Source organism: Loxodonta africana, chromosome 3 (assembly GCF_030014295.1).
Source record: "Loxodonta africana isolate mLoxAfr1 chromosome 3, mLoxAfr1.hap2, whole genome shotgun sequence".
NCBI classification, from domain to species: domain Eukaryota; kingdom Metazoa; phylum Chordata; class Mammalia; order Proboscidea; family Elephantidae; genus Loxodonta; species Loxodonta africana.
The window spans coordinates 142,026,367-142,314,724 of NC_087344.1; the positions used below are offsets into that span (position 1 = coordinate 142,026,367).

The 288,358-nt window shown below is 40.5% G+C and overlaps 2 protein-coding genes across 4 annotated transcripts; one reads left to right on the forward strand and one right to left on the reverse strand.

The window, feature by feature from the left end:
• Window positions 1–30,490: 30,490 nt before the first annotated feature.
• Window positions 30,491–69,229, reverse strand: LOC111752897 (TLC domain-containing protein 4-like). Its single transcript, XM_023558447.1, has 6 exons — window positions 68,913–69,229; window positions 63,651–63,740; window positions 46,154–46,212; window positions 42,282–42,382; window positions 31,831–31,848; window positions 30,491–30,586 (listed from the first exon to the last, which is right to left on the reverse strand). The coding sequence occupies exons 1-6, from the start codon at window positions 69,062–69,064 to the stop codon at window positions 30,491–30,493; spliced, it is 516 nt and encodes a 171-aa protein (XP_023414215.1). The 5' UTR covers window positions 69,065–69,229.
• Window positions 69,230–101,294: 32,065 nt separating this feature from the next.
• Window positions 101,295–227,803, forward strand: LOC100660224 (ALG14 UDP-N-acetylglucosaminyltransferase subunit). 3 transcript variants are annotated; one of them, XM_023558393.2, is made up of 5 exons: window positions 101,307–101,511; window positions 108,359–108,510; window positions 160,565–160,687; window positions 227,157–227,304; window positions 227,461–227,575. In XM_023558393.2, the coding sequence occupies exons 1-4, from the start codon at window positions 101,376–101,378 to the stop codon at window positions 227,280–227,282; spliced, it is 537 nt and encodes a 178-aa protein (XP_023414161.1). In that variant the 5' UTR covers window positions 101,307–101,375; the 3' UTR covers window positions 227,283–227,304; window positions 227,461–227,575. The 3 variants fall into 3 exon arrangements, with proteins under 3 accessions (XP_064138306.1, XP_023414161.1, XP_010596390.1); XM_010598088.3 differs by lacking the exon at window positions 227,157–227,304 and having other exon boundaries at window positions 101,329–101,511; window positions 227,461–227,803; XM_064282236.1 differs by lacking the exons at window positions 160,565–160,687; window positions 227,157–227,304 and having other exon boundaries at window positions 101,295–101,511; window positions 227,461–227,803.
• The last annotated feature ends 60,555 nt before the right edge of the window (window positions 227,804–288,358 follow it).

Consider the following 288,358-nt stretch of genomic DNA (forward strand, 5'->3'; position numbering starts at 1 on the left):
ACATTCTTTGATGGTTAAGAGGTTGGGGAGGGAGAGAGAGGGAATTCACTAACTAGATTAAAAAAAACTAGATAGTAGACAAGAATTATCTCAGGTGAAGGGGAAGTACAACACAGAATACATTTGAAGTAAGCACAACCGGACTAAAGCAAAAGTTAAAAAGTTTGCTGAACACAACCAAACACTTTGAGGCATAGAGTGGCAGGGCCTGAGGTCTGGGGACTATGATTTCAGGGGTCATCTAGGTCAACTGGAATAACAAAGTTTGTTAAGAAAATGTGAATCCCATTTTGGTAACTGGCGTCTGGGGTCTTAAAAGCCTGTGAGCAGCCATCTTGTTGTTGTTGTTGTTGGGTGCCATTGAGTTGGTTCCGACTCATAGTGACCCTATATAGGCACAACAGAATGAAACACTGCCCAGTCTTACGCCATGCTTACAATCCTTGTTAAGCTTCAGCTCATTGTTGCAGCCACCGTGTCAGTCTACCTCGTTGAGGGTCTTCCTCTTTTCCATTGACCCTGTACTCTGCCAAGCATGATGTCCTTCTCCAGAGACTGATCCCTCCTGACAACATGTCCGAAGTATGTAAGACGCAGTCTCGCCATTCTTGCCTCTAAGGAGCATTCTGGCCGTACCTCTTCCAAGACAGATTTGTTCGTTCTTTTGCAGTCCATGGTATATTCAATATTCTTCGCCAACACCACAATTCAAAGGCGTCAACTCTTCTTCGGTCTTCCTTATTCACTGTCCAGCTTTCACATGCATATGATGTGATTGAAAATACCATGGCTTGGGTCAGGCGCACCTTAGTCTTCAGGGTGACATCTTTGCTCTTCAACACTTTGAAAAGGTCCTTTGCAGCAGATTTGCCCAATGCAATGCGTCTTTTGATTTCTTGACTGCTGCTTCCATGGCTGTTGATTGTGGATCCAAGTAAAATGAAATCCTTGACAACTTCAGGGTGACATCTTTGCTCTTCAACACTTTGAAAAGGTCCTTTGCAGCAGATTTGCCCAATGCAATGCGTCTTTTGATTTCTTGACTGCTGCTTCCATGGCTGTTGATTGTGGATCCAAGTAAAATGAAATCCTTGACAACTTCAGTCTTTTCTCCGTTTATCATGATGTTGCTCATTGATCCACTTGTGAGGATTTTTGTTTTCTTTATGTTGAAGTGTAATCCATACTGAAGGCTGTGGTCTTTGATCTTAATTAGTAAGTGCTTCAAGCCCTCTTCACTTTCAGCAAGCAAGGTTGTGTCATCTGCATAACGCAGGTTGTTAATGAGTCTTCCTCCAATCCTGATGCCCCGTTCTTCTTCTTATAGTCCAGTTTCTCATATTATCTGTTCAGCATACAGATTAAATAGGTATGGTGAAAGAATACAATCCTGATGCACGCCTTTCCTGACTTTAAACCAATCAGTATCCCCTTGTTCGGTCTGAACAACTGCCTCTTGATCTATGTAAAGGTTCCTCATGAGCACAATTAAGTGTTCCGGAATTCCCATTCTTCGCAATGTTATCCATAGTTTGTTATGATCCACACAGATGAATGCCTTTGCATAATCAATAAAACACAGGTAAACATCCTTCTGGTATTCTCTGCTTTCAGCCAGGATCCATCTGACATCAGCAATGATATCCCTGGTTCCATATCCTTTCTGAAACCGGCCTGAATTTCTGGCAGTTCCCTGTCGATATGATGCTGCGCCATTTTTGAATTATCTTCAGCAAAATTTTGCTTGCGTGTGATATGAATGATATTGTTCTATAATTTCCACATTCAGTTGGGTCACCTTTCTTGAGAATAGGCATAAATATGGATCTCTTTCAATCAGTTGGCCAGGAAGCTGTCTTCCATATTTCTTGGCATAGATGAGTGAGCACCTCCAGCGCTGCATCTGTTTGTTGAAATATCTCAATTGATATTCCATCAATTCCTGGAGGCTTGTTTTTTGCCAATGCCTTCAGAGCAGCTTGGACTTCTTCCTTCAGTACCATCGGTTCCTGACCACATGCCACCTCTTGAAATGGTTGAATATTGACTAATTCTTTTTGGTATAATGACTCTGTGTATTCCTTCCATCTTCTTTTGATGCTTCCTGTGTCATTTAATATTTTCCCTATGGAATCCTTCACTATTGCAAACTTGAGGCTTGAATTTTTTCTTCAGTTCTTTCACCTTGAGAAATGCCGAGCGTGTTCTTCCCTTTTGGTTTTCCATCTCCAGCTCTTTGCACGTGTCATTATAATATTTTGTCTTCTCGAGAGGTCCTTTGAAATCTTCTGTTCAGTTCTTTTACTTCCTCAATTCTTCCTTTTGCTTTAGCTGCTTGACACTCAAGAGCAAGTTTCAGAGTCTCCTCTGACATCCATCTTGGTCTTTTCTTTCTTTCCTGTCTTTTCAGTGACCTCTTGCTTTCTTCATGGATGATGTCCTTGATGTCATTCCACAACTCGTCTGGCCTTTGATCACTAGCGTTCAATGCGTCAAATCTATTCTTGAGATGGTCTCTAAATTCAGGTGGGATATACTCAAGGTCATATTTTGGCTCTCGTGGACTTGCTCTGAGCAGTCATCTAAGATGCCTCGATTGATCCCAACCCACCTGAAGCAAAGGAGAATGAAGAATACCAAAGACACAAGGAAAATATTAGCCCAAGAGACAAAAGGTTCACATAAATCAGAGACTCCATCAGCCTGAGATCAGAAGAACTAGATGATGCCCAGCTACCACCAATGACTGCCCTGACAGGGAAAACAAAAGAGAGTCCCTGACGGAGCAAGAGAAAACTGTGGTGCAGAATTCAAATTATGTACAAAGACCAGACTTAATGGTCTGACAGAGACTGGAGGAACCCTCAAAGACATGGCGGTCAGACGCTATGTTAACCCAGAACTAAAACCTTTGCTAAAGCCAACTCTTCAGAAAAAGACTGAAATGTATCTTTCTCATCATGCACAATATCAGGGAAGTTTTCTGCCAACAAATCTTCAGCAATTCTCTCTGTATTTTCTTTTATCCTCCCTTGTTCTGGTACTCTAGTCACTCCTAGGTTATTCCTCTTGACAGAGTCCCACATACTTCTTAAGGTTTCTTCATTTTTTTTAATTCTTCTATCGGGTTTTTCCTCAAATATGTTAGCGTCAAGTGCTTTACCTTCAATCTCACTAATTCTGACTTCCATTGCCTCAATTCTGCTCCTATGACTTTGTATTGAGTTTTCTAATTCTGAAATTTTATAATCTGGATTTCTGTATGCTGTCTCTCTATGGATTCTTGCTGCCTATTAAATTTGACATTATGCTTTCCAATCTTCATAAGTTCTCTGATGCTTTGTCTGTGTGCTGCTTATCTTGTTCTGCATTTTGCCTGATCTCTGTCAAGATCCCAATAGGGCATATCAAGTGAGTTGCTTTGATTATTGGCACCTTTGCAGCTCTAATGTCCTGTTGCCAGGTGGTTAGAGCTGTTCCCAGGCATATGAGACCAAGAGTCCGTTACTTTTATTTTTTTAATTTTTATTGTGCTTTAAGTGAAAGTTTACAAATCAAGTCAGTCTCTCACACAAAAACTTATATACACCTTGCTACATATTCCCAGTTACTCTTCCCCTAATGAGACAGCCCGCTCCCTCCCTCCACTCTCTCTTTTTGCATCCATTTCACCAGCTTCTAACCCCCTCTACCCTCTCATCACCCCCTGAGGCAGGAGAAGCCAGCATAGTCTCAAGTGTCCACCTGATCCATGAAGCTCACTCCTCACCAGCATTCCTCTCCAACACATTGTCTAGTCCAATCCATGTCTGAAGAGTTGGCTTTGAAGACTGTTCCTGTCCTGAACCAACAGAAGGTCTGGGGGCCATGACCACCAGGGTCCTTGTAGTCTCAGTCAGACCATAAAGTCTAGTCTTTTTATGAGAAATTGGGGCTTATATCCCACTGCTCTCCTGCCCCCTCAGGGATTCTCTGTTGTGTTCCCTGTCAGGGCAGTCATTGGTTCTAGCCAGACACCTTCTAGCTCTTCTGGTCTTAGGCTGATATAGTCTCTGGTTTATGTGGCCCTTTCTGTCTCTTACGCTTGTAATTACCTTGTGTCCTTGGTGTTCTTCATTCTCCTTTGATCCAAGTGGGTTGAGACCAACTGATGATTCTTAGATGGCCCCTTGCTAGCATTTAAGACCCCAGACGCCGCTCTCCAAAGTGGGATGCAGAATGTTTTCTTAATAGTTTTTATTATGCCAGTAGACTTAGATGTCCCCTGAAACCATGGTCCCCAAAATCCTGCCCCTGCTATATTGGACTTCGACGCATTCGGTTTATTCAGGAAACTTCTTTGCTTTCGGTTTAGTCCAGTCGTGCTGACCTCGCCTGTATTGTATGTCGTCTTTCCCTTCAGCTACCGTAGTTCTTATCTACTGTCTAATAAGTGAATGTTCCTCTCCTACCCTCCGTCCCTCCCCCCGTCATAACCATCAAAGAATATTTTCTTCTCTGTTAAAACTATTTCTTGAGTTCTCATAATAGTGGTCGTATACAATATTTGTCCTTTTGCAACTGACTAATTTCACTCAGCATAATGCCTTCCAGGTTCCTCCATGTTATGAAATATTTCACATATTCATCACTGTTCTTTATCAATGCATAGTATTCTATCGTGTGAATATACCATAATTTATTTACCCATTCATCCATTGATGGGCACGTTGGTTGCTTCCATCTTTTTGCTTTTGTAAACAGTGCTGCAATGAACATGGGTGTGCATATATCTGATCGTGTAAAGGCTCTTATTTATGTAGGATATATACCAAGGAGTGGGATTGCTGGATCATATGATAGTTCTATTTCTAGCTTTTTAAGGAAGCGCCAAGTCGATTTCCAAAGTGGTTGTACCATTTTACATTCCCACCAGCAGCGTGTAAGTGTTCCAGTCTCTCCACAACCTCTTCAACATTATTTTGTGTTTTTTGAATTAATGCCAGCCTTGTTAGAGTGAGATGAAATCTCATTGTAGTTCTGATTTGTATTTCTCTAATAGCTGATGATCGTGAGCATTTCCTCATGTATCTGTTAGCTACCTGCATGTCTTCTTTAGTGAAGTGTCTGTTCATATCTTTTGCCCATTTTTTAATTGGGTTATTAGTCTTTTTGTAGTTGAGTTTTTGTAGTATTACGTAGATTTTAGAGGTCAGGCACTGACCAGAAATGTCATAGCTAAAAACTTTTCCCCAGTCTGTAGGTAATCTTTTTACTCTTTTGGTGAAGTCTTTTGATGAGCATAGGTGTTTGATTTTTAGGAGCTCCCAGTTATCTAGTTTCTCTTCTGCACTGTGAGTAATGTTTTATATACTGTTTATGCCATGTATTAGGGCTCCTAACGCTGTCCCTATTTTTTCTTCCATGATCTTTACTGTTCTAGTTTTTCTATGTAGGCCTTTGATCCAGTCTGAGCTCGTTTTTCTGCATGGAGTGAGGTATGGGCTTTGCTTTGTTTTGTTGCAAACGGATATGAAGTTATGCCAGCACCATTTGTTAAAAAGACTGTCTTTTCCTCCATTTAAATCTTTTGGGGCCTTTGTCAAATATCAACTGCTCATATGAGGATGGATTTATGTCTGGATTCTCAATTTTGCTCCATTGGTCTATGCATCTGTTGTTGTACCAGTTCCAGGCCATTTTGACTACTGTGCTGGTATACTAGGTTCTAAAATCTGGTAGAGTTAAGGCCTCCGACTTTGTTCTTCTTTTTCAGTAATACTTCCCTTATCTGGAGCCCCTTTCCCTTCCAACTGAAGTTGGTGATTTGTTTCTCCGTCTCACTAAAAAATGTTGTTGGAATTTGGATCAGAATTGCATTAAATCTATAGATCAGTTTTGGTAGAAAATACTTTTTTATAAAGTTAAGTCTTCCTATCCATAAGCAAGGTATGTGTTTCTACTGATGTGGGTCTATTTTGGTTTCTTGCTGAAGCATTTTGTAGTTTTCTTTGTATAAGTCTTTTACATTTGTGGTAAGATTTATTCCTAAGTATTTTATCATCTTGGGGGCTACTGTAAATGGTATTGATTTGGTGATTTCCTCTTCTATGTTCTTTTTGTTGGTGTAGAGGAATCCAACCGATTTTTGTATGTTTATCTTGTATCCCAATACGCTGCTGAACTCTTCTACTAGTTTTCTTGAGGATTCCTTAGTGTTTTCTGTGTATAAGATCATGTCATCTGCAAATAGAGATACTTTGACTTCTTCCTTGCCAATCTCAATGCCCTTTATTTCTTTATCAAGCCTAATTGCTCTGTCTAGGACCTCCAGCACAATGTTGAATAAGAGCGGTGATAAAGGGCATCCTTGTCTGGTTCCTGATCTCAAGGAGAATGTTTTCAGGCTCTCTCTATATTTAGGATGATGTTGGGTGTTGGCTTTGTATAAATACCATTTATTATGTTGAGAAATTTTCCTTCTATTCCTATTTTGCTGGGAGTTTTTATCATGAACGGGTGTTGAACTTTGTCAAATGTCTTTTCTGTATCAATTGATAAAATCATGTGATTCTTGTCTTTTGTTATATTTCTCTGATGGATTATATTAATTGTTTTTCTAATGTTGAACCATCCCTGCATACCTGGTATAAATCCCATGTGGTCATGGTGAATTATTTTTTTGATATGTTGTTGAATTTTATTGGCTAGAATTTTGTTGAGGATTTTTGCATCAGTGTCTATGAGGGATATAGGTCTGTAATTTTCTTTTTTTGTGATGTCTTTACCTGGTTTTGGTATCAGGGATATGCTGGCTTCATAGAATGAGTTTGGGAGTATTCCGTCCTTTTCTACGCTCTGAAATACCTTCAGTAGTAGTGGTGTTAACTCTTCTCTGAATGTTTGGTAGAACTCTGCAGTGAAGCCGTCCGTGCTACTGCTTTTTTAGGGGGTAGTTCTTTGATTACCTTTTCAATCTCTTCTTTTGTTATGGGTCTGTTTAGTTGTTCTACCTCACAACTGGACCAATGAGCAACATCATGATAAACGGAGAAAAGACTGAAGTTGTCAAGGATTTCATTTTACTTGGATCCACAATTAACAGCCATGGAAGCAGCAGTCAAGAAATCAAAAGACACATTGCACTGGGTAAATCTGCTGCAAAGGATCTCTTCAAAGTGTTGAAGAGCAAAGATGTCACCTTGAAGACTAAGGTGCGCCTGACCCAAGCCATGGTATTTTCAATCACATCATGTGCATGTGAAAGCTGGACAGTGAATAAGGAAGACTGAAGAAGAGCTGACGCCTTGGAATTGTGGTGCTGGCGAAGAATATTGAATATACCATGGACTGCCAAAAGAACAAACAAATCTGTGTTAGAAGAAGCACAGCCAGAATGTTCCTTAGAGGCAAGGATGGCGAAACTGCGTATTACATACTTTGGACATGTTGTCAGGGGGGATCAGTCCCTGGAGAAGGACGTCGTGCTTGGCAGAGTACAGGGTCAGGAGAAAAGAGGAAGATCCTCAACAAAGGGGATTAACACAGTGGCTGCAACAATGAGTTCAAGCCTAACAACGATTGTAAGGATGGCACAGGACCGGGCAGTGTTTCATTCTGTTGTGCATAGGGTCCCTATGAGTCGGAACCAACTCGATGGCACCTTACAACAACAACCTCTGTTTGAGTTAGTTTAGGCAAGTAGTGTGTTTCTAAGAATTCATCCATTTCTTCTAGGTTTCCAAATTTGTTAGAGTACAATGTTTCATAGTAAGCTGATATGATTCTTTTAATTTCAGTTGGGACTGGTATAATATCGCCCATCTCATTTCTTATTCGGGTTATTTGCTTCCTCTCCTGTTTTTCTTTTGTTAGTTTGTCCAATGGTTTATTAATTTTGTTGATTTTTTCAAAGAACTACCTTTTGGTCTTGTTAATTCTTTGAATTGTTTTTCTGTTTTCTATTTCATTTAGTTCTGCTCAAATTTTTATTATTTGTTTGCTTCCAGTGCCTGAGGGTTTCTTTTGTTGTTCTCTATTTGTTCAAGTTGTAGGGATAATTCTTTGATTTTGGCCCCTTCTTCTTTTTGGATGTGTGTATTTATTGATATATTGGCCTCTGAGCACTGCTTTCTCTGTGTCCCAAAGGTTCTGACAGGAAGGGTTTTCATTCTCATTGGATTCTATGAATTTCTTTATTCCATCCTTAATGTCTTCTATAATCCAGTTTTTTTGAGCAGGTTATTGTTCAGTTTCCAAGTGTTTGATTTCTTTTCCCTGCTTTTTCTGTTATTGATTTCTACTTTTACGTCCTTATGGTCAGAGAAGATGCTTTGTAATATTTCAGTGTTTTGTATTCTGCTAAGGCTTGCTTTATGACCTAATATGTGGCCTATTCTAGAGAATGTTCCATGTGCACTAGAACAGAAAGTATACTTTGTTGTTGTTGGGTGGAGTGTTGTGTATGTCTGTGAGGTCAAGGTGGTTCACTGTGGCATTTAGATCTTCCATATCTTTATTGAGCTTCTTTCTGGATGTCCTGCCCTTCTCCAAAAGTGGTGTGTTCAAGTCTCCTACTATTTTTGTGGAGGTGTCTATCTCACTTTTTAATGCTGATAGAGTTTGCTTTATGTATCTTTTAGCCCTTTTATTGGGTGCATAAATATTTAAATGGTTATATCTTCTTGGTATATTGTCCCTTTAATCATTATATAGTGTCCTTCCTTAGCCTTTATGATGGATTTAACTTTAAAGTCTATTTTGTCAGAAATTAATATTGGTACTCCTGCTCTTTTTTGATTGTTGTTTGCTTGATATATTTTTTTCCATCCTTTGAGTTTTAGTTTGTTTCTATCTCTAAGACGTGTCTCCTATAGGCAGCATATAGACGGATTGTGTCTTTTAATCCATTCTGCCACTCTCTGTCTCTTTATTGGTGCATTTAGTCCAATTACATTCAGCATAATCATGGAGAGGAATGAATTTAGTGCTATCATTTTGATGTCTTTTTTTGTGTGTTGTTGTCAGTTTCTTTTTCCCACTTAATTTTATGTGCTGAGTAGGTTATCTTTCTATATTATCCTTTCCTCGTATTTGTTGTTGTTGATTTTGTGTCTGCTGAGTCTCTATGTTTTTCTTGTATTTTATTTTGATGAGTAGGATACTTTGTCTCTTTTGTGATTACCTTATTACTTACCCCTATTTTTCTAAATTGAAAACTAACTTTTATTTCTTTGTATCACTTTATCTTCCTCTCCATATGGAAGATCTATGACTACATTTCTGAGTCCCTCTTTACTGTTTTAATGTTGTCTTCTTTTATGTAATAATATTGCTGTTACCCTGTTTTGAGCATTTTTTTAAATCTCAATTTATTTCTTTACTTATTTTGATTTCCCTGTCTGGGATGACTTCTGATTGCTCTCCCCAGTGTTCTAGTCTTGGGTTGATACCTGATATTCATAGTCTAACCAAAGAACTCCGTTTAGTATTTCCTGTAGTTTTGGTTTGGTTTTTACAAATTCCCTAAACTTCTGTTTACCTGGAAATGTCCTAATTTCACCTTCATATTTGAGAGATAGTTTTCCTGGATATATGATTCTTAGCTGGCACTTTTTTTCCTTCAGTTTTTTATATAAGTCATCCCATTGCCTTTTTGCCTGCATGCTTTCTGCCAACCAGTCTGAGCTTATTCTTATCGGATCTCCTTTATAGGTGACTTTTCATTTATCCCTAGCTGCTCCTAAAATTCTCTCTTTATCTTTGGTTTTGGCTAGTTTGATTATAATATGTCTTGGTGACTTTCTTTTAACATTTACCTTATGTGGAGTTTGATGAGCATCTTGGATAGATATCTTCTCATCTTTCACGACGTCAGGGAAGTTTTCTGCCAACTAATCTTCAACAATTCTCTCTGTATTTTCTGTTATCTCTCCCTGTTCTGGTACTCCAATCACTCATAGGTTATTTCTCTTGATAGAGTCCCACATGATTCTTAAGGTTTCTTCATTTTTTTTAATTCTTTTATCAAGTGATTTATCTTCAAGTTCAGAAATTCTGCCTTCTACTTGCTCCATTCTGCTCCTCTGACTTTCTATTGAGTTGTCTACCTCTGTAATTTTATTGTTAATCTTCTGAATTTCTGATTGCTGTCTACCTATGGATTTTTCCAGCTTATTAAACTTTTCATTATGTTCCTGAATAGTCTTTTTAATTTCTTCTGTCGCAGGTGGCTGGGTGACCTGAGTGGAGCTACCAGCCCTTGGGCCCCTGATGTGGGTAGGTGATGACCCTGCTTAACAGGCAAAGCAATGTCAAACATCAAACACCCAACTCTCCACCACACAGCTGAAATGGTTTTAGTCTGCCAGCAAGGGCTTACTCTCCTGAAATAAGTCCATGCAGAGGGGAAAGGTACTCAAAGTCCATGGACCGTTCATGCCTGGACAGGAGCCGCTTCTCTCCTGAGCTTTCCTGGTTAGTGGAGCTAGCAAATAATCTCTTCCCCCAATTGCAAATTTATTCCCCTAGGCTCTCACCTATGGTCTTAGACAAGCAGGGGTGATTGGTGTAGGCACAGGTATCTGGCTGCGGTAGGGGTTCATACACTAAACAAGGCAGGGGCTGACAGCCTCCCCTGAGTGTCTGTGAGGAAAGTGTGTCCCTGTTTCTTAGAGCACGTAGGTGGGTGGGTTTTGCAACCAGACTATGGGCACCCAGTGGTGCTGGATGTAAGGACTGGGAGGCATTACTTATACTTGCACCCCTGTCTCGGGTGGCTAGGTGGTGTGGATGGATCCACCAGTCCTCAGGCCCCTGTTGCAGATGGGTGAAAACCTACTTAATAGGTAGAGCGATGTCAAACATCACAAACCTACCTCTCCACCATATGACTGAAAGAGTTGGAGTTACACTTCAGGTATATAACCTGTTGTACTGTGCTAATGAGGGCCTGAACTGTTGAAATGGGCCCACACAGGTCTGTGCAGGGGTGGAAGGCATTCAAAGTCCATGGAGCTTTTATGCCTATGTGTAGGCAAAGGAGCTGTTTCTGCCCTGAGTTCCCGGCTTAGGTAAACCAGCAGATTGTTTTTTCCCTGTTTGTTAATTTCTTCCTTCTCCAAGGCCAAGGGAATGGCTTAGGGCACACGACAGGTCCTACTTCCAGCCCAGGGAAAGTGGCTATCACTGAAGCCGGCTCAGGACCAGGCGCAGAGTGGGAAGGAGTCAGGTAAATTGGAGTGAGTTAATTCCCAAAGGGGTGTTTTTTGATTAGGGTGGTAGATGAGACACATATACTTATGTTTTGCAGATTGAACACTGCTTTTTGCTCATTCTGGAAGCATGAGTGTACTCTCTGCCACTCGAGCTCTCCCGATGTGGAAAACATGTTGTGAGTGCCAATGCATGCCTCCTGTTTGCGCCAGTGGATCTGACCTTCAGGGTGCCAGTTCCTGCCGGGTCAGGTCTGCCAACTCCTCACTTCTGAAACCTCTCTCCCTCCTCCTGCTGCCAGGCCAATTCCTCAACTTTGCATTTGATGTTCAGGGCTCCTAGATTGTCATATATAATCGATTCACTTGTTTTTTGGGGTCTTTGTTATAAGAGGGACCACAGGAAGTGTCTGATTACTCTGCCATCTTAGCCTCGCCTCCCCTTCCAACTATTTTGTGCATTAATGACGTATCTCTGCCAGTAGCAAAGTCGAGGTGTGAGGCTAGGGTAATGCTGGCTGTGATGCTTAAGGTTATGTGTCAACTTGGCTAGGCCATGATTCTCAGTGGTTCGGCATTAATGATGTAACTCGGCAGTTATAATCCATTGTGGTCAATTTGATTCTGACTCATAGTGACCCTACAGGACAGAATAGAACTGCCCCATATTCTACCCTGTCCTGTAGGGTCACTATGAGTGACCAAGCAGGGATTCCAAGCAGCGGCTGGTGGATTCAAACTGCTAATCTTTTGGATAGCACCTGACTTCATAACCACTGTGCCACCAGGGCTCCTTAGCAGTTATGGAATGGTATAATTTGGCAGTTATGGAATGATGTAGTCATCGTTCATTTTGCGGTCTGATGTAATCATCCTCCATTTTCACATAATGCTGATTTTCACAAAATGAACTGGTCTTTGGAACTTAACCATGTTGACAAGTGGGATGTGGATGTATTTCTTTCTATATGGTCTACCAAGACCACTGCGTCCGTTCTCAGGGGCTCACCAACCCTACATATATGTATATAAATGACACAAATTTCTCGTTTCAAGTCTTCTCATAAGCTCTAATTGTAGTTCCATATTTCTAATTTCTTCCTGGGCATTTTCACCTAACAAGTCATGAATTCTCAAACATGCCTAAAACCAGTACTCTACTCCTTATCCAATCTCTCCTGATCCACTACCATCTTCATAGAAAAGTGTTTTGCTTCTGATTTTTCCAATCCTTATCATTGAGATCACCATCAGTTTAGTCATCCTACGACGGCAGTGGGTTTTGTGGTTTTGGGTAGACTATTTCTGCACGTATTCTATTTTTAGTTTCTAGTTTTAACCAAGACCTCTCCATTTTACCACCTAAACTTTGTTCCAATCCTCCCCTGATTCATTCCATTCCCACTGCTGCCACTATACTTTTTGGTCCTCAGCATCTCTTACCTGGATGACTACAATAACATAACTGGTCTTCCTGACTCTGTCTTTATAGCCTTTTCTTTTCAATATCACAAGTTCCACACTTTACCTAGCCCAGACTACTTCCTGTTCTCCAACTTCTTCACACACTTTCCAAATTCCTGGTTGTCTGGAAAGGTGATTATCTACTAACCCAGACTTAAAGGACTTGTCCTTTGGTTTTACTATACCAATTTTACTATGCCAGTTTTTCCATCTGAACAACAGCTACTCCCTCGGAAACTCCATGGGGCAGTTCTCCTCTGTCTTATAGGGTCACTATGTGTTAGAACCAACTCGATGGCACCTAATAACAACAACAGCAAAGCTGAAAGAGGCCTTAGGAGAACTTAATCATCTGGTCCCATTGGCAGGTAAACTACCAACAAATAACCAGGGTTGCTTAGCCCAAACAGAAATTCTCTGGCTTTCCCCAGGCCTAATGAATCAAACTTGTATTTACACATTTAAAAAGCTTTCCAGATGATTCTGATAAGCTGTTAGGTTTGTGAACCAGCACCTCTTCCACCCAATACTCTAATGCTTAAGTCCCACTTTCAACAACCCCATCATATGTTCCTGTAGCTTCTCTTCAGATGTCTTCAGTGACAGTGAAATCACTATCTCTTGAAGCAGACCTGTCCCCATGTCTTTTAATGGGCTCATCCTTATGGATTCAGTGTAGAAGTTATCTTAAAGCTTTCCCTTTCCTCTATCTGATTTTCTTGTCCATTGCCAGTTTAGTTTTTTCTTCCTTCAAAATCTCTATTTTGTCATCTTCTTGCAATTCCCAAAGCCTAATGAGGACGCTTACTTGTTTTCATTTGTACATACTGGATGCTAACCTGCTAACCCAACTTTTCCTTCCAGTCTTACCCCACTACAATCTATCCTACACATACCAGAAATTAGAATTACTCAGTGCTATTTTCAGAATGCTGTTCCCACTATAATATATATTCACTGTCTGCTGGGTCAAGTTCAAACACTTCTCCCTGGCACTTAACATTCTCTACGTTTACCCACCCTCTCCCTAAGACATACTCTTTGATACTACAAGGCTACTCACTTTTTCTTACTGACAGCATGTTTATTCTACTTTTCAAAAACCTGTGTTCATTCTTTTCTCCTTAAATGTAAGGCTTCTCCTCCCCATCCACTTCTTACAAAATCCTGAAAGATTTTAAGAATATGTCCTGCCTTCTCTGTGAAGCCTTGCATGAGAAACATCAATCAGTAAAAATCTCTCCTCTGCCCAAGAGCTCACAGCAATTAGTTTATGCCAGCAGCTTTCAAACTGTGATCCATGGACCCATGAGATCTTTTCAGGGGGTCCACAAGGTCAAAACAATTTTCATAATAATACAAATATGTTATCTGCCTTTGTCAGTGTGCTGACATTTGCGCTGATGGTGCAAAAGCAACGGTGGCTAAAACTGCTGGAGTCTTACGCAAAGCAAAGCAATGGCACCAACAGCACCCAGTCATTGGACTCTTACTTCCCCACACTTGCAGTTAAAAATAACAAAAAGGAAGAAAAAATTTAAGAATGTTCTTGATAAAGCAGTAAGAATGATTTATTTTATTAAACCACGACCTTTGAGTACACATCTTTTTAATATTCTGCCTGATGAAATGGGAATTACACAAAGAAATTATGCTGCAGAATACGTGGCTACCCTGAGGACAAACCCTTGTACGACTGTTTGACTTGTGAGCTGAGCTACCTGATTTTTCCAAGGAATATCATCTCTACTTGAAAGAACATCTGACAGACAAACTATGGTTACTTAGACCTGGGAATGTGACAGACATTTTCCCAGAAAGAGAGTGGGCTTGTCACTGCAAGGAAAACAACTGCCAGTACTTGTTGCCAATCACAAAATTTGAACTTTCATGTGAAAATTAGTATTTTAGAAAATCTGGCTTTGGAAACCCACTGTGGACTTCACGACTTCCCAATACTTAAAGACATTTCAGTTGAGATCAGCAGTGATATTAACTAATGTGGTTTTTGTATTATATAATGTGTCAACATTTAGACGATGTACTGAGTGAACTAATATTTTTGAAATGACCAATGCACGATGATACAAAATCATGTGTGTTTATAATATCCATTCCAAGTGCAATGGATTTTACTATAGCACGGTACAAAATTGTTTCAGATTCCATACCAGAACTAAGCAGTTACCTTGGAGTTGATTCTGATTCATGATCACCCCATGTGTTGCAAAGTAGACTACGCTCCATAAGGTGTTCATGGCTGTGACCTTTCAGAAGCAGATTGCCAGGCCTTTCTTCCATAGCATCTTTATGTGGATTTGAACTGCCAACCTTTCTATTAGTAGCCACATGCTTAGGTGTTTGCCCCACTGAGGGACTTCTATGGTGTAACTAACTTGTAAGAAATAATCTCTTGGTGAGTTTTGGTGTGGTATCAGAAAAGAATATCCATAATTATTTGGAAAGTCTACTAAAACACTCCTATGTTATCACCACAGATTAAACTTAAAAAAAAAAAAAAAGCCAACTTCAGAATCAGCTGAATTCTCTTAAGCCAGACATTAAAGAGATTTTTAAAAAGTAAATGACCCTGTTCCCATTAAAATTTCTTTTTTTGAAACTGTATAGTTATTTTCCACACAAAAAATGTTAACATACGATACTGTTACTATTAGTTAATAACAAACATTTTTAAATCTCTTAGTTTTCATTTCCAATACAGTAAATAGAAATAGAATCCACAGAAACAAACAGTTCATTGGAGTCCTCAGTAATTTATGAGACCGAAAAGTTCGAGAACCTGTTACGTACTAGTCATAACACTTTTATTTTTTTCCCTTTTTCACATGTCTTGTTTATTAGCTCGTTGTTTTACACAGACTTTCAAATAGACTTGACAGTATCCCTGAAGGCAAGGGCTGGGGCGTTTAGGCACTGAGGATAATTACAAGAAACTGAATAAACATACTACGTCACATAGGTGCCATGTTTGTATAAGGTATTCAATTATACTAGCATTCAAAAATATGCCCTCACAAGTTTGTGGCATTTGGTTTAGAAAGAAATTATCGTTATTAAATTATATTTTACAAAAGAAACCTGATGTAAAGGTAAAACTCAGTAGCAGAAATTTAACTAAAGCTGATGTGTCTAACTTTATTTTGTCCCCGTGCCGTTGCTGCCGAGTTGATTCCAACTCATAGCTGATCCTATAGGGCAGGGTAAAACTGCCCCATAGGTTTTCCAAGAAGGGCCTGGTGGATTGGAACTGCCGACCTTTTGGTTAGCAGCTGTAGCTCTTAACCACTACGCTACCAGGATTTCTGACTTTATTTTAGTCTTTTTCATTTATATCCTCCACATGCATCTCTGTGCCTTCCAAAACTGCACAAAGCTCTAAAATGAAGAGAATATAAAAATACCACAGACTAGGAAGAGTACAGTTAAACTATGGGAAACTTTAACAGGACTTGAGGAGCTGTGCTCTGTTTTGTTATACTGTCTGCGCTCACACTATGCAATTTCTCCTACTAGTATTCCAACCCTACTCATTTCTCATTTTCGTACTTTACAAAGACCCAGAGCTTTCAGATAAAAGCACGGTATATCTTTTTATTATGCTGTTAAAGAATAAATTAAACGATCTCTAACTTTACAATTTCTTTTTTTTTTTAGTATATAAAAATTTTTTATTATGCAAAAATTTTTATTACAATTGCAATACATTTATATATTTACTTGGGGTAGAATTCCATTTTTTTCTCGGCATTCAAAAATTTATACACACATTGTTTTGTGGCATTGGTTGCAATCCCTGCAATACGTCAGTACTCTCCCCCTTTTCCTCTACGCCTGGTGTTCTCCATGCCCATCTGTCCAGTTTTCCTGTTCCTTCCTGCCTTCTCGTCATTTCTTTTGGGCAGATGTTGCCCATTTGGTCTCCTATACTTGATTGAATTAAGACGCACTTTTCTCACATGTTATACTATTTGCTTTATAGGCCTGTCTAAGCATTGGCTGAAAGGTGGACTTCAGGAGTGGCTTCAGTTGTGAGTTGGCAGGGTATCTGGGGTCACAGCCTGTGTGTTTCTCCAGTCTCTGTCAGACTAGTAAGTCTGGTCTCTTTTGTGAATTTGAATTTTGTTCTACATTTTTCTCCTGCTCTATTGTGATCCCTGTCAGAGCAGTAGCGGTGGTAGCTGGGCACCATCTAGTTCTTCTGGATTAGTTTAAAACAAAAACAAATTGAGGTTCCCATGTCAAAGTTACCTTTTTCCTTCTTCAAAATCTCATAATCAGAGCCATATTCAAGAAATGGACCTCGCTAAAGTTTAACTGATCACCTCTTGTGAGTCATTCATTCAAAAAGCAACTAAATGGCTACTATGTTCCAGAAAGGAGCCCTTGTGGCTCACTGGTCAAGGACTTGGCTACTAATCAAAAGGTTGGTGATTTGAACCCACCAGTGGCTATGTGAAAGAAAGATTTGTGATAGCAATGGGTATATGCCAGATACTGAGTAGACCCTAGACTATGCGAAGTTTAATAAAATATATCCCCTGACATAATAAAATGTAGAGATAAACAGGAAAGAGGAAAAAAATGTTACAATAAAATACACTGAGCACAATGTTATAAACATACACTGCTATCTGGGAAGCACAAGTGAGGGACACCCAACCTAGCCTGGAAAGTGATGGGGTTTAGTGATGGGAATGATCCCAGGCTCAGCCTTGAAGGATGAGTAAGGAGACAGGAGGCTGTGCCTGAAGATGGGCAAGTTGGTGTGAGAGAAGAGTCTGACGAAGAAAGTGGCAGAGATAAGACAGCTTTACTTGGATGTCTTTCTTAGTCACATTAAAGTGCTCAGCTTTCATCCTGTAAGCAGTAGGAGCCACTGAGAGACGTTCTTCCCAGGAGAGCTATGTGTTCATTTTTGTATTTTACTAGATCGCTGTGGATTAGGGTGTGCCAAGCAGAACTTTCTGCTGTAATGAAAATGATCTATATATGTGCTGTCCAGCTCTGTGCCATATGGGCCTGTGGGGCACCTGAAATGTTACCGTAAGACTGAGGAACTGAATTTTTAATTTTATTTCATTTCAATATAAATACCTGCATGTGGCTTGTGGCTACACTATTGGATGGTGCAGGGTTAGAGGCTGGTCCTGTAGACCAGGCAAGAGATGATGAACTAGTCACTGGCAGAGATGGAGGGGAGGTGGCAAAGGCAAGAAACATTTAGGAGGTGATATGCTAGGGCCTGGTGATGGGCCAAATTAGGTGAGGCAGAAACAGTCAAAGATGATTCCCAGGTGTCAAGCAGAGGAACCAAGGGGACAGCTGGACCACATACTGAACAAGAGAGAACAAGAAGAGGAAACAGAGGGAAGCATCCTGCATTCTGTTTTAAAAACCAAAACAAAATCCGTTGCCTCCAAGTCGATTCCAACTCAGAGGCCCTACAGGACAGAGTAGAATGGCCCCATAGGGGATCCAAGGCTGTAATCTTTACAGGAGCAGACTGCTGCACTTTTCTCCTGCAGAGCAGCTGGTGGCTTTGAACTGCCATCCTGTCAGTTAGCAGCCGAGCGCTTAACCACTGCGCCACCAGGGCTCCTTCGCATTCTATTTTAGACATATTGAATTTGATGTGCCACCTCAGAGGAGAAAATGCTTGACTATAATACTAAGAGGTAGGTAATATTCATATAGGAACCCTGGTGGCACAGTTGTTAAACCCTCGGCTGCTAACTGAAAGGTAGCTGGTTTGATACCACTAGACGCTATGCAGAAAAAAGATGTAGTGGTCCGCTTCCGTAAAGATTACAGCCTTGGAAACTGTGGGGGCAGTTCTACTCTGTCCTAAAGGGTCCCTATGAGTTGGAATTGACTCAAGGGTAAACAACATTAATATGCTTTTTTTTTTTAAGAAAGAAAGCAACTATAGTACAGGAATGTTAAGTAACTTGCCCAAGGACATAGGAAGTGGCAAAGTTAAATTCTAATTCAAGCTTATCTGATTCCAAAACTCTTGCACAGTCCATTTACACCAACATCGGCAAATAGGTAATAGCCTGAATCCTAGAGTGGAAGAGCTTGCCGCAGAAGAAAGTCAGCGGCCCGGAAGAGAGCCCTAGGGAGTACAATCATTTAACAAACTGCCTCCTGAGAGGAGCGGTCAGGGAAATGGAAGGAGAATGAGGTGAGGGCAAAGCCATGAAAGCAAGGGGACAGCAGCATTAGAAGAAGGGTGTGACCAACGCCATCAAGTCCTAAGACAAGCACCAATAAGAGCTCATTAGATTTTGCAACTGGAAGTCGCTGGTGCCTTTATTGAAGGGTTTCAGCAAAATAGCAGAGGCAGAAGCCTAATTATAGTGGGTTGACAAGGAAAGACGGTATGATAAAGTAGAGAGCAAATATAAACTGTACATTTTCAGTGTTTACTAGGTTTTAGTACACTGAGTATATGTTGGATTTAGCATTTTTAAAATATATACAGAATGACAAACACTTTGCCAGGTGCTTTATACATATAATCTCATTTTATCTTCACAATAACCTATAAGGCCTTTAGGTATCATCTTCTCATTTTACAGATATGAAAACTGAGACTCAGATAATCTTCCATCACACACAATGGTAAGTGAGTGAGTTTGGATTTGAATCCAAGTCTTCAGACTTCGAAGAAGGTGCTCCTTCCCTTTATTCTCTTATACTTTCACATTATCAGAGTTTCTGAGGATTGCAGAAGAGTTATTTCAAAATGTTTTTAAAACTGGGCTCAAGCCCTAGGACTATCTTCTTGAAGAAATAAGATTACAATACATGATACAACAGCAGATGAAATAAGACAGTATAGAAGTACTTGGGAAAGAAAGTGTTATGCAGCAGATCTGCAGTCCATTCTCTGCTGTTTGGGGTGGAAGGATGACCCCCTAATCAAAAAAAAAAAGTTTGGTGATTCAGGCTAATCTCCTGGTAAGCATACTAATAACAGACCTCCTGATAGACTAATGGTATTTGTAGCAAGAGAGTCTTTGTCCATGGAATCCTTCTAGCAGAATATACCTAGCCTAGGTTTGCTTATGTTAAACAAACCTGGAATGTATGGATTTAAGCTATGTAACTATCTGAGCATGAAATAGAGATGTTCTATAACCAAGAGCACCCCTTCTATGTCAGAGATGTGAACTGCACACACTGCTTAGTGACCACATAGGTAATGGTGCTCCAGACCATGCCCAATGCAAAAAGGACCTAGGAGGCCGTACTGATGGTCCTGAGTCTCTCCCTGCTTTGCCCGTACCTCTTAGTTACCTGAATCCTTTAAATCATTAGTAAAGCTTGATACAAGGTAAACTCTCTAACTCACCTGAGTCTATCTGACACTCCCAGTCCTCTGTCATCCTTGTACGAAATCCTGAAAGGCTTCATATATCAACCCGTCCCCACTGTTATGGATTAAAGTGTGTCCCCCTAAATACGTGTTGGAATCCTAACCCCTGTAACTTTGGATGTAATCCCACCTACGAATAGTTTTCTTCATTATGTTAATGAGGCCACATCAGTGTAAGGTGTGTCCTAAATCTAATCACCTCTGAGTTACAAAAAAGAGCAGATCAGACACTGAAACGAGCACATACTAGGGAAGACAGATGCCATGTGAGGATCACCAAGAATCACAGAACACCCAGGCTGCTGACACGGAAGGAATCAACACAGTCCAGACCCTGGTTTGGACTTTTAGCCTCCAGAACTGTGAGAAAATAAATTTCTGTTGTTTAAAGCCACCCGCTTGTGGTATTTCTGTTATAGCAGCACAGCTAACTAACACACCTTGGTTTTGGATTTTGAACTAATCTTGAAGAACAAGTAAATTTTTCAAAGATAGAGGGAAAATGGAGGCAATGAATAAAAGGAAGAAAGGCCAGAACAACCCACAGGTGCATGGGACAGTGAGAGTACAAACCTGACTGTTACAAGCAGTAAATAAAGCTGCAGACACAGGGTGGGACCACATCATAGGGAACTGCGAAAGTCAGAGAGAAGAGTCTAAGCAGAAAATGGGGGTTTTTTTGGTAAAAAACTAAGGTCCTGACAGTGGAAGATGAGAAATACTACTCTGACTGCACTGTGAGGAAAGCACTCCGGATAAGGTTAGTCTGGAATTAGAGAAGTTAGTTAAAGCAGTTGCAGTAATCAAACCATGGGAGATTCTGAAGGCCCTAAACTAGGACCATGTCAACACATATGGACAGAAAGGAACACTTCAACATCTCGCAGGAAAAAAGAAAAAAATCGGCAGACCTTGTTAAATAACAAAATCAGGGCAATAAAAGTTAACAGTAAATCCATTGTCAAAAGTGAGCCAAGGCAGTGATTAACTTCCTCCCTTGAGAGTAGGCTAGACTTCATAACTTGCTTTCAAATACAGTATGGAAAGGGGAAAGCTTTGCAGTGGAAAAACCTGGCAAACACTACATTAACCACGTAATAAAGATTAACATCACCAGTGATGTCACATGGATGTCATGTTATCCCCGATAGGATGTGACAAGAAGAGTACTTCACCTCTCTGGTATTCTTTCCAAACAACAAATAACCTCCACTGAATCATGAAAAAAACATCAGAAAATCCCAATTCAGGGACATTCGAAAGGATACCTGGCCAGTCCTGACAAGGCCAAGGGAAGGCTAAGAAAATGTCACAGCCCAGAGGAGACTGGGGAGACATGACAACTATATGTAATGTGACACCCCGGATTAGATCCTGGAAGAGAAAGAGGACACTAGTGGAAAGACTGATGCAAGCCAGTACAGTCTGGAATTTAGTTAACAGTCATGAATCAATGCTGGTTTCTTGGTTTTGATACCTCCACATGGCAATATAAGATGTTAAAAACAGGGGAAACTAGGTGAGGGGTATATGGGAACTCTCTGTGCTAACTTCACAAATTTTTGTATATCTAAAACAAAAAGTTCATTTTTAAAAAACGAGGGACTGAGAATGTTGACATTAGAATTTGGGACAGGAGGAAGGTGAATTCAGGAATACGAATAACCCCAAGATGAACTGGAATAGATTATATTCTTTTCCATGAAGAACCCCACTGAATCCTAAAACCCGGGGAATACATTTCATCCTGCAGCGTTCATCACAGGGGTGTAAGAATGCTTAGTTATCTACTGCCACTATAACAGAAATACCACAAGTGATGGCTTTAACAAGCAGAAATTTATTCTCTCACAGTTTAGGAGGATAGAAGTCCAAATTCAGGGTACCAGCTCCAGGGGAAGCCTTTCTCTCTGTCAGCTCTGGGGGAAGGACCTTGTCATTAGTCTTCCCCTGACCTAAGAGTTTCTCAGCATAAGGAAACCAGGTCCAGAGAATATGCTCCACTTCTGGCACTTCATGTTTGATGGAGATGAGGTCTCTCTCCTCTCTGCTTGCTTCCCTTTTATCCCTAGAAAGAGACTGACTCAAGATACAACCTAATCCTGTAGACTGTGTCCTGTCTCATTAGCATAACTGCCTCTAATCCTGTCTCATTAACATCATAGAGGTTAAGATTCACAACACACAGTATAATTGCCTCAGATCACAAGATGGAGAACAACCACACAATACTGGGAATCACGGCTGAACCAACCTGGCGAACATTTTGGGGGGACACAATTCAATCCATAACAAATTCCCTGGAATAAAGTATAATAAAGCACTGTCATGCTGCAAAGACAGCTGGGTAAAAAGGCTAGCACCACTGCTTACTAGCTAGGGAGTCTGAAAAAGTTCCTCTAGCCTTTCCAAGCCTCAGCTTCCTTATTTGTACAATAGTGGTAATAATTCACATCATGTAAGTTCATTTTTTATATAGTAATTTTAGGATCATGGAAAAATCTTTCCTGAAACTAAAAATAAACAGCACAACTTTAAAATAATTAATGATGTCAGTAACCTACCGCTGATTATAAAACAGGATGGAAAGGTGTAGTATCAGGCGAAAATTTGCAATGTATGCCAGTGCTCCTTCCTTCTGGAAAATAAACACAAAACACTGTATCAGTGATAACATTCTTAATCCAAAACTCCAAATACTGAAGAAGCTCTCAATAGCTTCTCAGTATAAAATAATACGATTAATATCAAAATACACCGAGGCATTTTCTACCTTCTACAGCCAGTTTATATATTCTTTTTGAGGATTTAGAGATATACTTGGTATTCCACAGCATTTTTAAAAGATGGTATATTTATATTTTACACAATATTCACTTAAACCATTTGCAAATAGTTGTCTCAAGAACTAATGAGTGCTTCAAAAAACCATTAGTAATATTAGTAAATTATTTACATTCACAAATATGAAGACCTAAGGATGTTCACTTAGAGCTTTTCATAGTATAAAACTTAGAACAAAGAAACACATAACAATAGGGAGTTGGCTAAATATATTACATATCCGTATGGCACCAAGAGATAAAATGATGGAACTAGATAGTGTGAGAATAAAAACAATTGAAGAACTTGCAAAAATGATTCAGAGTTTATTGCCTTCACACGCTTTCTTAGGAAATTATTTGAGGATAGGCTGCAGAAAAACAAGTGAGCAAATCTAGAAAGTTAAAGACATGGGATCCAGGAAACAAAGGCTCCAACCCAGGAGAGTAATGACAGGAAGCCCGAGGCCACTGGGCAGCAGGCCTAGAGAGCAGCTTGTGTAGACAGGAGCCAGAGGATGGAGAGTTTGGGGAGCAGGAATCTGAGAAAAGGTATTTCAGAGCTTTGATGCTATTCTTGAGAAATAGAGCAACTCAAATAGGTGATAACGGCAGATAATGCAGGAAAATATGAAAGGCAACTAGAAACTCTAGGAATTAGACAGGAAATACAATCCTGGTTGTGAAAGAAGCCTATTTTAATATAATCAAAATGAACCCTTTATCTACATCCTATGTTTAGGATCAACTAGAGATAAGGGGAAGCTTAATATGATTATTGAATAAAATATAAATATTTAAAAATATGGGTAATACAAACATACAAGTACAAATGACAGAAACTGAGAAGCAAAGTGGGAGAGAAGTAGAAGGGAGATTTTAAAAAAAAGAAAACCATTGTCATTGAGTTGATTCCGACCCATAGAAACCCCACAGGACAGAGGAGAACTACCCTATGGGGTTTCAAAGGAGCAGCTTCTGGATTCCAATTGCTAACCTTTTGGTCAACAGCCATAGCACTGAGCCACTGTGCAACCAGGGCTCCTCTAATACCTCCACTTCAAAAGTATCAAGAAATCCTATAAAACCAGAAATAAAGGTATTTAAAGTTTTAAAGGTAACAAAGAATTAAAAATACTGTAACTACATTGGGAGGAAGAAGGGAAGAGAAATAGAGCTGTAAGAGTTAAAGCTTTATCCATGATAGCAAGAATACCAAAAAACAACCCAAAGCTGTTGCCATCAAGTTGATTCTAACTTACAGCAACTCTACAGGACAGAGTATAACTGCCCCATAGGGCTTCCAAGGAGCAGCTGGTGGATTTCAACTGCCAACCTTTTAACAGGCAGCAGTAGCTCACCATAGTTCTTAGCCACTGTGCCACCAGGGCTCCAAAACTGACAAATGAAGATGCGGTAGATTCAAAAGATGGGCAGCATCAACTCCTTCCCTTCCTGCATGTACAATAGTGCTCCTTTTATGAAGAGGTAGAGTCTTATTCCCCTCTCCTTAAATCCTGGCGGGCCTTAGTGACTTGTTTGACCAATAGAACACAGTGGAATTGATGTTCTGGTTCTTCTGAGGCTAGGTCATAAGAAGCCTCGAACCTTCTTATAGAATGGTCTTTTGGAATGCTCGCTCTTCGGATGCTCCCTCTCAGAACACAGCTGTCAGGTTCTGAGAAGCCCAAGCTACACATAGTGTCACATACAGGCATTGGTGGCTCAGTGGTAGAAATCTCACCTTCCATGCAGGAGACCTAGCTTTGATGGCTGGCAATGCACCCCATGCACAGCCATCACCCATCTTTCAATGGTGGTTTTGTGTTACTATGATGCTTAAAAGAGCCCTAGTAGTGTAGTGGTTAAGCCCTTGACTGCCAACCGAAAATTTGGTGGTTCAAACCCACCAAACTCTGCAGAAGAAAGATGTGGCAATGTGCTTTTGTACAGATTTACAACCTTGGAAACCTTATATAGGGTGGCTATGAGTCAAAATCGACTCAATCCCAGTGGGTTTCTGGATGATGCTTATGATGTTGAGTAGGTTTCGGTGGACCTTCTAGACTAAGACAGACTAGAAAGAAACGCCTAGCGATCTACTTCTGAAAATCAGCCAGTGAAAACCCTAAGGATTTCAACAGTTTGATCCACAACCAATTATGGGAATGTGAGAACTGGGCAGTGTTGGATTCCATTGTGCATGGGGTTGTCTGCCTGCACATCATGAGTCTGGGGCCAACTTGGGGACAGCTAACAACAACAGCACTCTATAGACTACACCAGCTGAGCTCCCAGAAAAAAGTCAGCATCAACTGCCAGCCATGTGCGTGAACTCCTCTTGGAGATCCAACCTCATTGAGCCTTCAGATGGCTTCAGCCACAACTGCCATTTAACAGCACCCACGTGAGAGACCGCAACCACTTGGCTTCTTTCTTTCTTCCCCTCTCTTTCCTCCCTCCCTCCCTCCTCCCTTCCTTCCTTCCTTCAAGTCTTTCTTAGTATCATTAAGAACTCATGAATCAATGGGTTTCAATCAACTGCAGTCATTATTCTTATTGGCGATCAAAATGTCACATCTTTATCCAATGGAAGATCCTTTATGTTGGTTCCTGTCCTTTTGACAAGCCCTTTAGTCTTTGACAGGTTGCTTTCTGACACAAGATTACCAGGGTCATTTGGTTGTATGCAATACTTTAATATGTGAAATTTAACATTTATTTTTATCCTGTTTTTGTAATACATATTATACACTCAAATGCAGAATATTCTTTTTGACTCATACACACAAAAACATACACATATAGGAAAAAAGTAAACAGGATATATACCTAAATGTAAATGCTAATGAAGTCAACAATAGAAAAATGATCTCTGGGTTGATTATATTTTTTGTTTCTCAATATTTTCTAATTCTCATATGAAATGAATTATCTAATTAATTTAAAAAATAGCCTCTATTTATTATTTACCATAGCATTTTAACTTACAATATTATTGTAAAGGGCCTTAAGCTTCCACTTTAATAAATAACCACTGTTGTCCAAATGTATACTTCTGTGGTTCTCTTTCTATCCTTCTGGAGTTCTCCTTTGCCTCTTTTAGATCATCCTTCTTCTGGTCTCTGACACTGGCTAACCACTTCTCCTCTAGAAAAACCTTTATTTCTAATGGCATGTGGGTCACTTTCCCTTGGCATACTCATGTATTACCACACACCTCATCGCATCTAAAAGTTATCTTCTTCTCAAACTGGTTCTCCAATTTCCTTCCATAGTATCACATTCCTCTAGTGCTCTGGTCATTTTGGTCTCTTCTTTCCCTTCTTTCTCTGAAATCGAATTAATTACCATGCTCCACTGACTGCAAAATGGCTTTTAGATTTCTTTCTTCCTCATTAATATAACCACTACCATCACTACCAAAATTAAATTCTTCATCATCTCTCACCTGCATAACATCATCAGATTTATCTTTCTAAAATGCCAACTGTATCAAGTTATTTTCTGGCAAGGTCCTACAGCTGCTCAATAAAACATAACAATCCAAGGCTAGTGAGTTGGAACTTTTATTCCAGAAGGTGGTTCTATCTTACTCATCCAAATTTCCAGCAGCAACTCCCACACAAATCCCACTGAGACATGTAGGGTTAACTGTGCTGGTGGAACAAAGAGCTGTTAAAAGACTACCATCTAAGAAGTTGCATAAACAGGAACCACCCTGTCAACATGAGTAATTCAACCAGTGAATTACTAACTCCTTCTTAGTGTTTTTCTAGTCCCTTCCCCCTTTAAAGGCTCCCGCATGTGCAGAAGAACAAAGTATGACCACTGTTTAACCCTCCTTAGCCCTCTGAAGATGGTGATGTAGTAGTGGCAGAGATCAGTGCGCTTGCGCTACACCCCATAAGTGATGCCAAGGGCCATCAAGAGGACTCCATCTTGAATATCAGGGGGTTCCTTCTTGAATTCCACATGCATAGGGCAAGGCAACCTAGTTAACATGCACTGCCTTTCTGAGAAGTACCCGCCCCTTGAATGAAGCCCACTAAGTATTCATTACTCTATTGTCTCCACCGAACCCATACAAGCTCTAGCCTTGCCTCCCTTTTTGAGTCAGTCTTTTGGAGAGGCTTAGATCCCCACTGACTCCTTTTACTTGACTCAAGCAAAACAAAGCTTGCTGAAGATAAAGTTTGTCATTCGCGAGTATTTCTACTGAGGAAAAGACAAGGACCCTTTGTGTCAGATTGGCAATTGGTAACACCATGTCCTGATCAACCCAAGTCCTTCATCTCACTCATAAAGGCCTGATATTGTCTCCTCAGGGCTTTTCCTAGGTATTCTGACCTAGGAATCCTTTTCTATTTTTTTCTGCCCTTCTAAGCATGTATTTTTTTTGGGGGGGGGAGCGGTGAGGGGGAGGCAAGCCTGTGTTTAAGTCTAATCTATCACAAAAGCTCTCAAGCAAAAAAAAAATTGGTGTTGAGTCGATTCCAACTCATAGCGATCCTATAGGACAGAGTAGGGTTTCCAAGGAGTGCCTGGTGGATTCAAACTGCCAACCTTTTGGTTAGCAGCTGTAGCTCTTAACCACTGTGCAACCAGGGTTTCCATACTAGCAGTAGTAGGTGCATAATAATCTTACTTGTCTTTGCCCATACTTTCTTAACCTCTGACCCTAGCCACTGTCAGCAGTTAGAAACTTATCTTTCCCATGGTAAGAAAATCTAGATTTTCATAATCACTGGATAAAAGAATTTTTTTGTAAGCTCTAGAAGGGATCAGACAAATCCTGTTTTGTTTGCCCTGACAGAGCCATACAGAGACCATGGCAAGTGTGAATTTTACTAGAGGCAAAGCTCCTTAAAGGTAGATGATAAAAGTGGAAACACCATATTGATGAGAAGTCAGTTGTGAGATTTGTTATAATTGACTAACAGTAAAGTATCAAAGTTTGAAATCTGTTTAAATATCTTAGAACAGATTTAATCCTATCCTTTTAATACTATCTATCACTTGTATTCTAGTAGGTATACTTGAGTGGAACTGAAGGGGATAAAGTAACAATAAGGAATTATTCATAAGCTGAAGCTTATCTAATGGCTACACATGCCTCTGGAAATATGCCCCACACATGAGTGCTGGCTGTTATTGGTGTAGGATTAAGAAGATTGAGAGTTATTGGCGGAGAAGACCAGAAAATATAGAAGCAAGACTAACCAGTTTTTATCGAGTCAGTTCCGACTCACAGCTACCCCATATGTGTCAGAGTAGAACTGGGTTCCATAGAGGTTTTCAATGGCTAACATTTTGGAATTAGATCACTAACACTTTCTTCGGAGGTACCTCTGGTAGAGCTGAACCTCCAACCTTTCAGTTAGCAGTGGAGTATGTTACCATTTCACCATGCAGGTACTCCAGAGCCAAGACTACTGAAGCAGTTCTACACCCCTGTGTGGCTCACAGCAGTTTTAAACTAAGGGGGTGGGGAGCTGGGTGCCATTGGGTCAATTTCCACTCTCAGCTACCCCATGTGACAGAGTAGAACTGTCCCATAGGGTTTTCTAGATTCTAATCTTTATGAAAGCAGACTGTCAAATCTTTAGCCCACAGAGCCACGGGGTGAGTTCATTTGGTTAGCAGTTGAGCACTTAATCGTTGCACCCTAGGGCATACTAGTAGAAGATAAACTCTGGGCATGCCAAATTGGAACCTTGTATAAAAATATGACTGTGTTCTACAGTAGCAATAATGAGGTCCTTTTTATAGGTTATTTAGGGTTGTGTAGACTGATCTAGAGCCTTAGCACATTACTATGGGAAAGCTTTTCAGAGGACCCATCAAACTAGAAATAAGTTTGGGGAACAAAATCCATGCCTATATTTATAACTGTTTCCTTAACTTAAATCATTCAAAGCTTTTAGATATTAAATTACAAGACCAGGTTTGAGCTAACAGACAGATGGGCTTGTCGAATCAGACTCATTTGAAATCGTGATCTTACCCAGTCAAGCTTTACTAAATGTTACAAAGATATGTCCTTCGAAAGATGAACCTGTAGCAGAAAGAGGTTTGGGACACCAAGTGCAGTTGAAAATCCAGGTCCTTCCTGCACTGAGCGTTCAGCTCTGGCCCAAAATAGATTCATGCTTAAGTACATGAGGGTCACGAAGTTCCTCACACAGCAGGGAGAGTTTAAATTATAAAACATCTCCATTTTGTACCCCCAGAAAGTTGTACAGCCTACATGACATTCTCCAAGGAGCCATGTTTCATAGATCTTGAGTTCTATTCACGATGAGTAATCCTTAGCTGGGGACATCCTGCTAAGCACATTCCAGAGTTAAGGTATCTTCCTCTTAACAAATATCAGTACTCTACCCAGGAGGCACTGGTGATTCAGTGGTAGTGTGTTGGCACCATGGTTAAGCATTCAGCTGCTACGCAAAACGTCAGCAGTTCAAACTCAACAGCCACCCTGCAGGAGAAAAATGTAGCAGTCTGCTTTCCTAAAGATTTACAGCCTCGGAAACCCTTCGGGGCAGTTCTTCTCTATCTTTCAGAGTCCCTATGAGTCGGAATTGACTTTATGGCAACTTTATGACTTTATACAGAAGATTAGGTTCAATTTCCTGCCAATGCACCTCAGGAGCAGCCACCACTCATCTGTCATTGGAGGCTTGCATGTTGCCATAATGCTGTGCACATTTCAACGATGGTTATAGACTAAGACAGAATAGAAAGAAAAGCCTGAAGATCTATTTCCAAAAACACCCAGTGAAAACCCTATGGATCACAACAGTCTAATCTGCAGTCAATCATGAGGATGGAGAATAACTGTTTCATCCTGTTGTGTATGGGATCTCCACGAGTGGGAGGCCGATTCAACAGCAGCTGACAACAACATTTACCCAAATGTCTTGTTGACAAGTAGATTAAACTGGGTCACTGGCCACCTTTTCTTCTCCCTTTCCCCCAAGGAAGTGAATGGATTGGTGGGCCAGCTGCTTGCACATATTCCTCCCAGCATTACTTAAAAACTTGATGACATAGCTTACTCTTGCTTGCCCATTGTCTAGGCCTTGGTATTGGACCTAAATAAATAATTTCAACAAAACTGTTAAATCACAGAAGTGCAGAATAAGCATGGAACTTTAAAGATTATTTAGTGCAAGCACCACCCAAAGTTTCTGCCCTATTATATCTATTTGATTGAAATATGTTACGGTAGAACAGCACATTTAAAAGGCAGGCCAAGACTTCTGGCCAACATGGCAACATACATAGAAGCACCACACCATCCCTCCACAGCAAAGACCCAAAAAACCAAGTAAAATAGGGACAAATGTCATTCCTCAAGCCTGAAGTGTCAAAGGAAGAGATAAAGAACTCAGCCAAACACCGAATGGAATAAGAAACTGACAGAGGACAGAGAGCAATGAGAGACACATGCAGAAAGCCACATCAGCTAAGGCAGCATGGATCTGCCATCTTGGACTCCTGTCGGGGATCAACGGACAGGGGGCAAAGGAAAGCAGCTTCATGGAGCTCCCAGCAGGAGATACAGCACTCAGTAACCAGCAAAACACGCTTTCCCACCCCTCATCCTATCCTCGCTCCTCTCTGAGCTTCCTGGCTGGCTGAGGTGGCTCCGCCAGCTGGGAAGTGTGGCGTCTGTGCTGCTTGGATTCGCCCCACCCACACTGGAGATCAGCAGATAGGGAGTATGGGAAAGCAGCTTCACAAAGTTCCCAGCGGGAGACAGAGCACCCAGTAACTAGCGATATATGCTTTCCTAACACCTAAAGTATATATATATTTTTTATTTTAACACCTACCCTTCTTCCCCTTCCCCTTTTGGCCTCCTCTGCTTCCCATCAGCTTCAGTCGCTTGGCCAGGAGGCAACTACTTTGGCCTCAGGCCACTTGGATTCGCCCCTCCCACACTGGCTGGCCCCCATAGCTGGTGTTGTTTCTTTCCATTTCTTTGGTTTCTTCCATTTCTCTGACCACCTACCCCTCTTTTCCCTTGAAAACCTGGCTCTGTGTGACATCTTTGTTTCTTGTTGAAAGGCTGTAAAGTCCTGCTTGACTGGGGAAACACTCCCCTGACCCACAACACCACACTGGCGGGATTCATGGGGCCTTTTTTTTTTTTTTTTTTTGCATGCTTTGTTTTGTTTTCCTGTTCTGTTTTGTTTGTTTGTTTTCTTTTTCTTTTCACGGCTTTGGAGCCCCTTCTAGCCAGGCTGCACTGCACGGCTGACAAGCCATTCCCCCAACCTGTGCAGCCATGTAGGTGGAATCCCTGGGGGCATTTCTTTTTTTTTTAATTTTTTTCTTTTCTCTCTCTTTTTCCCTTTCTGTCTTTTCTTCATTTCTCAGTTCTCATCTCTGTATACTTCCCTTCTTTTCCTGTCTCCTCAATACCTGCTGCTGTGTGACAAGTATACCCCTGCCAGCCAAGCTAATACTGTGCAGCCTGGGAGCCATTTTCCAGTCTTCGAGGGCCCCCAACTGGTGGGACTTCTGAGGGCTTCTCTTTTCCAAATTTTTATCTAGATTTTTTCTTTCTTTCTCTCTCTCTCTTTTTTTTCCTTTTTGTTTTTCTCCATTTCTCAGTTTCTCATCTCTCCACAACAATGGCAAGCTCCCTTAGAACTCTGTTTTTTTTTTTATTATTATTATTCTTTATCTTTGGCTCCAGTTTCTCTCTCTTCCCTCCACTCTTACTGATACCGCTATTAGCTCCACACATCACATCCTCCCCCACTTTCCTGCCCATCTGCACCGTAGGCTGAAAATCACAGCTCTGAGCAGCACAGGCTTGGCCTATTGGAACCTGCCCATCACTGATTCCTGGCCTACTCTGTTGGCCCTAGTACATGCCACAAACAGCCCATCTCAGACCCTCCCCTTCAGCTGCACCTGCCCTGCTATACCATACCTGAGTGACTGGCCCTGCCTATTGGACAAAGAGGTGAAAAGTGTCGTGACTACAGATGAGCAAACAACAAAGAATGTACAGCCCATCTGCTCAGACATAACCAAATAAAGCAAAAAAGCAGTATATAAAAAAAACCTACCATCAAGGAATGAAGAAAATAACTACTGAATGTCCTAAAGACAGCAAAAAAAAAGAAAGCAGACAATATCAAAACTTAAAAAAAAAACAAAAAAAAAACAGGACAGGACAGGATGGATCTAGTAGGCATCCAAAATAAAACACCAGATGACTTTCCAGTAGAAGAAAAGGCACTAGAACAACCTGACATGGAATTCAAATCTCTGTATTCAGAGCAATCTAAGAATTGAGGCAAAAATCAGACAAATATGAGGAAAGAATAGACAAATTCATGAAAAATACAGAACAAAAAAATAGAAGAATTCAGGAAAATAATACAGGAAGAAAATGCAAAAATAAATTCACAACTAGAAATCATACAAAAACACCAATTAGAAATCCAGAAGATAAAAAACAAGATTTCAGAAACAGGCTGCCATAGAACGACTGAGGGGCAGGTTTGAAATGACAGAAGACAAGACCAGAGAAATTAAAGACAAACACTTGGATACAACTCTGAGGAAAATTTAGAGAAAGAATGAAGAAACCCTGAGAATTATGTGGGATACGATCAAAAGCAAAAAATTGCAAATAATCAGAGTTCCAGAACAGGGAGAGAAAACAGAAAACACAGAGAGGATCACTGAAGAATTGCTGACAGAAAACTTTCCTAATATCATGAATGATGAAAAGCTGACCATCCAAGAAGCTTAACAAACACCATATAGGATAGACCCCCCAAAAAAAACACCAACGCATATCGTAATCACACTTGCTAAAACCAAAGACAAAGAAAAAATCCTGAGAGCACCTCGAGAAAACAAAAAGTCACATACAGATGAGAAACAACAAGAATAAGATCTCATTATTTGGCAGAAACCATGCTGGCAAGAAGGCAATGGGATGGCATATATAAAACCTTGAAAGAAAAAAATTGCCAACCAAGAATAATATATCCTGCAAAACTTTGGTTCAAATATGATGGCAAAATTAGGACACCTCCAGATAAACAGAAATTCAGGGAATATGTAAAAACCAAACCAACCTTACAAGAATTATTAAAGGGAGAGAGGCAGAGCCAAGATGTCAGAATAGACAGACACTTCCAGCAAGTCCTCTTACAACAAAGACCCGAAAAAACAAGTGAAATGAGTATATTTATGACAAGCTAGGAGCCCTGAACATCAAAGGCAAAGTTAGAAAAAGAACAGAGGGGTGGGGGAGGAAGAGATAGTTCAGAAGCAGAGAGGAGTTTCCGGACCTGAATTGCTAGGAGCCCTCAGGCACCATTCCCAGGACTGGCTGCAGCAGACTGGTACTAGCATTCAGCTACAGTTTCCTCAGGGAGAACCAGCCAGCCACACAGCCTGCTCACACCTCCGGAACCAGAGAAGAATAGTGCTCTTGGCAAAAGCTAAGTACTTGTATATACTTTACTATGCCCCTCTACTCCCAAGCTGGCTTAGGCAGGTGATTTCCACTGGACTGAGACAGACCCTGTTCAGCACCTAGAGCTATCCTCCCAGGCTTGGAGAAGGAATAAATTTGAAACCGGGAGAAAAGATAATTTGCCAGCTCCACTACCAAGGGAGCTCAGGACAGGAGCAGCTCCTGTTCAGGCATAAACGGTCTGTGGACTCTGAGTACCTTTCCCCTCTGCATGGACCTGTGTGGGCCTATTTCAGGACAATAGGACCTTGTTGGCAATCTCCAACAGTTTCAGCTGTGCGGCAGAGAGGGGGGTGTTTGATGTTTGACATTACTTTGCCTATTAAACAGGGTCCTAACCTACCCACATCAGGGGCCTAAGGACTGGTAGCTCCACTCAGGTCAACCAGCCACCTGTGATGGTCCAAGGACAACTGGCACCTCCCAGTCCTTACAACCAAAAACACAGGGTGCCCATGGTCCATCTGCAGAACCCAATGACCTGTATGCTCTAGGGAACAGAGACATGCTTTCCTCAGAGAACAGTGGGGATGATTCTCAGCCCCCTGCATTGTTCAGAACATGACATCCTGCTGCAACCAGATACCGGTAACTACACCAAACACCCCTGTCCCTCTAAGACTGTAGGACAGAGCCTGTAGCATACACTTGATGATCAGCTACCTGGATACCTGAGCTGAATTCATACAAGAAATGTAAATGGACTCCTAGACGGATATACCTGATAACAGCTCTAGCCATCTGGGGACAGGACATTACAGCTCCAAAGGCAAAAATAATCAAGCTAGCTCACTCAAGCAACCCATATGGGCATATCAAAACAAAACAAAGCAAGAAGCTATGACACAGTAAGCAAGCATAAAATTAACTAATACAATATTTTTAGTTAATAACTTATAGATGGCTCGGAGACAACAGTCGATATCAAGTCACATAAAAAAACAGACTATGATCGCCTCAACAAGTTCTCAAAACAAAGAATCCAGGGATCTTCTAGATGCAAGTGCCTTCCTGGGATTACCAGAGACAGAATGCAAAAGATTAATATACAGAAGCCTTCAAGACATCAAGAAGAAAATGAGGCAATACGTACAACAACCCAAGGAACACACAGATAAAGCAGCTGAAGAAATTAAAAAGACTTTTCAGAAACATACTGAAAAATTTAATAAGCTGGTAAAATCCATAGACAGACAGCAATCAGAACCTCAGAAGATAAACAATAAAAATACAGAAGTAGACAACTCAACAGAAAGTCAAAGGAGCAGAATGGAACAAGTACAAGGCAAAATTTCTGAACTTGAGGATAAAGCACTTGGCACCAATATATTTGAAGAAAATCCAGGTAAAAGAATTTTAAAAAATGAAGAAACCTTAAGAATCATGTGGGACTCTATCAAGAGAAATAACCTACAAGTGATTGGGGTACCAGAACAGGAGGATAACAGAAAATACAGAGAGAATTGTTGAAGATTTGTTGGCAGAAAACTTATCTGATATCGTGAAAGATGAGAAGATATCTATCCAAGATGCTCTTCAAACTCCACATAAGGTGGATCTTAAAAGAAAGTCACCGAGACATATTATAATCAAACTTGCCAAAACCAAAGAAAAAGGGAGAATTTTAAGAGCAGCTAGGGATAAATGAAAAGTAACCTACAAAGCTGAGCCAATAAGAATAAGCTCGGACTACTCGGCAGAAAGCATGCAGGCAGGACAGCAATGGGATGAATTATATAAAAATTTGAAGGAAAAAAAATTGCCAGCCAAGAATCTTATATCCAGCAAAACTGTCTCTCACATATGAAGGTAAAAGTAAGACATTTCCAGATAAAATCAAGTTTAGGGAATTCAGAAAAATGAAACCAAAACTACAAGAAATGCTGAAGGGAGTTCTTTGGTTAGAAAATCAATAATATCAGGTATCAATCCAAGACTAGAACACTGACCAGAGCAATCAGAAGTCAACCCAGACAGGGAAATCACAAAAATAAATCAAAATAAAAAAATGCTCAAAACAGAGAAACAGTGATGTTATTACATAAAATTAGACAACAATAAAACAATAAAGAGGGACTAATAAATGTAGTCATAGATATTCCATATGGGGAGGAAGACAAGGCAATACAAAGAAATAGAATTTAGGTTTAAATTTAGAAAAATAGGGGAAATAATAAGGTAACCACAAAGGAGATAAACTATCCTACACATCAAAATAAAATACAAGAAAAAATAGAGACTGAGCAGAAACAAAATCAAAAACAACAAATATGAGTAAAGGACAATATATAAAGATAATCTACTCAGCACATAAAATTAAATGGGAAAAAGAAACTGACAACACACAAAAAAAGACATCAAAATGACAGCACTAAATTCATACCTATCCATAATTATACTGAATGTAAATGGACTAAATGCACCAATAAAGAGTCAGAGAGTAGCAGAATGGATTAAAAGCCACAATCTGTCTATATGCTGCCTATAAGAGACACACTTTAGACTCAGAGACACAAACTAAAACTCAAAAGATGGAAAAAAAAAATATCACCTAAACAACAATCAAAAAACAGCAAGACTGGCAATATTAATTTCTGATAAAACAGACTTTAAAGTTAAATCCATCAGAAAGGATAAGGAAGGACACTATACAATGATTAAAGGGACAAGATACCAAGAAGATATAAACATATTAAATATTTACGTACCCAATGACACGGCTGCAAGATACAAAAAACAAACTATCAGCGTTGAAAAGTGAAATAGACAGCTCCACAACAATAGTAGGACACTTCAGCACACCACTTTCAGTAAAGGACAGGACATCCAGAAAGAAGCTCAATAAAGACATGGAAGATCTAAATGACACAATCAACCACCTTGACGTCATAGACATATATAGAACACTCCACCCAACAGCAGCCAAGTATATTTTCTTTTCTAGTGCACAAGGAACATTCTCTCTAGAATAGATCACATATTAGGTCATAAAGCAAGCCTTAGCAGAATCCAAAACACTGAAATATTACAAAGCATCTTCTCTGACCGTAAGGCCAAAAAGTGGAAATCAATAACAGGAAAAGCAGGGAAAAGAAATCAAACACTTGGAAACTGAACAATACCCTGCTCAAAAAAGACTGGATTATAGAAGACATTAAGGATGGAATAAAGAAATTCATAGAATCCAATGAGAATGAAAACACTTCCTATTAGAAACCTTGGGACATAGAGAAAGCAGTACTCAGAGGTCAATTTACATTAATAAATGCACACATACAAAAAGAAAAAAGGGCCAAAATCAAAGAATTATCCCTACAACTTGAAGAAACAGAAAGAGAGCAACAAAAGAAACCCTCAGGCACTGGAAGAAAACAAATAATAAAAATTAGAGCAGAACTCAATGAAATAAAAAACAGAAAAACAATTGAAAGAATTAACAAGACCAAAAGTTGGTTCTTTGAAAAATCAACAAAATTGATAAACCACTGGACAAACTGACAAAAGAAAAACAGGAGAGGAAGCAAATACCCCAAATAAGAAATGTGTGATATCACAACAGACCCAAATGAAATTAAAAGAATCATATCACGTTACTACGAAAAATTGTACTCTAACAAATTTGAAAACCGAGAAGACCTGAATAAAATCCTAGAAACACACTGCCTACCTAAACTAACACAAACAGAGCTGAAACAACTAAATAGACCCATAACAAATGAAGAGATTGAAAAGGTAACCAAAACAGAGTTCTACCAACCTTTCAGAGACTAGTTAACACCACTACTACTAAAGGTATTTCGGAGTATAGAAAGGGACGGAATACTCCCAAGCTCATTCTATGAAGCCAGCATATCCCTGATAGCAAAACTACGTAAAGACACCACAAAAAAAGAAAATTACGGACCTATATCCCTCATGAACTTAGATGCAAAACTCCTGAACAAAATTCTAGCCAACAGAATTCAACAACTTATCAAAAAAAATAATTTACCATGACCAAGTGGGATTCATACCAGGTACACAGGGATGGTTCAACATTAGAAAACAATTAATGTAATCCATCATAAAAATAAAACAAAAGACAAGAATCACATGATTTTATCAATTGATGCAGAAAAGGCATTTGACAAAGTTCAACACCTGTTCATAACAAAAACTCTCAGCAAAATAGGAATAGAAGGAAAATTCCTCAAGATAATAAAGGGCATTTATACAAAGCCAATAGCCAACATCATCCTAAATGGAAAGAGCCTGAAAGCATTCCCCTTGAGATCGGGAACCAGGCAAGGATGCCCTTTATCACCACTCTTATTCAGCGTATGTCAAAGGTCCTAGCCAGAGCAATCAGGCTAGATAAAGAAATAAAGGGCATCCAGATTGGCAAAGAAGAAGTAAAAGAATCTCTATTTGCAAATGACATGATCTTACGCACATAAAACACTAAGGAATCCTCCAGAAAACTACTGAAACTAATAGAAGAGTTCAGCAGAGTATTAGGATACAAGATAAACACACAAAAATCAGTTGGATTCCTCTACACCAACAAAAAAGACATCTCAGTAGAAATCACCAAATCAATACCACTTACAGTAGCGCCGAAGAAGATAAAATACTTAGGAATAAATCTTACCAGAGATGTAAAAGACTTATACAAAGAAGACTACAAAACACTTTTGCAAGAAACCAAAAGGGACCTACATAAGTGGAAAAATGTACCTTGCTCATGGATAGGAAGACTTAGCATTATCAATATGTCTATTCTACCAAAAGTGATCTATACATTTAATGCAATCCCGATCCAAATTCCAATGACATATTTTAATGAGATGAAGAAACTACCAACTTCATATGGAAGGGGAAAAGGCCCCGGGTAAGTAAAGCATTACTGAAAAAGAAGAACAAAGTGGGAGGCCTTACTCTACCTGATTTTAGAACCTATTATACCGGCACAGTAGTCAGAACAGCCTGGTTCTGGTACAACAACAGATACATAGACCAATGGAACAGAATTGAGAATCCAGACATAAATCCATCCACATATGAGCAGTTGATATTTGACAAAGGCCCCCAAAACACTTATGTGGGGGGAAAGACAGTCTTTTTAACAAATGATGCTGGTGTAACTGGATATCCATCTGCAAAAAGATGAAACAAGACCCGTACCTCACACCATGCACAAAAACAAGCTCAAAATGGACCAAAGACCTAAATATAAAATCTAAAATGATAAAGATCATGGAAGAAAAAATAAGGACAATGTTAGGAGCCCTATTACATGGCATAAAGAGTATACAAAACATTTTAACAATGTAGAAGAGAAACTAGATAACGGGGAGCTCCTAAAAATCAAACACATCCAAAGACTTCACCAAGAGAGTCAAAAGATTACCTACAGGCTGGGAAAAAGTTTTTAGCTATGACATTTCTGATCAGCTCCTGATCTCTAAAATCTACATGATACTGCAAAAACTCAACTACAAAAAGACAAATAACCCAATGAAAAAATGGGCAAAAGATATGAACAGACACTTCACTAAAGAAGACATTCAGGTAGCTAACAGATACATGAGGAAATGCTCTCGATCATTAGCCATTAAAGAAATGCAAATCAAAACTACAATGAGATTCCATCTCACTCCAACGAGGCTGGCATTAATCCAAAAAACACAAAATAATAAATGTTGGAGAGGCTGTGGAGAGATTGAACACTTACGCACTGCTGGTGGGAATGTAAAATGGTATAATAAATTGATTTGGCACTTTCTTAAAAAGCTAGAAATAGAACTATCATATGATCCAGCAATCCCACTCCTTGGAATATATCCTAGAGAAATAAGAGCCTTTACATGAACAGATATATGCACAACCATGTTTACTGCAGCACTGTTTACAACAGCAAAAAAATGGAAGCAACCAAGGTGCACATCAACAGATGAATGGATAAATAAATTATGCCATATTCACACAATGGAATATTATGCATTGATAAAGAAGGGTGATGAATCTGGGAAACATGGAGGAATCTGGAAAGCATTATCCTGAGTGAAATTAGTCAATTGCAAAAGGACAAATGTATAAAACCACTATTATAAGAACTCAAGAAGTAGTTTAAACAGAGAAGAAAATATTTTTTGATGGTTACGAGAGGGGCGAGGGAGGGAGGTTGGGAGAGGGATATTCACTAATCCGATAGTAGAGAAGAACTACTTTGGGTGACGGGAAAGAGGACACACAATACAGGCAAGGCCAGCACAACTGGACTCAACCAAAAGCAAAGAAGTTTCCTGAATAAACTGAATGCTTCAAAGGCCTGCGTAGCAGGGGTGGAGGTTTGGGGACCATGGATTCAGGGGACATCTAAGTCAATTGACATAATAAAATCTATTAAGAAAGCATTCTGCATCCCACTTTGGAGAGCAGCGTCTGGGGTCTTAAATGCTAGCAAGGGGCCATCTAAGATGCAGATCCCGAATTCTCATAAAAAGAGCGGATTTAATGGTCTGACAGACTACAAGAACCCTGGTGTTCATGGCCCCCAGACCTTATGTTGGCCCAGGTCAGGATCCATTCCCAAAGCCAACTCTTCACACAGAGATTGGACTGGACAATGATTTGGAGAGGGATGCTGGTGAGGAATGAGCTTCTTGGATCAGGTGGACACTTGAGACTATGTTGGCATCTCTCGCCTGGAGGGAAGATGATAGGGTAGAGGGGGTTAGAAGCTGGTGAAATGGACATGAAAAGAGAGAGTGGAGGGAGGGAGTGGGCTGGCTCATTAGAGGGAGAGCAATTGATAGTATGTAGCAAGTGGTGGGAAACCCTGGTGGTGTAGTGCTTAAATGCTATGGCTACTAACCAAGAGGTCAGCAGTTCAAATCCGCCAGGCACTCCTTGGAAACTCCAAGGTGCAGTTCTACTCTGTCCTATAGGGTCACTATGAGTCAGGATCGACTCGATAGCAGTGGGTTTGGTTTTTTTGGTTTTAGCAAGGTGTATTTAAGTTTTTGTGTAAGAGACTGACTTGATTTGTAAACTTTGACTTAAAGCACACACAAAAAAAGAAGCAACAACAATCTTTTAAAAAGAAATCGTTCTTGATTTCCTTTACATATAAATTTTAGTACCTAGGGGAATAGTTACTTTCTTTTTTAAAAAAATCCAGCATGTATTTTATTGGTTTAAAAAAAATTATAAAAGTCCCACATAATTAAACATTCAGCTTGCCAATCTATGCACAGCCATTTACTAAGCCTGTGGTTTCAGTGGCCAGTGGAGAACAGCAATTCACAATACTCAGATTTAAAAATGTGTATAAGTAATCTGTTACCTTTCGCCAGCTTATATACTTTTAATATGATTATGTGTGGCTCGTGTTCAGGAGTATATTTCTACATTACAGCCTGATACTGAACTCACCTGTGTACCCACACCCATTCATTCCACAGTTAACCTGTTTTGTTAGTCAGTTTGCACCCTTTTTTCAGAAAAAGTACTTAAGAAACAAAGTGCCTACATGCCAAATATCTAAGACCTGTAAAAGGAAGAAATCTTTTGATGCATCTTAAAATGGTAATATATTAATGGTTATAACATTTAAGAAAGTAGTAAAAATCTTCAATTTGCCACAAGGATCAGAAAATATTTTATCAGGGTTCCTGAAAGGATGTTTTCTATTGTCATCATTAGAATTTCATACTAAAAAAAGATATTTTTTAACTATCTATTTTCTACTAAAATTTGAAAAAAGAAAATGAAGGAATGAAGAGTAGGAAATGCTAGTACAAATAGCCTATTTCTTCAGAAAAACGAAGTGATTATGGATATCTTCTGGGCTACAGAACCATTTATTTTTGTACATTAAAACATGTTCACTTTTTAAATCATTTGTTCTATTTAAATTTGTGACTTCAAATGGGTGATGTGGAGAGATGCTTTGATATATCTGATTTTTGCAGAAATAATGCCAAATTGGCTTCTTAGTCACTAAGCTGTCATTGTGGGAGTGAACATAAAGAAAAATAAAAGAATATTAATACAGATTTGTATGAAGTTTTTTTAAATCCTCAAAAATCACAAATATCCAGTAATGTAAAGATTTTAGTAATATCAAACAAATGGGAAAAAAAGAAGCCAGAATCACATTTAAGTTTCAAAACATGGACTTTTATGCCATGTCTGTTACATAAAATTTATAAATTCTAGTTTACATATATGTATTACTTCTAAATATACATTTTCAGATTGGTGGTATATCTGGATTGAAAGTAATTGATTATTGAGAAACCAAACAAACATGCAAGGGATATAAAATTGCTAATTTACAAATGGGTATGCAGAAAAATAGTTTTAGTTTTTGATGCAGAAAAATAATTTTAGATACAAAAGTTAATATGCTTTACTGCCTGAGATTTACTGAGAGAATCCTCTTTAAGTTCAGTCCTGGAATTCTGATGAAGTCTCTGAGCAAGACACCCCCCATTGCTGCAAACTACTTACCTTATGAACTTGTAATTAAGCAGAAAAGAAATAATTTAACTGCTTATACAATAATCTATACCTTCCCCTGGCTACTAAATCATAAATGCATCTAGAAAGTCAGACAAATGTCTATGTCTACATAATCCTAAAAGTTTTAAGTAAAAATTCAAAATATTGGGGTCATTTGTCTCTCTCAGAATTTATAAATCCAGTCCCAGCAATACAAATAAACATGTTACATTACTATTTTGTTTAATAAACAAGATAACATACCACAAAAGTGATCCCTGAATGCGTTTAGAGTTGGTCTTTATAAGTTAAGAAATGTATGTTTAGACTTATGTTCCCCCTGAAGTCACTCTACCCAATCTTGTCTGCTTGTTAGGCTATTGCAAAATGGCACTTACCAATACAAGGAGATATATATATATATATATCGCTGTGCAACGGCGAATTAAAACCTCAATCCCACCAATTGCTCTCCAATAGAAAAAGAGAAGCAAAAAACCTGTAAGAAGGAAAAATTAGTAAGATGTTACACAGGAAGGAAGCTGCATTGTTATGCAAATATATTTACCTCTTTCCTCTGGCACCTCATCACTGTCTACTCTGAGCCCACAGCAATTTATTCACACCTCAGCTAGGCCAACAACCCACTTTATTGTAAAGTATCTGCTTTGATAGAACTGTCTCACCCACTATGGGGCTGGGGGGCACTGGTGGTTCAGGGGTAGAATTCTCGCCTTTCATTCGGGAGACCCAGGTTCAATGACCAGCCAATGCACCTCATCTCAGCCACCACCAGTCTGTTAGTGGACGCTTGTGTATTGCTACGATGCTAAACAGGTTTCAGCAGAGCTTCCAGACTAAGACACACTAGGAAGAAAGTCCTGGCAATGTAATTCTGAAAAAGCAGCCAATGAAAACCCTATAGATCACAATGATGCCATCCTATTGTATATGGAGTTGACAGCACATATCTAACAACAATAACACCCTGTGGTTCCTTCAGGATGACAGCCATGTTGTAGGCATCTTTACACTCGCAGAATCTAGCACCAAACCAAAAACTCGTTGCCATCAAGTCAATTCCAACTCATAGTGACCCAGTATGTTACAGAGTAGAACCAAACTCCAAAGGATTTTCTTGGGTGTAATCTCTGAAGAGGGAGATAAGCAGGATTTTCTTCTGCAATGCCGCTGTGTGGGTTCAAACCATTCAACCTTTCAGGTAGTAGTCAAGCAAAAACCATCTGTGATACCCAGGGCCCCACAGTGCCTGGCATATAGGCATATAACATAATATTTGTTGAATGAATAAATGGATAACTTGTTTCCAGTGTCAAATAAAATGAAAATATTATCAAATAATTTTTTAAAAGCTTATTGATTTTCCTCATTACATTAATTTGGACAGAGATAAGATGTTGGCAGAAAAGGTGGAAAGCAACCAACTGATTATAACACAAACTCAATACAAAATACAGAAAATGAACAAAGCACAAATTAAATATTAATTGAAAATGGCAAAAGCACCATGAGGTCATGATATCAGCTTTTCCTTAAAAGCTCCTGAATCGAAATACCATGATTTAGGAAATATTAAGAAACAGAAAAGTCTCAAAATGTCAGTGTATCAGGTAGCTAACAGATACATGAGGAAATGCTCACGATCATTAGCCATTAGAGAAATGCCAATCAAAACCACAATGAGATTCCATATCACTCCAACGAGGCTGGCATTAATCCAAAAAAAACAGAAAATAATACATATTGGAGAGGTTGTGGAGAGACTGGAACACTTATACACTGCTGGTGGGAATGTAAAATGGTACAACCACTTTGGAAATTAATTTGGTACTTCCTTAAAAAGCTAGAAATAAAACTACCATACAATCCAGCAATCCCACTCCTTGGAATATATCCTAGAGAAATAAGAGCCTTTACACAGACAGATACATGCATACCCATGTTCACTGCAGCACTGTTTACAATAGCAAAAAGATGGAGGCAACCAAAGTGCCCATCAATGGATGAATGCATAAATAAATTATGATATATTTACATAATGGAATACTACACATCAATAAAGAACAATGAGGAACCCATGAAACATTTCATAACATAGAGGAATCTGGAAGGCATTACACTGAGTGAAATTAGTCAACTGCAAAAGGACAAATATTGTATGAGAGCACTATTATAAGAACTCAAGAAACAGTTTAAACAGAGAAGAAAATATTCTTCGATGGTTATGAGTGGGAGGGAGGGAAGGAGAGGGGTATTCACTAATTAGCAGACAAGAACTACTTTAGGTGAAGGAAGGAAAGACAACACACAATATAGGAGAGGTCAGCACAACTGGACTAAACCCAAAGCAAAGAAGTTTCCTGAATAAACCGAACTCTTCGAAGACCAGAGTAGCAGGGGTGAAAGTCTGGGGACCATGGTTTCAGGGGACATCTAGGTCAATTGGCATAATAAAATCTATGAAGAAAACATTCTGCATCCCACTTTGAAGAGTAGCGTCTGGGGTCTTAAACACTAGCAAGGGGCCATCTAAGATGCATCAATTGGTCTTAACCCACCTGGACCAAAGGAGAACGAAGAACACCAAAGATACAAGGTAACTATGAGCCTATGAGACAGAAAGGGCCACATAAACCAGAGACTACATCAGCCTGAGACCAGAAGAACTAGATGGTGCCTGGCTACAACCAATGACTGCCCTGACTGGGAACACAGCAGAGAATCCCTGAAGGAGCAGGAGAGCAGTAGGATGCAGACCCCAAATTCTCATAAAAAGACCAGGCTTAATGTACTCACTGAGACTAGAAGGACCTAGGAGGTCATGTTGCCGAGACCTTCTGTTAGCCCAAGACAGGAACCATTCCCAAAGCCAGCTCTTCAGACAGGGATTGGACTGGACCGTAAGATAGTAAATGATACTGGTGAGGAGTGAGCTTCTTGGATCAAGTAGACATATGAGACTATGTGGGCAGCTCCCGTCTGGAGGGGTGATGAGAAGGCAGAGGGGGACAGAAGCTGGCTGAATGGACACGGAAATATAGGGTGGAGAGAAGGAGTGTGCTGTCTCAGGCAAAGAGCAACCAGGAGTATATAGCAAGGTGTATATAAATTTTTATATGAGAGACTGACTTGATTTGTAAACTTTCACTTAAAGCACAATAAAAATTAAAAAAAAAAAAAGTCAATGTAACTTTTTTTTCTTTTTAAGCAACTGGTTAAAATGATATTTAGACATGGAAACAAATAGCTAACACGGATGGACACCAGGGGGAGGATTCAGGTTTTGTGAGGTCCAAAGCTTATATAAAGTGGGACCTTCTCTTATAAAAATAAAAATTACAAATAAAAAATTAGATAAAAATACTTACAAAGAGAAAACATATCATCAAATTACTAATGTTAAAGAGAAAACAAATACCACAAATGTGAAATATCAAGAAAAGTAATAGAAAAGCCCTGGTGGTACAGTGGTTAAGAGCTTGGCTGCTAACCAAAATACCGGCAGTTTGAATCCACCATACGCTCCTTGGAAACCCTATGGGGCAGTTCTACTTTGTCCTATGGGGCCACTATGAGTCAGAATTGACTCCATGGCAACGTTGTTTGTTTGTTTTAATTAACTGTCTGATATACCTCTCTAAGTACATTTTCCCTACATATATTGCTGCCCACTCTTTGGTCATCAATCTATATGATGACTGGATAATGTTTTCTGTAGAGAGAATAAAAAGAAGTCACTTTCCACTCAGCTTTTAAAAATAGGAAGAAAGCTGCGTTGTTATGCAAATGTATTTAGCTCTTTCCTCTGGCAAATTATCACTTCTTTCAGCTTCATAATCATTTCTTTCACAGCTTCAGAGCTCTTGTTTGTAAATTTTTTGGATTATCTTTTCTGAGAAAATCTGTATAACATTGCTTTCATCCAAGATTTCCTGGGCAGTAACTACTTTTGGAATTGAAACCATTCATTAACCACTGTGTGTGGTGTGTTATGAATTTTCTGTTATCCTGGACAAACACAGCATCTTGTGTCAAACCAGAAAATCTTCTTCCAATGTGTTCACGTGATTCACTCTTCTTTTAACTGGATTATTAAATAATTATTATTTTTAAATAATACAATAATTTATAAATTATTTCTATTTAAAATTTATCTCTTCCTCTTAATGATTCACTGCATTTTGGTATGATCTAATTCTTTTGGTTACAATTTTAAAAAGAAGTAGACAGGAAACCATGTATCACATACCAGAAATGACGTAGCCCAGATCAATAGCAATATTCACATTCACAAGCCATGGGTCATCCCTGTAAATATTAAAAAAAAAAAAACAAACTTGTCTAGCACATGGGTTATAAATGATGCCTACTTTTTTTTTTCTTTTGAGATTTAAATATAATGAAAACACTTTCTGTAGTTTCTCAAATGTTAAGTTGCCATTTTCAAATATAAATCATACGCGAAGACAACATGGCTCTATTGAGAGAAGCATTTTGCCATCCTTCTGCAGCAAAGAGTGGAAAAACTGAGTAAAACAGACACAAACATCAGTCCTGGAACCCTAAGTACCAAATGAAGGAATAAAGAACTCAATCAAGCACTGAATGAAATAAGAAACTACCACAGAACAGAGAGCTACGGAGTGGAGGTCCCGTACCAGTTAATGCGGCTGGATTCGCCATCTTGGGCTTCAGCCACCAAAAGACTCAGACCGGGAGTACAGGAAGTTGACTCCACGGAGCTCGCAACAGGAGACACAGCACTTGGTAACCATGCATATGTGTTTTCTCACTCCATACCCTTTTCCCTGTATGAGACCTCCTCTGATTGCCACCAGGGTTAGGTGCCTCAGCTGGAGAGATACCAGCTCACTGCCACCTGGATTCGCCATCTTGGGCTACAGCCGCCAAAGAACTCAGACAGGGAGTAAGGAAGGCAGGTCCACGGAGCTCTCAGCAGGAGACAGAGCACCCAATAACCAGGGATACATGCTTTCCCACCCCAACCCTACTTCTGTCTATGTGGTCCCTGATGCTTGCCAAAAAGCCCCAGTTGCTCAGCTGGAGAGACTCTAGCTCACTGCCATTGGGGGTCCGCCACACCCCCACTGGCCGGCACCTGTAGCCCCATTTTTTTTGTTTGTTTTAGTTTATATTTTTTGTTTGTTTTCTGGGTTGTTTTCCTTTTTTTTTTTTTTTGCTTTTCTAGCCCCACATGCCATCCCCTCCCCTTCATGACAGGCTGTGCTTTTTTTGGTTTGCCTGCCTGCCTGCCCGCCCGCCTGCCTGCCTGCCTGCCTTTTTCTTTCTTTTTTTCTTGCTTTTCTCTTTCTCTCCCTTTCTTCCTTCTCTTTCTCCAGCTCAGCTAGCCCCATGTGCCATCCCCTACCCTCCTTGATAAAACCAAAACAAACAAACCCATTATCATCCAGTCAATTGTGACTCATAGTAACCCTATATGGGACAGTGTAGAACTACCCCATAGGGTTTCTAAAAAGCAGCTGGTGGATTTGAACTGCCAGCCTTTTGTTTCCATCCAAGCTCTTAACCACTGCGCCACCAATAACAGCCTGTGATTTTTTTTGGTTTGCTTTGTTAGTTTTGTGTGTGTGTGGTTTGTTCTCTTATTCTTTGTTTTTTGATTTTGTGTGTCTGTGTCTCTGGCTTTTTTGGTTGCACTCCTCTCTCTCTGATCCAGCTAGCCACGTGTGCCATCCCCCACCCTACTTGATGGGCTTTGATTTTTTTTAATTCGTTTGCTTCTTTTGGCCTTTTGTGTTGCTTTTTTTCTCTCTCTCTCTCCCCCTTCCTTCCTTTCTTTTCCCCCACTCACCTAGTCCCATTGCCATCCCCTCCCCTTCTTGAAGGGCTATGATTTTTTGGTTTGTTTGCTTTGTCTTTTTTTTTTCTTTCTTTCTTCCTTTTCTCAGTTTCTTCTCTATTTTTTCCTTCCACTCCTTTCTCCCACCCACTCAGCCATGTGTACCACCCCGTCCTTTCTGGAGGGGCCATACTGCAAAGCATACTGCAAAGCATACTGCAAAGCATGGTTACAGACATGTGGCCTCCTCGGGTCTCCACAGCCATCACCAACCAGCTTCCTCAGTGCCATTTTATTTATTCTTTGATTCTTTTCATCCTTCTTTTTGGTATTGTTTCTCTTCTCCCTCTCCCTTCCTTCCTTTTGTCTCTCCCATCCATCAATCCCTATGTGTCGCCACCAATCTTGGCAGGCTGTACTGTACCACTCAGCTGGAGAGCCTCTGGCACACAGCCTCCCTGGGTCTGCACCACCCCCACAGACTATCTCACTCAGTGCCATATTTTGTATTTTTATTTATCTTTTCCCTTCTCCCTACCTAGGCCCTTCGCCACCCCTGTCTTTTCCTGACGGGCCCTGCCGTGCCACCTGGTGAGAGAGACAGCAGCTCGCCACCACCCCATTTCTGACCCGCCCAAGACAGCACACTCACCATCATATTTGTTTATTATTGTTGTTTTTATTTTTATTTGTCTGTTTAATTGTTGGCTTCTTCTCTCTCTTTCCCCTTTTTCCTTTTTCCCATCCAACTAGACCCATGCACCACTCATGCTGCTTCTCAACAGGCTGAGCCACACTGCTAGGCTAGACAGCCACTGGCACATGGCCTCACCAGGTCTGCCCCACCTACATTGGCTGGATCCTACTGTACCACCATTTTATTTCTTATTAGTTTTTACTTCATTTTTTTTTTTGCTTTTTTTCTCTTTTTTTGCCTGTGTTTCTTTCTCTTCCTTCAACCACCCAGTTAGCTCTGCATATCACATCCTCTCCTTTCCCTCCTGCTTATCTGCACCATGCACCAAGTGTCACACCTCTGAGTGGTACTGACGAGAATCTCTCAGACTGTGCCCTGCACTGCCCCCCTCCCCGTCTCATCCCATCTTCCCCAGTTCTTACTGCAGACTACCCCATCCCACTCCTCCACCCCTGCTGGACTCACCCTGCTGCACCAGGCTGACTGACCACCCCTTCTTACTTGGGCAAGAGGATGAGAAGCATAGTGCCACAGGCAAGCAAGCAGCAAAACATAACCAGCCTGCCTGCCCGGACCTAACAAAATAAAACAAAAAAGAAAGACAAAAGAATCAAATCTACAATCACTAAATGAAGAAAATAATTCCTGAATGTCCCAAAGATAGAAAACAATATCAAAACACATAATAAAATAGGAGAGTATGGCTCCAGAAAGGAATCAAAATAAACACTGGAACTACCTAACAGGAAATTCAGAACTCTAAAATTCAGGGTTCTCCAAGAGATGAAGAAAAATGCACACACAGGTAAGGAGAAAATAAACAAAATCATGGAAAAGACAGACAAAACAATGGAAGAAATTAGGAAAATAATGCAGGAACAAAATGTCAAAATAAACAATTAGAAACCCTACAAAAACAACACTTAGAAATCCAAAAGATAAACAAGATTTCAGAAACAGTGTAGTAGAAGGTTTTAAGAGCAAATTTGAAACAGTGGAAGACAGGATCAGCGAACCTGAAGACAAATCCTTAGATACCACTTTGTTTGAGGAAAAATCAAAGAATGAAAAAAATGAAGATGCTCTGAGAATGATGTGGGATACAATCAAAAGTAAAAATTTCCGTGTGATCAGAGTTCCACAACAGGGGAAACAGAAAACATAGAAAGGATCATTGAAGATTTGTTGACAGAAAACTTCCCTAATATCAGGAAAGATAAAAAGCCAACTATCTTAGAAGCTCAATGAATCCCACATAGGACAGACCCAAAAGAAAAACACCAATATGTGTCATAATCACACTCACTAAAACCAAACAAAAAGAAAGAATCCTGAGAGGAGCTTGAGAAAAATGAAAAGTCACACACAAAGAGGAAACAATAAGACTAAACTCTGATTACTCGGCTGAAACCATGCAGGCAAGAAGGCAATGGGATGCCTTATATAAAATCTTGAATGAAAAAACTGTCAACCAAGAAAAACATATGCTACAAAACTCAGATGTAAATCATAAAACACACAAAAAGTGTTTAGCAGAACTGAAATGATCCTGTAGTACTAGTACAAGCAGGAATACGCTGTTCCCAGGATAATCTCAACTCAAGGCCCCTGAGGAAATCTTGTAGCCTTCCTGTCCAAGGTGATTCATTTTAATCAAGAGATCTTCTGTAGAAAATATTCTCTGATGGTTACGAAGGTGGGGAGGGAGAGTGAGGGGTATTCACTAATTAGATAGTAGACTAGAACTATTTTAGGTGAAGGGAAAGACAACACACAATACAGGAGAGGTCAGCATAACTGGAATAAACCAAAGGCAAAGAAGTTTCCAGAATACCACTGAATGCTTCAAAGTCAGAGTAGCAGGGACAGGGAGTTGGGACCATGACTTCAGGGAACATATAGGTCAGATGGCATAACAAAGTACATCAAGAAAACTTCCTGTATCACACTTTTGTGAGAGATGTCCGGGGTCTTAAACACTAGCAAGCGGCCATCTAAGATGCATCAATTGGTCTCAACCCACCTGGAGCAAAGGAGAATGAAGAACACGAAAGACATATGGTAAAGATGAGCCCAAGAGACAGAAAGGGCCACATGAACCAGAGACTACAACAGCCTGAGACCAGAAGAACTAGATGGTGCCTGGCTACCACTGATCACTGCCCTGACAGGGAACACAACAGAAAATCCCTGATGAACAGAACAGTGGGAAGCACATCTCAAATTCTTGTAAAAAGACCTGGCTTAGTTGTCTGACTGAGACTAGAGGGACCCGGGAGTACATGAGCCCCAGACCCTTTGTTAGCCCAAGACTGGAACCATTCCCAAAGCCAACTCTTCAGAAAGGGGTTGAACTGGACTACAAGATAGATAATGATACTGGTGAGGAGTGAACTTCTTGGCTCAAGTAGACACATGAGACTATGTGGGCAACTCCTGTCTGGAGGTGAGATGAGAAGGAAGAGGGGGACAGGAGCTGGTTGAATGGACATGGGGAATACAGGGTGGGGAGGAGGAATGTGCTGTTTCATCAGAGGGAGAGCAGCTAGGGGTACATAGCAAGGTGTGTATAACTTTTTGTATGAGAGACAGACTTGATTTGTAAAGTTTCACTTAAAGCACAATAAATAAATAAAAGATCTTCTGTAGCCCATAATTTCCCTGGAGTTTACTCTAGGCCCAAGCCAGTCTCCAAAATTTCCTTGAGAATAAATCATCAGCTCTTAGAGTTCAGGGTAGGCTCAAATCTTCTAAAGTACTTAAAGCCAATCCATACTGAGTCTCCAAAGTAGAAGACCTCAAACCTCCTGAGGGTAGCTAAAAGTCCCCAGTGCACTTCGTATGAAATCAAAGTTTTTAGAACTATTCCCAGACTCTCCAAATCCAGAGATGCAAAACAACGGTTTTTGTTTTTTTGCTTTTTTCCCCCAAATTTGGAAGGCATCATTCACACCACCAGTGGAATTTATGACGGACTTTGAAGGATATCTAAGTGCCCACTATTATTGACACTCCACTGTATTAAGTCACCCAAGGAATGACTCATTAGGAATTCTGGATCCCATTCTAAGCCTCGCAATGCACAAAATACTGTATTAGCTATGATAATACATCCAACTGCACAAGTAACCATAATTTCTCATATATATTAGCTAAAAGTTTTACTAAGGTAATTTAGCCAAAAGATAACTTTTTATAAATGTGTTTCAAATGATTTGTTTGTAAGAGGATCCAAATGAAATTGCAGATGCTGGGTTTTTTGACTCCTTATTCTGAATCAGAGACACAAATACCTCGAGCAATCATCTGATCCAGCCTCTGATTTTGAAGCAATATGTTATCATCATCATCATTTTACTGAGGACTAAGCTATTATCATACAATTAGGAAATAATCAGGGTAGGATAGCTTAAACCTGTTGTTTCAGCCTCTACATATATCAATGTCCTACACTTTTGGCCTACTAATGCCCTGTGCTCAAAGAAACAAATATAAATTATCAGTCCTTTATCTGATTTATAATGTGAACTAATGTTGAAATATTTAAATCTCAATAGAAAAAAGAGTGTCATTTATAATAAAATAAATCTGTCAACAGTTAAAACTACAACTAGAAAGAGCACAAATCATGTCTTCTTTACAAATTTGGATCTGAAAACTACAACACATGAAAGTTGAACTGCAATAAATTATGGCATAAAATGTAAAAAAATAATAAGTAAAAGTCTGCTAAGAAAAAAATTGATCAATGAGTCATCTTTGTTGTAAAATTTACTTCCCAAAATCATTGGTTCTTCTGAAAATCATCTAAGTAAAAAAAAAAAAGCTAGAAATTATTTACATAGACTATATAGAAACCTGGTCAGGGAATTAAATTTACTAAATTGATTCACTCTGAAACATTGGTTAAAAACCCCACGAAATGTCAACACTCTCCCTTCGTGAACACGGGTTCCCTACTGCAAGCTTTCCTGTCCCCTCCTGCCTCCTAGCCCTTGCCCCTGGGCCATTGTGCCTCTTTAGTCTCCTTTTGTTTTATGGGCCTGTGTAATCTTTGGCTGAAGGGTGAACCTCAGGAGTGACTTCATTACTGAGCTAAAAGGGTGTCCAGGGACTATCATACTCTCAGGGTTTCTCTAGTCTCTGTCAGGCCAGTAAGTCTGGCCTATTTTTGTGAGTTGGAATTTTGTTCTACATTTCCCTGCAGCTCTGTCCAGGACCCTCTATTGTGATCCCTGTCAGAGCAGTCAGTGGTGGTAGCCAGGCGACATCTAGTTGTACAGGACTCAGTCTGGTAGAGGCCGTGGTAGATGTGGTCCATTAGTCCTTCTGTCTTTAGTTTTTTTTATTTTCCCTTGCTCCCAAAGGAGTGAGACCAGTGGAGTATCTTAGATGGCTGCTTGCAGGCTTTTAAGACCTCAGACACTACTCACCAAAGTGGAATGTAGAACATTTTCTTTCTCAACTATGTTATACCAGTTGTGATAGCTGTTCTCTGAGACCATGATCCCCTCAGCAGTTTGGTCCCTCAGGGAGTTTGGATTTGCCTGTGGAGCTTCCATGACATGCCCTGGGCAGGTTGTACTGGCATCCCCAGTATTGTGTACTATCTTACCCTTCACTAAAATTACTACTTGGCTATTTAGTGTTTTTCCATGTCCACCCCTCCCCTCCATTGTAACTAACCATCAAAGATTGTTTTTGTGTAAAACTTTTCATGAATTTTTACAGTAGTGGTCTCATACAATATTTGTCCTTTTGTGATTTACTTTTTTCACTCAGCATAATGCCCTTCAGATACATCCATGTTATGAGATGCTTCCCAGATTCATCATTATTCTTTAACGTTGTGTATACTGCATTGTGTGTATGTAGCATAGTTTATCCATTCATCTGTTGATGGGCATCTAGGTTGTTTCCATCTTTTTGCTATTGTGAATAATGCTGCAATGAACATGGGTGTGCATATGTCTACTCGTTTGACAACTCTTTATTTCTTTAGGATATGTTCCTAGGAGTGGGATTGCCGGATCATATGCTATTTCCATTTCTATTTTCTAAGAAAGTGCCATATCATTTTCCAAAATGGTTGTATCATTTTGCATTCTCAACAGAATTGCGTAAGAGTTCCAATCTCCCCACAGACTCTACAACATTTGTTATTTCCTGTTTTTTTGATCCGTGCCAGTGATGCTGGGATGAGATGATATCTCATTGCGGTTTTGATTTACATTTCTGTAATGGCTAGTTTTTTCTCATGTGTCTGTTGGCTACTTGAATGTCTTTCTTTGGTGAAGTGTCTGTTCATTTCCTTTGCCCCCTTTTAATTGGATTATTTGTCTTTTTGTTGTAGAGGTGTTGGATTTTCTCATAGATTTTAGAGATTAGACTTTTGTCTGATTTGTAATAGCCAAATATTTTTTCCCAGTCTGTGGGTTCTCTTTTTACTCTTTTGGTGAAGTCTTTTGATGAGCATTAAGTGTTTAATTTTTAGAAGATCCCAGTTAGCTAGCTTATCTTCTGGATTTCTATCCTGTTAATGCCGTGTAGTAGAGCCTCTAGCGTTGATTCTATTTTTTCTTCTATGAACTTTATAGTTTTTGGCTTTATATTATGTCTTTGAACAGTTTTGAATTAGTTTTTGTGTATGGTGTGAGGTATGGGTCTTGTTTCATTTGTTTGCAGATAGACGTCCAGTTTTGCCATTGCCACTTGTTAAAAAGACTGTCTTTTCCCCACTCAATGGACTTTGGGCCCTTGTCTAAGATCAGGTGACTGTAGGTGGATGGATTTACATCTGGGTTCTCAATTCTGTTCCATTGGTCAGTGTATCTGCTGTTGTACCAGTACCAGGCTGTTTTGACTACCGTAGCTTTATAGTAGGTTCTAAGGTCAGGTCGTACGAGTCCTTCTACTTTATTCTTCTTCTTCAGTAGTGCTTTACTTATCCGGGGCTTCTTCCCTTTCCACATAAAGTTAATAATTAGTGTTTCCACCTCTTTAAAGAATGTCGTGGTATTCGGATCAAGGTTGGATCGTATTTGTAAACTGCTTTGGGTAGAACTGTCATTTTCACAATGTTGAACCTACCTATCCAAGAGCATGGTATGTTTTTCCATTTATGTAGATCTCCTTTGGTTTCTCGCAATGGTATTTTGTAGATTTCTTTGTATAGGTCTTTTACATTCGTGGTTAGATTTATTCCTAAGTTTTTTTTTTTTTTTTTTAGGGGCTATTATAAATGGTGTTGTTTTCCTCATTTCCTTTTCATTGTTCTCTTTATTGATGTATAGGAATCCAATCGATTTGTGTATGTTTATCTTATATTCTGCTCCTCTGCTGAAGCTATTATTTCCAGTAGTTGTCTCATGGAGTCTTGTGGGTTTTCTACATATAGTATCATATCATACGCAAATAGGGACAGTTTAAAGTATTTATTACCAATTTGAATGCCCTTTATTTCTTTTTCTTGCCTTATTGCTCTAGCTAAGGCTTCCAACACAATGTTAAATAGGAGTGGTGATAAAGGGCATCCTTGCCTTGTTCCTGTTCTCAAGGGAAAAGTTTTCAGCCTCTCTCCATTAAGAATGATGTTGCTCTTTGCATAGATACCCTTTATTATGTTGAGAAATTTCCCTTCTTTATCTATTTTATTGAGAGTTTTTATCAGGAATGCATGTTGGACTTTATCAAATGCCTCTTCTGTGTCGATTGAGATGATCCTGTGATTTTTTTCTTTCTTTTTATTTATGTGGTGAATTACGTTGATTGATTTTCTAATGTTGAACCATTCTTGCATACCTGGTATGAATCCTACTTGGTTGTGGTGTATTATTTTTTATTTATTTATTGTGCTTTAAGTGAATGTTTATGAAAATCGAGTCAGTCTCTCATACAAAAAGTTATACACACCTTGCTATATACTCCTAGTTGTTCTCCCAGTAATGAGACAGCACATACCTCCTCTCCTCCGTGTATTCCCTATGTCCATTCAACCAGCTCCTGTCCCCCTCTTCCTTCTCTTCTTGCCTCCAGATAGGAGTTGACCAGATAGTCTCAAGTATCTACTTGAGCCAAGAAGCTGACTCCTCACCAGTATCATTATCTATCTGAAGTGTTGGGTTCAGGGATGGTTCCAGTCTTGGGCTAACAAAGGGTCCAGGGTCCATGACATCCACGGTCCCTCTAGTCTCAGTCAGAGCATTAAGCCTGGTCTTTTCATAAGAATTTGAGATCTGCATCCCACTGTTCTCCTGGTCCATCAGGGATTCTCTGTTGTGTTCCCTGTCAGGGCAGTCATTGGTGGTAGCCAGGCACCATCTAGTTCTTCTGGTCTCAGGTCGATGTAGTCTTTGGTTTATATGGCCCTTTCTGTATCTTGGGCTCATCTTTACCACATGTCTTTTGTGTTCTTCATTTTCCTTTGCTCCAGGTGGGTTCAGGACCAATTGATGCATCTTAGGTGGCTGCTTTCTAGTGTTTAAGACCCCTGATGCCTCTCACCCAAGTGGGATGCAGAATGTTTTCTTAATACATTCTATTATGCCAATTGACCTAGATGTCCCCTGAAACCGTGGTCTCCAATCCCTGTCCCTGCTACTTTGACCTTTGAAGCGTTCGGTTGTATTCAGGAAACTTCTTTGCTTTTGGTTCAGTCCAGTTGTGCTGACCTCTCCTGTATCGTGTGTTGTCTTTCCCTTCACCTAAAATAGTCCTCGTCTACTTCCTAATTCCCCCAAGCATCTGTCAGTTTGTCATACACTGGGGGCTTATGTGTTACTGTAATGCTGGAAGCTATGCCATCGGTATTCAGATACAAGCAGGGTCATCCATGGAGAACAGGTTTCAGCTGAGCTTCCAGACTAAAAAGAAGGACCCAGGAGTCTACTTCTGAAAAGAATTAGCCAGTGAAAACTTTATGAATGGCAGTGGAACATTGCCTGATATAGTGCCAGAAGATGAGCCCCCCAGGTTGGAAGGCACTCAAAAGACAACTAGGGAAGAGCTGCCTCCTCAAATAGAGTCAATCTTAATGACGTGAATGGAGTAAAGCTTTCCAGACCTTCATTTGCTGATGTGGCACGGCTCAAAATAGGAAGAAACAGCTCCAAATGTCCATCAATAATTGGAACCTAGAATGTATGAAGTATGAATCTAGGAAAATTAGAAATTGTCAAAAAGAAAATGGAACGCATAAACATTGATATCCTACATCTTTTCTCAAGAATGGTGATCCAACCAAATGTGGAAATTATAGAACAATATCATTAATATCACACGCAAGCGAAATTTTGCTGAAGATCATTCAAAAGCACTGCAGCAGTATATCGACAGGGAACTGCCAGAAATTCAGGCCAGATTCAAAAGACGACATGGAACCAGGGATGTCATTGCTGATGTCAGATGGATCCTGGCTAAAAGCAGAGAACACCAGGAGGATTTTTACCTGTGTTTTATTGACTATGCAAATGCATTCAGACGTGTGGATCATAACAAATTACGGATAACACTGCGAAGAATGGGAATGCCAGAACACTTAATTGTGCTCATGAGGAACCTGTACATAGAGCAAGAGGCAGTTGTTTGGATAGAACGAGGAGATACTGAGTGGTTTAAGTCAGGAAAGGTATGCATCAGGGTTGTATCCTTTCACCACACTTTATCTGTATGCTGAGCAAATAATCTGAGAAGCTGGACTATATGAACAAGAACAGGGTATCAAGATTGGAGGAAGGCTCATTAACAACCTGTGTTATGCAGATGACACAACCTTGCCTGCTGAAAGTGAAGAGGACTTGAAGCACTTACACAGCCTTCCTTACGGGTTACGTTTCAATATAAAGAAAACAAAAATGCTCACAACTGGACCAATAAGCAACATCATGATAAATGGAAAAAAGATTGAAGTTGTCAAGGATTCCATTTTATTTGGATCCACAATCAACACCCACGGAAGCCAAAAAAAAAAAAAAACCAAACCAGTTGCCAGCGAGTTGATTCTGACTCATAGGGACCGCAGCAGTTAAGAAATCAAAGGATGCGTTGCATTGGGCAAATCTGCTGCAAAGCACCTCTTTAAAGTGTTGAAAAGCAAAGATGTCACCACGAAGACTAAGGTATGCCTGACCCAAGCCATGGTATTTTCAATTGCATCATATGCATGTGAAAGCTGGACAATGAATAAGGAAGACTGAAGAAGAACTGACGGCTTTGAATTGTGGTGTTGGTGAAGAATATCGAATATACCATGGACTGCCAGAAGAATGAACAAATCTGTCTTGGGAGAGGTAAAATCAGAATGCTCCTTAGAAGCAAGGATAGTGAGACTGCATATTACATACTTTGGACATGTTGCCAGGAAGGATCAGCCCCTGAAGAAGGACATCATGCTTGGTAAAGTACAGGGTCAGCGGAAAGGAGGAGGACCCTCAACGAGGTGGATTGACACAGTGGATGCAACAATGGGCTCAAGCATAACGATTGTAAAGATGGCTCAGGACTGGGCAGTGTTTCATTCTGATGTTCATAGGGTCACTATGAGTCGGTACCGACTCGACTGTACCAAACAACAACAACAATCTAATTAGTGAATACTTCTCTCCTTCCTCCCCACTCTCATAACCATCAAAGAATATTTTCTTCTGTGTTTACACTTTTTCTAGAGTTCTTACAATAGTTGTCTCATACAATATTTGTCCTTTTGCAACTGACTAATTTCACTCAACATAATGCCTTCCCGATTCCTCCATGTTATGAGATGTTTCACAGATTCATCATTATTCCAAAGCATTGCGTAGTAGTCCATTATGTGAATATACATCATTTATTTATCCATTCATCCATTGTTAGACACCTTGGTTGCTTCCATCTTTTTGCTATTGTAAAGTGTGGTGCAGTAAACATGGGTGTGTGTATATCTGTTTGTGTAAAGGCTCTCATTTCTCTAGGATATATTCCAAGGAGGGAAACTGCTGGATCTTATGGCAGTTCTATTTCTAGCTTTTTAATGAAGCTCCAAATTGATTTCCAAAGTGGTTGTGCCATTTTACATTCCTACCAGCAGTGTATAAGCATTCTAGTCTGTCCACAACCTTTACAACATTTATTATTTTTTCTTTTTTGTATTAATTCCAGCCTTGTTGGGGTAAGATGGTATTTAATTGTAAGTTTTGATTTTCATTTCTTTAATGGCTAATGATCATGAGCATTTCCTCATGTACCTATTAGGCACCTGAACATCTTTGGTAAAGTGCCTGTTCCTATCCTTTGCCCATTATTTAATTGGGCTATTTGTCTTTTTGTTGTTGAGTTTTTGCTGTATTATGTAGATTTTACAGATCAGATGCTGATCAGAACTGTCATAGCTAAAACTTTTTCCCAGTGTGTAGGTAATACTTTTACTCTTTTGGTGCAGTATTTGGATGAACATAGGTGTTTAATTTTTAGGAGCTCCCCAGTTATCTAGTTTCTTTTCTGGCGTTTGTGCATTGTTAGTAATATTTTGTATACTGTTTATGCCATGTATTAGGGCTCCTAGCATTGTCCCTATTTTTCCTTCCATGGTCTTTATCGTTTTAGATTTTATATTTAGGTCTTTAATCCATTTTGAGTTAGTTTTCGTGCATGGCATGACGTATGGGTCTTGTTTCATTTTTTTGCAGATGGATATCCAGTTATGCCAGCACCATTTGTTAAAAAGACTGTCTTTTCCCCATTTAACTGACTTTGGGCCTTTGTCAAATATCAGCTGCTCATATGTGGATGGAATTATGTCTGGATTCTCACTTCTGTTCCACTGCTCTATGTATCTGTTGTTGAACCAGTACCAGGCTGTTTTGACTACTGCGGAGGTGAAATATATTCTAAAATCAGGTAGAGTGAGCCCTCCCACTTAGTTCTTCTTTTTTCAGTTATGCTTTAGTTATCCAGGGCCTCTTTCCCTTCCATATGAAGTTGGTGATTTGTTTCTCCATCTCATTAAAAAATGGTATTTGGATCAGAGTTGCATTGTATCTATAGATCGCTTTGGATAGAACAGACATTTTTACAACGTTGAGTCTTCCTATCCATGAGCAAGGTATGTTTTTCCACTTAGATAAGTCTCTTTTGGTTTCTTGTGGTAGTGCCTTGTAATTTTATTTGTATAGGTCTTTTACATCTTTTACATAGATTTATTTCGGAGTATTTTATCTTCTTGGGGGCTGTTGTAAATGGTATTGATTTGGTGATTTTCTCTTTGAAGTACTCTTTGTTGGTGTGGAGGAATCCAACTGATTTATGTATGTTTATCTCTCATTCTGATACTCCGCTAAACTGTTCTATTAGTCTCAGTAGTTTTCTTGAGGATTCTTTAGGTTTTTCTGTGTATAAGATCATGCCATCTTCAGATAGAGATACTTTTACTTCTTCTTTGCCAGTTTGGATGCCCTTTATTTCTTTATCTAGCCTAAGTGCTCTGGCTAGGACCTCCAGAACAATGTTGAAAAAGAGTGGTGATAAAGGGCATCCTTGTCTGCTTCCCGTTCTCCAGGGGAATGCTTTCAGATTCTCTCCATTTAGGATGATGTTCGCTGTTGGGTTTGTATAAATGCCCTTTCTTATGCTGAGGAATTTCCCTTCTATTCCTATTTCTCTGAGAGTTTTTATCATGAATGGGTGTTGGACTTAGTCAAATGCCTTTTCTGCATCAACTGATAACATCATGTGGTTCTTGTCCTTTATTTATGTGGTGGATTACATTGATTGTTTTTCTAATGTTGAACCATCCTGGTATGAATCCCACTTGGTCGTGGTGAATTACTCTCTTGATATGTTGTTGAATTCTGTTGGCTAGAATTTTGTTAAGGATTTTTGTGTCTAAGTTCATGAGGGATATTGGCTGTAATTTTCCTTATTCGTGGTATCTTTACCTAGTTTGGAAACCCTGGTGGCATAGCTGTTAAGTGCTACGGCTGCTAACCAAAGGGTCGGCAGTTTGAATCTCCCAGGCACCCCCTGCAAACTCTATGGGGCAGTTCTACTCTGTCCTATAGGGTCGCTATGAGTCAGAATCTACTCGATGGCGCTGGGTTTGGTTTGGTTTTTTTTTTACCTGCTTTTGGTATCGGGGTTATGCTGGCTTCATAGAATGAGTTTGGGAATATTCCATTCTTCCTATGCTCTAAAATACCTTTAGTAGTGGTGTTAACTCTTCTCTGAAAGCCTGGTAGAATTCTTAAGTGAAGCCATCAGGGCTGGGGATTTTTTGTTGGGAGTTTTTAAATTACTTTTTCAATTTATTCTTTTGTTACGGGTTTATTTAGCTGTTCTACCTCTGTTTGTGTTAGTTTAGGTAAGGTAGTTTGTTTCTAGAAATTTGTCCATTTACTCTAGGCTTTCAAATTTGCTGGGGTACAATTTTTCATAGTAGTCTGTTATGATTCTTTTAATTTCAGGTGCGTATATCACCCACCTCATTTCTTATTCGGGTTATTTTCTTCCTCTCCTGTTTTTCTTTTGTCATTCTGGCCAATCGTTTATCAATTTGGTTAATCTTTTCAAAGAACCAGCTTTTGGTTTTGTTAACTCTTTCAATTGTTTTTCTGTTCTCTGTTTCATTTAATTCTGCTCTAATTTTTATTGGCTTTCTTCCAGTTCCTGAGTGTTTCTTTTGTTGCTCTCTTTCTATTTGTTCAAGTTGTAGGGATAATTGTTTGGTTTTGGCTCTTTCTTCTTTTTGTATGTGTGCATTTATTGATATACATGGACCTCTGAGCACTGCTTTTTCTGTAACCCAAAGGTTCTGGTAGGGTGTGTTTTCATTCTCATTTGATTCTATGAATTTCTTTATTCCATCCTTAATTTCTTCTATAACCTACTAGTTTTTGAGCAAGGTGTTGTTCAGTTTCCATATGTTTGATTTTTTTCCCCTTTCTTTTTCTGTGACTGATTTCTAGTTTTATGGCTTTATAGTCAGAGAAGATGCTTTGTAATATTTCGATGTTTTGAATTCTGCTAAGGCTTGCTTTATGACCTAATATGTGGTCTATTCTGGAGAATGTTCCATGTGTGCTGCAAAAGAAAGTATACTTGTGTGCCATTGGGTGGAGTGTTCTATATATGTCTACGAGGTCAAGTTGGTTGATTGTGGCATTTAGATCTTCCGTGTCTTTATTGAGCTACTTTCCAGATGTTCTATCTGTCACTGAAAGTGGTGTGTTATAGTCTCCTACTATTATTATGGAGCTATCTATCTTACTTTTCAATGTTGTTAGCGTTTGATGTATCTTAAAGCCCTGTCGTTGGGTGCATAAATATTTAATACGGTAATATCCTCCTGGTATATTGTCCCTTAATCGTTATATAGTGTCCTTCCTTATCTTTGTGCTAGATTTAACTTTAAAGTCTGTTTTGTCAGAAATTACTATTGCCACTCCTGCTCTTTTTTGATTGTTGTTTGTTTGATATATATATTTTTTTCCATCCTTTGAGTTTTAGTTTGTGTTTTTTAGTATAAGGTGTGTCTCTTATAGGGAGCATACAGACAAATCATTTTTTTTATCCATTCTGCAACTATCTCTTTATTGGTGCATTTAGTCCATTTACATTCAGCGTGATTATGGATAGGTATGAGTTTAGTGCTGTGATTTTGATGTCTATTTTTGTGTGTTCTCGGCAGGTTCTTTTTTCAGCTTAATTTTTTGTGCTGAGTAGTTTTTCTTTACAAATTGTGTTTTCCTCTTTTTCATTGCTGTTGATGTAGTTTTTGCTGAGTCTTTATGTTTTTCTTGTATTTTATTTTGCTGCGTCGGATTGTTAGTCTCATTTGTAGTTACCTTTTTTTATTATTTACCCCTGTTTTTCTAAGTTTAAACCAATGTCACCTTGACTTCTTCTCCATATGAAAGATCTAAATCTACATTAGTTATTCCATCTTTATTGATTTAATGTTGTCTGTCATGTTTTACATAATGACATTGCTGTTTCCCTGTTTTGAGCTTTTTTTTTTTTTTATCTTGATTTATTTATGTGATTTCCCTGTCAGGGCTGATATCTGGTTTCTCAGTCCTATATTCTAGTTTTAGGTTTTTATCTGATGTTACTGATTTTCTAACCAGGGAACTGCCTTTGGTATTTCTTGTATTTGGTATGGTTTTTACAAATTCCCTAAACTTCTGTTTCTCTGGAAATGTCCTAATTTCGCCTTCATATCTGAGAGACAGTTTTGCTGGATATGATCTTGGCTGACAATTTTTTTCCTTTAAGGCTTTAAATATGTCATTCCATTGCTTTTTTGCCTGCATGGTTTCAGCTGAGTAGTCTGAGCTTATTCTCATTGACTTTATTTTGTAGGTGACTTTTCATTTATTCATAGCTGCTCTTAAGATTCCCTCTTTATCTTTGGTCCTAGCTTGTCATATATATAATTGATTCACTTGTTTTTTGGGTCCTTGTTGTAAGAGAGACCACTGGAAACATCCGACTACTCTGCCATCTTTGCCCTTCCCAACTATTCTTTATTATTTTTTTCATATGATGCTGAATTCTATTGGCTAGAATTTTGTTCAGAATTTTTGCATCAATATTCATGAGAGATCTCGATCTGTAATTTTCTTTTTTTGTGGTGGTTTTGCCTGGTTTTGGTATCAGAGTTATGCTGGCTTCATAGAATGAATTTGGAAGTGTCGTTTCCTTTTCTGGGTTCCGAAATAGTTTGATTAGTCCTGGTCTAAGTGCTTCTCTGAATGTGTGGTAGAATTCTCCAGTGAACACAGTTATTACTGATGCCTCAAATCCTCAAATTCTTCTCACTAAAAAGCCATCAATAATTCTCGTTTTTCATCTCTTTGATATCAATTGATGGCTACAAATTTATGGATTTGAAGGCTAAGTCTTAAGTAGCTTTTATCCAAGTTGATCAATGTGTCTCAGTAATAACTCATTTTCACTCAGAACAGTATTTACAATAACTTCGTTTTATTCACTAACAGTAAAAATGTTTATATCATTACCGTATGCTTCCTATTTTTCATAACAATTGCAATACTAAAACAAAATGGCCCTCATTGTATGTATTCAAATCTAAAATAAAACATTTTAAAGCACGTTGCTGAAATTAATCTTGAACACATGCATTTTCAGAGAACATATAGCATCTCTATGGTTTATGCTTTAAAGTAAGAAATGTTATTATTAATAATTAATATAAAATAGAAATCAAATTGACTGTCTTAGAAATAGACAGCTTACCAAAGTGGATCAGCCGTAGCAGCCTCATGAAATAAAAGAATGTATAGGCTAAAAACTCCAGCCACTAAAGCTTGGCATGTAGATCCCACCCTGAAATGAAACAAAATACATACAAAGATTTTAGATCCTTTTTCACCAAACTTTAACTCATTCTGGCAAAACATTTAGCATTCTTAAGAAGTTATATCTAGAAGCATTTAAATATCATAGTGGAATACATCTGACAGCACAATAGAAAACTGCCATTTCAAAATCCAAAGGCCATACTTACTTTGGAATTAATGACAAAAAGAATGCCCCTGACTGTAGTCCCCTGCTAGGAGACCCAGGAATCACTGCTTGGTGAAGAGCTCTAAAACAGAGGCATACATGACAATGTGGTTGATGGAGTTTTGTAGAGACAGATGGCAACTGGTAACTCCACTACCCAACCCCCTGCTCCCAGCTCCATTTCCAACAGCATCACTGCAGGCTGAGTTCCCTGCTCTTTAGGAAATAAGTTGGGAATGCTTCCAAATGTACTGGCCTTAACCATTTCCTTATCCTTAAAATGGAGCTGTGGTGGCACACTGATTAAGAGATCAGCTACTAACCAAAAGGTCAGCAGTTCAGCAGTTCACATGCACCAGCTGCTCCTTGGAAACCCTATGGGACAGTCTACCCTGTCCTATAAGGTTGCTACGAGTTGGAATTTACTGAAAAGCAGCAGATTCGATTTTGGGGGTTTTTTTGGGGGGTGCTGGGTATAGTTAAAATAGAATTTGGATGGATCATGAAATGAAGATGCATTACCTGGGAGATCTCAGTTTTCAAGGTACACCCACATGCATTATTTCACTTGATTTTCGTAACGAAGCCATAAGAAAGGTAGGGAAGCTATTATTAGTCCTTCTTTCACAATATTATGAAAGCACTTACAAGTAGTGAAATTGAGGCCTGGTTTGAAAGAAGCACTCAAGTGAAAACAAAATGTTCACAAGATCCAAGTCCAGTTTTCTTTTATAGAAGGAATAAGGTTTAAAGGAAAAACATCAGTTTCTATGACTGTATCATGCCAATTAATAATTTAATGACTCAAATGATACCCAAACCCTATGATGTCCCACTTAAGGATCTATATGTAGGTTACTGTGTAGCTATCCACACAGGGAAGTTTTTTACCCAACAGTTTAGGGCTTCTCACATCTTGACTGAGTTTACAAGAAGTTTCTTTTCTCTTCATTAGAATAAAAGATGAAAGGAATAGCAAAGTTTTTTGTTTAAAATACTGGTGTGCAATAAATATCTCTCTACAATATGATCCCGGACCATTAAAAATAACAGAAATATACCAACCAAGATAAAACCTCATGTTAGAAAATCTCATTGTAACATGAAAAACCAATATATTTGATCTAATAGATGATTTTTTTTTAATAGATGATATGTTCCTAAATAGGTGAGTGTAATTATATTAAATGAAATGTTATTTTAAAGTCTCAAAAAATCTAATTTAAAGGCACCGATCCTATGCAATACCAAAGGATCACTGTGAAGTGTGAATAATTAGGCCAATTTATCAGACTTACAGGTCTGGAATTTTCATGCCAAGCACACCTGTACTCCATTTGGTATAGCAAGAGAAAAATGTAAACTCCTTGATGATTAAATGAAACACTCCATCTGTGTAATCCTATAGTTGGCTTTCTGTTGCCATTCAAAAACTGTATAAGTGAAAATAAAAAACATAGCCTCTCTTACTAACCAGTTTTAGTATTCAATAACCTTAAGTCCAAAAAGTTTCCTTTCAGAAATTTCTTTGTTCTTGATACTCAGGCCTCAAATTCTCTTTTCTGTTGAGATGCTATATGTTTAATGGAATGAATTACAAGCCCTCAGCTGATGGAAATGGCATATAACTCATTAAGAGCAAAAACTTCTTGCCATTCAGTCGATGAGAACATGTTGCAACCTTATAGGACACAGCGGAACTGCCCCATAGGGTTTCCAAGGAGCAGCTGGTAGATTCAAACTGCCGACCTTTTGGTTAGCAGCCAAGCTCTTAACCACTGCACCACCAGGGCTCCTATAATTTATCAGAGGTTAGTTGAATGTAACATGGACCAAATAGCTCCCACTATAAGCAACAGGAGAAGCAGACACCCTGTGCTAACATACTATTCTATATTAAAAGTCATACTTTGACACTTCTCTCTTAGTAAAAATTTCATGTCTTATTCTTTAAAATTAGATTCCTGACAAAGAAAAATGTAAATTCATTAGTGTCTACAAAGAAATAGCAAAACGCTACCCAAGATTAAATACTTCAATTTTTCTTTAAAGAAAATTAAAAGAAATGTTTATGCTTACAAAAAGACACTGGTTTTCCAGAAAATAATTAGCGATGCTTTTTACAACTGATTTAATCTTTCACAAATAGCCTGAGTATTACCAATAGAAATAATACAGCTCAAATAAAAAGGAGAGTTAAATTTTTAAGCAGTAGATTTAAAATTAGGAGTATTTCAACACGATGGAAATTTCTAATCCATATGACAGCAAGTGGATAAAAATAAGAAAATTTAAAAATTTTAAGAGTGTATTTTTATATGTAATCTACAAGTATGTAAATTTTCAGAAAAAGCAACAATTAAACACAACTTCTCATTTATAATTAAACTGTTAGCCCTCAGGTGTACATTTTCTGGTGAGGTTTTTCCTCCTATCTTTTTTCTGTTAGATGGCTTAGACTACCCATTATTCAGAGACTTTTTCCTGATTACTAGGAAGAACTATGTGTGTTGTATTCATCTGCCTGTTTCAAGACTGGAGGCTGGGTTTCAATACACAAATGCGTACTTTACTCAAATAGGAGCCAATTTTTTCCCTTTTTGCATTCTCTCTCTCACAGTTGGAGCGGGAAGCAGGAGTAACTCTAAACTATGAGAAAGACAGAGACAGAGAGAACACACCATTTGAATAGTAAACAAATTTTACATAATCCCAGGCTCCTTTTTCAAATGGGAACTCAGTTTGCCAAATGGTATATCCCTGCAGCATAGAATGGCAGTGATAAGACTAAATAATGTAAAGCATTTTTTTCATTTCATTGTTTTGTTTCCTTTTTGTTGCATCCACCTCTCTATACACTCTCTATGGTTTTGACTTGCAGCTTAGCGAAGAATATTGAATATACCATTGACTGCTAAAAGAACATACAAATCTGTCTTGGAAGAAGTACAGCCAGAGCGCTCCTTAGAAGTGGGGATGGTAAGACTTCATCTCACATACTTTGGACATGTTATCAGAAGGGACCAACCCCTGGAGAAGGGCATCACACTTGATAAAGTAGAGGATCGATGAAAAAGAAGAGGACCCTAAATGAGATGTACTGACACAGTGGCTACAACAATAGGATCAAGCATAACAACAGTCTTGAGGATGGTGCAGGACCCGGCAGTGTTACATTCTGTTGTACATAGGGTCGCTATGAGTCGGAACCAACTTGGCAGCACCTAACAACAACAACAAGATTCCAAAAAAAAAAAAAAAATTTTTTTTTTTAAGCATAGTGAAAAAGAAATGGAGAGCTTAAATTAGTAGCAGAGACTGCATGCCCCTAGTTCCCACTCTTCCTTCTCTTTTCCAGCATTCCGTGTATCTTTATATGTCAGAAAGAGTTTAAAATAAATAATGGTTAGTATGTTTAAAAAAAAAAAACATTTCAACAATACAAAGTGTGCTATTCCTCTCATTTTTCAAACGTGGAGAAATGACTCTTACTTTCTGGGCAAGAAGAACTGCAGCATGTACGAACCAAACAAATCAGTATAATGTGCACACGGAAACACCTAAAGTCTTATTCCCATTATGAGTTATGAAAGTGGGTGCCTGAAAGGTGGGAACAGGCTAAATGTCATCAACACATGGATGGATCAACAAAGTGTGGTGCATACACAAATGGGATATCACTCAGCCATAAAGAGAAAGAAGTCCTGATACTATGACATGGATAAGCCCTGAAAACATTGTGCTGAGTGAAATAAGTTAGTATCAGAAGTGACAAATATTGTATGATCTCACTTATATGAAATATCTAGAACGGGCAAGTATATAGAGATCACAGTTTCCTAGTGGTTATCATAGGCGGGGTGGGGTGGCGCAGGAAAGGAAGACACGATGCTTAGGGGACACTGAGGATGATGGAAAAATTCAGGAATGGTTAATGATGATGTGATGCTTGAACAACGTGATGAACATATTTAATGTCACTGAACTGTACATGTGAAGACGGATGAAAAGGCACATGCTCCATTACCTATACATTTACCAAAAAAAAAAAAGTGGATGCCTATAAAACAATTTGACTCAAACAAAGATAAGGGATTTCAGGTCAAATGTGATCTTTCTCGAATATTTAGGCATGTGGCAGAAGTTCTTTAATTCTAAAAGGACAAGTCAATGAAAAATAATTACGAGAATTTTAAAGACTTGCTGAATTCATTTTACAGTTAGCATTAACTTCAACTAAATAACAACAAAAAATATTCCCATAGCTGCTGCCATGCACTGAGGAGGTGAAGCAGTCATCAGAGTCATTTGGTGTTTGAAACCTTGTGAGAGATTAATGAGTTGCAGGAAAAAAAAAAATGTGTAGCCAATTTATCAAAAGCTCCAGCAGATTTCTACATCCTTAGTTAACTTGTTCTTTATCCATTTTTTCCATTAAGAAAAATCTAAAAAGCAATTTTTAACTTTAGAATTACATAGCAAAAAGTACATTCTGAATGGCTCCGAACTGTAATGAAAATATATTAAAAGAGAGAAACGGATGCACTGATCATGCCCTGTGTTCTCTGGTGTGCGGTGTATAACTGCCCTAAGCCAGTGAGTACTACGTATAAGCTGCTCACAATGCCAAGGAATGTCTTCTGTTATCACTTCCAAAGAACATGTGTTTATCTTAAACATTTCAGAAAAGAAAACAAAACAGTAGTCTTAAACAGACAGCTGGTGTCTAACTTTAACCTTCCCACGCATCCCCAGAAAGTTAAATAATTTCATCTTAACACCTTTCAACATAAGAATTTTTAAAATGTCTTGTATGACATTAATCTACTTCTTTCCTTCTATTCCTAAGGTCAAATAATAACAGCTGACCTTAAAATTTGTTACATCCTTCATGAAAAATACTCTTTTGAGATATTTGAGATAGCTACTTTATGTCACGAAACGAGTTTGTTTGTTTTTTTAATTAATCAGTTACATTTTTATTTGCTTTACCTTGAGTTCCATTTAATCTTCTTTTCCAAGCTGAGATCCTTAAAACGTGGAGAAACTTTTGCTGAAAACCAAGAACTTACAAAGTGGAAAATAAGCTGATAGATGACAAAGCTGACAAAAACAGTGCCTAGGTTTATAGCGATGGTATCCATATTTCTTCAACCTATGAAGAGAATTCATAGATATAAATTGTGATCTCATGATGAATCAACATTAAAAATTGCTTACATTTTAAAGAGTAAATCTAGTTTTTAGTATCTTTTTAAGTTAATACAAACTATAAGAATTTTAAGCCTTTTGTATTTTTTCACCCTTACCAGCTGTTTGTTACATGTCTTACATTTATATTTAAAATAAACCCAACCCAGTGCCATCGAGTCAAAGAGGGGTGAAAATCTATTTTCTTAAAGATTTCAATGTTATACATTTTAGAAGACAACTTTAATATCATGAGATTGAAAATCATCCAAGTCTTAAAGTTAAACATTAAGAGGAAATCTGAAGTACTATAACTTAATATATCCTTTTAGTAATATTATTTTTTATTAAACTTAGGAAATATCAACTGATTTCTCTATGCCTCAGTTTCCTCATCTATAAAATGTGAGAGTTGGTTAGATAATTTCTAAGGTACGATTAAGCTAAAAGTCATAAGAGAAATAACATTATCTGCAAAATCAAAACAAGCAATAATTACCAAATAAAAACTAATTGTTCAGTAGGACAAACAATATTTAGAACAAAATTAAAATGGTAAGAAGAATAGTACAGTTCTAGAAAAGAACCATTCCACTTACTACTTAAATTAGTATTTAACTTTTAAAACATATTCTGCAGTCACAACAACAATCCTGCATGGTTTTTATTTGGTTCCTAAAAACCTTAGTAACATTCAGACCAAAAAAACACACTAATGCATTTGCTCATATCCAGCAAACAGAGCATTTCTATGGCTACATCTTTGATGGAGCTGACCCTCAAATGAAAATGAAATGAATCAATACACATTTCCAGCTGCCTAATGTGAAGAAGTAAAGTCACCTACAGAAGCCAATTCACTAGAGAAACTCAAGTCATTCAGCAATAACCCTACTTCATTCCTTCCCAACCAGGACGTCATAATAAGAATCAGTCTCCGATAGGCCCCGTCTAACACAGCTCATGTGTCTATAACGAATTCTTTCCTCACTCTGTTTTTTGTGCTCAGTAAAAACATAGATATTACAATTCTTCTCACTGGGACTCCATTAACTATACTGCTCATTTACTTTTTTAAAAAAATTCAACACTTGTGGATTGGGTAATAAAATTTTTAATTTGAAGTCTTTTAGCTTAAGTTGAATATTAACCAAATAATACACAAAAGTTTTGTACATAAATATTAAAACCTACAAAGTGAGGTATAAAGGGCAAATGTTCTAAGACTAAAGCAAGTGGGGATTTGGAGGCTAGAGGGGTAAATAAATGCAGAAAATGATGCTAGTCATCACAGCAGAGTGGCGAGTCTCTTCCTCATTGGAGGGACTATACACGTGGATCTCGCCAGATGGAATACACAGGAATCAAATCGATTACATCTGTGGAAACAGATGATGGAAAAGCTCAGTATCATCAGTGAGAACAAGGCCAGGGGCCCACTTCAGAGCAGATCATCAATTGCTCATATGCAAGTTCAAGTTCAAACTGAACTAAATTAGAAAAAGTCGACGAGAACCAAAGCATGACCTTGAGTATATCCCACCTGAATTTAGAGACCATCTCAAGAATAGATTTGACCTGTTGAATACTGATGACCGAAGACCAGAAGAGTTGTGGAATCACATCAAGGACCTCATTCATGAAGAAAGCAAGAGGTCATTAAAAAGACAAGAAAGAAAAAAAAGACCAAAACAGATGTCAGAAGGGACTCTGAAACTTGCTCTCCAATGTCAAGAAGCTAAAGCGTAAGGAAGAAATGATGAAGTAAAAGAACTGAACAGAAGATTTCAAAGGGCAGCTCAAGAAGACAAAGTAAAGTATATATTGGGGGATAGAAAACCAACAGGGAAGAACAAGCTCGGCATTTCTCAAGCTGAAAGAACTGAAGGAAAAATTCAAGCCTCTAATTGCAATAGTGAAGAATTCCATGTGGAAAACAGTAATCGACTCACGAGGCATCAATAGAAGATGGAAGGAATAAACAGACTCATTACACCAAAAAGAATTGGTCGACGTTCAACCATTTCAAGGTAGCATATGATCAGGAACCAATGGTACTGGAGGAAGAAGTCCAAGCTGCACTGAAGGCAGTGGCAGAAAAACAAGGGTCCAGGAATTGACAGAATATCAACTGAGATGTTTCAAGAAAGGAATGCAGCGCTGGAAGCACTCACTCATCCATACCAAGAAATTTGGAAGACAGCTACCTGGCCAACTGACTGGAAGAGATCTATACTTATGCCTAGTTTCAAGAAAGGTGATCCAACCGAATGAGGAAATTACCAAACGATGTCGTTAAAATCACACGCAAGTAAAATTTTGCTGAACATTATTCAAAGGTGGCTGCAGCAGTATATCTACCTGGAACTGCCAGACATTCAGGCCAGATTCAGAAGTGGACATGGAACCAGGGATATTAATGTTGATGTCAGATGGATCCTGGCTGAAAGTAGAGAATACGAGGAAGATGTTTACCTGTGTTTTACTGACTGTGAAAAGGCATTTGACTGTGTGGATCATAACAAATTATGGATAACTGCAAAGAATGGGATTTCCAGAACACATAATTGTGCTAATGAGGAACCTGTACATAGATCAAGAGGCAGTTGTTCGAACAAAACAAGGGGATATTCCATGGTTTAAAGTAAGGAAAGGTGTGCATCAGGGTTGTATCCTTTTACCATCCCTATTTATGGTGTATGAAGAAGAGCAGGGCATCGGGATTGAAGGAAGGCTAATTAACAACTTGCATTATGCAGATGACACAACCTTGGTTGCTGAAAGTGAAAAGGACTTGAAGCACTTACTGATGAAGATCAAATGCCACAGCCTTCAGTATGGATTACACCTCAACATAAGAAAACATAAACCCTCACAACTGGACCAATAAGCAACATCATGACAAACAGAGAAAAGACTGAAGTTGTCAAGGATTTCATTTTACTTGGATCCACAATCAACACCCATGGAAGCAGCAGTCAAGAAATCAAAACACGTTTTGCATTCGGCAAACGTGCTGCAAAAGATCTCCTTAAGGTTTTGAAAAGCAAAGATGTCACCTTGAAAATTAAGGTGTGCCTGACCCAAGCCAAGGTATTTTCAATTGCGTCATATGCAGGCAAAAGCCGGACAATGAGTAAGGAAGACCGAAGAAGAATTTTCGCCTTTGAATTTTGGTGTTGGCGAAGAATACTGAATATACCATGGACTGCCAAAAGTGCTAACAAACCTGTCCTGGAAGAAGTACCTTAGAGGCAAGGATGGCAAGACTATGTTTTACATACTTTAGACATGTTATCAGGAGGGATCAGTCCCGGCAGAAGGACATCATGCTCGCTAAAGCACGGGGTCAATGAAAAAGAGGAAGACCCAAGGAAGACCCTCAATGAGATGTATTAACACAGTAGCTTCAACAATGAGCTCAACTGTAACAACAATTGTGAGCATGGCGCAGGACCAGGCAGTGTTTCGTTCCATAGTACACAGGGTTGGTATGAGTCGGAACTGATTCGACGGCATCTAACTATAACAACAACATCCTTGTCATGGTCCAGTGTTCCTTCCCAGCCACCTGAACCAGCCCATCACCCTCTCCACCTCCCAAGTCATTCCACTAGGCCCTTTGGGACTGCTGCTTCACACCTAGAAAACAGCTACATCCTGGGCGTTTCCTCTCAGTGTCCTGAAGATACTTCTGCAACCCTCTCAGGTAGTGGCTGTCTAGACTCTCACACTTTGGGGTAGGTGGCAGTCCTAGCATGTTTGCTTCTCCTGGCCCCCCTCAAGTCTTTCCCCCCACCCTTCATGAACACCCATATCCTTTTTGGTCCCTCCATCCAGTTGTACCACCCTCTCCCCATCCTCAGTGGTGTCACATTCCAGCCTTCCAATCACTTCCTCCCATCCAGAAACTCAAAGACCCTGTTTCACTGATGTCCTCAAGCCCTGCCACCAATCTCCAACCCTCATACTCAGCAGATAATCCTCATCCTTCTTCATACACACACACACAAATAGAACCCAACATATGAAAACTCTCAATATCCTACTGCCAACCATGAAAACTACCTACGTCTGCACCCATCTGTCCTCCTTCCCACCTATACAATAGAGGTGTTATCCTGCCACCTAAGGCCAGCCTCTCCACCTGTGCACTTTAGATCCATCCTTTCTGGCCTTCTTAAGGAAACTTTCACTCCTCATTATCCCTTATTCTTTCCCCTTAAATCGTCTCCTTCTACTGGGTTTTAAACATTCTCGAGTTTCTGATAAAAACAAAATTCAACAGATCTACAACCTCTTCTCCAATCCTATTTCTCTTTTCCTATACATTTTTTGGGTGGGTTATATGTATATATGTATGTATTTGTGTATATATATATATATATATTCCCCCCCCACCATGCCTTTACAACCAAAATTCTAGAAAGGTTTGTCCCTTTCACTCTTCCACCCACTCCATTCTTGTTCCCACCCTTATCACACTACTGAAACAGCCATTGCCAATGCGAAGGTTCTATGTGCAATCTTCATGTTATCTGACCTCTCAGCAACAGCAGTCACTACTGATCATTTTCTCCTTGAAACACGTTCTTCCCTGTGCTCCTATAACACCACACTTCTAATTTCCTCCTACTTCCCTGGCCACTCCTTTGACACCTCTGCAGGCTCTTCTTCATCTACCAGCCATTAAATAACAGAATTCTTTGAGGTTCAGAACTAAACCTTCTTCTCTCTACTCATTTCTTACGTGATTCCATCTCCACTTGCAGCTTCAATTACCACTTACATGCAGGAAAATCTTCAGCTTAAATATCCATCCCAGATCTCTCCTCTGAGCTTCTGAATACTTGTCATTACCACAGGACATCTCAAAGCTACCTCAAACTCAACAAATCCAAACCAAACTCATGGCCTGCCTGCTAAACTTGGTCCTCTTCTAGGTTCTTCATCTCAGTGAATGGTGACTGTGCATCTAAATCTGACAGCCAGGACCCTAGGGGGTCACCCTTGACAACTTACTTTCTCCATCTTCCTGCTCCGATGCCATATCCAATCCACCACCGAGTTCTATGGATTCTACTTCCTTAGTTTCCTAGTGCTGCTGTAACAAAAATACCACAAGTGGGTGGCTTTAAAGAATAGGAATTCTATTTTCTCACCCTTTAGGAGGGTGAAAGTCCAAATTCATGGCACCAGCTAGAGGGAAAGCCTCTCTGGCTCTGTTTCTCTCTCTCTCTCTGTGTAGACTCTGGAGGAAGGCTCTGGGGGGAGAACCTTGTCTCTTTTGGCTTCTGTTTCTAGGTTCCTTGGTGATCTTCGTGTGGTGTGGCATATACCTTCTCCCTTCTGTGCTTGTTCCTGAGCCTAATATCCTCTTTTATATATCAAAGGTGATTGGTTGGGGGGGGCCAAGATGGTGGACTAGGTAGACGCTACCTCGGATCCCTCTTGCAACAAAGACTTGGAAAAACAAGTGAATCGATCACATACATAACAATCTACAAACCCTGAACAACAAACACAGATTTAGAGACGAAGAACGAACAAATATGGGGAAGCAGCGATTGTTTTCAGAGCCTGGAGCCAGCGTACCAGTTACGTAACCTTCGGCGCCCGATTTGGGGCAGAGCCCAGGGGAGCAGATGGCACAAACAAGGGGCCCAGCCCTAGCCCCCGAACTCACTCCGGGAGGGGGCCCAGCCAGTTCGCGCGGGTGGTACAGTGATGCAGCCGGTGGGAGAAGTCCCCGGGAGGCAGTGACTGATCTTGGAGCAGGGAGAGCAGCGTCCCAGCCGGGGAACCGTCCCGCCACGATTTTGGCTGGGCGTAGGCACAGCATAAGGACAGAGAGCTGCTCCACCCCCCTGAACTAACCCCGGGAGGGGGTCCAGCCGGTTCGCGCAGGTGGCGTAGCGATGCAGCCGGTGGGAGAAGTCCCCAGGAGGCAGTGACTGGTCTTGGAGCGGGGAGAACAGCGTCCCAGCCGGGACACGCGGTCACGGCACAAGCACGGGGAGCTGCTCCACTCACCTGAACTAACCCCGGGAGGGGGCCCAGCCAGTTCTCGGAGGCGGCACGGCGACGCGGCTGGCGGGACGAGAAGTCCCTGGGAGGCAGCGACTGATTTTAGAGTCGAGAGTGCACCGTCCCAGCAGGGGAACCTTAACGTTGGACGTGGGGCTGGCAGCAGAGGATCTGACCGTGACTCCAGTGGGCCAGACCCTCCGGGGCCAATCTCCACACAGCCAGGACACATAGGTGACGCGCCCCCCGGGAATCTCAGATATAATAGTCATTCCAAGCAAGACAAGCAACTCTGGCTATATTCTGAGGTGCTACTCTCCTATCTCTCTGATCCCTCCCCCACCCTCCCCAGGTGGCTTCATTAACATCCGAATAGCCTGAGCTAGAGGGAGAACTCTGATAGGGATCTGACTGCACTTTTTTTAGCGGATTTTCTGGAAAAACTAGTTTCCCAGTGATGGCTCGGAGACAGCAGTCCATATCAAACCACATAAAGAAGCAGACCATGACAACTTCACCAACCACCCAAACAAAAGAATCAAAATCTTTCCCAAATGAAGATACAATCCTGGAATTATCAGATACAGAACATAAAAAACGAATTTACAGAATGCTTCAAGACATCACAAACGAAATAAGGCAAACTGCAGAAAAAGCCAAGGAACACACTGATAAAACTGTTGAAGAACTCAAAAAGATTATTCAAGAATATAGTGGAAAAATTAATAAGTTCCAAGAATCCAGAGAGAGACAGCATGTAGCAATCCAAAAGATTAACAATAAAATTGCAGAATTAGACAACGCAATAGGAAGTCAGAGGAGCAAACTCGAGCAATTAGAATGCAGACTGGGACATCTGGAGGACCAAGGAATCAACACCAACATAGCTGAAAAAAAAATCAGATAAAAGAATTAAAAAAATGAAGAAACCCTAAGAATCATGTGGGACTCTATCAAGAAGGATAACCTGCGGATGATTGGAGTCCCAGAACAGGGAGGGATAACAGAAAATACAGAGAGAATAGTTGAAGAACTCCTGACACAAAACTTCCCTGACATCATGAAAGCCAAAAGGATATCTATCCAAGATGCTCATCGAACCCCATTTAAGATTGATCCAAAAAGAAAAACACCAAGACATATTATCATCAAACTCACCAAAACCAAAGATAAACAGAAAATTTTAAAAGCAGCCAGGGAGAAAAGAAAGGTTTCCTTCAAGGGAGAATCAATAAGTTCAGACTACTCAGCAGAAACCATGCAGGCAAGAAGGAAATGAGATGACGTATACAGAGCACTGAAGGAGAAAAACTGCCAGCCAAGGATCATATATCCAGCAAAACTCTCTCTGAAATATGAAGGCGAAATTAAGATATTTACAGATAAACACAAGTTTAGAGAATTTGCAAAAACCAAACCAAAGCTACAAGAAATACTAAAGGATATTGTTTGGTCAGAAAACCAATAATATCAGATACCAGCACAACACAAGGTCACAAAACAGAACGTCCTGATATCAACTCAAATAGGGAAATCACAAAAACAAACAAATTAAGATTAATTAAAATAATAATAATAATACACATAACAGGGAATCATGGAAGTCAATAGGTAAAAGATCACAATAATCAAAAAGAGGGACTAAATACAGGAGGCACTGAACTGCCAGATGGAGAGTGATACAAGGCAATATAGAATGATACAAGTTAGGTTTTTACTTAGAAAAATAGGGGTAAATAATAAGGTAACCACAAAAAGGTATAACAACTCTATAACTCAAGATAAAAACCAAGAAAAACGTAACGACTCAACTAACATAAAGTCAAACACTATGAAAATGAGGATCTCAAGTTTACTAAGAAAAACGTCTCAACACAAAAAAGTATGTGGAAAAATGAAATTGCCAACAACACACATGAAAAGGCATCAAAATGACAGCACTAAAAACTTATTTATCTATAATTACCCTGAATGTAAATGGACTAAATGCACCAATAAAGAGACAGAGACTCACGGACTGGATAAAGAAACACGATCCATCTATATGCTGCCTACAAGAGACACACCTTAGACTTAGAGACACAAACAAACTAAAACTCAAAGGATGGAAAAAAATATATCAAGCAAACAATAAGCAAAAAGAAGAGGAGTAGCAATATTAATTTCTGACAAAATAGACTTTAGACTTAAATCCACCACAAAGGATAAAGAAGGACACTATATAATGATAAAAGGGACAATTGATCAGGAAGATATAACCATATTAAATATTTACGCACCCAATGACAGGGCTGCAAGATACATAAATCAAATTTTAACAGAATTGAAAAGCGAGATAGACACCTCCACAATTATAGTAGGGGACTTCAACACACCACTTTCGGAGAAGGACAGGACATCCAGTAAGAAGCTCAATAGAGACACTGAAGACCTAATTACAACAATCAACCAACTTGACCTCATAGACTTATACAGAACTCTCCACCCAACTGCTGCAAAATATACTTTTTTTTCTAGTGCACATGGAACATTCTCTAGAATAGACCACATATTAGGTCACAAAACAAATCTTGGTAGAATCCAAAACATCGAAATATTACAAAGCATCTTCTCAGACCACAAGGCAATGAAGCTAGAAATCAATAACAGAAAAACTAGGGAAAAGAAATCAAACACTTGCAAAATGAACAATACCCTCCTGAAAAAAGACTGGGTTATAGAAGACATCAAGGAGGGAATAAGGAAATTCATAGAATGCAAGGAGAATGAAAATACTTCCTATCAAAACCTCTGGGACACAGCAAAAGCAGTGCTCAGAGGCCAATTTATATCGATAGATGCACACATACAGAAAGAAGAAAGAGCCAAAATCAGAGAACTGTCCCTACAACTTGAACAAATAGAAAGTGAGCAACAAAAGAATCCATCAGACACCAGAAGAAAACAAATAATAAAAATTAGAGCTGAACTAAATGAATTAGAGAACAGAAAAACAATTGAAAGAATTAACAAAGCCAAAAGCTGGTTCTTTGAAAAAATTAACAAAATTGATAAACCATTGGCTAGACTGACTAAAGAAATACAGTAAGGGAAACAAATAACCCGAATAAGAAACGAGAAGGACCACATCACAACAGAACCAAATGAAATTAAAAGAATCATTTCAGATTACTACGAAAAATTGTACTCTAACAAATTTGCAAACCTAGAAGAAATGGATGAATTCCTGGAAAAACATTACCTACCTAAACTAACACATTCAGAAGTAGAACAACTAAATAGACCCATAACAAAAAAAAGAGATTGAAACGGTAATCAAAAAACTCCCAACAAAAAAAAAGCCCGGGCCCGGACGGCTTCACTGCAGAGTTCTACCAAACTTTCAGAGAAGAGTTAACACCACTACTACTGAAGGTATTTCAAAGCATAGAAAATGACGGAATACTACCCAACTCATTCTATGAAGCCACCATCTCCCTGATACCAAAACCAGGTAAAGACATTACAAAAAAAGAAAATTATAGACCTATATCCCTCATGAACATAGATGCAAAAATCCTCAACAAAATTCTAGCCAACAGAATCCAACAACACATCAAAAAAATAATTTACCATGATCAAGTGGGAGTTATACCAGGTATGCAAGGCTGGTTTAATATCAGAAAAACCATTAATGTAATCCATCACATAAATAAAACAAAAGACAAAAACCACGTGATCTTATCAATAGATGCAGAAAAGGCATTGGACAAAGTCCAACACCCATTTATGATAAAAACTCTTACCAAAATAGGAACTGAAGGAAAATTCCTCAACATAATAAAGGGCATCTATGCAAAGCCAACAGCCAATATCACTCTAAATGGAGAGAACCTGAAAGTATTTCCCTTGAGAACGGGAACCAGACAAGGATGCCCTTTATCATTGCTCTTATTCAACATCGTGCTTGAAGTCCCAGGCAGGGCAACTAGGCTAGACAAAGAAATAAAAGGTATCGAGATTGGCAAGGAGGAAGTAAAGTTATCACTATTTGCAGATGACATGATCTTATACACAGAAAACCCTAAGGAATCCTCCAGAAAACTACTGAAACTAATAGAAGAGTTTGGCAGAGTCTCAGGTTATAAAATAAACATACAAAAATCACTTGGATTCCTCTACATCAACAAAAAGAACACCGAAGAGGAAATAATCAAATCAATACCATTCACAGTAGCCCCCAAGAAGATAAAATACTTAGGAATAAATCTTACCAAGGATGTAAAAGACCTATACAAAGAAAACTACAAAGCTCTACTACAAGAAATTCAAAAGGACATACTTAAGTGGAAAAACATACCTTGCTCATGGATAGGAAGACTTAACATAGGAAAAATGTCTATTCTACCAAAAGCCATCTATACATATAACGCACTTCCGATCCAAATTCCAATGTCATATTTTAAGGGGATAGAGAAACAAATCACCAGTTTCATATGGAAGGGAAAGAAGCCCCGGATAAGCAAAGCATTACTGAAAAAGAAGAAGAAAGTGGAAGGCCTCACTCTACCTGATTTCAGAAGCTATTATACAGCCACAGTAGTCAAAACAGCCTGGTACTGGTACAACAACAGGCACATAGACCAATGGAACAGAATTGAGAACCCAGATATAAATCCATCCATGTATGAGCAGCTGATATTTGACAAAGGACCAGTGCCAGTTAGTTGGGGAAAAGATAGCCTTTTTAACAAACGGTGCTGGCATAACTGGATATCCATTTGCAAAAAAATGAAACAGGACCCATACCTCACACCATGCACAAAAACTAACTCCAAGTGGATCAAAGACCTAAACATAAAGACTAAAACAATAAAGATCATGGAAGAAAAAATTGGGACAACCCTAGGAGCCCTAATACAAGGCATAAACAGAAGACAAAACATTACCAAAAATGATGAAGAGAAACCCGATAACTGGGAGCTCCTAAAAATCAAACACCTATGCTCATCTAAAGACTTCACCAAAAGAGTAAAAAGACCACCTACAGACTGGGAAAGAATTTTCAGCTATGATATCTCAGACCAGCGCCTGATCTCTAAAATCTACATGATTCTGTCAAAACTCAACCACAAAAAGACAAACAACCCAATCAAGAAGTGGGCAAAGGATATGAACACACACACTAAAGAAGATATTCGGGCAGCCAACAGATACATGAGAAAATGCTCTCGATCATTAGCCATTAGAGAAATGCAAATTAAAACTACGATGAGATTCCATCTCACTCCAACAAGGCTGGTATTAATCCAAAAAACACAAAATAATAAATGTTGGAGAGGCTGCGGAGAGATTGGAACTCTTATACACTGCTGGTGGGAATGTAAAATGGTACAACCACTTTGGAAATCTATCTGGCGTTATCTTAAACAGAAATAGAACTACCATACAACCCAGAAATCCCACTCCTAGGAATATACCCTAGAGAAACAAGAGCCTTCACACAAACAGATATATGCACACCCATGTTTATTGCAGCTCTGTTTACAATAGCAAAAAGCTGGAAGCAACCAAGGTGTCCATCAACGGATGAATGGGTAAATAAATTGTGGTATATTCACACAATGGAATACTACGCATCGATAAAGAACAGTGACGAATCTGTGAAACATTTCATAACATGGAGGAACCTGGAAGGCATTATGCTGAGCGAAATTAGTCAGAGGCAAAAGGACAAATATTGTATAAGACCACTATTATAAGATCTTGAGAAATAGTATAAACTGAGAAGAACACATACTTTTGTGGTTACGAAGGGGGGAGGGAGGGAGGGAGAGGGTTTTTTACTGATTAATCAGTAGATAAGAACTGCTTTAGGTGAAGGGAAAGACAACACTCAATGCATGGAAGGTCAGCTCAATTGGACTGGACCAAAAGCAAAGAAGTTTCTGGGATAAAATGAATGCTTCAAAGGTCAGCGGAGCAAGGGCGGGGGTCTGGGGAACATGGTTTGAGGGGACTTCTAAGTCAATTGGCAAAATAATTCTATTATGAAAACATTCTGCATCCCACTTTGAAATGTGGCGTCTGGGGTCTTAAATGCTAACAAGCGGCCATCTAAGATGCAGCAATTGGTCTCAACCCACCTGGAGCAAAGGAAAATGAAGAACACCAAGGCCACACGACAACTAAGAGCCCAAGAGACAGAAAGAGACAGGCCTCTGCATATAGATAGATACGTGTGTGTGTGTTTCTGTGTGTGTTTCTGCTGCACTCCAGCTAACATGACCTTCTTTCTGTTTCTTAGCTGGGCCATGTTCCTCTCCACAAGGCTTCGACAGGAACCAGAGACCTACATCATCCTAAGACCAGAAGAACTAGTTGGTGCCCGGCCACAATCGGTGACTGCCCTGATAGGGAGCACAACAGAGAACTCCTGAGGGAACAGGAGATCAGTGGGATGCAGACCCCAAATTCTCATAAAAAGACCATACTTAATGGTCTGACTGCGACTGGAGGAATCCCGGCGGCCATGGTCCCCAGACCTTCTGTTGGCACAGGACGGGAACCATCCCCGAAGACAACTCATCAGACATGAAGGGGACTGGTCAGCGGGTGGGAGAGAGATGCTGATGAAGAGTGAGCTAATTATATCAGGTGGACACTTGAGATTGTGTTGGCAACTCTTGTCTGGAGGGGGGATGGGAGGATAGAGAGAGAGGGAAGCTGGCAAAATTGTCACGAAAGGAGAGACTGAAAGGGCTGACTCAACAGGGGGAGAGCAAGTGGGAGTACGGGGTAAGATGTATGTTAACTTATATGTGACAGACTGATTGGATTTGTAAACGTTCACTTGAAGCTTAATAAAAGTTAATAAAAAAAAGTGATTGGTTAATACACACCCTATAGCCTCATTAACATAAAAAAGAAAACCCTATTCCCAAATGGGATTACATCTACAGGTATAGGAGTTAGGATCCCAACACTTATTTTTGGAGAACACAATTCAATCCCTAACACCTCCTAAATAGCTTACAAAAGGATCCCCTTTTCTCAAGCTATTACCATCAATTTTCTGGATTGCTGTAATAGCCTCCAAACTGGACTTTTCAGTGTCAAATCAGGCTGGAGGGCTCCAGGGGTATCTTTTCTAAAAGCTATCTCTAGTCATGTCACCTCTTCACCTGACCCCAACTTAAAACCTTTCACTGGTTTCCCAGTGCTCTTACAAGAGGACCACACCTTCTCCAGCCTTAACTGGTGCTTGCCGTCGCTTGCTACACTCCAGCTAACGTGACCTTCTTTCTGTTTCTTAGCTGTGCCATGTTCCCTCTCCACAAGGTCTCTGCATGTATGTGTGTGTGTGTTGCACTCCAGCTAACGTGACCTTCTTTCTCTTTCTTAGCTGTGCCGTGTTGCCTCTCCACAAGGTTTCTGCATACATATATGTGTGTGTGTGTGTGTTGCACTCCAGCTAATGTGACCTTCTTTCTGTTTCTTAGCTGTGCCGTGTTCTCACTCCACCAGGCCTCTGCATATAGATAGATACGTGTGTGTGTGTTTCTGTGTGTGTTTCTGCTGCACTCCAGCTAACGTGACCTTCTTACTGTTTCTTAGCTGGGCCATGTTCCTCTCCACAAGGCTTCGACATATATACACACATGAATCCCACGCTCACCCTGCCCCTGCACTCCCATGTTAACTCCAATGTGTCCTTCAGCTCAGAGATCAATCTTCACTTCCTCAGGGAAGCCTTCTCTGAGCTCCTTCAACAGGTCAATCCTTTCTTCCCATTATATGCCCTCACGGCACCTTGCTGCTCACCTTTATAGCTGCAATTTAACATCATTTGTGATATATATATACATTTTTTTTTTTTATCGAATCCCTTCTCCCAGTTTAAAGTGAGCCCCATGAGGGTGGGAACCGTTGCCTTTTTTCCCCTCATCACTGACCCCAGTGCCTACCTCACAGTAGGTGCTGAATAAATGTCTGTTAAATAAAATAACAGTAACAAATTAATGCACATTCATACTCTTGTATGCCCTTTCCATTCTGCTCATATCTCATCTGCTGCAGGTGCCTCATTTTACCAGTGTAATCTGTAGTACTGGCAAAAGATTTTCTAAATTGACAATCCCAGTATTACAGCATGTAAATACGATCATTAACTTCAAAAGGACTTTCACCTCCAAATATGTCCAAAGAGTACCAATATTATAAATGAAGTAATATTGGGTATAGGTCCCGGGGTGGCGCAAAGGGTTGGTGCTCGACTGCTAACCTAAAGGTTGGTGATTCACATCTACGCAGTGGTGCCATGGAAGTAAAGGCCTAGTGGGGCAGTTCTACTCTGGAACACAAGGGGTTGCCATGAGTCCAAATTGATTCGACGGCAACTGACAACAACAACAGTATTGGGTTTGATGATATTTGATCTCTCTGTTCCTTACAATACACAGTGTCTCAGAAAGTTTAATAAGTCCATATAATGATAATCTGTACCATATTTTCATACTTTCCTCAAATCCAGAAGTACATAATTATTGACTTATTTGCCATCGCAGGGGCCCTAACATTCTACAATTTAAAGTTTCCACCTGCAAACTAACTCATTTGTAAATGAACACATGACTCTTAGAAATGAGTTATTTACCAAACAACTAGCCAAACAAAAAGGGCCAAATCAAAAAAAGGCATACTGGTCCCACACATGTTCTGTTTTTTGTTTGCATTTTCATATGGGTGGCACAGTGCAGTTATCTGTCTAAACGCTCACTAGTAATAACTGATGTAGAAATGTTGAAATCCCCTAGTGAAAAATAACTCTTACACTACCCACTGTTCACTATTCATTCCTGTAAAAACTGTTAAGCATCTAATACATGCAAAGCATTTGGCTAACTGCTGGCAGTTTTGGTTTTTGAAATTCTGCATTGAAAGCATTATAAAAAAAAAAAAGTTGGAATCATGCACAAAAATATTCCATTTTTTTTTTTTTTGGAACACCAAGTTCACAACCATTAGCATTAGCGTAAAAGTCTGTATGAAGCCAGCTGCTGAAAACAGTCAACCCCAGCCTCTATAAATCCTCTCGTATTCATGGTACTGCTTTGTAAACTGATGCAAAAAGAAAGAAAATGAAACTAAGCCGGGGAAAGGTCAGGGAACCCTGCTTTAACATGACTACGTTTTACTCCTTTTCTATGATGCTACTTAAGTTTGATCAAGGAACTCCACATGGAACTCCACATGGCTATAGAAAAGATTTCTCTATAGTTTAGTAAAATACTAAACTCTGAGTAAAAATAGCCTTTCTCCATATTTTGATTCTCTACTTCCCATTCCTTTCTCCTCCAAGAGAAAATAACAGAATTCAAGTTAAAGAGAAACTATTCAGTTCTGCCTGCTACAGACCCTGGGTTTGACAGCCTTCCCAGTCTCAAAACATTTTTTTTTTTAATTATGGCTTAGTTTTATTATAACAAAGAATAAGATATTTAAGGTTAAGTATTCATACATTTCTAACTCATCTTTATTTTCCCCCCCAAAAATACCCTATGCAATGTAATAATTAGACTCACAGGAGATTGTTGTTGTTAGGTGCCATCAAGTCGATTTCAACTCATAGTCACCCCATGTGACAGAGCAGAACTGCCCCAGAGGGTTTTCTAGACTATAATCTTTACAGGAGCAGATTGCCAGGTCTTTCTCCTGCAGAGCTGCTAGGTGGGTTCAAACCACCAACTTTTGGTTAGCAGCCGAGTGCTTAACCGTTGAGCTTAAACCCTGTTCCCCAAACTAGGCTCTGTGAAGGCCAGCCACTTCCAGTGAAAAAGTATCCACGCTCAAAGGCTATAGGGTGGCCCCGTGGCCCCAGCTGGTACCACAACCCAGATAATTGTCTAGACAGTTAGTTCATACTGCTACGAATTTCTTTAATCCATGTTTCCCTTATGTATCATAATCCTATCTGTCTTCTTACACCCTATATTAATTGCCTTCTAAGAATCCTCTTTTTTTTCTAAGAATCCTCTGTTTTTCAGATTTTATTATCTCAAAACACAGACACACAGAACTTCTGCTTTTCAAATTTTCATAGCGCACACGCATACAGTGTTCCTTCAGTATGTAATCTCCTTATTCCTACCAGTAAACAAGGTTTTGTAGAGTCTCCCTTTCTACAGTTGGTGGTAAAAGAGTAGGTTTCTCGATATATATATTTTTAAACAGCACAAAGTTCCTACCAAGTGCTCACACAGCAGGGGTGGGGTTACCTCATCTCTTTAACCCCTCCCTGGGAATTCCTGCTCTTTTAAATTTTAATTTTTAATTTCTGCTGTTTTAAAACACAGCTTCTCCTCAGGGCTCCCCACAACACTTGATCTGTTCTCTCTCCTGATACAGGTTATTTTTTAAGTGGGATTCTAAAGAAGCTTTTTATTCTTATTTTCCTAGTTTAAATTTATTTGAACTTTTCCATGTTCCAGATTTTAACTAAAAAAAAAAAACTAAACAAAATAAAACAATATAGTTGTTCTATTTAATGCCAACTTATTTACCTTATTTAAAAATGTTTATCTTGTTTTACCTTTATTGCTTTACTTGGGATTTGTTTTTATAATGCTAAACAGGAAAGGACGGAGCCCTCGTTGCACAGCGGTTAAGCACTTGGCTATTAACCGAGGGGTCGGCAGTTTGAACCAACCAGCCACTCCTCGGGAGAAAGCTGTAGCAGTCTGCTCCTGTAAAGATTACAGCCTTGGAGACCCTATGGGGCACTTCTGCTCTGTCCTATAGTCGCTACAAACCGGAATTGACTAAATTCAACAGGTTTGGTTTCTGAGTTATGTTACCCACCCAGAGACGCCTCAGAAGACAGGCCTGAAGATGTGCTTTTGAAAGGTCACAGCCTTGAAAACCTTAAGGAGCAGTTCTACTCTGCACACATGGGGTCACCATGAGTTGGAATTGACTCAAGGGCAACTAACAACATGCTACCTGAATTATAAAATGAGTAGTATACTAATGATTTGATCTTTTACCCCCAAAACAAATTCACCCAAGTGTGAAAGGATGTATTATTAGAAGCAACTTAAGGGTCCACTGAGAGGAAAATGGTTAAATATATCGAAACAGGTGTACTATCAGATGCTAAACAGGCAATTGAAAAAATGAGGTAATATGGAAAAATGCCCATCACACACTAAAAAGAAGGGAAGTTTTCCATGCCTTCCAAATCGATTGCTATGGAATCAACTCCTACTCATGGATACCCCGTGTGTTATAGAGTAAGGCTATCCCATAGAGTTTTCTTGGCTGTAATCTTCACAGAAGCAGATCTCCAGGCCTTTCTTCTGAGGTGCTGCTGGGTGGGTTTGTAGTCAAGCACAAACCATTTGTACCACCCAGGGATAAATTTTTCATAAATAACTCTGGGCATGTTTTGGTATTTATAGAGAAAAGGTCTGTAGGACTATACCTCCAAAACTGATAACAGTGGTTGCTTCCAGGGGGTGAAGAAGTTGGGGAAGGTGAGAAGGGTGAACCTTCATTTCATTCTCTTTAGTATTGGTTATTTGTAAAAAAAAAGAAAGAAAACAAACAAAAACACTGAAGAAAATGTTTAGGAACTTGAGGCTATAAAACACTCTTAAATCCTCACAACAATGAATGTCTTATGGGATTGGCTCAGAGATAGGAGGCTGGGAGTGCCCCAGGCAGCCAGGACTTCCCTCCTAGCAACTTAGCCCTTTATCAGACCTTAAAATAAGCATGTAACAAAATTGTAGGACATTTGATTAAATTCATAATTGCCTCAAAGTTTTTATATGTATTTGGGCAATGCATGTTAATTGAGCAAGAATAGTTTTAAGAACTTATCTCTCTAAAAAATTACAGTTCACAACAGGGGCTTAAAAATTTGTTCAGAATATTTCCTCCAATGAGCACTCCTCTTTTCCCCCATTCCACTAAATAAATGTATACAAAGAGAGAGATGTTTCCCATGCCTTCCCAATGTACTTTTTAAAGATTTTTTTCAAAACCATGTGGAGAAAACCACTTAAAATGAACTTGACCAAGAGAATTTCTCCATTTATGAAACACTTTAAAAATTAAATTAAAACCAATGTATAAATCCACCAAGTCTACGGTTATTTCTAGGATTTAACGTGGCAGAATGTAGTTGTCACTAACACAGCATAGGCCAGCATCCAAATCGGGCCCACAGAAATAGTTGGGTAGACACCATAAGTCAGGGGGATCAGACAGAACTTTAGAGAAACCAGAGTTGAAGGCAGAGAGATACCAGAAGGTAGATGAGAGCTGAAGTCAAATACCGAAAAAAATATCAGCTAAAGTAAGAAAATCGGACAAGCAGGGATGGGTCAAAAAGAGGATCCAACTAGGTCAAACTGTCCATGATTAAAGCACACAGTATCTAAGCAACACAATGTCTTAGGCTGGGTTCTCTAGAGAAGCAAAACCAGTAAAGCATATAGACATATAGAGAGATTTCTATCAAGGAAATGGCTTATGCGGTTGTAGAGGCTGGAATGTCCCAAGTCCATGGGTCAAGATAGAGGCTTCTCACTCACGTGGCCACAGGGGCTGGCAAACCCAAGATCAGCAGGTCAGAGTACAGAGATCTTGCTCACAGGCAGCAAAGATCAATGCATCCCAAATTCGGCAGGCAAGACTGCAGGTAAACTGCTAGCTTAAGTCCCAAAAACCAGAGGTCAGATGAACAGGAGCCAGCTACAGGGTCCAGCAGAGCAAAAAGCCCCCAAGCCTTGACAGAATGTCTGCTTATATTTGATGCAGGCCACACACCCAAGGAAACTCCCTTTTAACTGATTGGCTAGTCACAGCAGATACTCATGGGGTCAACTCTGATATCTGGGAACTTTTTCTCCAAGCATCCTCTTACTTCCCACTGGTGCACATGTTAGGTGCTGCAGTCAGATGTTAATTGTCATGAAAGGAAATCAAAGGCCAGCAGATAGACCCTGACCTGTATTAACTAAAGGCCGTAGATAGAGGAATTAGCTCGCAGATATTGGCAGTGGCTTCACCTATTTCTCCAGGAACCTTTTTAGGCTGGCCCAAAGACTATGAATGATGACCCAAGTTTGATTGAAGATCTTGAAATTGACTTCTAAAGAAAACTTGATAATCCGGCCCTTTTCCAAAATGCAATAAGGATACTTTTCCAATTGTCTGTGAGGCAAGCAGCCAACTTCCAAATGAGTTTGATCAGCAAATGGGGTTTAGAAACAACACATTCCATTCGCTTCTCTCTGCCAGAACTTCTCAAAGCTGGAAGGGTAGCTGTGAGCCTCCCACATACCCGCTCTGCACTCTGAGCTCTTCTATTTCCTATCCAGCTGATGAAAAAGGACATGTCCTAAATCCATCAACTAATTTGTTCCAGATCCATCTGTCTTCCCATTGAACCTGCAGAGAAATATCTACCGCGCCAAAGACAACCACTTTCAAACCCACGTTTGCTCCTTTTTATACTGAATGGTTTGTTTTGCTTTGAAGTGGATAGAACTGCCGGGAAACTCTCCTTTTTACAGTTGTCCTATCAGCTGCCTTTCATCAACGTGGTCCTGCACCCACCACACATCAGATGCATTCCACACTCCCTTCTGTCCCCACCAACAGGGGTCCAGGTCCCAGTCAATCCTGTGGCCCCCACAGCTCTCTGCCAGCATCTCAAACCTCTGTGTCCAGTCTGCTCAGCTACAACCTGTTTCTCCACCCATTGGACAAATGATTTTCAAATCATGGGATGATCCATCAGTGGGCTCTGTGTTTTTAAGAACACAAAGTAGAATAAAAAAGAAAGGAAAACAGAATGCAAGACACGGTAAAAGTAAGCATTCTCTCATGAAACTTATGTCCTAGGTCTCAGTGTATAAATACATTTTGTACCGTGCAGTGTAGTCCAAAAATGTTTGAAACACTGTGGTAGACAAGCCTTTGTCCATCTAGTCAGCCTCCGCCCTGCTATTGGACCCACTCTTCAGCGACTCCTTTGCCCTCCCTGCTGGTTCTGATTCTGATCAGACTTCCAGCTGTTTTCACAAACCCTGGCCTTTCACATTGATTCCCAAGCTCCTACCCATGCTTCCACAGGATTGCCTTCTCCCTGAGCAGACCCATGTTCTGAGCAAAGAAACACCACTTACTATTCCTGCCTGATTCTGCCTTCTTCTCAGATCTAAGATACGCTTACAGTGCATACAACTGTCGCACCATGACTAAAAAGCCTCGGAGCAGTAGGACTTCATTTCTTTGAGTACTGCCTTTCATGCCAACAACAAAACAGCACCAAAGTTACTCTTGGAACAACTTAGATTTTCTTACAAACTTATGCACACTTTTGTCATGTAATGCAGTCTCTGGTATAATACATGCAGTGCCTGATATCAATACCAGGTGAATATAGTTCATCTTTAGTTTTGAGTTAGCCTGTTTCCCATCTTTGAGGACAGATGTTTATTCCATCTCCATACTGCTATCTTCTGCCCCCACAAGGCAAATGGAAGGAGGGGAAGCAGAACAAGGAGACTGGACTAGCCTAGTGGTATCCTATGCTCTAACTCTCAAGGCCAAGGGCACAAACTGTCCAGCACAGTTCCTCCCCCACTCCTGCCCTCCTTGTCCAATCACTCACAATTCTCACTCAGACAATTAATTATCTTCCTCTAAATAAAAACTTCAGTTTTGTGGTTTTTTGTTTTTTTTTGGGGGGGGGGTGGTAGGGGGTTGGTATGTCAGTGTAGACTATTGAGTATATTTTTCTTAGCCAAACTGAGTATTACATTTTTTAACCTTCCAAGAGATACTGAAACCTAAAAGCTTCCTTAAGGTGTGGGACACAGGATGTTAATCTGGGGATAAAGGTGGGAGAGATGCTGTGGTTTGAAGAATTTCTTATAAAATAAACTGCTGAGTTTCCTCTAATACATGTAAGGCCAGCTTTGAAAGAGGAACCTAAATGCTGGACCTCCTTTAGAGCACCAAGGGAGGAGAGCCAACAGGTGGGAGAACTGTAGGACAGTTGTGCTTGGTTTTGAGAGGCAAGAAACACTCTCAAAAGGGAAAGGGAGAGAAGGGCAGGTCACATTAGGGTACACTTCAGAATTTTCCTGACTTCCACCACTCCCTGTCTGCAGCCTAGCCCCTTTCCCATTTCCCAGTTAGGAGTCCAGAGGTCCTCCACTACCCCTCTGGTTATCGGGAGGGCCTTCCATTCCCCTCCAGAGCTACTTCCTCCCCATTCTTTTGCTATGAATGGTCTTAATCCGACTGTCTTCTTGCTGAGATAAGATTTCTAATAGCTCCCATTCCCAAGGCTTGGGAATCAAATCTCCAATGGAGATGTCAGAAAATGAAGGAAAAAATAAGCCAACTCTTGCATACACACTCCAGGGTTTATTCAAGAGACTCCAGGGAAGACCAGGCTTCTCTGGAGTTTGCTATCAAATTTCAAGCCCTTGACCACTGCCATTCCTAGTCACCTCCAAGCATACAACTTTAGTAGCAAAGAGCCAAGATAGAGAAGGTTTAGAGTCAGAGGAATAGAAACACCAAACCCAATAGTGCAAATAATGATGACTGACTGAGGCACCCAGCTCCAGGCAGGTAAAACTCATGCAAGGTCTGACAGTAAGGATTCACACTTTGGGGGAAGGCAATGTGGCAAAGGAGTTCCTTGGGTGGAGCAAATGCTTAAATGCTTACCTGCCAATCAGGGGGTTAACCATTCCAATCCACGCAGAGGTGTCTCGGAAGAAGGCCTGGCAATCTACTAACAAAAAATCAGCCATCGAAAACCCTATGAAGCACAGTTCCACTCCAACACACATGGGGTGGTCATAAGTCTGAATCTACTCAACAGCAACTGGTTTTAATGTGAAAAAAGGAATTGCAGGGATAGGAAACAACAAGCACCCTTAAACTATACCACCATCTGGACCATCTGATGGCAAAGGAGGGGGCGTGGCAAATACTGTAAACTAAAATCCGTGATTCCTTAAGCAAGTCTTTCAAAGTATCTAGCATGAGGGGAGTACACTTTTTAATTTAGTTCCACTCATAATTTTAGGAAAAGATAAAAGAAAAAAATATTCAACCTCATATAAATAAACAGAAAAAACCAAACCCGTTGGCGTCCAGTTGATTGTGACTCATAGCGACCTTATCGGAGAGAGTAGAACTGCCGTACAGAGTTTCCAAGGAGCGCCTGGTGGATTTCCAACTGCCGACTTTTGGTTAGCCGCCAAAGCACTTAACCACTAAGGCACCAGAGTTTCCCAATCTTATTTAAAAAAAAAAAAATAGCACTCTTAAAAGGGAACTGGGATTCTCTCATTTGCGACCTTAATCGGCTGTACAAAGATGAAGCTGCATAGCAGTCAACAAGATGTATTCACACAGCACTCTCTCCCGAAAAACACACAATCTAGTATTTACTCTCCTCAACTCCATTTGTAACTGAGTAAAGACTTCACTAAAAGGACTGCTTTTTCCCTACTTCACGCATCAGCTCATAACGTGCACACAAACTCTTCCATTTAGTCCCCAAACTGGTATCTGAATTAATTTAAACACTACCAAAGATCATTCTTTGAGGAAGGTTTTGTATTTTCGTAGAAAAACGTGCACGACATTAACACTCAAACCGGGACAATTAAGACAATACAGGCCAGCAACCACCCATGAAGGAGCTTGGACAGCCCAAAGTGCTTTCACAGAGGTTTTACACGCCGTTTGAGGCGATAGAAAACGCTGCCATTACGCTCCCCAGTCCATAGCTGGGGAAACTGAGGCGCTTCATTTAATAAACTCGCCCGGGTTCCAAAGGTAGTGCTGGAAATAGAAACCAGTTTCTCCCTGTGACTCTGTGCCGGGTCCCTCTCCCAGGAGACTCTTCAGCGTTCGGTGGCTAAAAACGGGACCCACTTGAGAACTGCAAGTGTAAATAAAGGCTACATGCTGCTAACCAAAAGGTCCACAGTTTGATTCCACCAGGTGCTCCTCAGAAGCTCTTTGAGGCAGTTCTATTGTGCCCTATAGAGTCGAGATGCGTCGGAATGTTCTGGACGGCAACGTGCTTGGTTTTGAGGTTTGGTTTTGAAGGAGGCGGGGGGTAAGGACTTACCCACTTGAGGCACCTGACTGTGTACCGGCGACACGCGATTAGAACAAGAAAGCTTTTTCCGAATGCTCAGAGGTTTGTAACCACCTCTATGAGTTTAGACCCGGGAGACACAGCCAGGCAGATCCGGCAGGCCAAATCGCGCAGCCTGGAAAACGCGAGTGGAACACGGGCGTCTGGGCGGCGCGGGGACCGCGGGCCCGGGACCTCATCTGCGCCCGGAGCGGCACCCGGCCCTCGGAGCAGGGAAGATGCTGCGCCCGCCACACCCACCTGCTGGAGCCCGCCCCTGAGCCCCGGGCCGCCTCCCGCGCTCCAGCCGCCCACCCAGCCCCCGGACGCAGGAGACCTCGGCCACGCTAGGCCGGTGACCCGGAGCCGCTGTGACCTCTGCGCGCGGGCGGCGCTCTGCTGCGGGGGGAGCCGCGGGTCGAAGTGAGCTCGCCCACCACCCGGACGGGTCCCGGGGCGACTCGGAGCGCGGGCGGTGGCTGCGCCGGGACGAGAGAGGGCTGGGGGCGGGGGGTGGTGGTTACAGACGCCTGGTCGTGCCGCCCGGCCGCCCCGCGAGATGCGCCGCGGAGCCGAGTTGAAGCTACCGCCGCACCCTCTCGGACTGCGGGCTCGGGTTACCGCAGGGCGGCTCCTTGAAGGAGCAGCGACCTCTCGGGCTTCAGGCGGCTGGGATTCCTGGACAAAGTGGACGGGGCCCCTAGGCTGGCAGAAGGAACGACCTTCAGGCCCTGGAACTTGGATCGCTGAAAGGACTCAAAAAACGCAAACACAAGAGGTGAGCCGCGGTGGGTTCCTGGAACAGCAAACCTCACCAGGAGCAGAGCGTACGGTTCCCGGGCTTTCCAAAGCAAGTAACAAAACTCCCAACTGGGGAGAACTGACTCGGCCCCCACAGCTGTCCATACCTCGGAGGCCACTGAACCAAAAACCTTTTCGGAGTATGAGTTTACAATCTGCCCCAAATGGTCAAATGCTAAGTAAATCAACTGCATGGTTTGGTCATCAGAAAGAAGATGAAAGGGCAATTGCTGATGTTTCCTGCCAACTCTGTCTTGGCGAGAAAGTCCAGTCCCGCCCTATTCTTGCTTGAGGTTGCAGGTGCCTGGCAACTGAGTAGAGGGCGTGTGTGAGAGAGGCACCCAGAGTGGCTTCCTTCGGAATCCGTGAAGAACACCCTCAAGAGGGTGCACCAGCAAGCACTCCACCCCTACCCGGAGCCTCTCACATGCCGGGGTGGGGAAGTAGGATTTGAAATTCTTGGTGCTAACTTAGAATCCCAAACTGGCTAGTGCATAAAGAAAGTTTGCCAGTAAACAGTAGATCTTCTGATGTGTTCTACACAGAGCCTCACAAAAACTTCAAGTGTTCTGGATCAGCCAGACAGAATTGTTTTTAATAAAACAAAACAATGAAGAGATTGTTGTAATTTTCAAAAAAAAAAATTCTTTTCTGGAAAGAGACGAGTATAAATAATTTGTAAGCACCAATATTAATAACATAGGACAGTTATTTGTAAGAAATATCTATCACTAGAGCTAACATATTTGATCAAATGCACACACTGCCTCACACCCTACACTCATGGATTTTCAAAGAAGGAAAGCAACAGAAACCAGAAGGCCTGCAATGCTGTCTGTAAGTCTACTAGAGCTGTGTCTCTTTAGCTAACTGAACTTCACCAAGGCCCAATTTCTTTGTCTGTAAAGTGTAATGGTTCAAAATTACCTCTGAAGACCCCAGTCTTGGCAAATGGATCTCAGACTGACTTAGAAAAGACAAAACCTATGCCACTCTGCAGGGACGGAAACCTGCCCCACAATCAGGCAGGGACTAGGATCCTGCTGGACCCCGAATCCATGTTCCCCTTTTTTCCCCAAAACTCTCAGGACTCCAGGGCACCAGTGCCCTTTGACCACAGCCTGTCCCATCATAGCTGCTTCACAATGTGTATAGTCCCTGACAATTTTGGGTTGTCCCAGGCTGTCTTATGCACTCACGTAGCCATTTCATAACTCTTCGTGGGGAGGATGGTTATGTGCGCACAACTGGAGCCAGGCTGGCCTAGGCCCAGCAAGTGCAGATTCCACAAGGTCACCTCAGGACTCTATATCCTATATAGACTCTATACCCTCCAGACACTCTCCTATGCATGTGTCTGGTGGTTGATAATTGCTCTGTTCTTTCCTGATAAATACACCACCATTATCCTTGATATACATATTCTCTAACATCCACAGCAGTAGCCAAGGCAAAGTAACCCAACAAAAACTCCCTTGTACTCTACGTCCCACTATATTCCTTCATGTTATTGCTGTTGTTAGGTGCCATCGAGCCAGCTCTGACTCATAGCCAGCTTACGTATGACACAATGTAATGTTTCCCCATCTGGTCTTGCACCGTCCTCAGAATTGTTGCTATGTTGGAGCCCGTTGTTGCAGCCACTTTATCAATCCAATCTCTCCACATTAAAAACCAAAAAACCGAACTCGTTGCCTTTGAGTTGATTTTAATTCATAGCGACCCTATAGGACAAAACAGAACTGCCCCATAGAGTTTTCCAAGGAGCGGCTAGCAAATTGGAACTGCTGACCTTTTGTTTAGCAGCTGAACTCTTACCCACCATTCCATCAGGGCCCTTCTTCACATTAGTCCTGTACAAATGCATCATCAAGTTCATAGGATTGTTGACAGATGATACAGAGCATGTAATGAACACATCTAGGACAATGACTAAGATATGAAACTAAACCAAACCCCATTGCCATCGAGTTGATTCTGACTGATAGCGACCCAAAGGACAGAGTAGAACTGCCCCATAGGGTTTCCAAGGAGCCGCTGGAGGATTTAAACTGCTAACCTTTTGGTTAGCAGCCAAGTTCTTTAACCACTGTGCCACCAGGACTCCGAGATATGAAAAGAACTCAATAAATATCTGAATTTGAGGCTCTTAAACTCTTCAATTAAACTTTTAAATTAGAACTCTATGACTTCACAAGTTATCCGTATCAAATATATAGTTTCCCAGAAAATGTTAATACAACTTAATTTCTTTAAAATTTTTATTTTATCCTTCCTATTCTAATCCTTAATCATTCTTAACTTTGTTTTACACATATTCCCTTTCCCAGGTCAGTCTCTCAAAATCCTGTTATTTATTGGATAAAATTTTTGCATTTTAAATGTGAAGAAGTATCAGGGATGAGTTTCACTTACATTTTTAGTTAATTTAAACAGTTCGAGGCATCATTTCAGAAAAATGAAATTATTCACCCACACTTAAAGAGAAAAAATGTACAAATTCTTTTAAGCGAGGCAAATTTTTCTAATGAATTTCTGTTTCCTAAAATCCTTAATCTTCTAAATAGAGCCAGTTGTTTGGGAAACAGATGAAAAGCTGCTTTAATTGAAGTAAAAGTGTTTTTGGAACATCACCTCAATTCTCCCCTCTGTTAGTGAAGATACAGCCTAAATGGCTACAAACACGTTGACCAGAAATGTTGATTTACTCAAAAGTAAGTAACCCCACTCACTTTTTTCCTGTGTTACAGATCAAGAATTTTAGTATATCAAGAATTTTTGTAAGGTTGGATGAATATTTAAGAGCATTTCATGTTTTTCAGAATTTTTCAGGAAAGGTATTAAGAGCGGTTATCTCTGGGTAGGTAAGAGTCTGGATGTCTTTTGTATTCTTTTTATTTAACGTAATTTTTTTCTTGTGTGCATGTATATTGCGTTTGTTTACATTTTTATTGGTATTTATTGTTATAAGAAGTTAATGAAAATAATACATATAATTGACAGAAACATCCATGAATGCCCTTCCGTTCCCTGCCCCACTTCTCCCCACCCCACTTCTCCCACATTCCAGTAAACCATCCTAAACGTTACCACCCTCAACTCTGTGGGGCATTCTTCATTTCCTAAATGATTTGCTTATACCAATTGTTTCTTGATTTTGTATTGACATCTTCTGCTATTTAAGGATTTCCCTCCTTTATGCACATTGCCAGCATCACTTTGTGCTCACCCTTCCTTCCAAAAAAGTCACATCATGGCTTTCATGCAAATCAATAATTAGGGTTTACATCATCCTGTCTGTGTAAATACAGTGCATTGCTGAATCAAGTAAGGTGCCATGAGAATGTTTTTCTTGAAGAATCTCCTGTTCTTCCTGGAGTTGTTAACTACCTTGCTTTTTCATTTATTTTTTTATTTATCTCATCCAAATTTTATCCAAATGCTTCCACATAGCTATCAAATGTCCATCAATAACATCTCCCAATGCCCAAACGCATTGAGTTTTAGTTTTACGCTCTTATTTTGCAGAAGGATGGATTTCAACAGCTTACCAAGAGAAGCAGCATAGGAGATAAATTTTTTTGAGTGCTGGTATGTCCAAAAATGTCTGTTCTCCTCTGATAACTTAGATGGTTGAAGATTATTTTCCCTCAGCATTTTAAAGACACTTTTCCACTATCTTTTATTTCCAGAGTTGCTGTTGGAGGTCTAATGCGTTTCTGGCTCCCATTCCTCTGTATCTGCCCTGTTTTTCCCTCTAATGTCTTCCCATTGGCCCCTAGTAGTCTGAAATTTCACAATGATGTACCTTAGAATGGATCTTTCTTCATTGCTTGTTCTGGACACTCAGGGGATCCTTGTATCTGGAAATTTTTTTTAATTTCTTTGATAATTTCCTCCCTTCTATTTTCTCCATTCTCTCTTTGTGAACTCTTGTTGGTAAGATGCTGGATTCTCCATATTATTATCTAATTTTATTTGTCTTTGTATCCTGTTGTCTTAGGCTAGGTTCTCTACAGAAGCAAACCAGTAAATCGTATATATATATATATATATATACATTAAAAAAATTATTATTTTTTTTACATAGAGAGATTTATATCAAGGAAATGGCTGACACAATTTTAGAGGCTGGAATGTCCCAAGACCCTGGGTCAGGATAGAGGCTTCTCCTGGTTCACATAGCCATAGGGGTGGTGAACCAAGGTCAGCAGGTCAGAGAGCAGGGCCCTTGCTTACAGGCTGCAATGAATCCCAATATCAGCAGGCAAGACCGCAGGTAACCTGCTAGCTCAAGTCCCAAGAACCGGAGGTCAGACAAACAGGAGCCAGCTGCAAGATCCAGCACAAGAAAAAATTCCCCAAGCTTTGCCAGACTATCCACTTATATTCAAAGCAAGCCACACGTGCAGGGAAACTTCTTTTCAAGTGACTGGCTACTCACAGCAGATCCCATCATGGAGGTGATCACATAATATCAAATCTCATCATGGATGCGATGACAACACCATACAACTGCCAAATCACTGAGAATCATGGCCCAGCAAAGATGATACACTGCCTTAACCATCACAAAAAGTATTTGATGCAAGGTTGACTATGGGAAGGAATGAAGTCCATGAGCCAGATAACAACTTACCCACAAACCCCCTGAATAAGTGTTTCCCAAACTTGCCTGCTGATAGGCATTAACACACTGGTCAGATGTGCTGATTCCAAACCCCTCCTTTGGAAACACTGATTCAGTAGTGGTGGACCCTGGGAGTCTGCTTTTTTTTTTTTTTTTTTTCCTTTTTTTATTGTGCTTTAAGTGAAAGCTTACAATTCAAGTCAGTTTCTCATACAAAAACTTATACACACAATGTTATGTGACTCTAGTTGCTCTCTCTATAATGTGACAGCACATTCCTCCTCTCCACTCTGCATTTCCCTTGTCCATTCAACCAGCTCCTGTCCCCTTCTGCCTTCTCATCTCGCCTCCGGACAGGAGCTGCCCACAAAGTTTCAAGTTTCTACCTGAGCTAAGAAGCACACTCCTTACCAGTATCATTTTATGTCTTATAGCCTGGGCTAGTCTTTGCCTGAAGAGTTGACTTCAGAAATGGTTTTAGTTTTGCAGTGACAGAGAGTCTGGGGACCATGTACTCTGAAGTCCCTCCAGTTTCAGTCAGAACATTAAGTCTGATCTTTTTATTAGAATTTGAGAACTGCATCCCAGTTTTCTCCTGTTCCATTAGGGATTCTCTGTTGTGTTGCCTGTCAGGGAAGTCATTGGTGGTAGCCAGGCAACATCTAGTTCTTCTGGTCTCAGGCTAATGGAGTCTTTGGTTTATGTGGCCCTTTTTGTACCTTGGGCTCATGTTTTCATTGTTACTTTGGTGTCCATCATTCTCCTTTGCTCCAGGTGGCTTGAGACCATTTCGAGCACCTTAGATGGCTGCTTGCTAACTTTTAAGACCCCAGACACCACTCATCAAAATGGGATGCAGAACGTTGTCTTAATACATTTCGTTATGCCAATTGACCTAGATCTCCCCTAAAACCATGGTCCCCAGACCACCACCCCTTCCACTCTGTCCCTCAAAGTGTTTGGTTGTTTTCAGGAAACTTTTGGTTTAGTGCAGTTGTGCTGACTTCCCCTGCATTGTGTGTTGTCTTTCCCTTCACCTAAAATAATTCTTGCCTACTATCTAGTTAGCGAATACCCCCCTCCCTTGCTCCCCACCCTTGTAACTATCAAAGAATGTTTTCTTCTGTGATTAAACCTTTTCTTGAGTTCTTCTAGTAGTGGTTTCATACAATATTTGTCCTTTTGCAACTAATTTCCCTCAGCATAATGCCTTCCAGATTCTTCCACATTATAGATGTTTCACGGATTCATCGTTGTTCTTTATGGTTGTGTAGTATTCCATTGTGTGAATATACCATAATTTGTTTATCCACTCATCCATTGATGGGCACCTTGGTTGTTTCCATCTTTTTGCTATTGTAAACAGTGCTGCAATGAATTTGAGTGCACATGTGAGGGCTCTTATTTCACTAGGATATATTCCAAGGCAGGGGATGGATGGATCATATAGTAGTTCTATTAGTAGCTTTTTAATGAAGTGCCAAATTGATTTCCAAAGTCGTTATACCATTTTACATTCCCACCAGAAGTGTTTAAGTGTGCCAGTCTCTCCACAACCTCTCCAATATTTATTATTCTGTGTTTTTCGGATTAATGCTAGCCTTGTTGGGATGCGATCGTATCTCATTGTAGTTTTGATTTGCATTTCTATAATGGCTAATGATCTTGAGCATTCCGTTACGAATCTGTTAGCTGCCTGAATGTCTTTTTTGGTGAAGTGGGAGTCTGCATTTTTAATCACACTCTAGGCTCTATGCAAGTCAAGTTTCAATTTAGCAGAGGAATATGTACTGTAGTACCATTATGCAGTAAGTTAGGATGCCTGGTTTGTGAGTCTGTATCTTCCATTGTTTCACTTGGACAAACTGTTTCAGCTTTCTAGGCCTCCTTAAACTAAACCCATTGAGGTCGAGCTGGTGCCGACTCATGGCTACCCTAAAGGACAGAGTAGAACTGTCTCATAGGGTTTCCAAAGAGTGCCTGATGGATTTGAACTGCTGACCTTTTGGTTAGCAGCTGAACTCCTAATCACTGCAGCACCAAGGCTCCCTAGCCTGCTTATTCACCTGTATATCTGTCCTTCCTAATCTCATCTTGTCTGATGGGGACAAGATGAGGTCTACGGGGGACCGAAGGCAGTTGCATTTGGAGTGAAAAGACTTCTCCAATCTCAGTATTTTGATGGAACTCACTGTAGATTAAAAACAGATAAAAAGAAACAAAATGTGATTTGACGAAGTGTTAGCAAATCATCATTTTGACCGAGGACATTAGGAACGTACTGGGAAAGCTTTGTAGTAAAATTAGTTGAATATTAATTGTAGCGACTATGCCTTTTCTATCCTGCCACCCTCAGCCACTGAACTTCCATCCTTCTCGGGAACGTGGAATAACTTAAAGTGATAACCTTCAACTATTCTAGTCACACTTTTCGAGGCCTATGAAAACCCTTAGAAAAATTAAAAACATGAGTGTTGAAAAGGAGGCAGTTTGGGTGGGGGCAAAAATTCTATTTTTTGTACCCAGGCATCTTTTACCAGCAAACACTCTTCTGTATGTTTGAGTCTGTACAAGTGAAAAGATGACCAGGCACCAAAAAAAAAAAAAATTAATTTAGGGCCCCCACCCAAACTGCCTCTTTTCCAACACTCATACTTTAAACTTTTCTGGGGGTTTTCACAGGTCTCAAAGGGAGCCCTAGCGGCAGAGTGGTTAAGAGCTGAGCTAATAACCAAAAGGTCTGCACTTAGAATCCTCCAGCCAATCCTTGAAAACTCTATGGGGCAGTTCTACCTGGTCCTTTAGGGTTGCTATGAGTCGGAATCGACATGACGGTAAGAGCTTTGGTTTGTTTTTGTGTGTTTGCTGTGTAACAGAAGCATTTTCCTAGACAGTAGAGAAAAAAAAAAAGCGATGCATGCCATCAGGTAGAATTCATAAAGTTGGTAGAGCTAAAACACCTCCTCACTTGGAAACTCTGGGGCCTTTAGGGCGCACAAGGGACCTGAACCTCTTCACGGTAGGAAATCAAACTCCTCCATGGCTTAACTGCCCATTTTTCAGTTGGTGGTTGTGCAGCAGCCGCACAAAGTCCCTTACCCAATAACACCAAACCTGTTGTTGTGGAGTCAACTCCGATTCATAGCGACCCTATAGGACAGAGTAGAACTGCCCCACATGGTTTCCAAGAAGCTCCTGGTGGCCTGGGACTGCTGACCTCTTAGTTATTAGTCGTAGCTCTTAACAACTAGGGAACCAGGGTTTCCTTAAACCAAAACACCAAACTCACTGCCACTGGGCGGACTCTGACTCATAGGAACCCTATAGGACAGAGTAGAATTGCTCCATAGGGTTTTTAAGGAGTGCCTGGTGGATTAGAACTGTCCACCTCTTGGTTAGCAACCGTACGTATTAACCACTACCCATCAGGGTTTCTAGGGGTTCCTCAGTGCAAACAAAAATCCCTGGAGTCTCGGGTTGTGGCTCGGCGCTTAACTCCTCCCACTCAGTTCGCCCAAGCCCAGTCCGCCAAAAATATCCTCACGAGGAGTTTGAGCCTCCTCGGCGCCCGTAGTGTTCGGACTTCACACGTCAGTTGTTGGTTCCAGGAAATAGTACGCATGTGTTGTTTTTTTTTTTTTGCATGGAGGGTGTCCTAATTCTAGCAGCGCTGGGAGGAGGAACTGTGGCTGTCTTCATAGCATTGCGGTTTTGGATAGTGCTTCATCATCGAGTCGTGCCTCGTGAGTCTCTCAGTCTCCTGGTAGTGGCTGGGTCCGGTAAGTATCAAGGCGGTGAGAGCCCGGCTTTGATCACGCACTACAAACCCCAGAGTGCATTGCGACGCTGCCGACTGATCCTCTTAGCACCGCTTGAGCTTTGCATGCCGAGATTTGTAGTTTCTCTTCCTTACTGGAACGGGTCAGCCCAGCCTGAGGAACGTGGTTGCTACTGCAGTCCCAAAAAACCCAAACCGGTGCTCTGAAGTCGATTCCTACTGACGGCGACCCCATGTGTAACAAAGTAGAACTGCTCCATAGGATTTTCTTGGCTGTGATCTTTAGCGAAGCAGATCGCCAGGCCTACTACGGTCCAGGCGCCACTTAATTTACTTAACCAAACCAAAAACCAAACTCGTTACCATCGAGTCCATTCCGACCCATAGCGACCCTACCCTGGTGGTGTAGTGGTTAAGTGCTACCTTGCTATCCAAAAGATTGGCAGTTCGAATCCAGCAGGCGCTCCTTGGAAACTCTATGGGGCAGTTCTACCCTGTCCTGTAGGGTCGCTATGGGATTAATTTACTTACACTTAAGTAATTTACACTTACCTGTAATAAAGCCGCTCTGTTAGGTATGTTTTTCTGAGAAATAATTAGTGAACAGAAAGGACGCAGAAACCTTTTGATGTTAACATGCAATTTTGCTGTATAAAAATTGCTGTTTTGTGTTAATAATCCAGGCTTTTTGTATTTAGTTTAGCAAACATGAGTACTACATAATAAAAGAGGCAAAGTGGATTGTCACATTTATAAATATATAAAACCCACGAGGATAAAAACAATTTTGCCAAGGACAGTGGAACAATAGGCACAGGATAGAGTGTCAATATGAACAACGGACTGTCCTGTCAGGGAATACAATCTAAACACATACAGTCCAGACACTTACAGTTTTAAATGGACAGTTTCAACAGGGATATATATGCCATATATATTGGGAAGTGCCAGGAGATTATATCCATATACAAGTAGTCCCCTGATAAGGAATGAGTTCTGTTCCTAAATCTGTCTTTAAGTTGAATTTGTAGTAAGTCTGAACACTTAGGTACAGTTCACATTAAAAGTCAGTCAAATGTTTGTCTTAGTATATAATATATACTATACTTTTCTATGCATAAAAAATATTAAAGAAACACTTCAGATACGTGAAAAGATCTTTAACATAATGTTGTTGATAGGTGCTATCGAGTCGGTTCTGACTCACAGTGACCCTGTATACAAGAGAACAAAACACTGCCTGGACCTGTGCCATCCTCATAATCATTGTTACATGTGAGCCCATTGTTGCAGCCACTGCATTGGTCTATCTTGTTGAGGGTCTTCCTCTTTTTCAGTGACTCTCTACTTCACCAAACATGATGTCCTTCTCCAGGGACTGGCCCCTCCTGATAACATGTCCAAAGTACTTAAGATGAGGTCTTCCCATCCTTTATTCTCAGGAGCATTCTGGTTGACGTAGACTGTCAGGTCCTTTATTCTAGTCTAGAAGCTTAGCTGAAACCTGTCCACTATGCGTGACCCTGCTGGTATTTGAATACCAGTGGCATAGCTTCCAGCATCACAGCAACACACAAGCCACCACAGTATGACAAACTGACAGATGCATGGGGTTTAACATAATAATACACTAATAATAATAGTGATTTAATGCACCTCACAAAGTAATACCTGTTAGTTATTATGAACCATTTTATGTATCTCAAATTTTTAATGTAATATGCTCTACGAGGGTTGGTTCTTAACTACAGATTGTATGTAAGTCGGACATTTGTAATCCAGGTACTGCCTATAAAATAATAATTGTATAACAAGTGTTCTAAAATTATATTCAAGTATAATCCCTTAGTTTATTCACTTAGCATTTTTTGAGCCAGGCGTTATGCAAAACTCTGTAAATACAAAACTGACAGTTGCTATTTGCCATGGAGTGCTATGTGTTGGGCACTGTGAAAGGTGTGAAGATACAGCAGTGAATGAATCTGAGAATTTAGAAAAACCATTGTTGTTGTTGTGTGCCGTGAAGTCAATTCTGCTTCATAGTGACCCCATGTGACAGTAGAACTACCCCACAGCGTTTTCTAGGCTGTAATCTTTGAGGAATGAGCCGTGGTGGTGCAGTGATTAAGTGCTTGCCTTTTAACTGGAAAGTCAGCAGGTTCCACTACCAGATTTACCACCTTCAGAACCCTGTCCTATAGGTCACTATGAGTCAGAACCAACTCAGTGGCAGTGGGTTTGGGTTTGGTTTGGAGTCTTTGCAGGGAGAGATCACCAGGTCTTTCTCCTGCAGAGCTGCTGGGTAGGATCGAACAGCCAACTTTTTGGTTAGCAGCTGAGTGGTTAACTGCTACACCACCAGGGTTTCCTGTAGAAAAACTAATAGGCATTTGCCACACTGAGATAACCTGAGAAGTGCAGACTGCTGTGGAAGTCTTTGGGAAGGGCAACACTTTATTTGAACTTGAGACAGAAAGCTTCCAGGAAGAAATATTGGTAGCTGAGACCTGAAAGATGACCAAGAATGAGCTAGGCAAGGTGGAGTCAGGCTTCAGTTCTGAGTTAGAAGGGAGTCCAGGGGCCATAGTCTTCGGGGTACCTCCAGTCTATTTCAAACTAGTAAGTCTGCTCTTTTTTGTGAATTTGATCTTTTCTTTTACATTTTTCTCCTGCTCTGTCCAGGACCCTGTGTTGTAATCCCAGTCAGAGTGGTGCGTAGTGGTAGCTGAGCACCATCTACTTCTTCTGGTCTTGGGGTCACATAGACTGTGGTTCATGTGGTCTATTAGTCCTTTGGACTAATTGCTCCCTTGGGTCTTTAGTTTTTTTCCCTCTCCTTTGCTCCGGACTAGAAGAGACTGATAGTTGTATCTTAGATGGCTACTCGGAAGCTTTTAAGACCCCAGATGCTACTCACCAAAGCAGGATGTAGAATGTTGTCTTCAAAAATTATGTTGTCCCAGTTGACCTAGATGTCCCATGAGTCTATGGTCCTTTGCCTTTGAGTCTGGAAGCTTCATCCTGTGAGTTGTTTAGCTGTGTCTAAGAGGTCTCCCTGGCTGTGCCCCTTGTGTGCTCTGTTGTCTATATTAATATATGAGGAGTCATGTATTTAGAAATTTTCGTCACCAAATCTGTATCTGCCAGTGAATGTGCACCCTTACTCCCTCACCTTTTGGCGTATCTACCTATTTATCTATCTATCTGTCTACCTATTTATCCATTTGTAGATAATTGTTTGTTAATAGTATTGTTGCGGGATTGTCTATGTATACTAAAAACCAAAAACCAAACCCAGTGCCGTCAAGTCAGTTCTGACTCATAGTGACCCTACAGGACAGAGTAGAACTGCCCCATAGAGTTTCCAGGGAGCGCCTGGTGGATTCGAACTGCTGACCCTTTGGTTAGCAGCCATAGCACTTAACCAGTAGGCCACCAGGGTTTCCCTAGTTACCATAAAAAAAGACAGAACCAAACCCATTGCCGTCAAGTCGATTCCGACTCATAGCGACCCTACAGAACAGAGTAGAAGTCCTCCATAGGGTTTCCAAGGAGCAGCTGGTGAATTTGAACTGCTGACCCTTTGGTTAGCAGCCGAGCTCTTAACCACTGCACCACCAGGGCACCTGTAGTGACCAGAAACCAAACCCTTTTGCTGTCGAGTCGATTTCGACTCATAGTAATCCTATAGGACAGAGTAGAACTGCCCCATAGGGTTTCCAGGGAGTGCCTGGTGGATTCGAACTGCCATCCTTTTAGTTAGCAGCTGTTATGGATTGAATTGTATGCCCCCAAAATATCTGTCAACTTGGCTAGGTCATGGTTCCCAGTATGGTATGATTGTCTATGATTTTATCGTCTGATGTGATTTCCCTACATGTTGTAAATCGTATCAGTATGATTGTAATAAGATGGATTAGTGGCAGTTACATTGATGAGGTCTACAAGATGACATAGTGTTTTAAGCTAATCTCTGTAGAGATATAAAAGAGAGAAGCGAGCAGGGAGACATGGGAATCTCATACCACCAAGAAAGCAGTGCCGGGAGTGGAGGGTGTCCTTTGGACCTGAGATTCTTATGCAGAGAAACTCCCAGAAAAAGGGAAGGTTGATGACATAGACCTTCCTCCAGAGCCAATGGAGAAAGCCTTAGCCTGGCGCTGATGCCATGAGTTTGGACTTGTAGCCTACTAGACTATAAGAGAATAAATTTCTCTTTGTTAAAGCCATCCACTTGTGGTATTTCTGTTATAGCAGCACTAGATGACTGAGACAGCAGACACAGCTCTTAACCACTATACCACCAGGGTTTTCAGTAGCTACCGTAGTTGTCCTTTATTCCTGCAGTTCTCTCAGTGTTACAGTGACGTTTTAATTGCAGTGGAAGATGTTGCGGCTATTAGGTTTTATTCTTAATTGTTCCAACTGTGAAAACAAGTACCTACTTTGCAAACTACTCTACTTTTTCCAGGCTATAAGATACTAAAGTGAGAATAAATCAGATGTGTAAATTACTTGCCCTCGGCAAGAAGATGGGTAACAACTTATCAAGTTAAAGTATGGTTCTAATTCCTGAAATTTATACTAAATGTGTCCCACTTTAATTTCTATATCTAATTCCTCCTAGAATCTAGAGAGAGCCCCTCCCCTTTCTACTTACAAAAGAAAAATTTGTGTTGAGTACTGCTTTATTTGTTTGACTAGCCTTCTATATGCTGACAGTGTCACTGTTGAAAGCTTTTGCTTACAGCAATGAGGGAGATGTGGGGGTGCCTCATAGATAGGGAGAACAGCATGAACAGAGCACTGAGGAGGTAACAAGTAAGATGGATGCAGAGAATGGTAAGGACATTAACCGGGCCAAGGCAGAGTCTGTGAAATGAACTCGAATATGGAATGGTATAATAGGGCTCATGGATGAGAATTTAGAATGCTTTGCTTACATTTAAGTGAATTTGAGTTACTCTTACTTTTACAGTTAATCTGCATCTTGGTCATGTAGTGCTGCTGTAACAGAAATACTACAAGTGAATGGGTTTAACAAAGATAAGTTTATTCTCCCACAATCCAGTAGGCTAGAAGTCCAAATTCAGGGTGTCGGCTCCAAGGGGAGGCTTTCTGTCTCTGTCGGCTTTGGGGGAAAGTCCTTGTCATCAGTCTTCCCTTGGTCTGGGAGCATCTCAGTGCAGGAACCTCAGGTCCAAAGGTGGTATGAGGTGGTATGAGGTCCCCCATGTCTCTCTGCTCGCTTCTCTCTTTTATATCTCAAAAGAGATTGGTTTAAGACATTGTCTAATCTTGTAGATCTCATCAATATAAGTGACATATATTTTTGGGGGCACAGTTCAGTCCATGACAGTGTGATAGGCAGATGTTCCTTGACTTTTTTCCAGGAAGAAAACCTCCTCCATAAGCACAGGTGATTTTTAAATTCGTGTTTTTTTTTTTTTTTTTTAAATTGTGGTACATATATGTGTAATGTAACATTTTTCATTTCAAAATTTTTCACATACACAGTTTTGGAGATTGTATGATTTCTAAAACATAGAGTTGTTTGGCAAAGCTGGTAAATCTTACCGTGGACCTGCATTGTGCCAAAAGCTCTGCTAGGAGCTGGGGATGAAGTAGGGAACTAACCTGTTCCTTAGGAAGACACAGCCCTGCTGGTCAGTGCTCATTTTTCCCTTATCTTCTTCTCACAGAAACCTTAAGTGACTGCCTTCCTGTTTTGACTTCCTTGCTTTCCTGACCTTTCCTTACCTTCACTTTTCTTCCCAGTATTCCCGCCATCCCTTGAACTCGTGTTTCAGATCTTGCCATTTCATCTGCTGAAATTCTCTCCCCGTGCCTAATGATCTCTCTACTCCCGCCTGTATGTTGTAGTTACCTAGTGCTGCTATAACAAAAATATCACAAGTGGATGTGTTTAACAAACAGAAATTTATTCTCTTACAGTTTAGGAGGCTGGAAGTCCAAATTCAGGGTGCTAGCTTCAGGGGAGGGCTTTCTCTTTCTGTAGAGTCTGGGGGAATGTCCTTGTCATCAATCTTCCCTTGGTCCAGGAACTTCTCAGCATAGGGACCCCAGGTCCAAAGGACATGCATGTTCCTGGCTCTTCTTGCTTGGTGGTAATAAGATCCCCCTGTCTCTCTGCTTGCTTCTCTTATATCTCAAAAGAGATTGACTTAAGATACACCCAAATCTTACTGAATGAATCCTGCCTCATTAAATCATAGAGGTTAGGATTCACAACAATGGGATAATCACATCAGATCACAAAATGGTGGATAACCACACCATACTGGGAATCATGGCCTAGCCAATTTGACACACATTTTTGGGGGACATGATTCAATTCATGACTCTGTCCGTTACCTTCATATCTCAAGTCATCCCTCAGACTTTACTAGGGTTCTCCTCTACTCTTCTGGCATTGTTTTTCATAACTGCTTGCTCCCAACATTTTAATTTTTCTTGCTATCTTGTATCCTTATTTATCTTTGTGCATGCACACAGCATGTCCGTGTATGTGTGTGTGTATCCCACCCCCCACCAGGCTTGATAACAGGAGCTAAGATAAGCACTTCTTGGTACCTTCCTCAGCACCTAGTGCTAGTACTGATTTTATTTTTATAACATTATCTTCTCCACCCATCATGTAAAAATACTATTTATACAGGGGCAGAGATTAATGTTTCCAAATGTTCCTTCTGTCTTTTGAGAAATACAGAATTTTGGTGTGTATGTGTGTGTTTTCCCAGAAAACATAACATTGGTATGACATGGTCAAATGGATATGTATGTCCACTGTAGGTTTCTTAATCTTAGGCCTTACAATATTTTTCCAGGTGGGCATACCACTGAAATCCTGAGACTGCTTGGGAACCTGTCTAATGCTTATTCTCCAAGGCATTATATCTTTGCTGACACGGATGAAATGAGTGCCCATAAAATAAGAGCTTTTGAAGTAGATCGAGCTGAAAGATACTCCAGTACCATGGTAAGTGATCGTTTCTAAAAAAGCTACAACTTGTCCGTTGTGTTTAATTATCTCTGAAAATAATATGATGATGCTTAAGTGCCCTGCCCACACGAAGCATCCAGATGTTTATTGCTGATGAAGTATATTTCCTTTACTACCAAAGATAAGAATTTGTTCAAAATAAGTGTGCATATTAAAGGTGGTTGCTTAATTGCTTTTATTTTCTTTATTTTAAATAGAGGAAACAGTTTTTTAGCTAATTCCAGTTATGAAAGTTGTTATTTACAGTTCCATACATAAAGTGTCCAGCTTGTGTGTTTCCTGGCTCTTTGTCAAAGTATTGCATTTATCAATAATTTATTTGTCAATGTAAAGTTCTTTGTCAATGTATTGCATTTATTGATAATTGTCTTTTCCTACGACTTTTTTTTTTCTGTGTGTAAACCTTTTTGTTGGTTTGTTTTTTATAATAGTGGTTGTGATGGTTAAGATTGTGTGTCAGCTTGGCTAGGCCATGATTCTCAGTGTTTTGGCAATCATATAATGTGCAGTCACTTCTCTGTTGAGATTTGATATGTGATCACCCTCACGATGCGATCTGCTGTGAGTAGCCAGTCAGTTGAAAGGGAATTTCCTTGGGCGTGTGGCCTGCATTGAATATAAGTAGACATTCTGGCAAGGCTTGGGGGCTTTTTCCTTGTGCTGGATCCTGCAGCTAGCTGCTATTCATCTGACCTTCGGTTCTTGGGACTTGAGCTAGCAGCTTACCTGCAGTCTTGCCTGCCGATCTTGGGAATCATCCATCTTCAAAGCCTGTGAGCAAGAGCCCTGCTCTCTGACCTACAAATCTTGGGTTCACCAGCCCCTGCAGCTATGTGAATCAGGAGAAGCCTCTATCTTGACCCACGGACTTGGGACATTGCACCCTCTATGACTGCGTGAGCCATCTCCTTGATGTAAATCTCTTTTTATATATATATTTATACACTTTACTGGTTTTGCTTCTCTAGAGAACCCAGTCTAAGACAGTGGTATCATACAATATTTGTCCTTTTGCATAGTATTCCATTGTATGTACCACAGTTCGTTTACCCATTCATCTGTTGATAGGCACTTAGGTTGTTTCCAGCTTTTTGCTGTTGTGAATAATGCTGCAATGAACATGGGTGTGCATGTGTCTATTCGTGTCATGGCTTTTATTTCCCTAGGGTATATACCTTTTTTTTTTTATATATATACCTAGGAGTGTGATTGCTGGGTCATATGGTATTTCTGTTTCTAGCTTTTTAAGGAAGTGTCATAGCATTTTCCATAGTGGTTATACCATTTTACATTCCCACCAGCACTGTATAAGGGTTCCAGTCTCCCTATAACTTCACCAGCATTTGTCATTTTATGTTTTTTGGATTAGTGACATTCGATTGATCTCACTGTAGTTTTCATTTGCAACTCTCTAATGGCTAATGTTCATGAGCATTTCTTCATATTTTGTTAGCAGCCTGAAATATCTTCTTTGGAGAAGTGTCTGTTCATGTCCTCTGCCCATTTTTTAGTTGCATTGTTTGGTTTTTCGTTGTCGAGATGATTTCTGTGATTTAGAGATTAACTCCTTGTTGGATATGTCTTAGCCAAAATTTTTTCCCCAGTCTTTAGGTTCTGTTTTTTACTCTTTTGGAGAAGTCTTTTGAGGAGGATAAGTGTTTAATTTTTAGGAGGTCTCATTCACCTAGTTTATCTTCCCCTGTTTGTGCATTTTTAATTATAGTTTTTGTGTATTTTTATACTATTTACGCCATGTATTAGGGGCCCTAGTGTTGTTCCTATTTTTTCTTCCTTGATCTTTATAGTTGTAGGTTTCATATTTAGGTCTTCCCCCCCCCCCCCAACACCTTCACTTTGCACTCCAGGTCTAGGGTTTGAAGTGGCCCAGGGACATGCTTGGTTCTTTATCATCTCATTTATTCACAGAAATGTGCCATGAGGAAGGTGATAGTACAGTTCTCAGCTGGTAGGGAGAAATCAAAGCCCATCAGTAACATTTTCCAAGTCAGACACACTTAGTGGGGGAATTCTGACAACCTATTTTTTTTTTTATTGTGCTGTAGATGAAGGTTTACAGAACAAACTAGTTTCTCATTAAACGGTTAGTACACATATTGTCTTATGACATTGGTTAACAACCCCACGACATGTCAACATTCTCCTTTCTTTTCCTTGGGTTCCCTATTACCAGCTTTCCTGTCCCCTCCTGCCTTCTAGTCCTTGCCCCTGGACTGGTGTGCCTCTTTAGTCTTGTTTTGTTTTATGAGCCTACCTAATCTTTGGATGAAGGGCGAACCTCCAGAATGACTTCATTACTGAGGTAAAAGGTGTCCTGGGGCCATACTCTTGGGGTTTCTCCAGTCTCTGTCAGGCCAGTAAGTCTGGTCTTTTTTTGTGAGTTAGAATTTTGTTCTACGTTTTTCTCCAGTTCTGTCCAAGATGCTCTATTGTGATACCTGGCAGAGCAGTCAGTGGTGGTAGCCGGGCACCATCTAGTTGTACTGGACTCAGTCTGGTGGAGGCCATCGTGGCTGTGGTCTATTAGTCCTTTGGATTAACTTTTCCCTTGTGTCTTTAGTTTTCTTCATTCTCGTTTGCTCCTGAAGGGGTGAGACCAGAGGACTATCTTAGATGGCCACTCACAGGCTTTTAAGACCCCAGATGCTACTCACCAGAGTAGAATGTAGAACATTTTCTTTATAAAATGGTATGCCAGTTGAGCTAGATGTTCCCCAAGACCATGGTGCCCACAGCCCTCAGCCCTGTAATTCGATCCCTCAGGGAATTTGGATGTATCTATGGAGCTTCCATGACCTTGCCTTGTACAAGTTGTCGTGGCTTCCCCAGTATTGTGTACTGTCTTACTCTCACCAAAGTTACCGCTTATCTATTGTCTATTTAGTGTTTTTCTATCCCTACCCCTCCCCTCCCTCATTACCATCAAACATTATTTCTTTTTCTGTGTAAACCGTTTAATAAATTTTTATAGTAGTGGTGTTATATGGTATTTATCCTTTTGTGATTGACTTATTTCACTCAGCATAATATATTTAGGTCTTTGATATAATATATTTAGGTCTTTAACTTTGAATTAGTTTTTGTATATGGTGAGGCATGGGTCCTATTTCATTTTTTTTACAGATGGACATCCACTTTTGCATTTGTTGAAGAGACTGTCTCTTCTCCATCTAATAGCTTTTGGCCCCTTGTCGAACATCACCTGACCATGGGTGGATGGATTTACTTCTAGGTTCTCAATTCTGTTCCATTGGTCTATGTGCCTGTCGTTGCACCCATACCAGGCTGTTTTGATTACCGTGGCTGTGTAGTAGGTTCTGAGATTAGGAAGTGTGAGGCCTCCTACTTTGTTCTTCTTCAGTAATTCTTTATTTATCCCTTGCCTCTTTCCTTTCCATATAAAGTTTGTGCTTAGTTTTTCTATCTCATTAAAGAAAGCTTTTGGAATTTGGGTCGGGATTACATTATATCTATAGATCGCTCTGGGTAACATTGACGTTTTCACAATGTTAACTCTTCCTAGCCATGAACATGGTATGTTTTTCCATTTATGTAGATCTCTTAGTTTTTTGCAGTGGTGTTTTGCAGTTTTCTTTGTATAGGTCATTTATGTCTCTGATTAGATTCATTCCTAAATATTTTATTGGTGGGGGGACTATTGTAAATGGTATTGTTTTCCTGATTTCCTTTTCCAAGTTCTTTTTTTTGTTATGTTGTTGTTGTTGTTAGATGCCGTCAAGTCAGTTCCGACTCATAGCAACCCTATGCACAACAGAACGAAACACTGCCCAGTCCTGAGCCATCCCCACAATCGTTGCTATGCTTGATCCCATTGTTGCAGCCACTGTGTCAGTCCACCTCGTTGAGGGTCTTCCTCTTTTCCGCTGACCCTGTGCTCTGCCAAGCATGAAGTCCTTCTCCAGAGACTGATCCCTCCTGACGACATGTCCAAAGTATGTAAGACGCAGTCTCGCCATCCTTGCCTCTAAGGAGCATTCTGGCCGCACTTCTTTCAAGACAGATTTGTTCATTCTTTTGGCAGTTCATGGTGTATTCAATATTCTTCGCCAACACCACAACTCAAAGGCGTCAACTCTTCTTCAGTCTTCCTTATTCATTATCCAGCTTTCACATGCATATGATGTGATTGAACATACTCTGGGTTGGGTCAAGCGCACCTTAGTCTTCAGGGTGAAATCTTTGCTCTTCAGCACTTTGAAGAGGTCCTTTGCAGCAGATTTGCCCAACGCAACGCGTCTTTTGATTTCTTGACTGCTGCTTCCATGGCTGTTGATTGTGGATCCAAGTAAAATGAAATCCTTGACAACTTCAGTCTTTTCTCCATTTATCATGATGTCGCTTATTGGTCCAGTTGTGAGGATTTTTGTTTTCTTTGTGTTGAGGTGCAATCCATACTGAAGGCTGTGGTCTTTGATCTTCATTAGTAAGTGCTTCAAGTCCTCTTCACTTTCAGCAAGCAAGGTTGTGTCATCTGCATAACGCAGGTTGTTAATGAGTCTTCCTCCAATCCTGATGCCCGTTCTTCTTCATATAGTCCAGCTTCTCGTATTATTTGTTCTACATACAGATAAAATAGGTATGGTGATAGAATACAACCCTGATGCACGCCTTTCCTGACCTTAAACCAATCAGTATCCCCTTGTTCTGTCCGAACAACTGCCTCTTGATCTATGTAAAAGTTCCTCGTGAGCACAATTAAGTGTTCTGGAATTCCCATTCTTCACAGTGTTATCCATAGTTTGTTATGATCCACACAGTCGAATGCCTTTGCGTAATCAATAAAACACAGGTAAACTTCCTTCTGGTATTCTCTGCTTTCAGCCAGGATCCATCTGACATCAGCAATGATATCCCTGGTTCCACATCCTCTTCTGAAACCGGCCTGAATTTCTGGCAGTTCCCTGTCGATATACTGCTGCAGCCGTTTTTGAATAATCTTCAGCAAAATTTTTCTTGCATGTGATATTAATGATATTGTTCTATAATTTCCACATTCAGTTGGATCACCCTTCTTGGGAATAGGCATAAATATGGATCTCTTCCAATCAGTTGGCAAGGAAGCTGTCTTCCATATTTCTTGGCATAGATGAGTGAACACCTCCAGTGCTACGTCTGTTTGTTGAAACATCTTAATTGATATTCCATCAATTCCTGGAGCCTTGTTTTTTGCCAATGCCTTCAGAGCAGCTTGGACTTCTTCCTTCAATACCACTGGTTCCTGATCATATGCCACCTCTTGAAATGGTTGGCTATCGACTAATTCTTTTTGGTATAAGACTCTGTGTATTCCTTCCATCTTCTTTTGATGCTTCCTGTGTCGTTTAATATTTTCCCCCATGGAATCCTTCACTACTGCAACTCGAGGCTTGAATTTTTCTTCAGTTCTTTCAGCTTGAGAAATGCCGAGCATGTTCTTCCCTTTTGGTTTTCCATCTCCAGCTCTTTGCACATGTCATTATAATACTTTGTCTTCTCGAGAGGCCCTTTGAAATCTTCTGTTCAGTTCTTTTACTTCATGAATTCTTCCTTTTACTTTAGCTGCTCAACGCTCAAGAGCAAGTTTCAGAGACCTCCTCTGACTCCATCTTGGTCTTTTCTTTCTTTCCTGACCTTTCAGTGACCTCTTGCTTTCTTCATGGATGATGTCCTTGATGTCATTCCACAACTCGTCTGGTCTTTGGTCACTAGTGTTCGATGCGTCAAATCTATTCTTGAAATGGTCTCTAAATTCAGGTGGGATATACTCAAGGTCATATTTTGGCTCTCGTGGACTTGCTCTGATTTTCTTCAGTTTTAGCTTGAACTTGCATATGAGCAATTGATGGTCTGTTCCACGGTCGGCCCCTGGCCTTGTTCTGACTGGTGATATTGAGCTTTTCCATTGTCTCTTTCCACAGATGTAGTCAATTTGATTTCTGTGTATTCCATCTGGCAAGGTCCATGTGTATAGTCGCCGTTTATGTTGGTGAAAGAAAGTATTTGCAGTGAAGAAGTCGTTGGTCTTGCAAAATTCTATCATTCAATCTCTGGCGTTGTTTCTATCACCAAGGCCATATTTTCCAACTGCTGATCCTTCTTTGTTTCCAACTTTCGCGTTCCAATCACCAGTAATTATCAATGCATCTTGATTGCATGTTCAATCAATTTCAGACTGCAGCAGCTGATAAAAATCTTCTATTCACCTTTGGCCCTAGTTGTTGGTGCGTAAATTTGAATAATAGTCATATTAACTGGTCTTCCTTGTAGGCGTATGGGTATTATTCTATCACCAACAGCGTTGTACTTCAGGATAATCCTGAAATGTTCTTTTTGATGATGAATGCAACATCATTCCTCTCCGAGTTGTCATTCCCAGCATAGTAGACTATATGATTGTCTGATTCAGAATGGCCAGTACCAGTCCATTTCAGCCTAGGATATTGATGTTTATGCGTTCCATTTCATTTTTGACAACTTCCAATTTTCCTAGATTCATACTTCTTACATTCCAGGTTCCAATTATTAATGGATGTTTGCAGCTGTTTCTTCTCATCTTGAGTCATGCCACATCAGCAAATGAAGGTCTGGAAAGCTTTACTACATCCACGTCATTAAGGTCAACTCTACTTTGACGAGCAGCTCTTCCCCAGTCATCTTTTGAGTGCCTTCCAACCTGGGGGCTCATCTTCCAGCACTATATCAGACAGCGTTCCACTGCTATTCATAAGGTTTTCACTGGCTAATGCTTTTCAGAAGTAGACTGCTGGGTCCTTCTTCCTAGTCTGCCTTAGTCTGGAAGCTCAGCTGAAACCCTTCCTCCATGGGTGACCCTGCTGTTATCTGAATACCAGTGGCATAGCTTCCAGCATCGCAGCAACACACAAGCCCCCACAGTACGACAAACTGACAGACACGTGGGGGTTTTTTGTTACAGAGGAATCCAACTAATTTTTGTATGTTGATCTTGTATCCTGCTACTTTGCTGAATCCTTTTATTAGTTCCAGTAGCTTTCTTGTGGAGTCTTTGGGATTTTCTCTGTATAGGATCGTATCATCTGCGAATAGGGATAGTTTTATTTCTTCCTTGCAAATCTGAATGCACTTTATTTTCTTTTCGTGCCTAATTGCTCTAGCTAGGACTTCCAGTATAAACTGTCGAACAGGTGTGGTGATAAAGGGCAGCCTTCTCTAGTTCTCATTATCAAGTGGAATGTTTTCAGTCTCTCTCCATTGAGGATAATGTTGGCTATTGGTTTTGTGTAAACGCCTTTTAATATATTGAGGAATTTCCCTTCTATTCCTATTTTGCTGAGAATTTTTATCAGGAATGGGTCTTGAACTTTATCAAATGCCTTTTCTGCGTTGAGATGATCAAGTGGTTCTTTTATTTATGTGGTGGATTATATTGGTTGATTTTCTAATGTCAAACCAACCTTGCATACCTGGTATGAATCCTACCTGGTCATAATGTATTATTTTTTTGATATGTTGTTGAATTCTATTGGCTAGAATTTTGTTGAAAATTTTTGCATCTCTATTCATAGGGGATATTGGTCTGTAATTTTCTTTTTTGGTGCTGTCTTTACCTGGCTTTGGTATCAGGGTTAGGCTGGCTTCATAGAAGGAGTTTGGGATAAGTCCTCCCTTTTCTATGCTCTGAAATAGTTTGAGTAGTATTGGCGTGAGCTCTTTTCTGAATGGTTGGTAGAATTCTCCATTGAATCCATCTGGGTCAGGCCTTTTTTTATTCGGGATTTAATTTATTACCTCATCAATTTCTTCTTTTATTGTGGGTCTATTCAGACTTTTTACTTCAGTTTGTGTTAGTTTAGGTAGGTAGTATATTTCTAGAAATATGTCCATTTCCTCTAGGTTTTCAAATTTGTTGGGAATACACTTTGTCATAGTATTCTTATGATTCTTTTTATTTCAGTTGGTTCTGTCATAATGTCACCCATCTCATTTCTTATTTGGGTGATTTGAATCTTCTGTTTTTCTTTTGTCGTTGTGGGCAGTGGTTTGCCGACTTTATTGATCCTTTCAAAGAACCAGCTTCTACTCTTTGTTGATTCTTTCTGTTGTTTTTCTGTTCTCTGTTTCATTCATTTCTGATGTAATCTTTATTGTTTTCTTTCTTCTGGCGACTGTGGTCTTCCTTTGTTGCTCTCCTTCCGCTTGTTCAAGTTGTAGGGTTAGTGTTTTGATTTTCGCCCTTATTTCTATTTTGAAGTGTGTCTTTATAGCTGTAAGTTGCCTTCTGTGTACTGCTTTTCCTGTGTGCCAAAGGTTTTGTTTGATTCTAGGAATTTTTTGATTTCCTCTTTTATTTCTTCAGTTATCCAGCGATTTATAAGCAATGTGTCATTCAGTTTCCATGTATTTGATATTTTTACCTGCTCGTCTTGTTGATTTCTACTTTTATAGCGTAGTGGTCTGAGAAAATGCTTTGTGTTATTTTGATGTTTTTTAATTTATTGAAGCTTGCTTTGTGGCCTAAAATTTGGCTTATTCTGGAGAATGTTCCATGTGCATTGGAAATGAATTCGTACTGTGCTGCTGTTGGATGGAGTGTTCTATTCATGTCTGTGAGGTTCAGTTGTTTGATGGCGGTATTTAGATCTTCTGTATCTTCATTGAGTTTCTTTTTATTTGGTCTCTCTATCACCAAAAGTGGCTCATTAAAATCTCCTACTATTATTGTGGAATCTTCTGTTTCTATTTTCAGTGCTGTTAGAGTTTATGTATTTTGGAGACCTGTCATTGGATGTGTATATATTTTTTCTGGTTACATCTTCTTTTATGGTGGATTTTGCCTTAAAGTCTACTTTGTCAGAGATTAATATTGCCACTTCTATTCTTTTTTAGCTATTGTTTGCTAGATATATTTTTTTCCATACTTTGAGTTTTTGTTTATTTATATCTTTGTGTCTAACATGTGTCTCTTGTAGACAGCATATCGATGGGTTGTGTTTTTTTAATCCATTCTGCTGCTCTCTGCCTCTTCCCTGGCACATTTAATTCTTTTACGTCCAGTGTGATTATCTACAGGTATTAGTTCACTGCTGCCATTTTATTATGCTTTTTATGTGTGTGTGGTATTGACGATTTCTTTGCTCTCCTTAATTTTTGTGCTGAGTTCTTTTTGTCTGTAGATTTTCTTTTCATTTCCTTCATTGTTGTTGATTTTGTGTTTACTGAGTCTTTATGGTTTTTTTATTGTGATGAGTAGGTTTGTTAATTTTCTTTCTGGTTACGCTAAGATTCACCTTTGTTTTCTAAGCTTAAAGCAGTCTTTTATTTCTTGATATCGCCGTGACTTCCTCTCTTAATTCTGTAACTTTGAAGTTGTCATCATTTACAGATTGATATCTCTCATTCCCTGTTTTCACCCTTTTAGCCTTGTTCTGTTTTTGAGAATTCTTTATCCAGATTGGTATCTAGCTCATGCTATCATGTGTCTTAATCTCAGGTTCTTGTCCTGCATTGATGGTTCTCTGTCCATAGGACTCCCTTTAATATTTCTTGTAAGGTTGGTCTGGTTTTTACAAATTCCCTTAATTTTTGGATATATAATTCTTGGTTGGCAATTTTTTCTTTCAGTGTTTTATATATTTCATCCCATGGCCTTTTTGCTTACATGATGTCTTAGACTGGGTTCTCTAAGGAAGCAAAACCAGTGTGGTGTATAAATATATATATATATACACACACACGTATATATAAACTCATTGCCATCGAGTCAATTCTGACTTGTAGTGATCCTGTAACACAGAGTAGAACTGCCCCATTGGGTTTCCAAAGAGTGGCTGATGGATTTGAACTGCTGACCTTTTGGTTAGTAGCCAAGCTCTTAACCAGTGTTCCACCAGGACCCCAAAAATATATACAGAGAGAGTGATTTATATAAAGGAAATGGCTCACGTGGTTGTAGAGGCTGGAAAGGCCCAAGTTCGTGGGTCAAGCTGGAGGCTTCTCCTGACTCACATAGCCACAGGTACTGGTAAATCCAGGATCAGAAGATCAGATAGGAGGCCTTTGGCTCACAGGTGTGGAAGCTGGCAAATCCCAAGATCAGCAGGTAAGACAGCAGATAAACTGCTAGCTCAAGTCCCAAGAACTGGAGGCCACATGAACAGGAGCCAGCTGCAGGATCCAGAGCAAGCCAGAGCCAGTGAGCTTTGTCAGAAAGTCCACCTATATTGGATGCAGTCCACACCCCTAAGGAAAATCACTTTGAACTGATTGGCTGCTCACAATGGATCTCATCATCTAGGTGATCACATTATATCATACCTCATTATGGAAGTGATTACACCAGGAAAGAGCTGCCAGACTACATCATAACTGCCCAGCCACTGAGGATTATGGCCCAGCCAGGTTGACACACAACTGTAACCATCAGACTTGGTTTCTGCTAAGAAGTCAGACCTTGTTCTTATTGGTTCATCTTCATAGGTAGTCTTTCATTTTTCCCAGCTGCTCTCAGGAGCCTTTCTTTGTCTTTGGTTTTGGAGAGTTCACTGATAATGTGTTTTGGTGATTTTCTTTTAGGATCTATCCTTCATGGGGTTTCATTGTGCTTGTTGGATGGATATATTCTTGACTTTCATGATGTTAGGGAAGTTTTCTGCCAGCGAATATCCAAATATTATCTATGTGCTTTTTATCGCATCCACCTGTTTTGGGATTCTGATCACATGTAGATTATTCCTTTTGATAGTGTCCCAAATAACTCCTAGGCTTTTTTCATTTTTCATCACTGTTTTTTCTGATTGTTCCTCAAACAAGCTAATGTCAAGGAATTTGCCCTCTAATTCACTGATTCTGTCTCCTATTTCTTCAGTTCTGCTCTTATGCCCTTCCATTGAGTTGTCTATTTCTGAGATTTTATTGTTAATCTTCTGGATTTCTGATTGCTGTTTCTGTGTGGTTTCTAATTGTCTGTTTATTTTGTCATTTTGTTCTGATATTGTTTCCCTGAATTCTTCCAGTGTTTGTGTGTTCCTTGTTTTTGTCTGTGTTTTCCTTGATTTCTTGGAGGATTCTATACATAAGTCTTTTGAATTCTTTATCCTGTAGTCTGATTACCTTTTCTTTCTCAGGGAGATTTTCTGGTTCTTTATTTTTGACATTTGCCAGAGCCATCTTGTCCTGCTTCTTCAGGTGATTTGATACTGTCTGTTGTCTCAGAGGTATTATTATATTTATTTACTAGCAGGCAGTGCTGACATGCTTTTCTGTTTAGTAGTCTGGCCACACTTGAGTGCACATCCCCTGTCTCCGGGTGGGTGTGTCAGTGGCTGGATGTGTGGTTGCAAGTCTCTGTTTGCTGATCTTGCTGGGCAGCTGAGGATGGTCTGGGCAGGGGTTGGCCATCATCTGTCATTGGTCCAGTGGTGCAGAAGTGGGGAGTGGTCCTTGCCGAGTGGGTGGCATGGCAGTTGTGGTGGGTGTGTTGTGTGAGTGGGGGTTTTGTTGTCGCTGCTTGCCGGTTGAGGGGCAGTGGGTGGTGAGGGCATTGATGGCAGGTAGGCAAGTGTATATGGTTTTGCTGGCTCCACCTAACACTGGGTGGAAGCAGTAGGTGGATGTGTGTGCAATTGTTCCGCCAGTGCCTCTCACCAGGCAAGAGAAGGTGGTGGGAATGATGAGCAGGTGTGTTTGGTCTTGCGCCGCCAGCACCATGCACTGGGCAAGGGGAGGAAGAAGGGAAGAATGGATGGACACGTGTGAAGTTGCACTACCTGCGTATCTCGCCAGGCAGGGGTAAGGGGTGCAGGATTGGCAGGCATGAGGTGGATGCGCCACCAGTGCTTCTTGCCAGGTGGGCGGTGGGGGAGGGAGTGGCAGGTGGGGACATGCATGGCTGAGATGCTATTGTCTCTCACTGACGGGGGGGGGAGCAGCAGGCAGACACACGCATGGCAGCGCTGCCAGCACCTCTTGCTGGGTGGAGGGGAGGGTGGGGAGGGAGTGGTGGTTAGGCCTTTGAACAGTCATGCTTCTGTCACCTGTCTTTGGGCCAGGCCAGGTGCTAGCGTACGGTGGGCACGTGCACAGATGCGTGCAGCGTCTACTGCTCTGCGAGGCCCGGGGGGTATAGGTGATGGGTGGACGCATGCACGGGAGGGTGCCTACCACTATTCATCAGGTGAGTCGAGGGAGGGTGATAGATGGCACTGGGTGAGGGAGAGGCATGGGACTCATGTTGTGCATCCTGTGTCAAATGGGGTGTCCTGAGTATGGGGTCCCCTGCTGCTTCCAATCAGGAGAGTAGGGGAGGCAGAGCGGGCTCCTCTGCTTAGTGGATGTAGTGCCCAGGCACTTATTGTCTGCTGTAGCCAGCAGTTGGGACCTACTCTCGACCAAGTGTGGGGTGGGTGGCATCCAGGGTCTGCTGAGGTGGGAGACCTCCTTCTGCTACTCTGCATCTCCCCTGCTTCATGGGCACTACTCACCCTCAAGGTCAGGGCCGTGTTGAGCTGGGGTGGTTGGTAGAGATCCTCTGTTTCCGGATACTCGCTGTGTTCATTCATTTTTTGTTTGTTCAACCAGTCGGTGTTCGATTCAATTCTTTATCCTTCCTGTTTGATGTTCAGGGTTCCACGGTTGTTGTCTGCATTTGTTTCACTTATTTTTTCATGTCTTGCTATAAGGGGATGATAAGGTACGTCTCACCATCTTGGCTCCATCCCCCATGACTGGTGTTTACCCTCCAAATCACATTTGTGCCTGCCTTTAAATTTACTTCTCTACTCCCACTTGCTCACTTCATCTTAATGTTTTAGTCTGAATTTGGGGTTAAAAAAAAAAGGTGGATCTACTCTTTTATTGAAGAAGGAAACTAGAACTGTTTCTTACGTAAATTGCCTCCATCCACCCCCCACTCTGGGAACTGCCACAGGGCTGCAGTGGAGTAACATCCTGAGTCCTGGCAGTTCAGGAGTGGATAGTGACCCAACTCAGGCCAATCAAAGTCTTTCTCTGGGCTTTTTGGCCTTGGGGATCCAGAGTGGAATCAGTCTCCTATTAGTGGCAAACTATGTAAAATATAAAACTTGGGAGCTACTGGCATGTTTTCACCCTGTGGATAAAGACTGTCTTCAAATAGAGAAAAGCATAGAGTTAATACACAGGAATAAACAGGTGAGAAACCAGATGGTGAGTCCCTGACTTCAATGGTTTCATAGGCCCAGCTGCATCTGTGTTGTTCCTGCCTTGGTGGTTATTTTCTTTCTTGGAAGTGAGGATCCCTGTCCCCTTCTCCCCACTTCTCCCCAGCACATACAAACCTTTTTAAAGTTTGCTTGAGCTGAGTTTTGGTCACTTGTAAATAGGATCCCTTACTAACACATTATTAAAATATATTCTTGGAAAATCAATGTCAAACAAGGTCAGTATATGAATCTCCCTGCTATAATTCAGCCATAGCAGCATATATGACAGTTTCTTTCCTTTGCATGATGAACCAAGATGCTCCCATTTCTGTTTTAGGAAGCAGTGTTCACACTGAACTACTTCAGAAAGAGTCTGTTCGACATACAAAGTAATGCAAACTTTTACTTTTTAGAAAGTGTGAAAGGAGATAATAGTTGAGACCATTCAGTGTGCCAGTAATTAATTGGTCCTTTCAGTAATTGTGAGACAGGTAATAGTATCCTCATTTTACAAATGACAACTGTGAGATGAGAGACAGAAATACCTTGGAAAAGGTACTACCAGTATATTGTAGAACCTTCCTAAATGTCTGACTGAGAGCCTGTGGTCTTCCTGCACAGGCCTCTCTCCTCTTCTGTGCATTTTTTTTCCCCCAATTCAAAAATCTCAGTCAGAAAAGAATGACATGGAAATTCTTATCTCTGATATCAGTAAAATGTCATTTAATTTCTTATTCTAGAGTGTATTTGATAATTGAAGAAGAATTTGAAGAAGTATAAGAAGAATGTAAAAAATATTATAGTTTACCAATAGTATAGAGCACTTAGAATGTGTGTGTGTGTATATATATATATGAGTGATAAAATAATTATAAACTTTTTATTGTTTTTTAGCCTAAGGAACAAGTGTCCTTGTTCTTACCCAACTATTCATATACACATTCTTTTTTTCTCTCTGAAATTATATCCGATTTGGAGGCTCAGGTTTTTATTTGGCATGCGTATTGAATATTTCCCTCCAGGTCTATCACCATATTTGTTTATCTGCTAAATTATTTCATAGTTTAGTGAACCATTTGGAAGGTTATTATGTACTGTAGATTGTGACACTTTAGAACTTAGCAGTTGATTTTTTCACAATAAGAAAGCCAAAGATTTTGGATTTTTTTAAGTGACATTTTTTTCTCATTATAAAAGTGGCACCACAGTGTAGGACTAAGAATCTCTGTTTCACTTCCTGCTGGAGCAGTACAACCAGTGTTAAGAGAGAAAACTCTATCCCAGTCCTGAATGGTCTCTACTCATGAATCTGAAGCTGGGAAGAGCTTCTGCAGAGACTCAGAAGTGAATCCTTAATGGGGGTCATTTAACATGCCTATTGTCCTTACTGCTGGCCACCCTTCTCTGCCACACTGGGGAGAAAGACCTTCTCACCAAGCACTGCTAAAGGGGCAGGTCCACCTACTGGTCTCTTTCTCCATTACATCATAGGGCAGTTACATCTGCCACGTTCTTTCAGCCATCTTTTGTACCTCCATGGAAGACACCAGATGGGAATGTAGGGGTATGTATCTTGCTGAAGAAATCGATAGTGATTGATATATTTGTGGCGGACCTTATATCAGCCAAGAATACTGAATAATCTAGACCTTCATTCTCCAATACCGTAGCCATGTCACATGAGGCTATTAAGTGTTATATTTAAATTAATTGAATAAAATTTAAAATTTGGTTCCTCAGTTGCACTAACCACATTTCATGTGCTTAATAGCTACCTGTGGCTAGGGGCTAACATATTGGACAGTGCAGAATAGAACATTTTCATCACTACAGAAAGTTCTATCAGACTATCATTTATAATTATAAGCTGAAAATGAAACATAGACATTATGAAGAGACTCAACAGGTTCAATGCAAAAAAGCCCTGCCAAAATAGTTAATATTAAAACATAAAATAACTTTTTATTTCATAATCACATTGAAATCTAAAGAGATACCCCATTAATTAGACGAGAATAGTATGTTTTATAAAAGGAGCAATCTCAAACAAAAAAGCTCTTGGGAATTAAAAATAAATAAATAAATAAAAATTTAAAAATGGAGTCAATAATGATCATATTAAATATAGCTGAAGACCTTGTTGATATATCAGAAGTTGAGCTAAAGTAATTCTCCCAGAATTCCCAGCAAAAAAAAAAAAAAAAATCACTAAGTGCCAGGAATGGCAGAAGTGGATGTAAAAGAAACAGTAAAAGAAAATGATCCTAAACTGAAGAAAGATCCTAAGAGTTCACCGAGTCCTAGGAAAAAATAATGAAAAACTAACATCTAGGCAAGACCTGGCTAAGTTTCAGAATTCTAAGAAAAGAGAATCAGACTGGCATCAGACTTCTTATCTGGAATTCTAACTGCTAGAACAGAATGGAATAGTATTTACATGCTTCTGAGGGGAAAAGATTGTGTCATTAGAATTGTATACCCAGTGAAAGTATTGGGTATGTTGGGTTCTATAATGTCACAACAGATATTTTTGAATATACAAAGCCTGGAAATATACTACCCATGTAACCTTTCTAGAAAAACAATACTCAAGGAAATACTTGAGACAAATAGATGTTGAAATAAATCCAGAAGAAGGTAGGATATACAAGAAAGAGTGGTAAGTTAAGATTACATAATTATTGGTAATATCATCATGGGGTTTATTAAATTAAGTAAAGGATAATTGAAGGCTAATGTAATAATGTTTAGTCTATTCTAGATTCTTTCAGTAAAATCTGAAAGGAGTCAAAAACATTCTATAATTGTTTTGGGGGCACAAGCCATAGATCATCTTTTTTCACATTTATATTTCTATTAGGAAATAGTTCATATAAAGAAAAGAATATATGTGATACTTACTTTTAAAAACCATCATTCAGCTTCAGAAATAGATAGTTTTCAACACTTTTGAAGCCACTTTTAGGCTTCACCCAATTGTATCCCTTTCCCTCTGGGATGAGGGTAACCGTTCTTCTGAATTGCATATTTATAATTCCTTTTTTTATCCCTTAGTATGTAAAATGCAGATATCCTTAAGCAATATAAGTGTTTATGTCTTTGAACTTAAAATAAATCTTATCATAGATGTTCTTCTGTGACTTGCTGTTTTTTGAGATTTATCTGTATTCATGTATTAGCTTTAATTCATTCTTTTTTCATGAGTGTGCCACAATTTACTATGTTTGCTTTCCCTTTTTTTTTTAAATTGTGCTTTAGGTGAAAGTTTACAGCTCAAGTTACTCTCTCATACAAAAATTTATACACGTATTTTTATATAACATGAATTGTCATCCCCACAATGTGACAGCACAATCCCCGTTTCTACCATGGGTTTCCCATGTCCATTCAACCAGCTCCTGTCCTTTCCTGCATTCTCATCCTGCCTCCAGAAAGGAGCTGCCCATTTGGTCTCATGTATCTTCTTGAACTAAGAAGCACACTCTTTACCAGTATTATTTTATGTTTTATAGTCCAGTCTAATCTTTGTCAAAAGAGTGGGCTTCGGGAGTGGTTTTAGTGCTGGGTTAACAGAGTGTCTGGGGGACATGGCTTCAGGGGTTCCTCTAGTCTCAGTTCAACCATTAAGTCTGGTCTTTTTACATGAATTTGAGTGCTGCCCTACACTTTTCTCCAGCTCCTTCGGGGACCGTCTGTTGTGTTCCCTGTCTGAGCTGTCATTGATTGTAACCAAGCACTATCTAGTTCTGGTCTCAGGCTGATGGAGTTGCTGGTTTATGTGTCCCTTTTGTCTCTTGGGCTAATATTTTCCTTGTGTCTTTGGTGTTCTTCATTCTCATTTGCTCCAAGTGGGTTGGGACCAATTGATGCATCTTAGATGGCGGCTCGCAAGCTTTTAAGACCCCAGATACCACTCAGCAAAGTGGGATGCAGAACACTTTCTTAATAAACTTTGTTACGTCAATTGACCTAGATATCCTTTGAAACCATGGTCACTAAACCCCAGCCAGCCCCAGCTACCCTGTCCTTCAAAGTGTTTGGTTGTGTTCAGGAAAATTCTTAGCTTTTGTTTTTGTACAGATGTGCTGGCTTTGCCTGTATTGTGTGTTGTCCTTACCTTCACCTGAGATGATTCTTGTCTACTATCTAGTTAGTGAATTCCTCTCTCCCTCCCTCCCCACCGTCATAACTGTCAAGAGTGTTTTCTTCTGTGTTTAAACCTTTTCTTGAGTTCTTATAATAGTGGTCTCCTACAATATTTGTCCTTTTGTGACTGACTTATTTCACTCAGCATAGTGCCCTCCAGATTTATCCATGTTGTGAGATGATTCACGAATTCATTATTGTTCTTTATTGTTGGGTAGTCGATGGCACTGGGTTTTTTTTAGTATCCCATTGTGTGTATGCACCATAATTTGTTTATCCATTTGTCTGTTGTTGGGCACCTAGGTTGTTGCCATCATGTTGCCGTTGTGAACAGTGCTGCAGTGAACATGGGTGTGCATATGTCTCTTTGTTTGAGGGCTCTTATTTCTGTAGGATATATCCCAAGGAGTAGGATTGGTGGATCGTATGGTACTTCTATTTCCAGCTTTTTAAGGAAGCACCAAATCAATTTCAAAAGTGGTTGTATCATTTTACGTTCCCACCTGCAGTGGAATATGCCACAATTTATAGTTATTTCAAGGGCTTTGCTGTGAAAACAGTGCTGCTTTGTACATTCTTGTAGGCATGTCCTACACATGTGGAAGAGATATCAAGGTATATGTCTAGGAGTAGAACAGCTGAATTACAGGGCTCGTGCATCTTTAACTTTTCAAGACAATGCCTTCTTCCAGCCCCAGAGCGGTCTAAAATATACACTGCCAACAAACACGGGAAAAAGTCCCAGTTACTGTGTATCCTTATCAACACTCAGTAATGTCTGACTATTTAATTTGCTTTTTCTAATCTGAATGGGTGTAAAGCGGTATCTCACTGTGGTATTAATTATTGAGTTTGAGGATCTTTTCTCCTCTTTGAAGTGCCTGTTTTTTGCTCCACCCGTTTTTTTTATTGGTCTTTTTATTATTAGTTTGTAGGGGATCTTTATTCTGTAAACCAGTCTTTTGTCAGATTATATATATTTCATATATTTTTTCCCTACTTATCCTTTCACTTTTTATGATGGACAGAAGTTTTAAATTTTTGTGTTTATATTTTCTTTCAGCCTCCAAATTTATATTTTCCCTTAGGTCCCCATGGTTAGGAAGTTACACCTCTTTGTTATTTTCTATAAGTTTTAATGTTTTGCTTTTTACATTTGTCTTTAATACATCAAGAATTGACTTTTCTGGGTAATGTTTACAAGGGATCTAATTTCTGTATGGAAAAATAGCTGTCCCATCCCAGCGCCGTTCATTGAAAAGTCATTTTCCCTCTGGCTTAGCTCTGTTTCTGAGCTCTTGATTCTGCTGACTGGACCATTTGTGTATCCCTAAGCCAAGTTCCGTTAGTCTTATTCTTCAGAATTTTTTTTTTTTAATTTTCACATTTGTCCTTTAATCTCAGCTTTTGAAACAGTGACCGACAGATAGAAATTCTTTAAATACAGACAGTCCTCAGGTTACGAATGATTTCCGTTACTAAGCGTGCCTTTAAGTCAGATTTGTAGGTAATTTGAGACAAATGCATGTGGTTCTTTTTGTGAGTGAGTGTGTGTGTGACGTATGTTTATTCATAAAATCATAGAGTTTGCACTAGATAAAGATCCACTTCCGTTACCTGTTAAAAGAGTCATGTAATAGCTCTTCAGGAGTATCTTAATGTTCTTTCTCTTCCACATAAGTTTTAGAATTAGCTTTGACAAGGTCACTCAGTACCCTTTTGCTATTTTGATTAGAATTGAATTGAATCTGTTCATCTGCTTGGGAAGAAGTTCCGTCTTTATGGTGATGTCTTCCTGCCCAGGAACATAATCTGTCTCCATTATTTAGGTCTCCTTTAATGCTTTTCAATAACATTTTCTAAGTTTCTTCGCAAAAGTCTTACACATCTTTTGTTGTATTTATTTCTAGGTACCATCTATTTTTTTAATTATTATTGTAAATTATGTATGTTTTAATGGCATTTCTTGTGTTCTAGTATATAGAAATGCAGTTGACTTTTGTGCAGTGATTTTCTGCTTTTCCATCCTATATTTCCTGTGTCCATTCAACCAGCTCCTGTCCCCATCTGCCTTCTGATCTCTCCTCCAGTCAGGAGCTTCCCACTTGGTTTCATGTGCTTCTTGAGCTAAGAAGCACACTTCTCACCAGTATCATTTTATGTCTTATAATCCAGTCTAATCTTTGTCTGAAGAGTTGGCTTCGGGAATGGTTTTAGTTTTAGGCTAACAGAGAGTCTGGGGGCCGTGTCCTCTGGGGTCCCTCCAGTCTCAGTCAGAACATTGTCTGGTCTTTTTCCTAGAATTTGAGTTCTGCACCCCACTTTTCTCCTGCTCCATTAGGGACTCTCTGTTTTGTTCCCTGTCAGGGCCTTCTTTGGTGGTAGCCAGGCACCATCTAGTTTTTCTAGTCTTAGGCTGATGGAGCCTCTGGTTTATGTGGCCCTTTCTGTCTCTTGGGTGTATAGTGATTTTATAGCAACCACCTTATGGTGCTTAATAATTTTTAATAACTTGTTTGTAGGTTCTTTTGTGTTATCTGTGAAGAGAGCCATATCATCTACAAATACAATTGTGATTCTTTCTTTCCAATTCTTACACCTTTTGTTTTTCTCGTTTTATTTTGTTGGTAGAACCTCCAGAACAGTAATGAATAAAAGCAATGCAGTAGTTATTCCTGATTTTAAAAATATGCTTAGAGTTTTGCTTTAAATGGTATTTGGTTGTTGATTTTTATCACATGTCTTTTCTGCATCTGGGATGATCTTATGGTTTTTCTATTTTTGTCTGTTGATGTGGACAGCTACGTGGTATGAACTATTCTTGAATTCCTGGAATAAACTCACTTTGTTTTTATTATATTTCTTTCATAGTGCTGGATTTGGCTTGCAAACATACTGCTTAGGATTTTTACATTTGCATTCAGCAGCAATTTGGCCTGTACTTTTCGTTTGTAGTAGTGTTCTTTTGGTTTTGGTATCAAGGCAACACCGGTCTCATTAGATGAGTTATGGAATGTTCCTAACTTTTTATCCTCTGCAGAAGTTTATATAAGAATGGAATTAATTTTTCTTTAAAGTTTTGTAGAACTTTGTCTATAAAACTACCTGGGCCTGATGTGCGTTACTTGTTATGGTTATAGGACTCTTCAAGCCTTCTGTTTCTTCTTGAATCAGTGTTACTATTTTTCTAGGAGTATGTCCATTTTATTTAAGTTTGCAAATTTATTGGCATAATATTTTTATAATATTCTCTTTTTACTTTTTAAATCTCTGCTGGATTTGTAGCTTGTTCCCTTTTTTTCATTCGTCATGTTGCCTACTTGAGGCCAGAGATTTGCCAATTTTAATATTATTTTCCATGTTTAGCCTTTTTATTTCTTTCTTGTGTCTTATTTTCTATACCTTTAATTTCTTTTGTTCATTTTTATAATCTTCCTTCTACTTTTGCATGTTCTATTGTTTTTTTTCTAATTTCTTAAGTTGTATCTTTAGCCATTGAATTTCAGCCTTTTTTTTTTTGAATATAAGTATTTGTGACTATAAATTGCTGTTTAGGTAACATTTTAGTTGCATCTCAGAAATTTTGGTATGTTATATTTTCATTATCATTCATTTCTAAGCGTTGTAAAGCTTCTATTATGAATTCTTTGACTCACTAATTATTTTAAAGTGTTTTTAAATTTCCACACAGATTTCTTTTTATTATTGATTTATTTTATTCCCGTGTAGTGAGAAAATTGGTCAGTATGAGACTCAATTTTTTTAAATTGTTGAAATTTCCGTTTTCCTTGAGAAAAATGTGTATTCTCTAATTGGTGTTTCCGTTAAATTGAGTTTATTAATTGTGCTGTTCAAATCTACTGTGACTTTGCAGATATTTTTGTATACCTGATTCATTGACTCCTGAAATTGGTATGTTGAAATTTCCCTCTGTGATTATAGGTTTAATTTCATCTTATAGTTGTGTCAATATTTGCATTGTTTATTTTGGGGGCTATATTATTACATTCATTTAAGTTTAGAATTGTTAGATTGTACCGGGCAGTTGAACTTTTTGTCATTACAGTATTAAGTGACCTATTTTACCCTTAAAATGCTTTTTCTTAAAGCCTATATTTTTCTGATATTAATATGACTACCCAACTTTCTGTCCTTATGGTTGCTACCTTTATGTGCTTTTGTCTTTTAGATGTATATCCGAAGTAGTATATAACTGGATTAAAAAAAAAAAAAAAAAACATTCTGGCAGTGTGGACATAGAATATGTTTTCTGTAAGAGAAGTTCATGGTAATTGTTGAGACTTGCTTTGAGGCCTAGCATGTGGTCTACTTTGGTAAATCTTTGTGTGCTTTTAAAGAAATTATATTCCCTGTTGTTTGGTACAAAAAGTTATTTATGTGACCATAATGTTATTTTTTGTGTTATCCAAGTCTTACACATCTTATTAATTTTTTGACTGCTTGATCTATTCATTACTGAGAGAAGTATGCAAGAATTCTGATTGTAAATTTGTCATTTTCTCTGTCAGTTTACTGTATATATTATTGCTTACTAGTTCAAATTTGATTCTTCATAGTGAATTGTTATTTTTATAAATATTAAGTGACCTACTTTATCCCTAGTAATGCTTTTTTCTTTAAAACCTGTTTTATCTGACGTTAATATAGTAATGCCAGATTTCTTTTCATTAGTATTTGCATGTGATATATCTTTTCATATCTGTTTATTTTTACATCAGTGTGTGTAACTGTGTTTTAGGTGTGCCTTTTATAAATGGCATATGGCTGAATTTTTAAAATTCAAACCTGAGAACATTATCTTCTAGGTGGCATGTTTGGTACATTTACATTTATTGTGATTACTGATGCATTAGGTTTATTTCTCTTTTTTTTTTTTTTTTTTTTTGTCCTTTTACTTACAATACCTTTTCTTTGGATTTTTTTTTCTCCTTCTGTCTTCTGTTTGGATTGATTGAGGTTTTTTTATCCTTCCTTTTCCCCTTATCTTGGAGGGGAAATTATACATTCTGTTCCCTTAGAAGTTATCTTCCAATTGTTAACATGCATACCTGACTTAAAAAAAATTAATATCTCTATCCTCCTAAAAATCAAGGCATTTAGAATGCTTGAACTGTGATAATCCCTCCCATCTTATATATATTTGTTTAGTATTTTGGCTGCACCTTGTTTTTATACCACTCAAATTAGTTATTATTATAGTTATATTTATATACTTTGGACATGTTGTCAGGAGGGATCAGTCCCCGGAGAAGGACATCATGCTTGACAGAGTGCAAGGCCAGCGGAAAAGAGGAAGACCCTCAGCGAGGTGGATTGACACAGTGGCTGCAGCAATGAGCTCAAGCATAACAACGATTGAAAGGATGGCACAGGCCTAGGCAGTGTTTCGTTCTGTTGTGCATAGGGTCGCTATAAGTCGGAACCGACTTGACGGCACCTAACAACAACAACAACAATTTATATTTGTGTAGCATTTTCTTTGCTTACCCTTACTTCTCATGTCCTACTCCTTCCTTTTGGGCTCAGTGTCTGTCTTCCAGAAATGTGTCTTTTATTAATTCTTTACTTGTAAGTGATTCTTTCCATGTTTTTTGTTCCTTTGCCTAAAAATATGTCTTGGTTTTGTCCTTGCTTTGACTGTATTCTGTTGCATTTAGGATTCCAGGTTAGTATTTTTCCTTCATAACTGTGCAGTTAGAATGCATTCGTTTATTTAACAAATATTTGTTGGTTACTGGGTCCTAGGGATAGAATAGTAGATAAAACATATTCCCCCCCCCAAAAAAATCCCTGTCCTCATGATGCCTACATTCTAATGGGGGGGCGGGGGGTGGGGGAGACTGATGATAAACAACACAAGTAAAATGTATAATGTGATAGTAGTAATGCTAAGGAGAGAAAGGGGAATAAAGAGCATTGGAAATAGGAAGGAGATTTCAGTTTTAGGTAGAGTGGACAGAAAAAGTGACATTTGAACAAAGACTTGAGGAAAGTAAGGTATAAAGTCATCTGGGGAAAGAATTCTTGGCAGAGGACATAGTAACTGCAAAGACGTGCCAGAGGTGGGGCTGAGCCCACTGTGTTTGAAAAATAACAAGGAAGTCAGTGCAGCCAAAGCAAAGTAAGGAGGGAGAGCTAAGTAGGATATGAGGTCATATGGGTAAGGGGTGAGGGTGTTCAGCTCAGATCTTTTAAGGGCTTGGGTGCACTTTTAGCTTAGGTTTTTCTTCTTGAGTAAATGAACCACTAAAATGTTTTCAGTAGAGGATTGACATAACTTGACGTATATTTTATCAGGATCAATTTGGCTATTGAATAAACTAAAGAGGACAAGGGCAGAAGCAGGGAAAAGGTTCAGAAGCTGGTGTAGTAATCCAGTTGAGACATCAGTGTAGCTAGGACCAGGATAGCAGCAGTGGATGTGATGGGAAGTGGTTGGATTATGGATATATTTTGGAGGTAGGGTTAGAGTTCGCAGGATTTGCCAACAGAGAAGATGTGGGGTGTGAGAGAAAAAAGAGGAGTGGAGGAAGACATTCATTTTTTTTTTGGCTGAGCCACTGGAAAAATGGAGTTGCCACTTACTGAGATGGGGACAATTATAGAAAGGAGCAGGTGGGCTAAATGTGAGATGCCTGTTAATAGATAAATGAAGATGTTTTGTAATCAGTTGAATCCATGATTCTGGAGTTCAGAATAAAAGTCTGATCTAGAATATAAATTTTGGCATCCTCTGTGTTTAGATGGTGGTACTTAAAACAAGGAACCTGGGTGGCACAAGTGATCTGCGATCAGCTGGTAATCTAAAAATCATTGATTCGAACCCACCATTGGCTCCATGGAAGAAAGGCCTGGTGATATGCTCCTGTAATGGTTACAGCCAAGAAAATCCTAGGGAGCAGTTCTACTCTCTAACACATGGAGTCACCGTGAGACAGGGGCTTACTCAATGGCAGCTAACAACAACAAAACCCAAAAACCAAGCCTGTTGTCATAGAGTTGATTCTGACTCATGGCCACCCAACAGCACTTAAACTGGGTGATGTCACCCAGGGATCAAGTGTAGCTAGAAAATAGAAGATGAGTCCCAAGGCACTCTGTCTTAGTTTTAGTGCTGCTATAACAGAAATACCATGTCACGGATTGTATTCTTTCCCCTAAAACGTGTGTATTAACTTGGTTAGGCCATGATTCCTAGTATTCTGTGGTTGTCCTCCATTTTGTGATTGTAATTTTATGTCAAAGAGGATTAGGGTGGGATTGTAACACCCTTACCAGGTCACATCCCTGATCCAATAAAAAGAGAGCTTCCCTGGGGTGTGGCCTGCACCACCTTTTATCTCTAAAGAGATAAAAAGAAAGGGAGGTAAGCAGAGAGTTGGGAACCTCATACCACCAAGAAAGCAGCCCTGGGAGCAGAGGGAGTCCTTCGGACCTGAGGTTCCCGTACTGAGATGCTCCCAGACCAAGAGAAGACTGATGACAAGGACTTTCTTCCAGAGCTGAAGAAAAAGAAAGCCTTACCCTGGAGCTGACACCCTGAGTTTGGACTTCTAGCCTACTGGCCTGTGAGAAAATAAATTTCTCTTTGTTAAAGCCATCCACTTGTGGTATTTCTGTTATAGCAGTACTAGATGACTAAGACATACCACTTGGGTGACTTAACAAACACATTTATTTTCTCACAGTTTAGGAGGCTGGAGGACCGAATTCAGGGCACTGGCTCTAGGGGAAGGCCCTCACCTCCTGTCTGCTCTGGGAGAAGGCACTTGGCAATGTGACACGTGTCTTCCCCTCCATTTATGCTTGCCTCCTTGCTTGCATAATCTGCTCTTCTGTGTCTCAAAAGAAAACCAAACAAAAACCAAACCCACTGCCCTGGAGTCAGTTGCTATATGATATTGCAAAAGAAATTGACTTAAAACACAATAATAGTGCCTCATTAACAAAGAAAACCCATTCCCAAATGGGATTATATCCAGGGGTATCAAAAACCCAAAACCAGACCCATTGCCATTGAGTTGATTCCGACTCATAGCGTCACTATAGGACAGAGTAGACCTGCCACCATCAGGTTTCCCAGGCTGTAAATCTTTACAGAAGCAGACTAGCACATTTCTCCCACAGAGCGGCTGGTAGGTTTCAACTGCCAACCTTTCTGTTAGCAGCCGAGTGCTTAACCACTGCGCCACCAGGGCTTTTTAACCACAGGTTAGGATTTACAATACGTATTTTTGGGAGACACAATTCAATCCATACTAAACTCCTTAAGATTTAGGGGAGCTGTTACTGTCTTTAAGAAATCAGCTGTCTATTTGTTGTTCTTTTGTAGGCCTCTCCTCCGGAACTTGCAGGGGCACTGAAACCCCAGCCTGCTTCTGGTATAATTACATCTTCTTCTCCAGGCCCCAGAGTCACAAGCTATCAGCTCCCTTTTCCTTTTCTTCTTGTTTCTGGCAAATGAGAACTTCCCTTTCTTTCTTCTAAGTTCAGATATTCATTTAAAATAGTATTTTGTTATATTTCTTACAGCATTCTTAATCTGTCTGTGAAGGGAGGATTTTCAGATTAGTTATATAATCATCTTGCCAGAGCCCAAGTCAAATTCATTTCCTAATGAAAGTCAGGGTTTTCTTGTGTCCTCTGTGTCTGCGCCTGTTTTGGGCCACTTGTGTGAATAGCCTACTCCACCCGCCCGTCCCTACCCTCCACCAGTTTCACTCACTTTTTTTTTTTTCTGGTGTAACTATGTCTAACTGCAGTTTTCTAGCTACAGATAATACTGTTATGGTTATATGCCTTGAACCATCTCTCTGTAATTTAATTTTTTCAGATTTCTTAAGTGAACCAGAAAATCTATACCATTATAAAGCACTATCAGTCAACTGCTATGTACTTGGGCAGGGTGTGTCATCCATATCACTTGGAACACTTTAGGAATAAAGGATATCGATCCATGCTTGGTTCTGGCAAGAAGCCAAAGCCCACATTTTCACACAGGCCTGCTCTTCAAAAAACAAAGAGAGGCGTTCCCAGAAACGAGAAGATTCAAATTACCAGATATGAATAACTTAGAGTTACCCAGGTAGCTAAAGAATTTTCTATTTTTTGGTTTATTACTTAATCTTGTCTGGAATTATACAATAGATTTCTAATTTTTTTTTAATTTCCTTTAGATGGAAGTTTACAGAGCAAATTAGTTTCTTATTAAACAGTTAATATACATATTATTTTGTGACATTGGTTGCCAACCCTGAAATGTGTCAACACTCTCCCTTTCTCGACCTTGGGTTCCCCATTTCCATTTGTCCGGTTTTTGTGTCCCCTGCTACCTTCTTGTCCTTGCCCCTGGGCTAGTGTGCTCATTTAGTCTCATACACATGGTTGAGCTCTATGTGTTATTATTTGTTTTATGGGCCTGTCTAACCTTTGACTGAAGGGTGACTGATTTCTAAGTATTTTTGCTAGCTTGTAGACAAAAATATTTCAATACTGGTATTTATTTATGCCAGATATAAATATATAGCAGGTTTTTTCAACTAAATTTTAAATTAATAATGTTAATTAAGGAGTCCCTGGGTGGCACAAATGGTTAAGCACTCAGCTGTTACCAGAGAGATGGGCAGTTCAAGTCCTTCCCCTAGAGCTGGCACCCCAAATTCAGACTTCCAGCCTCCTAAACCATGAGAAGATCAATTTGTTAAAGCCATCCACATGTGGTATTTCTGTTATAGCAGCACTAGATAACTAAGACAACATATAACAAAAAATACACACACACACACACATATATATATACTGGTGTATGTATATATGATACTGGAAGCAAGGCTGCTGGTATTTGAAATACTAGCAGGGTTGTCCTTGGTGGACAGGTTTCAGCTGAGTTTCTAGAATAAGACAGACTAGAGAGAAGGACCCGGCAGTCTACTTCTGAAAAAAATCGGCCACTGAAAACATTATGAATAGCAGTTGTACATTGTCTGATACAGTCAGAAGATGAACCCCTCAGGTTAGAAGTCACTCAAAAGATGACTAGGGAAGAGCTCCCTCTTCAAAGCAGAGTCAACTTTAATGATGTGGATTAACAAAATAATGTTATTAATTTAAAATTTAGGTTAAAAATCTGCTATATTTTTATATATATATATATTTTTATATATAGCATAAATAAATACCAGTGTTGAAATATTTTTGTCTACAAGCTAGCAAGCTTTCAGGACCTCCATTTGATGAAGTGGCATGACTCAAAATGAGAAGAAAGAGCTGCAAACATCCGTTAATAATCAGAACCTAGAATGTACAAAGTATGAATCTAGGAAAATTGGAAGTTGTCAAAAATGAAGTGGAACGCATTAGTGAGCTGAAATGGACTGGTATTGGCCATTCTGAATCAGGCAATCATATGGTCTGCTATGGCGGGAATGACAAATTGAACAGGACTAGCATTGTATTCATCGTCAAAAAGAACATTTCGAGATCTATTCTGAAGTACAACACTGTCAGTGGTAGGATAATTTTCATATGTCTACAAGGAAGAGCAGTTAATGTGACTGTTATTCAAATTTAGGTAACAACCAAGGCCAAAGATGAAAAAGTTGAAGATTTTTACCAACTTCTGCAGTCTGAAATTGACCAAACATACACTCAAGATGCATTGATAATTACTGGCGATTGAAATGTGAAAGTTGGAAACAAAGGATTGGTAGTTGGAAAACATGGCCTTGGTGATAGAATCAAAGCTGAAGATCACATGATAGAATTTTGCAAGACCAACGACTTCTTCATTGCAAATATCTTTTTTCAACAACATAAATGGTGACTATAAACGTGAACCTCACCAGATGGAATACACAGGAATCAAATTGACTACGTCTGTGGAAAAAGACAACGTAGAAGCTCAATATCATCGGTTAGACCAAGGCCAGGGGCCGACTGCAGAACAGACCATCAGTTGGTCATATCCAAGTTCATGTTGATGCCAAAGAAAATTAGAACAAGTGCACAAGAGCCAAAGTATGACCTTGAGTATATCCCACCTGAATTTAGAGACCACCTCAAGAACAGATTTGACTCAGTGAACACTAATGACCAAAAAACAAAGGAGTTATGGAATGACATCTAGGACATCATACTTAAAGAAAGCAAGAGGTCATTAAAAAGACAGGAAAGAAAGAAAAGACCAAAATGGATGTCAGAAGAGACCCTGCAACTTACTCTTGTACCTAGAGTACCTAAAGCAAAGAGAAGAAATGGTGAAGCAAGAGATCTGAACAGAAGATTTCAAAGGGCGGCTCAGGAAGACAAAGGAAAGTATTATAATAACATGTGCAAAGACCTGGAATTAGGAAACCAAAAGGGAAGAACACGCTTGGCATTTCTTAAGCTGAAAGAACTGAAATTAAAAAAAAAAAAAAAAATTCAAGCCTCTAGTTGCAGTATTGAAGGATTCTACGGGGAAATTATTAAACAACGCAGAAAGCATCAAAAGAAGATGGAAGGAATATACAGAGTCCCTGTACCGAAAAGAATTGGTCAACATTCAACCATTAATTTTAGAAGGTAGCATATAATCAAGAATCGATGGTACTAAAGGAAGAGGTGCAACCTGCACTAGAGACATTGACAAAAAACAAGGCTTCAGGAATTGATGAAATACTAATTGAGATGTTTCAACAGGCGGATACAGTGCTGAAGGTGCTTACTTATCTTTGCCAAGAAATTTGGAAGATAGCTACCTGGCCAACCAGCTGGAAGAGATTCATATTTGTACCCATTCCAAAGAAAGGTGATCCAACAGAATGCAGAAATTATTGAACAATATTGTTAATATACACGCAAGTAAAATTTTGCTGAAGATCATTCAAAAGTGGTTGCAGGGAACGGCCAGAAATTCAAGCCAGGAGGATGTAGAACAAGGGACATCATTGCTGGTGTCAGATGGATCCTGGCTGAAAGCAGAGAATACCAGAAGGATGTTTACCTGTGTTTTATTGACTGTGCAAAGCATTCAACTGTGTGGGTCATAACAAATTATGGATAACATTGGGAAGAATGGGAATTCCCAGATACTTAATTGTGCTCGTGAGGAACCTGTACATAGATCAAGGGGCAGTCGTTTGAAGAGAAAAAGGGACTACCACATGGTTTAAAGTCAAGAAAGGTGTGTGTCAGGGTTGTATCCTTTCACTGTACTTATTCGATCTGTAAAGCACAAAATTGGAGAAGCTGGACTATATGAAGAAGAGTGCAACATCAAGATTGGAGGAAGATTCATTAACAACCTGCTTTATGCAGATGACACAACCTTGCTTGCTGAAAATGAAGAGGACTTAAAGCACATACTGGTAAAGATCAAAGACTACAGCCTTCAGTATGGATTACTCTTCAACGTACAGAAAACAAAAATCCTCACAACTGGACCGATAAGCAACATCACGATAAACAGAGCAAATATTGACGTTGTCAAGCATTTTATTTTACTTGGATCCACAATTAATGCCCATGGAAGCAGCAGTCAAAAAAATCAAATGATGCATTGCATTGGGCAAATCTGCTGCCAAAGACCTCTTTAAAATGTTAAAAAGCAAAGATGTCACTTCAAAGACTAAGGTACGCCTGCCCCAGTTGTGGAGTTTTCAGTCACTTCATATGCATGTGAAAGCTGGACAATGAATAAGGAAGACTAGAATTGATGCCTTTGAATTATGGTGTTGGAGAAAAATATTGGCTATACCGTGGACTGACAGAAGAATGAATGAATCTGACTTGGAAGAAGTACAGCCAGAATGCTCGTTAGAAGCAAGATGGCAAGACTTCGTCTCATATACTTTGGATGTGTTATAAGGAGGGACCAGTCCCTGGAGAAGGACATTGTCTTAGTTATCTAGTGCTGCTATAGCAGAAATACCACAAGTGGATAGCATTAATGAAGAGAAATTTATTTCCCCACAGTAAAGTAGGCTAAAAGTCTAAATTCAGGGTGTCAGCTGCAAGGGAATGCTTTCTTTCTCTGTGAGCTCTGGAGGAAGGTCCTTCTGATCAATCTTCCTCTGGACTAGGAGTTTCTCTGCCCGGGAACCTCTAGTCCAAAGGCTGTGCTCTGCTCCTGTCACTGCTTTCTTGGTGGTATGAGGTCCCCCGCCTCTCTGCTAGCTTTTCTCCTTTATATCTGAAAAGAAATTGGCACAAGACACAATTCAATCTTGTAGATTGAGTCCTGCCTCATTAATGTAACTGCCACCCTCATTAACATCGTAGAGGCAGTATTTATAACACATAGGAAAATCACATCAGATGATAAAATAATGGACAGTCACACAATACTGGGAATCATTGCCTAGCCAAATTGATACACACATTTTTGGGGAACACTATTCAGTCCATGACAGACATCATGCTTGGTAAAGTAGAGGGTCAGCTAAAAAGAGGAAGACCCTAAACAAGATGGATTGACACAGTGGCTGCAACAATGGGCTCAAGCATGAGGATTATGAGGATGGTGCAGGACTGGGCAGTGTTTGATTCTGTTGTACATAGGGCCGCTTGCTATGAGTCGGAACCAACTCAATGGCACCTAACAACAGCAACAACAAAAATGCACACATATACACAATCTCATAGCTAGTGTTGGGAGCTTTGGGGGGGGGTTCAGGTATGACTAGCTTACAAATCACACCTTATATAATCTCTACAACTTTTTTTTTGTTTAACTCCATGTCTAAATGGCTTTCCATGTTGGTACCTATAGTTTCTACCTTGTTTTTAATGATTACATAGTACTCTATACTGTCGATATACCATTTTCCTTGTTTTCAGTTCTCTAATGAACACTGCAATAAACACGTTTATACTTATATCATACACATTCTGCAACTATTCTTATAATTTTCCAAATTTTCTACAGTAGGTGTGGATGTTACTTTGACTAGAAAAACGTTAAAACACAAAAAACCCAAATTAACTTAACTTGCTGACATCACAAACTGGGCGAGTCCTTTAGTACTGTATAGCATTTTGCCAGGTTGTTAATTGAATTACAGTTTCACAGTAACCTAGAAATTATGAAAGAGTATAAATAGCGCACTTAAGACAAAATAAGAGGTATGAATAGTGTAAAGGAAAAAAAAGTCATCTGTTAGATAAATAATGAGATCTAGAAAACAAAAAAAGATAAACTAAAAGACTTTCAAATAATAGAAGTTCAGGAAAGTGGCAGGTGCAAGCTGAATATGCAAAACTCGATTAAAAAGACGAGAAAAGATCCCATAAATATTAACTGGGAAAGGATCTTGAATAAAAGGCAATGATTAATATGGAGAAAATAGTAAAATCTTACTGAGAGACATAAAATATGATGTGAATAAATACAGAAGCATGTTCATGACATTTAAAAATTTACAAATATTTTTTAAAATTTTTCCCAAATGTATAATGCAATTACAGAATTCTTTTCTTTTTCTAAACTTTGTTTATTCAATGACAAATATTTGCTGAATGCTATCTATGTGCCAGGCATTGTTTGAGACCCTTGGGATTCACCTGTGAACAAATCAGACCAAAAAAATTCCTGAGGGAGCTTGCAACACACGAACTACATAAGAAAAGTGATAATAATAGACGTAGTGAGTAAGACCATGGTAAAGCTGTGGGGGTTACACAGGATGAAGGGGGACTGGGAATCCTGACAGGAGGAGAAAATTGCTGTTGCTCATAGGGCCTTGAAGAAGATGGGACACCTGGGGGGAGAGTATGTAAGGCAGAGGGAGAAGCCACTGACAGCCCTGTGGAGCACAGTTGTACTCTGACACACATAGGGTCACCAGGACTCAGAGTCGATTGGACTCCCAACTGGTTAGCCCTTGGAAGGACTTTATCTCATACGCCTAGGAAAATAGGGAGCTGTTGGAAGATTTTGCCCTGTGGAGTAAGATGATATAATTGCTATTTTATTTTTATTTATTTAAAAAAAATTTTTTCATTTTTATTGTGCTTTAAGTGAAAATTTACAAATCAAGTCAGTCTCTCATACAAAAATTTATGTACAGCTTACCATATACTCCTGGAAACCCTGGTGGCGTAGTGGTTAAGTGCTACAGCTGCTAACCAAAAGGCAGGCAGTTGGAATCCACCAGGCACTACTTGGCAACTCTATGGGGCAGTTCTACTCTGTCCTATAGGGTCACTATGAGTCGGAATCAACTCAATGGCAGTGGGTTTTAATGGGTATATACTTCTAGTTGCTCTCCCCCTAATGAGATAGCACACTTCTTCTCTCCACTCCATATTCCTGTCCATTCAGCCAGCTTCTGTGCTCCTCTGCCTTCTCATCTCCCTCCAGACAGGGGCTGCCCGCATACTCTCATGTGTCTACTAGAGCCAAGAAGCTCACACCTCACCAGTATCATTTTCTGTCTTATAGTCCAATCTAATCCCTGTCTGAAGAGTTGGCTTTGGGGATGGTTCCAATCTTGAGCTTACAGAAGGTCTGGGGACTGTGACCTCCAGGGTCCTTCTAGTCTCAGACCATTAAGTCTGATCTTTTTATGAGAATTTGAGGTCTGCATCCCACTGCTCTCCTGCTCCATCAGGGATTCTCTGTTGTGTCCCCTGTCAGGGCAGTCATTGGTTGTAGCCAGGCACCATCTAGTTCTTCTGGTCTCAGGCTGATGTAGTCTCTGGTTTATGGGGCCCTTTCTGTCTCTTGGGCTCATAATTATACCTGGTATTTTAAACAGATTATTCTGATTGCTGTGTTGCAAATAGGCTGTAGAGGACAAGGGTCCAGTTAAGAAACCAAGGAGAACAGTTAAGTGGCGGTTGCAGCAATTCAAGCAAGAGAAGCGGTGTCTTGCATCAGGAAGGGTAAAGGGAAGTAGTTGGATTCTGGATATTTTTTGAAAGTAGAGCTCATAGAATTTCCCAACAGATTGGATCTGGAGTGTGAAAGAGAGAGAGGCATTGTGAAGCACGACTTCACAGCTGTTCCCTGAGCCTTGTGAGAGTGCAGTTGCCATCCGCTGACCCAGGGAGTCTGCAGGTGGGGCATCCCTGTCTACAAGTGTTCTTATAGACGATGTTTCCCACCACCCCCACGAATCAACAGTCTCTGCTTTGGCCAGGGAGCCCCGGAGACTCATGGAGCTCAACTGGACTGCCGGGCCCTCCCTGCACTGATTTCAACACCAGTGTTTGCTCTCTCAGGGTCTCTGGGTGGCACAAACAGTTAAGCGCCCCACTACTAGTCAAAAGGTTCACAAGTTGAGCCCATCCAGAGGCACCTGGGAAGAAAGACCTGGCAATTTGCTTCCAAAAATTCACAGCCTGAATACCCTATGGAATAGTTCTACTCTGCACACAGGGGGTTGCCATGAGTAGTAATTAACTCGACAGCAACAAGAAGCCTTCTCTCACCCTTTCTTTCCTTTTCTGTATTTCTCTCTCTCCCTCCTTCCTCCTGCTTCTCTCCAAAAAAGTTCAAGTTTCAGAAATGCTCCTGGAAAGTCCATTCTGGCGTTGAAGCACTGACTTTACTCACTTCTGCTACCTCTCCACCCCATACTGATGTCATTCCCTCACGGTGCCACCAGGTGGCAGTGCACTACTGAACGTTGAGCTACTGGGACCTCTCACTACTTCCCAGTAGAGGAGGGAGAGGGTCACGCTTTGGAATGGCTGCTAGAGTAGAGATTTCTAGTACAGGCAGTCCCCCGGTTACAGACAACTCCTGCTTGCCCTTTAATGTTATGTAAATTTGCCCTCACACTGAAATGATTGAACCAATCCCTACTCGCAATAAATCCTTCATCACAGTTACCTTCACTTGCTGCACATAAAAAAAAAAAAGCATCTTTTAAATCCTTGAAAAGGTTTCAAGCCTTTTCTTGCACTAAAATCCACTGTCGTTGAGTCAATTCTGACTCGTAGCAACTCGTAGCAACACTGTAGGACAGAGTAGAATTGCTCCATAGGGTTTTCAAAGCTGTAAATCTCTGCTGAAACAGACTACCACATCTTTCTCCTGCAGAGCAGCTGGTGGGTTTGAACTGCCAACTTTAGGTTAGTAGCCAAGTGCTTTAACCACTGTACCACCAGGGCTCCCTACCTGGGAATCTTGTTAAAACATAATCCTGATTCAGCATATCTGGGGTGGAAATGCAAATTCTCAGCAGAGGATTGAACTGGAATGAACCAGTTCAAAGCCCTGGTTTCAAAAGGCTTTATATATGGCTTTAGAGCAAAGTCTCTTCACCTGGGGAGAGTTTTTTAGCAGAAATCACTCAGCAAACAACTTGCTGAGGTCATGTAGTTACCTTTGTTTATATGTTGTTCTTTGTCTTAGATAGGTGGAACGATTCATTAAAACCTTTGTCTTCCCAAAAGTAAAGTCCTTCTTGAAATTCAGAAGTGAATATTGGTTGAGCAATATTCTGCATGTAAAACTTTGGACTTAAGTTTTATGAGGTGTACAAGTAAGGAAAGGAAGTGTCCTTTTGCCTTAAGAATTTTTTGATGCTATTGGGAAGGCAAAAGCATAAATACCAGAAACCTTAAGAGTTAATAAAAGCATCATGCTTTTATTAACTCTTAAGGTTTCTGGTATTTATGCTTTTGCCTTCCCAATAGCATCAAAAAAAGTAGGACCAGTTAATAAAAGATCATAAAGGCATCAGGTGTCTGTAAAGCCTGGGGTGCAGGATGGGGCTGAAATGGGACACTTGGTTGAAATCTGCAGTTAGACTCCCAGACCCTGTACCCTATCCAGGTGAGTATTATTGTAGCTGCTGAGAGGCTGAACTTTGAGAACAAGCCAAATTGAAGATAAGGGTGAGACACTGCCCTGAAAATGGGGATTAAGAAGAACGAATAACCAAAAAAAAAAAAAAAAAATTTAGGAAAGCAAAATTATTTTTACAAGTATGAATTTTAGTGACCATGAATCTTTATTTTGAAAATCCAGTTTTAAATATTAAAAAAATGCCTAATAAAGTAAAAAAATCAATACTCACTTCATGGCCTCCCCAAAACACATTACTTAGGTCCCCTTTCCTAATCAGTTCCCAGAATGTTGGCAGCTGCATTCATATCACCCAGGCAGGAGCTTGAGTTCTGACACTCAGGATTTCCCCAGTGAAATGACCCGGACCCGACTATTTTTCACCCTCCAGTGGAAAGCCCTGCCCAGCACACATAGCTTTCAATCTGCCTTTTAATGCCTCCTTCTTTAATGTGAACGGGGTTTCTCAGTCTTGACATCATTGACATTTTCGGCCAGGTAATTTTTTGTTCTTAGGGGAAGGGGGCGGGGGGGGCTGTTGTGTGCACTGTAGGAGGTTTAACAGCATTCCTGGCCTCTAGCTGCTACATGCCAATAGCTACTCCCCTCACCCCCTTGTCATGGCAACCCAGTATGTCTCTACGCATCACCCATTGGCATCAAGTAGATTCCGACTCAAAGCAGCCCTACATGACAGAATAGAACTGTCCCTGTAGGGTTTTCTTGACTAATCTTTACCGAAACAGATCTCCAGGCAATGGAGTGCTTAACCACTGTACCACCAGGGCTCCTTTAATATGTCTCTGGACTTTGTCAGATGTGCCCTGGGGGAAAAATCTTCCCAACCCCTTGAGAATCAACACTGGTTTGAGCTGACATCCACAGACTACTGGACATTTGAGGGAAGCCTTTAACATAAGAGAATCTGAAACTATCAGAATAAGAAACTTTGGAAGAAAAAAAAAAAGGAACTTTGAGAAAAGGACTCAGAGAAAAGGGCAGTGCAGGGAGCAAGGGAAGAGTTGTTTGCCATGGAGTCGATTCTGGCTCATAGCAACCCCATGTGACAGAGTAGAACTGCCCCACAGGGTTTTCTTGGCTGTAATCTTTACAGAAGCAGATCAAAAGGTCTTTTTCTCGTGGAGTTGCTGGGTGAGTTCAAACCACCAACCTTTTGTTGAGCAACTGAGCACTTAACTGTGCCACCAGCCCTCCTTAAAGGGGGAGAGGGCAACATAAAAGAAAATAATACCTTCAGAGAAATGAAAGGGCATTGTATCCTTAAAAGAGAAGAGTAAGATCTATTAAAAAAAAAAAAAAAAACTCATAGAAAAGAAAGACCCTAGACTATTAAAATATTGATTACATGAATGGAAAAAAATAAAAAAACTGAAAGATCACATTGAACTCTGCTTTATAGCAGAACAAAAAGATGAAAATAGTAGAGAAAAGATAAGAAAATTAGATAACCAAACTGGATATTGGAGGTTCACTATCCAGAAAGAACAAGAAAATGGGAAAAAATACTTAAAAAAAAAAAAAAGATAATGACCTAGGAAAAATTCCCAGAACTGGAGGGACATGACCTTCAAACTAAAAGGACTATCACCAGCCCACTCAAGCTGTAGTCACAACAAAACACATCATTATACAATTTGAAGGCTAGCAATAAAGAGAAGATACCAAAAACTTCTAGAAATAAAAAGGAGTCCGGTTGGGGGTCTGAATGGCATTCAGAACACAGTGGAACAATGTCCTCAAACTGACTGTCCCATTTACCCTTTCACAGGGAATGTGCTTCACCCAAACAAGGGGGAGCCAAGAAGGAGAAAGACTGGGTTCCAAGGACCCGAGCTCTAACCGAGGAGAAAAGTGAAGGGAAATCCCGGGATGGCAAGAGTAGGGAAGCTCAGGGACGGACCTACAGAGGGCCCAGACAACTGCAGAGGGAAGGGCACCAAGAAAGAATGGAGACAATAAATTATCTCATGTGTTTGAACAAACTGAGAGTACTGTGTGAACTTCCAAAACATGTATATGTTTTATTTTGTTGAAAAAAAAAAAGACATGTTTTGAGTCCAAGGGAGGGAGAGATCTCTCTGTGAACTAGAGTGTTGGGATGGGAGTAGGGGCTTCTCCAGACACATAGGAGGAATTTGAAGTGAGGAGGACAGCATGGGCAAAAGTGAGAAAGTTACAGAGTACAGGATGTGTTCAGACAAATGGAGGGTGTGTTGTGACAAGAACCATGATAGGAGATTGGGAAAGAAGTTTGTTAAAATTACCACAGAAGAAATTATTTTAATTGTAGAAACCTGAGATCATTTTAGAATGTTTTCCATTGTAGAAAGAAGTAATCATATATTCTTAAGGTTGGGGAAAAGGAGAAGAGGGACTTTCTATCTCTGGGTTGTGGATAATGGTTTTTTGTTTTTACTTTTATATATTTTTCTGTATTTTCAAGGGTTACAATTAGAAAACAATGGAAATTATTTAAAAAAAAAAAAACTGAGATAAAAGCTCCCATGAAAGAACTTACTGATACGAACTATTTATTTTCTGCAGAAGTAGCCCAAACACATACCATCACATCAATGTTTTAGGGCTAGAATACTTGTATTCTGGAAACACATGTTAGTTGTACTTTAAAAAATAGGGTTTCTTTTGGTTTGCATCTTTTGGCCTGTATATATGAGTCAGGCAATTTTGTAGTTGCAGCAACATGTGTAGGGAATATCAGTCGGTACCTGTATACTCTGTCCTATAGGGTCGCTATGAGTCGGAATCCACTCAGCAGCACTGGGTTTTTACTGGGTTACCTTTGAAGTTAACATAACAGGTTTCCATTTAACAATACCTACTATTTCCCACAAGGTGGGGAGCTAACTTCACACAGTGGGCAGACTGTATAAGCGTGCTGAAACTTCCACATGTAATGCATTTAGGGTCCAGCTTTCACAATTCCTAAGCAGTTCTAAACAAGTTTGTAAACTAAACGCAGTTTTGGGGTTTTGTTTCAGTTTGTAAACTTTATATGATGACTCATGGTTTAACTTACATTTTCAAAGTGTAGCAAACGTGTATATAATAAAACCCGCAAAAGCTAGAACTTGTGTAAGGCAAAAACCTGTCAGAGAAGGAAAACTCAAATATTTTCCACTCATGGAGAGTGATAGAGAAGTGGTTAACCCTGTACCCTGTGAAAACATACGTGTTTGCCTGTGTTTTATTGACTGTGCAAAGGCATTTGACTGTGTAGATCATAACAAATTCTAGATGATATTGTGAAGAATGGGAATTCCAGAACACTTAATTGTGCTCATGAGGAACCTGTGCTTAGACCAGGAGGCAGTGGTTTGAACAGAAGAAGTGGATACTGCATGGTTTAAAGTTCACAAAGGTGTATGTCAGCGTTGTATTGTCTCCCCATACTAATTCAGTCAGTATGCTGAGCAAATAATCTGAGAACCCAAAACCAGTGCTGGTCAATATGAAGAAGAACGCAGCATCAGGCTTTGAGGAAGACTTACTAACAACCTGCATTATGCAGATGATAACAGCCTTGCTTGCTGAAAGTGAAGAGGACTTGAAGCATGTGCTGATGAATATCAAAGACCACAGCCTTAAGTATGGATTACTTCTCAGCATAAAGAAAACAAAAATCCTCACAACCGACCAGTAAGCAACACTATGATAAACGAGAAAAGATTGAAATTGTCAAGGATTTCATTTTACTTGGATCCACAATCAACAGCCGTGGAAGCAGCAGTCAAGTAATCAAACCACGTATTGTATTGGGCAAATCTTTTGCAAAAAACCTCTTTAAAATGTTGAAAACCAAAGATGTCACTCTGAGGACTAACGTGCTCCTGACCTAAGCCATGATATTTTCAATCGCCTCATGTGCATGGAAAAGCTGGACAATGAGTAGGGAAGACGCAAGAAGAATTGAAGCCTTTGAAAGATTGTGTCGGCAAAGAATATTAGATATACAATGGGCTGCCAGAAGAATGAACAAATCTGTCCTGGAAGAAGTATAGACAGAATACTCCTTAGAATCGAGGATAGCAAGGCTTCATCTCATGTACTTTGGACATGTTATCAGGAGAGACCGGTCCCTGGAAAAGGACATCATGGTTGGTAAAGTAGAGGGTCAGCAAAAAGGAAGGAGACCCTTAACGAGATGGATTGACACAGTGGCTCCATGACAGCAATTGTGAGGGTGGTGCAGGACCAGGCAGTGTTTGGTTCTGTTGTACACAGGGTTGCTATGAGTTAGAACCGACAACAGCAACAACACGTTTTCAAAGTGTGGCTGATGTGTATACAGTAAAACTTATGAAAGCTGGAACCTGTGTGAGGCGGAAACCTGTCAGAGAAGGAAGACTCAAATATTTTCCGCTAATAGAGAGGGACAGAAAAGTGGTAAGACTGCATCCTGTCAAAGGTGGAGAACTTGGGAGACCTGGAAAAACAAGGCAGTTCTGTCTCTCACAGGTTTCATTGTCTATGTATTTTTCCTCATTATCTTGGACCTTAACTATGTTCAGTTTAGGTAAACGTAAAAATACCTCACATTTGGAAGAAGGTCTATCTAAATGACCAAAATATCTAAATAATAAAATAACCTAATTTATCACAAAGAGAGATCCTGATGTGACTGTTGCAGTCAATAAATGATTATTTTCAAAACAGTGTCATCAGCTAGGTGTATACATGCTTTGAAAGTATTTTAAATAGCTTATTCTTTTAAATTTCTCCCTAAATCTTTGTTCTTTTCTTCTGTCTTGAGAATAAAGGAAAAGTAAGTTAGACTTTCCCTGAATCAGATTCTCAATTGATGGAATTGAAATAACCATGAATAACATATTGCAGTTATTTCAAATTCTGCTAATTTGACCAGCTCCCTGTGTCACTTAATTTGTGTGGGACTCTGACCACATGCAGAGCAGTAACGTCTTACGTTACGGTGCTGCTGTTTCTCCATTTTGAAGCAAATTAAAGACGTTCTGTTGAGCAAGTTTGAATTTAAATGAGCCACTTACATAAATAGTATATATTTTTATAAATGGTAGTTATATTGTGGGCACGAGCATACGATAATTTTTGGTTGTTGTTGTTATAAAATCAGGACTCGGCCTGTTTCAGAATTCTCTACATCCTTCTTTTTTTCCCTTATAGCCATTAGGCCCCAGGGAAGAATCCTGGAGCCTGGCAGTTATAATCACCCCAGTTGTTGTTAGTGCTCTGGAGTCAGTTCCTACTCATAGCAGCCTCAAGTAACAGAGTAGAACTGCCCCCATAGGGTTTTCTTGGCTGTAATCTTTAAGGAAGCAGATTGCTAGGCCATTCTTCTTTGGAGTGGCTGGGTGGGTTTGAACTGACAAAGTTTTGGTTAACAGTTGAGCACTTAACCATTTTCTCCACCAGGGCCATCATAATTCTGCATTCTACAGGTGGTGAGGCTGTGACTGGTGATGCACTTCCAGTTTTAGTCAGGATTGACCAAGGAGCTGAGCAGAGGAAGGAAGCCAAGGGGGAGTAATGGGTGCAGAGGGGTGTTCACTTGTCCTTCAAGTACCTGGCAGATGCTCTGTTCATGGAAGTCAATGAAGAAGTACCAGTAAGTGACGTCTGAGTGAGGGAGCAGTGGATTCCAGACTGGGAGCTAGTGATAACCAGCTCTGTGACCTTGGCAAGCTAACCTCTCTGGGCCTTAGTGTTGGGCTGTGAAAGGACGAGGCCTGGCTGAGATCAGGGATCACAGCTAGCCACCGTGATACTACAAGTGGCTTTCATGTCTGACTTGCCAAAGACAAGAGTCTGCCACTCCAGGCCATCCACTCTAGGACATGCTAGCACCTGCTCAGGATCTAGATTTCTGAATACCGCCTATTCCTACATTCCCATTTGTCTCGCTGACTGTCCTCCCACTTGCCAGGTCAACCCATTGTCCCAGTTCCACATACAAACCCCTGTCTGCCTGAAAAAGAACAATCACCTATACATGTTTTTGAACATTGATATATTTTGTACTTAGTGTTTTGTTGGCTCACAAAATTATACTAATAATGAGACCATAATGAATAGTGAGGCACCCTTGCTGTGTTTCCCCTCCCATATTCTCTCCCTTGCTCATGACAATACCATTCACCTCACCTAGCCCTAAACTCTCCAGCCTCCTTAAATCTCTCCTCCCAACCGTTTGCCCTCTCCATCCCTCTGCCTTACTGCTGAAGGTATTCCTTAGGCCTTCAGCGTGATTCTCCCGATACACGTCAGTCGTCTCCCAAATGATTTTCCTTCTGTGGTTGTGCCCACACCCCTTCCATCCATTCTCGTATTCCCGCCACGGTAGTAGTTCTTTAATGGAGGTCTGGTTGCGTTTTTGTTCGTTGCTGTTCAGTCGTCTCTGACTCATGGTGACCTTGTGTATGAAAAATGAAGCATTGCCCAATCTTCGTGATGGTATGTTTGAGTTCATTACTGTGGCTGTTGTGTCATTCCATCTTGTTGAGCGTTTCCCTTGTTTTTACTGATCCTCTGCTTTACCAAATATGATGCCCTTTTCTAGCAATTGGATTTTCCTGATGACATGTCCAAAGTAAAGGAGCCGACGTCTCATCATCTTCCCCTCCAAGGAGCATTCTGATTGTATTTCTTTTATGACTGATTTGTTCATTCTTCTGGTGGTCCATGATATATGCAGTGTTCTTCACCAACACCACAATTTGGAAGCGTCAGTTCTTCTGTTTTTTTCATTATCTAGCTTTTCCATGTAGATGAGATTGAAAAGACCATGTCTTGGGTCAGATGCACCAAAGTAATATCTTTGATTTTTAAAACTTTAAAGAGGCCTTTTGCAGCAAATTTTCCCAATACAACATTTCGTTTGTTTTCTTGACTGCTGCTTCCATGGGCATTGATTATTGACCCAAGTAGAATGAAATCACTGACGTTGATTTTTTTTCTCCATTTATTGTGGTGTTGTTTATCAGTCCAGTTGTGAGGATTTCCATTTCCTTCACGTTCAGATGTAATCTATACTGAAGGTAGTGTTTGACCGTCATCATTAAGTGCTTAAAGTCGCCTTCATTTTTGGCAAGCAAGGTTGTGTCACCTGCATATCTCAGGTTGCTGATGAATCGACGCCAGTCTTGATGCTGTGTTCTTCTTTATATGGTCTGGCTTCTTGGATTATTTGTTCAGCATACAAATGAAATAAGTATGATGAAAGGATAGAACCCTGCAGCATGCCTTTTCTAATATTGAACCATGCAGCACCCCCTTGCCCTGTTCAAATGACTACCTCTTGATCCTTGTACAGGTTCTGCATAAGCACAATTAAGTGTCCTGAAATTCCTATTCTTTGCACTGTTACCCATAATTTTGCAATACCTTCACATGGTCAGTAAAACAGGTAAGCATCGTATTCTGGTATTCTCTGCTTTTGGCCAAAATCCATCCAACATCAACAGTGATATCCCTTGTTCCATGTCCTCTTCTGAATTCACCTTAAATTTCTGGCAATTCCCTGTTGATGAACAGCTGCAGTCATTTTTTAATTATCTTTAGCAGAACTTTGCTAGCATATGATTTAATGGTATTGTTCAATAATTTCTGCATTCTGTTTGATCACTTTTCTTTGAAATGAGCACAAATATGGATTCGTCTAGTCAGTTGGCCAGGTAGCTGTCTTTCAAATTTCTTGTTGCAGGTGAGTAAGCGCTATCAGTGTTGCGTATGTTTGTTGAAGCATCTCAATTGGTGTTTCGTCAATCCTGGAGCCTTGTTTTTTTCCAGCGCCTTCAGCACAGCTTGAACTTCTTCCTTTAGTATCAGTGCTTCTTGGTCGTATGCCACCTCCTGAAATGGTTGAACATTGACCAGTGGCTCTGTATTCCTTTCATCTTCTTATGAAGCTTCCTGTGCTATTCAACTTTTTGGCCATAGAATCCTCCAGTATTATAACTTGAGGCTTGAATTTTCTCTTCAGTTTCCTCCTTTTTAACATTCTTCGATGGCTTCCCATTGCCTTTAGATTCAAATGTATACACCTTGGCATGGCTACAAAGGCCCTACCCAACTCCATTTTCTTCTGTACTCTGCCTTGCTCCCTATAGGCCAAAGATATAGTTTCCCAAACATTCCAACCATGCCTCTCTGCTCTGAACATGCTTCCTTCTCTGCCTAGAAAACTCCCCACCTTTCCCTGCCCCCACACTGTACCTGGTAAATTCCATATCCGTCACGAACCAAATCAAATTATCTCTTCCATGAAGCCTGGCTTAGCTTATCAAACTATAGTTAATTATTTCTTACTTGTTGCTAACATTATATTTAACAATTATGTCTTACTTACCAATTGATTACAATGATTAGTTTACCTTTGTTTTTCTGCCAGACTGTGGTGGTTTCCTTATAGTATCTTATTCACTCTTGTGCTCCTAGCCTAGTTCCTGTCAACTGGTAGGTGCTCATTAGGCATTAGACTGTCTGAGGAAGAAGAGACCCTCTTACAGCACATGGGAGAGAGATGAAGCTTCTTTTTCCCAGAAGCCCCAGCTCACATCTCCTGCCTCATGGTCTCCAGTTGAGTTACATGCCCTTCTCTCAGCCGATCACTGTGGTCAGGGGTGACAGTTGTTCCACAATGCTTCCCTGTTCCAGACCTACCCTTGAAGATAGAAGTTGGGGGTAGAGGAAACAGGGATGTTAGTGAATTCCCACCAAAAACCATGTGGCTGAGAATATGAGAGAAGCAAGTTACCCAAAGAAAAATTGGGGCGTTGTTGGTAAAAGAAGGAAGCAATAAAGGCTAGAAAGGACAATAAATGTCCATTATTATGGACTTTAGAAATCTTTTGGGCCAGTGTTCCATAATTGTTTCAGGAACAAACTATCATATTAATTCCCTGAAGCCAGAGACCACCACAAGGAGGGGGCTTCTCAAGGTAAAGTGAAAAGTGGGGCAGACCTGGAATGACAGCCTCACTTGTCTTTGACAAGCCAGACTTGAGAGCCATTGTAGAATCATGGTGGCTAATTGAGGGTCCCTGATCTCAGCCCCTGGGTAGTGCAAATGCTTAATGCACTTGGCTGCTAACAGAAAGATTAGAGGTTCAAGCCTACCCAGAGGCATCTTGGAAGAAAGTCCTGGTGATTTATTTCCAAAAATCAGCCACTGAAAATCCTACAGAGCATGGTTCTACTCCAACACACATGGGGTCGCTGTAAGCCGGAATCGACCCCACAGCGGCTGATTGGATCTCAGCCAGGCCTCCTCATTTCACAGCGGAAGACTAAGGCCCAGAGAGGTTGGCTTGCCAAGGTCACAGAACTGGTTATCAGTAGCGTCCAGTCTGGAACCCACTGCTCCCTCACTTAGATGTCACTTCCCGACACTTCTTCCTCAGCTTCTATGAGCTGAGTATCTGCCAGATACATGAAAGACATCCATATGTTATAAAAGAATTTTGCGGTAAATTATGGGGTCATCTTGATTTCAGAATGATTGGTAGAACCATCCAACATACTTTTTAAAAATGTATACATCTTATACTTTGCATTATTAAAAAGCTCTTGTGAAAGAAAACTAAAACCATTTTTTGTTGAATGATATTTTGACATTTTAATTTTGTCTTGTTTCCAAGGTTCTGCAATAGTGTGGCATTCATTAAATAATCGTACATTTCAGAGTGTGGTAACAGCAAAGAATGACTTCATATACCCCTTGGTCTGCTCTGTTGTGGTTTAGGATGCCATCTGGATTCCTTGGTAGAATTATTTCCATCTAAATCACTATAAACTTCTATTTAGTTTGTCACAAATCTAAAGCCAGATATGTTTGTGGTTTTTAGCAGTGATGTAATTCTGGAAGATACTTTGAAAGTTAGAAATAGTCATATACTATTAGTATTTTAACTCAGTGTTTCACATACTTTCAGACAAACTAGATGACTGAAAAATCCACTTTATTTTTTTACTCTCCAACGTTCCACTTTTCTTGTCTGTCTTGCCACTATACATTTGGTTATGCATCAGTCAAGTGTGTGCAGGGAGCACTGGGAGGCTCTGTGGGCGTGTGGAGAATTATAGGATGTGGCCCCTGCCCCTCCTTAACCAGCTAGTATAGAAGGCATGTTTCACTAAGATACAGCTTTTTTTCTGCATGGTAGGGAGAAAATGAAAGAGAAAGAGTCTCACTTACATGGCTTTTATATTTCTGCCATTTGTGTGAAAGAGACTGGATCATGTCTTAAAATATGCATAAACTGCAGGATGTACACATTGAACTGCGTGGCAAGATAGGGTACAACTAAGACATCCTTTCTAGGAGTGCATAACCTAGTTGGCTGCCAGGCAGGGGGAATAACAGAACAACAGAACTTGTCAGGAGGGTGTTGAGGCCTAAGGCTCGATAGAAAAGTCTGGAAATTTCTAAGCCTTTATGACCTTATTCTGCTTCTTTCCCCCAAAAGTGTCAGGGATGGGGAGAGAGCCATTGGTAGCAGTAGTAGATGGGGCTGGTGAGCCAAACCTCTAGGGCAAAACAGGGCACCAAAGACAGTGGCCATGAGGAGGCAGGGAGCTCAGTTCCCAAATAGCCAGCAAGAGACAACAGGCTGTATGGGTTTGAGGCTGAAGATAGGGGTAGGTGAGTTGAAAAACAAGGAAGGAAAAAAGAAATGGGCCAGGGTAGGTAGTTGGCTATACTTAAAAGCAACAGGAGGCAGGGAACCCAGCTCCCTAGGAAGCTGGTTCATCTCATTGTGTACTGGGGAAGGTAGCTCTCAGCAGTGAGACACAGAGATCCAAGAAGGACCCACACAAAGATGAGTCAGTGGCATATTTCAGGACACTGGAGACGTGGATTCAGGTCCTGGCACTGGCACTTACTGCCTCTGGTACCTTGGGAAAGTTCCAGATGTCTCTGGATTCCTGATTCCTCATTTTTTAAGCCAGGAGGCTGGATTAGTTGGTTTCTTATAGTTCCGATATGAGGTGAGAGTCAGCTCTTGCCCATCACCATCCCCCAGTATGAACCACAGACTGGGCTTCTAGAGACAGTAACAATAATCATTTATCTGTCCTACAGGTATTTACTGAGCACCGGTAATGTGCTATGCACCGTTCTAGGCACTGGGCACAGTCAAAAAGACGAAATCTGTTTCTCTCATGGAGCTTGCATTTTCGAGAGACAGATAACAGTCAACCAAGCAAATAGCGAACAAGCTAATTCAAGGTACTGGTAATTGCTGTGAAGACAGTAAAATAAGAAGGTGTGGTGGAGAGTGGCCATATACTGGGGGAATATACGTCATTCAAGTGTGTGCAGGGAGCATTGGGAGGCTCTATGGGCCTCCAGAGTGTTAAAGGACATGGCCACTGCTCCTCCTTAATCAGAGAGCCTAGACAGACAGAAAGCATGAGGTAAAAAGCATTAGGGATTGGGAGGAGCACCATCTTCTGTCTGAGGAGATAATGTTAAAGCTAAGACCTGATTTGCCAGAAGAAGCTAGAGTTACGAGACAATCTGGGAGCAAACCAGACCGGCCTGAATGAACAGAGAAGGCCTTCAGGAGGGAATGAGTTTGGTATATTTAAAGAATAGAAGCAAATCAATGTGACTGGAGTGTGTGAGCAAGGAGCAGAGTGACAGAGAAATAGGCCAGCACCTGATTACATGGGACGTTGTGGGCTACTGTAAGGAGTTTGGATTTTGTCCCAAGTGCGATGGAAAGCCTTTGAAGGTTTAAAGCAGGAGAATGAAAAGAAAGATCCAGTTTACAGTATAAAATGATAACTCTGGCTGTGTAGAGAATGAATTGTGGGGGAGCAAGAAGAAAAGCAAAAAGACTAGTTAAGAGATGGTGATGACTTAGACCGTGGGAGAAGCAGGGGCGCTGGGAATAAGTGGACAGATATGAAATATTTGTGGACGTTTCAGTAGAAGAAAACATGGGGCAGCCCCCCACCCTCCCTGCCATCAACATTTGTCTTCGTGTCTATGCAGGCGCATCTGTTTGTGATAGACCCTACTGTTCATTTGACCGTCAATTTCTGGCCTGGGTATGCAGAAGGAGCAGCATGCTTTGGTGGAGAATATGATGGTTCAGTTTTCAGTCTGTGATGGTTGTATGTCAACTTGGCTGGGCCATGATTCTCAGTGGTTTGGCAGTTATGTAATGATATAGTTTGATAGTTATGTAATGATGTAATTTGGCAGTTTTGTAATGATGTAGTCATCCTCTATAATGTGATCTGATGTGATCAGTCTGTCATTTGTAAGGGGCGTTTCCTTGGGGATGTGGCTTTTATCCTCTCTCTCTCTCTCTCTCTCTCTCTCTCTCTCTCTCTATGCTTCACTGGATTTGCTTCTGTAGAGAACCCAGCCTAAGACAGAGTCCTTGTAGAAAAGCCAAGTGGATAGGGAAAAAAAAAAAAAAAAACCAGTTGCCACTGAGTTGATTCCAACTATGGCAACCCTATGTGCGTCAGAGTAGAACTATGCTCTATAGGGTTTTCAATGGCTATGATCTTTTGGGGAAACCCCGGTGGCGTAGTGGTTAAGTGCTACGGCTGCTAACCAAAAAGAGTCAGCAGTTCGAATCCACCAGGCGCTCCTTGGAAACTCTACGGGGCAGTTCTACTCTGTCCTATGGAGTTGCTATGAGTCGGAATCAACTCAACGGGACTAGGTTTGGTTTGGTTTTGTTTTTTTTGGTGACCTTTTGGAAGTACACCAACAGGCCTTTCTTCTGAGGTACCTCTGGGTGGACTCGAACTTCCAGCCTTTCAGTTCACAGCTGAGCACGTTAACCATTTGCACCACTCAGAGACATGTAGTGAATAACCCATTGCTGTCAAGTCGATTGCGACTCATAGCAACTCTGTAGGACAGAGTAGAGCTCCCTCATGGGGTTTCCAAGAAGCAGCTGATGAATTTGAACTGCCACCTTTTGGTTAGCAGCAGAGCTCTTAGCCTCGGTGCCACCAGGGCTCCACCTAGTGAATAAAAAATAAATATAGAGGGTACTAAAAAAAAAAAATATGTATATATATATATATTTCTCCACCCCACCAGAATGAATTGAGAGCCAGTTTACCAGCCCACAGGACCCTCAAAGGAAGAGATTCTTTCCCTGGGTCTCTGTAAGAACCCCAGAAAAACGTCATCCCTCCTTGGGTCAAGTGGACACTCCTGAATAAACACTGGGTTTGGGGTGGAAGTGAAAGGGGTACATGGAGAAGGGTGGTGATGATGGTAAAATGATGAGCTGGGGCATCATTTATGTTCTGCGTTCCATTAGCAGAACATAAAGAGGGTGAGGGGACAGTTGCCTCAAGGCAAATGTATAGACTAACAAAAATAATATGTCTATAATGATTTGAATTTCATTTGGATCTCCAGATCCTACAATCCCCAGGGAATTCTCAGCCAAAGGTCATGGCCAGGACTGAACTGTAGCTCTCTGAACCTCAGTTCCATTCTTTTGTTTTCAAAAGAACTTTCAAGACTAAAATACAAGTCTCGCATTGATATTTTTCTTCACTGACTTCTTTGTGTATTGATTATTTTCCAAAACTGTGTAAAATAATAAAAACCCTAAGTTTTTGCCATGATCTGGCTCTCATTGTTTCCTTTTAGCTACACAGGACAGGCAGATACCCTAGCACCCAACGTCTGTGTGTTAAACACAGCTAATCTGATGCCCTGTACCCACCAGGGTGGCCCCACGTTGACTGCAAGCCTGCATAAAAAAAAGTGGTGCTATTATCATAGTAGGTATAATATGGAAACAATGGGGCAGAGAGGTCTTCAGGAGTTTTCCATGCAGAATGGGATACTATGCTTGCTCTAACCTAGCAGGCTCCCTTTTCCTTTGCTCCTGTTCTTCAAAGCCTCAGGACGCTTCTCTCTCGCGGACCTATTTTCTGGTGAGAGGAGCTACAAAGGCTGAGAAGTTCTGTGAGGCCCTTGTGAATGGTCAGTTTCACAGAGAGAAGTCTAGGCTGTCTACCTAGGACGGATTGTTGGGGTAGCGAAAAAACCCAGTCCTGTCGAGTCGATTCCAACTGAGTAGGGAGGGAGGTTATCTTCGGTTCCTTCTCATTTCCCTCCCTTCTACTTACCCCCAATCCCTTAAGGCTTGATGTTGCCTGGCTCTGGCTATTTGTAAATTCCCAACTCCCTACTCAGCTCAGGACTTTCCCCATTTAACCCCAGGATTTTCATTCAATTCAACCCATTTACTGAGTGACACTTATAAAGAAGCCCCTAATTATATACTCTGATATTGCTTCCTTTGTATTCTTTCTATATTCTTAGTCTAAGTAGGTCTCAGCTAGGTGATAGGAAGAGGGTAAACTGATTGAATTAATTTGTATTACTATGTTGATGACATATTGAATCATTTATTTCTTGAGCACTATAAATCTTAGAAGCACTGAGATCGCAGTGGTTAAAGGCCCTGGCCTCCCTGAACAATTAATATTCTAATGGGTCAACACATAATAAATAAATTATATAACATACCAGTAATAGGGTTAAATGCTGTTTTGAAACATAAAGCGAACTTGGTGATGGGGAGAGAAGAGTGTACATATCTGTTGGGGGGTAGAGTAGTATTTTAGAAAGCCCTGTCAGGAAAGGCACCTCTGAGAACTATTTTACTGTAATGGCAGGGGATGGCTGGGTAGAGATTTGTATTTAGTGAGATCTCTTTTTGGTAGAACTTCCGGTAGCCTGAAATTTTTATCACAAAATGATAATGTGGGGAAGATTTGGATAGAATTTGGAGGTGGAGGCCTCTGTAGCGTAGAGCTATAAGCCATAGAGTGGTGCCATATGGACTCTTCTGTCCCCTGCCAGCCCTGACCCCTTGCCTAGCTCATTTCTGATCCCACCCCCTGCTGGTCATGCCCTACTGTTTTCATATTTATCTCACTACAAGGTCTTTCAGCTTGGCTGTCATGGATTGAATTGTGTCCCTCCAAAATATCTGTCAACTTGGCTAGGTCATGATTTCCAGTATTGTGTGATTGTCCACCATTTTGTCATCTGATGTGATTTTCCTATGCGTTGTAAATCCTCTCTCTATGATATTAATGAGATGGGATTAGCGGCAGTTAGGTAGATTCAATCTAAAAGATTAATCTACAATTTAAGCCAATCTCTTTTGAGATATAAAAGAGAGAAGCAAGCAGAGAGACAGGGGGACCTCATACTACGGAGAAAGCAGCGCCAGGAGCAGATCATGTCTTTTGGACCTGGGGTTCCTGCACAGAGAAGCTCCTAGACCAGGGGAAGATTGATGACAAGGACCTTTCTCCGGAGCTGACACAGAGCAAGCCTTCACCTGGAGCTAGCATCCTGAATTCGGACTTCTAGCCTCCTAGACAGTGAGAGAATAAACTTTTATTTGTTAAAGCCGTCTGTTCTTGGTATTTCTGTTGTAGCAGCACTAGATAACCAAGACATTGGCTTTCTTCCCAGCTACCACTTAAACTCTCATCCTTGACCTTAGCGCAGATTCTTCTATCACATTGGCTTGGGCAGTTCTGAATAAATACCCTTCCCTCTGACTCGCAAGAAGCTACTCACTACCCTACCCTATGGGTAGCCATATACTTCTGAAAAGGAAAGGGGACACTATTAATAATTACACTGGGGCAGTAGCTGGAAATTGGGACCGTCCTCTGCAAACCAGGGGATTGGTCACTGCAGACATATTTGTTGGCCCAGTTAGCTGTAGCCCACAAGTGGAATGGAAACTTCCCCTCCCCAGCCAAGCATCTGATTTGGAAGCTAGGAGGTTGGTCTCAGAAGTCATAACAGAGGTCTTCAAACTTTAGTCACCATTATTGTTTTCTAACCCTCAGGTCTGTTTTTCCAGTTTACATCTTGGAGGCCCCTTAGCTTCCACCCCAGGGGATGGCCCCATTTGTTTACATTCTTTTCCTGAGAATGAACTAGGGACTTCCTAAACCCATTTTCTCCACTTCTCCATTCTTGTGGAATAAGATTAGATTTTTCTTCCATATCCAGTCCTAGGAAAGCTATCTCTAGCTCAGACAGCCTTGTATAGGCCTTACCAGTGTTGGGTGTTAGCTTCCTGGAGCTGAGATGGAATTAGAGAAGCAGGGCTTCCAGAGGCAGAGTCTAACTGATCACCTCTTCAGTTCCTCGGAACACTCTGTTCAAATATAACCTGGAAACAATTGTTTGTTATTTCTTTACGAAGTTACATGTTCACAGTTTTAAAAAAGTAAAGGCATGAAATAGACTTTATAACTCTAATTTAAAAGAGGTTAGAATTAAAAAAGACTCCAATGTAACCAATGTTCATTGCAACATTATTCACAATAGCAAAGGTAGAAACAACCCAAGTGTCCATTAGCAGACTAATGGATAAATAAAATGTGGTATGTACATAAAATGGAGTATTATTCAGCCATAAGAATAAATCTGATACATATTATGACGTGAGTGAGCCTCGAAAACATGCTCTTTGAAATTAGTCAGATGTAAAAAGACAAATATTGTATGATCCTTCTTATATGAAACATTTAGAATAGGCAAATGCATGGAGACAAAAGTTTACTAGTTGATACCAGGGGCTGGGGGAGGAAGTAATGAGAGTTACTGCTGAAGCAGCGCTGGATTTCTGTTTGGGTGCCGTAAAACCGTTGGAAATGAATAGTGGTGATAGTAGCACAGCATGGTGAAGGCAATTGATGTCACTGAATTGTGTCCTAAAAAATGGTTATGATGGCAAACCTTTGTTACATATATTTCCCCACAATAAAATTAAAAAAATGATAATAAGCATTTTCTCTTTCTACAAACGTTGTTACTATGTTTAACCTTGGTGCCCAGTTGATTTGGATTTTTAATATTTCCTTGTAGTATACCACTCACCGAATTCCCAGAAGCCGTGAGGTGCGGCAGTCCTGGCTCTCCACGGTGCTCACCACCTTCTACTCCATGCTGCACTCCTTCCCCCTGACTTTCAGGCTGAAGCCGGATTTGGTACGTAAGACTGTCACTAAGGAGAGGGAAGGGTCCCTCCTAGGGTTCCCTTGTCAGTAACAGGATATATTGTTCTCTTTAACAGCTACCGTGTACCAGTGTGTCGGATGTTGTACTAGACCCTTTACTGAATAGGTAGTCCCCAACTTATGACTAGGTTCTGTTCCTACGACTCCGTCGTAAGTCGATTCTGACATGTCGAACACCTAATTTTATTTTTTTTTCAGTTTCACTATCATTGCCTTTTATCATTAGTGTCTTTATAAATCCGAACTTTGTCTTTAGGGGTTGGAAACATTATGTATAAACTTACAGATACGATGACATCAGCAAATTATGTGCTGCAACGTTATGTGTAGTGCATATTGCTAACAATAAGATGTACAAAAAAAAAGGCGGTTGTAAGCATGGTTCATTATAACTTGAATATGTCGTAAGTTGGGGACAACCTGTGTGTTACAAAATTATCTTTTGAATGCACTTTGCTGAAAAAGGTGAGAAATTTGCCTTCCCTTCCTAGCTATATAACATGAGCTCCAAATTTGTCCCTCTCTCCCCTTAGTTTTGTGGTGATAGGCACTAACACTGCCATATTTTTCACCAATTTGTGCACCATTCCACCCGTGGGCCCTGAGCTGACATCGTGTGCTCATCAGCCAGAAAAGAACCAATTCTTTGTTCCTTTTCAGAGGTCTTTTTTGTTTTTGTCAAGTCTGTTAACCAAATATGGCATGCAGTGGGCAGAACATTACACACACTCAGGTTTTAACAGCACCTTTACCTTCCCCATCTGTAAAGGTTTTAAGTTCTCTGTAGTTTGTAAGAATGAATTTCTATTATTCAATTCCAAACACACTGCTGGTGGACAGTGCAGGTCAGTGGATATGTTATCACAGTAGTACACACAACTCTTAAATCATACCCTCATTCCTATTTAAGGCAGAATCCCTTAACAGGCACAGCCTGAAAGGAAACTCTTTACTTGCTTTCCAAATTCATGAGTTCTGGCACAGTGTATGTTACTGTCATGAATAGTTAAACAGAAACGCATTTAGGCTCAATGATTTTGAAAGATCTCTGTTGATTTGGTCTTTGCCTTTCATCAACTGGATTGCAGTCCCTCTTGGAAGAGAATTTTAAATTCTGAATTTTCTACATGAGTAGTTTAGATTGTTTTTAACAGATATTATTTGCGTACAATGAAATGCACAAACCTTATGGTTTGGCCCACATCTCCCTGTCAAGACATAACATTTCCATCACCCCAGAAGTTTTCTTCTACCACCTGCCCTTGCCCCCAAGCAACCACATTCAGATTTCTATTACCATGGATTAATTTTGCTTAAATTTCTTTTGAAATTTTTGACAAAATAAGCTTATCTCACAGTACTCCAATCACATTTTTTAGTGTATGGAACTCAGATGTTTCCCTAAAAGGTCATTAATGCCCTGAAAAGCTTTAACTTAGTTACTTCTAAAACACAAGAAACAAATAGAAGGGTAACTTAAGCATATGTCTTCGTTATGTAGTGCCGCTACAACAGAAATACCACAAGTGGGTGGCTTTAACAAACAGAAATTTGCTTTCTACAAAATTATGCTAGAAGTCCAAAATCAGATCCCCGGCCCTAGGGGAAGGCTTTCTTTCTCATTTGGCTCTGGGAGACGGTCCTTGTTCCTTGGTTCCTTAGAGATCTTCATGTGGTGTAGCATCTGTCTTCTCCCATCTCTGTTTCCTTGCTTAGTCTGCTCTTTTCATAGCTCGAAAGACAATGATTTAAGACACACCTTACACTAATACTGCCTCATTAACATAACAAAACTCACTCCCATATGAGATTAGAATCACAGGTATAGAGGTTAGAATTTACAACAGATACTTTGGGGGGACACAAGTCAATCCATAACAGCATTTTAAATTGGAAATTTGGGGCTTACATTTGTTAAATCACTACAGAGACCTGGTCACCCTGACTGGCAACAGCAAGTTTCAGTGTGGCAACAGTAGGCCTTCAAGGTGTTGAGGCTCAGAAGGAAATCCCAATGCGATGGATGATGTCTGCCTGGCCCAAGTGTTTGATATCCTTGATAGTGGAGAGATTAACCATCTGGGCACAGGACGCTTGGTTCCAGTCCCACGCTTGCTTTTGTTTTATTTTATTTTAGTCAGTTCCTTTCTGGGCTTCAATTTTTCACCTTAAAACAAGAGGATGGGGCTATATGTTCTCTCTGTTTTCTACTTAGTCTAAAATTTTATGAGTATCAAGAATTTGCTTGTAAAAAGTGGGGAGAAGAAACCCGTTAAGTTTCTAAAGGAATAAGTGGGGGAGGACGTAATAATTATTTCCATTTTAAACTAAGTTAGTTAAAAAAAAATTTCAAACCTGAACATCATTTGATCGGCTCCGTTGATAAGGTTGGCTTCACAAAATGAACTCCTACTTAATGAAAATCCCCTTTTAAAGAGAAAAAAATCTTAAGATTTTTATCACAAAGCACTATTCCATCTTTACTCCTTTAAAAAAGTGAAAGAATAACCTACTCTTAGAAAGGATAGCAGTGACAGGACTGAAATCAGCTGAGATGTCTGAACAGCCAGGTACCTTTCTTCTTCCCTTTAACTGTGTGCACCTGAGTTAGTAAGTCTGCCCATCCATTCAGCTGTCTCTGTCCCTCACTTTGTCTTTTGTAAAATATAAATAAAGGTGCTTTCCTTATTGTTCTGGAGTGAGTGCTAAATAATTGAACATTTTAATGGTTTTGAAATGGAAAATCTGTGTTGTACAGAATTATTATTAGGTGCCGTCAAGTCAGTTCTGACTCATATCGGCCCTGTGTACGATGGAATGAAACACTGCCTGGTCCTGTGCCATCCTTACAATCATTGCTGTGCTTGAGCCCATTGTTGCAACCACTGTGTCAGTCCATTTTGTTGTGGGGGGCGTCCTCTTTTTGCAGACCTTTTTTTTTTTACTTTACCAAGCAAAATGTCCTTCTCCAAGGACTGGCCCCTCCTGATAATGTGTCCAAAGTGAGTGAGACGAAGTCTCGCCATCCTCACTTCCAACGAGCATTCAGGTTGTGCTTTTTGCAAAACAGATTTCTTCATTCTTCTGGCACTCCACGGAGTATTCAATATCCTCTGCCAACACCATCATTCAAAGGCGTCAATTCTTCTTCAGTCTTCCTTACACCATTGCACAGGTTTTGCATGCATATGAAAAAAAAAAATTTTTTTTAACACTTTAAAGAGGTCTTTTGCAGTAGGTTTGCCTAATACAGTACGTGGTTTGATTTCTTGGCTGCTGCTTCCATGGGCATTGATTGTGGCTCCAAATAAAATGAAATTCTTGACAACATAAATCTTTTCTCCGTTTATCATAATGTTGCTTATTGGTCCAGTCATGAGGATTTTTGTTTTTTTTATGTTGAGATATAATCTATGCTGAAGGCTGTAATCTTTGATCTTCATCAGTAAGTGCTTCAAGTCCTCGCTACTTTCAGCAAGCAAGTTGTGTCATTTGCATGTCGCAGGTTGTTTATGAGTCTTCCTCCAATCCTGATGCCCCGTTCTTCTTCATAAAGTCCAGCTTCTTGGATTATTTGCTCAGCATACAGATTGAATAAGTATGGTGAAAGGATACAACCCCGACGCACACGTTTTCTGACTTTAAACCACACAGTCCCCTTGTTCCGTTCGAACAACTGCCTTTTGATCTATGTACAGGTTCATCATGAGCAAAATCAAGTGTTCTGAAATTCCCATTCTTCACAGTGTTATTCATAATTTGTTATGATCCACGCAGGTGAATGCCTTTACGTAGTCAATGAAACACACATAAACATTTTTCTGGTAATTTCTTTTAGCCATGGTGGCGTACTGGTTAAGTGCTACGGCAGTTAACCAAAAGGTTGACAGTTCGAATCCACCAGGCACTCTTTGGAAACTCTATGGGGCAGTTTTACTATGTTCTGTAGGGTCGCTATAAGTTAGAATCGACTCAACGGCAGTGGGTTTCAGTCAAGATCCATCTGACATCAGCGGTGATATCCCTCGTTCCATGTCTTCTTTAGAATCCGGCTTAAATTTCTGGAAGTTGCCTGTTGATGTCCTACTGTAACTGCTTTTGTATGGTATTCAGCATAATTTTACTTGCATGTGATATTAATAATATTGTTCAATAATTTCCACATTCAGTTGGGTCACCTTTCTTTGTAATCGGCACAAACATGGATCTCATCCAGTCGGTTGCCCAGGAAACTTCTTGACATAGGCGAGTGAGCACCTCTAGCTGAAACATCTTGGATGGTATTCCCTCAATTCCTGGAGTCTTGCTTTTCACCGGTGCCTTCAGTGCAGCTTACACCTCTTTCTTCAGTACCACCTTTCCTGATCATATGCTACCTCCGGAAATGGTTGAACATCGATCAATTTTTCTTGATACAGTAACTCTGTATTCTTCCATCTTCTTGTGATGCTTCCTGCTTCATTCAGTATTTTCCCCATAGAATCCTTCAATATTGTAACTCAAGGCCTGAATTTTTTCTTCAGTTCTTTCAGCTTGAGAAATGCTGAGTGTGTCCTTCCCTTTTGGTTTTCTAACTCCAGATCTTTGCACATTTCAGTATGATAATTTACTTTGTGTTCTCAAGCCACCCTTTGAAATCTGCTCAGCTCTCTTACTTTATCATTTCTTCCTTTCGCTTTAGCTACTGTACATTCAAGAGCAAGTTTCAGAGTCTCTTCTGACATTCATTTTGATCTTTTCTTTCTTTCCTGTCTTTTTGATGATCTCTTGCTTTCTCCATGTATGATGTCATTCTGCAGCTTGTCTGGTGTGTGGCCATTAGTGTTCAGTGTGTTAGATCTGTTCCTGAGATGGTCCTAAATTCAGGTGGAATATACTGAAGATGGATTTTGGCTTTTGTGGACTTGCTCTAATTTTCTTTGCCTTCAACTCAAACTTGCATAGGAGCAATTGATGATCTGTTCTGCAGTCGGCCCCTGGCCTTGTTCTGACTGATGATAAGCTTCACCATTGTTTCTTTCCATAGATATTGTCAGTTTGATTCCTGTGTATTCATCTGGTGAGGTCCATGTGTTTAGTCGCCATTTATGATGTTGGAAAAAAGGTATTTGTAATGAAGAAGTCGTTGGTCTTACAAAATTCTATTATGTGATCTCTGGCATCGTTTCTATCACTAAGGCCGTAGTTTCCAACTACTGAATCCTTCGTTTCCAACTTTCACATTCCAATCACTAGTAATTATCAATGCGTCTTGATTGCATGTTTGATCAATTTTAGACTGCAGAAGTTGTTAAAAATCTTCAATTTCTTCATCTTTGGCTTTAGTGGTTGGTGCGTAAATTTGAATAATAGTCATATTAACTGGTCTTCCCTGAAGGTGTATGGATATTATCCTAGCACTGACAGCACTGTATTTCAGGATAGATCTTGAAATGTTTTTTTTTTGATGATGAACATGACGCCATTCCTCTTCAATTTGTCTTTCCTGGCATAGTAGACCATATGATTGCCTGGTTCAAAACAGCAAATACCAGTCCATTTCAGCTCACTGATGCCTACCCAGTACCCAGTGCCCTTGAGTCTAGGATGTCGATATTTATGTGTTCCATTTCATTTTTGATGAGTTCAAGTTTTCCTAGATTCGTACTTCATACATTCCACATTCCAGTTATTAATGGATGTTTGCAGCTGTTCTCGTTTTGAGTCATGCCACATCAGCAAATGAAGGTCCCAAAAGCTTGACTCCATCCACATCATTAAGGTGGACTCTACTTTGAGGAGGCAGCTCTCCCCCAGTCGTCTTTTGAGTGCCTTCCAACCTGAGGGGCTCATTTTCCGGCACTGTATGAGACAATGTTCCACTGTAATTAATTCATAAGGTTTTCACTGGCCAATTTTTTCAGGAGTAGACCGCCAAGCCCTCATCCTTGTCTGTCCTACCCTGGAATCTCTCCTGAAACCTCTCTACCACGGGTGACCATGCTGGTATTTGAAATACCAGTGGCAAAATTTCCAGCATCACAGCAATATGCAAGCCACCATAGTACATGGTAGGTTGTATATAACAGCTAACATTTATTGAGCACTTATATGTGCCAGACCTGGAACTAAGTACTTTGTATTCAACTGTGTGAGATTGGTAAGACTGCTATTCACGTTTTATGGATGAGGAACCTAAGGCTCTGAGACATGAAGTGCTTACCCTCAGAGTTTGCACAACCAATAAATAGCAAAGCTGGAATTAGAACCCAGGTCTCTCTGATTCCAAAGCCCAAAGACTTACCCACTGAACTGTGTGCCACCATTTTTGACTCACACTGTGGAAACTTTGTTCATTCTTTCAGACTAAGAACCAATTAATAAATTACTTTTTTTGCTGTATGAAACATCACTGGCCCTTAATAATAGATAATATAAAATGGAAATATACCCCAGCAACTTAAGTTAAGTACTTGCTTTCCTAGTAAATATAGCACCCAACCAAACCAAACCAAACTCGTCACCGTCGAGTTGATTCTGACTCATAGCGACCCTATAGGACAGAGTAGAACTATCCTGTAGGGTTTCCAAGGAGCTGCTGGTGGATTCCAACTGCCAGCCCCTTGGTTAGCAGCCAAGCTCTTAACCACTGAGCCACCAGGGCTCCAAATTATAGCACAGATTGACCTAATTAAATAATAATAGTAGTACAAATTTCAACATGAAATCTGTATTTGTCAAAAATATTTTTAAAACTCAAAATGGAAAACAAAAATAAGAGGGAATAGTACTGCTAAAGAAGTAGGCTTACAAAACAAGAAGTAGATTTACTTAGCCGTTACCACTGTCATCAAAAATGGAATTGACTTGGAAAATTAATTGAATTCAAATTTACCAGTTTCCTACTATAGCAAATTATATATAAAAACCATGGTGAGAAAATGTACTGTTTTATGTCTCAGTTGACTCTTTGGATGAGATGAGAACCTATTATTTTGAGGGAAAATTGTATGAATGTGTTTATTGAGTTGATATTAAAATCCATGCTTGTTTTTTTTTCCAAGTCAATTATTAGATGAAAAACCTTTCTTAGAGAAAAAATTATAAACACTGTTTGGAGGCCTGCACCTAATCCTTAGCAGTTATTAGAACCGGTGATTTCTTCTTTTACAAGATCATTAAATACTTTTTAGGTGGTCTAACATTTCACACATCATATTTTTTCAAGAAAGTTTTCTTTTTATAGGGCTTTGCCAGGCATCTGTGAATAAAAGTCATAGTTCATAAGACTGATCTTCAGTTTAAGGAGATAATGGGGCTGAAAACACATCAGTGGTTGCCAGGATCTGGAGGTGGGGGGAGGGGCTGACCACAGAAGGAAAGGAAGGAACTGTTTTGGGAGAGGAGTTGTTCTGTATCGTGACTGTGGTGGTGCTGACTTGACTGTATGCATTTGTCAGAGTTCATAGACGGGTACACTGAAAGGGGTAAGTTGTATATAAACTACATCTCAATAAATATGAATTTAAAAAAAAAAAAGATAAAGGATATTAAACTGTGTATCATTGCCCAAAACATTTGGCTTCCAGTAGCCACATATATGACATTCGACTGTCTTTGAGTGAAAGTGTGATTTGGTGCGTTCTTGTTCACCACATTTTGGCATCTAATCCCTCCAGTGTATAAGGCTAGAGAAGTGGAGTGAAGACTTGAATTGAGTTGACAGCACTTGCCAAAAATTTCTGACAAAGTCAACACTTTCGTATTAAAAATCTGGGTTTCATATTAAAAATCTGGGTCAGGGCACATCAGTGGCAGCCAGAAATGACATATTTCAACAAATAAACTGAGATCTCTGGTCATTTCAACCACTTGTTATTTCATGTTTGTCTTTCTGTAACCTTGGAAGCAGGAACTAAATTTGGTCACATTTGGAGTGCTCTATTGTGTGTTTGATTTGTAGGCGAATCTCATCCTCAAAGTGGTGGCTATTAAAAATAGATATCAAATGTCTACCATGTGTCACTTTTCCACTTGGATATCTAATAGGCATCTGAAACTTCATTGGTCCAAGACAGAACTCCTGTTTCCTACTCTTTCCACATCTTGGTAGATTTGCTTGAGTCAAATCAGCAGGAGCCATCCTTGGTTTCTCTCTCCCACTCCCTTCTTCCCATATTCAATAGCAAGTCCTGCCAAGCATGTCTTCAAAATCTGTGCCCAATCTGCCTACTTCTGTCCATGTTCACTGTCACCATGACATCCAACCCCCCACCCCCACCCCATTATAGTAGTCTACCAACTTGTCTGCCTGTGGGAGGAAGTTGATGACCCCCTACCATTTCTTCAGGCTTTAACAAAGTGATTTTTTTTTATGTAAATCAGATTGCATTACTCCACACTTAAAATCCTCCAGTGGCCATGCTCCTAGAATAAAGTCTGTACTCTCCAGTGTAGTCTGCACACTCCAGCCCCAAACTGCTTCTCTGACCTCCTCTTCTCTCTTCAGTGTCATGAGCTAATTAAAAAAACCATTGCTGCCGAGTAGATTCCCACTCATAGCAACCCTATAGGACAGAGTAGGATTCCCACCATAGTGCTTCCAGGGCTGTAAGTCTTTACAGAAACTGACTGCCACATCTTTTTCCTGTGGAGCAGCTGATGGGTTCAAACCGCCGACCTTTCAGTTAGCAGCCAAGAACTTAACCACTGTGACACAAATTAAAACCACAGTGACATATCACTACATGGCTAAGAAATAGTGAAAATATGAAATGTTAGGATACAGAGAAATTGGATCTCTCATACATTGCTGGGAGACCCTGGTTGCGTAGCGGTTGAGAGCTCGGCTGCTAAGCAAAAGGTCGGCAGTTCAAATCCACCAGGTGCTCCTTGAAAACTCTATGGAACAGTTCTACTCTGTCCTATAGGGCCACTATGAATTGGAATTGACTTGACAGCAATGGGTTTCGTTTGGTTTTTTTAATACATTGCTAGTAAAATGCCTCCCACCAAATCCATTGCTTTGAATCAATTCTGACTCATAGCACCCTGTAGGACAGAGTAGAACTGCCCCACAGGGTTTCCAAGGCAGTAAATCTTTATGAAAGCAGACTGCCACATCTTTGTTTTGCAGAGCGGCAAGTGGGTTTGAACCACTGACCTTTCCATTAGCAGTTGAGTGCTTTAACCATTGTACCACCAGAGCTCCTGGTAAAATAGTAGAGCCACTATGAAAAATAGTTTGGCAGTTTCTTACAAAGTTAAACAGGCACTTTCTATCAGATTCAGCAATCTGCCTTTTGGGCATTTATCCCAGAGAAATAAAACTCTGTCCACAGAAAAACCTGTACATGGATCATAGCAGCTTTATCATAACAGCAAAAAACTGAAAACAACCCAAATACCCTTTAATGCATGAATGGTTAAACAAACTCTAGGTCAGCCATACAATGGATTCCTACTCAGCGATAAAAAGGAATTAATGCTGTATGCTACAACCTGGATGGATTTCAAGTGCGTTATACTTAGTGAAAAAAGTCAGTCTTTTATTAGCTCATGACATCAAACATCTTTTCTTGTGCTTATATGCCATTAATATCCCAGCTTCGTTGAAATCTCTGTTCATGTCTTTTGCCCATTTAATAATTGAATTGTTTGTTTTATTACTTTTGATTTTTGAGAATTCTTCATATATTCTAGACACAGCTCTTATCTGATACATATTGTGCAAATGTTATCTCCCAGTTCATAGTTTGTCTTTTCATCCTCCTAACAGGGTCTTTCACAATATAAAAGTTTTTCATTTTGATGAAGTTCAAGTTACCAATTTTCTCTTCCATGGTTTGTACTTTTGGTTTCATGTCTAAGAACTTTTCAGCTAGTCCTAAATCGTGAAGATTTTCTTCTGTATTTTCTTCCAAAAGTTTTATAAGTTTTACATTTAAATCAATGAATGAACTGCTCAGAATTAGTTTTTGTATAAGGTTTAAGCTAAGATTCATTTTTTTTGCCTGTGGATGTCCAGCACAATTTGGTGAAAAGACTTCCCCTATTGAATTGTTTTACCCCTCTGTCTTGATTGCTATGCTATATATTGTTAGTTGTCATCGAGTTGACTCCAACTCATGGCAACCGCACGTACAACAGAACAAAATGTTGCCTGATCCTTCACCATCTTCACAGCCATTGGTGTGCTTATGCCCATTATTGTGGCCGCTGTGTATTTTAAATTCCTTTCAACCTAGAGGGCTCATCTTCCAGCATTATATCAGACAGTATTGTATTGTTGTCTACAGGGTTTTCATTGGATACTTTTCAAAAGTAAATTGCAAGGCCTTTCTTCCTAGTCTGTCTTAGTCTGGAAGCTCCACTGAACCCTTTCCATCGGTGACCCTGCTGGTGTTTGAAATACTTGTGTTATAGCTTCCAGCATCACAGCAAAACACAAGCCACCACAGTGTGACAAACAGACGGGTGATAGATAGCTATATATAGTAAGTTTTCACTTCAAGTAGAGCAATTCCTCCTGCTTTATTCCTCTTTTTAAAAATTGTTTTAGTTATTCCAGTTCCTTTGTCTTTCCATTTAAATTATAGAATAGGTTTGTCTATATCTACAAAAAGTTTTTGCTAGAATTTTGGTAGGAATTGCATTAAACCTGGAGGAAGTCAGCACAGCATAATCAAGGTAAGGGAAGACACTAAAAGGTATGCAAGAGTAAAAGGAATTGCATTAAACCTGTAGATTTATTGATGTCTTTTCTGTACTGAGTCCTCCAGTCTGTGAGCACAGTATGTCTCTCCATTTACATGTATTTAGATCTTTGATTTCTCTCATCAGTGTTTTGAATTTTCAGTGTATAGATCATGTACATATTCTTTTAGATTAATACCTAGAGATTTCACTTTTTTGGAGCAATTGTAAATACTGTGTTTTTAATTTCAATTTCTGCATGTTCATTGCTAGTATATAGTAGTACAATTGATCTTTGTTTTCTGGATCTCAATTTTGTGATCTTGCTGAACTTACTTATTAGTTGTAAGAGGTTTTTTTTTTTTTTTTCCGTAGATTTCTTGGGATTTTTTACATAGACAATCATGTCCTCTACAAATAGGGAGAGTTTAATTTCTTCCTTTTTTAGCTTATATACACATTTTACTTCCTTTTCTTGCCTTATTGCACTGGCTAGGACTTCAAATATTATATCGACTAAGAATAATAAGAGTAGACACCCTTGCACTGTTCACAGTCTTAGGGGGAAAGCATTCATTCTTTCACCAGTAAGCATGATGGTAGCTGTGTTGTTGTTAGTGGCCGTCAAATTGTTTCCAATATGCCCTAGATACAACAGAACGAAACGCTGCCTGGTCCTGCGGCATACTCACAGTGGTTGCTATGTTTGAGTGCATTGTTGCAGCCACTGTCAGTCTATCTCATTTGGGGCCCTCCTCTTTTACACTGACACTCTGCTTTATCAAGCATGATGTCCTTCTCCAGGGACTGGTCCCTCCTGATAACATGTCCACAGTATACGAGGCAAAGTCTTGCCATCCTCGCTTCTAAGGAGCATTCTGGCTGTACTTCTTCCCAGACAGATTTGTTCATTCTTTTGGCAGTCCACAGTATATTCAGTATTCTTGCCAACACCCTAATTCAAAGGCATCAATTCTTCTTTGGTCTTCCTTCTTCATTGCCCAGTTTTAGCATGCATATGAGTTAGTTAAAAATACCATGGCTTGAGTCAGGCGTACCTTAGTCCTCAAAGTGACGTCTTTGTTTTTTAACACTTTAAAGAGGTCTTTTGCAGCAGATTTGCCCAGTGCAACATGTCGTTTGATTTCTTGACTGCTGCTTCCATGGGTGTTAATTGCGGATCCAAGTAAAATGAAATCCTTGACAAGTTCAGTATTTTCTCTATTTATCTGCCATCACTTGTCCATCAGTTTGTCGTACTGTGGTGGCTTGAGTGTTGCTGTGATACTGGAAGCTATGCCACCAATATTTCAAATGCCAGCAGAGTCACTGATGGTAGATAGGTTTCAGCAGAGCTTCCAGACTAAAACAGACTAGAAAGAAGGACCTAGTGATCTACTTCCAAAAAAAATTAGCCAGTGAAAACCTTACAGATGTTAGCTGTAGGTTTTTTAATAGATACTCTTTGTTGACTTGAGGAAGCTCTGTCCCCGCAATATTCCTAATCTGCTGGGAGTTTTTATCACTCGTGGGTGTTGAACTTTGTCAAATGCTTTTTCTTCATCAATTGATATGATCATGTGATTTTTCTTCTTTAGCCTGCTGATATGATGAATTGCATTGCTTGATCTTCCAATGTTGAATCATCCTTGCGTTCCTGAAATAAATCCCATTTGGTCATGGTGAATAATTCTTTTTATAGATTGATGGATTTGGTTTGCTAGTATTTCGTTGAGGATTTTTATGACCATATTTATGAGGAATATTTGCCTTCAGTTTTCTTTTTTTGGACTTTGCATTTCGTATTGAGGTAGTTCTGGCCTCATAAAATGACTTGGGAACTGTTTCCTCCTCTTCATTTCTGGAAGAGATTGGTTAGAAATTGTTATTTTTCCTTTTAAATGTCTGGTAAAATTCTCCAGTGAAACCGTCTGGGCCTGGAGATTTCTTTTTCAGAAGCTTTTTAATTATGGATTAAATTTCTTTAATAGTCATAGAATTATTCAGATTAACTGTCTCACATTGGGTGAATTTTGGAAGTTTATGGTTTTTGAGGAATTGTTCCATTTCATTTAAGTTGTCAAATTTATTTGCATAGTTTGTAGTATTTCCTTATTACCCGTTTTATAGCTTTAGAGTCTGGAGTTGTGTCCTCTGCTTCATTCCCGATATTGGCAATTGTGTCTTCTTTCTTTTTGTGTTTGTCAGTCTTGGTAGAGGTTTATCAATTTTACTGATCTTTTCAAAGAACCAGCTTTTTATTTCCTTGATTTTCTCTGCTCTTATCTTTATTATTTCTTTTCTTCTGTTTGCTTTTTCTTTATTTTGTTCTTCTTTTTCTAGTTTCTTAAAATAGGATCTTTAAATATTGATTTAAGATCGTTCTTCTTTTTTAATGTAAGGATTTAGTGCTACAGATTTCCCTCTCAACACCGCTTTAACATCATCCTACGAATATTGATATTTTCACTTTCATTCAGTCCTAAGTTTTTTTTTTTCCTTTGAGACTTCCTCTTTAACCCATGGATTATTTCGACTGTGGTGTTTAATTTGGACATTTTCTCATTATCTTTCTGTTTTGATTTCTCTTTTGATTCCATTAGGGTCAAGGAACATAATCTGTTTTTAGATATACTGAGGTTTGTTTTATGACCCAAGATGGTCTGTCTTGGTGAATGTTCCATGGGCTCTTGAAAAAAATGTGTATTCTGCTGTTGTTGTATGGAGTGTTCTATAGATTGTCTAGTAGATTCTGTTTGTTGACAGCGTTGTTGAGTTCTTCTGTATCCTTGGTGATTTTCTAATAGTCCTGTGATTGCTGAGAGGTGTGAACACTTTAAAAAACTTGAACACTTTAGTCCCTCTAAAATCATATCCAAATAGTTCCATTGATCTGGGCCCTTTATAATTGCTTCTGTGCCCTCCTTCCTCTACTGTAATGTATACATTTATCCTAAGTAAATTGAATTTTAAATACACCATACCAGTCAACCATTTTGAGTCTTGAAACTCAAAGATTTCTTCACTGTTCTGTTTTTTTTAGTTTCTCCTAGAAGTGGGAGTCTTTAAATGAATAGGCTGATCTCATTCTGTTGTAAATATACTCCTGAAATTAGTTTGTTTCAAGGAGAGAAAGAAAAAAAGCTTAGTTCTCAGGTTGCTGATCATAAAACTAAAGAGAAGTGCTTACATTGTGGGGAAGAGCCTGTAAAATTCTTAAGGGTAAAGGCCACGTATTTTTGTGCTTCCCATGGTCCCTTCCTAGAAAAGTGCCTTCCACATATTTGTGGAATGACTTAAAAGTAAGTGAATGAATACTGGATAATGTGAGTCATCACAAAAACAAAGACACCCACTCCCTAAACTGGTGTTCTTCCCAGGCTTTGTTAGGAGTCTGAAAAACCAGAAGGGTTTCCCCGAGTCTACAGTGTTTGATTACTGGCTTCATGCCAACCTGGACATTGTTAAATGAAATACTCAAGGAAGGAGCTCTGAATACAAAAAATGAAGCCTAATTTAATTTTTAATCAAGTAAAAAATAAATTTCAGATTTTCCGTGTATAACAAATTGTAAAGAAATAGACCACTAATACCCTGCCTCTCTGCCTGAAGCTGAAGCTGATTTACTTCACCATGACAAATTTAGATGTATTTATTGCATCTACACTAATGCTTTCTATGAAAGAAGGCCATTATTTTACTTAGTCAGTTTTTTCCATGTTCTGTACTCAGTCTGGGCTGTGAAATGTCTAAGTTCACAGCAGTAGTGAATTGCTGACATGGATAGTGGATTATTATCCACAAGTAAGACACCATGTTTTTTTTTTTGTTTTTTTTTTAATTAGGTGTTTTCTGTGGTGAGCCGCACACTTGGGTGGTGCCAGAATTGTCACTGTTTGCATAGTCTATAAAAATTTTATTGGCCTATTGATTGACATGTGCTCGAAACATTAAGAAGAGTAAATTAACTTCTTGTTGATATGCCAAAACCCTTACAGGAACTTTGTTTTTCCCCTTAACTGTTGTTGATTTGATTCTATTTGTATAATGACCTTCCTCTGGTATTACATTTTTTTGGTAATCAAACACCTTTATAACATGTTCAGAGGAAACTTAGCTAGACAAAGAAAAGGTCAGCTGTCCCAAGATGCCTAACTATAAATGGAGTTAAGTGAGAATGAAGTTTCCCAAGCCAAGTAAAAAGAGAAACAGTTAGACCACAATTGTCTATTGCTTCATGTTTTCCAAGACTAATGAAATCATACTTGGGATTCATTTGCTTAGGTCTGTTCTGTTCCTGTTCCTCTGTTACCCAGTCCCCTGTAATGCATTAAAATATTGGCAGTATTGCATTTTCCGAGCTTCCCTTCATTCCCTGCACTGTGGACTCAGCAACCGTCGTCAAGATCTAGAAGCACTAGCTCTGAGTTGTGTACATTTAGCATGTCTGAAAACGGCCAGAGTCCAGCCTGAGAGGGGATTTTATGTGAAAATCCTCCCCAAATCTGGTTTTTTATGACTGACAAACTGCTTTTCCCAGCTGCATGGTGAAATTACCAGCTGTGCCATTGACACATTGGCTGGGTGACAACCTGTAGCTGCTTCCATCCACAAATGAGGTATTTAACTTAAACGTTATGGCTTCTGTTTCACATTTTAACTGAGTGAGCTCAGAACAAAATCTGTGTCAGAATTAGGCTGCAGATTATCAGTTAGGGATGGTTTTGAATTGTTTTCTATTCTTCTTCATTGTTGGGGGCTCTTGGCAGCTGGAAAATGATTTTTCTTTCCTTTCTAAGTCAATCCTTTTTCTCTTGGCAAGCATCACAGTTTCTCCTCTCTGCAAAAGCCAGCATGGCTTTGCCTGCCATTTTGCTCTCTCATTTCCCTTTGCCTGCGTCACTCTGAGTTTTCGCTGTTCCAGCCCATCACAGGCACATATTGACCTGGGCCTGTTGGGGCTTCTTCTTTTTACGGTGAAAGCTGGAGTGTTTCCGGAGGGTAACAGTGTGACTACAGTGAAAACAAAAATGAAAGTTGAAGGAAGAGGAATTCAGTTGTGAGAAGATAGGAATAAGGGACGGATGACAGGAACAAAGCTGTTTTCAAAGAAGGGACTGCTACATGGTCAGAGGCAGCGACCTCGAAGAGATCTTGGCAGCGTGGAAAAGGGTGGTGGGATAAAGAAAGGAAATCTATATAAATAAATGTTAAAGGGATAAAGTGTTTCCTAGAACCAGTCCAAGCTTCTCCGGCTTTCAGTGCCTATTTTGAAGTGAAGCAGTATAGCTCCATTTGTATAGCATTTGAAAATCAATGAAGTGACATTTTTCTTTAGAATTTTTTAAATCTTCCTTTGAACTGAGAGAGAAAAAAAAAAATGAAGGAAGCACAAACAGAATGTGAAATGAGACAGTTTAGGAAGTCTGGAGTTAGGTAGGTTCATTAAAGATTTGGAGTGTTCTGTAACTAGAGTTGGTATGGAAATAGCCTAGGGGATTCTTGAAATTTGAATGGAGACTGTGAACTCATTGAGGAAAAGTAAGATGTATTACTCAACTTGGCAATCCCAGCACCTATTAAAGTGCTTGGGGGGCATGTGGGAGTTTAATATGTATTGAAGGATAGAGGTTGAATGGAAGGGATATCAGAAGGGAGGGAGTCAGAGGAGCTCGTGATGACTGCTTACAGCTTTTAAGTGGGGGTGGGAAAAAAATTGTATAACTACTTCTCAGTTAATTTTTGCTCCCAGTGAATTAATCCCCAGAATTCATCTAGAAATTTTTTCATCACACCTTTCTGAACTGTTATATATTCTCATTGTCAAAGTAATCAAATGGAGAAGAAGCAATGACAAAAGTTTCTCATTCTTGAGATGGAGAAACAAATCACCAACTTCATATGGAAAGGGAAGAGGCCCTGGATAAGTAAAGCATTACTGAAAAAGAAGAACAAAGTGGGAGGCCTCACACTATCTGATTTTAGAACCTGTTATACCACCACAGTAGTCAGAACAGCCTGGTACTGGTACAACAACAGATATATAGGCCAATGGAACAGAATTGAGAATCCAGGCATAAATTCATCCATGTATGAACAGCTGATATTTGGCAAAATCCCAAAGTCTGTTAATTGAGGAAAAGACATTCTCTTTAATAAATGGTGCCGGCATAACTGGATATGCATCTGCAAAAAAATGAAACAAGACCCATACCTCACACCATGCACAAAAACGAACTCAGAATGGATCAAAGACCAAAATATAAAATCTAAAATAATAAAGATGATGGAAGAAAAAAATAGGGACAATGCTAGGAACTCTTATACATGGCATAAACAGTACACAAAACATTACTAACAATGCACGAACACCAGAAGAGAAACTAGATAACTGGGAGCACCTAAAATTCAAACACTTGGGAAAAAAAATTGGGGTATGACAAATCCAATCAGCGTCTAATCTCTAAAATCAACAAGATACTGCAAAACCTCAACAACAAAAAGACAAATAATCCAGTTAAAAAATGGGCAAAGGATATGAACAGACACTTCACCAAAGAAGACATTCAGACAGCTAACAGATTCATAAAGAAATATTCCCAATCATTAGCCATTAGAGAAATGCAAGTCAAAACTACAGTGAGATACCATCTCGCCCCAACAAGGTTGACATTAATCCAAAAAACATAAAATAATAAATGTTAGAGAGGTTGTGGAGAGACTGGAACACACACTGCTGGTGGGAATGTAAAATGGTACAACCACTTTGGAAATCAGTTTGGCGATTCCTTAAAAAGCTGGAAATAGAAATAGCGTATGATCCAGCAATCCCACTCCTTGGAATGTATCCTAGAGAAATAAGAGCCTTCACACAAATACATACATGCACACCCATGTTCATTGCAGCAGTGTTTACAACAGCAAAAAGATGGAAACAACCAAGGTGCCCATCAATGGATGAATGGATAAACAAATTATAGTATATTCACACAATGGAATACTATGCACCGATAAAGAACAATGATGAATCCATGAAACATCTCATAACATGGAGGAATCTGGAAAGCATTATGCTGAGTGAAATTAGTCAGTTGCAAAAGGACAAATATTATGTGAGACCACTATTATAAGAACTCAAGAAAAGGTTTAAACAGAAGAAAGCATTCTCTGATGTTTATGAGGGTGGGGGGGAGGGAGGGGGTATTCACTAATTAGATAGTAAACAAGAATTATTTTAGATGAAGGGAAGGACAACACACAATACAGGGGAAGTCAGCATAACTGGACTAATCCAAAAGCTAAGAAGGTCCCTGAATACAACCAAATACTTCGAGGGACAGAGTAGCAGGGGTGGGGGTCTGGGGACCATGGTTTCAGGGGACATCTGGGTCAATTGGCATAACAAAGTATGTTAGGAAGATATTCTGCATCCCGCTTTGGTGAGTGGTGTCTGGGGTCTTAAACACTAGCAAGCGGCCATCTAAGATGCATCAATTGGTCTCAACCCACCTGGAGCAAAGGAAATGAAGAACACCAAAGACAAGGTAATTATGAGCCCAAGAGACAGAAAGGGCCACATAAACCACAGACTCCATCAGCCTGAGACTGGAAGAACTAGAGGGTGCCTGGCTACCACCAATGACTGCCCTGACAGGGAACACAACAGAGAATCCCTGAGGAAGCAGGAGAAAAGTGGGATGCAGACTTCAAATTCTAGTAAAAAGACCATGTTTAATTGCCTGAGACTGGAGGAACCCCAGAGGTCATGGCCCCCGGGCTCACTGTTAGCCCAGAACTGAGACCATTCCCGAAGTCAACTCTTCAGACAAAGATTAGGCTGGATGGTAAGACATAAAGTGATACTGATGAGGAGTGTGCTTCGTAGGTCAAGTAGACACATGAGACTATGTGGGCACCTCCTGTGTGGAAGTGAGATGAGAAGGCAGAAGGGGACAGAAGCTGGTTGAATGGGCATGGGAAATACAGGGCGGAGAGAAGGAATGTACTGTCACATTGTAGGGAGAGCCATTAGGGTCATATAACAATGTGTGTATGGGTTTTTGTATGAGAGACTAACTTGAATTATAAACTTTCACTTAAAGCACACACACACACACACACACACAAATATGGAAAAGAAAAGTTTCTCATTCTCCCATAAGCAAAATACAGTTGCTTTACTTTAATGTCTGAGTGATGTGAAACCACTTAGGGCCTGTTTAGTTACCTAGTGCTGCCATAAAAGAAATACTGTACCACAAGTAGATGGCTTTAACGAGCAGAAATTTATTTTCTCACTATTTAGGAGGCTGGAGCCCTTGTGACCCAGTGTTAAGTACTCAGCTGCTAACCAAAACGTCAGTGGTTGACCCACCAGTTGCCACGCCTAGGGAGAAAGATGTGGCAGTCTACTTCCATAAAGATTACAGCCTTGGAAACCCTCTGGGGTATTCTCTGTCCTATATGGTCACTATGAGTCAGAATGAACTTGACGTCAGTGGGTTTGGTTCTTTTGGTTTAGGACGCTAGACGTCTGAATTCAGGGCGCCAGCTCTAGGGGAAGGCTTTCTGTCTTTTGGCTCTGGAGGAAGGTCCTTGTCTCTTCTGAGCTTCTGTTTCTGGGGGATCTTCATGTGGCTTGGCATCTGTCTTCCCCTATGTCTACTTCCTAGCTTACTTGTTTAATCTCTTTTATATCTCAAAAGAGATTGACTCAAGATACACCCTACACTAGTCCTTCCTCATTAACATAGCAAAAGACAACCCATTACCAAATGGGATTATAAACACAAGCATAGAGGTTAAGATATACAACACATATTTTGGGGGGACATAATTCAATTCATATCAGGGTCTTTTACATTGTAAAATAAAAACTAAGAAGATTGAAACCCAGACAATGTTTTCTAGCAGCCTCTGAGAACCAAAGGCTATCTTCTCATCTTTGTAATCTGTCTTTTGAATTTCTCATCTTGCCTCCCCACAAGCCATGAGTAAGATGTACCTTTTTAGGTTAGCATTTCCTCTTTAGTAGCTTACCTTCTAGGGACTTTTCTCCTGGCTTCCCGATATAAATCTTATCTTTTATAGTACAAATACAGTGAAGCTTGTTGGTAATGGATCTTTTTCCACTGTAATACCTATGTGAAATTAAATCAGCCGTTCAAAGCCTATCGTTTCTCTATACTAACTATGTAATTTAAGCACCAAAACCAAACCAAACGGAGGGCGGAGCCAAGATGGCGGACTAGGCAGACGCTACCTCGGATCCCTCTTACAACAAAGACACGGAAAAACAAGTGAATCGATCACATACATAACAATCTACGAACCCTGAACAACAAACACAGATTTAGAGACGGAGAACGAACTAATAAGGGGAAGCAGCGATTGTTTCCAGAGCCTGGAGCCAGCGTACCAGTCATTTACCGCACAAGCACAGAGAGTGGCTCCACCCCCCTGAACTAACCCCGGGAGGGGGACCAGCCGGTTCCACGGGCGGCGTGGGACGCAGCCGGTAGGAGAAGTCCCCGGGAGGCAGTGACTGGTCTTGGAGCAGAAAGAGCAGCGTCCGAGCCGGGGAACCGTCCCGCAGGGATTTGGACTGGACGCAGGTACGGCATAAACATGGAGAGTTGCTCCACCCCCTGAACTAACCCTGGGAAGGGGACCAGCCGGGTCGCGCAGGCGGCGTGGGAGGCAGTCGGTAGGAGAAGTCCCTGGGAGGCAGCGACTGATATTGGAGCGGGGAGAACAGCGTCCCAGCCAGAACACTCGGTCACGGCACAAGCACAGGGACCTGCTCCACCCATCTGAACTAACCCCGGGAGGAGGCCCAACTGGTTCTCGGAGGCGGAACGGCCACGCGGCTGGAGGGATGAGAAGTCCCCGGGAGGCAGCGACTGATTTTGGAGTCGAGAGTGCACCGTCCCAGTAGGGGAGCCTTGACGCTGGGCGTGGGGCTGGAAGCGGAGGATCTGACCGTGACTCCAGCGGGCCAGACCCCCCGGGGGCAATCTCCACACAGCCAGCACACATAGGCGACGCGCCCCTCGGGAGTCTCAGATATAATAGTCATTCCAAGCAAGACAAGCAACTCTGGCTATATTCTGAGGTGCTACTCTCCTATCTCTCTGTTCCCTCCCCCACCCTCCCCAGGAGGCTTCATTAACATCTGAATAGCCTGAGCCAGAGGGAGAACTCTGATAGGGATCTGACTGCATTTTTTTTTTAGCGGATTTTCTGGAAAAACTAGTTTCCCAGTGATGGCCCGGAGACAACAAACCATATCAAACCACTTAAAGAAGCAGACCATGACAGCTTCTCCAACCCCCCAAACAAAAGAATCAAAATCTTTCCCAAATGAAGATACAATCTTGGAATTATCAGATACAGAATATAAAAAACTAATTTACAGAATGCTTAATGATATCACAAATGAAATTAGGATAACTGCAGAAAAAGCCAAGGAACACACTGATAAAACTGTTGAAGAACTCAAAAAGATTATTCAAGAACATACTGGAAAAATTAATAAGTTGCAAGAATCCATAGAGAGACAACATGTAGAAATCCAAAAGATTAACAATAAAATAACAGAATTAGACAACGCACTAGGAAGTCAGAGGAGCAGACTCGAGCAATTAGAATGCAGACTGGGACATCTGGAGGACCAGGGAATCAACACCAACATAGCTGAAAAAAAATCAGATAAAAGAATTAAAAAAAATGAAGAAACCCTAAGAATTATGTGGGACTCTATCAAGAAGGATAACCTGCGGGTGATTGGAGTCCCAGAACAGGGAGGGGGGACAGAAAACACAGAGAAAATAGTTGAAGAACTCCTGACAGAAAACTTCCCTGACATTATGAAAGACGAAAGGATATCTATCCAAGATGCTCATCGAACCCCATTTAAGATTGATCCAAAAAGAAAAACACCAAGACATATTATCATCAAACTCACCAAAACCAAAGATAAACAGAAAATTTTAAAAGCAGCCAGGGAGAAAAGAAAGGTTTCCTTCAAGGGAGAATCAGTAAGAATATGTTTTGACTACTCAGCAGAAACCATGCAGGCAAGAAGGGAATGGGACCACATATACAGAACACTGAAGGAGAAAAACTGCCAGCCAAGGATCATATATCCAGCAAAACTCTCTCTGAAATATGAAGGCGAAATTAAGATATTTACAGACAAACACAAGTTTAGAGAATTTGCAAAAACCAAACCAAAGGTACAAGAAATACTAAAGGATATTGTTTGGTCAGAGAACCAATAATATCAGATATCAGCACAACACAAGGTCACAAAACAGAACGTCCTGATATCAACTCAAATAGGGAAATCACAAAAACAAACAAATTAAGATTAATTAAAAAAAAAAAATACACGTAACAGGGAATCATGGAAGTCAATAGGTAAAAGATCACAATAATCAAAAAGAGGGACTAAATACAGGAGGCATTGAACTGCCATATGGAGAGTGATACAAGGCGATACAGAACAATACAAGTTAGGTTTTTACTTAGAAAAATAGGGGTAAATAATAAGGTAACCACAAAAAGGGATAACAACTCTATAACTCAAGATAAAAACCAAGAAAAACGTAACGACTCAACTAACATAAAGTCAAGCACTATGAAAATGAGGATCTCACAATTTACTAAGAAAAACGCCTCAGCACAAAAAAGTATGTGGAAAAATGAAATTGTCAACAACACACATAAAAAGGCATCAAAATGACAGCACTAAAAACTTATTTATCTATAATTACCCTGAATGTAAATGGACTAAATGCACCAATAAAGAGACAGAGAGTCACAGACTGGATAAAGAAACACGATCCATCTATATGCTGCCTACAAGAGACACACCTTAGACTTAGAGACACAAACAAACTAAAACTCAAAGGATGGAAAAAAGTATATCAAGCAAACAATAAGCAAAAAAGAAGAGGAGTAGCAATATTAATTTCTGACAAAATAGACTTTAGACTTCAATCCACCACAAAGGATAAAGAAGGACACTATATAATGATAAAAGGGACAATTGATCAGGAAGACATAACCATATTAAATATTTATGCACCCAGTGACAGGGCTGCAAGATACATGAATCAAATTTTAACAGAATTGAAAAGCGAGATAGATACCTCCACAATTATAGTAGGAGACTTCAACACACCACTTTCGGAGAAGGACAGGACATCCAGTAAGAAGCTCAACAGAGACACGGAAGATCTAATTACAACAATCAACCAACTTGACCTCATTGACTTATACAGAACTCTCCACCCAACTGCTGCAAAATATACTTTTTTTTTCTAGCACACATGGAACATTCTCTAGAATAGACCACATATTAGGTCATAAAACAAACCTTTGCAGAGTCCAAAACATCGAAATATTACAAAGTATCTTCTCAGACCACAAGGCAATAAAACTAGAGATCAATAACAGAAAAACTAGGGAAAAGAAATCAAATACTTGGAAAATGAACAACACCCTTCTGAAAAAAGACTGGGTTATAGAAGACATTAAGGAGGGAATAAGGAAATTCATAGAAAGCAACGAGAATGAAAATACTTCCTATCAAAACCTCTGGGACACAGCAAAAGCAGTGCTCAAAGGCCAATTTATATCGATAAATGCACACATACAAAAAGAAGAAAGAGCCAAAATCAGAGAACTGTCCCTACAACTTGAACAAATAGAAAGTGAGCAACAAAAGAATCCATCAGGCACCAGAAGAAAACAAATAATAAAAATGAGAGCTGAACTAAATGAATTAGAGAACAGAAAAACAATCGAAAGAATTAACAAAGCCAAAAGCTGGTTCTTTGAAAAAATTAACAAAATTGATAAACCATTGGCTAGACTGACTAAAGAAATACAGGAAAGGAAACAAATAACCCGAATAAGAAATGAGAAGGACCACATCACAACAGAACCAAATGAAATTAAAAGAATCATTTCAGATTATTATGAAAAATTGTACTCTAACAAATTTGCAAACCTAGAAGAAATGGATGAATTCCTGGAAAAACACTACCTACCTAAACTAACACATTCAGAAGTAGAACAACTAAATAGACCCATAACAAAAAAAGAGATTGAAACGGTAATCAAAAAACTCCCAACAAAAAAAAGCCCTGGCCCGGACGGCTTCACTGCAGAGTTCTACCAAACTTTCAGAGAAGAGTTAACACCACTACTACTAAAGGTATTCCAAAGCATAGAAAATGACGGAATACTACCCAACTCATTCTATGAAGCCACCATCTCCCTGATACCAAAACCAGGTAAAGACATTACAAAAAAAGAAAATTATAGACCTATATCCCTCATGAACATTGATGCAAAAATCCTCAACAAAATTCTAGCCAATAGAATCCAACAACACATCAAAAAAATAATTCACCCTGATCAAGTGGGATTTATACCAGGTATGCAAGGCTGGTTTAATATCAGAAAAACCATTAATGTAATCCATCACATAAATAAAACAAAAGACAAAAACCACATGATCTTATCAATTGATGCAGAAAAGGCTTTTGACAAAGTCCAACACCCATTTATGATAAAAACTCTTACCAAAATAGGAATTGAAGGAAAATTCCTCAACATAATAAAGGGCATCTATGCAAAGCCAACAGCCAATATCACTCTAAATGGAGAGAACCTGAAAGCATTTCCCTTGAGAACGGGAACCAGACAAGGATGCCCTTTATCACCGCTCTTATTCAACATCATGTTGGAAGTCTTAGCCAGGGCAATTAGGCTAGACAAAGAAATAAAAGGTATCCGGATTGGCAAGGAAGAAGTAAAGTTATCACTATTTGCAGGTGACATGATTATATACACAGAAAACCCTAAGGAATCCTCCAGAAAACTACTGAAACTAATAGAAGAGTTTGGCAGAGTCTCAGGTTATAAAATAAACATACAAAAATCACTTGGATTCCTCTACATCAACAAAAAGAACACCGAAGAGGAAATAACCAAATCAATACAATTCACAGTAGCCCCCAAGAAGATAAGATACTTAGGAATAAATCTTACCAAGGATGTAAAAGACCTATATAAAGAAAACTACAAAGCTCTACTACAAGAAATTCAAAAGGACATACTTAAGTGGAAAAACATACCCTGCTCATGGATAGGAAGACTTAACATAGTAAAAATGTCTATTCTACCAAAAGCCATCTATACATTTAACGCACTTCCTATCCAAATTCCAATGTCATATTTTAAGGGGATAGAGAAACAAATCACCAATTTCATATGGAAGGGAAAGAACCCCCGGATAAGCAAAGCACTACTGAAAAAGAAGAAGAAAGTGGGAGGCCTCACCTTACCTGACTTCAGAACCTATTATACAGCCACAGTAGTCAAAACAGCCTGGTATTGGTACAACAACAGACACATAGACCAATGGAACAGAATTGAGAACCCAGACATAGATCCATCCACGTATGAGCAGCTGATATTTGACAAAGGACCAGTGTCAATTAACTGGGGAAAAGATAGCCTTTTTAACAAATGGTGCTGGCATAACTGGATATCCCTTTGCAAAAAAATGAAACAGGACCCATACCTCACACCATGCACAAAAACTAACTCCAAGTGGATCAAAGACCTAAACATAAAGACTAAAACGATAAAGATCATGGAAGAAAAAATTGGGACAACCCTAGGAGCCCTAATACAAGGTATAAACAGAATACAAAACATTACCAAAAATGATGAAGAGAAACCCGATAACTGGGAGCTCCTAAAAATCAAACACCTATGCTCATCTAAAGACTTCTCCAAAAGAGTAAAAAGACCACCTACAGACTGGGAAAGAATTTTCAGCTATGACATCTCTGACCAGCGCCTGATCTCTAAAATCTACATGATTCTGTTAAAACTCAACCACAAAAAGACAAACAACCCAATCAAGAAGTGGGCAAAGGATATGAACACACATTTCACTAAAGAAGATATTCAGGCAGCCAACAGATACATGAGAAAATGCTCTCGATCATTAGCCATTAGAGAAATGCAAATTAAAACTATGATGAGATTCCATCTCACACCAGCAAGGCTGGCATTAATCCAAAAAACACAAAATAATAAATGTTGGAGAGGCTGCGGAGAGATTGGAACTCTCATACACTGCTGGTGGGAATGTAAAATGGTACAACCGCTTTGGAAATCTATCTGGCGTTATCTTAAACAGTTAGAAATAGAACTACCATACAACCCAGAAATCCCACTCCTAGGAATATACCCTAGAGATACAAGAGCCTTCATACAAACAGATACATGCACACCCATGTTTATTGCAGCTCTGTTTACAATAGCAAAAAGTTGGAAGCAACCAAGGTGTCCATCAACGGATGAATGGGTAAATAAATTGTGGTATATTCACACAATGGAAAACTACGCATCGATAAAGAACAGTGACGAATCTCTGAAACATTTCATAACATGGAGGAACCTGGAAGGCATTATGCTGAGCGAAATGAGTCAGAGGCAAAAGGACAAATATTGTATAAGACCACTATTATAAGATCTTGAGAAATAGTAAACCTGAGAAGAACACATACTTTTGTGGTTACGAGGGGGGGAGGGAGGGAGGGTGGGAGAGGGTTTTTTATTGATTAATCAGTAGATAAGAACTGCTTTAGGTGAAGGGAAAGACAACACTCAATACATGGAAGGTCAGCTCAATTGGACTGGACCAAAAGCAAAGAAGTTTCCGGGATAAAATGAATGCTTCAAAGGTCAGCGGAGCAAGTGCGGGGGTCTGGGGAACATGGTTTGCAGGGACTTCTAAGTGAACTGGCAAAATAATTCTATTATGAAATCATTCTGCATCCCACTTTGAAATGTGGCGTCTGGGGTCTTAAATGCTAACAAGCGGCCATCTAAGATGCAGCAATTGGTCTCAACCCACCTGGAGCAAAGGAAAATGAAGAACACCAAGGCCACACGACAACTAAGAGCCCAAGAGACAGAAAGGGCCACATGAACCAGAGACCTACATCATCCTGAGACCAGAAGAACTAGTTGGTGCCTGGCCACAATCGATGACTGCCCTGACAGGGAGCACAGCAGAGGACCCCTGAGGGAGCAGGAGATCAGTGGGATGCAGACCCCAAATTCTCATAAAAAGACCAAACTTGGTGGTCTGACTGAGACTGGAGGAATCCCGGCGGCCATGCTCCCCAGACCTTCAGTTGACACAGGACAGGAACCATCCCCGAAGACAACTCATCAGAAATGAAAGGGACTGGTCAGCGGGTGGGAGAGGGACGCTGATGAAGAGTGAGCTAATTATATCAGGTGGACACTTGAAATTGTGTTGGCGACTCTTGTCTGGAGGGGGGATGGGAGGATAGAGAGAGAGGGAAGCCGGCAAAATTGTCAAGAAAGGAGAGACTGAAAGGGCTGACTCAAGAGGGGGAGAGCAAGTGGGAGTAGGGAGTGAGATGTATGTAAACTTATATGTGACAGACTGATTGGATTTGTAAACGTTCACTTGAAGCTTAATAAAAAGTCATTTAAAAAAAAAAAAAAAACCAAACCAAACCCATTGCCGTCGAGTCGATCGTGACTCATGTCAACCCTGTAGGACCAAGTAGAACTGTCTCACAGGGTTTCCAGGGAGCGCCTGGTGGATTCAAACTGCTGACCTTTTGTTTAGCAGCTTTAGCACTTAACCACCCTGCCACCAGGGTTTCCAATTTAAGCATGAGGAGAGGGGGGCAGCATTTTACAGGAGCTGTAAGCAAGCTGCTTCTCTTCTTTCATGGAGCCTTATCCACAATGTCAGAAGGGCAAACTGATTTTCTCTAAGATACATGGACAACTAATTATAGACATATCTTCAAAAGGACCTTATATTCAGAAATGAGAAAACTAGGATTGCCATAGATTTACAAAGAGGAATGAGTAAACACCTTAAAAATTTCAAACATTGTTGTGGTTTACAATAAAAGACATTTTAGCACTATTGTTTAAAGGGGTTTAAAAGGTCCGATTAGAAACAGGTTACCCTACCTACCCATTGCCATCGAGTTGATTCCGACTCATAGTGACCCTATAGGACGGAGTAGAGCTGCCCTGTAGGGTTTCCAAGGAGCGCCTGGTGGATTCGAACTGCCCACCTTTGGGTTAGCAGCCTATCTCTTAACCACCATGCAACAGGTTAACCAAACCCACTGCCGTTGATTCCGACTCATAGCAACCCTATAGGACAGAGTAGCACTGCCCCATAGAGTTTCCAAGGAGCGCCTGGCAGATTGAAACTGCCAACCTCTTGGTTAGCAGCCATAGCACTTAACAACTACGCCACCAGGGTTTCCACGCAACAGGTTAGAGAGCTTAAACTAGAACTATACACTCTTAAAAATAGCAAGAAGTGTCCCTGCTGATAAGATCTTTGAATTACAAAAAGAACATATTGTAACTGATCATTCCTTCTAAGAAATGTGAATACCAGATTTATGTTTCATATGTTTATGATGTCAAAATTTCCATACTCTGCCATAAAGAATGAAACCCTGCAGTAGGATCAACTGTAGAATGCAAAGGGCAGCAAATTCCATTTGTTAGCAAAATACCATTTTGCATACTTGGTCTTCCTGAATTCACATTTCAACGGTTTGTACACATCTTTGATACAAGCTGTTTTTAAAACATGTTTGCAGCGGACAGTTTGTGAGAACAGGTTTGCTCTCGTGGGCTAAATAATCATGTTTCTCTGAAGACAGGTTTCGTGTGTTCCAATCAGTTGTGTCCACATCTTCAAAGCTCCAGATGCCATTTTTCAAAAGATGTACTTACACAAAACAGTATTTTGTAGATAAGGCTTGTTAGTAGAGGCAGTGCCCGGAGCTCAGGGGACTTGGTGGTCTGTTGCTGTTTAATTATTCCTTAAGCCAACCATCCTGTTGCAGCTTTTCAAGGAGCCATGATTCATCTCTGTGAAGTCACACAGGGAGAAAAAATTCCTCCCTGATCACTCCCATTGGAGAACAAAATGGGAGGGAGGGTGGATTTCCCTCCTCTCTGTGGGAACCCAAGAGGCTTATGTAAGCAAACTTCTAGTCTTCCGGTCACAGAAGATTGTCACTTTTATATGGGCTTCATTGAGCCCTATATAACTTCAACTTTACTTTTTTTTTTTCCTTATAATTTCCATATTATTTTTTTCCCTAGTTTGCATCTGTGTAATACCGCAGTTATGGCACAAGAGAAAAAATTGCCAGACTGGGAATCAGGAGATTTTGTTTGTACTCTCAGTTTTGTCAATAATTTAGTGTATGACTCAAAGCTAATCAGTTAGCCTCTCTGAGCATAGTTTGTCCTCCCTACCTAATGGGAATAATAAGAATAATAAACAGCCCATCCACTCCCTTTGCCAGCAAAGTGATCCTCTACTACTCAAAACTGCTAATTCCTGCTCACCACCTGCCAGAATGGCTTAGGCCTCCCCGGGTCTCCTCCTGCACCTCGGAGTATCTTAGACATAGTGGATGGCCAAAAATATTTGCTAGAATTTTGGCAGTTTACTTCTTAGAGTCTCCCTGGAGTTCCTCAGAGTTTACTTACGGAGCATCTCATGTTCCTGCACATCCTGAGGGCCATTCCAGAGCTTGGCTAGCCTCCTACCACCCTGCCTTGTATATTTTCAGTGACCCTCTTCTCTCTTCTGTCGCATTTCATTCTTTGGCCTTTCCTTCCCTTCTTCTCCCTCGTGCACACCTCTGCTCTCCCATTGGGATCTATGTTGAAGCCCCTGTTTTCATGTTCTCCTTGGCATCCCCCTCCCACCTTGGTTTCTTCACCAAGGTCCTGGGATTGGGTTTGTTTCCCCCCACTCATTTCCAGCTGCACTGAGCAGCTTCTACCAAATGAATTCCTCTTCTCTTGGGCCAACTGGGGAAAAAAATTTAGCTTTAATTCTCAGTAGTTCTCCCGTTTTTTGCTTTCCCTGAATGCAATATACTGACTGTTTTAAATGCTTTCCTGCTGTTGACTGTAAGAAGCAGATAAGGCAAAAACTGTCAGCATTATGGGAGTTAGATGTGTAAGAGCTTAGGAACTACAGATGGATTTTATTCAAATGTGAATTGAACCAAGTCTTTCTCAATGCTTTTTCTTTGCCTGCTTCAATGAGTCCTTATTTATTCTAAGACTAACACTCATCAAGCCTCTGCCTTCTGCTTTTATCAGCCAATTCTGAAGCAGACTGATGATGGTTGGGTCACATATGGGCCATAGACATGTTTTGTTTGATACACATAGCTGGTCAGTGTCTGGACCACATAGTTGGTCAAGATATTTTACAATGCACAAACATCCATATTTCTGGCTCCTTTTGGACTACTAGATGGTGTGATGCCTCTGGGCCTGCATTCCTGCAGGGTGGTTGTAAGCCAGAGCTGAGTAGTGACACCTGTCTGGGTGGGGCACGCACTCTCTGGGATACACCCACTGTGTGGTCTCTCACCTCTGGTTGGTTCATTTATGTAAGTTCCCTGCCTGGCTGTGTTTGAGTATGGCCTTCAGGCCTTTTCCTGAGGACCTTAATGGGCAGTGGCATTGCAAATGGGTGGCTTGAAGGCCTGCTAGATATTATGGGGGACTAAATGCATGTCCTCGTGGCGTAGTGGTTAACCACTCAGCTGCTAACCAAAAGGTCGGTGATTCGAACCCACCAGCTGCTTCGCAGGACAAAGATGTGGCAATCTGCTTTCTTAAAGATTTACAGCCTTGGAAACCCTATGGGGCAGTTCTGCTCTGTCCTGTAGGATTGCTATGAGTTAGAAGCCACTCAACAGCAGTGGGTTTGGTTTTGCTTTGGAAGTGCATACAATTGAGTGAAGGCAGTGAGCTTACCATGCAAACACAGCTGCAAGACAGACCTGCTATTCTCGAACCCTTCTTTAAAATCCTGGAGTCAACATTGCAGTGGCAGGATAGTCGACGTGGACTAGATTATTTATATCTTGGTACATGTCTAGATACTACAATCATATTCTCCTTCCTTTTTTTATTAGAACAGTCATATTTGGGTCCTTCGTTGGTGGAGAATCCACTTTACATTTAGAATCACAAGCTTATGTTGATAATACCTTAGGAATAATTTAATTCATGTCCTCTTTTTAGAATTTAGATACTAAAACCAAAAGAGGGGGAGTGCCTTGTCTAGAGTCAGAGAATAATAGCAAAGCATGGACAAGGAACCCAGTTCTTCTCACTCCCAGCTCCAGGCCCAGCTCTGGACCACTCTACTAATGAGACATCATAGATTGCTCTTCTCTCTAAAGGTTGTTGTTGTTATATGCTGACAAGTTAAGTTCGAGTCATAATGACCTCATGTGACAGAGTAGAATTGCCCCATAGAGTTTTCTTGGCTGTAATCTTTACAGAAGCAGATCATAAGGTTTTTTTTCCTGTGGAGCCACTGGGTGGCTTTGAACCACCAACCTTTTGGTTAGCAGCTGACGGCTTAACCATAGAGCTACCGGGGCTCCTTTCTCTAAGGGTAACCGAGTGTATACTCTCTACGCAGAACAGAGGAAATGGTTTTGGCTAGGAAACACACAAGGGTTCACAACGTAGAGGTCTGTACATGGGGTCACCATGAGTTGGAATTGACTCAACAGCAAATGGTTTTGCCATGCTAATATTTGGGTGAGCTCAGGTAAATTATTAAATCTCTCTGAACTTTTTTTTCCCTTAATACCCCCTTCTTTGTCTTATGTGGGTGCTACTAGTTCGTGCATAAAGAGCCTCCATGGTTGGCTTCCTTGTCCTCTCTCCCTTTGTCATTAGGTTAGATGGCCGCTTGTAAAAATTGAGAGGCTAAAAAGGAGTTAATAAATATTTAAAAACTTAGATCAAGGAATGTCTGCAGTGCCCAGTGGATGATGTGGTATGCTTAACCGTTTTCATGTTGATTTTCATGCAACAGTGAACCCTTTCAGGCATGAAAACCACAAGGATTATTTGCTTCTCTGTTTTGTCTTTCTTTTTGGCCTTCTTGTTGTGTTTTCATCATTGGCTACAGCCCTTCCAAAGCCAGTGTATCAGGATAGACCAGAGAATCCCAGCTCCCTCCCTCCATGCTGGACCACCATTCAACAACAGCCTTCTGAACCTGTCCCTTCTTGTATCGCTCATTGGCATGGGCCTGATTCACAAACACCTCAATCCCACAATTCAGTTCCTTGTCTCGTCAAGGTTTCTACTGAAGCTATGTCTTCCACCATTACTCTATCCAGATTTTTCCCTTCCATAAACTCCTTTTGAACTTATAAGTTAACACATTCTCTGGTCATTTTATTTCCTTTAATTTTCTTCCTCCCCGAATTAGAATTTGAGTACTTTGAGGGCCCAAACCAAGTCCTCTGGCTTTTTTTTAATAAAGCTCAGCCATGGAGCTTAGCAGTGTGTCACCTACTTGGAGAGGTCTTTGATTAGTGACTAGACTCCCAGCTTCTGATCCCAGCTCCCCGCACAGAGCTGCACTGCCTTTCTTCTCTCAGTTAAATATCTTCTACTCAGCTACCACCCTCTGATTCTCCCTGGACCCCACTGAGTGACAAATAGAATTCAGGAGACCCTTGGATTGCCTTCTAGCTCATCTTTATTACTCCAACTCCCTCATTCCCCACTGGCTAGGAGAACATGCTCTGCCCCCTTTGGTGTCAAAGGGTGTGGAGACTTGGGACTTGCCTCTTCTAAAAGTGTCATGTATATATATATATATGTATGTATATTTTGCCATCAAGTCGAATTCCTAGTGACCCTGAAGGACAGAATAGAACTGCCCTATAGGGTTTCCAAGGCCATAATCTTTATGGGAACAGACTGCCATATCTTTCTACCTTGGAGCAGTTGGTGGGTTCAAACCACCGACCTTTCGGTTAGCAGCTGGGCACTTAACCACTGTGGCACTGGGGCTCCTGTAAAAGTGCCATGGCATGTTCGATACTGTACAAAGTTCCCTTCAGATTGAAAAGGATTAAGAAACATAACTAAGCCTTAGGAACTCAGGTCTTTCTCTGTCACCATTCCACCAAAATTTCCACTTGGTTAAAAAAAATAAAATAAAAAAATTTTTTTTTCTTAAAGTCATTGAATTATGGCTTCATTTTTAAGATCACTTGAAACTATCAATGTAGAATTGCTTTCTGATGCCATTTCTCTAGGATCATAAAACCTAGATGTCAGAGAAAGATTTTACTGATCCTGAATTTGTATCCTTTGAAGTTATTTATTCTTTAACTTGTTATTACTTTATAAACATGCATTGAGTATCTGCTGTGAGCTAAGATCTGAGCTGGACACTGTGGAAGATGGAGTGACCATAGACATAGATTTTGTTCTTAGAAGAGTTTTTAATGTAGGAGACAGGCATGGCCCCAAGTTGAGGGCTAGGAAAGAGAGGTGATGTGGACTGGGAACGGAACTGACCTGCCTCAAGGTTCTGGACTGAAACACCAGAAGTGTTGTAAGTCCCGGGCCTTCTTTTGGAGGTGAGAACGGATTATCCTAGGCTGCACAGAATAATAAGTAAAGAACAGGACATGAGGCTTTAGGATGTCTGGCAGAATAATTCCAGAAGGCAGGAACAGCTAATGCACTTCAAAGGGCCCAGAACAAATGGCCCTTTTGGTCAGTTTTTAAATCAATAACAGTTCAAGCACTAAAAGAGGAAGCCTGTTTAATATCCAAACAGTGAACAATGCTAAAAGCTCAGGCTCCCACAGCCTCTGCGGAGTAATTAGAACTTGTTCAGTAATCAGACAAGTTGGATTTCTGAGAATGATTCTACATGCAAAATGATAAAAATTGGGTAAACTAGACCATTACTTTGTAACAGAATTGTTACAGATTGAATTATATTCCCCCCAAAATGTGTGGTAATCCCTAGCCTCTATGCCTGTGTTTAATAATACCATTCGGGAATGGATTGTCTTTGTTTTGTTAATGAGACAGTATTAGTGTACGGTATATTTTAAGTCAATCTCTTTAGAGATAAAAAAAGAGATTAAACAATCAAGCAGAAAGAGATGGAGTAAGGTAGGTGCCAAGACACATGGAAATCTCCAAGGAACCAGGAAGCGGAAGCTAAAGAGACAAGGACCTTCCCACAGAGCCAACAGAGAGAGAAAGACTTCCCTAAAGCCTGCACCCTGAATTCAGACTTCTAGCCTCCTAAACAGTGAGAGATTAAATTTCTGTTTGTTAAAACCATCCACTTGTGGTATTTCTGTTATAGCAGTATTAGATAACTGAGACACAAATGTTGCGTAATTCCATAGAAAATCATAAAGTTGGAAATGCTGGAGGTTTTTGTTTGTTCATTTAAGGAAAAGTGACATAAAGGCAGTGCTAAGAAAATAAAAATAACCCATGGCTAAAAATATATGCTGAAACATTTTATCTCACTGGGCACCTAAGAAGAGTAAAATATCCAGGTTGGAGTCAAGTCTTCACTAGGCCAATAAATTAATTTTGGAGCTCTGAAGTAACTGACTTCTTTTGTCTATCTACACAGCCAGTACAGATTTTGGGGGGTTGCTTGTTTTAGCTATTGGCAAAGCACTACAGACATCTGGGATCTGATTGCTGTATTTTTATTATAAAGAGCAGAAACTTACTTTCATCAAAAGAGATGGAGGGTTAGGATAAATTGTAGATAAACAATAGTTTTTGGTCAATTTCACATTTAGGCCTGTTATTTATTCTGTACTGCAAAAATGAGACAATTCTATATTTAGACATTTATAGCAACCCTAATCTTGTGTGATGAGAGGGAAAGATTCTTCTGGATTGGTTTTTTGTTTGTTTTATTTTGTCTTGTACAATCAACAGAGCAAACACAAGAAAAGTTTCAACAACATGTCGCCAAATTACATTCTTTCCTGTGGTATCACCTTTGATCCTTAAGGTCACTTCCATCATCAAGACTCTTGGATTCACTGATTATAAAATGATGTTGTAGGAACTTTCACTAAAGCGGGGCTGCCTTGGAACAAGCCCTGTTGACTTCAGAACACAGATGTTCTCAAAAGGATATGATGACATAATATATGACTAACCTGCAGAGTGTTGCCTGATTAGAGGTACCTCAGAACTTTCCCTAACTCTGAAAACACAGCTTTGTGATCACCAAATCTGGCATTCTTACTTCTTAGTAGCAAATGTGGAGAATTAATTATTACTCACCAAAAACCAAATCCATTGACGTCAAGTCAATTCAGACTCATAGTGACCATATAGGACAGAGTAGACCTGCCCCATAGGGTTTTCAAGGCTGTAATCTTTATGGAAGCAGATTGCCACATCTTTCTACAGTGGAGCAGCTGATGGGTTTGAACTGCCAACTTTTCAGTTAGCAGCTGAGCACTTAACCACTGTGTCACCAAGGCTCCTAATTATTACTTAATGAGCAGCAAAATCTTATTGGGCTTCACTACAATAACATGATAGCTTGCTCTAAGAAGACAAAACAACTGTTGACCTAGTTCAAAAAAATTTAGTTCCAACTCCACTTCTGACCAAGTTGGATGGTATTATTTCCCTAAACTAGAGATTTCAGGTTACCATGACATTCACTAAAAGATCCAAATTGTGCTTACATGGAAGTTCATTTGGCAAAACAATAATTAAATTTGGTAAAGTATTTCAATTTTACTTTTAATCGTTAAAAATGAAGATTAAAACTCTTTTCAATCAAATTTAATTTTAAAATTTCAATAATAAGAAATTTTAATCATGTTCTCTATGCTAGTAATTAGGGTCTTCAGATTTCTAGGCTAATCTAGTTGCTCCTCCCATCCCTTATTCTTTGCAGAATTGGGTTTCTGAGCACAGTGTACCCAGATCAGCACACAGTCTTCTAAGTGTACGGTCAGAACAATTCCTTCTGACCTTACTCAGTTTCTTTGTTTACATTATGAAGAAATTTTCTTGTTTGTCTTTCTGCTAGGCCCTGTTAGAATTGGAATTTCATCTTCCAAAGTTGTTGAACTTCTTTCTAAGTATGGAACAAGATGCTGATATTTTTGTTCCATCCAGTCAAGAACTCGCTTTTCTTTGTAGAACGTCAAAAAAAACCACACCCACTGCTGTTGAGTTGATTCTGACTCATAGCAACCTCATAGGACAGGGTAGAACTGCCCCATAAGTTTTCCAAGGCAGTAATCGTTATGGAAGCAGACTACCACATTTTTCTGCCACGGAGTACCTGAAATCACCTGTGATCAATTTCTACCATCTCTTTTAGCATTTAGGGTACAACTGCTCTGTGTCTACCAATGATGAAGGCTAAATTTCAACTTTATACTTTAGTGAATGGAATATATTGGGTTTTATACTACAGTGTAGAAACCATGGTGGCATAGTGGTTAAATGCTACAGCTGCTAACAAAAAGGTCTGAAGTTGGATTCCACCAGGTGCTCTTTGGAAATTCTAAAGGGCAGTCCTACTCCATCCTATAGAGTTGCTATAGGGTGGCTATGAGTTGGAATCGACTCGACGGCAACCAGGTTTTTTTAATAGACCAAGGTAAAGCCTGGGCGCAGGGAGTAGGGGTGACTGAGGATGAGTCTGGGCTGAGTCCTGTGTTTCTCACTTGGGCAAATGAGTGAAATGAAGCTTTAGCTTTGGATGTACACTGAACTTCAGCTACCCTTGGAAGTAAGGATGTCTAGTAAGCTGTTGGATGTACTGTCAGAGCTCAGAGAGCAATCTGGACTATAAACATTGATTTGGCAAACAATTGAAGAGGATAATTATTTGAGAAAATATATGCGTCCAGGCAGTTCTGCTCTGTTCACATAGGGTCACTGTGAGCCGGAATTGACTTGACAGCAACTAACAACAACGACATATGTTCAGGGAATCCTTCCTATGCAAAGTCTGTTCCAAAAGGCACAGTTAGGAGGGTGGATCTAGGAGGAGGAAATGTAGGGCCAGTGTGGCAGTGAGGGTGCAGGAAAGAATTGGTTATTAGAGACAGTAAGTATAAAATTGTTATATATATATTTTTTCCTTTTTGTGAATGTTGGTTACCCATTCAAGAATCAGATTTAGAACTTCCAAGTCATTGTTGCTATTTCCAATTATCTGGGTTAAACAATTTCAGATGCCAATTAAAGTTCAGAGACTATAATTCTTTTTAGCTTTTTATTTTGAAATCATTTAAAATTTATATAGAAGTCGCAAACACAGTAGAGTTTCTGTGTACCCTTCACTCAGCGTCCGCTGATGAAAACATCATATATAACTATAGTGCAGTTACCAAAACTAAGAAATTAACACTGGTACAATATTATTAATTAAACTACAGATTTCATTTGGATTTTACCAGTTTTTCCTCCACTGTCCTTTTTCTGTGCCAGATCCAATCCATGATCCCATATTGCATATACTTATGTCTCCTTAGTCTCCTCTCATCTGTGATAGTTCCTCAGTCTTTCATGTCCTTTACACTTTGGAAGAGTTGTTGTTGTTGGTAGTTGCCATCAAGTTACCTCCAACTCATGGTGACCTTACGTGTAGCAGAAACAAAATGTGGCCCACTCTCGCACCAGCCCCGTGATCATTGATGTATCTGAGCCCATTGTTGCAGCTATCGTGTCATTCTCTCACTGAGAATTTTACTTGTTTTTGTTGGCCTTCTGCTTTATCAAACATGATGTCCAAAAGTGCTGATCAGTTATTTTGCATACAGAGGCTATAGTTATATAATCAAATAATGGGATTCATTTTTATTTTATTTCTCAATGAAAGCTGAGTTTTCTAAAGAAGGCCAGTTTATTTTGTGTTTGTCAAAATCCTCGTGTTTACATTTTGTTGTTGTTGTGTGCTGTTGATTCCAACTCATAGCGACTCTATATGACAGAATAGAACTACCCCTTATGGCTTCTTAGGCTGTAATCTTTATGGGAGCAGATTGCCCAGGTCTTTTCTCCCTTGGAGCTGCCGGATGGGTTCAAACCACCAACCTTTCAGTTAGCAGCCAAGCACTTAACCATTGTACCGCCAGATACCCTTGTTTACCTTTTATCAGGTTTTAATTATTTTGCCTTTTAACTTTCTTAGAGATCTGTAGTTGGAAATTTCTCTCTCTTTTACTAACAGGGAAATGATGTGCCCTCTGTTCTACTATAGCAACCTCTCTGTCTCCAGTAATGGCATATGAAATATACAGTGAGGAATAAGTTAGTTTTTGTTTTTGTTTTTTTATAGTTCCTAAGTTTTTTTTTTATCATAGGTTGTATTTAAAAGACTTACACAACCATAGCTCTCCTGTCCCCTGCTTATTGGGTCATTTTGATTCCATATATAATTTTTTCATATTTGAGGGATGAAATTTTTTTACAGAAAAACCCTAAATAACATTATCGTAGTAAGTTGATCTTGTAAAATTTTTATTTGATCATTAGAAATTTGAAAAAGTTTCATCTTACATTTATATGAATATAAGATAACTTCTGATACTTGTATTTGATTAGTTATAAAAATCAATAATATTAGAAAGATGAGCTCCTTGTCACCAAGTAGCCCCAGTGGCACAGTAGTTCAGCACTCAGCTGCTACCCAGAAGGTCAGCAGTTTGAACCCAGCAGCTGCTCCACAAGAGGTTCATTTTATCCTGTTGGCTTGAATTTTGTGATAGACATTCACGTGGTTTGACCTTGGAATGATCAACCTGCAGAGCGTACCACCCACATTCATCAAACTTCTTGTCTTCATGCTTTGCGTTGTCCTAAAACAGGAAGGAGTGCAGGTACTTGCTTACATAGGGAAGTGAGGGGCTAAAACCAAAAAAACCAAACGCAGTACCGTCGAGTCGATACCGACTCATAGCGACCCTATAGGACAGAGCAGAACTGCCCCATAGAGTTTCCAAGGAGCGCCTGGTGGATTTGAACTGCCTACCCTTTGGTTAGCAGCCGTAGCACTTAACCACTACGCCACCAGTGTTTCCAGTGTGGGGCTAGGTTCTTGTCACAATTTACTGGGTTTTTCTGCCTCATGACTGGCAGCCCCATGAGAGGTAACTTGGTTGGAATGGGGAAGAGGCAGTTCTCAAGAGAAGTGGATATTAGACACGATAAATAAAAGCAGATGTCTACTGAATCAGATCACATTATTAACATTCAGTGAATATTTGTTGAATCCTTATCACATGCTAGGCATTGTTCTAAGGGCTTGGGATATATCAGCTAACAAAACAAATATTCCTGTTCCCATGTAGTTTACCTTCTACTTGGTCTGTTCAGCTGCAAAAGCATGTTGCAACTTGGGCTGTTTGTGGTATCAGACCAGTCCAGGCAAATCTCAGCTTTCCTTCCCTGGTCAGATGGACCCCAACTGCCACTGTAGCCATTTCTCTCTCATCCCCATTCACCCAGGGCTAGGTCAGCATGTACCAGTCCCTTCTCTATTTCTTAGGTCCGATAATCCAGTGAAGACTCACAAAGAGCTGGGGAAGGGCTATCTTTAATCTAGAAGGAAAAAGGATATAAAAACAAAGGTGGTCTGGGAGAAGTCTTGGCACAGACATTCCATGCCCCCAGGGGACATGTTTATGCTCCCTGGAGCAGAATATTCACTCTCCCCAGCACAGAAGTTCCACTGAGCTTGGTCTTCCAAGGCTTTTTATTGGCCTCACCACATGGCCTCCTGAGGCTTAGTCAGCATTAGCTCCCAGGTGGTACCTCTTGGTTGAGTCTGCCTCACTCATTGCCCTCAGGTGTGGTCAGGCTCTCGGGAACTAGGACCAAAGGCCAAATTGTTTACTGCAAAGGGGTTCCACATCTCATAGGCAGCCAGCAGATCATAAAGCACCTCATAAAGTGTTTAGACTCCCAGGGACTAACCTGTTCCCTCCTTGTTGGTCAAGTAGTTGAAATCATGGCATTCAAGGGAGATAGGAAGCTAGTATTCATGCCAGAGTGGGATCCTTATGCAGAGGTTTGCTGTAGTTCCCAAAGATTCAGACCAATGGATGGTATCTCTGAGGTGCAAGGGTCCCCTAGGTTCTAGACTGGGGAGATGAACTGGTACAGTTTCAGCCCCTGGGGACAGCATTGTCAAGAGCCAAGTCAAGTTATTGTAGGATTTCAGTCTCAGACCAAAATGGGATGAAAAATCAGGAGTTTAGAGGAAATTATGCATGGTAGGGCCAAAGCTGCGGTTCAGTAGACACACAGGAATGCAGGGGCTTTCCACACACACACCAGATCCAAGCTTAAGGCAGAAATGCGAATTCCATGTTTTAGGCCAAGCCCCCAGAAAGCACAGTGTTCCTGCCAGTCTTGGTTAGATTGACTTGGACATTGACCGGACAGAGGCTGTAAGAGAAAAAGGTCTTCAGGGGAATTGACTGTAGGATGGTGACAGATGCTAATCAGCTAATAAACATAATTCTCAGTATTCATTAAGCAAATCCACAGTTTTCACTTAATCCTCAAAACAAAAACAAGGAGAAAAAAAAAAAAACTCCTCTGAGATCAGAAATCTAGTTGAAAGTATTAAAAAATCAAATAGAACTTGCTTAAACAAAAAAGGTCAGTTTTTCAGTACTGGCGATACAGTGAAGGTTAAGACAGATCCTCCCCCACCTTCTAAAGCTTTTCTCCTCTCCAGAGTCCCTGACCTCACTGTCTGTATGGAGGAATAACATTTTTCTCTTTTGGAGATGTTTGGGAAATATATAGTCATATTATCTATTTCACCTCTGGAAACCACATTTGGTTCTGGGCACCACACTTTTAAAGGGCCATTGACAAATTGGACCGTGTTCAGAGAAAAATGACCCAGATGGTGAGGGAATATGAAACCAAGTTATATGAGAAACAGTTGGAGGAAGTAGGGAGATTTAGCCTAGAGAAGAAAAGATTAACCAGAAAGTATTGCAGAGACCACAGTTTTCAGATGCTGGAAGAGACACCACATAGGATTCATCCTGCTGTGCCTGCTAGAGACTCCCAGAGCAAGGACCATTGTGGCAGAGACACAGGAAGAGCACTGAAAAGAACTCGATAAGGGTCAAAGCCATGCTCGGAGGAATGGAAGTCAGGTGCCAAGTCCTGCATCTCTGGAGTTCTCCTAACAGCAGGTATCAGCCAGTGCCTGCACACATGATGCTTCCTCCATGGGCCCTTCCACACCTCCCAGGGCCAATAAGTCTCTTTCCTTTGTTCTCTCTTTTTACTTTGTAACTCTCTGAGGTGCTTCCATGGTCTTCCTTGTACTCTGTTCTGTTTACATATGTCTGTTTTGAATTAGTTCTTAACCCTTTAAAAAATAATGTACCCTTTTTATAAAAAATATTTTCTAACATGCCCTTTCATATCCTGAAATGAAATTCATAGTCAATGTAACCTACCTATGCACATAATTCTAAAATTTCAATATAAAGCCTTAATTGTTATAAAAAGAAGAATTAAAAGGAAAGTAATTTTGTAATCAAATGACATGTTCTACAATATATAGATACTCAGGTAAGACCAAGGAGACCTGAATGCACAATGGTTAAGCACTGGAATGCTAATCAAAAGGTTGGTGGTTCAAACCCACCAGCCGCTCCATGGGAAAAAGATCTGGTGATCTGCTCCTATAAAGATTACAGGCTTGGAAACACTCTGAGGCAGTTTTACTCTGTCCTGTAGGGTTGCTCTGAGTTGGAATTGACTCGACACAACACAGCACACCAGGAGACATAATCGAGTAGGTAGATTGTAAATGTAGAATTGCCACGGATAGGACAGCTATAATGCAGACTGATAAAGGTACATGTTATGAGCAGCTTTGCTGTTCATGATATAATTTGCTTAAATGCTAAACAGCTCTCGGGAAAGTTCCAAACAAAACAAAGTACAATCTTCCCCCAATTTCCATGGTAGTTCTCTTTGGGAAAATCTGGTGTATATATAAAACATGTAAAATAATATTTTGTCCTTCTATGTAAAACAGAATTAGGTTCTAGGCTCAGATCATTATAAACGGATTATCACCCACATGGGTGTCCAGTGGGACATTTGAAAGTCAAGGAGAGGTAGGACAGTACTTTGTTGTACTGGACAGTCTCAAGTATTGCAGATTATCAGTACTCCTGGCACCTGTCTACTAAATGCAGGTAGTACCCCTCATTTACTATAACAGCTAGAATGCCCCCGTACATTTGCACAATGCCACCATTGAGAACCACGCTAAACAGTACTGTGAACTTTGGGAGGGTGGGACCTAGTTTTGTTCCTCTTTTAACTTCCTTAGTACCTGGTACAAAAGACGCTCGATGTTTGTGTAATTAGAGAATACAGTAGAGAGGATTTATGCATCAGATCATGATTGGACCTGGTGCCCAGATGTCCCTCACTTAGCTCAAACTCAGCTTGTCCAAAACTAAACTAAAGTACTGCCTCAGGCTAGGTTCTCTAGAGGAGCAAAACCAGTGAAGTACATGTATATATATATGTATACCTATATATATATGGAAACCCTGGTGGCGTAGTGGTTAAGTGCTACGGCTGCTAACCAAGAGGTCCGCAGTTCAAATCCGCCAGGCGCTCCTTGGAAACTCTATGGTGCAGTTCTGCTCTGTCCTATAGGGCCGCTGTGAGTCAGAATCGACTCGACGGCAGTGGGTTTAGTTTTTTTGGTTTGGATGTATATATATATATATGTGTGTGTGTGTGTGTGTATATATATAAATAGAGAAATTTATCAAGAAAATAGCTCATGCATTTGTGGAGGCTGGCAAGTTCTAAATCCATGGGTCAGGTGTCAGGGTAGAGGCTTCTCTGACTCACATGGTTGCAGGGGCTGAGAAACCTGAAATTGGCAGGTCAGGCGAAAGGCTGTTGGCTCACAGGATTTCCGGAGTTAGCAGATCCCAAGATCTGCAGGTCAGGCAGGAGGCTGTTGGCTTAGATTCCAAGAACTGGAGGTCAGAGGATGACAAGTCAGATGCAGGATCCAGAGAGCTTTACCAGAACATTCATCTATATATTGGATACAGGCCACACCCCCAAGGAAACTGATTGGCTTTCAACTGATTGGCTGCTCACATCAAGTAACAAAATGGAGGATGACTACATAATATCTGCCAAACTACTGAGAATCATGGCCTAGCCAAGTTGACACATAACCTTAATCATCACAGGCATTATCTCCCTCTTCTTCACCTCTGTTCCCCAATCTGTCTTACCTCCTTCATTCTCAGGCTCAAACTATGAAATAGTCTAAAAAGGTAGCAACTATGGATTCATCTCGCTTACTGCTGACATCCAGTTGGTCACCAAATTATATTGCTTCTGACTTAGACACCTTTCCTGACTTTGGAGTCCATTTCACTTGCTCCAGCCTCGCTTTCAATCTCCTCCCAGCCTATTGACCTCCCCCCTCACCCACCGCTGCACCTTCAAATACACACTGAACTCAGAGCCTTCCATGGGCACGCCAAGCCCTCCAGGCTTTGGCACCTGCAGCTCGCAATGCCTAGAGTAACCATTACCTTTTTGCCTGGAAAAACTTCTCACGTATCAAGACCCAGCTTAAATGCCTCCTCCTTTGTGTGATCTTCCCAGACCTGAGCTTCTGTGTGATCTTGCCAGAAGCAAGACAGAATTACTCACTCAATCTGTGTCTCTGTTCATATCCTTGTTGCAGCATTTATGGAGACCTGAGCTTCTGTGTGATCTTCCCAGAGGCAAGACAGAATTACTCATTCAGTCTGAGTCTCTGTTCATATCCTTGTTTTGGTATTTATTGTGTTAACTGTTTCCGTGGCTGTGGTCTCTGCCAGATCAAGAGTTCCGACTCGTAGCAACCCAATAGGACAGAGTAGAACTGCCCCATAGACTGTCCAAGAAACAGCTGGTGGATTCGAACTGCTGACCTTTTGGTTAGCAGCCATAGCACGTAACCACTACACCACCAGGGTTTCCAGAGTTCCTTGAGCATAAGTTAATTGCTCAGGCTTTGGAGTCAGCTCCTGGATTTGGATCCCCTAGGACTTCGTCGTCATGTGGTCCCTGGCAAATTTCTTAACTTCTCGAAGCCCCAGTTTTCTCATCTGTAAAATGGAGATAATAATAACCACCTCATAAAGATTTCAAGGATTAAATATGATAATACTTATAAAGTATTTAAAACAAAGCCTGAAATATTAATCATTATCATTGACTTTGTATCTCCGTCACCTTGCAGTGAGCATAATAGAGAAGGTGCTTACTAGCTGATTTCAAAGAAAGGAAGGAAGAAAAAGGAGGGAGGGAGGGAGGGCTGCTGCTATTTTTGAATTCTGAGGTTTTATGATTTAGTGACAAAAATGGATATTGTATTCGGAAATTATAGCCAATTTTGTCATAAAGAACTTTATCCATGGAAAATATTCTTAAAAGAAAAAAAGTGATAGATTTTCCCTCTAATTATTTTGGTGCATTAAAAAATATTCATTCTAACACAGAATTGTGAAATTCTTGGGCCTGTGAAGTCCATATCCACTGTGGAAAATTATATGCCTGGAAACTCCTGTGTTCTGGATTTCAACTTGAATCTTCCAAAATAGGGATACAGGGAATGTCGTCTTTCTCTTATTAATCTGGGATGGTGGAGAATAGTGAGCGCTGCTGGAATTATTGAGCTAAACTCGGTAACTATGCTGCAGTTCTCTAACTTCTGGTTGAAAATATATATTCTCATTCACCTTATGGCTCAATCATTCCCTGGCTTTAAAAAGTCTTTCTCTTATACATCTTAAGTGCCATTTGCAATATAAAGCTGAATCCTCAATTTTAAAAAACTTCCCTAGTTGATACTCCCTAAATGTTTAAAGCCTGACATTTAATCTCCGTGCACTGGAGCGCTCTGATTTCACTGTTTTCAGCTAGTAAATGTCACTCTAAACATTGTTGCTTTCACTCACACTTAAGCGCTTTCATCTGCAGTGGGTGCAATGTGTCAGAGAATTCTTTGTGTGCCAGCCTGGAGCGGGGAAAAAAAGACTAAGCCTGGCCTTTAAACAGAGCAAAAAAAAAAAAAAAAGCGCATGGAAGGCAGAGACGACCCTGTTTTTATATGGTATTTGTGAACACACAATCCTGAGTTCTACCAGATACACTTAAAAAGCAACTCTATTAGCTCAGTCAGAACAGGGCCCCGCTGAGCTCACATGTGGGTGCCAGCCAAACAGCTCCCCCTTCTCCTGTGGCTGGGGTAGGGGCGGGGGAGAAGTAGTAGATGCCGTCATTACCGTAATTTCACTCTTGCCTGCAGGAGGAATCTTGTCATCTTCTGGGTCTCTAAACTATTTTCAACCTGGGTGTTTTATTTCTGAGCTCCTGAAGGCTGCTGGCACACCGGTAAGCCCTCACTTCTCATCATCTCGATGTGAAATGGAAAATCAGTTTGTGGCCGTTGGCACAGCAAGTGCTTTACTCCTGTTCTTTTATCTGTCTCCCCGTATGTCTCCCCTTTTTGGACATATTCTTGGTTCCCGTCTCTGCTGCCTTTTGTTCTGGGATCTTATGTTCTTTCTTCCTGCCCCTGCCTTGTCCCCATTCCTCAGCCCCTTAGGTCTCTATTGGGCCTGCGTCCTCCTTTTGTTGGTCTGCAGACATGTGCCCTGCCCCTTTTGTACACTGTTGTTGCTTGCCTTCTTTCCTTCCGCATCTGCTACTTGCGGCTGCTGCTGCAGCCACCTCTGCTGCCTCTTTCCATTCACCAGAGGGCTCTGTCTGTATCAGCTCATGATGTAGCTGACAGTGACCAGGCATTCCGGGCTCCTCCCTAGTCACCGCTGCAGACAGACAGATCATCAGCTACATTCTTAGGCAAGCGTCTGTTTTTAAGGTAGTTTTTTAATGCCTACGTGGCACCGAACAAAAACAATGCCTACACCAGGGAACTAAAAATATGCTCAGACAAAGAACAATGCATTGGTGGTTCAGTGGTAGAGTTCTCACTTTCATGCAGAAGACCTGGGTTCCAGTGCCAGCCAATGCGTCTCATATACGGCCACCACTCCTCTGTCAGTGGAGGCTTGCATGTTGCTATGAGGCCGAACAGATTTCAGCAGAGCTTCCAGACTAAGACTAGAAAGAAAGGCCTGACAATCTGCTTCTAAAAATCAGTCGGTGAAAACAGTATGGATCACAATGGTCCAGTCCCCAACCGATTAAGGGGACAGCACAGGACTAGGCAGCGTTTCCTTACTCTGTGCATGGTTTCACCAGCCAGCTCCATGGCAGCTAACAACAATGCCTGTACCAACCAGTGTTTCCAATTTCCTGGCAGGCATATTGAAGCAAGGATTGAAGCCCAGAAATAGAACATCCTACAAGAAGCACAGATGAATTTTAGAAAACTGCAGGCTTTTCTGTCAGACAGGAACTCAAGACTCTGCTCTGTTGCTTACTACCTACATGACCTTGAACATATTAATTAATTTATTTAACAGATATTTGTTCAAGGCCTATTGTGTGCCTTGTATTTATTTGGCTTTTAGGGAGCCAATTAATATCCCTCTGTCTTCCTCTCTTTCATTTACAACCAATTGAGAAATAAGATGTAGAAATCAAGTTATTAGCTTTCTCAGCTGAAGGATGTGATGTGTATATGCAGCCACCATGGGCTTTCTAGTTCTTCTCCCCTAAACTAGACAGACCAGCCCACTGTGTGACTGACAGCTGGACGACTGCAGGCCCGCGTCTGTTACTCTCTACTCAGCACACACGACTGGGTGCAGAGGATGGATGCATGTTGAGGACAGACAAGCTGATAATAAGAGAGTGAAAAGGCCTCAATTTGTTCTCCTAAACTCACTAACCAGGCAACCTACTTCTCCCTCGGGAAGGATAGAACGAGAAGGCTGAGAAAAGACACGCCACCCCTTCTTCCTGGGACCTGGAAGTTCCCTTCCATCTAAGAAAACAGGAGGTTTGAGTATATTCCCCTTTAACTCTGCGCATTATGCTTAACCAGAGGTTAACACAGTAAGCAAAATAAATACGCTGGGAGTCTGCGTCTTCACCTGTAAAATATGAATAATCATGTCTATCTCCGGTTGTGGCTTGAGGAGACCAAAATGAAATGAGATACTATTTACATGTTGACTGCCACTCTCTGATCAGGACCAGCCTGAGGTGGAATTGGTCATTCAGTAGGCCTGGTATGTCTGTTTTGCTCTCTCTTCCTCTTCTCTTCCCGAAACCCCAATTCAGTAATTTTTTCCCTTCCTTGCGTCTGTTATTTAAAAAAAAAAGTAGAAATACTGGTCTTAAAGCTTTTGATTTCCAGTAAGGATGGATTGAATTATGTCATACTGGCCAAATCTTTGGTAATCCTGGCTTATGTGTTACAAAACTTATTAATTTGGGCAAAGAAAGCATTTGGAACAATTCTATCTACTTTGGAACTATAGAACTGGTTGTACCGGAATGATGCCTCAAGTACAATACATGACTACAAGCAGGTATTACTGCATGAGGAGCACAGGTCTCGATTCCTCACAGCTATTGTTATGTTAACTTGCGCTGTGCTCATGCAGTCTCTCTATTACCATAGAAAATAATTCACATGAGCCTTGAAACTATAGTGGGGGGGCGGGGTGGGGGGAATAGTATAGATAGTGAATTTTAGAACAGAGCTTTTTTAATTCAGGGTGTTTGGACTTTATTTGGAGCCCTGCTGGTGCAGTGATTAAAAGCTCCAGCTGCTAACCAACCAAAAGGCCAGCAGTTCAAATCCACCAGCTGCTCCTTGGAAACCCTGCAGGGCAGCTCTACTCTGTCCTACAGGGTCGCTATGAGTCGGAATCAACTCAAGGATACCTGGTTTGGTTTTTGGGTTTTTGGAGTTTATTTTGAGGGCAACAGGAAACCATTGAAGAAGAATGATGACACGATCAGATTTATACTTTAGGAAAAAGTCATCTAGCAACAATGTAGAGAGTGAATCAGAGTAAGAGGGGACAAGGCTGAGAAAACAGGTAGGAGGCTCTAGGTGAGCCAGTTGAAGGGGGGGCATACCAGGTAGGGGCAGTGGAGATCAGGGCCTAGATTAGGAGACTTTAGGAGTAGACTGGGTAGGGCTTGGGTCAGAAGGTGAAAAGAGAAACGCTAGGAGAGATGAGCAGCCTGAGCACAGCAGGGGCATGGCAAGGAACTGAAGACCAACCAAAGAGGATGAAGGCCCCACGGGGACTTAAGGGGTTGAATGATGGGGAGAAGGCAGGGGAAAGAACAGATAGGAGGGCCATTTCCTACAGTTAAAGTGGTGAAATTCCAAATGGCAATGCTGCCAGAGGCCCTTCTCTACCAGGACTAGAAGGTTAGCATGGGAAAAGACAGTAGAGACAAAGGGGAGATGAAGGACTTGACCAGTAAGTGGAGAGGCTGGACCTGTGCCCTGGAGGGAGCTGGACAGGGGGATCCCCTGGCAGGTTAAAGTTGCAGGGTGTAGTGTAGCACAGAGATTTGCTTTTTACTGAGTAGAAAGAGAGCGAGCGGTAAGAAGGAGGGGGCGGAAAAAAGAAGTGAGTCAGTGTGTTGGGGACGTTTGGCGACGATGGTGTGTTTTCACAAATGCCGGGTATTGTAGAGTCTCCTGTCTCATGCATAATTACATCAAACCATTCAAATAAAGGAAACCCTGGTAGCTGGCTTAGTGGTTAAGTGCTGTGGCTGCTAACCAAGAGGTCGGCAGTTCGAATCCACCAGGCACTTCTTGGAAACTCTATGGGGCAGTTCTGCCCTGTCCTATAGGGTTGCTGTGAGTCAGAATCGACTCAACGGCAGTGGGTGGTATTCCAGTAAAGCTCCTGAAGCCCTAATGCACTTTTTCCTGAAAAGCATATCTAACAAAAGTACTTAAATTGGATACTTAGGTAGGTGTGTTTTTTTGTTTGTTTTTGCTTTTTTTTTTTAATATTGTAGACTATGCCTTTATTTTCTTTGGACTTTTTAAATTGCATTCTTCTTCTGCCTTAATTGCCTGGAATGGAGAGAATTAGATCCCTGGGCCAGGCTCCTACCTTGTAGTCTGTTGTTATTACGGGATGTTATAAGAACTTTTAGAATTTAAAATAAAGGCCTAAAGGGAACAAGAAAAGATTGATGAATACTGTTGCAGTGTGAAAAAGGAAAGAAAGGAAAATTTTATGGCTTTAGAACAATCCATGATCTTCTTTCACTCTTTTCTATCTATATTTTGTTGAAACGGTTTTCTTGATTGAACTTAGCGCTGCGTGCCCCTCATAAAAAAAAAAAAATAGCATAATGTTATTTTGCATTTCGGTGGTGAGCATACACTCTGTTAAGTTTTATAAGCGATAACATAAAACAATGAAAAATGTTTTTTCTATTCGTTTAAAGACTGAAGCTTTTCCCCTGCATTTAATAGTTTTTAAAAACTTCCAGTATTGGAGTGGGAAGTTTTTAAACTAATGGGATGTTGTGAAACTTTTATTTCATGTTAGTAGAAACGCTGAACGTAATCGCTGTGTTTTCTGATGTATTTTGTAAAGATATTAAAGATGTTAAATTTGCTGGTGCCACTAGAAACCCAACAGTGAATCTGCAGTTTCTGCAGGCTCCCCATAAGACTTCTGTTGTGCACCTGTCTTGTGCAAGACACACGGCAGAGGCTGAATACAATACCACATTTCTAGATTGTAAGCTCCCTGGTGGCTTACTCATCTTTCCAGGGGGCCCGGAGCCAAGAAACATGCCAGGTACCTTTATAATACCCCGAGTGTATTAATTCGCTTCATCTTCACAACAGCCCTATGAGTTACTGGACATTTTTGTCCTCATTTTGTGGATAAGAAAACCAGGCTACTAAATGGCAGAGACAGGATTCATACCCAGGTGGCCTGAGACTACAGAGTTCATACTATTCCACTGCACTGTGCCACCCTTCTGTTTGGGATGTAACTACTGAATTCATGAATAAATTCCTTAATAAAGTCATACAGATGAAACAACTCAGAGCGGTGGGCTGGTGGTAGTTACTGGAATTGCGATGTGGATTTTAACATACTTGATTATTTTACCAGTTGGCTGTCTGTAGGGTTGCCATAAGTCGAAATCAACTTGACAGCAGTGGGTTTGGTTTTGTTTTTTGGTCGATCTGACTCATGGCAACCCCATGTGTATCACAGTAGAACTGTGCTCCATAGGGTTTTCAATGGCTGGTTTTTTGTTAGTACGTCTCCAGGCCTTTCTTCTAAGGCATCTATGGGTGGCCTTGAACCTCTAACCTTTCATTTAGCAGCCAGGTGCTGTTAACCTGTTGCACCACCACGGACTCCTTATTTGATTATAGCTAACATCAAATTTAAAGAGAGTGACCGTCATACGCCTGAGTGCCTTGCTCCAGTTCCCCTCTGGGACTGCCTGTTGCCAACACTTCCCACAACCTAAGAGGGCCTGGTTTTGGTTTCCGGCCCAACCGGCAGGGGGGCTGGCAGGGAAGGCTGAATGGGGTTAGGCAGCCAGTGGAGGCAGGAGTCAAGGACAACAATAGGCGAGTGGCATTAAAGGCTGCAGGGCGTTTACTCTCCCTGGAAACGCTCTGTGAGACTCAGGAAGTGTGATTTAATCTTGGTTAAGATAATTCCATTTCAAACTCTGGAATGGACTGTCCCTCTCACAGAATTTTATTTTAAATCTTGCCCTGAGAAGCCCTACCAGTAAGTAACGTGTATGTCATTTGCTTTATTAGCTGAACTACACAAAATAGGGCCTAGCCTTCCTCTATCTTTTTCCCTTAAAAGGCACTTAAAGAGGACCTGGGAACCTGCTGCCCCAACAGAAGATGCCTGGACTGTGTCCCAACAATGCCCTCGGCAGGGTTTGTGGGAGGAGGGAAGGCTGTAATTCAGTCAAAAGAGCCACTGTTCATCTTGAAAGAACATCAGCCACACAGATGCCACAAAGATTCTCTTCCCCCTTCAGCTCCAAGACTCATCTTTTGGTGTCTGTTGTGAGGCAGCCCTAAGCAGAGAGACTAACAGCAGCAGCAAACATTCATATGGCATATGGGCCTTGCTTCGTCCAAGTGCTTTGCAGACCTTATCTCACTTAATCCTCACTGTAACCCGATGAGGCAACTGAAGCACAGAGAATTGAAATAATTAGCCCAAGGTCACTGGGGTAGAAAGTGGTGAAGCCAGGATTCAATCCCAGGCAGTCTGGCTTCAGAGTCCATGTTCTCAATCACTGTCCTTTCCCTGGACTATCAATGCCTCAAATACCCCACCTTATTTACAATTAAAAAAAAAAAGAAAGAAAAAAGTTACCATCAAGTCAATTCCAACTCATGGTGCCCCTCCGTGTGTCACAGTAGAACTGTCCGCCACAGGGTTTTCAATGGCTGATTTTTCGGAAGTAGATCACCAAGCCTTTCTTCTGAGGTACCTCTGGGTAGACTCGAACCACCAACCTTTCAAGTAGCAGCCAAGGCATTAACTTTTGGCACCACCCAGGGACTCCTTATTTAGTTAGGCAGAACCTATTGTTTTAAGAAACAGGGACTTCATATTTGAATCAGAAAACTTGGAGGTTTGGTATTTTTACCATAGCATCTGAGAATCTTTACCTTATCAAAATTTGGCTTTTGGTTAGGCAGGATGTTTCCAGATTACCTGCTGGCTTAAAACCTGTTGACCCTGCTCTTAAGACAGTTCTGGCAGAGGAGTTGCTTGGGTGCTATGAATGGACTGAGCCTCTTCTCTCCCCCCTGACCCCCCAACATTGAGGCCTTGTTTGTCCAGCCCTCATCCCCTCAGATAAGACCCAGGCTGTAATGACAAGCAGCAGGCAACAAGCCACATCTCCATAGAGGCTCTTTTGGCAGGGATGGGACTCCATAGCAGGTAAGATGACTTTGAGTGGCAGGGGATACTCTACCTCGCCAAACCAAAAGCCAAACTCATTGCTACCAAGTCAATTCCAACTCACAGTGACCCCACTTGTAGAAATGCCCCGTAGGGTTTCCACAGCTGTGATCTTTACGGAAGCAGACTGTCACATCTGTCTCCCACAGAGTAGCTGGTGGGTTTCAACTGCCTATCTTTTGGTTAGCAGCCAAGTGCTTAATCACTGGCCAGCAGGGCTCCTTCTATTAATGTCCCTTCCTGTCCTCCTACCCCTCGGGTGCTTTCCCTGTGTCCTGTCCTTATTCTCAGAATGCTGTCAACTCATCCCTTTTTAAAGAGCGTTAACAGTTAAGGAGCTAACTTCTAACCCTTAAGATACGACTCCTCCCCGGGATACTTGCATCCTAAGAGATGACTAGCCACAGAGGGTGGGATGTCTGGCTGGACTACCCAGTATCTAGCAGTTCTCTCTGCTACTGGGAGCCTAAGGCTCACTGAAAATCCACTCTAGGTGAGTTCAGCTGGACTGCTTGAACCCAGAATGGTTTTGAGCAGGACAAGAGAAAGAGGGAGAATGGCCTTTGGTGGACCACCAATAGCCACAATCTCCTTCCCTCTCTTTTCTCCCTTAGCACACACAGACCCTTTTAGCAGGAAAAGAGCGTAGATGGGAGAGCCCTGTTTGGAGATTGCTAGCCTGCTTCTTGAAGTATAAAGGAGAGATTCTCAGGTTCAGGCCCTGGTGTGTACCAGATTCACCCAAGCAGTTGGTTTAAAATGCATGTTTCTGGACTCTAGCCCAGAGATCCTGATTTAGAAAGAATCTTCATTTTTGACAATTACTGCTGGGTGACCGTAGGGTCACTACGAGTCAGAATTAACTTGACAGCAATGGGTTTGGTTTTTCTTTTTTTACCCCTGGGTGAATGTGACATGGAGGCCTATGTGCCATGCCTTGAGAAACACTAGCATAGCATCTCTACTCTGTGGTTTAAATGGATTCTTCTCTAAATGAAACTGAGATAAACTCGTTGTTTTCCTAAGATCACACCAATGTGCCTGTCTTTTGAGTCTATAATAGGAAGGAGTCATTAGTGTAGCCAAACATATTTAACAAAACTCAAAGACTCGCTGGAGAAGGTGGGGGAGATAGGCACAGCTAAGCTTGATGTCAGTAAAAACCTCAAAAAAAAAAAGAAAACTGATTTTGACAGGCAGTATCATTCTGCTTCTGCAAGTTACTGATGCAGTCAGGTACACCACTGCTAGGATTTGGGGAAATATATGGCGGACTCTTAAAGGAAAACAGCCTTGAAAGCCTGAACGCAAACAGTGAAGCACGTGTGTCTAATGGGCCTTGACAGTTTATTCAGAGCATTGAATCCAAGTTTGTCTGGCCACATTCTTTTACCACACCAAGAGTAGAGCTTCTTAATGGATTGAAATTTGTCAAACTCTATCTTCTTTCTTCTGTTTCATTGTCTGTCTTAGCCTATGTGTGTCTGTCACTTTTTCCTTCTCTTTATCTCTCTTACACACACACACACACACACACACACACACACACGCAACCAGGATCTCATAAGCAAGATTTTAATGTATCCTTTTGACTCAAATTTAAGGAATCAGATAATCGTGCCTAAAAATTCTTAAGCCTTTCTATGCACCACAAAAATAGTCTACGTATACAATATCTTAGGAAAACTGCTGACCAGTTTTCAGTTCAACAAGATAGAAATTTAATATGTAGGTGCATAAAAAAAAAAAATTGGGGAAGAGTCACAGGGAAAATATCACTTACCTATGAGAGGGCCTTGACAGAAGTCAAGAGTTGCATAATTACTTTGAATTCAAGCCAGGTCTTCCTGTTTAAAAAGGATACTCCCTTTTCTTTTGAAAATGTTAACCATTTCTCTGTTTTGTCTGCTTAAAAACTTTCTTAATCTATTTTAGTCCAGTGACATGTTAAAATCTGCCCCCCCCCCCATTTCTCTATTAAAGCTATAAAACATTAATAACAATTACCAGAATTTAAGTTAAACTCTCTATGTCATTATCTGCCTTGGAGCCCTCCTTGCCTTCAAACCCGCTTCCAACTAAGGCCGGATCTGGTTGGCAGGTCCAAGATAGTGAGAGTATGGGAGAGAGGAGAACCTTGGGCTAGTCTTCAAAAAGCTTGGCTTTGAGTCTCGGCTCAGCCACGAATTAGCAGTGTGGCCTTAGGTTCTTGTGGTGTGCCGTCAAGTTAATTCAACTTATAGCGACCTTATAGGACAGAATAGAACTGCCCCATAGGGTTTCCAAATCTGTAATCTTTGTGGGAATAGACTACTTTATCTTTTTCCCGTGGAGCAGCTCACGGGTTCAAACTGCCACCCTTTAGGTTAGCAGCTGAGCTCTTAGCCACTACGCCACTTATTTGGTGCATTAATCTCTTTGTCAAAAACAAATGAAGAGAACAACACTTATTTTAGAGGGCTGTTGTAAGGTTTAAATGAGGTAATTATGCAAAATGATATGCTTAGGCTCTGTGGCCAGCAAGTAGTAGGTGTCCAGTAAATGCTAAAGTCTTTCTGCTTCTCCTCAAGCTGAACTAAATGACCCCCTGAGGCTCTGTGTAGCTCTAGCAGCCTGTAATTCGGAGATCCACCTAATATAGGGTGTAGGGAAAACAAAAGGAAAAAACACTGGATTACTAGGGTTCAAAGACCTCTATGAAAACATTTCAGAGGGTTGAAAATACAATGAAAACAAAAAAAGACCAAGAAGGCAGGAAATCGTCACCTTGGCCATTTGGTCCAGGGAACAGGAAAACTAAAAGGTTCAGTTTCCTCAACTGAAAGTAGACACAGTGAGGAAGGAAGGTTAGGAAAACAATGTGTGGTTAGCCTGACAATGGTCTGTAATGAACATGCAACCCAGGCATAGCCTGACCATTCAGACAAAACAAAAAAACTTTATTTTATCTTTTTGTTTTTGTTATTAATGGCGGAACAGAGTGGGCACTGACAATCTGTGAGCTCTTTTGCCTACCTTGCACTTAGAGTCGAGGAATCAGCCGCTAACATTTATGGAGTGTCTAAACAGAGCCTTGGGTCTGTAGGATGTTACTAACGTGCACTGAAACCACAGTTCAGTGTCCCTGAGTTGTGAGGTGGGGGTGGGTAGGGGGAGCACTGGAACCTGATGATACCGAAGAGTCCTCACTGTTTATTAAGCTACCCCCCTGTATCTGAGCTGAAATCTAACAAGTCAAGATGGTCACAGGGTTGGGAAGCCTAGTTTCCCATACAAGGCCAAAAGAGCCAACGCTTGTTTGAAATGAACAAGATGAGACTTATTCTTTAGGTCATCAGGCTTATTCAAGGCCATTTGGCCACAGACTGAGAAGTATACTACAAGGGGACCTCAGATCCCGAGCAGTGGAAGCAAGGGGAGCTTCAGTCATCCACCATCTGTGGAAATCCAGAAAATCTGCTCTTACAGGTCAGCTCCTTTGAGTCACTTGGAGTTGTTCAGGCAGAGTAAAAATTATGACTGGACCATAAAGAGACTAAAATGGTGGTTGGGTCATTCTTAACAGTGTCCTGTGAAGGGTAGGATAAATCACCCCAGATCGCTGTCATGCCTGTGACTGAGTGACAGGACTTGAGGACAAGATTGGCACAGCACACATAATCTTTCTGTATGTCATCGACTTTGGCCTTTGCATCACACAGTACTCTTAGGAGTTTGAAGAATGTCACCAGCATACTACTTTACTTTTAGATGGATTATAATAATGGCTACCATTGATTGAATTTTTACCCTTGGCCAAGCATTATGCTAAATGCTTTACATATATTATTTCACCCCCACAGCAGCTCTATTAAGTATTGTTTTCCCCATATCATATTTGTTTCTGGTCGGATTACCATTCCTCTACTTTCTCTGCCTCACCACTACGAACTCCCAAGGAGGAGAATATAATAAGAACTGGATTATCCACCTCCTGCTAAGGATCATTTTAAGGACCAACCTCATCTTGCCCTAGACCTTTGTTTACATTATTCATCAGAAGTCCAGGTCCCTGAGATATAGTTTCACCTGGACATAATGACTCTGTAAATCCATAATTTGTTTCAAGTTCCCACCCCCCAAACTCTTCCACTGATCCTCAGTAACTCACACTTCAGTTCACAAAATCTACATCATTCTCTTTTCTCTCTCTTGCTCCAATAGATACCTGATTCTACCCAAAATCAAAAAACCAAACCCGTTGCCATTGAGTCAGTTCTGACGCATTGCAACCCTAGAGGAGTAGGGTTTCCAAGGTGCAGCAGTTGGATTTGAACTGCCGACCTTTTGTTTAGTAAGCATATCACTTAACCACTGCACCACTGGGGTTCCAGAGAACAGTTTCCTCAACACCTTCTCAAGTTTTGGCTGGTTTTTCTCCCACATACCACATGCCACTGGATCTGAAAGTGGGAAGAAGTTGTCCTTGTTCCTTGTTGCCCACTTCCCTCCCCTCTAAAATGCTCCTTTTCCCTTGAAACATACACCAGCAAACTCACTATTCTGTGTGTTCATTTACCAACCTCACATCATTTTTCATTCATTGAGACTCCCTATCTTATACTTACTTCCTCTGTCCTCATTCTGGGTGATTTCAGTGCTCCTGCCGATGATTCACCCAACACCCTGGCTTCTTAGCGATTTGGCCAGTACACCCCTGAAGATCTTACTCTCCACCGTACCTCAGCCACCCACTCCCATGGTCACATCCTCCATCTTGTTATTGCCAATTTCTACACTACCTCTAAAATTTCCATGTCAACCATCCCACTCTCTGACCTCCCCCCCCACCCAATCCTTTCAGCTTATTTCCTTTAGTATTGTGAGTCCAGCAATTCTTTGCTCCCTCTGGTACCTCCAGTCTACCCACCCACCACCTTGTTTATAGTTACATTCTTCTCCCCCACCCTTACTTTTCTCTTTGTTATTGCTGTTAGGTGCCATTGAGTCAATTTTCTACTCTTAGAATCCCATGTGACGGGGTAGAATTGCCAACCTTTCGATTAGCAGCCTGCCAGGGCTCCTTACTTTTTTCTTTGCCCAGCCTAAATCCTATGGTTCATTGTTACAATCGCTTCCCTTCCTCAACAGCCTTGTACTCCCCCACCCCCCATAGTCATTCTTGGGTGACAGAATTACAACTCTGGTTAAATCCAACTGTTTATCTATTCTGTACCTGCACCTGAGCAGCCAAACAGCTGGAGAAACCACCCAGCCATGCTAACTGGACTTTTGTTGAATTTATGCCACACATTAAAGTGGGCCCTCAACACTGTTTCTTAGTTCACTCTCTCACTTTCAACTACTTTACACCTTTCTTCTCAAATTTCCAAAACCCAATTAATGACTTTGCTTCTTATTTTACTGAGAAATTTACAGTTGAAAGAGAATGCCTTCATTCTCTATTCCCAAATCTACTCACCTGCTTTTATTGGGACCTAGAATATGCTTTGTATCCTTCACTGCTACCTCCCCTCCTAGCTGTCATCTTCTGTCACTGAAGAGCCCACTGGCAGAACCTCACTGAGCCCCCTTGTCTGCTCTTGCCCTAGCTGTCTACCCTCCATACATGGACCAGCCTCATCCTTATAAAACTAAGTTAGATTGTGTTACCCTCTTACTCTCAATCTTCAAATGGCTTCCAATCATACTTAGAATAAACGATAAAGTCTTTAATATGGTCTCTGATATGGATTCAATTGTGTTCCCCCAAAATTTTTATTGTAAACCCTGACCTCTATACCTCTATACCTGTGTTTATAATCCTTTGGGAATGGGCTGTCATTGTTACGTTAATGAGACAGGATTAGAGTAGGGTTTGTCTTGAGTCAGTCTCTTCCAAGTGAGCAGAGGTAGGGTAAGATAGATGCTCTCAGACACAAAGAGATCTCCAAGGAACCAGGAAATAGAAACTGAAGACACAAAGATCTTCCTCCAGAACCGATAGAGAGAAAAAGCCTTCCCTGTAGAGCTAGCACTCTGAATTCAGACTTCTAGCCTTCTAAACTGTGAGAAAATGAATTCCTGTTTGTTAAAGCCACCCACTTGTGGTATTTCTGTTATAGCAGCACTAGATGACTAAGACAGCCTGTAAGGCACTGTATGAGCAAGTCCTTGGCTACCTCTCTGAGTTCATTTCTCATCAATATCCCCTTTGGTCATTGACTACAACCACCCTTTCCTCCTTGCTTTTCCTTCAGCCTAGGAGGCTTTTCTAGCAGGTATCCAAAGGGCTCACTCTCTCATTTCGTTCAGTTCTTTACTCATAAGTCAGCTCCTCCAAAAGACCTTCTTTGACCCTGTCCCCTTATCCTGCTTTATATGTTCGTGTATGTCTCTATTATTTTCTTCTTGCCCACTGAAATGTAAATTTTGTGAGGGCAGAGACTTTGTTCACTAATAGCCATATCACTATTCTGGGCATTATTCCTAATGGCCAGAATAGTGCCCTGTGTATTACTGTTGCTCAATAAAGATTTCTTGAATGGATGAACCGTACATGGGAAACTGAGGCCTAAAATGGATAAGTAAATTCTCCCATGGTACAGGGATGTTAAGCAGCCAGCCCACCTCTGTGTGATTGCAAAACCCTTGCCCCGAGCACCATGGTATTCAGCCTCTTGATGGAGTATGTGCATGTGCAACGAGCAGGAATAGTCTTGCCAAACAGGCGTCATCAGTGATGGCGTTTCAGTGTAGGGACCTCATCAACTGGGCAAGATCCTACAGGATCAAAGTTTACTATTGATTAAATTGCAGGAAGTTTTTCGAGTTATCACCAAGCAAAATGCAAGAAGTAACTGGATATATGAGAAGTCAACAATAAATTCAATACCTTAAAACATTAGCCTAAATAGAAAAATTTATAATTTTTTTATGGTTTAAAGGAAGAAAGACTATGTATGTCTGAATAAACAGAAGTAGGAAAGTGGCCAGGTGAACTATGGTGTGTTCATGCAATGGAGTGACTAATGACTGTAAAAGCATGGGATGGAAGTAGTTATATAAGTGGAAAAGTAGAACTCAAAATGCTATATACATAATGATGACAACTCTGAAATTTCTGTTAGCGACAGAATTGAAAAAGACCTTGAGGTTCATAGATAGTTAGTGATCCAAGCGTTTAAGATTCGTTTGGTTATTTCATCCTGTTCTTTATATTTAGATGTTTCTATTTAACTGTTACTGCTCAGATGATTAAATGTACATAAAAAAGAAGAAATGCTACGTGCCATAATGTGAGCCAAGTGAAGACGTCATCCCCATCTGCTACGCATCCTTTCCTTACTGCCTTCCACTGCCACTGATCCCGGACATCCAGCATTGCCTTTCCTCAGGCTTCCCCCCAGCTTTCCAGCCCTCTGACTCTACACATGCTAGAGAGCACCTGCCCTCCAACTGCGTTTTCTTCCTTGCTCCCTTGATTACTCTCAGATGCTTCTCTCTGCAGTGTTCTGAGGCTCTTGCCCTCCTCCTCTCCTGGATGAAGCCTTTTACGTATTCTTTTCATACCCTGGCCCTGTCTCTTTGCCCTGTCTCTTTTTGCTGCATAATCCTCACCGTGTTTTACCCTGCCTGCTTCCTGTGCTCCTTGCCCGGTGCCCTTAGCCCTGCCTGAGGAAATCCTATGACTGCTCTGACGTGATCCCTTCCTTCCCTAACTCTGCATTTGCTGTCCTCCACATCTTTGTGCTTCCTATACCAGGCAGGGTTCTTGGTAGCAACTATAGAAATCCACTCTCGCCGATTGAAACAGAAAGAGAATTTAATGAAAGATCTATTGAGGGCTAACAGAATCACTGGGAAAGCTAGAGAAATGGGCTTAGAAAACATGGCGGAGCAAAGTGGGAGCTGAGCAGCTAGAACCATGGCTAAAATTTGACCATAGTGCTGGTTCGGGGGGCAGTGCTGCCACCACCATGACTGGACCGCGGATGCTTCGGGTGGTACTGCTGCACTGGATGTGGTTACCCTCGCCCCCAGAACAGATTCTCCTCCAGCCCTGCGTCCCTGCACCACTAGCTCTTTGTCAGGTCTAGTCACTGACCCATGCACTAGCTAGCTGCAGAGGGGGGCCTGGGAGGGAGTATCCCACTTCTCCTGTGAGATGGGCTCTGTCTGCTGCCCAGCTCATACAGTGGGCAATCACTCAAGCATTCTAGGCAAGAAACAAAATCAAACAAAAGACCACCCGGCCCATCCCCAAATGGGGACAGCTGTTTTATTAAACTTTCTACAACTTCCTTAAATCCTTGAAGAACTCTGGAACATAGTTGTGGAGCATAGTTCAAAATTAAAACTGTAGGAGTTACAGATTTATATACAAAGATGTTCATTATAGCTTGATTTGGAATAGCAGAAGGAAGAAATGAAGGAAGGAAAAAAGAGTCAGCCTAAATTTCTAATAAAGGGAATGGTTAAATGATTTATGAGATATCCATAGGATTAAATACATGCAGTCATTAAAAATTGGATTTTAAATATACATATTTTAAAGACATGAAAATATAACTAAAAAGAACTTTATAATATTTATACATAAGCTCTCACAATTATTCAAGTGTATAGATGAATATATTTTGTATTAAAATATAAGTATATATATACATATATGTGTGTGTGTGTGTGTATATATTGACATGAATTGCAAGGGAATACACCAAAATGTTAACAGATTAATGAGATTTGAAGGGTTACTTTTTCTTTTCTGTATTTTTCACAGTGAGTTGAAAAGTTATTTACATTTAAAAAAAGAAACCATTGAGGGCAAATTATTTTTATTCTTTGTCATGTTCTCAGAATACAGTTTTTCCCAAACCAACCTCCCATAAACCGAACCAAAAAAAAAAAACCAGACTAGTTGCTGCCAAGTCAAATCCGACTCAAAGCGACCCCATGTGTGTCAGAGTAGAACTGTTCTCCAAGGGTTTTCAGTGGCTGATTTTTCAGATGGAAATCTCCAGGACTTTCTTCCCAGGTGCCTCTGACTAGCCTGGAACTACCAGCCTTTCTGGTTAGCAGCTGAAAGCTTAACCATTTGTACCACCCAGGAACTCCCTGATAAACCAAGCACTGTGAATTCTTACCTTTTCTCCCTGGTATTGAAAGAACTTCTTTCCTCACCCGTTTCTATATAATCAGCTCCTTCCTCAGGACCAGTTTGTTCCCACTGACCTTTATATTCACTTGTAGACCGTACATTCCATTCTAAAAAAAGAAAAAGAATAAAACCTTTGCCCAGTCCTGCTTAGCTCTTCCAGCTACTACCTTAGCTTTCCCATCCCCACAGCCTGCTCTCTCTTCCTCTGCCCTCTACATAGCCCGCTGATTCCCAGAAATAGCCATCTCTGAAGTTTGCATTACTCTTCTCTTGGCCAAATCTGAAGATCTCTTCTCTGTCTCTGTGTATATACCTTTACTGGCTGCAAAAAGTACTATTGATCATCTCATTGTTTTTGACACACTTTTGGGCAAAGGCTAAGCCAGATGGCCTATGGTTTTCCTCATATTTATCATTCTTAAAGCACCTTATCTGACCTCGTTTCCTCCTAAGCCTTACAAACATGCTCTTCTTCCTGTGTCTCTTGACTATTCCTATACCTCATTGTTGGCTCCCTTCTTCATCTCTCCATTTACCTGTCTACATAGTGGAATCAATATCCTATATTACAGAAGTGTTGATTTTGATAGAGCCTGTGGCTTCCATATAGGCTACCCTGCCCAAGCCAGTTCAGCTTGACAGTGGGCTATAGTTCTGTAGCTTCATCCATGGCCCTGGGAGCTCAATTAAAAACTTCCCTACAGCTGTGTTTCTGTGGTTCATGAACTCTCTCCAGCCTCCCTCTCTACCAGCAAGAGGCTGTCAGAAAGACTGATTTTCAGGCCAGTGCCTCAGAGTTGGACGCTGCTTCTCTGTTCAGCCTCTTCTGATTGAAGTTTTAATTGTATGCTCTATCTGGCTTTCAGTATCACCTTCACAGGCTCACTCTTGGATTACCCTCAACTTTGTGGTCTGTGACCTATAAACCAACCCAGCATTGCAAGGTGTTGGCCAATATTCTGTACTTGGGGTTCCTGTCCAGCTAGGAGTAAAGCTCAAACTACTCAAGTTAAATATGTCTCTTCATACAAACAGATGTTATGTTTTAGCAACAGGTCTTGGCCTGTGGTGACCAAAATCTATAGAATAACAATTCTGTTGTAACTGTTCTTGATCCTTGATCTGGCTCATCTACCCTAATGACTTGATATTTATATTAGCCCTGACCTCTTTCCATTTTCTAGACCCATAACTTACATTACCTTTAGCATCTCTTGGGTTTCCTGCTCTCAGGAAAAGGTTATTTATTGATTTGTTAATCCATCCAACAGGCACATATTGAACCACCTACTGGTTGGCACTGAGGATGGCCAGAGGCTAGTTGGGGAGTTAGACAAAATAAAGAGCTGTGCCAGTTAGGATGCTTTTTATTGCTAGTGACAGGAATCCTGATTCAAACTGGGTTAAGCGAAAGTGGAATGTATTTCCTCGCATACCTGGCAAGTCTAGGGATAGATCTGGTTTCCTTCAGACACAGTTGGATTCATGGATCCTTAAACACTGCCTTCAGAACCTGGCCTGTCTTAGGCTCTCAGCTATGCTGTCCTTTGTGATGGCTTCATTCTCAAGCTCTCCACATGGTAACAAGATAGATATTAACAGTGCCAGGTCCACACCTTCCTAGGTTTGAGTACAGAGGAAAAGACACCTCTCTCAGCAGCTCTAGCAAATGTCCCGTCTTGTCTTGTGGGTTCTGACAGGAGTGTGTGCCCTCCCCTGAACCAGTGACTTTAGCAGGGGAATTCAGGGCTCTGATTGGTCAGGTTGGAGTCATGTGTCTTAACCTTATAGTTGGTAGTGGAGCCAGCTCTATTTATAGGCTTATTTAAGTAAGGGATACAATGTTCCTGAGAAGGAAAGGTGAATGGATGTAGGACGGCAAAAAAAAAAAAAGCTATCAGTTATAGCTATCAAGGCAGCCAATCACAGCACAATATAGTAAATGCTCATGATAGAGTTATAAACAGGGTCAAGTCTGACAAAGGGCACAGTTGACTCCTCTTAGGATAGGCAAGAAAGGCTTTCCTTCTCCCTCACTCCCACACTCCTTTCTTTCCTTCCTTCCTTCTTTCAGCAAATAGAGCAAATGCAGGGTATAGATTGTCCTGGAAGTGGGCCCCACCCATAAGGAGCTTACAAAGTAGTGAGGAAAAGAGATGTCTGGGGTGATGGCCTCCATATTTACTGAGAATTTATATTTTTAGAAATGGAAACAGGAAGAATATTTCCATGTTTCTTATAAAATTAAAAAGGCAATTCTAACCTTTATATTGTTTAATATCGTCTCTACCCAAAGCCTCAATACATTTTTTTTTGTTTGTTTAATGCTTAGAATGAGTCTTTCTGATATGCTTCCTTGAATAATAAAAACCCCATAATTCACAATTAAAAAAAAAAATTTTTTTGGCCTAGACAGCTGCAAAACTCAAGGGCTAAAACGTGTGCTTAATTAAAAGTAGCTTTTCCTTAGTCTAGGTTTTCCTTGTGATTAGTTAGTATTTTTTTTGTTTTAATACTTGGATAATGGCTTTGTAGTTTTGTTGTACATGGGACTTTTGTAGTAATGCACCTCAAAATATAGAGATATAACAGAGAAAAACAAATAAAATATATTTGATTTCTACTCTACCCTAGAAGCCTTCAGTTCTGATCTATGGCAGGTTGTTAATACTTCCCCTAACAATGGTTAATCATTTTCTCTCTCTTGTAGATTAAATTGTGTCCCCCTAAAATTTGTGTCAACTTGGCTAGGCAATGATTCCCAGTATTGTGTGGGTGTCCACCATTTTGTGATCTGGTGTGATCATCCTATGTGTTATAAATCCTAACCTCTATGATGTTAATGGGAGCCCTGGTGATGTAGTGGTTTAGAGCTGGGCTGCTAAGCAAAAGGTCAGCAGTTCAAATCCACCAGCTGCTTTTTGGAAACCCCATGGGGCAGTTGACTCTGCCCTGTAGGGTCACACTATGAGTCAGTATTGACTCAAAGGCAACAGGTTTGGTTTTGGTTTTTATGATGTTAATGAGGCAGGATTAGTGGCAGTTATGTTAATGAGGCAGGACTCTGGCTGAAGGATTGGGTTCTGTCTTAAGTCAATCTCTTTTGAGCTATGGGGGAGACACTCAAGCAGGTTGTGGGGGGACCTCATTACCACCAAGCAAGAGGAGCCAGGAGCACGTGCTTTGGACCAGCGTCCCTGCACCGAGAAGCCCCTAGACCAGGGGAAGATTGATGACAGGGACCTTCCCCTAGAGCCAATAGAGAGTGAATACATAGCATGCATAGCACAGCATGAAGCTCAACCAGATAGTGAAACATACGCATGTAGGTATGTACATTTTTTTTTTAAAGGCAATAAACATGAAAATATATTTGTGACATTCAAGATCCAGCAAGCAATCCTTATGTTATTTTTTGCCGTAGGTTTTTATTTTATTTTGTACTCTGGACTAGAAAATTAAGAAAAGCAATGCAAATTACCCAAGCATTAGGGAATACCCTAATACAGTGGCTCTCAACTAGAGACATTTGGCAGTGCCTGGAGATATTTTTTATTATCTAACCTACTGGCATCTAGTGGGTAGAGGTTAGGGATGCTGCTAAACACCCTACAATACACAGGACTGGCCCCTTACAACAAAGGATTGTCTGGTCCACAATGCCAGTCCTGCTGCTCTTGAAAAACTTTGCATTAATAGAATTTTTAGACTTTTTAAATCCTGAAAGGATTCAGAACAAATTTGCAATTTAAGCTTAAGACCAAGCTAGAAGCAAATTTGAGTTGTAGAACTGTAGAATCTGGAGCTGACAGGGAAGGCATTTAGTCCAGCTTCCCCATTTTCGAGATAAGATAACTTAGTCACATAGGAAAAAAAGTGACTCACAGCAATGTAACTCCTCTACTTTGTAAATATGTGATCAAGCAAATTGCCCAGTCTCTCTGTGCTTGTTCCCTCATCTGTCAAAAGAATAATAAAACTTACCTCAAATGATTGCTGTGAGAGCTAATTAAAATAATAATGTCAAATATTTAGCACAATACCTGGCCATAGTGAGTTGTTGATATTGGTGGTGAGGGCAAGGTGGTGATTATCATTACTGCTGTTTCCTAAGGTCACGGAGCTGCTCACAGCTCGTTTAATCCAGTTCCCTGGGCCCTCAGTCCTGTTTTCTATTACACTGCCTTGAGAATCTGTGTAGAAGGTTATAGGGGCAATTTAATGGAGATTAAAGGGAGCAGTTTCCCGAAAACAAAACAAAATCCATTGTCATGAAGTAGAATTCTGACTCATAGGGACAATATAGAACATAGGGTATTCCAAGACTGTAATCTCTACTGAAGCAGACTGCTGCTTCTCCCCAGAGTGGCTGGCAGGTTTGAACTGTGACCTTTTGTTTAGCAGACTAGCATTTAACCACTGTGCTGCCAGGGTAATTCAAGAGCATAATAAGAAAGTCTAAACAAAAGTTCTCCCTAAAAGACAGAGGATTTGAATTGCAAGCGGAGAGTTTTAAGGAAGACATAAGAAAGATTGGCTCCCGTGTGGAACAGGCTGCCTGCCCTCTCTCTTCCCAAAGCTCTTTGAATGGTGTTCCAGGTGGTCACGCATCCAGGGAGGGTGGAGCTTAGACCAAATGACCTTTTCAGACCCCCCTTAGGATCCTGACCATGTTCACACAGAGGCAAGAAACCTGTCTGTCAGGGAGAGTCCCTGAAATAATGGGATGATTAGAGTGTTTATCTGGGGACCCTTTCAACTCTGAGATCCTCTGATGTCTAATAAGTTTTGTGGACCTCATGATGGAAAGATCATGTGACATTGTATATCATACCTGATAGGCATGTGAAGACAACCATAAACCTCTTGTTTTATGGCTTATGGGGTCAAGACTGTTTTATTAAGTTTTACTAATTTGGTCAACATGGGCATATGATTAAGATGTTGTGCAAGATGTTTTTCTTTCTGAAAATAATAAATTTTCTTACAACAGTTCTGTGAAATAAGTTTCCTTTTGTGTTCTTAAAAGACATATAAGAATTCTTTACAGCTGCTCTGTGAGTTGAATTTTTATTTCTTGTTAGGTTAGTCAACTAAATTGTTTTTTAACCAATGGTTTTCTAGAAAAATTCCAAAACCAAACCAAACCCATTGCTGTCAAGTTGATTCCAACTCACAGCGACCCTATAGAACACATAGAACTGCCCATAGGGTTTCCAAGACAGTAAATTTTTATGGAAGCAGACTGCCACATCTTTCTCCCATGGAGCAGGCTGATGGGTTCGAACTGCCAACCTTCCAGTTCACAGCTGAGTACTTTAACCACTGCACCACCAGGGCTTCAATAAAAATTTTTTTTTAATTATAAAACTATAAAAATTAGCAGAACTTAAAACCATTAAAACTCATTTGTTTACAAGTGTACATTAAAATCCAGAGGGAAAATCTCATTCATTTAGTAGCCTTCTCTCAAATTTCTCATTTGTTGGATTGAACCCCTAAAATGATCCTACATCCCACAAAAATGCTCTATGAAAATTACTCATTTAAAGACATTTTCTCCTGCACCTTACATGTGGGTGCTCCAACTATTTTAAAAATTATTTTTAAAAAATCAACAAGAACAACTTGGTACATGAAAGAAAGCCTAGTGAATCTTAGTTGATTTCATCTGTTTTCTGTGTATTTGCATGACATTCAAGATCCCCAAAGCAGTTGGAGAAGAGCAACACAAGTCCTGTCGAGGAGTGCTGACTGAGCACCAGGCACTGTGCAGGGCACCTCTCCGTCAGCCAGGGAGGCCACCCAGATACACAGAAGCTAATTGATTTAACCCAAGCCATACAGTGTGTAAGTGGAAGAGCCAAGACAGCCCAAGGAATAATTCAAGACTTAGAATAATTTTAAAAACTCTCTGAGATCTGACTGTTCTTAATGCAAAATGCCTTATGTAGATTGGTATTCTGTACTTTAATTTGACCTTCAGCCTTTTTTTTTTTTTTTAAGGTGTTGTGTAACGGACCAGGAACATGTGTTCCTATCTGTTTATCTGCTCTTCTCCTTGGAATACTAGGAATAAAGAAAGTGATCATTGTCTACGTTGAAAGTGTCTGCCGAGTGGAAACTTTATCCCTGTCCGGAAAGATTCTGTATTACCTCTCGGATTACTTCATTGTTCAGTGGCCGACTCTTAAGGAGAAGTATCCCAAATCTGTGTACCTTGGGAGAATTGTTTGACAACTGCAACTTAGTTCTTTAGAATTTTGCAGTCAACAATATGTATAATAATTGCAAAAAAAAAAACTCTACGTGTTTAATGTAGGCTCCTGAAAGTCCTGAGAATTATCGTTGATCAGGAGTAAAATGTGCACAGACACCACACTGAAGAAACTGAGATGTCTGTTATAAAAAGAAACACCAATAAACAGTAACCATTAAATACTTACACCTCTTGTGTGGTAATGAGTTACTTTACCTAGAATAAGCTGGCCTTTGTGTGGGTTTTTTGGGGGACATTTTATTGTGGTTTAGGTAAAAGATTACAGAGCTGGCCTTTGTTCTTGATTCCTAAGAGATAATCCTTGGAATTTCTTGGGTAGTTGCAGTGGTTTTATCTAAAACCACCAGTTAACACTTGGGACTCTGTGCATATGAGTGGGGGCTGCAGTGACCACACCTGGTCTGCTGACCTCAGAAAGTGAGAAGGAGCATGTTTTCGTCAGTCATGTATATTCAGTGAGACCCTAATGATGACTATGCAGTGGAGCCAATAAAAGACCCTGAGCATGGAAATAGCTGGGTCTTCCTGAATGGTGAGAACATCTGCTCTCAGGAGGATCATACATCCCTGGGGACAATAGAAGTGCTGCACTGGGACACCTGCTGGACCTCCCCCTATGCATCTTTTCCTTTGTATCCTTTCTGGTTACAAGAAATTTGTAGCTGTAATATAGATACTTTCTGTGAATTCTGTGTATTGTTCCAGGGAGTTATTGAACCCACAGGAGCAGTGAGAGCCAGCAGAGGTTGGTGTCTATGCCTATTCAGTGTCTGAAGGACTGTGTCCTTTCAAGTTGTGTGCTCTGACCTAGCCCTGAGTAGCTAGGGAATGAAAGAGAGGAAGAGGCTGGCCAGTCTGAGGGGGAGGGAATCATGTGGACTCCCAAGCATGCGACCGGTGCCCACTGACCTAGCCCTGGGAGGCTGGGGTTGGGAGACAGAAGGGGCCAGCTGGTCTGAAGTGGAGGGAACCTTGTGGACTCCTGAGCTTGGAGCTGGTGCCTATTAACCTGGCCCTGAGTGGCTGAAGATAACTGAGTGCCACTTGGAGTGGCTGACAACAAGGATGGAGAAATGGGAAGGTAAGGACTGGATCCACGTACCGGTGGAAATTGGATTCATGCTGATCCTTACCACGCAATTAGCAGCAAAGGTGGAATTTGCCTACTATGCCCCTTGTTTAGTGCAGTTAGCAATGAGGATGGGATTCCTTGGAACAACCCCAATTCATAGAGATACGGGGTTTTGGAAGAGACAGGATGAGCAGGCAGGGAATGAGAAATGTTTCATTCTTGGGTGTTTACTTTGGTAGTTGTTATTTGTAATGGCTAAAATGAAAGTAAGAGATGAGCCATGTTTGGATTCTGGCCAGTCCAGATTGGGAGCTGTAGCCTTGGGACCCCTACTGAAGGAATGTTTTAGGGAGGATTTTGAGGTGGGGCTAAATTTAGATTCTGGCCAGCATGAGGCAGAGCCGTCAGCCTTGGAGCTGTTTTCAGCAGAAAGAGTTGTGCCGAAGCAGTAGATAGCAAAACTGATTCCCAAAAGGGCATGGAATTGCTCAGGGCAAGGGCCCAATAAGTCTATCAAGATGGTTGGCAAAAGGGTCGAGTCTTCTGGTACCCACTCAAGCCAAGGACCTAAGGCCATATGCATATAAATGACTAAAAAGGTCAGAAGGTAAGAAAAAGAGAAATTTAGATGAAAACTGGAGTGTTTAAATAGGGTTTATGTGACATGGTTGTGTTTATCTGAATGTATTGTGAAAGGAATATTGTGTCTAAATAGGGAATGTTTTCCTGACTATTGGTAAATAAAAACAAAAGGTATGTAATTCTGCCCTTAGGCCAGCTTTGATTGGACATACTAAATGGAAACTAAAGTTGCTCAGGCTGACATAGATGGTTACAATATATTTGTGTAGAGAGTCAGTTGGGGTTTATCCTGAAAACCTGTGAGCCCCACAGGATCTTTTCCCCTTTTTTACTAAGTACAGCAAAATCTCTTTTGAAACACTAGTGGGGCATGGTCTGGGGAACAGAGTTCTTGGTATCTACACATGTCCTGGAGGACAATCATTGCAAAACTAGTTAGAGGAAGTCACTAAACCGATGGACTGTTACAACCTTCAACGTATATATGTATGTATGTATATACATGTTTCTAACCCTAGGGAAGGGGAGAAATCTGAGGCTTGGAACTAACACATTATAATATTTAAATGTCCCGTTTCCAACAAAAAGCCACCAAGAATGCAAAGAAATAAGAAAGCATGGCCCTTTCAAATGAACAAAGTAGAAACAAATTGTCGCTGTGGAAACTCAGGTAATGGACAAACTAGAGGACTTTAAAGCAGCAGTATTAAATATGCTCAAAGAACAAAAGGAAAATGGGACAAAGACTAAAGGAAATTAGGAAAACAATAGATGAACAAAATGAGGATACTGTAAAAAGGAACCAACCGGGATACTGGGACTGAAAAATATAACAACTGAAATAGAAACTTCGCTGAGGATCCAACAGCAGATTTGAGCTGGCAGAAAAAAGAATCGGTGAACTAGAGGATAAGGCAATCAAAATTACTGACTCTGAAAGCAAACAAATGATCAAGAAAGCTGAGCAAAGCCTAATGGAATTGTATGACACAATCAAGGAAACCCTGGTGGCATAGTGGTTAAGAGCTGTGGCTGCTAACCAAAAGGTCAGCAGTCTGAATCCACCAGGCACTCCTTGGAATCCCAATGGGACAGTTCTACTCTGTCCTATAGGGTTGCTATGAGTCAGAATCAACTCGACGGCAATGGGTTTGGTTTTTTTTTAATTCAAGCAACCTAGCACCCACATCATGGAAATCCCAGGAGTAGTGAAAGAGAAAGGGAAAGACAGAATTTTTGAAGAAATAATGGCAGGAAACTTCCCAAATTGAGCAAAGAACATCAATCTACAAATCCAAGAAGCTTGACAAACTCCAAGTGTGGTAAACCCAAAGAGATCTACACCAAGACACATTATAATCAAGCTCTTGAAAACCCAAGATAAAGAGAAAATCCTGAAAGCAGCAAGAATGAAGCACATTATGACATTTACAAGATCCTTAGTGTCTTAGTCATCCAGTGCTGCCATAACAGAAATACCACAAGTGGATGGCTTTAACAAACAGAAATTTATTCTCTCACAGCCTAGGAGGCTAGAAATCCAAAATCAGGGTGCCAGCTCCAGGGGAAGGGTTTCTCGCTCTGTCAGCTCTGGGGGAAGGGCCTTGTCTCAATCTTTCCCAGACGGGGATCTTCACAGCACAGGGACCCTGGGCCCAAAGGATGCACTATTCTCCTGGTTCTTGTTTTTTGGTGGTTTGAGGTCCCCATGTCTCTCTGCTCACTTCTGTCTTTTATATTTCAAAAGAGATTGGCATAAGATACAGCCTAATCTTACACATTGAGTCCTGCCTCATTAATATAACTGCCGCTAATCCTACCTCATTAACATCATAGAAGTAGAATTTAAAACACATAGGAAAATCGCATCAGATGGCAAAATGGTGGGCAATCACAAAATACTGGGAATAATGGTCTAGACAAGTTCACACACATTTTCTTTTGTGGGGGACACAATTCAATCCATAACAGTAAGATTAAGTGCCAGTTTTTCCTCAGAATCCTTGGAGGCCAGGAGGCAGTAGAACGATGTGTTTAAAGTGCTGAAGAAAAAAACTGTCGACCGAGAATACCATATCTGGCAAAAGTGCCTGTAAAGAATGAGGGCAAAATTAAGACATTCCCAGATAAACAAAAGCTGAGGGAGTTCATTACAACTAGACCTGCCTTACAAGAAATGCTAAAGGGAGTCCTTCAGATGGCAAGGAAACCCTGGTGGCATAGTGGTTAAGTGCTACAGCTGCTAACCAAAGGGTCGGCAGTTCAAATCCACCAGACAGTCCTTGGAAACTCTATGGGGAAGTTCTACTCTGTCCTGTAGGGTTGCTATGAGTTGGAATCAACTTGACGGCACTGGGTTGGGTTTGGTTTGGTTTGGTTTGGTTTGGTTTGGTTTGGTCAGATGGAAAGGAAAAGACACTATACAGTAACGTGTAGCCATACATAGAAAAAAGGATCTTCAGTAAAGGTAACCTCATGGGCAAATATAAGGGCCAGTTTTATGGTATTTTTGGTTGTAATTCAGGTTGTTTTGCCCTCATGCTTTATAATAAAAATTCATAAAAAGTATAAATTTATGTTGACATGTATAAAGATGTAATTGAATAACAACAACATAAATGGGGGAGGGAGATGCAGTATAAGAAAAGAGTTTTTGTGTGTTATTGAAGCTAAGTTAGTATCAATTTAAACTAAAAACCAACCCACTGCCATCGAGTCGATTCTGACTCATTGCTACCCTATAGGACAGGGTAGAATTGCCCCACAGAGTTTCCAAGGAGCACCTGGCGAATTCAAACTGCTGACCTCTTGGTTAGCAGCCGTAGCACTTAACCACTATGCCACCAGGGTTTCCCAAGTTAAACTATGCTGTTATAAATTTAGTATGTTAAATGTAATCTGCATGGTAACCATGAAGAAAATATCTAAAAACATGTACATAAAAGGAAACGAGAAGGGAATCCAAATGGTTCACTACAGAAAATCAACTAAACACGAAAGCATCATTGAAAAGAAAGAGGGACAAAAAGAAAAAAGGCATAAAACTCACAAACAACAAATAGCAAAATGACGGAAGTAAATCCTTCATTATCAGTAATTACTTCAAATGTAAATGGATTAAACTCTCCAGTCAAAAGCAGAGATTAGCAAGATGGATCAAAATACATGATCCATCTATATACTGTCTATAAGTGACACACTTAGACTCAGAAACAGGTTGTGTGATGGTTAGTGTTATGTGTCAACTTGACTAGGCCATGATTCTCAGTATTATGTAATTCTGTTTTGTGATCTGATGTTAGGGGAGTTTCCTTGAGGATGTGGCCTGCATCTGATAATATGGATGCTCTGGCAACGCTCTCTTGCTCTTGATCCTGCATACGACTCATCATTATCTGACCTTTGGTTCTTGTGATGTGAGCCAGCAGCCTGCAGATTTTGGGTTCGAAAACCACATGAGTCAGGAGAAACCTCCAGCATGACACCTGACCCGTGGATTTGGGACTTACCAGCTTCCACTACTGTGTGAGCCATTTCCTTGAAATATATATATACACTTAACAGATTTTGCTCCTCTAGAGAAGCCAGCCTAAGACAAGTTGAAAGTGAAAGGATGTGGAAAAAAGTTCTATGTAAATAGTAACCAAAAGAGAGCTGGGGTGGCTGTACTAATATCAGACAAAATAGACTTTATGTCAAAATCCATTATAAGAGACAAAGAAGGGAATTATATAATGATAAATGGAACAACTTAGGAAGAAAATATAAATATAGCAATTGTAAATATATATGCACCTAACATCAGAGCCCCAAAATATATGAAGCAGACACTAACAAAACTAAAGGGAGAAATAGCTCTACAATAATAGTGAGAGACATCAATACACCACTTTCACTAATGAATAGGACATCTGTAAATAAGATCAGTAAGGAAATAGAGAATTCAATAACACTATAAACCAACTAAAATTTAGGCCTAACATAGTATATGTAGAGGGAGAGAGAGAATATTCCATCCAACAACTGCACAGTACACATTCCTCTCTAGTACACATGGTTCATTCTCCAGGATAGACCATATACTAGGTCACAAAACAAGTCTTAATAAATGTAAAAATATTGAAATCATAAAAAGTATCTTCTCCAACCTCTATAGAATGAAACTATAAATAAGAGAAGACAAATTGGTAATTACACAAATATGTGGAAATTAAACAATACACTGTTAAACAACCACTACAAAGAAAAAAATCAAAGGGGAAATCAGAAAATACTTAGAAGTTAATGAAAATGAAATTGTAACATACCAAAACTTCTGGGGTGCTATGAAAGCAGTGTTCAAAGGGAAATTTATAGTAGCAAATTCTGGCATTAAAAAAGAAGAACGATCTCAAATTAACACCCTAACTTTACATTTGAGAAACTAGAAAAGGAGAGCACTCTATGCCCAAAGTTGCCAGAAGAAAGGAAATAACAAAGATCAGAGCAGAGATAAATGAAACAGAGAATAGAAAAACAATAGAATCAACAAAAGAAGTTGTTTCTTTGGAAAAGATCTGTAAAATTGATAACCCTTGGCAAGACTAACAAAAGAAAAAAAGAGAGAAGATACAAATGAATGAGAAATGAAAATGGTGACCTTACTACCCACCCTACAGAAATAAGGATTATAAGAGAATGAGCAATTTTATGTCAACAAATTGGATAACTTAGATGAAATGTACAAATTCCTGGAAACATATTTAAAAAAACCACTGCCTAAAATGACTCAAGAAGAAATAGAAAATCTCAACAAACCCATAACAAGTGAAGAGATTGAGTCAGTAATTCAAAATCTTGCAATAGAGAAAAGTCCTGCACCATATGGCTTCACTGGGGGAATTATATCAAACATTTAAAAAAATAGAAGAGGAGGGAATACTACCTAACTTGTTCTATGAGCCCAGCATTACTCTGGTATCAAAGCCAGACAAATACACTACAAGAAAAGGAAACTGCATGCAAAAATCCTCAATAAAATACTAGCAAACCAAATCCAACAGCATATCAAAAGGATTATACACCATGATCTAGTGGAATTTATCTCAGGAATACAAGGGTAAGTCAACATAACAAAATCAATCAATGTCATTATTAAAACAAAAACTGACTTGCCATAGTAATAAAAACATGATTCCATTTATCAGTGATCCAAACTCTCAAAACTTAAATTTTAAAACTGGTGATAAATTTAGCATTGTAGTTGTAATTGTCTCTCTGGCATTTTGTGATGATTAGGCTTGCTCAGTTATATATGTACTAAACGTTTATATAGTGCCTGTTGTATGCCAGGGATTTCTCTCTACACTTTTCAAATATTAACTCATTTACCTAATAACAACTCAATGAGGGGGTACTATTATTATCCCCATTTTACAGATGACTTGTCCAAAGTCACAAAACTAGTAAGTGGCAAAGCCAGGATTCAAGTCCAGGCAGCCTCTCTTAAGAGGGGCCATCTTCACAGGCTTGCAGCCTCTGCGGTTGCACAGGGCCCTGCGCTTGGGAGGACCCATGCTTGGTATAGTGCTCTGCTGTCACTGTCTTGAATTTCTAACTACTTTTCTGAACAACAGGCCCCGTGTTTTCATTTTGCACTGTATCCCACAGATTATGCAAATTAAGTAGCTAATCCTGTTTGGGACTTTGCCTCCTTAATCATACCATGTCTACTACAACAGAAGTAAACAGAAATACAGCACCTAGTACAGTGCCTGGCCCAGATAGTGCCTCGATAAACAGAAATTCCATTCCACTTCCTCTAAACTGCTTCTTTAATAAGCCAACAAAAAAAAAAGAGAGAAGCTGTCTTATAGTATATGAATTTATATGTATGCACGTATTTTTTTCTGTTAAATTTTCCATTTAACAAATGGAATATAAATCTAATAAGGAAATGGTAAGAGATAAAGGGAGAGATTGGTTTTTAGTGGAACGAGACATGGTCACGCAAGATGATACAAAATAAAACGCTGAGGTTGATCTAGCCTTTCTTGTTCTCTTAGGAAAAAAAATCCTTCTCTGAATAAAGTAACCTAAGTGCATCTGTCATCAGGACATTGGCCTAGGTTTTTGGCTGGAGAAACATATGGCAGAAGACATCTCCATGGTGAGAGCACTTTGCTGTCTGGATACTGTGGCCATAGGGCAGCCAAGCCGTAGTTCACTGTGCTCTGACTTTATCCTCAGATCTCAGGCACTGGCTCTCTTTCCAAGTGTGATTCAACCAGGGACCGAGACTAAATAAGCCTCTACTTTTCTAGACAGAGCGTGATTTTTTGCGATACAGCAGCATCTGCGTTGTACTCAGCTTTGAGTCTTTCTCCACTCTGCACTTTGTTCCTAAGTGGCTCTAGGCAATAGTTGATGAATGCATTTGGACTGAAAGTAGTTCAGTTAATGCCTGTCTGTGTTCCAGGGCAGCTTCTCAGGGCCCACAGGTAATTCTGCTGCAGTTTCCTGCCAGGCAAGGGCTTACCATGCTCAGGCAGCAGAGAGTTGTAGAAAAGATGCCATAATTTTTTCCAGAAACACATGTTCCAGATGTTTTGCTGAGTCTTAACTTAGACGGTGGTTAGCCTGGAATGTCAGAGGAAGAGTCTGTGTGTGTTATACCACTAAAAGTTTAGCAAATATCTTCCCCGGGTTCAGGCTGCCGTGCACACATTTAGACCCTGGGTGCGGCACATGTTATCGCGCCTTCCTGCTCAGTTCCAGATTATTTGGTAAACAAGTGCATGCTCTGCTTCGTGTTATTGTTATGGCTAATTTGGGTCCTCAAGGTCACACTAGCAGACAGGGCTAGTTTATGGCGGGGGCATAGTTTTCCTGTTGTGCATTTCTGTGGCAGTAAGATCTTGCTGTAGTGTCCACAGGAACTGAGGAAGATCAGCAGCTAGCTTGTCCTTTTGAATTTCTCTTAAAACACCCTGGAATGCTACTTTCACTATAAGGAACTACTCATAAAAAATTAACTGCATCGTTCTTCAAATGAGAGGCAGGGAAACCACACATCCTGCCCACACCTACTTCCCTGGAAGATTTTTATCTACAGTTCAGCTGTCCTAAATGGTCTCAGGCACTCGCCAGGTCAGAAGGTCCAACTGTTTCAAATAGGGAGTCCAAAAACCATGACATGAAGCTTTAGTCTGGAACAGAGTGCTTTGAAACCTTGTCAACAAGAGGAATGCTTTACAATTTTAAATTGTATGGTAATAGCAAGAAGTCTGCTAAAGAGAAGATGATCCATGCTTTCCCTTATAAAATCAATGGAAATCTGTTGTTTATTAGGTCTTCCAAAGATACACGGTAGCTTAAAATTGGGAAATGTACCCCCTTAACATTGTAGTGCGTTAGGTTGAATCAATGCTCTATTTCTTCTGAAAAGCCACACACCCCAAAAGGAGTTTGATAGCAACATATTAAGCACCTTTCATGGATAATAAGAACATCATTATGAGGTTAAAGAAGATTGTGCTTCTCCATGAAGGTCAATGTTTGGGGGCCTTGCAGAGTTTCTTCCCTATGACGCCAGCTTTCACACACAATGGGAAGACACCTAGATCTGCCCATCTGCCCTGGACTTTCTTCTGTGAGGGCCCATGACTACCAAAACCAAACCCGTTGCCGTCAAGTTGATTCCAACTCACAGCAACCCTATAGGACAGAGTAGAACTGCCCCATAGAGTTTCCAAGGAGTGCCTGATGGATTCAAACTGCCAACCTTATGGTTAGCAGCCGTAGTACTTAACCCCTACACCACCAGTGTTCCCCCATGACTATAGCACTTTAAAAACAATTATCTACAATTGTATTCTTGTTGCCAACTCACTTTAAACATGAATTTGATGTAGCTCTTTGTTTTTCTTCCGAATTACTTAACTGAACTGATGCTAGTCTCTGTCATATCCCTCAAGTGACAAACTTTGGAGTAATTTTTGGTTTTTCAGTCTCTTTCCTTATGTACATATAATTGGTTCCCCTCTTCCTTTTTTAATAACCCCCAAATTTTCCATCTCCTCTTCTTCTTTCCTTGAAATTATCATTTCTCTCCCTTGTCATCTGAATTCATCTGTTAATTCTAGTTTATATCCACCCTTTCCTTCTTGGTTCCACTGTCAGGACATAAGCCAGCTCATCAACATAAATTCCTTGTTTTATTAGCACATTCGAATGAGGAACCGAGGCACAGAGAGGTTAAGAATTATATCCAAGATTATATAACTAGAAAGTGGCAGAGCTGGCTCCAGCTAGACTTACCTTAACAGCTATGTTAGGTTAAAATTTAAAAGGGCTAGGAAGGAAATAAGCAAGGGACTGTGATGGAGAAAGAGGTGCTGGGTGCTTTAGATGGGAGTATCAGGAAAGCCTCTCTAAGAAGAGGACATTTTAGCTGAGACCTGAAGAATACCGCCTTAAATATTTGTCCTCCTCCTTCCACTTCACCTGTCCAAATCTCAGCCCTCGCAACTTACATTTCACCTCCTCCAGGGTCTTCTCTGCCTCCTACAGCTTTGTTTGATCAACTTCTGGAAACACCTCTGTGATACAGCCACCCATACGAAAGTTAACACCAGGTGACCTATTGCAGTGCCTTGTACTTAGTAAACACCCATGGAATGAACAAATGAATAACCTTGCCAATAATTTCTTTGTCTTACTTCAAGGATGGTACCATTACCATACTACTTTTGTATCATTGCTCCACTCCTGGTAATGCCCACTCTAGTTCTGGACACAATGCAGGCATTAACTAAATATATAAATTCTTATAGCTTTAAACTTTGCCTAGACCTACTTAGTAACAGCTCATCGAGTCCAGCGCTTCTCCTGCTTTTTGGTCTCAGGACCTCTTTACACTCTTAAAAATTATTGAAGACCCCAAAAAGCTTTTGTTTACATAGGTTATATCAATATTTACCACGCTAGGAATTAGAACGGGAATTTTTTGAACACAAGAATACATTGCATTGGCCATCAGAGCAATGACATCATTTCATATCATGTAGTATCTGGAAAACTTTGCTATACAATCATGAAAGAACAAGAGTGAAAAAGGCAATAACATTTTAGTATTATACAAATAATTTTCACCTCATGGACTCCCTGAAGGTTCTCAAGGACCTCTAGGGGTCCCTGTTTTGAGAATTCCTGATCTACATAATGACACATCAACAATTTCATCTCTAGCAGCTTTTAGTTGGTCAGTGGTCTGCATATTAGTTTACTGTTAATGCATAACAAATTACCACAAACTTCACAGCTTAAAACACCTGTCTGTTTTCTCACAGTTCTATAGCTCAGAAATCCGGGCAGGGCTCAACTGGGTTCTCTGCTCAGGGTCTCACAGGCTGAAGTCAAGGTGACAGTGGGGCCTGGATTCTCATCTGGAGCTCCAGGTCCTCTTTCAGGTTTTTGGCATATTCAGTTCCTTGTGGTTGTAGGACTCATAGTGATTTGTTTGTTCAAGGCCATTAGGTGAGTGTCTGCTGCTGCTTGTCTTTTTTAAGGACTCACATGATTACGTCAGACACTCCTAGGATAATTTCCCTTTTGATTAACTCAAAGTCAACTAATGAGGGACCATGATTTCATCTGCAAAATCCTTTCTGCCATATTAATGTAGCATTATTAAAACCAAAACCTGTTGGTGTCTAGTCGATTCTGACTCATAGCAACCCTATAGGACAGAGTGAAACTGTCCCATAGGGTCTCCAAGGAGCAGCTGGTGGATTCCAACTGCCGACCTTTTGATTAGCAGCCATAGCTCTTAACCACTGCACCACCAGGGTTCCATAACATTATTAGGGAGGTCATATACCAGGATATTTACAGATTCCTCTCGCACTTAAGGGTGAGGAATTATACAAGGTGTGTATACCAGGAGGCAGGATATTGAAAGCTGTCTTAAAAATTCTGCCAAACACAATCTTCCAGAGGTCTTTCGTTTTTCTTGTTCACCTTTCACTTAGACTACTAAATTCTTGCCTTAGTATCCAAGTTTTCTAATCTTTTTTTTAATATGGGAAATTCATGTCTTTTCAACTCCATCCCTTTTCTAGCAAGTTACTTAACCTTTCTGTGCCTTGGTTTATTTACCTGTAAATTTGGGATAATAATGGTACCTACTTTGTGAGCATCAAACTAGATGATACGTGTACTGTATTTAGCACAGGACCTGACCCATAGTAAACCATCAGCAACCTTATGTCCCTATCAGTGGCGGCTTCCTTGGTATGCAAGTGGACCAAAGGAGGGCTATCCTTCAGCTAAGCACAACAACAATTTCACATCCACTAGGATGGCTCTAATTTAGAAAAAAAAAAAAAAGGAAAGTAATAAGTGTTAGGAAGAGTGGAGAAATGGGAACCCTCATACATTGCTGGTGGGACTATAGACTGATACAGCAATTGTGGAAAACAGCTTGGTGGTTCCTCAAAAGCTTAAACAAAGTTACCGTATGACTCAACAATTCCACTCCTAGGAATATACCCCAGAGAGTTGAAAACATGTTCACTCAAAAACTTGTACACAAAGGTCCATAGTAGCATTATTCGTAACAGCCAAAAGTGGAAACAGCCCAAAGTTCATCAGCTGATGGATAAACAAAATGTGGTATATCCATACAATGGAATATTATTCAGCCATAAAAAGGAATGACATGATGAACCATAAAAACATTACACCAAGTGGAAAAAAAAAGTCACGAAAGACCACATATTGTATGATTTCCTTTATAGGAAATGTCCAGAAGAGGCAAACCCACAGAGACAAAAAGTAAATAAGTGGTTGGCAGAAGCTGAGGGTGGGTGGGTAGTGACTTGTAAAAAGCACAAGATTTCTTTTTGGGGTGATGAGAATGATATGGAATCAGATAGTGGTGATGGTTGCACAACTCTGAAAATACTAAGAACCACTGAATTTTGTATTTGAATTTTATGGCATGTACGTTATATCTCAATTAAAAAAAAACTATCATCAATAGAAAAAGACTATATATTTGTGGGTATACGTACAGATGAAACACACACACAAACTAAACATAGCAGCCAGGAAGCTGCCACAGGGAGTGTTTTTGTTCATTGTGATTCTATTTCTGCCCTTGTCTGGAGACAAAACAAAGACTGAAGGTGCTGGGAACAAAGAGCGGCTACTTGGGAAGGGCAGAGTAAGAACTGTATGAAAAGAGCCCATTGAGGTGGGCCTGGAAGATGAAAATGGTCTCAACATGAAATACCTCCCTCCACCACCCTCTCTGCCAGAGAAGCCTCATTAAAGAGCCTCATAGCAACAACCAGGGCTCTCTTTCCAAAGCTCTCCTACCCCTCTGAGCCCAGATGGCTAAGGTGAATTGTTTTTTCCAAAGTTGGCCATCCCACATGCTTTTCTGCAGTACAACCTTACCACTTCCCCATCAGGAAGTAGAGTCTGATTCCTCTCCCTTTGAATCTGAACTGGCCTGAGTAACTTGCTTGACCAATAGGATACAGCTGAAGTGACGTTGTGACCTGGTCTCTTGAAATACTGGCTCTCTGGACACTCCCTTCCTGGGATGCTCTTCACAGATGCCAGCCACCATGCTGTGAGAAGCCCGAGCCACATGGAGAAAAAAAACATGGAGAAAAAGCTGTGTGTAATTGTTTCAGTTGACAGTGGCATCTCAGTACAGACTTTGCGTCATCCCAACCCAGGCACTAGACATGTGAAGGGAGAAGCCTTCAGATGATTGCAGCCTTGCCATCTGAGTCACTCCCAGCCTTCCAGTCTTCCCAGCTGAGGCTCAGACTTCTGGAGCAGTAACAAGCCCTCCCTGCTGTGCCCTGTGAATTCCTGATCCACGGAATCTGTGAGCACAGTTAAATGGGGTTCTTTTACTCCACTAAGTTTTGGGGTGGTTCGTCACAAAGCAATAGGTAACTAGAACAATAACCTTTCAGAAGGAGCCAGCTCCCCCCAAATTTGGTACTTCTGTTTAATATTAGAAGAGGAAGCAATTTCTCACCCCCAAGGCAAAAGGAAGAAGATGTATTTCTACAGCATGGTATAGGAAAATGTTTTCTTCTTCTTGCTCCTTGGCCTGTGCTGTAGCAGTGAAACAGAAACCAGTGGATTCTTCTAAATCTTTTAACCATGTGCAGATGAATAAGCAAATGGTTGGACTTGATTCCTAATCTCTTTTCCTTTCTTGTATAACTGTTTTTTTTTTCCACTCTAATAAACTTCAGCATTTAAACAGAAGTCATGTGTCACATATATGACGATTAGCAGCAAGAATGTAGAAAAGGATATAGCTGCTGAACACGAAGTCTTAATTAATAGGCAAGCCATTCAACTGAAAATAAGAACAATGTTTCTGGCAGGGAAATGTGAAATCTTTCTTCGTTCTAATTTTTTTTTTTCTCAGTATTTTTTGGGTAATGATTTCAAATTCAGTGACTGTAAAGAGAATGTTTTCAAGTTTTCAGCTGGACTCCAGCAATTGAGTGCAGTAATCTTTCTATGACATCAGCCGGGCCCCCTTCCCCATCTCTAGGTCCCCTTGTGGGTTGCCAGTGCCTAGAATCTGCAAACTGAGACTAGTGCCGGCGTCCAACCAAAGAGGAGCTAAGCAGCAGCAGGACGGATGGAGGGGTCTGGAATGACTGTCTCCTCTCCCCTCTCAAAATAGGGCAAAAAAAAGTTTCATTCTTCAAAGAAAAAGGAAGAAAAACAAGACTTTTATGGAAATACCATATACGGAGTTGGCAGATATTCAGCAGGAATCAGAAGTAGCCAAAATGTTCCCTTATTCAGTTCCAGTCTGGCAGCCAAATTAAAAGAGGCTCAATTTTCAAGCTGATTTGCCCTGAATTCTCTGGACCTAAAACCATGCGAGGCGTCTACAAGGCTCAGATTTGGTCCGTTGATTCCCCCATCAGACAAGCTGAGTCTAAAGGAGCCTAAAACATTCATGGAACTCTTATAGAAAATGAAGTATTGATGGAAGAAATGATACAAGATCTGAGATTTGATTCAAAATCCATTGCCAGGGTGGGATAAGGAATAGGGGGTTATAGATGAGACAGGATTCGCTTGTAATTATCCCTGTGGAAGCTGGGTGGGCAATGGGTACAAGAGGGTTCATTATATCACACTCTCATCATATTCTCCCTGCTACTTTTATATGTATGTATGTATGTATGTATGTATGTATGTATGTATAGGAAACCCTGGTGGCGTAGTGGTTAAGTGCTACGGCTGCTAGCCAAAGGGTCGGCAGTTCAAATCCGCCAGGTGCTCCTTGGAAACTCTATGGGGCAGTTCTACTCTGTCCTATAGGGTCGCTATGAGTCAGAATCGACTCAATGGCACTGGGTTGGTTGGTTGGTATGTATGTATAACATTTCCATAATTAAAAGTTTTTTTTAAATATATCGTATAAGAACTCTTCAAATACTTAAAAGCTAAAGAATATATTGATGATAGATAAAATGAGAACAAAACAAACTACGTTTTTAAATTAAAGCAAGAAAGGAACCTTTAAAAGTACTTTTATTTCATGTTTAACTAATTGGAGAGGAAAAAAAAAATCAGTCTGCAAATCCAATTCCTGAACCGAGGTAAGTTTTTCTGATGTAACGTATTCAGTCTTAAACCTTTCAATATACACTGCTATCAAGTACAAAATGTCACCTTGTTCTTTATCCATGTAAGGACTGTGCTTCTCAGGGTTCTGTAAATATTTGAGGTGTTCCAACATCAACTTGATCAGACCTTCACAGGAGGCTTACGGGCACCGACTCCAAAGACACGTTTCAGTCCCAGCATCGTCAGAAGATGGTGATAACACAAGTTGCCTCTGCAGACCATGAATACTACAGTCAGTGCTGACCCCAAACTTCTGGCCTCTGCTACTGAGGCAGTCACAGTGTGGAGCAAAGACAACTGGATAGTAAGAGCCTGGGTTCTGGTTCTGCCTTTGCCACCAGGTATGTGTCTCATCATGGCTAATTTTCATATTTCTGTGTTTTTGTTTCCTCTCCACATAACATGAAGGATTTGGACAAGATCATCCTTGATATCCCTTCCAGCAACAGTAACAATGATAGCCCCTATCTTTCATTGCATGCTAAAACATGCCGGGTACTGTGCTGGGCACTCTTGCCACTTCCCTCCCCATGGGGCCGAGCATCTGCAGGGCCAGGAGGACGCATGTACACAAAGCCCACACTCCCTTTCTAGACCAAGCTCTGGTTGCCCCACCAAAACCAAACTCGTTACTGTTGAGTAGATTCCGATTCACAGAGACCCTAGAGGACAGAGTAGAACTGCCCCATAAGGTTTCCAAGGAGCAATTTGTGAATTCAAGCTGCTGACCTTTTGGTTAGCAGCTGATCTCTTAACCACTGCACCACCAGGGTTCCTCTGGCTGCCCACAACCCCAGAATTCCCTGCCTCAAAGGCCCAAATCTGCTTCTAGAGCTTAGATGAACCTCTTCCCCAAGAGTGCAGGTGAGCTGCGTCAGAGGCCGAGGGATTGCCAAGGGTGGCCTGCAGTAGGAGAAGGTGTGGAAGGAGTTAGAGCCTGCAGGCTGGGGTACGGGCACTACACATGAGGTGCCTCGCAGTCTGGATGGAGCCAGGTGGGAAGAGAAGGCAGATGGGCTGTGGGCTGGGTTTTTTTGTTTATACTCATGCCTGGGGTTCTGCAACATTAGGATGAGCCCACATCAGGTAACTATTATCACTACCACCTCTATTTTACAGAGAATAAAACTGAGACACAGAATGCTTGAGCAATTTGCCTAAGGTCCCACAGCTGGTTGGCGGCACAGCCAAGGCTCAGACTGCTGTTTTTGTGACGCCATTAAGAAAAAAAAAAAAAACTAGTTGTTGCCAAGTCAATTCTGACTAGTGTTGACCCCATGTGTGTCAGAATAAAATGTGATCAGTGGCTGATTTTTCGGAAGCAGATCATCAGGCCTTTTTCCTGAGGTACCTCTGGGTGAATTCGAACCTCTAACCTTTTGGTTAGCGGTCGAGGGTATTAGCCGTTTACACACCCCAGGGACTCCTTCGTGGCTCCATAGCTCTTCCCTTCCATGCTGCAGCAGGACAAAATCCAAAAATGTGCAGATACCCAAGGCGCTCACCAGACACAGAGACAATCCTGAAAAGATGTCTGCCATCAGTTAAGTTGCTTTTCTCCTCGGTGCCATGTTATCGATGCCAACTGAGAATGTGGCAGACAGCAGCGGTAACAAAGCCGCAACCAGGAAAAGTTACCATGGGAAGTTGATTCAACAGAAAAATATTTGATACAACAGTATGACAGTTAATCCTGGGATTTCACTTTTTGTTCTAAACTTCTGACCCCCAGCTGCTAGTCCAACCATAGAATATCAAGAAGGTACCTTAACCAGATCTTAACCCTCTTCAACAAGTGGGCAATCAAATAAGTAGGTCTCTGTTTATTTCCTTTAAACTCTAAAACCAGGAAATTACTTCTGATATGTTGAGACTCCACTCCCACACAAGGACACCCTGAGTACAGAAGTAAAATCAAACCAAACACATTTTAAGTTACTTTGCGTAATGAAACATCTAGCAAATTGCAGGTAATTTGAAAAGGCAATTTTCTGAACAAAGCTATAAAAATGTTTTTACAATCTTTTTAGAAGGCATAATTTGACATACTTAATACCAAGTAGTCAATTTAGTTATGTTTGGGTACTAACCACAAATATCTAAAGTTAGTAATAATAATTGCAGCTAGCCATATTAAGTGCTTATTATATGCCAGGCCCAGTTCTTAGCCTTTAACATGCATTAACTCACTGACAACCCTATGAAGTAGTAGTAGTAATATCGGTTTTCTACAAGTAAAGAAACTAAGATACAGAGAGGTTGGTAAGCCTGGAACTGAGATTGGACACAAAGGAGTTTAACAAAGCACTATTATAATAAGAAAAAAAAATTGGAAATCCTCTAAATTGGGAAATGTAAACTATGGTAAATCCATATAGTGGATTATTATGTAGCCATTAAAATTCATACTCTTAAAGGATATTTAATGGCATAAAAATGCTTAAAATATTTAAATAAATAAAATATTAAACTTTTAGGTGATGCAAACAAGTGTGTATTATAAGTATAATTTAAAAGATATGTATATATATGCCAAGAAAAAAGGCTAAAAATATATAAAATGTTAAAAACGCCTATCTTGGAGTTCAGGAATTACTTATAAATTTTATATCTTTTAAATTCTGGATTGACTATGTATTACATAGTAAGAGAAAATACAGTTTTTAAGAAATGACCAAATTCTTGTGAGTCATCAGCACAGGAAGTATAAAAAAGGGTAGCATGATCATGTCTTCTAAGAAATACCATGCTGGCAAGTGCAGTAAATAATAAACAGAAGTAATTACTTAACATATGTCCATGCAGCTTTCACAACATCTCACTCAGTCCCCGCAACGACACTGAAAAGTACATAGCCTGAGCTCCTCACATTTTTCAGACGATGACAATAATGCTCAGAGAGGTCGTGACTTGTTCAACATCTCACAGATGGGACAGGGTCAAGCCAGGGCTGGAATCACCAGACACTCATCACAGTGCAGCACCTGTGAGCACAGGCTCAGTATCCGGGCAGAGCCAGAAATATGTTGTCCCGATCACATTCTGACGATGGTCTTGGAGACTGAGTAAGTATGGCAGTGGGCTAAGAGAGCCTCACATGATTTGTGGGAAAGCCAGTGAAACAGGAATCTGGAGATCTGAGTTCCAGTCTTGGATCTGCCATTAATTAGGCCTGTGGGCAAATTTTTGACCTCTCTGGGCCCCTGTATTTTCATCTGGATATGACACAAATGTAAGCAGGCTTCTGGGCCCAGGGCCTGCCCTAGAGGTCAGTCACTTGCATCAGAGCATTCAATATCCCATAAATACGACTCCAAAGTCTCTGAACATTAATGCTGAATTTTACTAAAGATTCAGGGCAGCGGGGTTGCATCATACAACACCAGCAAAGCAACTCCGAAGTTTGTTTTAAACGCTTCTTTCTTTCGTCCAAATTCCCTCTACTTCTACTGTTGTTGTTGTATGCTATTGAATTGATTTCAAATCATATTAACCCCATATGACGGAGTAGAAATGCCCCATAGAGTTTCCTAGGCTGTAGTCTTTACAGGAGCAGATTGCCAGGTCTTTTCTCCTGCAGCACCTCTGGTGGATTCGAACCACTGACCTTTCAGTTAGCAGCTGAGTGCTTAACCATTGAGCCACCAGGGCTCCTTCTACTAGCTGCTCAGATTCTCTTTTTCTCTTTCTTTTCAAAAAAATAACTTTCGATCCTTCCTTTCTTGAGCTACAGTCTTCAACACTTCTCTCTATTCCAAGTCTCTGTTCATTGAACAGATATTTATTTATCTGCCTGCTATTTCCCAGGACTATTCTTGGTGCTGGAGGATACAGCAGTGAACAAAACATTGTATTTTTTATATACAGCAATCTAGCCCAGTCTCAGTTCCTTAAATTTGCATCCAGCAAAAGGCAGGCTGTGGGGAGAAGTTCAATTTTGCAACAACAGTAATAACAACTAAAAAATATGTGTTTGGTTACATAGATATGTAAGTATGCATAAATATGTACAGGAAGGCGTATATGAATAACTGTAGGCATATGTAATACATGTTTATGTGTGCTGCATATATTTTGAAGTACAAAATAAAGCACATAGGGAGGACAGTTATGGATACTTCCTAGACACAATGAAACACCTCACAGGATTAGCCTATTGGATTTGCGGGTTTAGGACTATAGCCTTGTGAGCAACTCAGCCAATTGGCATAATATACTCCACAAAGACAATGTTTTACATCCTAGTTTGAAGTCACACAGCCACTGCGTAGCAGCCCCAGGACTGAAACCCTGTCCTTAGCCTCTGTGATTACTACCCCATCTTCTGCCTTCCAGATCTTCCCTTACCCAAAGGTATGGTATTGCTGGGAATATTGACATGATACTAGAACCTGTTTTCCTGTTCCATTTTTTACCATCTTCTCTCCTCAAGATTTTAGTCCCCTGCCAGAGTACAATTAGAACCAGAGAGTTTTGTGAACAAACCATAATTCCATCTAGAGTCATCTATGGAGCATCTACCACGTGCCGGGCACTGTGACAAATTCTGTAGGTTCATTAAGAACACTAAGGCGTGATTTCTGTTAAAGTTCTTATGGTTGAGATAATAGAAACACAACTCAAATAATATAATTTTGATTCATATAAACGAAGTCCAGGAGTAAATCTAATTTCAGACCAGATGGATTCAAGAGCTCTGTTTTTGCCTCCTTGTCTTGGCTCTGCTCTCCTCTTTCTGCCTTTGTTTAGTGTGCAGACTTTCTGTACTTGGCAAGCAAGATGGCTACCAAAAACCTCAGGCTCATATCCTCCCAACTCATTAACTTCAAGGAACAGAGGATACATCTCCAATATTCATTTGCCTATACCAGGGATGCCTCTAAATGTCTCTGCCTGAGTTCCGTGAACCAATCATTATGGCCGGGGAGCCAGGGACTCTGATTGGCCAGCACACCTCACAGGCCTACCGCTGTGGCTAGGACAGGGAACTGCAATCAACTGCCCTACCAATGCCATATGGAGTGTTGTTGTTGTTAGGTACTGTTGAGTTTGTTCCAACTCATAGCGACCCTATGTACAACAGCAGGACAAATTGCCCGGTCCTGCGCCATCCTCACAATCATTGCTATGTTTGAGCCCATTGCGGCAGCCACTGTGTCAATCAACTCACTGAAGGTCTTCCTCTTTTATGCTGACCTTCTGCTTTGCCAAGCACTATATCCCTCTTCAGGGACTGGTCTCTCCTGATAACACGTCCAAAGTATGTGAGATGAAGTCTCGCCATTCCTTGCTTCTAAGGAGCATTCTAGTTGTACTTCTTTCAAGACAGATTTGTTCTTTCTTCTAGCAGTCCATGGTATATTCATTATTCTTCCCCAACACCATAATTCAAAGGCATCAGTTCTTCTTCAGTTTTCCTTATTCATTGTCCAGCTTTCACATGCATATGAGGGAATTAAAAATAGTGTGGCTTGGGTCAGGCACACCTCAGTCCCCAGAATGACACCCTTATTTTTTAACACTTTAAAAAGTTCTCTTGCAGCAGATTTGCCCAATGCAATACGTTGTTTGATTTCTTGACTGCCGCTTCCAGGGGTAATGACTGTGAACCCAAGTAAATGAAATCCTTGACAAATTCAATGTTTACTCCATTTATCGTGATGTTGCTTATTGGTCCAGTTTTAGAGGATTTTTGTTTTCTTTATGTTAAGGTGTAACCCATACTGAAGGCAGTAGACTTTGATCTCCATCAGTAAATGCTTCAAGTCCTTTTCACTTTCAGTAAGCAAGGTTGTGTCATCTGCATGTTGAAGATAGTTAATGAGTCTTCCTCTAATCCTGACGTCAAATTCTTCTTCATATAGTCCACCTTCTCAGATTATTTGCTCAGCATATGGATTGAATAAGTATGTGAAAAATACAACCCTGACCCACACCTTTCTGACTTAAAGCTATGCAGTGTCCTCTTGTTCTGTTTGAACAACTGCCTTTTGGGCTCTGTATGGGTTCCTCATGAGCATAATTATTCTGGAATTTCCATTCTTTACAATATTATCCATAATTTGTTATGATCCACAGTCAAATGGCTTTGCATAGTCAATGAAACACAAGTAAACATTTTTCTTGTATTCTCTGCTTTTGGCCAAGATCCATCTGACATCAGCAATGATATCCCTCATTCCACATCCTCTTCTGAATCCAGCTTGAATTTCTGGCAGTTCCCTGGTGATGTACTGCAGCAACCATTTTTTAATTATCAGGAACATTTTACTTGTGTGTTATATTAGTGATATTGTTTGATAATTTCCTCATTCTGTTTCATCACCTGTCTTCAGAATGAGCATCACTTGGTTGTCAGTTTGCTGTATTGCAGCGGCTTTTGGGTTCCTGTGGAGCTAGAACCTATGCCACCAGTATTTCAAATGCCAGCAGGGTCACCCATGGTGGACAGGTTTCAACGGAGCTTCCAGACTAAGACAGATTAGGAAGAAGGACCTGGAAATTTACTTCTTAAAAAATTGGCCAGTGAAAACCATATGGAGTAGGGGAGAGGCTATCCAAAGAAACCAAAGGGGGAGAATGGGAAAGTGGCTGGAACCAGCCGAAGATAGCTACCATCATTTACTGCTTCGTCTCTGCCATCAAAGACCTCTTAATTTAGTTAAGAAAATAGGAATATGTGAATAAAAAGATAATGCAAAGAAGCATACAGTTGCCCAGTGAGTGGGGCCTTGAAAAGAGGAATCATTGTGCATTGAAGACAGAAGGAGCCAAGGAGGTCAGAAGTAAAGAATCCCCCTTCACTACTTCCAGAAACCTTCTGGAAAGAGCCCACAGTGGAGGCTCTATGGCTGCCCTGCAGTTGCTGTTTTTCCTCCTTCCCCACACCAGTTGCCTGTTAGCTCTCCCTAGTGTCATCCCCCTGATAGGCAGGAACAGGAGGAGAGAGTCCCACCGGACAAAATGGTAGAACAGAATAAAATGCCCACTCTGTCTTTCCCAACTAGCTAAGGTTTTACGCAGCAAATGCTTTTCCATCAGAGCAAATGAGAGCCGGCCATTTGGTAAAGCACACTGTATAAGACCCAAGAAAGGAATAAGGAAAGAGCCAAGAGGAAGGTAGAAGAAATTTAATTCTGAAATGAAATTGTTTACCTTTTTGCTGAACATGTAGAGTAATAATGCAGCCTTTCTTTGATGGAAAAAGCCCCATTCATGATGCTGGTTAGAGAAGTAACTTGTCTGCCTCTCAACATGCTTTTTAAAGCCATGGTCTTAATAAATCTACTCCAGCCCCACTAATGTGGAGCCCCCTTTCTTTTTCTCTTTAGTTTTCTCTTCATGTTCTCCATGTTTCAAGTTATTACTACAACCTTCTGTCTGTTACTTTTTTTTTTTTAAACAAAGTCATCTTAAAAGACTGCCTTTCTCCATACAGCAGTGAGAACTCCTGGAGGGATTCATAAAGAGCCAGGACGGGTTTTATATTTCTGTCCTAAAAACAACAGGGTGAGTGGCAACATGTCTTTGGTGAGCTGCCAATACATTATTCACATCAACATTGGCTAGAGTCATCCAGCTTTGAGCAGCAGTAGTCGCTGAGTTCTTACAGGCATCCACAATTTTTGTGGAGGTTCTTACTTGATATCAATCAAGACAGCTGTGATTTCAAGTGTCAGGATTTTTAGGGATTTGTTGTTTCTGCTACTGTTATTATAAGATTTTTTGAGATGTGTGTGCAAGTAATTACTAAGTATCACCACATGAATCTTGACTTGTTACATAGGATGGTAAACGTATAAATTTAAGTATAAAGAAACTGTAAAAGGCATATTCTGGTTCTGAGAAAGAAAAAAATCAGGTATACAATAGAAGGATTTCCTTGTTTTTCCCCCAACTGTTCTTGGGAGGGGTAAACCAAAAACCGAACCCTTTGCTGTCAAGTCAATTCCGACTCATGGCAACCCCATGTGTTTAATATTTTTAATATATATAAATTTACTGGATTATAAATGGGAGTTAATCTATTTCACCTTCAAATCATGTCTTAAATATTTTGGAAAAACAAGGGCCTGACTTACCAGTATTAACTGTGAAATACATACATCCAACATTTTAAAATTCTCTTTCTTTTTCTAACATCTAAGCCATTCTTCAGCTGGGGTCCATGGAAATGTTTGCAAATTTTGGGATTTAGGTACAACTATGCATTTTCTGGAAAGATGGGCCATAGCTTTTGTTAGATTCTCTGTAACCCTTCCTTCACCGCCCCCTCCAAAAAAAGGATACAAAACTTCAGTTAGATTCTGAGTCTTTTCAAAGGCATGTTTATTTATTTTCAAATCTTTTTTTTCAACCCGTCTTGAAATGTAGTGGAAAAACAAACAGCCTTATCTATCTCCTTTCCTTCTGTGCCTATTCAGTCTTCCCGTTCTTCCAAAATGGTGTATCTGTTGGGGCGGGACTGCGGGGAGGTGTGGCTCTGTCTGTAAAGCCATTTCCGGGGGCATCACAATGCAAAAAAAAAAAAAACAAGAAAAAGGGACAAAAGAGAGTAGTAGCAATTTTTTTTTTTTTAAGAACAGGGTTATTTTTTTCCCCCTGAAATCTGCCTTGAACTTTTCCTGAGTCTTTCGGCTATTGTTAATTGTTATTTAGTATTCTTCACTGTGACTTCTTCTGCGGATGACTGTAAATTACTAGATTCTGTTTTAGCCAGAGCAGCCGATACAGCAAACTTATGTTCTGTTATAAATTAAGTGATGTGATGACATATGCTTAGCAGCCAGACTGAGATGCAAAATAAATCAGATGTAATCATTTGAATGTAAGTTTCAGGTATAAAATAAACCATGGGGTGGAAACAAAAGACAGACCCTTAGGAGGAGTGGTTTGCCAGAGCACAAACAGGCTACTTCTGCCTGCCAGTCAGCAAAAGAGAAATTATTTCAACCAAATATTTTATTTTTCTTCTTCTGCGAGTTCCATCGAGAGAAGGTAATAACTCAGATGTGAAAACATGGACTCTAGAGGTGGACAGTGTATAAATGGCCACCCTCACTTTTCTTTCTTTTTTTTTTTTTTTAAGGTGAGAACACTATCAAGTCAATGGCAACTGGTTTTGTGATTACATTTGAGGCCCGCTCAGATAATCCAGAATAATCTTCCTTTGCCACATAAGGTAACGTATTCATAGGGTCCAGGGATTAGGAAGTGAATATCTTTGTGGGGCTACCACAGATTGAATTGTGTGCCCCCAGAATATGTGTCAACTTAGCCAGGCCATGATTCCTGGTATTATGTGGTTGTCCTCAATTTTGTGATCTGATTATCTTCCCATTTCTCATTGTGCTGTAAATCCTAGCCTCCATGACTGTGGTTATGGTCCCATTTGAGAGTGAGCTGTCCGTTATGTTAACGAGGCAGAATTAGATCACATTGATGAGGATTAGGTTATGTTTGTTATGTGAATGGGGTAGGATTACGGTGGGATGTATTTTGAGTCACTGCCCTTCACCTCCCCCCCCCCGCCCCATCGCCCTACAGGAAATAAAAGCAGAGAGAAGCAAGCAGAGAGAGAGGACCCACTACCACCAAGAAGAGCTAGGAGTGGAGCATGTCCTTTGGACCCAGGATCCATGCACTGAGAAACTCCTAGACCCAGGGGAAGATTGATGACAAGGACCTTCTCCCAGAGCTGACAGAGAGAGAGAGCCTTTCCCTGGACTGGGGCCCTGAATTCAGTCTTCTAGCCTACTAGACTGAAAAAAAAAAAATGAGAGAATAAATTTGTTAAAGCTGCCAAAAAAAAAAAAAAAATGTGAACGCTGAAGACAAAGGATACTCCAAGTCACAGGGCTAGTCCGTTACCATAAAGCCATAATTAAGACTTAGGTGTTAGTCTTAGTTATCTAGTGCTGCTATAACAGAAATACCACAAGTGGATGGCTTTAACAAAGAGAAATTTATTTCTTCACATTAAAGTAGGCTAAGAGTGCAAAATCAGGGCTTCAGCTCTAGAAGAAAGCTTTCTCTCTCTGTCAGCCTTCTCATCAATCTTCCCCTGGACTAGGAGCTTCTCTGCACAGGGACCCCAGGTTCAAAGGATGCACTCTGCTCCCGGCACTGTTTTCATGGTGGTATGAGGTGCCACCTCTCTGTTCACTTCTCTTTCCTTTTTATCTCTTGAGAGATAAAAAGTGGTGCAGGCCACACCCCAGGGAAACTCCCTTTACATTGGATCAGGGATATGACCTGGGTAGGGGTATTACAATTTGACCCTAATCCTCTTTAACATAATATACAAAATGGAAGACAACAACACAATACTGGAAACCATGGTCTAAGTTGACACATATTTTGGGGGGGCATAATTCACTTCATGACAGTATTCTAACTCCTGGGGGATTTTCCACTGTACCCACCCAAGGCACTTAAGAACAATTGACTTTTACATTATCATACAATGCTATTACATCAAAGAATTAAAAAGACCCATTGCCGTGGAGTAGATTCAGACTCACGGCAACTCTACATTAAAGAATACATAGTTAAAACACACTCACAATACCTGAAATTCAGCTGCTTGACAGCCCTTATAGCTAAAAAGACACTACCTATCAATGAATAATTGATAACAAGAACACAACCTAAGGGCTAAGATTAAACTTTTTCATTCTGGTCCTTATGCCAGAATCCAAATTTTTAAACTGATTTCATTAAAATTATTTTCTTAATTTAAAGTTATACTTACCCTGTGGAAGAGACTGAATTAGTGAAGTAAAGGATTCCGTTTATTAGAATTGTCTTTTGATCAGGTGATCATACCCATTGCCATCGAATTGATTCCAACTCCTAGGAACCCTGTAGGACAGAGTAGAATTGCCCCGTAGTGTTTCCAAGGCTATAATTTTACAGAAGCAGACTGCAGCATCTTTCTCCAATGGAACAGCTGGTGGGTTTGAACTGCCGACCTTTTGGTTAGTAGCCGAGTGCTTAATCACTGTGGCACCAGGGCTCCCTAACAAGTAATCATGTTACTTCTATAATTTAAGTTAAAAAAAAAGAATCCCACACACCGAGGTTTTTGTTTTACGTGCTGTAGTTCCAGTGTTCTCATCCGCAAATCTGACAGCAGCATTTGACTCTGTTTCCTATTTCTTGCCTTCTAATGGAATTCAAAAGAAAAGAAAAATGACCTCACCTTATTTGTGGAGCAATTCAGTTATATTTCCTTTCTTTCGTGCCTCTCCAAGGAAGAATGGAGACCAGACGGTTGACTAAAATAGAATTTAGACCTGGAAGAAACCCGGGCCGTCATCTGGGCCAACCCATACTTGGTACACATGAGGAAGCAGGCCTGAGAGGCTAAGGGACTCCCAGGGTTAACACAGCTAGTAAATAAGATGCCAGGGCTTAACTCCAGGTCTCCGTTCTCCCATTTATCTTCCCATTACCCTCAGCGACTGTATTCCTGCAGTGGAGCGATCTCAGGCGTAAGCTATCCAATGTTACTTCCCATTGGCTTGCACTGGGCTGTCCCACAGAGAAGTCATCATTCATTTTGTCTATGTGTCTCATCTCCCTCATAGGCTATAAAGGTCTTGAATCAGAGCCATGGCTAATAGTTATTGTGTGCCTACAATGTTTCAGGCACTCTGCCTAATGCACTGTTTGTTCGCACATTTACTCTGGCCTGTAAGGTAGCTATTATTGGTATTTTCTGTGTGAAAAAGCTGAAATCAGAGAGATTAGGAAACTCGCCTAAAGTCACACAGCTGGGGCAGGTAGTGGGACTGAGATTCAAACCTAGGCATGAGTGTTGCTAAAACTCATGGGTAACACCGTTGGATAGACTTGTTATTATTATTGCGATGCAAATAGTAGGTACTCAATAAATGCTTTTGAGAAGAATGAACAAAGGATAAATTTAGTAAGAACAAAGCCAAAAAATAAAAACTTTAAAAACTTAGTTACTTTCAACATTCCAGGCATATTTTGTTCCACTATTATAGGGGGGAAAATAAAATACAACCTATACAACCTAAAATTCTGCAACCCAGTAGTTCATCAAGTTTCTCTATCATCTGAGACGCAATATAGCAGAATGGTTTAATACCTGGACCTTGGTACCAGGCTACCTGGGTTCAAGTCCTGACTTTGCAATTGACCCTGTCACCTTGGACAGGTTACTGAGCCTCTCTGTGTCTCAGTTGTTTCCTTTGTAAGGTGGAGTCATAGTTGTAACTTCTTTAAAGGGTTGTTTTAAGAATTAAGTGAGTTGAGAGATGTGAAGTACACAGTTGCACACAATCAACAGCTTTATTCATTTTTAAATGCATTCCTTCATAAAAAAAATTTATTTATTTATTTTTTAGCCATTGTAAAATCCTTACCATTCTTTTGCAGTAAAGCATTTTCAAAAAGAGCTTAGTACCGATCCAGGGTTCTCTTTGTATTCTTTTCCCGGAGGGTCCTCAGTGTGGGCTGCGTTGACATCACATTATTCACATCTCCTGCTGCCATGCTGCAGTCAAATGTTGTTTTTCAGCGCAGCCTGGGATCCCTCGGGGTTTGCTGCACTTCAGTGCACCTCGAAGCATGATAACAGGAACTGCTATGGCAGAAACTGAAAGCAAAATAAAATTCAGCCAAGAAACACTTGACTGTTTTACCCTTTGCCATGTATGGAAAAGAAAAAAAAGGCAAATTGAAAACCTGTAAAATCCAGCAAGTTGTATTTCAGAGTTGTTTTGGCTTAATTTTCTAAATGTAAGTACAGATTTTTCATTCCTTCATTCAATAGACACCTACGGAGTGTTTACTGTGTTTTATCCTGATCCCCCCTATACATCTGGTAGCCATCCACTCTGGATTTTCTAGAACAATCCTACTTTGAAATGTCTCTGATGTATTTTCATGGATATAAATCAACAAGGCAGGGGGAGGCGGGGGGAGCCTTCGTCAGGCCCTTTGACCAGAGTTTCCTTTCACATTTACTTTCAGCTGTGTTTCTGCTCGCCCTGAGCTTAGGAGCCACTCAGTAAAAAAACCTCCAAGTCCTGAAGGGCTGGGAGGTTACCAGCAGGTATCCACTGCCCCCTCATTGGAGGAAGAGCTTTAAATGTTAAAGTTTGCATCTCTAATTGTGGTTGTTTCTTTGGGGCTGGGAATAGTGGAAGCTTTAACTTTCTCTGTTACATATTCTTGTAATGAAGGAGCGCTAGTGGCACAATGATTAAGCACTTGGCTGCTAACTCGAAAATTAGTAGTTTGAACCCACCCAGCAGTTTCAAGGGAGAAAGGCCTGGCAATCTGCTCCAGTAAAAATTACAGCCTAGAAAACCCTATGGGGCAGTTCTACTCTGTCACATGGAGTCAACTCCACGGCACTTAACAAGAACGTTCTTGTAATGTTTGTCTTTCTCATATTTACAATGACATGCATTATTGTGATAAACAGGAAAGAAAGTAAAGTTTTTAAACTACTGACTTATTGCCACCCATAAAATGGACATTCTGTTTGTGAAGCAGCCCCGGTGTATTCCAGAAAGCAAGAACTACATGCTGTATTCCAGAAGGCAAAAACTACACGCTCGTGAGGGCAGGGCTGTCTGCTTCTCTTTTTTGTAATTCCACGAGGAACGCTTGCTAAATAGCTACCAAAGGAATGAACGAAGGCCTCTTAAGCGTTCTTTAAAACACCTTTACTTTCTCAAATAGAAAGAGCGAACATTGTAGCTCATCTTAAACAATGCTGAAAAGTTTATGTAGAAATCTGGATTGGCGCAAAGGCTGTTATTGATGAAAGGATTCACCATATTCCTTTACACAGCAAATCTCCTCAGTAGGTATAAAGTATGATTTGATTTACCCCACTTTTCCTATGACAGTGAGTGGAGTAAACTAGAAGAGCAAGGGCTTTGGTAAAGCAAGAGCCCTGGGTTCGAATCCTGCCTCCACCTCTTAACTGTTGTGTGTCCTCGGGTAGGTTTTTGAGCCTCTCTATGTCCTCGTTTTCTCCAATATAAAATAGGAAACAACAAAAATGTTCATAGTAACAGATTAAAGCACCTGGCACAGTGCCAGGAACATAAACCTAAATGATAGCTGCTACAGTTTTTATTTATTAAAACTTTTCAGGATATCCAGTGCACGAACTGAAATGTAATGACAGTGATGACCACAAGTCACAAAAAGCACCCACAGAGGCTTAAATGTAACTGTTACGAAAAAACAAAGCTTCTCATGCTTCATAGCCTCCAAGTGATTGAAATACTTAGACTCACATGGTTCCCTGCTAGGAGCTCTGAGAACGCAGAGGCCTCCTTCACTTCCTTGTTTATAATACAAGAGGAGAGGAAATCCCACCTTCCTCCAGTCTCTCCAGGCTGCTCGGCTGAGGCTCAGCTGGGGGAAAACGCAGCAGTTGGATTCTAGAGCAAGGACTGGTAAACTTGGATGTTAGGTTTATAGCCCAGCCAGAGGAATTATGGAAGTTTCTATTCTAAAAAATACCTAAACTTCAGTTTAAACTTTTCAGTCTGATTTCAAATAAATAGGAAAATAGTTGGTGCATTCAAACCCATAAAGTTAGAGAAATAAACCAAGAAATGTACCCGTTCCATCTGGAGGGTAGAAGCGGGTGACCCCCCTCTTTCAGGCATGAGAGAGGCCTGAGGGACTGACAGGCCTGCAGGCTAAAGGCCTGGTATCCCACCAACACCCACAAAACAGGAGAAATTGCTCCAGATTCATGGCTCCAGCCTCACTGAGCCTTGAGCACCAATGGCAGGGAGAAACGGGGGTGGCAACATATGGGCATGTTTCCTGCCCCAGAGACTGGTCTCCAGCAGTTTTGGTTAGAAGTGTGGCCTGGGGGAGGAGTCGCTCTGGGAAGGGCAGGACCTGGCCTTTTGCAAAGGTGGCAGGTCAGCAACAAGTCAACAGGCCCCTCCCCATGCCATCCCTGCTGTGGCCTCCTAGAATCAGGGAAGGGCCCTCTCGGACAGGGAGCCAGAGCTGCTGGAGCTACTGGACGCTCCCACCCTGACCCCACAAATGAGAAGAGCTCCATGTCACCTCCTGTCCCTGTCCTATGAGGGTGTAATTATACCACAATTCAGAGGGAAAAGTTTTTCTTTGTAAGAGATCAGAGAGAAAGAGTGGGCTTCAAGGGAGGAGACTGGTAAAACGGGCCCCCTCCTACTGGCCACAGGCAAACAGAATGTAAAAGATACTCTAGACAAGAAAAGCACAGGAAGGACACAAGGGTTAAAGTAGAATAGCATTATCCCTTAAGTATACTTACACACATTGCGTACATGGAGGTTATATATTAAGTTTGTTGCGATATACGAGACTCCATCTTGTACTTCTTTGATTCCCCTACAATTCCTGACCCAGTGTTATATCTGTAGTGAATGCTCAATCAAATTTATTGAATAAATGAATTAATACCTGTTGAAATCAATAGCCGTGTGGTGGTTGGAGTGGGCTTCATGTAGAAGGTAAGTTACCTTAATTATTAAGGCATTGACCAAAATGTTAGCTATAGTAAGCTTCAATGTCATTACCAGAGCTACACGACCTATGGTATTCACTAAATATTAAGAAGGAGTATTAATTCCCTGTTTCTTCCTTATAATATATGGGGCAGGGGTTGGGTGGGTAAGGGAACACTTAGCTTTTTAGTTCCCTTTTTGCTCTCAAAGGTAAAGTAGTCAGGTTTACTAGTTGTTCCCTGAGGTACTGATTTATAGTGATCCTCTTTTCAGTTCTTGTTGCTCTACCCTGCTAACGAGCTTCATCATAAGAACAAAGACATGAAAGCCATGATGGTGAACACAACAGGATTAGGTGACTTCCTCCAAGGGCTACTCACCACAAGAATAAGGTGCCATTTATTCTGTCAGAGATGTACGTGTGTGGCAGTCTTGCTGGTCATATCCTCACTGAGTCTGCTTCTGGGCAGAGAAATAAACTAAAAACTCAGATGACTATATCCCTCGCTATGCAGACTTGGTAGATTACAATATCATGATTGCAGTGCTTTTGCAAATAATTTATTATGTCTTTGCAGAAAGCTTAGTGTTTTCAGCATACTTTGAAAATAACATGTCTTCGTTTACCACAGTAGGATCAGCTTGTGTGTGAGCACAGGGGAACTGTGCCATTTCTACAACGGTTAGTTGCTATTTTCAACACATCTGAGTGTAAATTAAGGAAATGCTAGCTGCTGTAACAGACAAGCCTTCACATCTCACTGGCTTAACAAGAGAATTTATTTCTCAGGGAGACATCCAATGCCAGGGCTGTTTGTCTGGGGGTAGCTATTTGCCACACCAGGATTAAGGAACAACCCAAAGCTCTTTCATCCATTATCCCCGAGTGCCTCCTTGCCCTGTCTGTCTAGCCAGCAGAAAGGAAAGTGAGGGTGGACAAGGCACACTTGCTTCTTAACTACCTTGGCCCAAAAGTGACACATAAAATTTTCACTCACTTTCCAGTGCTAAGAGCCGTCACATGGCTCTATCCAAATGAATGGCAGGGCTGGGAAAGGTGGCCCCTAGCTTGGCAGCCACTCCCCAGCAGCTGTGTGCTATGGAAAGGGGAGCAAGAATTTAGTAGCTACTACAATCTTCTTGATGAATACTCACTTTCCTATGTGTGTTCTAAAGAAAGCTTTTACTCCACCTCAACTCTAATTCCATTTGTGTTTTGTCTAGCATCCCTGTCCCATTTGTTTCCCTCTGACATAGCACAGAGCCTGTTCTGTTAATTTCCTGGCTGATTGACCTCACATCATTAGACCTTTCACAGATTTAAAATCTAATAGGAAAAACAGGTTGAACATAAATGTTTTAAAAAGTTAAATAGCAATGCAAGGCAGCGTATTATCACATGTGCAGTGAGCGGAGCAGATGGTAACTACAATGGGTGTTAAGAACAGGGAAAGAACTCTTGGTTGTTATGTTCAGAAAAAGACCTTATGGGAGAAATGTACTTGAATTGGGAACTTAACTATGAGTGGGATTTCAGTGGGCAGTGGGGATGGGAAGGACATTCCAAAAAGGGTTAATAGGAAGCATGAGCAAGAAAACAGAAGGCAGGAATGAAAGTAATTTTTGAAGTATACTGAACAAAACTATCTCACTAGAGGGAATACTCGGGGGATATATATATACACATTTTTTTTTTAAAGGCAATTGACAGCATATCCCTGATACCAAAACCAGATAAAGACACCACACAAAAAAGAAAATTACAGACCTAAATCCCTCATGAACTTAGATGCAAAAATCCTCAACAAAATTCTAGCCAATAGAATTCAGCAACATATCAAAAATAATAATAATAATAATCCACCACGACCAAGTGGGATTCATACCAGGCACGCAGGAATGGTTCAACATCAGAAAAACAATCAATGTAATCCATCACATAAATAAAACAAAAGACAAGAACCACATGATCTTATTGATTGATGCAGAAAAGGCATTTGACAAAGCCCAACACCCATTCGTGATAAAAAAAAAAAAAAAAAACTCTCAGCAAAATAGGAATAGAAGGAAAATTCCTCAGTATAATAAAGGGCATTTATACAGAGGCAATTGCCAACATCACCCTAAATGGAGAGTGTCTGAAGGAATTCCCCTAGAGAACGGGAACCAGACAAGGATGCCCTTTATCATCACTCTTATTCAACATTGTGCTGGAGGTCTTAGCCAGAGCAATTAGGCTAGGTAAAGAAATAAAGGGCATCCAAACTGGTAAGGAAGAAGTGGAAGTATCTTTATTTGCAGATGACATGATTTTATACACAGAAAACCCTAAAGAAAACTACTGAAACTAATAGAGGAGTTTAGCAGCATATCAGGATATGAGATAAACATACAAAAATCAGTTGGATTCCTCTATACCAACAAAGAGAATGTCAAAGAGGAAATCACCAAATCAACACCATTTACAGTAGCCTCCAAGAAGATAAATCTAACCAGAGACATAAAAGACCTATATAAAGAAAACTACAAGACACTACTGCAAGAAACCAAAAGAGAGCTACGTAAGTGGAAAGACACACCTTGCTCATGCATAGGAAGACTCATCACTAAAAATGTCTGTTCTACCCAAAGCAATCTATAGATACAATGCAATTCTAATCCAAATTCCAACAACATTTTTTAATGAGATGCAGAAACAAATCACCAACCTCATATGGAAGGGAAAGAGGGATTACTGAAAAAGAAGAACAAAGTGGGAGGCATCATACTACCTAATTTTAAAACATATTATACCACCACAGTAGTTAAAAAAAAAAAAAAGGCAATCGAATCTGTGTTTGAACTGAATTAAACTATACTCTGTAAATAATGGAGATCCTTAGAAGATTTTTACATGACAAAAGTAATATTTTGGAGGAGTTATATAATGAAAGTGTGCAGGATGGATTGCAGAGGAGCAAACAGGAGCAAAAGACCGGAATCTTCATAACCCCCGACAATACTATTTTGTGGTTGTCCTTTATTTTGTCAATAATTTTTTAGTTGCATTGTGAAACAAATACAACTTAAACTAGCTTAAGCAGAAAGAGAATGTCTTGGTTTAGTAAAAGGGAAATCTGGGCTGTATCTATTTTTGGCATGGCTGGATCCAGGAGCAAAAAACTCTATCACTAGCATTCAGCCTTTCTGTCTTTCAGCCCTGCTTGAGTCTGCTTGGACAGTCGTGTTCTATATGATGAGCAACATGGCATTGGAACCTCCACACTCACATCCTCACAGCTTGGCAAGCCTCAGAAAGAGACCGTCTTCTTAGATAGCGCCTGCAGGGAAGTTCCTGGGATAGATGCTTATTGTCCAGGTTTGGGACATATGTGTATCCCTGAACCAACATTATGGCCAGAGGGCTGAGTACTCTGGCCAATACTGGGCCATGTGCTCCAAGGTAGGAAGATGTATGTGTTTGGGTGGGGGCATTTAGAGGGCCAACTCCATCCCATCTGAATCACTGGAATGGGTCCCCAGTAGAAAGAAAGATTATCAGAAGGAAAGGGGTGCAGTTTAGTACAATCTCCAATTTTTTTATTAGTTTTCCTTTTTTCTAAAAAGATTTTTAGTTCCTCATAAACCAGATAAACATCTGAGTGCCTTCTCTTTGACTGGATTATATTTTACCAATATCTTACACCACATCACTCTGTATCACCTATGTTAGTAGTTATAAATACTAAATACTCATCTCTCCCTGAATTCTACCCCAGAATCATTTCATGTTCATCCTCCATTTGCATTCCCCATCGCTCTCCTAGGAACAAGGCCTCTCATATGTGTCTGGCCTATTGAAACAACCTGCCTACCAACTTTCTACCTCTAATCTCTGATCTCTCTTTCAGTATGCCCAAACCACCAGAGTTATCATCCTAAAATGTAGGTTAGATTGTGACACACCTTGACCTATAATGAATTTCTTCATTCTTAATATGGTAGGTTGTTTAACACCCACAAATTTTTCACATCCCTCTATGTACACCCCTTTGCAATGTGACTTTGCCACCCCCTCATCAATAAGTGGAGTTTATTTTTCCACCCCTTTGAATCCAGGCTAGCCTTGTGAATTTGTTTGACCAATAAAATGCAGCAGAAGCAAGGGGCTTCAAGAGGCCTGGAGGCTTCTGCCCTTGCTCTTTTGAAATGTTGCCCTGACACCACAATGTGAGAAAGCTGATCTAGCCTAGTGAAAGATGCAAGGCCACATAAAGGAAAGCTGAGGCTTCCACCACCCAACATCAATAGCAAGGCATATGAGTGTGGCCATCTTGGACCTTCCCGCCTAGCTAACAATTCATGCAGCCATCTAAGTGATCCCAGGAGAAACCAACAGAGGAATACCGATAGAATCAACCCACAGAATCATGAGAAAGAATAAAGTGGTGTTGTTTTAAGTCACTAAGTCCTGGGGTGATTTGTTACCCAAGAATAGATCATTGCAACAGGTAGAATCAGCAGGATTTGTTTGAGGGTGAGGGAGAAGATGTCTGGGACGGCTCCCGTAACCTGCTGTTTAAGGAGATAGAGAATGAGTTTAGGTCAGGGTGTGGTGAGCAATGGGAGCCTTTGGAATATTCCAGTGGAGATGTCCGGGAAGTAGGTGAATACATGGATCAGGGCTTGTCTGGACTGGAGTCAGTAGTTGGGAGAGGATTAAATCACCCGGAACCACCCAATGGGTGAGAGGAGTCAGAAGCCAAAGGACAGAACAAAACGTTCAGGAACTCTAACATTTAAGGATGGGCACAAGGAAGAAAGCTGGCAGAGGAGATTGATTTTGCAACACAGCTGAAAAGGGACAGAATATGTTTATGTACCTAGTCTGTTTCTTATTCTTCACTTCCTTCTGGCCTGTCAAAAAAAAGAATGAAAAACAAACAAACAAACAAAAAACAAAACAAAAAACCAAAGCAGAAGCAGCCAAGGAAATACCTGGAACAGAGGCAGGGGGAAATGTAAGGAAATCCCAACAGCCTCATCGGTAGTTCTCAGGATGCAAACAACCCCTGGAAGCACAGCAGGTCAGTGGTAAGACATTCAGCATTGCACTCTGAAGCACCAGGAAATGCTTAGCTAACGTGAAAAGCAAACTATGTGGACAAGCAACTAGCCAACCTTGCTATCCACACTCCTTTTTCACCAGGACAAAAATCTGAGGAAAACCCAAACAAATCCAGAGAAATACAGACAAATTACCCACTCTAGTCAATGCCAGAAGAGGCAAAGATGTGTGCAAGGGCAGTCACCGAAAGACACAAATCAAAATACACAGAACAAAGACAACACGGTGAGAACAGACACAAAGACACATGAATAGTGAGATGAAACATGTTTCTTGGACTGTCCTACCTCGTCTTCAACTTCATGTTTCTCTCAGATACATCAGTGTAGCTATGTGAACTAGTGTCCTGTTGGAAACTTTATTATTAAATTTATGTTTCAGGATACGTAAATATGTAATTACATATTCCTGTCAGAGTCAGGAACTCCCATCCAAAATCAACATGTTGTTGTGTTAGCTGCAGTCAAGTTGGCCCCCAACTCATGGAACCTATGAACAATCTAAGGAAATGCTGCCTGATCCTGCATGATGGGTTACAGATCGGAGCCTTGTGATCTGTGGGGTTTTCCTTGGCTGATTTTCAAAAGTAGATTGCCAAGCTTTGCTTTCTAGTCTGTCTTAGTCTGGAAGCTCCACTAAAAAGTCTGTTCAGTATCATAGTAACACTCAGGCTTCCACTGACAGATGAATGTTGGCTGTTCATGAGGTGCATCGGTCGGGAATTATACTCAAATCTCCCACAGGGAAGGTGAAGATTCAACCACTGAAACACCAGTGCCCCTAAAACCACCGTTAAAAAGTTTAAATTAACAGAGCTGCTGGTATTTTTTCGGTATTGCTCAAAGTACACAGAAATGACTGGGAGTCTTAGAAATGAATAAGTATATGTGGAATGGGTGTGTGTGTGTGTGTGTGTGTGTGTGTGTGTGTAGTAATCACAGCACATCCCAGAACAAATTCAGCTATTTTGGCATCCCGTCATTTTATAAATTTTTTGACATTTTTGACAATAAGACTGCAACACTCTTTGCAACACCCTGCCTCTCAACTAAAGACCCAGTTTAATAAACACACATTGTGCACACAAAGATATAGGCAGTTGCGTATGAGTCAGAATCAACTCAATGGCAACGAGTTTTGGTCCTGGTAAACCAACGCTCCAGAAAAAAGAAGCCATGATTTGTAGCATTTGCCAATTTTTGTGGTGTAAATACCCCCACCATGTCTGATTTCAGGCCACCAACGGTTTAACAACTGTCTCACAAAATCCTGAATATTTAACTTCTCTGAGACAAACAGTTAAGGGTAAGTTGCCACGTGGAGGAAATCTGAGGTGCCCCAGCCAAAAGCCAACACTAACTACCAGTGTGAGTGAAACCATGTCGACCCTTCCAGCCCAGCTGACCTTCCATCCAAATGCAGCTGCATGAGTGCACCTAGGCCAGACCAGCACAAGAACCTCTCAGCCAAACTGACGACTCATAAGAAATAATGAGTTGTTTTAAACCACTAAATTTTGGGAGGGTTTGTTCCACAGCAATAGTTAACTGATACACATATAGTACACATGTATGGAGAAGGGGCTCTCTACAGAGAAGCAAGAGCTTTCAATAGTCTCCTTTTGCATTCGACTACTAACCCAAAGGTTGGCCATTCAAACCCACTCAGTGGCACCACAGAAAAAAAGGCCTGGGAATCTGCTTCCATAAAGATTTCAGCCGAGAAAACCCTATGGAGCAGTTGTTCTGACACACATAGGGTCACCATGAGTCAGAGTCAACTTGACAGCAACTAGTTAGGTGTTTTTTTTTTTTTTTTCTCCTTTCTCAAGTTCCCAGTCCTATTCATAACCTATCTGGGAAGTTCAAGGCTTTCGTTTTGCTGTACCAGGATTTCCTGGACACCTGGTGCTGAACAGAAGCACTGGCAGATCTTAATGCCCTTGGCCCTTTGAATGTGCCACGAGTCCTGTTTTTCACCAGACTGGGGATTAAACAAAGTAAAGTTCCATGTTTATAAGCAGAAGTTTTAGGAAAATTTGTTTTATTTAAAATCAGGAGTGGTGATTCCATGAAATGAGGGAAATTGGAACCGCAGCAAGCAAGACCACCCAAAGGCAGACAGAACGTTTAGTAATACAGTCCTCCTCTGTTTTATTATCTCTGGATACTGACATTTCTTACCTTCCCGCCACCAGTAAGAGACTTTGACCGGCTGTAAATGATTTGTTAAATATTGACTTGATGTAGTGGAGCCCTGGTGGAGCAGTGGTTAAGAGCTTGGCTGCTTACCAAAAGGTCAGCAATTGGAATCGACCAGCTGCCCCTTGGAAACATTTTGGGGCGGTACTACTCTGTGCTGTAGGGTCGCTATGAGTTGGAATCGACTCAACGGCAACGGGTTTGGTTTGGTTTTTGGTGATAGTAGTGAGGGCCCAGGATTCATTTTTCCCAGGGCATCCTACTCCTAAACTTAGTATTCTATAAGGTGACACCCTCTGTTTCTGCACAGTTTTGGGGAGCAGACCACAGGTGAGCTCCTCATAGGGCTTTTCTCATACTAAAGCTTTCAGAAGACAAGACCTGTCTCTTTGGGCTGTCTACCATTACCAAATATGAAGCACTGGTGATTCTAGAATATTACAAACTGGGAAAATGAAGAAAATCTTAAAGAAAAGCAAGAAAGTAATTATCGCAAAACTCAAGATAGTGTTTTTTTCTCAGAAGGAAGGAGAGAGTTAATGATTGGGCGCGGGGGCAAGGGAAAGGATGCCAGGAATGTTCTATTTCTTACCTAGGTAGTAGTGTTATATTTTTTCCAAAATAATTTGTTAAAATGTTCATGTAATTTTTACACTCTTTTGTGAATGCAGATTTTATTTCACGATAGAGAAAAATCACCCATTTAAAAGTAATCTGAAAACAGCCCAAATGTCCACCAACTGATGAATGGATAAACATAATATGGTAAAGGAGTTCTGATGTGTGGTACAATATGGATAAACCCTTAAAACATTCTTCTGAGTAAAATAAGTCAATCGCAAGGGGATAAATTTTGCATGATCTCCTTATATGAAATATCTAGAATAGGCAAATGTATAGAGACTGAAGTTTATTAGTAGTTACCTGGGGTGGGATGGAGAGGAAAAGGGGGGAAATCACCGCTTATTGGGCTAGCGGGCACTAATTTTCTGACTGTTAAGGGTGAAAAAAGAGGGAAAAAAAGAAAGAAATGAGGTCCTGATACATGCAACAACATGGATGAACCTTAAAAACATTACGATCAGTAAAACATTATGAAGGCAGACATAAAAGCCCACCTATTGTATGATTCCATTTATAGGAAAGGTCCAGAATAGGCGAATCCACAGAGATAGAAAGCCGGATAGTGTTTGCTGGGGCCTGAGGGGATGGAAGGTGTGGGGAGGAACTGTTTAGTGGGTACAGGGTTTCCATTTGGGGTGATAAAAAGTTCTAGAACCAGACACTGAGTGATGGTTGCACAACACTGTGAGTGTAATTAATGCCTCTGCACTGAGCAGTTGATAATTAACCATTGTAAAATGGTTAAAAAGGTAAATTTTATGTTACGTGAGTTTACCACAATAATAAAAAAAAAAGTGGGGGAAAAATAATGCATTCTGCATTCTGATTTCTTATTGTATCACCTTGGAGCTTGTTAGAAATGAAGAATCTTGGCTCCACCCCAGACCTACCAAACTTACTGATCCCCCAGGTGATTCGTCTGCACGTTAAAGACTGAAAAACACTAAGATTAAAAAACCTTAAGTCACCAGTCCTGAGATATTGGGAAAGTCCGCTCATCTTTGTGCCTTAGTTTCTCATCTGTAAAATGGGCATAGTAATACAAATCCGGCCTTCTAGGCAGCTGTGAGGAGAGTGTGAAATGATACATGTGAAAGCACTTTGAAAAAACAGTGAAGCACCATATAAATATTAAGTATTTTTATCATCTTGGGATAGACCCCTGAAAAATCTATTGCAAAGAAGCAAACAATTATCATTGTCTTAGAATTCACACTTTCTGGAATCTTTTCAGCTCCAATTTCCTGGCAACTTCCTGCTTCTTGACTGCTTTGCCAAAACTTGCTTTGCTCCCTTCCTGGAAAGTATTACCAGCTTCACAACCAGATGCAGGGTCGTCCGTGCCCTTTGTAATGTCTCCGGGGAAGATCTCCTTCTTCAACAGCTGCTCGAGTCCCCAACTTGACTTTCTGACAAATCGAATTCACATGTTTGCCTGTGCCTCCTCTATGACAGCAGCATTCTGCCTCACCTGGGCGGACACCGAGCTCCACTGGGACCCGGAACACCCGGCAGGCAGACAGGCCAGCCTCTTGACTAACTTTCGATTAGTCATGGCTCTTGGCTTTAAAAGAAAGAGTAATCCTGTGCCCAGCACATTGCAAGGATCCAAAAAGTTGGCAATGATGAGCGTGTGCATATTTCATGAGACATTAAGTCTTCTAGACTTCAAAAAAAAAAAAAAACGCTAAAGCCATTCATAAGCGATTTACAAAACCCATTGCGGTCAAGTTGATTCCAACTCATAGGGACCCTATAGGACAGGGTAGATCTGCCCCATAGTGTTTACCAAGCAGCTAGTAGATTCGAACTGCTGATCTTTTGCTTAGCAGTCGAGCTCTTAACCACTGCACCACCAGGGCTCCAAGGGTTTCATATGGGTATGCTATGGCTGCTAACCAAAAGGCCGGTAGTTTGAATTCACCAGGTGCTCCTTGGAAACTCTATGGGGGCAGTTCTACTCTGTCCTATAGGGTTGCTATGAGTCAGAATCAACTCAGTGGCAATGGGTTTGGTTTGGTTTTATTGGCATGACTGGGTCCAGGCTTTTTGCATTAGGATCCTTGTACTGAGTTTCAAGAGTTAACACAATGTTGGATTGTTTAAGGATGGGATGCATAAAGGCTAGACATTCAGTTGTTATCCTTAATTATTCATTTGTTTCAACACATATTTGAAGGCCCAAACTGTGCCAGGTTCTGTATTTGGTCATATTTGTGTGTGTGTGTATAGTTTTTTTTATGACAATATCAAAAAAAAGAAGAGGCAGGTGTGTGGTGAAATTGTTAAGAATTCCCCCCAGAGCCTACGTTCTGGAGTCAGAACATAGGATCCACCTGGTCCAATCCCAGCTAATTATTAGTTGTGAGACTTTGGATAAATTACTTACCTCGGCTGGGTCTAAATGTTCTCACTGTACAATGGGGACAAAAACACAACCTGCTTTTGGGGTTTATTGTAAAAAAAAAAAAATGGTTTAATCTGTGTGCCTGGCATATGGTAAAGGCTCCTTAAGTGTTAACTATGTAATTATTGAAGAAAGGGACTAGACATCAACTTGTTGGAAAACAAAAACACATCAAACGTTAATGCCGTTATCATGACTATTGATATTCTCCTGATGGTGCTTGTGCAGAAAAGAGGTAACATAGCAGGCCTAAGCCACTAGCCTTGAAAAATTCTGCTTGCGAGACTGGCCTTGGTTGGTGTGTGAGAACTTGTGTGTCAGGAGGATTCCCACCATTAACTGATAAGAGTGGCTCACTGTGCCTAAGCTGCTTGTGCAAACAATATGATTTATGCTAAACACCTGCTTTCCTTTAGAGAGTCTGAAATTTGGGTGTATGTCAGGCAGAGGGCACCTACTTGACCAGCCCCCAATAAAAATCTTGGGTGCTGAGTCTCCAAGAGCCTCCCAGGTAGGCAACATTTCACAAGTGTCACAAATTGTAACTGGGGAATTAAGTGTGTTTGGTGTGACTGCACTGGGAGAGGTCCCTTGGAAGCTTGTGCCTGGTTTCCCTAGGGGCCTTTTCCCTTTGCTGATTGTGCTTGGTGTCATTTAGCTGTAATAAGTCATGACCATTCATACGACTCTACGCTGAGTCACGTGAGTCCTCCTGGTGAATCATCATACCTGGGGGTAGACTCAGGGCCTGCCCAGCACAGTGCTGAACAAGTTGCCTTTGAGAGAAAGATTTTTTTTTTTTTAAATACTGGCATCACAGCATTATCTAACTTAATGTCAATGAACAGACATCATTTTCATAAAATGTCTGAGAAACAGGATTAGAAAAAAATGCTCCCAAATGCATAAAGTAACACTCCTTTCTCAATTACACTTCTGTAAAATTATGAAGGTATTAGGAACCTTTCCAGCACTGTAAATGTATAAAGTAGACAGTGGCAATGCTGTAATTTACAATCTCTAGGTTGTTAGACTTTAAAAGTCTTCTGGCTTCTCCCACACCATTCCCCTCCCCCCTAATGGCTTGATTTTCTTCCCCGTGTAAGAACTTAACTTTGATATTCATTCACAAATTCTGAATGTTTTGAGAGTTAAATGAAAATATATCATGTTACAGGTATTTCTAGTCTAATTGCTTCAGCATCAGTTTTGAAACATACTCATTTGGCAAGAATTAATTGAATAACTTCTGCATGCTGGGCATGCAGTTTATAATGTGAACCCTGCCTTTTTATTATGGTACTGCAGGATGGAGCTCAAAGGCCCTCGTTAGGAAAGTCTCTCAAAACCCAGTGTTTTATTTTCTATTGAAGTTGATCAACAAAAGCAGAAGACTTCAGGGGATAGCTTTGGTTTAAAGTTTAAAGAATTATCTCAGGGGCAATAGTATCTCAGGAGATTTATCCAGCCTGTATGGCTCCAGAAACTCTGGATTCTATGAGAATTTGAAATTCTGCTCTGCATTTTCTCCCTCTTGATCAGGATTCTTCTACAGAATCTTTGACCAAAATATTCAGTAATAGTAGCTGGGCACTATCCCGTTCTTCTGGTCTCAGGGCAAAGGAAGGAGTTGTTCATCTTAACTAGTAAAGAACCTCTACCTTGAGCATTGTGCTCTTTTAAGAGCTGTCTATTTGGAATCAAATTGACAATAACAACTTGAAAAATTAGATAGGAAACTTAGGGGGCAGTGAGTTTATGTTAATGAGGGAGGAACAACTCAGAAAAGGAGGATGAGAATGGTTGCAGAACTTGAAGAATGTGTTTAATGTCACGAAATTGTACATGTAGATATTGTTGAATTGGTATATGTTCTGCTGTGTATATTCTCAACAACAGCAACAACAAATAAAATTTTAAAAGCATTTGTTTGGGCAGTGTTGTTATCCTGGGCTCTGTATCAAATGAACTAGACAAGCGTATTGTTTTCCATCCTTTTGATGAAATGCAGATTTTCCATTAAAAAAAGCCAATCTTTTATTTAAAGGGGTTAATAGAATGGACTTAATTTTCAGCTGGTTTAATTTAGAGTACTGAAAAAAAGTTTCACACAAGACTCTTCTCCAAGCCTGGGCCTGGAGCGTTTTCATTTGCAGGTAAGCTGGATGCACCAGTGTTTAACACACACACAGCAGGTGTATCCAGGCACACAGAAGGGAAGCAAACACTTGCAGCCCTGCTGCCTTGCATGACAGCACTATAGAGATTGCCGTTGTCCTATTGCTGCTGCTGACAGCTCTTCCCTCTGAGTGCGGACAAACTTCAGAGAAGGGCTGTGCCAAAACTGTTAGTATTTTCCTCTTCAATTCTCCAACTGAGATATTCCCTGATGCCTTATGGCGCCACCCTTCCTGTTCTTTGAAGTAATTTGGAAGCTGACATCCTACAACTGGCAAAAAACATAGACAGTAAATGCATCCAACCGCCAAAGGAAGCAATACATTCAATCAAACCTGAGTATCTGCACTGCCTAAACCCAGGGTCAGGAACAAAAAAGTAAGAAGTGGCCCTTGGTCTCAAGGAGCACAATAATCAGGTTGACTGTCTTAGACAAGGCTCTTTGGTAGCAAGGGGCAGAAAGCTACTTGAGCTGATGTACGAAAAGCCAGGGATTTATTATAAGAAATGGGAGGAAAGCTTGGTGGGTCTCAATGAGGGACTGAAACCAAGAACTGGGAACCGGTATTGCTCTCCTTGTCTCTTCAGGACCCCAAGTCTCTCAACAATGTTTTTTCTCTGCGCCCCTACTTCACTGCTTGCTGACCAACTGTGTCAGCTTGAGACTAGCTGAGACTGCTTGTTGTACCTCCATGTTAGATGTTGAATTGTGGCCCCACACCACCAAAAAAAATATGTCTTAGAATCCTAACCCCTGCACCTGTGGATGTAATCCCATTTGGGGACAGGATTTTCTTTATTGTGCTAATGAGGCCATATCAATACAGGGTGTATCTTAAACCTAACAACTTTTGAGATATAAAAAGAGCAGATTAGACACAGAGAAGCAAGCACAAACATGGCATGGGCAGAAGTGATATGTACCACTTCCAGGTTATGCTATTAAATACAAAGGAGTGAGTCCTCACCTTCTTCTTTTCCCCTCCTTGCTCTCTCAGTGCAGACAAAATGGCAGGAGTTGAAGCCATCATCTTCAACCCAGAGATAGAGCTGCAGGAGAGGATGGCAGAGCAAAAAGGTAGAAAGAACCTGGGTCCCCAGCTCCATGATTTTATATGAGAGGGAAACACACACTTGAGCTGCTGTTATATTTGGATCTTTATTAAACATTCCAGAACCTGCTTTCTCTGCTTTTCTATATACAAGAAAGAACATGACCACCCTATAGCTTCTAAATTTACAAGACTTCAGTTGAAGAGACTAAACAAAAATTTCAACTTCAAATACCCAGACAAGAGAATTGATTGGCCCATATTCAGTCTTCTAGTCAGCTAAAGTAAGATTAAAAAAAAAAAAAAAAAAGTAATAGGGAGGGTAAATAATAAAAACCCAGTGTCATGGATTGAACTGTACCTCCCCAAAATATGTGTCAACATGGCTAGGCCATGATTCCCAGTATTGTGTGGTTGTCCTCCATTTTGTGATCTAATTATCCTCCATTTTGTGCTATGTTGTAAATCCTAGCCTTTATGCCTATGGTTATGGTCTCATTTGGGAGTGAGATGTCCATTATATTAATGAGGCAGGGATTAGGTCATGTTAGTAAGGATTGGGGTGGGATGTGACACCCTTCCTCAGGTCACAGCCCTGATCCAATGTAAAGAGACTTTCCCTGGGATGTGGCCTACGTCACCTTTTATCTTATAAGATAAATGGAAAGAGAAGTGAGCAGAAAGAGAGGGACCTGACTACATTAAGGGGGTCAGTGAGTGAGAAGGAAATCTCAGATTTGTAAAAAGGAAACTGATTTCCCTCTTCCAATTAATAAAAGTCTGCCGTGGATTTGAGGGTGGACAGGCTAATAGTTAGGGGGTGACCTTGTCCTCTCACACAGATCTTTCAAAGTTACTTGTTTGTCACACAGGATGACATTCCCAAATAGAGGAGAAAGGCTCTCTGGTCAAGAATAATCGAGGAGCTGTGTTTTCCTGCTAGATCTTCAAACCAGACATAATTACTAGGTGTGTATGAGATCTATTTGGTAGGCAGGAGAGAGTTCTAGATGGAAGGAAAGTATGTCAGACTGAAGATCAGCATTTCTGGTGTATTGGTGGGGTCATTCCCAGTAAATGAGGTAGTATTAGTGAAGAATGTTTCCTTGATGAGGGAGGATTTCTTTGTGCCATCATCTTCTCTCTTCCCCTTTTCTCCCCTGCAGCCAGCAACAAGCAGTAGAGTGTAATAGGTAAGAGAATGGACCCTGGAGCCACACTGTCATGGTTCTCAAGTCCCCATGAGTAAGCAGGGCAGGCCACTCTCACTTTTGTGTTCCTTCATCTTCATCTGTAAAAGGGATATATAGTATCCAGTGCACAGGGTTATGTGAGGATTTAAAAAGGTGCTATACGGCAAGTGCTCAAAACATTGCCTGGCACGGAATAAGTGCTATGTAAGCGTTACCTATCATTATTAATTAAGCCTCTAATAGTCATTATTATTCCTTCATTAAGCAAATGTTTAGTGACTCCCTACTTAGTGCCAATTGTAAAAGTCTCAGTCTCTAAATTTAAGGAACACGCAGTCTAGAAGAAAGAGGACAGACAAACCCAATATTGTGCCATCAGTTCCATGGTAGAACTTAAAGACTGAAAGCCATGGGCACGCAAAGGTGGGTACTTAACCAGATTGGGGGGAGCAGGGAAGGCTTCCAGGAGGAGGTGACTGGTAAGTTCAGTGAGAGCAAGAAGAAGACCACATGGAAAAAGACTTCCTGGACACAGCTGTTTTACTGAATTACTAAAAGCAGGTCATTCGCTAGAACACAAAATATGCAGGTGGAATGCACAAGGCCTGAAGAGTCTTTTTTCTCAGACTGTTGTTGTTGATAGGTGCCGTCGAGTCCATTCCAACTCATAGCAACCCTATGCACAACAAACGAAGCATTGCCTGGCCCTGCACCATCCTCACAATTGTTGTTATGCTTGAGCCCATTGTTGTAGCCACTGTGTCAATCCATCTCATTTTTCTCAGACTGATCATCAGATAATGAGACATGCTATTTGAAGAGGGCTTTGTAAACTCCTAGATGTTTGGAGTTCATCCCCAAAGCACTGGCAAGTCCCATAGCAGGAAAGACAGCCTAGATGTCCTTGGATATATGTATTTGGGTTAAATAAAAGATGTAACAACAAACATCTAGACTTTTCCTATACCAGTTGAAATAATAAAACCCAAGCAAGAAAAGCCATGACTCTCAAGACAGGGACTTTGTCTTGCTCACTGCTGTCTTCCCAGAGTCTAGGATGTTACCTGACACACATTAGATATTCAATAGAGATTTGTGGAATGAATGAACTACTTGAAAAGGTGTATATTTAAAAATTAAAATTTGCCAACTTTTGTTCATTCTTTGTGGGTAATGCTGACTAGAGCAGTATTTTGGCTTACATCACAAGGAACTGACAAGTTACATATTAACCAAAGTCTTTTGGATCGTTATATAAATGACTCAGCAGTCCACAGGAGGTAACACTCCAATTTTTTTTAATTGTGCTTTACGTGAAAGTTTACAGCTCAAGTTAGTTTCTCATAAAAATATTTATACACACATTCAACTCGCCCATACCCCTTTCTGCCTTCTCATCTCGCCTCCAGACAGGAGCTACCCATTTAGTCTCATATATCTACTTGAACTAAGAAGCACTCTCTTCACGAGTATCATTTTATGTCTTACAGTAGTACAGCCTAATCTTTGTCTGAAGAGTTGGCTTCAGGAATGGTTTTAGTTCTGGGTTAACAGAGAGTCTGGGGGCCATGTCTTATGAGATTCCTCCAGCCTCAGACCAGTAAGTTCTGCACCCCACTTTTCTCCGGCTTATCAGGGACTCTCTGTTGTGTTCCCTGTCATGGCGGTCATTTGAGGTAGCTGGGCATCATCTAGTTCTTCTGGTCTCAGGCTAATGAAGCCTCTGGTTTATGTGGCCCTTTTTGTCTCTTGGGCTCATATTTTCCTTGTGTCTTTGCTGTTCTTCATTCTCACTTGCTCCAGGTGAGTTGGGACAAATTGATGCATCTTAGATGGCCACTCGCTAGATTTTAAGACCCCAGATGCCACTCACCAAAGTGGGGGTAACCCTGCAATTTTAATTCGTAATAATAAATGGGCACCTGCTTTGTACTCAGAACTCAGTGATGAACCAGTAAGGCACGAATATAAAACAGCACCCCTGTCCCCTGGATTTAAGATGTAGTGGAAAGATGGGAATAACATGCGTGAAAGAAGGGCGATCATTACCAAGACTAATCGTGTGATAACAACTATGATGGTTACGGTTGTGTGTCAACTTGACTGGGCCATGATTCTTAGTGGTTTAATAGTCATATGATGGTGTGATCACTTCCAAGATGAGGTTTGATATAATGCGATCACCTCCATGTTGGGATCTGCTGTGAGTAGCCAATGAGTTGAAAGGGAGTTTCCTTGGGCGTGTGGCCTGCTTCGAATATAAGTGGATATTCTGGCAAGGCTTATGGGCTTTCGCGTGTGCTGGATCCTGCTGCTGGCTCCTGTTCATCTGCCCTCTGGTTCTTGGGACTTGAACTAGCCACTTATCTGTGGTCTTGCCTGCCGATCTTTGAGATTTGTCGATCTTCACAGCCTGTGAACAAGAGCCTGGCTCTCTGACCTGCTTATCTTGGGTTCACCAGCCCCTGTGGCTACGTGCATCAGGAGAAACCTCTATCCTGACCCACGGACTTGGGACGTTCCAGCCTTTACAACTGCGTGAGCCATTTCCTTGATATAAATCTCTCTCTATATATATTTACATACTTTACTGTTTCTCCTTCTCTAGAGAACCCAGCCTAAGACAACAACCAATGTGGTTTAACCCATACATGCCTAGATAAGAATACGTGAATAAACAGCCTGTAAGATAAATACTTGAGGGTTTTTTTAAATAAAGCAAGTGCAATTTCACCTTGGGAACATATGTTTAAGATGATAATATATGAAGTTTACAAAAGTCAGGTAAGTAATTTGCCTAAGGTTTCACTGTTAGATGGTTTTAAACTCAGGTGCACTCCAGAGTCTGCTCTGTTAACATTTACCCCCTTGTTGTTGCTGTTGTTAGCTGCCGTCATGTTGACCTCATGGCAACCTCATGCACAACAACAAAACAATGCCCTGTCCTGTGCCATCTTCATGATTGGTTGCAAGTTAGATGATTGTGATTCCTAGGGTTTTCCCTGGCTAATTTTCAGAAGTAAATCACCAGGCCTTTCTTCCTAGTCCACCTTAGTTTGGAAGCTCTGCTGAAAACTGTTCAGCATCATAGCAAAATGCAAGCCTCCACTGCCAGATGAGTGGTGGCTATACATGAAGTACACTGGCCAGGAATCAAACCAATGTCTCCTGTGTGGAAGACGAGAATTCTGCTATTGGACCACTACTGCTCCCTTCTAACCTATGCCACCTACTTTATTTCAAAACATTCCTTAAGAACTTTTCCAGAAAAGAAGTCAAGGGGAAGCTATATATATGCAATCAAGATGCATTGATAATTACTGGAGATTTGGAATTCGAAAGTTGGAAACAAAGAAGGATCAGTAGTTAGAAAATATGGCCTTGGTGATAGAAACCACACTGGAAATAGCATGATAGAATTTTGCAACATCAATGGCTTATAGTGGAAATATCTTTTTTCAACAATGTAAACAGCAACTATACACATGGATCTCATCGGATGAAATACAGAGGAATCAAATAAACTGCACTTATGCGAAGAAATGATGGAGATGTCAATATCATCAGTCAGAACAAGGCCAGGGGCCAACTGCAGAATAGGCCACCAATTACTCATATGCAAGTTCAAATTAAAGCTGAACAAAATTACAAGTCCACGAGAGCCAAAGTACGACTGTAAGTATATCCCACCCGAATTTAGAGATCATCTCAAGAATACATTTGACACATTGGAACACTAATGACCGAAGGCCAGACGAGTTGTGGGATGACATCAAGGACCTCATACATGAGGAAAGCAAAAGGTCATTAAAAGACAGAAAAGATCAAAATGGATATCAAAAGACACTCTAAAACTTGCTCTTGAACATAGAGTAGCTAAAGCCAAAAGAAAAAAATGAAATGAAAGAGTGGAATAGAAGATTTCAAAGGGCAGCTTGAGAAGATAAAGTAACATATTATAATGAAATGTGCAAAGACCAAAAGGGAAGAACACACTCAGCATGGCTCAAGCTGAAAGAACTGAAGAAAAAAATTCAAGCCTCAAGCTGCAATACTGAAGAATTCTGTGAGCAAGATACTGAACAACACAGGAAGCATCAAAAGAAGATGGAAAGAATACAAGTCGCTGCACCAAAAATAACTGGTCAACATCCAACCATTTCAGTAAGCAGCACGTGATCAAAAATTAATGGTACTCAAAGAAGAAGTCCAAGCTGCACTGAAGGCACTGGTGAAAAACAAGGGTCCACAAATTGACAGAATATCAATTGAGATGTTTCACCAAACGGAGGCAGCCCTGGAAACAATCACTCATCTCTGCTGAGAAATTTGGAAGACAGCTACCTGGCCAGCCAATAGGAAGAGACCCATATATTGCCCATTCCAAAGAAAGGTGATTCAGTGTAATGCAGAAATTATCGAACAATATTATTAATATTAACCCACCCAAGTAAAATTTTGCTGAAGGTCTTTGAAAAGCAGTTGTAGCACTGCATCGACAGGGAACTGCTAGAAATTCAAATCAGATTCAGAAGAGGATGTGGAACAAAGGCTGATGTCAGATGGATCTTGGCTGAAAGTAGAGAACACCAGAAGGATGTTTACCTGTGTTTTATTGACTACGCAAAAGTATTTGACGTTGTGAATCATGACAAATTATGGATAACATTGTGAAGAATGGGAATTTCAGAACACTTAATTGTGCTCATGTGGAACCTATACATGGATGAAGAGGCAGTTGTTTGAACAGAACAAGGGGATACCTAGTGGCTTAAAGTCAGGAAAGGTGTGCATCTGGGTTGTATCCTTTCTCCATACTTATTCAATCTGTACGTTGAGCAAACAGTTCGAGAAACTGGATCATATTGTGGCCCAACCTTAGAAAGTGGTTTCTGTCTGGTATGCTTAGACATGCCAATAATCTGGACACTGTCCTTTGAGAAACAGGAAGTAACTTTATTGCAATGTGCTGGAGGAAGTTCCTCAGATCCAACTCCTCAAGTGGCATGGAGAAATAGGGCTTTTATATGTTTTGGGCAGCTAAATGGCAGCAATGCAGGCATACTGGGGAGGGAAAATTCTAGAAGAAATATGTAGGGAAGACATTGAGGGATTAAGACTGCCAGGAAAGAGGAGATGACGTGGATCTTGTTGGACCTTTTGCTTTGGAATGGGGCCTGGGCAATGATTTTCCTTCTGATTCCTTCCACCTATTGCTGCATCCTCTGTTGAGGTCAACTAACAGTCACAGCTGGCCCTTCTGCATATACAGTGTGGCCAAATCCAGCTTGGGCTGGTTTAATGCAGTCTTTTCTAATTAATGGAAATTTGCTGGCATTTGTAGGGTCAGGTTACGATATGAAGAAGAATGCAGCATCAAGATGGGAGGAAGACTCATTAACAACCTTCAATATGCAGATGACACAACCATGCTTGCTGAAAACAAAGAGGGCTTCAAGCAATTACTGATGAAGATCAAAGACTACAGCCTTCAGTATGGATTACAATGCAACATAAAGAAAACAAACATCCCCACAAATGCACCAATAAGCAATGTTATGATAAATGGAGAAAATATTGAATTTGTCAAGGATTTCATTTTACTTGGATCCACAATCAACGCCCATGAAGCACCAGTCAAGAAATGAAACGACATACTGCATTGGGCAAATCTGCTGCAAAAGACCTCTTTAAAATATTAAAAAAGCAAAGATGTCACCTTGAGGACTAAGGTGCATCTGAACCAAGCCATGGTATTTTCAATTGCCGCACATGCATGCGAAAGCTGGAGACGACTAAAGAAGAGCTGATGCTTTTGAATCATGGCACTGGAAGAACAAACAAATCTGCCTTGGAGGAAGTACAGCCAGAGTGCTTCTTGGAAGCAAGGATGGTGAGACTGCGTCTCACATACTTTGGACTTGCTATCAGGAGGGATCAGTACCTGGAGAAGGACATCATGGTTGGTAAAGTAGAAGGTCAGTGAAAAAGAGGAAGGCTCTCAGTAGAATGGGTTGACACAGTGGCTGCAACAATACACTCAAGCATGACAATTGTGAGGATGGCGCAGTACCGAGCAGTGTTTCATTCTGTTGTACATAGGGTCTCTATGATCAGAACCCACTCGATGGCACCTAACAACAACAACAACAAATACATACACATATATATAAACCGTGGTGGCGTAGTGGTTAAGAGTTCAGCTGCTAAACAAGAGGTCAGCAGTAGCAGTTGGACTCTACCAGGCGCTCCTTGGAAACCGTATGGAGCAGTTCTACTCTGTCCTATAGGGTCGCTAGGAGTTGCAATAGACTCAACGGCAATAGGTTTGGTTTGTTTATATATCAATCTACCTCCAAAATACTGAAAATTGTCAAATTTAATGGCTAAATTTGTTGAAGGTTTTTGTTTTGTTTTTTCCTGTATAACTTCTGGCAAGACAGTAGTAAAACCAAGCAACTCAAAGGCAAATTTAAACAGCTGAGATTAATTTTTTTTTTTTGCATTTAGAGTAATGCCTATAAATCTGACCTATTATACCTCATCAAGCTGAGAGCTAAAGGCAAAAACTCTCTCATCACTTTACAAAGCAGTTTACTTGAAAATCTTTTGAAAAAAAAATTTAGGTGAGGTCAAAATATTTTTTTCATCCAGCATCATGATCCAAGCAATTTAAAATGCAAAGTTGGAGAAAGAAATGGAAAACTAGTCTGGTGGCCAGTTCCAAACACACAAAAAGGAGTGGAAAAATTCTTTCCTATTATTTTGACCACATTCCTCCCCTAAATAATAAGGCTCTCAGTTGAGTAAGCATTGTAATATAATTGGTGCTTATTTATCTAGAATGGCTGGAAAATGGGGCCACCTACTTAATTTTATTTTCTGGATGAGTTATCAGATGCACCAGTAAAGAATTTCTATTTTTAAATCACTTCAATACTTAACTAATCTGGGTTTATTTTTATCTTCCTTTAATACAAAAATCAAGCACAAAGGAGTTTTTGGCACCTCAGATCATCGTGGTTACTCCTTTAAGGCCAAACTTCTTCTCATGGCCTTCAAAGCCCTGCTTTATTAGCCTCTGGCAACCTCTCCCTCTTTATCTGTCTCCTGTTGCTCAATGGTTTCCAGGGGCTCTTTTCTGTTTCTGGAATCTTCCAAGATCCTTCTCTCAGTACCCATTTGCCCTGATAACTTTCTCTGCCATGAGTGCATTTTCCACGTATCTTTTCAACATTCAGATCTCTGCCTGAATATCACCTCCTCAGAAATGCCTTCCTCATCACCCTCTCTGCAGCAGCACCCTCAGCACCCTCTTTACTGTCTCACTGGGCTCATTGTTCCCCGAAATTATGTTCCTTATCCTTTGTGCTTATTTATGGTCTGTGCCCCACCCACCACTGTATTAAAAACTCCTTAAGCAAGGGATCTTAACCATCTCATTTATCATTGTATTCCCAGGTCCTAGAACAACCCCCAATACAGATGAGGCACTCAAAAAATATGTATTTTTTAAATACATTTTTATTATTGTGGTGAAAATATACACACCAAAACATTCACCAGCACAACTTCCATATTTACAATTCAATGACATTGAATACATCTTTCATGTTCTGCCATTATGGCTATCATTTTCCAAAATATTCCACTACTTTTAGCATAAACTCAAAGTCCCCCAAACAAGAATCACCCATTTTCTCTCCCTCCCACCCTTAGAAACCACTAATAATCTTTGGTTTCTGTTGTTTTTCTTGCTGTTAGGTGCCATCGAGTCAGTTCCTATCATAGCGACCCTATGTACAACAGAACAAAACATTCCCTGGTTCTGCGCCATCCTCACAATCGTTGTTATGCTTGATAGAGCACATTGTTGCAACCACTGTGTCAATCCATCTTGTTGAGGGTCTTCCTCTTTTTCTCTGACCCTCTACTTTACCAAGCATGATGTCCTTCTCCGGGGACTGATCCCTCCTGATAATATGTCCAAAGCATGTGAGAAGTAGTCTCGCCATCCTTGCTTCTAAGGAGCATTCTGGCTGTACTTCTTCCAAAACAGATTTGTTCGTTCTTTTGGCAGTCCATGGTATATTCAATATTCTTCGCCAACACCACAATTCAAAGGCGTCAACTCTTCTTCGGTCTTCCTTATTCATCATCCAGCTTTCACATGCATATGAGGCGATTGAAAACACTATGGCTTGAATCAGGCACACCTTAGTCTTCAAGGTGACATTTTTGCTTTTCAACACTTTAAAGAGATTTTTTTTGCAGCAGATTTGCCCAATGCAATTCATCTTTTGATTTCTTGACTGCTGCTTCCATGGCTGTTGATTGTGGATCCAAGTAAAATGAAATCCTTGGCAACTTCAATCTTTTCTCCACTTATCATGATGTTGCTTATTGGTCCAGTTGTGAGGGTTCTTTTTTTTTTTAAATAACTTTTATTGTGCTTTAAGTGAAAGTTTACAAATCAAGTCAGTCTCTCACACAAAAACCCATATACACCTTGCTACACACTCCCAATTACTCTCCCCCTAATGAGACAGCCTGCTCTCTCCCTCCACTCTCTCTTTACGTGTCCTTTTTGCCAGCTTCTAACCCCCTCCACTCTCTCATCTTCCCTCCAGGCAGGAGATGCCAACATAGTCTCAAGTGTCCCCCTGATGCAAGTAGCTCACTCCTCTCCAGCATCCCTCTCCAACCCATCGTCCAGTCCAATCCATGCCTGAAGAGTTGGCTTCGGGAATGGTTCCTGTCCTGGGCCAACAGAAGGTCTGGGGGCCATGACCACTGGAGTCATTCCAGTCTCAGTCAGACCATTAAGTCTGGTCTTATGAGAATTTAGGGTCTGCATCCCACTGCTCTCCCGCTCCCTCAGGGGTTCTCTGTTGTGTTCCCTGTCAGGGCAGTCATTGGTTGCAGCCGGGCACCAACTAGTTCTTCTGGTCTCAGGATGATGTAGTAGCTGGTTCATGTGGCCCTTTCTGTCTCTTGGGCTCGTAATCACCTTGTGTCCTTGGTGTTCTTCATTCTCCTTTGATCCAGGTGGGTTGAGACCAATTGATGCATCTTAGATGGCTGCTTGCGTGCATTTAAGACCCCAGACACCACTCTTCAAAGTGAGATGCAGAATGTTTTGTTAATAGATTTTATTATGCCAATCAACTTAGATGTCCCCTGAAACCATGGTCCCCAGACCCCTGCCCCTGCTACGCTGGCCTTCGAAGCATTCAGTTTATTCAGGAAACTTCTTTGCTTTTGGTTTAGTCCAGTTGTGCTGAGCTCCCCTGTACTTTGTGCTGTGTGAGGGTTTTTGTTTTCTTTATATTAAGGTGTAATCTATACTGAAGGCTGTGGTCTTTGATCTTCATCAGTAAGTGCTTCAAGCCCTCTTCACTTTCAGCAAGCACGGTTGTGCCATCTGTATAAAACAGGTTGTTAATGAGCCTTCCTCCAATCTTAATGCCCGGTTCTTCTTCACAGAGTCCAGCTTCTCGGATATTTGCTCAGCATACAGACTGAATAATTACGGTGAAAGACTACAACCCTGACACACACCTTTCCTGACTTTAAACCAAGCAGTATCCCCTTGTTGAGTTCAACTGACTGACTTATTTCACTCAATATAATGTTTTCGAGGTTCATCCATGTTGTGGCATGCACCAGAACTTCATTTCCTTTTATGGCTGAGTAATATTCCATAGTATATATAAACTATATTTTGTTTATCCATTCATCTGTTGATGGACATTTCAGTTGTATCAACAAATATTTAATGAATGAATCGAATGAAATAAAGTGGACCCAATGATGTGGCCTCGATGATGCTTTCTATAAACTACATTCTGTAATCAATTTTTCATCTTGTTATTTTTTATTCATTTATTGGATAAATATTTGCTGAATGGTTAATGTGTATAATGTATGGGGGATACAATGTTGAACAAAATATTTCTTACCCTCCTGGAGTTTATAATCCAATAAAAAGTGGAAAAAAAAAACTCAGTTGAATTTTCTGTTTAATATTTTAATGGCATTGAACTAAATGCCTATTTTCCAAGAGTCTTCATTGCCAAAAAGTAAGCAAGTTTATTTAAAGAAACAGGTGCTAAGCAACTTTCAACATAACCTGGAAATACTCTCCTTTGTGAGAACAGTACTGTGTGCTAAAATTCAGACCGTTAAGAAAATTATTCTGGAAGCCTTAAGCAGGGCAAAGAAATTGAGGTTTCAATACGGAACTCTGGCTTTTACAGTTCAGAGTAAACAAGTTTACAAAGGAATTAGACTGCATTAGTATTTTGATACCATCTTTAATTGAATTATCTAAGGTTTTTGATAAGGAACAAAGCAGCCTGGAATGTGGCACTGCAATGAGAGTCATTTTGTAATTCAAAGAGATGGCTGAGCCAAGGTTCTGGATGTTAACCCTAATCCTTACAAGCAAAAGCATTTGCTTTTAAACTATATTGTTATCAAAATCAAGAACACAAGTTATTATAAAGAAGCTAAAATTAAGCCACTGTATTTGATATGGAAGCCTTGGTGGTGTAGTGGTTAAGAGCTACGGCTGTTAACCAAAAGGTTGGCAGTTTGAATCCACCAGGTACTCCTTGGAAACCCCATGGGGCAGTTCTATTCTGTCCTATAGGGCCTCTGTGAGTTGGAATCAACTCGACAGCAACATGTTTGGTTTTTGGTTTGGTATTTGATATATGATAGCGTTCTGAACTTTTCTGATCCTCCTTCCCTTTGGAATCCCTGGGTGGGGAAAACAGTTAATGAGCTCAGCTGTTAACCCAAAGATTGTCGGTTTCAGCCCACCCAGAAGCACCTCGAAAGAAAGGCCTGGTGATCTACTTTCAAAAAATCATCCATTGAAAATCGTATGGAGCCCAGTTCTACTCTGACACACGTAGGATCACCGTGAGTCAGATTTAACTCAAGGGCAACTGGTTTTGGTTCCTCTGAGAGTCAGCGAACATGATGGGATCCTCTCCAGAAAAAAAGGTACATGAAAACACACACAAAAATTGTTGCATAAAAATCTCATGAAGTTTGTGAACTGCAGACAAGGTAGCCCTCACTGGGACATTGCCTGTCTTCCTAAACTCCCTCTCCAGACTGCTAAGTTCTATGGCAACTGGTGGAGTTTTATTTTGAAAACCAAACCTTTGGTTTCTTTGATCCTGAATGGCAATAGATAATTATTGAGTTTTATCAACTGTTTCAAGCAAGAATGTTGGTGTTCGTCTCTATGGAGTCAATTCCAACTCATAGTGACCCCATGTGTATAGAGCAGAACTGCTCCATGGGGTTTTCAAGGCTGTGGTCTTTTGGAAGTAGATCTCCAGGTTTGTCTTCCGAGGCACCTCTGGGTGTGTTGTAACAACCAACCTTTCAGCTAGTAGTTGAGCGCTTAACCCCTTGTACTACCCAGGGACTCCCAAGCAAGGAAAAAGCAAGATAACAGTAAAAGGAGGGAGGGAAAGCAGAGAGAGAGAGGGAAAAGGAAAGACAGAGAATGAATATGAGAATGAAGAGAGGAAGGAAAGAGATAATGAGAGAGGAAAGAGAGAGATAGGAGGTGGATGCCTGGGAGAGGAGACCTGCTCTCCCTTCCACTTGACCAAAAGAAGCAGCTCCTGCTCTCAGCTGCTTCTTGCCCCTCTGATTCCATTCACTCTCCTCTCTTGCTTTCCTGGTCCCTTCCTTTTGGACCTCTGTGGAGTTTCTTCTCTGCTTCTCTCAACGCGGCTGCCTATTTATTAAGGACTGCCCCACTTTTGGAAACCCTGGTGGCATAGTGATTAAGTGCTACAGCTGCTAACCAAAAGGTTGGCAGTTCTAATCTGCCAGGTGTTCCTTGGAAACCCTATGGGGCAGTTCTACCCTGCCCTATAGGGGTCACTATGAGTCGGAATCGACTGGACAGCAACGAGTTTGGCCCCATTTCTAAAAGGAGCCCTGGTGGTACAATGGTTAAGCACTTGGTTGCTAACCAAAAGGTTGGTAGTTTGAATCCACCCACTGACTCCGTGGGAGAAAGACCTGGCAATCTGCTCCTATAAAGATTATAGCCTAGGAAACCCAATGGGGCAATTCTATTCTGTCACATGGGTTTTATGGCACCTAACAAGAACAACAACTACACTTCTGTGCTTCTTCCCCTATAAATGGGTGCTCTGCATCTGCTGCCTCCATTTCTTCACCAGCTCTTCCCTTCCTAGCCCTATCATTTGATTTCTACTGGATCTGTGGTCTTGAGGGTTCTCATAGAGAAGAACCATCCTGAAAAATAAAATGGTCTTTTCCTCTGTCTTCATTTTATCTGGTATGGTTATTCATCTTTTCCCTCAATACTCTCTTCTTTGTTTTCTGCGTTCATTTCACTGATTTTCTTTGCACTTCTTTGCGGTTTCACCTGCTCCAGCTTTTTTCCTTTTTGTCCAAATCTGAGCAACCCTAGATTTTAGCCCTGACTTTTCTGTTCTCTTTACACTCCCTCCTTGAGGGAACAATAAGTTATAATGATGTGGTGTAAAGTGGTAGAAAAAGCATGGGTTTCACAGGCAAAAGAAAACCAAATTTCTGGTTCTGCTTTTACTGCTGTGTGACCCTGAGCAAGTTACTGAAGTCTCTGAGCCTTGGTTTCTTCCATCTGAAAAAAATAAGAACAATAATGATTTCCTAGAATTGTTGTTGTGAGGATTAATTGAGATAAGATTTGTAAAAATGCCCGATAGAGTGCTTGTCATCTTCTTTCATTGAGCAAACATTTGTTGATCATCTACTATACGCCAGACTCAATATAAGGTGCTGAGGAATGCAGCAATGATTAAACACGGTTTTCTGCCCTCAATATGCTCACAATCTAGGAAGTAAATTGACTTGTAAACAAATTACAATATACTGTGTCAGGTGCAATAATAGGATCATTTATAAAAATAGAAAGGATATACAGAAAAAAGGGGTGAATAAATCTACTGGAGGTTTATGAGACAAGGAAGTCTTCCTGGAAAAGGTGATATTTCAGGTGGATTTTGAAGGATAAATATTAATCAGTAGAAGCAGAGAAAACAGTGTATGTAGAGGCCCCTATGTGCGAAACAGCATGGATTATACAGGGCTGTTTCTAGAATTAAAGCTCAAGGTTGGACATGACAAAAGATGAGGTTGGAGAGGCAGGGAGAGGCCAGATAATACTATTAGTAATAATAATGATAATAGCAATCAATTATTGAGCGATTTCTTGTGCCAGGCACTGCCATATAACTAAACACTTTGTATACATCATATCTTGAAATTCTCATAACAAAAATCCTTTGAGCCAAAAAGCTTGGGCTTGGCCACTAAGATTTTTAAGTAGGGTGGATACCGTGATCACATGTGTACCTAGAAGAATTATTTAGGCATCAGTTTTGAAGATGAATTGGAGACAGAAGGCTGGGGCAAGAGATGGTAAGAACCTTGGCTTAACACTAGTGAGAATGAAGGGAGGGGAATGTAGTTAAAAAGGAATTGACAGGAACTTGTTCGTAATTGACCGTGAGGGAAGGGGGAAGTAGGCATTCTAGGTGATTCCCTTGTAGGGTGGATCCAAATTTTGTGGGGCCTGAAGGTTATACAGGAAACCCTGGTGGCGTAGTGGTTAAGTGCTACGGCTGCTAACCAAAGGGTTGGCAGTTCAAACCCACCGGGCGCTCCTTGGAAACCCTATGCGGCAGTTCTACTCTGTCCTGAGGGGTCGCTATGAGTCGGAATCGACTCAATGGCACTGGGTTTGGTTTTTTTGGTTTTGGAAGTTTATACAAGTTTTGAGGCCCTCCTCAAGAAAAAGACTAGAAAACAATGAATAAAAATTAAGTACATAGGCTCTGAAAGGGCCCATGGAAATGAGAGGGCTGTCTTAAAGTAGACCTGAGAGATGTGCAGTGTGTGTGTGTACACACATCTATTTTTATATATAAATATAATATTTATATATTGTTGTTAGGTGCCATTGAGTCAATTTTGGCTTGTAACAAACCCATGTGACAGAGTAGAACTGCCCCATAGCATTTTCTAGGCCATAATCTTTATAGAAGCAGATTGCCAGGTCTTTCTCCCATGGAGCCACTGGTGGATTTGAACTACTAACCTTTTGGTTAGCAGTTGAGTGCTTAACCATTGTGCAACCAGGGCTCTCTCCTTCACTCTTTATTGACTTATTTGGCTGCCAGCATGATTTCCCTCTAGTTTTCCTTTGGGGTGTGTGTCTTCCCTCTCTCAGCTCCTGTGGTGCTGGTGGAGCTGCCTACTCACCTCCCACCCCAGCTCCAGGTACATAACCCAGACCTGTCCAATCAGAGCTTTCCCACTCTGTGGCCACAGTGATTGGTATAGTGATAGAGATGTGACTCACACCTGGCCAATGAGACTCCATTCTAGAACTTTTATTGGATATGTTGGGAAATAGCTCACTTTTCTGTTATGCTTTTTTGTCGTGGCTCCTGATAGGATATAAGTCTGGACCTACTGGTGGCTAATTTGACACCAAGGGGGAAGAGTCTGAGAATGCCAATAGAAGAGGACAGACCTGTGGAGAACACACTGGTTACGATGCCATTGACTTAGAGCTGGAATTCAGTCATGCCTAAAGCTACATTTCCTAGCCTTTTCTGTCACATGAGCCAACAAAATCCCACTTTTTGTCTAAGTCTGTTTGAGTTAGTTCTGTCTTCTGTAGCCAAAACACTCAATACCCACACCTGTTCACCAAAAAGAACTCTGACAGGCCCCGCTTGGGCCATATGCCTCCTGGGACCCAATAACTGTGCCCAGGGGGGCAGGGTAATCCCTTTAACCAGATTGCCACATGTCCAACTCTGGTGAGGAAGAAAGTGGCCACGTGATGGATGAACTAAAGAATCACACAGGGTGAAAGTAGTGGGCAGTCCCCAAAAGGTGGAGATGCAGTGCACCGAAAAAAGGAGCTGATGTGCCCTACAGGACTGATTTCATATTTCTGAGGAATCTGAGATATTGGTTTTTGAGA

Excerpts from the sequence above, each read along its gene's own strand:
- LOC111752897 (XM_023558447.1), bottom strand. The coding sequence starts at position 69,064 with ATGGATACCATCGCTATAAACCTAGGCACTGTTTTTGTCAGCTTTGTC. Across the intron at positions 46,213-63,650 it reads GCTACGGCTGATCCACTTTG|GGATGACCCATGGCTTGTGA; the intron begins GTAAGCTGTCTA and ends TAATATTTACAG. Across the intron at positions 42,383-46,153 it reads TCTGGGCTACGTCATTTCTG|GTTTTTTGCTTCTCTTTTTC; the intron begins GTATGTGATACA and ends TCCTTCTTACAG.
- LOC100660224 (XM_010598088.3), top strand. The coding sequence starts at position 101,376 with ATGGAGGGTGTCCTAATTCTAGCAGCGCTGGGAGGAGGAACTGTGGCT. Across the intron at positions 101,512-108,358 it reads CCTGGTAGTGGCTGGGTCCG|GTGGGCATACCACTGAAATC; the intron begins GTAAGTATCAAG and ends ATATTTTTCCAG. Across the intron at positions 160,688-227,460 it reads TCAGGCTGAAGCCGGATTTG|GTGTTGTGTAACGGACCAGG; the intron begins GTACGTAAGACT and ends TTTTTTTTTAAG.